This window comes from Bos taurus, chromosome 18 (assembly GCF_002263795.3).
Source record: "Bos taurus isolate L1 Dominette 01449 registration number 42190680 breed Hereford chromosome 18, ARS-UCD2.0, whole genome shotgun sequence".
In the NCBI taxonomy this organism is placed as follows: domain Eukaryota; kingdom Metazoa; phylum Chordata; class Mammalia; order Artiodactyla; family Bovidae; genus Bos; species Bos taurus.
Window position 1 is genome coordinate 49,756,949 of NC_037345.1, and position 238,673 is coordinate 49,995,621.

General features: G+C 51.4%; 8 protein-coding genes and 2 long non-coding RNA genes across 20 annotated transcripts; 5 read left to right on the forward strand and 5 right to left on the reverse strand.

The window, feature by feature from the left end:
- Nucleotides 1-7,778: 7,778 nt before the first annotated feature.
- SERTAD1 (SERTA domain containing 1) lies at nt 7,779-10,670 on the reverse strand. The gene is given in 2 exon segments (NM_001040564.2): nt 7,779-8,827; nt 10,545-10,670. A coding segment is annotated over 1 exon segment (714 nt). The 5' UTR covers nt 8,825-8,827; nt 10,545-10,670; the 3' UTR covers nt 7,779-8,110.
- Nucleotides 10,671-17,704: 7,034 nt separating this feature from the next.
- Nucleotides 17,705-23,541, reverse strand: SERTAD3 (SERTA domain containing 3). 2 transcript variants are annotated; one of them, XM_005219036.5, is made up of 2 exons: nt 21,636-23,541; nt 17,705-18,962 (listed from the first exon to the last, which is right to left on the reverse strand). In XM_005219036.5, the coding sequence occupies exon 2, from the start codon at nt 18,954-18,956 to the stop codon at nt 18,360-18,362; it is 597 nt and encodes a 198-aa protein (XP_005219093.1). In that variant the 5' UTR covers nt 18,957-18,962; nt 21,636-23,541; the 3' UTR covers nt 17,705-18,359. The 2 variants fall into 2 exon arrangements, with proteins under 2 accessions (XP_005219093.1, NP_001070476.1); NM_001077008.1 differs by lacking the exon at nt 21,636-23,541 and adding an exon at nt 21,008-21,068 and having other exon boundaries at nt 17,708-18,962.
- LOC132342850 (uncharacterized) lies at nt 19,595-20,657 on the forward strand. Its single transcript, XR_009491393.1, has 2 exons — nt 19,595-20,160; nt 20,317-20,657. It is a non-coding gene; the product is annotated as an uncharacterized lncRNA (long non-coding RNA).
- Nucleotides 23,542-24,112: 571 nt separating the features above from the next.
- BLVRB (biliverdin reductase B) lies at nt 24,113-41,128 on the reverse strand. Its single transcript, NM_174251.1, is given in 5 exon segments — nt 24,113-24,357; nt 28,558-28,686; nt 29,930-30,019; nt 30,156-30,320; nt 41,001-41,128. Coding segments are annotated over 5 exon segments (621 nt in total). The 5' UTR covers nt 41,080-41,128; the 3' UTR covers nt 24,113-24,199.
- Nucleotides 41,129-41,248: 120 nt separating this feature from the next.
- Nucleotides 41,249-123,080, forward strand: SPTBN4 (spectrin beta, non-erythrocytic 4). 8 transcript variants are annotated; one of them, XM_005218990.5, is made up of 36 exons: nt 41,413-42,698; nt 45,170-45,356; nt 55,953-56,104; nt 57,251-57,424; nt 58,534-58,625; nt 59,682-59,762; nt 61,276-61,391; nt 64,067-64,179; nt 64,279-64,466; nt 64,541-64,658; nt 65,081-65,239; nt 65,975-66,277; nt 67,059-67,209; nt 70,949-71,888; nt 73,410-73,547; nt 77,001-77,751; nt 79,629-79,831; nt 84,091-84,181; nt 87,914-88,060; nt 89,593-89,856; nt 103,461-103,685; nt 104,595-104,684; nt 106,771-107,049; nt 107,153-107,283; nt 108,158-108,362; nt 109,374-109,754; nt 111,029-111,273; nt 114,813-114,951; nt 115,046-115,130; nt 115,484-115,680; nt 116,253-116,878; nt 117,939-118,008; nt 118,625-118,917; nt 120,101-120,274; nt 120,437-120,479; nt 122,060-123,080. In XM_005218990.5, the coding sequence occupies exons 1-36, from the start codon at nt 42,561-42,563 to the stop codon at nt 122,216-122,218; spliced, it is 7,848 nt and encodes a 2,615-aa protein (XP_005219047.1). In that variant the 5' UTR covers nt 41,413-42,560; the 3' UTR covers nt 122,219-123,080. The 8 variants fall into 8 exon arrangements, with proteins under 8 accessions (XP_059732838.1, XP_059732840.1, XP_059732839.1 ...); XM_059876855.1 differs by lacking the exon at nt 120,437-120,479 and having other exon boundaries at nt 41,249-42,698; nt 122,060-122,152; NM_001192910.3 differs by lacking the exon at nt 41,413-42,698 and having other exon boundaries at nt 45,185-45,356; nt 122,060-122,422.
- A 374-nt stretch (nt 123,081-123,454) lies between these two features.
- On the forward strand, nt 123,455-135,774 carry SHKBP1 (SH3KBP1 binding protein 1). Of its 2 annotated transcripts, none has more exons than XM_024978137.2 (18): nt 123,455-123,592; nt 123,825-123,878; nt 123,994-124,039; nt 124,140-124,213; nt 124,687-124,745; nt 124,969-125,049; nt 126,028-126,189; nt 126,269-126,359; nt 126,456-126,646; nt 127,489-127,604; nt 128,609-128,696; nt 128,825-128,941; nt 131,315-131,485; nt 132,620-132,775; nt 133,192-133,288; nt 134,347-134,525; nt 135,133-135,244; nt 135,347-135,774. In XM_024978137.2, exons 1-18 carry the CDS (start codon nt 123,507-123,509, stop codon nt 135,576-135,578), a joined length of 2,112 nt encoding a protein of 703 aa, XP_024833905.1. In that variant the 5' UTR covers nt 123,455-123,506; the 3' UTR covers nt 135,579-135,774.
- Nucleotides 135,775-140,539: 4,765 nt separating this feature from the next.
- On the forward strand, nt 140,540-167,698 carry LTBP4 (latent transforming growth factor beta binding protein 4). 2 transcript variants are annotated; one of them, XM_024979090.1, is made up of 33 exons: nt 140,540-140,703; nt 142,482-142,540; nt 142,697-142,835; nt 143,325-143,434; nt 148,298-148,489; nt 148,632-148,879; nt 148,956-149,058; nt 149,414-149,488; nt 149,584-149,706; nt 150,242-150,406; nt 151,595-151,744; nt 151,870-151,977; nt 152,528-152,659; nt 152,744-152,869; nt 153,559-153,684; nt 154,478-154,720; nt 155,460-155,585; nt 155,674-155,793; nt 156,643-156,771; nt 156,991-157,116; nt 157,409-157,531; nt 157,770-157,901; nt 159,065-159,196; nt 159,275-159,400; nt 160,609-160,754; nt 161,796-162,078; nt 162,392-162,463; nt 162,737-162,865; nt 163,076-163,222; nt 164,193-164,345; nt 165,310-165,690; nt 166,085-166,237; nt 167,287-167,698. In XM_024979090.1, exons 1-33 carry the CDS (start codon nt 140,555-140,557, stop codon nt 167,439-167,441), a joined length of 4,881 nt encoding a protein of 1,626 aa, XP_024834858.1. In that variant the 5' UTR covers nt 140,540-140,554; the 3' UTR covers nt 167,442-167,698. The 2 variants fall into 2 exon arrangements, with proteins under 2 accessions (XP_024834858.1, XP_024834859.1); XM_024979091.2 differs by lacking the exons at nt 140,540-140,703; nt 142,482-142,540; nt 142,697-142,835; nt 143,325-143,434 and adding an exon at nt 144,652-144,923.
- A 24,403-nt stretch (nt 167,699-192,101) lies between these two features.
- NUMBL (NUMB like endocytic adaptor protein) lies at nt 192,102-216,964 on the reverse strand. The gene is given in 11 exon segments (NM_001076834.2): nt 192,102-194,017; nt 195,419-195,541; nt 197,600-197,902; nt 202,809-202,998; nt 207,923-208,063; nt 208,992-209,066; nt 209,153-209,227; nt 210,941-211,080; nt 212,929-212,971; nt 212,974-213,012; nt 216,800-216,964. Coding segments are annotated over 11 exon segments (1,782 nt in total). The 5' UTR covers nt 216,824-216,964; the 3' UTR covers nt 192,102-193,388.
- Nucleotides 216,965-217,909: 945 nt separating this feature from the next.
- On the reverse strand, nt 217,910-235,623 carry COQ8B (coenzyme Q8B). The gene is given in 16 exon segments (XM_002694992.7): nt 217,910-218,698; nt 219,154-219,240; nt 221,343-221,408; nt 223,712-223,819; nt 223,974-224,115; nt 226,713-226,806; nt 227,809-227,890; nt 227,993-228,133; nt 229,365-229,450; nt 229,593-229,715; nt 232,761-232,838; nt 234,587-234,625; nt 234,628-234,652; nt 234,802-234,921; nt 235,058-235,162; nt 235,560-235,623. Coding segments are annotated over 15 exon segments (1,575 nt in total). The 5' UTR covers nt 235,160-235,162; nt 235,560-235,623; the 3' UTR covers nt 217,910-218,416.
- On the forward strand, nt 217,975-225,784 carry LOC112442317 (uncharacterized). The gene is made up of 3 exons (XR_003030395.2): nt 217,975-218,029; nt 220,160-220,241; nt 223,676-225,784. It is a non-coding gene; the product is annotated as an uncharacterized lncRNA (long non-coding RNA).
- Nucleotides 235,624-238,673: the final 3,050 nt, after the last annotated feature.

Here is a 238,673-nt window from a genome sequence, read left to right on the forward strand (position 1 = left end):
TTGTCAGTGGATTTTTGGCTTGAGTGAGACTGGACCCAGGGAGCCCCACTTTTCTGTTTAATGGAGTTGCCACTTGGGGGGACATCTATCATGTACCGGGCTGGGCACCCAAAGCTTGGCCCCTGGAATCAGGGATGCAAGACAGGCAGATGAAGGCCCAGTTTTTAGTTAAAAATCCAGAAAGTGCTGGAGCTGGGATCCAACCACAGTTCTCCAGGACCACCAAGACCCTGCAATATGCTCTGTCCCCTTCATATAACAGCCAAGGAGGCTCAGAGAGGGGAGTGACACCCAAGGTCACCCACTTCAGGTAATAGGTAGCACCAGGATTTGAACCCACATCTGCCCAACTCCCAAACCAAGGCCACCAGGCCTCACCCTGATCCCCCGGCCCCCGGCCCCCAGCCGGCCCTGACTCACCAGACCCCGGGGGGCGGCACAGGGAGCATAGGTATTCCCACATGCCCCTCACACCCACCCGGCTGCTGCCTCGGATGCTCCTGGCTCTCTGAGCCGGAGCCTGGGGCCGGGGCTGGGCTGAGGCTGGGGATTACCCCCAAAATGCACATCAGCAGCTTCTGGCCCATTGTCCACCCGGGCACGGCCTCCAGGCCCTCAGCAGAGGGGGCACCCTCACCTTTCACATCAGCTTAGCTGGTCCCTCAGCAGCCCCCTCCCCACCTTTAGCAGTTGGGGCCCATTCCCGAGGGGCTTGAGGGACCAGAGACTGGCTGGCAGTATCCCAGAATGCCAGGGGCCTCCTCCCTTCTCTCTGAAATGCCCCCTGCCCACTCTCAGCCACCGGGGAAGGCAGGAATGTGCTGAGCTCTGGGAAATGCCTTCCAGGCCTGGCAGCCACCAAAGGCTGGGGTGTGGTGGAACCCAGCTAGAACCCTCCTCCCGGGAAAGTTGGAAGGCATGGTGTGGTCAGGGCTACTGATGGGCTCAAGGAGACCTACCCCCATTTCAGGCGCACGCTCTCTCTCTCTCATTCATTCATGCATTCAGACATGCATGGGTTCATTCATTGATTCATTCAAACATTCATGGGTTCATTCATTCATTCAATAAATCTTCACAAGCCCTTGGTGGCTGGCCCTTTGCTGGGCACTGGAGACACTGTCAGACCTAAATTCACCCCAGAGGGCAGGCTCAGGACACAACTTCTGGGGTCAAACTGGAGGGTTGAGGAGGAAGAAGCCAGGTAAAAGGTTAGGGAAGAAGCTTCCAGGAGGGAGGAGGAACACGGGCAAAGCACCAGCAGGGAGAGAGGGAGCAGTCCTTTATCCAAAGTCAGCAAACAGTCAACGAGCACCTGGTCTTGTGCCCAGCCCGAGGCTGGATGGTGCTGGGGACACAGTGTGACCAAGATAGCCTGGGCCTGCTTTCACAGGGTTCACAGTCCAACCGGAAGACCGACCCAGAGTGGCCAGGGTTGGGATGGGGCAATTGCAGACAGAGAGATCAGAGCCTTGCTGGGGGAGCCCAGGCAGTGTACCTGCTGCAGCCCAGGAAGGGCGGTCAGGGAAGGCTCCCTGGAGGAGGGGACATGTGAGCTGAGACCTGAGTGACCCATAGGATCTAGGCAAGAGAAGAGGCAGTATGAGACTTCCCTGGCTGCCCAGTGGTTAGGACTCCGAGCTTACACTGCAGGGGGCACGGGTTCAATCTCTGGTTCAGGAAACTAGGATCCCTCAAGCTATGCAGTGGGGTCAAAAAAAAAAAAACAAAAAAAACAATAGAAAGAGAGGGAGAGAGAGAGAGAAGAGGGAGTGGAAAAGTTTTATGGGCAGTGGGAATAGCCTGTGTAAAAGATCTGAATCCAGACAGAGGTTCACACATAGGAAATTCTCTGGAGTCAAGAACCATGTCCTTGTTCATGGCTGTGTCTCGATGGTCACATATGCCCTGTCATCTGCATCTCCTTCTCATTTATACATTTATTCACCAGCTATTTGCAGACACTTCTTCTGAATCAATCCATCCCTGGGCTGGGCGATTCTGGGGACACAGCAGTGACTGTGCCCTCACGGGACTCTCAATCCAAGGGTGGCAGACACTAAAGAAGTGAGCAACTAAATCAGTGTATAATTGAAACGAGTGTATAATTACACACTAAGCTAAGTGCTCTGAGAAAAAGATCCAGGTCTGTAAGAGGGATCTGACACTCTGATACTTATCAGAAAGGGCAGGGAGGGCTTCTTGGAGGTGGCAACATTTGAGCTGGCACCTGAAGGATACATAGGAGTTCATGCCAAGCTGCGGGTGGTGGATACATGAAAGTGGGTTTCAGGTAGAGGGAACATCCCATGCAAAGGGCCCCTTTGAGAAACCGGTGAATGTGAGAGCAAAGGGAAGCTGAGGGATGGGCCACAGTCAGCAGGGCCATGAGGAAGGCCTCAGACTTTGTCCCGCCCAGCCTGGGCACCTGCAGGAGGGACAAAGCCAGAGCTGTTTTAATAACTGAGGGTGGAAAGAATCTACCAACAGGCCAGGCTAGAACCAGGAAGAAAACACTGCTTGCTACTCTGGCAGACAGAGAAGCTGGTACTCTACCGACAGACAGAGGCTATCCGGTCCCTCTCCATGTCTCGGAGGGCAGATAACCTTCTTCATCCCCGATTGTGAGATAAGCACAGTCCTCTGTCATGAAATATAACGTTAGCTGTATGGTTTTTGTACTGCCCTTCAGCAGGTAAAGAAAGCTTTCTTTCCTAGTTTGCTGGAGGCTTTTTTTTTCTCTAATATTTCTCTATTTATTAGGCTGCAATTGATCTTAGTTGAGGCATATGAGATCTTTTTTTTACTTTTTATCTTTTTTTTAAATTATGAAAATATGATAATACATTTACAGGAGACAGAAAATACAGAACAAAGTTACATATATTCCACTAAATATTACAGTTGCTTAAGTAAATAAGTTAAGATTCTCAGTTGGAGTTTCAGTATCAAACTCTGAAGCACGTGGGATCTTCATCTCAGTTGTGGCATGTGGGATCTTTTGATGCGGCACATGGGCACCAGAGCGTGTGGGCTCAGCAGTTGGGGCGCATGGGCTTAGTTGCTCTGTGGCATGTTGGATCTTAATTTCCCCAGCAGGGATCGAACCCACGTCCCCTGCACTGCAAAGCAGATGGTTACACTGGCCCACCAGGGAAGTCCCTGCTGTGAGTTTTCTGTGGTGAGTGACAGGTCTCTGTATGTGTCTCTGTCTCTGTCCTCATTCCTTGTCTCTCTCTCTCTGTGTCTCTCTTCTCACTCTCTCTGTGTCTCTCTTTCTCTGTCTCTTGCCTTTCCTTCCCCCTGGGGAGTGGGGTGGGGTGGCCATGGGAAGTTGAGTTCAGGGGCTGGCACCAGTGTCCCAGTTCCGGCCAAGGCCACCTCCGTAAACACAGGACATCCTGCAGGGCTGGGGAAGGACATGGAGGGCGCTGCTCAGGGACCACCCTCTCCCCACCCATCTGAGCCATGCAGGAGTCAGGTCCCACCCAGTGCAGCTCAGGGAAACTACCTCCCTCACCCCCATCCTTTATGCCTGCTCCTGTCCCCTGCCCTCTCTACTGATCTCCAGTCCCCGGGGTTTGAGGGGGGGGGGCAGCTGCCTGGATACCTGCCCCTGAGTGTCCCCCTAGTCCCTTGCACCCACAGGGTGTCCCTCTCTGGCCTCAGTGTCAACCCCAGACCTGGTCACCATCGTAGAGTAGCCCCAGGTTCCCAGGCTAGAGCCCTGGATCTTGTCCTAGGCCCGTCCTCCACTGCAGCTCGTTGCTCCTACAGGCTGTCCTCTCTGGTAGCTCTGCCTTCCCCTCCCCTCCCTTCTCCAAGGCTGATCTGTCCCTCTATGGCCTCCCCTCGGCTCCTGGCCTCCTGTATCACCTCCCACCCCCTGGTACACAAGGCAGCCAGACAGATCCATTTATTCCTAGATTCCTTTACCCTAGCACCTTCAGAGTAAAGTCTCCCAGCCAGGGCCTGTGTGCCCTGGTCCCTACCAACCCCTCCAGCTCCATCACTTACCTTACTGCTTTCCCCTTCTTCCCAATCAAACTCAGAAGCTTACAGATCCCTGAAAAGGTTGTAGGGTCCCTCACTCCCTTACCTTTGCGCATCCTTCTGCCTAGAACACTCTCCCCTCAGAACAATAGCCCTTCGAGGTGGCCACACTTACTGTCCCAGCTTACAGATGAGGACTCTGAGGCCCAGAGAAGTTGAGTACCTTGCCTAGGGTCACACAGCCACAGAATGGCAAAAGATATGTGGCCTGGCTTTTAACACAATCCATTTTTTTTTTTTTTTAATTTTGACTGCATCTCACAGCATGTGTGATCTTAGTTCCCCAACCAGGGCACAAACCTGTGTCCCCTGCATTGGAAGTGTTGCAGTGAAAAGGAAAAAAAGGGGGAATGAGTGCTTCTCTTCTTTCCTTAGAACAAAGATAAAGAGAACAATAAGCAGGCCTGATCACTCCTAGTTTTTACTGTAACTGTTCTAATCTGTATTCTGTAACTAAGTTTGCTTTTCTGCCCCCTAACTTGGCAGGAGTTACATTTTGCAACTATTATCCTTTGACTCTGTGCTAATTATACTCTGTATCTGGTGCTCACCTTTACAGCACTCGCTTCACAGACGACCCCTCATAGTTTTTTCTCTTTTTGCATTATATAGAGAATGCCACACATAAAAGACAGTGGACCTGACCCGCCTGCCAGATCCAATTACTGGGCTACCTGATGCCAGCCTATGACTGTTTCTGAAACAATGCAAGAGCAAGAAGAACACAAGTCCCTTATACCTTTCTCATCACTGACCCCTGACTGTGAGCCCTTGTCTTATAGAACTCCCCAGATTCTTCCTGGAAGGGGAATCTGGACTTCAAGGACACAGTTCTCTGAAGCATGAGCCTACTGAGTTCTCCCCTCTGCCGGCTGAGGATTAAAGATACTTGTCCATTTCCTCTAGACTCTGTCTCTGTATCTTTTATTCAGCTTCAGTGGGCAGAGAAAGCCAAGACTTCGGCAGCAACAGAAGCATGTAGTCTTAACCCCTGGACCACCAGGGAAGACCCCCGGTACAGCTTATTGGGTCAATAATCATTGACTAAGTACCATTAGGGGCTTTCCCAGTGGCTCTGATGGTAAAGAACCTGTCTGCAATGTGGGAGACTTGGGCTCAATCCCTGGGTTGGGAAGATTCCCTGGAGGAGGGCATGGCAACGCATTCCAGGAGTCTTGCCTGGAGAAACCCCATGGACAGAGGAGCCTGGCAGGCTGCAGTCCATGGGGTTGCAAAGAGTTGGACATGACTGAATGACTAAGCACAGCACAGCAGAAGCATCGTTAGACTTCTGCACTGGGACCAGTAAATGTTCATTGGATGAATGAATGGGACCAGGTGGAAGGTGAGCCTTGGAAAGGGCAGGGTTCATATCCCCAAGGAAAGGGATACATTCTGAGGGGCCCAGAGGGTGGGAGAGATGTGGTCAGATTTGCCTTTTACATACAGCCGGGCATCTGGTAGGGTAGGTACCAGTAAATCTTTGCTGAATGAGGGAAGGAGGGGGAGGGGAAAGAAGGAAACCAAGGACAGTTCTCCCAGGTGCTGGAGGAGAGAAGGTTGTGTGTTGTGTGTGTGTGTGATGGGGGTCCCCAGGAACGCCCAAGGAGGGAGCAGGCCTGGGGAGGGTCGTGGTGGGACCACACAGAGGCTCTGTGAAAAGCAGCCACAGCAGCAGGGCTGGCAGCTCCATGCGGAATGGTGTGGGCCCTGGAATCTGCTGGCTGAGGTAGCCTGGCTTCCTGGGGTTGAGTCTGAGGGCGGAGGGGCACACCAGAGCCAGGGAGCTGCACAATCCTTCTCCAGGGGTCAGACACAGGGAGAGTAGCACAGGCCCTCAGCCACGAGCTGTCATAAACCTGAGGGCAGCAGGGGGATAGAACCAGAACCGACCTAGTCCATATGCTGCTTTTGTGCAAAAGGCATGCCCCCTTCTCCATCTACTGAGAAACTGTCCTCGTAAATATGTAAGCACAGGTGCCAGAGACGTTTGTGGCAGCCCCTTCAAAACGGAGCCTGTGTGCAGTGCAGGACCTGGACAACTGTACACGGAGACTGGGGAGAGGGGAGCATCCCTCACCAAACAGGCACAGGGGTAGACGGGGCCATCGTTGACAGACTGCCTGCGTCAGTAGGCATCACAGATTATCCCCCAGTCTGGCACTCAGAGACACCATCAGAAATAGGTCCTCAAGGTGTTGTAAACAGAAGGCATTGCTGACCCCGCACCGGGGACTCCTTGACCGCAGGTCAGGTCACAAGGGAATCTTAAGGTAGTGACAGGACAGACCCCCTCCCCCAGACTGGGCACCAGGGGGCATTGCTGAGCTCAGCCTACCCCCAAGGTCTGGGTCTGGGTCAAAATCGAATCTGAGTCCCACTGCCCAGGGGCTGGAGCCCCCAGGTGTTGGAGTCAGGCACCCGGAAGACCCTGAACTGGGGCACCAGCTCCCTTTGGGGCATTTCCACTCCCCTCCCGGGGCCACCCCATCCACTTCCAGAAATGGGCACGACTTCCTCCGCTCCTCCAGGAAGCTCCCCTGTGCCCGCCCCTTCCAGGCCCGCAGGCCCGGCCGAAGCTGCCCGCCTCTCCCCCTCCCTCTCCCCTCTTCACCCTCCCGCCTTCCTCCGTTTCCACCCCAGCTTCAGCCTCCCCGAAGCTTCCGGCCAGAGTGGAGGCACCCGGGCCCCTCTATTTGAAGTGTCCCTTTGCCGAGGTTTCCCGCATCCGAGGCCCAGCCAGTCCGCTCAGGTCACCCTCCGTGCCTCCGCCCTCCCCCGATGCCGCGTTCCCCGCGCCCCTCCCCCCTCCGGTACCCGGGGCGCGGCCCTGCCCCCACGGCCGCCAGGAAGGACGCCGCCTGGGTCCCGTGCCAGGCCTCTGAGTGTGCGGCCCCTCCCAGCCGGGCCAGGAATGCGGCTGGACGGCGGGGGCGGCGCAGACACCCGGCGCTCAGGCCGGCCCTATCGCACAGGCCTGTCAGGCAGGTGGCCCCAGCCCGCCGGGGCTCAGAGTTTCTTTTAGAAGGAAAGCAGGATCCCTTGCCTTTCTTTCTGTCAAGCCACCGCACTTAGTGGCTTTATTTCGGAATCGGCTTCCCAGCTGCCTTATCCCTAGCCCAAAGAGAGATTTGAGATCCGGAGTGGATTTTATTTAAAACTTGCTGGAGTCTTTCTTTCACCATTTTCTCAGAGGACTGGCTGTCTGCGCTCAGAGGAGAGGCTCCATCCAGCCTTCAGCTGTGTGCTTTTATTTCTGGTTCATTCTGAAAGCTCCTTCTGCACCCCCACTCCAAGACATACAGGTAGACTCCAGGCAAGGTCTAGATTTCATTTTTAAACAGTGGCCCGAGGCTCCTCCTGCACCACCACCCACCACCACCATTAGGTACACACACAGGCACAGGGGGAGACCTGACTGAGTATATTCCAGAGGTTTTCTAGAGAGCCAGTTTCCAGACCTAATTGGTCTGCTTCTCAGACCAAAAAACAGTAAAGTTTGACACTTATCTCCCTAAGAGTTGACTTCTTGGAGCCTCAGTTTTCTCAACTGTAAAATGGGGATAATGACATGCCCATCTTGTTATGAGGATTAAATCAGTTAGCACAGGTCAAGTGCTTAGAACTGTGCTGTGTGCACAGTCCTCGCTTGATAAATGTTAGAGGTTTTCTACCACCCTCACCCTTGCCTTGGCCCAGAAACAAAGCAGTACACACACTTCAGACTTTCCAGGACTGGCTTTAATTTCAAAAAACAGGTTGGGGTCTCGTCCCACATCGACGCAAACGTATACCAGGCTGTGCCTCCGGGGATTCAGCACAGGACCTGGTCCAATCACATTCCAGCCACCAGGCCCTGCCATTTCATCACAAGGGCCAATCCCAGACTCCCCTCCCCATCAGTCAGAGACAAGAGGATGGAGGTGAAGTTGCCCAGGACTGGATTCTTTCTCTCCAAAGCCCCTCTGGAGGGAAGCCAGCTGTGTCTTTCCAAGGAGAGTTGGTCCAGCCAGCAGGCTCAGTTTGGACATCAGATCAACATCCCGGCCCAGAGGGGTCAACGCCCCGGCCCTGGTGGTCGTTCCAGCGCCTGTGTGCCCACCAGCACGTCCATGAGGTAGTCCAGCTCAGCCTCGTCCAGATCTGGACCTACCTCCTTGCCTGGTCCATCTTCAGGGCTGGATTTGTGGCCCTCAGAGACTGGTGCCCAGAGTTCACTGTCATACATGGATGTGTCAATGTCCTCAAACAGGCCCTCGAGCCCATCGTCCAGCAGACAGCCAGTGGCTGGGCCCAGCAGGTCCAAGGCACCCAGGCTGGGTGAGGCTCCCCCGGCAGAGCGGCCTAGTGGCCCCTCATCTACCAGGGGCTGTGGGGCCTGGCTCAGGCCCTCAATATGGCTGAGGTCCTCCAGGAGGCTGGCCATGGAGGCTGAGAGGGCAGCATCAGAGCTGGCCAGCAGGTTGTCAGCCACGCTGGGGGCTGTGGGTGGGGTGGGCACAGGTGGCAGGGCAGCCGTGGGTGCCATGGATGCCTGGATTCGCCGCAGTGTGTTCACTACCAGCACCAGGTGCCGCAGGTCCGGCTCACTCTGCCGCAGGCTATGATGGAGCTTGAGCACCGAAAGGTCAAAGAGAGAACTGGAGGCCACGGCTGGGGGTCCCTGAGCTACTGCTGAGTGGCTGGGATCCAGCCACCAGGCGTCCACTGCCAGGGTTTCCTTCTCCTCCTCCTCCTCCTCCCGCTTTCGCTTCAGGCCCTTGCTCAGCATCATCTGTCAGGAGGGAAGAGTCATTCAGTTATGGAAAGCCATTGTGAAGTTCTGACCATTACTGTGTGATCTTGGGCAAAGCATTTAACCTCTCTGAGCCTACGTTTTCTTGGGGAAGCTTTAAGATATAGATGATAATTGTATCTACTTCCTAGAGTTGTTTTAAGGAATAAATGAGATTAAAAAAAGCACTTTGGGCAGTATCTGGTACATAGCAATTACTCCTGTAAATAAGTACTATTGATAATAATTATTATCTATTTCTTCAATGAACTATGTGAAATGGCTAATGTGAAGTGTCCAATGTGAGAATGTCCAGTATGAAATGTCCAATATTCAACTTTTTTTTTAACCTACAAAAGCAGTTGTTTCACATGGTTTAATCTAATATTTACTGAGTGTCTACTAATAGCATCAGACAATAAACAAACACAAGAAATGTACCGATGGTGCTAGGAAAATGCTAAAAGTTTCTGGAGAGTGGTCAGGGAAGGCTCCCCTGAGGAGGTGACATTTGAAATGAGCCCTCGAGTATGACAAAGAATCAGCCATGGAAGAACCAGGGGGAAGGCATTCTGGGAATAAGAACAGCAAAGGCAAAGAAAAGCCTAGAGACTGGATTCGTTTGAGCTGAAAAAAGGACTCTGTAGTCAGTGCGGGGGGTGGGGAGAGTAGGGGGGTTGAGGGTGGAGTAGGGAGGATGTGGGGGGTTCGAGAGTAGGCAGAGGCAAGGAGCTTGGATTTTATTGGGGGGTGTGGTGGGAAGTCATTGAAGGGGTTTGAGCAGGGAGGACAGTGGTGTTGTGGACTGATTAGGTTTCCAGAAGATCCCCTTAGCTGCTAAGAAGCAGGGGGAGCGAGGAGGGGCGGGGAGAGTGGCCCTGAGATCTTTTCGGAGGCTACTGCAGTCTTTGGGGTGGGCGAAGACGGTGACTTGGGAGTATAAGGTGGCAGTGGACATGGAAGGAAGATGGTCGCTTCAGGATTTATTTGAGAGGCAGCGTGGACAAAGCTTGCCGGAAAATCCTGATGGGCACGGGGGTCACGGAGAGAAGTTTGAAGACCCACACTTTCCCCGGGGTGGGTGCCCCTGACCCAACCTGCTTTTTTAAGCCAGGCAGCCTGAAGGGTACAGTACCCAGATCTTTGCTCAGGAGGACTTCAAGAATGACCCCCTCACACTACTCAAAACTGGGTCCTTGCCTACTTCCCAGCAGATCCGAGAGTCCGGAACCGCAGGAATTCAGCCCCCACCCCCGACTCCGCCCCCCCGGTCCCGGCGCCCCCTGGCGGCACCAGGCCGGCTTTCCCCGGGGATTCCGACTCTCCAGACCCCGGGACTCTTTACAGTGCCCCGCGGGACGCGGTCATTTCTGCTTGCCACCAGGGACCGTGCGGGCCGGGATCCCCGGAGGGCCGTTCTGCCCTCTCGGCCTCCGCTCGCTTCCGGAAGGCAGTGGAGGCTACTCCTCCCGAAGCGGCGGCGGCGGCGGGGGCGGGTGAGTCACGCAGCCGGAGCCAGGGAGCCGGCGCCTCCGCCCCCTTCCCGGGCTGCGGTGTGATTCACCCGCCAGGCCGGGGCGGGCGGCACGGAGAGGCCCGTGCGCCTCGATCCCGGGCAGCCCTGGCGCGCACCTGCCGGACCGGGGGATCGAACCTGCCAAAGGACCCCGCGGCCAGTACCCCTCTTTCCCCAGGCCTCTTCCCTTCATTTACATACCTAGTTCACCAGCTGCCAATCAGAAAGAAGAGGGAGCCACCCGCAGCCAATCAGGAAGCGGTGGCGGCAGCATTGCTCGCCCGCTTTGCTTCAGCAACCGGCGCCTGGGTTGAGAGACGCAGTTCTGACTCCAGCTCACGACTCCCGGCTCCTGACTCCCCTTAGTTACCGCCCACTCCCGTGGCAGCCCCGCCCTTCGCCCAGGGATTGGTCCTAGACGGTGAGGGGCGGAGCCTGTAGAAGGCAGGCTAGAAAGAGGGGAGAGTTGTGTTTAGGGCGCATGTCTGAAGGGAGGGAGGAAGATAGGGTGGCTCTTGGTCCTGTAGGACGGTGGCGCGGTGGGGTTTTTGTCTCTCAAGCTGTGGGCCCCTTCATATCTGCCGACATCTGTATCACATCTGCACTTGTCAAACCCAATAATTGAGCTTACGCAAGCAGCCCCAACAGAGGTCTACACTCCAGGCCAGCTTAGTCCTGGGTTCAAATTCTGGTTTCTGAGCCCCCAAAGTCTGTTAAAGGGGGATCTTTTTGCCTACCTCTTGAGAGTTGGGAAACTTAAAGTAAGGTATTAACTGTAAGAGCACTATATAAGCAAATTCTGGGTAGTTGAACTCAATCGTGGTTACAGACAGGAGTCAGGGGTAGGGAGTGGAATGGCACTGGAATCCCTGCCTGGGCTCCATTCCGTAAGTACAATAGCTGTGTGACCTTGACCAAGTGCTTTAATTCTTTAGGTTTTCTCACTTATTTTTTAAAATGAGAGAAATAGCCTCTGGCTCAGAGGATTGTTTTGAGGATTAAACAATTCCTGCACAATGCTGAGTGGTGTGTTAGGTGTCCTTTTTTCAGTAGTAATCGCTCTTGTAGTAAGACCACAGGTGCTCAGTTCAAGGGGAGACATTCAGGGTGGGGTGCAGGTGGACAGGAGTTTAATACATGTCAGATAACCTGACAATGGGACTTAGCTTCTTCAAATACCTCATTTGCTAATTCCTCATTTGCTAAGGGGAAGAACTGTTTGTGTATAAATCTTCTGACCAAAGTAAGCTATCAAAAACGCTAACTCAACTACTTGATTCAGGCAACCATTTTCAATGGATGCTCACCCTTTGGGGTGAAAAGTTAATGGGGAACAGGATCTTGACAGTTTCCAAAGCATCATCCCACAGATTCCTTGCTAACTGCAAAGGAGGAAATATCCTTTTATGATGGGAAGAGGAGGTGCTCAGCACCTTAACTATATAATGAAACTTTGCATCCACAGCAGTGGGATGCCCGGACACTGGGTGGTACCTGATGTGATACATTAGGCAGTACACAACATTCGTTGTGGAGTTTCCCTGTTACATTTCATAAAGTGAGTCTCAAGCGTCTAGGCCCAAACTTCAGCTTACAGGGAACAGAGAATGACAATATTAAACACAAAAACAATCAGACAAATACACAATGTGGGAAGTCTACGGCAAGACTGGGCTGTTCTTCCAAAAATTCAATTTCAAGAAACCACAGAAAGGGATTAGTGAGATTAGGGGGAGGATGTTTCAGAATAAAAGATACTGTATAATTTCTTTGTTACAACCAAATAGGCATGTGAACCTCCCTTAGACTCTGCTGCTGCTGCTAAGTCACTTCAGTCATGTCTGACTCTGTGTGACCCCATAGACGGCAGCCCACCAGGCTCCCCGGTCCCTGGGATTCTCCAGGCAAGAACACTGGAGTGGGTTGCCATTTCCTTCTCCAATGCATGAAAGTGAAAAGTGAAAGGGAAGTCGCTCAGTCATGTCCAACTCTTCGAGACCCCATGGACTGCAGCCTACCAGGCTTCTCCGTCCATGGGATTTTCCAGGCAGGAGTACTGGAGTGGGGTGCCATCGCCTTCTCCGCCCTTAGACTCTAGTATGCGGTAAATTCTATAAAGGATGTTCTTAAGAAAATTGGGCAGATTTGAATACAGGCTGGATACTAGGTGATATTATGAAATTCTTAATTCTGTCATATGTGAAATAGGACAGTGGTTTGTAGTTGAGTGTCCTTAATCTTAAGAGATGCCTGCTGAGCTATTAGGGGTACAATGTTCAGATGTCTGCAATATACTCTCCAGTGGTTCAGCAAAAGAAAAAAACAGACATATAAACATACACATAAGGAAACAGAATGTTAACAACTAAATCTAGGTGAGAGGGTATTCAAGTGTTCAGAAGACATACTTTTTTTTTTTTCATCTTTTTTCTCTGCTTGAATTTTTCAAAATGAATAAAGGGTAAAATGCTAATTAGAACCAGGCCCCTGTTAGGCAAATTCACATAATTATCTTTTTGGCTTGGAAAAAGGAGACTCAGAGTCTCCAAGTGGCTCTTTCCAGGTCATAAAGAGAAGAGCTCATAGGCATCTGATTATCGTGTGTTTATTGAGCACCTAGTATGTGGTGGGCAGTTGTAGACAATGGGGGCACAGCACTTGATATGCCTCATAGGGTCTCTCTTCTCATGGAACAGAGGACGGATGGAGTGGAAAGAGAAAAGAAATATGAAAACAAATGAATTGAGCACTTTCTGTGTGCCAGGCACTGACGATATGGCCGGAACATTAGAAACAAAAATCCCTGATGTAAGGAGGTGGACAATAAACTGAATAAAGCAATGATTTAGTATCTTAGAGGGTGATAAGTGAAAAGGAAAAGCAGCGCAGGAGAAGAGTAATGAAAGGGGGTGCAGTTTGGACAAAGAGCTGGTGCTGGAGGGTTTCTCTGAAGAGGTGACATCCATTGAGTAGAGACTTGATGAAGTGGGAGAGGTGGTAAAGCGTTCCAATCAGAGTAAAGGGCCAGTGCAAAGGCCCTGAGGTGGGGAAGTAGGGTCGCTGCGGCCAGGGAGGAAGTCAGAGAAGTTTTCAGGCCCTTCAGAGCACTCTATGGACCTTTGTTTTTTATTGAGTGGGATGAGAAGACGCTGGAAAATCATTAAATGAGGAAGATAATTTCTGCTTCTTTCTGTTCTTTCTGCTTCTTTCTGTTCAGTGACTTAAAAACACACACACACACAAATAGGACAGGATAATAGAGATGCTAGGAGAGAGGTACCTGCAGCTGGGGTGGTCCGGGAGAGCCTCCCTGAGGAGGTGACAGAAGAGCTGAAATCGGAAAGTGGAGAAGAAATTCAAAGGGCTAGGGGGAGGGAAACAGAGAGAGGCCGGGCCTCGAGAAATGAAACCAGAAGCGGAGCCAACGTCCCGGCAGGCCTGGGGAGGAGCCTCCGCCAGCAGAGGAGGGAGAGGGGCTGGGGTGTTCGGGGGAACGCCCCGCCCCCAGCCGGCCGCTCCACCCCGCCCCTGGGGAGAGAGGAGGCGCCGGCCAGGCTCCCAGGCAGAGTGGGCAGGTGGGAGGGGCCAAGGTGGCCGAGGCCCATCCCCCAACGCGGGACCGAGGCGGGAGGGCAGGTTGCGGAACGCGGACTCTGCCCTCAGGGACCCGATTCCCTCTGCGGGGCCAGCCCTTCCACTTCTCCCGCCAGTTTTCTGACGGCTGTAGCTGGGCCTCTCTGAGCCTCAGTTTGATCATCTGGAAAGTGGAGGTGCTCCTCATACTGGCCTCACCGTGGTCCTAAAAAACTCCACGATTCCTCATCATTCCTGTATTTTTGGGCTTCCCTGGAGGCTCAGACGATAAAGAATCCGCCTGCAACGCGGGATTTTGGCCTTTCCTGGTGTCTCAGACAATAAAGAATCCGCTCACAATGCGGGAGACCTGGGATTGATCCCAGTTTGGGAAGATCCCCTGGAGGAGGGTATAGCAACCCACTCAAATATTCTTGCCTGGAGAATCCCATGGACAGAGGAGCCTGGTGGGCAACAGTCCATGGGGTCGCAGAGTCAGACACGACTGAGCGACTAAGCATACACCTGTATGTTTAGGGCAAAGAGAGTTCATGTAAAAGTGAGTCCGGGGACTTCCTGGTGATTCCTAGCTAAGACATCCTGCTCACAATTCGTGTGGCCAGGGTTTGATCCCTGGTCAGGGAATTAGATCCAACATGCTGGAATCAAGAATTCCCATGGTGTAGCTAAAAGATCTGGTGTGTCACAACTAAAGACTCTACATGCACAGCCAAATAAATAAATTAAATAAATGAATATGGGGGGGGGGGAGTGAGTCTCCTTCCTGCACAGCCAGCCTTGCCTTCCATCTCACTCGGGGTAAAGCTCTAGCCCTCCCTACGGGACTCTACAACACCCTACAGGACTTGCCCCCTCAAACTCTGTCATCTTGTCTCCTAGTACTTGCCTCCTTGCTCTCTCTACTCCAGCCACATGGATGCTTGCTAAGTTATTCAGTCCTGTCTGACTCTTTGCTACCCCATGCACTGTAGCCCACCAAGCTCCTCTGTCCATGGGATTCTCCAGGCAAGAATACTGGAGTGGGTTGCCAGGCCCTTCTCCAGGGGATCTTCCCAACCCAGGGATTGAATCTGAGTCTCTTACATCTCCTGCATTGGCAGATGGGTTCTTTACCACTAGCTCCACCTGGGAAGCCCCACTGACCTCCAGATGGTCCTTTTAACTCTCAACTAATGCTCTGACCACAGGGCCTTTGCACTGGCTGTTCCTGCTATAGGGATTGTATCCCCACAGATTCACAAAGATCACGTCTCGCCTCTTTCAGGTCCCTCTCAAATTGCATCTTGTCAGTGAGGCCTTCTTTGGCCTCCCATCTAAATAACAACATCCCCATCACTTTCTTGCTTTTTCTTTGTAACATTTGTCACTACTTGACAGACTACATTTTACTGTTTATTTCAGTGTATATTTCAGCCTCTCCCACGATGATGTTTTATGAGAGTGGGAACTCTATTTTGTTCATGTTTTTGGAAGAGTGCCAAGTCCACATAGGCACTCAGTAAATTTGAGCAATTATTGGAATCTTTGGTGTGCAGCAAGCGCCCTCTTACACACTTTGCATGATCACTCAATGAGGCAGATACTACTCCAGGTGTTGAGGGTGGGACATGATGTGTTTGAAGAGCATCAGAAAATGGTGTGGGGGAGGTGAGTCGAGAGAGGTGGCAGGGACGTTTGGCTATCTCAAGATTGGGAGTTCATCTTCTCAACAACAGCAAAAAGAAAAAAGAAAAAATTTGAGTGCCCACCTGTGCCAAGGGTAGTTCTGTGCAGTACCCAACCCCTTCCTCTGAAAGATTTCTCCAACAGACCAGAAGCCTAACCATAAAGAGGTCATAAATAACTTGAGATTGGATAGGTACTACTAGGGCTTCCTCGATGGCTCAGTGGTAAAGAATCTGTCTGCAATGCAGGAGATGCAAAAGGCTCTCGTTCCATCCCTGGGTTGGGAAGATCCCCTCGAGGAGAAAATGGCAACCCGCTCCAGTATTCTTGCCTGGAAAACCCCATGGACAGAGGAGCCTGGCAGGCTACAGTCCAAAGGGTCACAAAAAGTTGGACATGACTGAGTGACTGAGCACAAGGTACTACTAACAAAGTCAAAGAATGTGAAGTGGGGTTGGGGTCGGGGTGCACCTGGACATATTGAGCTAGGAAGGGCGGGGAAGACCTCTCCAAGAAAGAGACATTTATGTGGGTGAACTTATGCAGGAAGTGTCCTCTGGGCAGTTAACAGCAGGTGCAAATGCCCTGGGGTCAACTGGAGTTGTGTGAGGAGTGGAGAAGAATCAGAGCTAAAACTAGGGAAGCTAGGTGCAAGATTGTCAGGCCTTGCATGGATTGGGGTTTTATTCCAAGTGTGGGTTTCCCCGATGGCTCAGTGGTAAAGAACCTGGCTGCCAATGCGGGAGACGCAGATGTGCGTTTGGTCCCTGGGTTGGGAAGATACCCTGGAAGAGGGAATGGCAACCCATTCCAGTATTCTTGCCGGGATAATCCCATGGACAGAGCAGCCTGGAGGACTGTGTCCATGGGGTAGCAGAGTCGGACATGACTGAGTGAGCAAGAAGTCACCTAGAGGTTTAAGTCGGAGTCAGACATGGGCATGTGCCTTCTGATCCCCTTGACCACCTCCTTTCTTTCTCCGGATTGGCACCCACCTGTCAGTTACCCAACTGTTTTCAGAGTAAATGCAATGCCTCTCTCAGGGTGAGAATCTGGCTTTGAGCCAGAAAGCAAAGGCAAAATCCCCTTCCTTTCCCTGCATGTTACACCCACAAGTGGTTCCTCCTTGTATCCTTTCCAGAAAAGTCCCTAAATGCAGCGTAAGCTTACCTGTTGTCATGTTTTCAAAGGTCTCTGTGGAGGCCTAGCCAGTGCAGCAGTATACATCACATCTTCCCTGGCCTCCCTTCTTTTCCCCTACTCTTGCCAGCCTGGGGTTGCACCTCCTAAATAAATCATTGGCACCATTTACTTTAGCCTGGACTGTACTTCCTAGCCAACAGTTTTGTAGCAAGATCTGCTGTTAGTGCTGGGGATCTCTGGGCATTTTCATTCTCCTCTGGGCCTCTGTAGCACATTTCCTACAAAATAAATGGGCTGATTTTTAGTTTTTTCATTTAAAAATATTTATGTTTATCTATCTGGCTGTGCCAAGTCTTAGTTGTAGCATACATGATCTGTAGTTACAGCGCTGAATTCTTAGTTGTATGTGGGATCTAGTTCTCTGACCCGGGCTTGAATCTGAGTCCCCTGCCTTGCAAGCACAGAGTCTTAGCCACTGGACAGGCAGGGAAGTCTCAAAGGGCTGACTTTTAAGTATCCGGGAGCCCTATCCTTTGACATGTTAATTCATGTGACCCAGTTTCTCCTTCCTGTGTCCACCATGTGGCTGGGGAGTCTAAATCTACAAAGCAGCAATGAATATAATAGTTAAGAAGGCTCTGGAGGTAGCCTGAATTTGAGTTCTAGCTCCGTGGTCCTTATTCTTCTGAGCAAATGACTTGACCTCTCTGAACCTTAACCTCCTCTTATGTAAAATGTGGTAACAGTATCTATTTCAGTATAATCATGAGGACAAGATGACTTAATTCAAATAAAGTAGGTAGAACAGTGCTCTTAGCATTCAATAATGTTAGTGGTCTTAACATTCAATAAATACTGTATCTAATAATATACCTGCCCCAACTTTGACTGGGAAGGGGTACATGCCCCTAAGGACACCAGGTCCCTCCCACTGACCTACAAAGAAACTTTAGGCAATATCACCCCTTCCAAAATACTTTTATTAAAAAAAAAATCATTACAAACAATCAAAAAAACAAACAAACAAAAACACCACAAAACCCGCTTTTCTTTTAAATAATGCGGCATGGAGCAGTTTGGTTTCCACCCTATTGCACGTGGTCCGGCCTGGTCATGAATCAGGAGGCTGCTGGGACTGGGGTCCTGCGAAGGAGGTGGGGTTCAGCCTGGGGGAGGAGGCCAGCCTCTCCCACTACCTGGAGGTGCCATGAGGCAGAGGCTGGGTTTCCATAGCAACCAGGTAGCACATCCCTGTCATCCTTTGACAGGCCCAGCTTATCTTCCCTGAGGCCCCAGTGACACAAGGGGAGTCGGAACTGGAGGAAAAGGCAGAAGAAATGTGGAAGTGGGAAATCAGACTCCCGGAAACAGAGTCTCATTAAGGCATTTGGAACAGATAAATTAATTCAGGAAGACCCACCTTCACAGAAGGCTGAGATAACCAGACACACACACACATGCAAGACAATTTGTGGAACCCTGAAGTGGGAGGAGAGGAGGCCACTGCTTAGAGGCCCCATCAAAACACACACACACACACAGAATTGCATCCAGGGAGTCATCCCACCAAGGCTGGGATGAGGAAGGAGCCCTCCCCTGCCCCCCATCAAAGTTTTAGGATCCCAGAATGATTTCCATGATGTGATCTAGTTCATTCCATTCCCAGGACCCTGGGGCACAAAAAAGGTTGTGAGGAGGTTCTGGTGGGGCCACTGCAGGCTCCTTCTCCACTGCGGATGTGTCGATGTCCAGGAAGAAGTCATCCAGGCCTGAGTCCCCCAGGTACCGGGAGCTCAGAGCTTCTAAGAAGACTGGATCGGGCTGGGGAAGCACTTCATTCTGGGGGCTTGGGGGAGCTGCTGGATTCTGAGGTGGCTCGGTCTCATCCATGGAGGTCTCCAGCTCCCGGAGAATAGAGCCAATGGTTGCCGACAGCGAGAAGTCCTCCTCGCCCAGGAAGAGGGGCTCCGGGGGCAGGGCAGGTGCAGGAGTCAGGCAAAGCGCCGCTTGGAGCTGCTGGAGGGTGTTGTGGATGAGGACGTGCCTGCGAAGGCTGGGTGCTCGGGGGCCTAGACTTCGCTGGACTTTGTCTAGGGAGATGCGGAGCAGGGCTTGCTGGTAGCTCCGCAGGCCTGCTGGACTCCAGTCCCACTTCTCATCCTCTTCTTCTTCCTCCAGATCTGAGTGCTTCCTCTTCAAGCCTCCTACCATGATGCCCTAGGGAGAGAGGAGGGGTAAATAAGACACAGCAGGGCTAATTCAAATCCCAAATCTCTAGTATGACTATTGTTGATTTGTAATGATCCAAACTTCAGTTTTTGCATCTATAAATTAAGATAGTATGAGTCCCACAAGGCTGAGAAGAAGAGTCAGTGAATGTGATTAAGAAAATTAGATCTCAGGACTTCCCTGGTGGTCCAGTGGCTAAGACTTCACGTTCCCAGTGTAGGGGGCCCAGGTTTGATCCCTGGTCAGGCAACTAGATCCCAATGCCCCAACTAAAAGTTTGCATGCTGAAAGGAAGACAGAAGATCCACATGCGTCAACCAAGACCCAATGCAGCCAAATAAACAGATAAAAATATAAAAAAAAAAACACACACCAAAATCTGGACTTAAATATAGCTGGGTTTGAATCCCACTTACTTGCCCGTGTTGCCTCAGTGAGTTTAACTCCTTGAGACTCAAATTTCCTCATATGCAAGATGAGGATCCTAACTCAAGTCCCCCTAAATCTTAAAGTTGTTCTTTCGACAATACTCTTTTCTTCAAGTGTGACAGATACAAGACAGGTGTTGAGCACAGAGCTATGGCCTTGAAGCAAAGAATCCTGGGTCTGAATTCTGCTTTTCACACTGCTCAGTTGTGTGATCTTGGGAAGTAATGTGACATCACGCACTTCAATGAACGAGAGTTAACTGCTATTTATTTATGAAATATTTTTGAGTGCCTACTACATTCCAGCCACCTGGAGCCCTGTTAAGGCACCTATCTGTGAAGACGCTTCTTTCCACATGGAAGATATTTCTGTCCATGCCCTCATCCTAACTGACTGGGAACGTGCCCAACGACAAGGTATGGGGCCTCTCTCATTCCCTCCGCGGAGGCCTTCAGGTTCCCCCTGGGCGAGCCCCACAGGAAAACTTGCTAGAACTGACTCACGCCAAGCCCCGCCTCCACCAGTCCATCCAACCAGATCTCGGCCCTCTACAGGCCCCGCCCCCTATACGGTTCCCCTTTCAGCATTCAGACACGCCCCAATTTGGCCCAGGGGCTTCTGGGAAATGTGGGCCAATAGCCACCAGGTACACGAACTGACGTTGAGCAAGCACTACAACCCCCGGAGGGCTCCGCATGCCGCAGGGACTAGCCTTCCCCGCCCAGCCCCCCCCGGGGCATGCGCACAGGGGCCCAAGGTACGTGGGGGAAGGGAACCCGGACGTCCAGCTGCCTGGCGATTGCCAAGCCCCGCCCTCCGCTGCCTCCTGGGCTGCGGGTCTGAGCTCCACGCCCTGAACACCCCTCCCCCACTCCAGACTTTGGCTCTAAAACTGCTTTCTCCCGGCCCTTAGGAATCGCAGAAGGTCCTGGATTCTTCACTCAGGCTGCTCTCGGGCCCAGAGACCCAGGACCCCAGCACAACGCTCAAAGACTTACAAATGCGCTCCGATTCACTCCGTTCGGGACACTAAGTATCTCAGTTACTAGACCGTCTCCCGTCAACGTTCCTCTATTCTCCCGTCTTTGAAACGCTTTTCGACTTCATCTCCAGTCTCCCACTGTGACTTCCAAGACCCGACAGGGAACTCTCCCCAGAACCCGCTCTCCGACACTGCGTCTGGGAGACCCAGAGTCCTTGCCCCTACTTCTCTCGCTTCTCCAAAGGTCCAGGATCCCAGCCCAGCCCCTCACACCTTTCCCTAAACACTAGAGCCCCGAATTCAACCTGTCCCAGAGACCAGAACTGTCCTAATTTTTAGTTTCCTACCCCAAATTTTCCTTCTCTAGTTTTCTCGCTTCTCCAAATACCCTATCTCCCAGCTTCAAACTTCCTCCACTCGAAAATTTTGTCCCCCACCCCCAAAACTGTCTTCCGTGCAAGGATCTCGAAACCCCGGTCCCTAAACCCTCTCTTCAACCCCTATTATCACCCTGAATCTGCGCCCCCTACTCTCGCTCATACCCCGCCTCCACAACTCTCGAGGGAGCGCCTCCACGTCCCTCAACTCAAGGCAGATCCCAAGCCAGGTAGCCACACCTCACCTCAGCTGCCAGGTTCGCAACCACCACCTCCGGGAACGCCCGCGGCTTAGCGACCCTCCAGCGTTGGGTAGGGGCCTCGTTCACCTCCCCCGGGCCTCTCACCCTGGTCTCTGGCCCACCCAGCTCCGCCCGGGAGCCGAGCCGCGAGTCACGATTGGCTGGAGTCCTGCCGGCCGCTGGGCGCGGATTGCTGGGCGGGGCCATCCTCTAGTCGCCAGGAGACGCCCCACCCGCCCTCCCCTCCCTTGCTTCGCGGACCAATTAAAGGATTCCGACTAGCTGGCCGGGGCCACGTCTCTACAGAGTGGAGATGGCACATCAACGCACTTTCCTTTAACTTAGCTACTATCTTCGCTCCAAGATTCTCATCTTTGCTCTCTGCGATCCCTTTATACCAGGCCAGAACCGCGTCGCGAAGCAAGAGGTGGCTGGCATTCCCCACTCCAACCCGCTTTCGGGGCGGGAGGGGCTGAACGTCTCGCTGAGACCGCGCCCATTGGATTCAGAGGGCGGACGCAGCGGGGAGGATGACGCATTGACGATCAGCCAACAGTTTGGCGCGGCCTATGTTGCCTGGGCGATCGTAGCCCCGCCCCTCACCTCCCCTGTCCTGCCCCTCACACTTTACCCGAAGCGTTCTTCTTATAAGGACTTCTCCGGCCTGTCTTCTGGTGGTGCCTCATGAGTCTTCCTAATGCCCCGTCTTTCCGCTCTCAGGGTGGCACGTCTGCTGCTGGAGACTGGTTTATGGCTCCCCACTGTCATGGGGACAAAGTTCAATCTCATTTTTGTCTCAAAGCCCTTCAGGTCTGGCCAGATACAAACTCCTGCTTGCTCGCTAAAATCCTGCCACACTCTGACTTTCTGTATTTCTAAAATGGCTTCAAGTGCACTCCACCACCAAGAACACAGAGATTCTGTTTTCTTCCCTGCTTTATCCACAGTGCCTACAACAATCCCAGAAACATAGCTGCTGCTGCTGCTGCTGCTAAGTCACTTCAGTCGTGTCCGACTCTGTGCGACCCCATAGACGGCAGCCCACCAGGCTCCACCGTCCCTGGGATTCTCCAGGCAAGAACACTGGAGTGGGTTGCCATTTCCTTCTCCAATGCATGAAAGTGAAAAGTGAAAGTGAAGTCGCTCAGTCGTGTCCGACTCGAAGCGACCCCACAGACTGCAGCCTACCAGGCTCCTCTGTCCATGGGATTTTCCAGGCAAGAGTACTGGAGTGGGTTGCCATTGCCTTCTCCGCAGATACATAGCAAGTACTCAGAAATGGAAGGGAAGAAGAGGCCTCTGGATCTTTAAACTTGCGTCCCCATTCTGAAAACACACCCTCATTTCCCAGAACCCAAAATTCTCATCAGAAACTCATTCCAAAGGATTCCTTCTCTCGGAAGCCCCCCATGAAGCTCCAGGATGGGTTGGGGCCTTTTCTGGGCTCCCTTGGTGTCCTTGTGTTGTTTCTCCCATCCGGGCTCTGACTCTTCTGCTCCTGCCACTGCATCTTGGCCCTGGGCTGTCACTATCTAGACTGTGGACCCTCTGATATACCAAGGTTATCTCAGGCTCCCACTGCTTGGGCCACAGCATCACCTCCCACAAGGCTGGACACAAAACAGGTACCCAGTGAAAGTTTGTAAAATGCCTAGACAATGTGATTGAAAGACATAAGAGGGCAGAAATAAAACAGTCCTAGTGCTGTGAAAGCCTGAACCAGCCTTGTCCCATCCCTACGTGTTCTCACCAAGGGAAGGCAGTTTTCTCCAGGGAAGGAAGGTTTAAGTCTCCTCAGGCCAGTTCTCACCGGCTGGAATTTGTTAACCAAGTTGTCCAGCTGTTTGCAGAAGTGCAGGATTGGAATGGATTGGGGGTGGGGTATGGACGGAGAGAGATTTGGGAGTTAGGTGGGAAGAGGCTGAAGGTAGGGAGAGAGGAGTGTCTTGCTCAGGCCTGGGAGAGGTGTCTCTGGGGAACAAAGGTTGGGGAGAGTAGATTCCAAAGAGGGACATGTTTAGGAAGGTGGGGGGGCGGGCAGTTCTTCCCCTTCCTCCTCTCAAACTTGCACCTCCAGGGTTCCCTTCACAGGGTGACACCACTAGAACCCCATCTCCAGGATATAACCCCAGGCTTCTTCCTAGATGTATCCTTCCCCTCGCCAGGGAACTGTCCACTCAAGACTCTCTCCCACCCACTCTCCCTTCTCTACCTCTGGGCACCTAGGTTCCCAGCCTCTGCTCTTTCATCCTCTGATCCATCTTCACACAGTTGCCAAGGAAAGCTTTATAAAATACAAATCTGAATGTGCCCCCACCCTGCGTCTCCCCTGCTCCACTCATTGCACAACACCTTAGACTGAAATTTAGACTTTTTACAAGATTCTGAATAGCTTCGTGTCCTTTGAACAGCCCCTCTTGGGGCTGATTGTGCTTCTCCTCCAAGCTAAAGTGAAAGTGTTTGTCACTTAGTCATGTCCGACTCTTTGCAACCCCATGGACTGTAGCCCACCAGGCTCCTCCATGGGATTCTCCAGGCAATACCGGAGCAGGTTGCCATTCCCTTCTCCAGGGGATCTTCCCAATCCAGGGATGGAACCTGGGTCTCCTGCATTGCAGGTGGATTCTTTATCGTCTGAGCCACCAGGGAAGCCCTCTCCTCCAAGCAAAGTGTTATTAACTGTAGGAGATAGATTTAAGTTCTTCAAAGGTGCCATGTGCTCTTCAGTCACCTGGCTCAAGTGGTATCTTCTACCTAGAATGTCATGTCTTAGAACCTTCTCCCGGCTCATTCTCACTAAATCAGGTTTCAGGTGGGACATCTGCTCTTCCACAGAACCCTGTCTGCTCCTCAAGCTGGGTCCCTCAGCCCTCTGTGCTTCCTCCATCAGAGTTGTGGCCACTCTGTGTTGTCACTGTCAGGGGCAGGACTGTCTTCCCCATTGGACTGTGAGATCTGTGAGGGCAGTGTCACCGCTAGGTCCACACAGTCACCACTGGGTCCCTGGCACAGAATCAAGAGAGGAAATGAATGAATGAATACCCAGAAAATCTCACAGAGGCAGACAGAGACACTGAGACACTCAGATAGCTGTGGATCCTCTAGAGTAATTTGAAGCTCTTGGCTCTAGGTTTATTGCCCCCTTCCTTTGTTCTGTTTCACAGGATGCTGTCTTCCTGGGACAGGGCCAGAGCCCTATTCATACACATGGGAGGGGTAGGTGGTGTGCCCGTCGTACTTATCGGTGGTGAGGCAGTGCAGCATGAAGTGGCCCAGGTCATGTTTGGAGATGACTCTCGAGGGCCCTCGTCCATCCAGGGTCACTGTGTAGGCCCCAGTCAATGGGTGGTCTCCTGTGAGGTAAAGACAAAGGGGCCAGGTAAAGCAGATGACCTTTCCTCTCCCCCAACTTGTGATCACGCCAATGACATCCCAGGGTGTCTACAGAGTGCCTAGACCAGATGGTAGAAGATGGTATAAGCGCTGGGCTTCCCTGGTTGTCCAGTGGTTCAGAATCTGCTTGTCAATGCAGGGAACTCTGGTTCAATCCCTGGTCTGGGAAGATCCCACACGTCTCAGAACAACTAAGCCCATGGGCACAACTACGGAGCCTGAAAGCCTAGAGCCCATGCTCCACAAGAGAAGCCACTGCAAAGAGAAGCGCAAGCATCGAAGAGTACCTCCCCCCTGCTGCAACTAGAGAAAGCCTGGTCACAGAAAGGAAGACCCAGAGCAGCCCAATAAATAAATTGAAGAAAGAAAAAAAAAAAGAGGAAAGAAACATACACTGTCACCCATGTGGCATTCCTGCCAAAATTATTTAATCTGAGCCTGTAAGACAGAAATTTCTGTAATGACAGAAATCTAGAATGTGGAATATTTTAAAAGATATCTGGGACAACAAGATCCTACTATTTAGCACAGGGAACTACATACATATGGGATAAACCATAATAAAAACAATATTAAAAAGAATGGATTCAAGAGGGAGGGGACATATGTACACCTATGGCTAATTCATGTTGATGTATGGCAGAAATCAAACCAATATTGTAAAGCAATTATCTTTCAATTAAAAATAAATTTAAAAATAAAAGAACGGATATATATGTAAAAAGAAAAGACACCTTGCCTGTTATGTTTCATGTTAAAAAATAATTTAAAAAAAATGATATGGAGGATTGTTCCAGACTGAAGGTGACATGGCAACTAGACGAAACACATGATCCTGGATTGGATCCTGAGGGGAGGGGAGGGTTGCAAGATACTTTTTGGCAGTTGGGTATATCTGAGTACAGAGTGGATACTAAATGATGTGATAGAGTGAATGTCAATTCCCTTAGTGCAATAACCGTACTGGGGTTTGTTTCCAAATACTTCTTCTTGGAAGATGCCTACGAAGAGGTTTTAGGAGTAGAGTGTGCCAATGTAGACCCACACATTTAAAAAATATATGTATATACACTACATACATATTCACATGATCACACATGTACATTGTGTGCCAAGTCGTTTAAGTCGTGTCCAATCCTTTGCAGCCCCATGGATTGTAGCCCACCAGACTCCTCTGTCCATGGGATTCTCCAGGCAAGAATGCTGGAGTGGATTGCCATACCCTCTTTCAGGGGAATCTTCCCAACCCAAGGATCAAACTCATGTCTCTTTACATCTGTCTGCATTGGCAGGTGGATTCTTTACAACTGGTACCACCTGGGAAGCCCCTACACATGTATTCACATAAACACACAAACACATTAGCTGCACGCATAAATGATAAACAGATAGATGGGGAAAAGAAACAAGCCAAAATGTTAACAAGTGCACCCAGATGAAGGGTTTATGGGTAATTCTTAAACCTTGAATTTCTTTAACTTTTCTGGAGGTTTCAAAGTTTTCATATTCACACAAAAAAAGAACTAACCACCCACCCCCCCCCCCCCGGCCCCGGGCAACAACTTCGTGTTAAATAATTTTAGGCTTAATCTCTCCGAATATTCACTTTAAACCTGGGAGGTCAAGAAGTAATATGAGCCCTGTTTCGAGATGAAGAAACTGAGGCTCAGAGGTCACAGGCCTGAAGTCCGCACAGCGCTAGGGCTGGAGCTCTCCTTGGCTTCTCCACCATGCAGCCTCACCACTGATTCACACCTCAGGATTCTCATCCAACAGGGTCCCTGAACTGAACCTCAACACCGAAGCTTACCTGAACCTCTGGAGGGTGGTATACAAGCCTCCTCCTCCTCCAGGCAGAAGGCACAGGACACAGAACTGCTCATCCAGCAGGCAGGCAAACAGGAAGAAGATAACAGTTCCCGACTCAGGCCTGGGCACTGCTGTTCCCTTATCCCAGAATGTCCTCCCTTCCCCCAGACACTGATCTGGTTCCCTCCCTCAGGGCATGAAGCCATGTCCTTAGAAAGCCTCTAAGCAGCACCCCATTACTCTATTCACTGCACTATTAATTCAGTGAAGAACTGTATGTTTCTTCATTCAGCATAGCACCACTCAACAGTAATATGGATCATCTATCTTTCGTCTGGGCTTGCCTGGTGGCTCAGATGGTAAAGAATCTGCTAGTGATGCAGGAGACCTGAGTTCAATCCCAGGGTTGAGATCCCCTGGAGAAGGGAGGGGCTATCCACTCCAGTATTCTTGCCTGGAGAATTCCATGGACAGAGGAGCCTGGTGGGCTACAGTGCATAGGGTTCCAAAGAGTTGGACGTGACTGAGTGACTAACACTTGCTCTTTCACATCTTTCTTTTGTCTCCCCCGCTAGAAATGTAAGCCTCATGAGATCTGAGACTATGTCAGTGATACTTGTTTTATTTTTTTGGCCTCATCACGCAGGTTGTGGGATCTTAGTTCCCCAACCAGGGATCAAACTCTGGGCCCTGGATCAAACTCCAGTGAAACCCTGGAGTCCTAACCACTGGACTCCCTGGGAATTCCCATTGGTACTTGTAATGGTGGCCAGGTGCACACCTCCTGTGCAAGAGACATTTGTAAGTGAATGAATCTCTCCCTCTGACTTTGGGTCTCTCAATGTGAATTCCAGACCAGGGAGGGGTAAAGAGGGTGTGGTTCCCCCCACAGCACCACCTGGAAAGCAAGGCATCTCCCCTGGTATTAGTTCATTCGACAAATATTTACTGAGCACTTATTACAAACCAAAGGCTTCTCCAATGGCTCAGCGGAAAACAATCCTCCTGCAATGCCAGAAACACAGGAGATGCGGGTTCGACCTCTGGGTTGGAAAGATCCCCTGGAGGAGAGCATGGCAACCCACTCCAGTATTCTTGACTGGAGAATCTCATGGACAGAGGAGACTGGCGGGCTACAGTCCATGGGGTCGCAAGAGTCAGACAGACTGAGCCAAGAGTAGGACAGGACTGAGCAATTGAGCCAAGCCCTTTCTAGGCACTAGGAACACAGCAGTAATCAAAACAAGACAAAATCCGTGCCTTCAAACAAAGCTTCCTACTTCACAATTCTAGTGAGGGAGACACACACTAAATAAGATTAAAAGACAAGGGAATTCCCTGGTGGTCCAGGGTAACCACTTAGCATTTCCACTGCAGAGGGCAGGGGTTTGATCTCTGGCAGAGGCTCAAACAGTAAAGAATCTGCCTGCAATGCAGGAGACCTGGTTTCGATCCCTGGATTGGGAAGATCCCCCCTGGAGAAGGGAATGGCAACCCACTCCAGCATTCCTGCCTGGAGAATTCTATGGACAGGGGAGCCTGGCAGGCTACAGTCCATGGGGTCACAAAGAGTCAGACATGACTGAGCATTAACACTTTCACTTTCAGAGTAACTAAGATCCCACAAGATGTGCGGCATGGCCAAATAAATACATGGGTTTTAAAAACAAAGAACCAATGTGAAGCATAAGTCCCCATCCCTTGAATGTGGGGCAGCCTCAGTATAACTTCCTTCTAATAAAAAGAGTACAGTGGAAGAAGTCCTGAGAGACTGCAATTTCAACAAACCTAGACAGCATATTAAAAAGCAGAGACATCACTTTGTCAGCAAAGCTGTATAGTCAAAGCTATGGTTTTACCAGTAGTCATGTACAGATGTGAGAGTTGGACCATAAAGAACGCTGAGCACCAAAGAACTGATTGATGCTTTTGAACTCTGGTGTTGGAGAAGACTCTTGAGAGTCTCTTGGACTGCAAGGAGATCAAACCAGTCAATCCTGAAGGAAATCAGCTCTGAATATTCACTGGAAGGACTGATGCTGAAGCTGAAGCATCAATACTTTGGCCACCTGATGTGAAGAGCTGACTCATGGAAAAGACCCTGATGCTGGGAAAGATTGAAGGCAGGAGGAGAAGGGGGCAACAGAGGATGAGATGGTTGGATGACATCACATGAGCTTGAGCAAATGAGTTTGAAGGACAGGGAAGCCTGGTGTGCTGCAGTCTGTGGGGTCACAAAGAGTCAGACACGACTGAGTGACTGAACAACAGGAAAGGCCCAGCGAATGTCCCCAGAGGACTGGAGGGGGCAGGCTGGTGATGACCCTGCAGTTGGCTCTCTGTCCACTCACCTATATGTGGTGGCATCACGGCCACGTACTTCAGGCCCGACTGCTGCAGTACCTTGTGCATCCGGATATGGTCATCAGTCACATCCTGCAGTCTTGGGGGCACCTTGGAAGGGTCCCACAGTAGGAAGGCTGGGGGGACACAGGGCAGGATCAGACAAGACTCGAGGACAGCCTGGCCAGGCCCATAGCCTGCAGGTCTCCTGCCAGAACATCTCCCTGCAGGGACTCATTACTGCCCTTCAGTTGTTCCAGGCTTCTCACCCCACCTGCTCCTGTCTGCTGTTACCTCCTGCCTAGACCATGGCAGAGCCTCCTCCCTGTTCTCCTGACCCTACCTTTGTACATCTGGGACCCTACCCTGACCCCATCTCACTCAGGGGGAGAGCAAAGGCCCCATCAGGGATCCGGGGCCCCACTTGATCTGATAGCATCAGCGCCCTGGCCTCACCGCCCAACACTCTCCCCTTCACTCGCTCTGTTGCAGCCACGCCCCTGTCTCATAGTCCTTTCCTCTACTCACTCCCCCTTCATATCATCTCCCTTCCCTGGGAGACAACAGGTGTGATGGAACAGCGGTGAGGTGTGTGGCTCGTGGAGACAGACAGCCTGGTTCCACACCCCAACTCTGCCAGCTACAGGCTGTGTGATCTCGGGTAAGGCGATGGCCTCTCTGTGCCTCCACTCCCTTAGCTGTAGACGGGAGGCGGTAAGAACAGCTACAATTCACTGGGCACCTACGATGTGCCGCCACGAATGGAAGTACTATCAAAGGAATTTTGAGAGGATTCAGTGGCATTCATCTGTAAGGGGCTCAGATGGTGCCAAGCACACAGTAAGTGCTCAATAAACACTGCTAGCATTAACTGCTCCTGTCACACACCGTGCAGCCTTCTTTTCAGATTATTCAGGAAGGGCATCTCTTTGTAAATCGGGAGCTCTTTGAGAGTAAAGACCTGGCCCATGTACCCAAGGCTCTGTCACTTCCTCTTCCATTCTCTCCCTGACCCTTTCTTAGGCTGGGTCAGACACCTCCTTTGAACCCCCAGAGTCCTCTAGCCTTCCCCCATCCCAGCTCTGATCCCTTTCCCCATGCTCCCCCCAGGTCCTGGCCTTGACCCCTCTGCCTGTGCCCCACCCCCTGGCCCTGAAGACTCCAGCCTGTCACGGTTTGATGATCAAACTGTTAGCACTTCCCTTCTATTCATGAGACCCATGAGTGCAGGGCCCAGCAAGGTTCAGATGCAGAATCGGTGCTCAATAAATGCACAGTAACTTGGAGTAGCTCCAATGCCACCTTGTAGAAACCCCTGGGCTGCCTATCCAGTACCCAGCCCCCATTTTTCAGCCCCAACCCTACGACCCTGCCACCCACCCGAGGTGCAGGCCACGACCTTGTCCACGCCATGGGCCTTCATGGCTGCCACAATGTTCTGGGCACCCTCGGACATCACTGTGGTAGGACCTTAGAGGAGACAGAGAGTGGCTGTCACTGGTGGGCGGCGGCGGTGGCAGGGGTGGCAGGGGAGGGGCTGGGGGCGGGGGCGGTGCTGGGGGCCGAGGTGCAGGGGTGGGCCGCGGGCAGAGGGGGGGCTCTGTACTGAGGTCATTGCGGGTGCCCAGCAGCACGATGACAGCGTCCTGCCCAGCCACGGTCTTGTCCACATCGGCCGGCTGCCGGACGTCACCCACCACCACGTGGGCCGGCTGGGGCCCCTCTGAGGGCAGCCTGGAGGGGTCCCGCACCAGCACCGTCACCTCATAGCCTGCAAAGAAGGGCAGAGAGGCAGGTCAGTCGGCTTGCAGGCTGACACTCCTAGGCTCCAGAGGCTCAGTCCTAGAGGGTGCCATGAACCCCCAAATCCATCCCCCAGATCCCCTGTTCTGAGACCACGGTCTTCAAACGTTTTTGCTGATATACTCACAGTTGATATACATACAGTTGATTGTTAAAGTAGGGTGATACCTCCCTGCCAGTTCATAAATAATCTGCCCCGATGCCTTTCTCTGCCTGTCATCCCCCTGACTTCTCCACTCCCTCCTCCCCCTAACAACTAAAGGGTTAATGCTCATCATCACACGGGTCTATGTCCCCCGTCCATGGTCCTGGAGGAAGTGGAGGTACTGCCAAGTATGTTCATCATTGGGTTTGGTCCCCCAGGCCTTACTTCTGAAGGGCTGGGTCCTGTCTTTTGTGTATGTGGGTGCCAAGTTGTTAAGTCGTGTCCAACTCTTTGTGACCCCATGGACGGTAGCCCACCAGGCTCCTCTGTCCATGGGATTCTCCAGGCAACCCACAGGAGTGGGTTGCCATGCCCTCCTCCAGGGGATCTTCCCGACCTAGGGATCAAACCTGCATCTCTTACATCTCCTGCATTGGCAGGTAAGTTCTTTACAACTAGCGCCACTTGAGAAGCCCTGGGTCCTGTCTTAGCGGTCATTTATTTTTAATATTTCTTTGGCATGTCACCTCCAAAAGAATTGTGGATAACTCTGTGTCCCTTGGCCCCACCATCACACACACAAATACTCCTTTTTAAAGTTTATAACCAACAGGGACTTCCCTAGTGGCCCAGTGGCTAAGTCTGTGCTCCCACTGCAGGCACCTGGGTTCAGTTCCTGGTCGAGGAACTAGATCCCACGTGAGGCAACTAAGAGTTCACATGCCCCAACTAAGACGTGGTACAATCAAATATATATATATATATATTTTTTTTAAATCAAGTTTAGCAGAAACATATTTCTTTCTTTGTTTTAGACAATGGCAAAATATATTAATGTTATGCATATTGCAAAAAAAAAATCCCAGTAGTTGTAGTCTCTGTCATGGACTGAATGCTTTTGTCATGTGCTGAATTCATATATGCTGAAGCCCTAACTCCCAATGGGATGGTATTTGGAGATGCAGCCTCTGGGAGGTTTAAATGAGGTCATGAAGGTAGAGAGTAGGGTCTCCATAATGAGATTGCTGCTAAGTTGCTTCAGTCGTGTCCAACTCTGTGCAACCCCATAGACAGCAGCCCACCAGGCTCCCCCGTCCCTGGGATTCTCCAGGCAAGAACACTGGAGTGAGTTGCCATTTCCTTCTCCAATGCATGAAAGTGAAAAAATAAAGTGAAGTTGCTCAGTTGTGTCTGACTCCTAGTGACCCCATGGACTGCAGCCTACCAGGCCCCTCCGTCCATGGGATTTTCCAGGCAAGAGTACTGGAATGGGTTGCCATTGCCTTCTCCGATAATGAGATTAGTGTCCTTCTAAGAAAAGGAAGGGGCTTCCCTGGCGGCTCAGTGGTAAAGAATCTGCCTGCAATGCAGGAGCCACAGGTTCGATCCCTGGGTCGGGAAGATCCCCTGGAGGAGGGCATGGCAACCGCCTCCAGTATTCTTACCTGGAGAAGCCCATGGACAGAGGAGCCTGGCAAGCTGCAGTCCATGGGGTCGCAAAGAGTCAGAGATGACTGAAGCAACTTAGCATGCTTGCACGCAAGAAGAGGAAGACCAAGGTGCTCTCTCTCTACAGTGTGAGGACACAGCATGAAGGCAGCCCTCTGCAAGCCAGGAAGCAGGCCCTCACTAGAAACCACACCAGTTGATACCTTGATCTTGACCTTCCCAGTCTCTGGAACTGTGAGAAATGAGTGTTGATTAAACCACTTGGTCTGTGGTATTTTTGTTATAGCAGCCTGAGCTGAGTAACACAGCCTCTAAACAGCATTCTTGTGAAAAATGAACCAGAGCTCCTTGAAGGAATGGCTGCTTGCTGGGCCAGGGCAGAGAGGGGACAAGATGAACCTGGAACATCTTGTACCACCAGCTATGTGAAGTTTAAAGAACGATGAAGTGAGGTCAAGAGGACACAGAAACCACTTGAAGGGGTTCTCAGGACAAATCAGGGGCAATCTGATTTGTCCCAAAGAATATGGATGGCAAAGAACGGAAGCACATCAAATATAAAAAAATATGTGAATTCATAATGATAACTAAGAAACGTCATTGGTACCTATCAGAGGATTAATCTATTGTTCTGAAAATGATACAGGAAAAGCAAAACAACAAAATTGTCCCAGTTTCCTTGATACCTGTCATCATATATCTAAAAAACAAATAATTAAAAATCTGTATACTCTGGGGCAACGATGATAATAGTGATACTTGGTGGCTTCCCTGATGGCTCAGTGGTAAAGAGTCCGCCTGCCAATGCAGGAGAAATGGGTTTGATCCTTGATTCGGGAAGATCCCACATGCTCTGAAGCAACCAAGCCCATGTGCCACAACTACTGAACCTGTGCTCTAGAGCCAGGGAGCCACAGCTGCTGAGCCCCCGTGCCACAATGACTGAAGCCTGCGAGCTCTAGAGCCTGTGCTCTGCAACAAGAGAAGCCACCTCAAGGAGAAGCCCACTCACAGCAACTAGAGAGTAACCCCCTCTTGCACAATGAGAGGGGGGAAAAAAAGTCGTTGGAGCAACGAAGATCCAGTGCAGTCAAAAATAAATAAAATTTAAAATAAAGATACATAATATTTATAGAGCAGTCACTAGATGCCAGGTGCTAAGTACTTTACATTTATTAGCTTATCTAATTGTCAAAGCTCAACATTCAGAAAACAAAGATCACGGCATCTGGTCCTATCACTTCATGGGAAATAGATGGGGAAACAGTGGAAACAGTGTCAGACTTTATTTTTTTGGGCTCCAGAATCACTGCAGATGGTGACTGCAGCCATGAAATTAAAAGACGCTTACTCCTTGGAAGAAAAGCTATGACCAAACTAGATAGCATATTCAAAAGCAGAGAAATTACTTTGCCAACAAAGGTCCATCCAGTCAAGGCTATGGTTTTTCCATTGGTCATGTATGGATGTGAGAGTTGGACTGTGAAGAAAGCTGAGCGCCAAAGAATTGATGCTCTTGAACTGTGGTGTTGGAGAAGACTCTTGAGAGTCCCTTGGACTGCAAGGAGATCCAACCAGTCCATTCTGAAGGGGATCAGCCCTGGGATTTCTTTGGAAGGAATGATGCTAAAGCTGAAACTCCAGTACTTTGGCCACCTCATGCGAAGAGTCGACTCATTGGAAAAGACTCTGATGCTGGGGGGGATTGGGGGCAAGAGGAGAAGGGGATGACAAAGGATGAGATGGCTGGATGGCATCACTGACTCTATGGACGTGAGTCTGAGTGAACTCCGGGAGTTGGTGATGGACAGGGAGGCCTGGCGTGCTGCAATTCATGGGGTCACAAAGAGTTGGACATGACTGAGCGACTGAACTGAACTGAATTGTCAAAGCAACTGGGATTTTGAGTTCTATCTGTCCCTACCACTAGCTAGCTGTGTGACACTGGGCAGGTCACTTAACCTGTCTGGCCTTAGAGCCTTCATTTGTAAAATGACACCAATAATAGTCTCTGCCTTACAGGGTTGATGTAGGTTTAAATAGTATTCCTAACAGTTTAAAGTGGTTGGTTGATTTTTGACACAGGTGCCAAGACAATTAATTCAATGGGAAAAGAAGAATCTTTTCAACAAATGGTGTGGGGACAACTGGATACCCATATGTAAAAGAATAAGGTTGGATCCCTACCTCACATCATATATGAAAATTAACTCAAAATTATCAAAGATCTAAATGTAGGAGCTAAAACTGCAGTCCATGGGGTCGCGAAGAGTCGGACACAATTGAGCGACTGGACTGAACTGAACTGAACTGCTGCTGCTGCTGCTGAGTCTCTTCAGTCATGTCCGACTCTGTGCGACCCCATAGACAGCAGCCCACCAGGCTTCCCTGTCCCTGGGATTCTCCAGGCTGAACACTATAAAAATCCTTGAAGGAAAGTGAAGTCGCTCAGTCATGTCGGACTCTTTGCGATCCCATGGACTGTAGCCCACCAGGCTCCTCCATCCATGGAATTTTCTAGGCAAGAGACTGGAGTGGGTTGCCACTTCATTTCCTAGAAGGAAACATAAGCATAAATCTTTTTGCCATTCGATTAGGCAGTGGTTTCCTAGCAGTGACACCAAAAGCACAAGCAACAAAAGGGAAAACAGATTCACTGGACATCATCAAAATGGAAAATAAAAATTGGTGAAAAAAGGAAAAATGAAATGAAAAAAAAAAAGTTCCCAAGGACACTATCAAGAAAGTGAAAAGACAATGCACAGAATGGGAGAAAACTTCTGCAAATCATATATCTGATGAGAGACTTGTATTTAGAATATAAAGAACTCTTACAACTTGATAGTAAAAGATGAATATTAAAAACTGAGCAAAAGATCTGAATAGACATTTCACCAAAGAAGATAGACAAATGGCCAATAAACGTATGAAAAGATACTCAATATCATTAACCATCAGAGAAATACAAATCAAAACCACAGTGAGATACTATTTCATACCCACTAGGAGGATTATAATCAAAAAGACACAATGACTGTTGGCGTGCCTGCAGGGAAATTGGAACCTTCATACACTGCTGATGATGTTGAATGATGCAGCTGCTTTGGAAGACAATCTGGCAGTTCCTCAGGTTAAGCGTATTGTTACCCCTGTGATCAGTTGTGTCCAGCTTTTTGTGACTGTAGCTTGCCAGGCTCCTCTGTCCATGGGATTTTCCAAGTGAGAATACTGAAGTGGGTTGCCATTCCCTTTTCCAGGGGATCTTCCCAACCCAGGGACGGAACCCACATCCCCTGCGTGTCTCATGCACTGGCAGATGGATTCTTTACTACTACACCACCTGGGAAGCCATTGTTACCCCAACAACCCAGCAATTTGACTCCTAGGTACATGCCAAGAGAAATGAAAACATATGTTCACACAAAACCTGTACATGAATGTTTATAGAGGCATAACTCATCATAGCCCCAAAGTGGAAACAACCCAAATTCCCATCAACTGAATGGATAAATAAAAGTGGTATAGAGGGAACTTCTCTAGTGGGCCAGTGGCTAAGACTCTGCGGTCCCAATGCAAGGGGCCTGGGTTTGATTCTGGTCAGGGAATTAGATCCCACATGCCTCAGCTAAGACCCAGCACAGCCAAAAAAAAAAAGTGGTATAGGGAATTCCTTGACAGTCCAGTGGTTAAGACTTCACACTTCCAGCGCAGGGGGTGCAGGTTTGATCCCTGGTCAGGGAACTAGGATCCTATACGCCACACGGCACAGCCAAAAAGTAAGAAAGAAAGAAAGAAAAGTGGTGTAGGTAAATAATGCAATGGTGCTGTGCTGTGCTTAGTCGCTCAGTCGTGTCTGACTCTTTGCAACCCCATGGTCCACCAGGATCTTTTGTCCATGGGGATTCTCCAGGCAAGAAAACTGGAGTGGGTTGCCATGCATGCCCTCCTCCAGAGGATCTTCCCAAGGATCGAACCCAGGTCTCCTGCATTGCAGGCAAATTCTTTACCGTCGAAGCCACCAGCAAAGCCCGTGAATACTGGTGTGGGTGGCCTATCCCTTCTCCAGGAGATCTTCCCAACCCAGGAATCAAACTGGGGTCTCCTGCATTGCAGGCAGATTCTTTACCATCTAAGCTACCAGGGAAGCCCAACGCAATGGTATTCAACAATAAAAAGAAATGACACATATGCTACAATATAGATGAACTTTGAAAAAGTTCTTTTTGCTAAGTGAAAGAAGCCAGTCATAAAGAGTCACATGATGTATGTCTCCATTTATAAGAAAGGTCCGGAACAGGCAAATCCATATGAACAAAAAGTAGATGAATGATTGCCTAGGGCTGGGGACGTGGTTGAGCAGGAAAATGGGGAGTGACTTCTAGGGGTTTCTTTTTGTGGTGATGAAATGTTCTAAATTGATTGTGATGATGTTTGCATGAGTCTGTGAATATGCTAAAACCTATTGAATTATATTCTTTAAATGGGTGAATGGGGTATGGTATGTGAATGAAGTTGCTATTGAAAAGATGCAAAATGAAATGAAAACAAATGAAAAGCTTAGAGGAGTGTCTGGCACAGAAAAGAGGGCTCTATGGGTGTTGGCTGTGACCAGGCCTTTTCATCATCTCACAACTGTATTTCCTGGCCTGGTCTAGTCCTCCCTGGGCTCCTGGCGTGTCTCAACCCCTCCAACCCACACTGCACATGGTAGCCAGATAGAGCTTTCCACAGTTATATCAAAGTGCCCTAGGACTTCCCTGGGAGTCCAGTAGCTAATACTCCATACTCCCAGGGCAAGGGGCCCAGGTTTGATCCCTGTTCAGGGAATTAGATCCCACATGCTGCACGTAAAGATCCTGCCTGTTGCAATTAAGACCCAGTGCAGCCAACATAAATAATTAATTAAAAAAAAAAAAAAAAAACCCCAAAAAACAAAGTGCCCTTGACTCAGATCTCTCCCTATCCACCCTCCACCCCAGTGCCTTAAGATAGTCATGTTCCTTATGATAGCCTTCAAGCCTCCCCTCTACACGCCCCCTCCATGTGGCCTCTCCTCTCCAGACTGTTGGAGCCAAAGCCCTCTTCACTCACTGAGCTTCTTTCATTTCCTCAAACACACCATGCTGTCCCCTGCCTCCTGGCCTTCACACATGCTCCTCTGCCTGGAGCACCCTTACCCTCTTTCTCCAGCCAATTGTGCTTCCTCTGTCATGGCCTTACTTATGCTGACCAACCAACGGCCTTGTGGGTGCAGGGGCTATGACATACTCAACACCATCTCCTGGATTTATTATTATTATATTTTAATGGCCCTGCCAGGTAACATGTGGGATCTTAGTTCCCCGACCAGGAATTGAACTTGGCCCTTGGCAGTGGAAGTGTGGAGTCTTAACCAGTGGCTCATCAGGGAAGTCCCTCCCCTGACTTTTATATCAACACAAAAGCACATGCTATACTGTCCCAGGGACCTGAGTTCGGACTCCAGCTCCACCTCTCCTTTTTTTTTGACTGCACCACATGGCCTATAGGATTTTAGTTCCCTGACCAGGGGGAACCTCAAGCCACTCGCAGTAGAAGCTCATAGTTTTAACCACTGGACTCCCAAGGCATTTCTCAGCTCCCCGTCTTACTGGCAGAGGAACCTCAGAAAACACCTTCCCTGATGGTCCTCGGTCTCTACTCTAAAGCGAAGATCGGGGCTCTCCTTGTGGCTCAGTGGTAAAGAATCCGATTGCTAATGCAGGAGACACAGGTTCGATCCCTGGTCTGGGAAGACCCCCACATGCCTCAGAGCAGCTAAGGCCTCGAGCCACAACTGTTGAGCCTGTGCTCTAGAGCCTGGGAGCCCCAACTACTGAGCCCAAGTGTCACAGCTACTGAAGCCGGAGAGCCCTAGAGCCTGTGCTCCACAACAAAAGAAGCCACCGCAGTAAGAAGCACATGCCCTGAAACTAGAGAGTAGCCCCTGCTGGCCGCAACTAGAGAAAGCAGCGATGAAGACCCTGTGCAGCCAAAAATAAATAAATAATTAAAAAAATAAAAACTAAAATGAAGATGAGTCTCTAGCATGCCTATCCTGTGTGATCACCTTTCACATGGAATGCTGGCCTCAGACACATTGGGGAGCAACAGGGGCTTTCAGGGTGTCAATGTAGTCACTGGTTAACTACCACCGTATTAGTAAAACGGACCCTGGTAAATTGTGGGCATTTTGGAGGAGAAACATTCTCACCAACATGAGAGCTCTGACACAGGCCCAGCACAAGAGTGCCCATCAGCGGGACATGATTGGTAATTGTACTGGTGCCAAGTCGCTTCAGTCGTATCCAACTCTTTGTGACCCTATGGACCGTAGTCTGCCAGACTCCTCTGTCCACGGATTCTCCAGGCAAGAATACTGAAGTGGGTTGCCGTGCCCTCCTGCAGTGGATCTTCCCAACCCAGGGATCGACCTGGTGTCTCTTATGTTTCCTGCATTGGCAAGTGGGTTCTTTATCACTAGAGCCACCTGGGAAGCCTTATTGATGATTAGAGACATTTACTGAGAGCCTCCTAGAGAATTCTCTGGCGGTCCAGTGGTTAGGACTGCATGCTCTCACTGCTGAAGGCACAGGTTCAACCCCTGGTTGGGGAACTAAGATCCCACAAGCTGCAGGGACCAGCCAAAAAAAAAAAAAGCCTCGTATGTGCCAAGTGTTGTGCTAAGCTCTTTCCACTGACGAGTGACTTAAAAACAAATTTTTTTAAACACAACTCACATTTAAATTTAAATAGCCACAAGTGGCTAATGGCTACTATGTCAAACTATAGTTTTAGAATTCACAGATTTTGCCCTTTACAAAGAACACAAGTATTTGTAAGGTTATTTCCAAACTTAAAAAAAATTTTTTTCTTTCTTTCTTCCTTTTTTGTTTAAAACAAATCTCTTACTTTATCTTTTTTCCATTAAATTTTATTTTGAAATAAATTCAGACCTATAGGAAAGTTGCAAGACCTCGATTCTCATTTTGCTTTATCTTTCTCTCTGTGCGTATACACAGCACATACATGTAACATGTATAATTATATGTATATGTATAAAGTTTTTTCCTAACTATGTGAGAGTAAGTTGTAGAAATCATGCCCCTTTTAAGCTTTTTTGATCTCAGCCCTCCATTTGAAGTAGATTTCACTGTCTAACCCCATATACACAAACTTATACATGTATAACTTAGACAATAGTTTCATAAAACCAGTATTTAACAATGATCCATTCCGACACTGATATGACCCATTAAATATATTTCAGAACTCTCTATGACCCGCAGTTTGAAAACGGCCCTCAGATTGCAACAACCTCACAAAGTAGGATGTATTATATGCCCATTTTGAGACTGGGGAAAGTAAGACAAGTTTAGGTAACTGGGCCAGGGTCACACAGCTATAATCTATATTCACTCAGCCAAGGAGTGTCTACTGAGCACCAGCTATATGCTGGACGGGCTGCCCAGGTGGCTCAGGGATAAAGAATCTGCCTGCTAATGCAGGAGATGCGGGTTCAGTCCATGCGTAGGGAAGATCCCCTGGAGAAGGAAATAGCAACCCACTCCAGTATTCTCGTCTGGGAAATCCCATGGACAGAGGAGCCTGGGGGACTACAGTCCACGGGGTTGCAAAGCGTCAGACACGACTGAGCGACTAAGCACAGCACACCACATGGGGACCAGAGTCTGTGCCTTCAGGACTCAGTCCTACAGAACCACTGAGGTCAATAAAAGCCTAGTTCATTCAAGCCCCTCTTTTTCCTGATGGGGACAGGGAGGCTCAGGCTCACTGTGGCTCTGAAGAGACCTGTTAGAGCCACTGTAAGAAGGCAAGGACTCCCCTAGCCCTCAGGTACAGCCCATACTTCCAGGTGCAGTCCCAGCTGTGACCAGCAGAGAGGCTAAGTGAAATTTTATAGAATCCAAGATTAAGAGAAAGGTAGTTATCTGGGAGTGCAAAACTCACAGTGACTCAGCATCTCTCAACTTCTCCCTCTTACTTCCTCCCGAGAAACATTTATCAGCAAATTTGTTTCTCCTGTCCCCTCAAGTCAACATTCTCACTAGGTCTTCCCTGGGGAGGCGGAGAGAAATGGGGCTAAAGGGGAACTTTGAGTCACAATCCTTTTCAGGGAAAGTTGGGCTAGGAGGCAGCTGAGAGTGGGATCCTGGCGGCCTCCACCCTTTGGGGGCACCCAGATAGCCAATATCTTCAGAGTCACTCAGGCCAGCAAGGGTGGGGCCCTATATCTGGACAGGCCAGACTATGCTGGGAGTTGGTGAAGTTGGGATGGTGGGGGCTGGGTCCTGCTGCATGATACTTATCCCCTTTCCTGCCCCATTTCCTGGGGGCAACTCTGAATTTTCAGCCCTCATTGACTTTGCTGAGACCTGTGTCCTCAAGTCTTCACCCTTGTCTCCATGATCTTCTTTCCATTAGGTACTCAGCAGCTTACCCCTCAGTTTTTCCATTTTAAAATCCTTGGTGCTAAAACCAAGTGCTGGCGGGCTCTCAGTGGTTAAGAGCAAGTGCCAGGTAACAAATTTCAGCATTGCCCCTTTCCAGTTATGTGACACTGGGCAAATCACTCAGGGAGACTCGGTTTTCTCTCATTTGTCAGGTAAGGTGATACTAGTTCCCACCTCACGTGAGTGCTATGAGGATTCAACACAAATGGCGAGAGGGCACTGCTGGGAAGATGCCTCAGGCCTGGCAGTGAAGCCCTTGCTGGCTGTGCAACCACCCACCACCATCACTGCCACCACTGCCACCAGCACACCAACTGTCTTTCATAAGAGCATTGGATCGCTACAGTCCCCCAGCCCCCCAGGGCCGTTTCGTTTCCCTTGGGACTCAGATAAAGTTGGACCTCATAGCGTCCCCCATTTCTGCCCCCGTGGCCACCAGCTTTGCTCTCTAGGTCCTCGCACACTAAGGCACGATGGCTCCAACCTCCCTGGGCCCAATCCCACGATGCCTAAAGTTCTAGCTGTGCACCCCGCGACATTCCCTGCCCGTCCCAGCTCATGCCTGCTTGCACCGCCTGCGCCAGCGTGGTGAGCCCGGTGTTGCCGGTGGCGCCGAAAAGGGCAATCTTCTTGACGACCATGCTGCGGGATCGTGGGGGCGCGAGGCCGTGGAGTCGCAGGACACGAGGGAACCGAATGGCTGCTGGTTCCCCCTCGCGTCCTTTCCTAGAGGGAGGGACGGGGCGGGGCCGCCTAGAGGGCCACCCTCAGCCCGCCTCCAGCCCCACAGTTCGGTTGAGGGGAGGGGCCAAAGGCCACGCCTCTAGCTAAGGACAGAGTGGGCGGAGCTGGAGCAGCTCCTGAGGCCCAGCACCGTCCCCTCCGCCCGCCACTTAACCTGGAAGGCGTGTCTGGCGGTGCGCGAAGGTGGACGCAGAGCACCGCCTCCGCACTCTAGCCGCCCGGGGTGGGGCGGGGCGAGCGCGGGCCCCGCCCACAGCTCTCTCCTCGTTCACGCTTCCTTTCGTGTCACGGCCGTGAGTCTGGTCTGGGACTCACATAACGCCCCACGGCCTCCCCAAGGCTACAAGGGAAGAAAGTGAGGCAGGACAGTGTGGATGCGTGAGGGAGACACTGTGTAGCTGCGTGTCTATGTGCCCGTGTTGACCCTGTGTGACTCTGCGAATAACCCCAAGGGAGAGCATGATTGTGGAAGACACTTGTGCCCTCTGTGTAAAACACCGTGTAAAACAGTGTGAGACTGTGTGACACCACGTGTGGAAGGCACTGATGCTCTTCCTCTGTGACCTTGTGGTGACACCGGTGGATAGTGTTACCGTTTGTGGTCCTATATGCATCCATGACGCTGGGGGATATGGTGTGAGTGTGGGACATGTGTGAGTTGTGATACACGGGAGTGTGTGACTCTTCGTGTGTGACTCTGTGACATCATTTGAGTGTGGCTGTGGGTGTTACTGTTGTTGTGATGTTATTTGTGACCTGTGACTGTGTAACGTGTGTGTGACTGTGCAGGATGCATGACTCCCATGTGAGTGTGTAACAAGTTTGAGTGTGTAAAAGTGTGTGACGCTGTGTGACGGTGAAGCCGTGTGTGATATGTGAGTCGATGATAGTCTGTGATCCCATGGAAGTGTGCTACAGTGTGTGGCACAGGTGTGCTCGTATGACTCCACGTGAATGGTGGTGACACAATTTGAGTGTTTTACAGTGTGTGACGCTGTCGGGCACCGTTTCAGCGCGGGACCTCGTGCAAGCTTGTGACTGCGTGACACACTTTGAATATTTGACCCTGCGTGACCCCGTAGAAGGGGGCGAAGTGTGAGCGTGTGGATGTGGATAGTCCTTGTGACGCTGTATGAGACCCGCGTGTGTGTGGCAGTGCGGGAGTGTGTGTCCCCGTGGGAGTGTGCACTGTGTGTGACGCTGCCTCCGGCCCCTGCAGCTGTGTATCGCACGCCGTGGCCGGGTGTGTGGCCGCGCGTGGGCAGGCGCTGCAGGCTGCCGGGGTTGGCGGGGGACCCGCGGGCGGGAGAGGGTCCCGGGGGCGCGCCGAGCGCGGCGGCCGCGCGATCGGGAGGAGGCGCGCCGGCGGTAGCGGCGCATGCGGATCTGGCCGAGCGGCGGAGCCGGTGGGGCCGAGCCGAGCCGGCTGGGCCGGGCCGGGCCGAGGACACCGACAGGGAGGGCGGTCGGCCACGGCGAGCAGCGGGGACAGCGGCACCGGCGGCCGCGGGGCCAGGTGAGCGGCGTGGGGGCCAATAGCCCCTCCCTCCAGCATCTTCCCACCTGCTTGAGCATCCCTCCCCCGCGCCCCGTGGGCATGGCCTGAGCCCCGAGGGTCTCCCCGGCTAGGGGAGGCAGAGGGTCGAGGGCAGAATGACTCCCCAGTCCCTCACCCCAGTCCAACCTCGGCGCCATACGTGGGTCTTCCACCCAAGCCTTGTCCTTCCCAGGCCTCCCTCCTTGAGAACGGTGACTAGACTGTAGGGAGAGAGAGGCGCGGCCTTGGAAGGGTTAAAGCATCGGCTGTCAGCTCCTATCCCCAGCCTCGCCCGACCAACCTTTCCAGGGGCCCTCAGGACACCCCTTTTCACCTCCCCCACCGCCTTCTCCCTTCCTTCCCCGTTGAATCATGTAATAGACAGGGCTGTTCCACCGCCAGCCTGACCGAGAGCTCACCAAGTGCTAAGTGCCTTTCCATCTCCAAGTATCCTCCATTGAGGAAACAGTTGTGTTCACCGTTTAACAGGAAGGGACACTGAGGCACGGAGAAGCCAAGTTAAAGGTAATCGGGTTTAAAGATACAGCAAGAATAAAGCAGGACTTGAACTCATTTTTGTCTGACTTCAGCACAGGCACTTTGATTTGCTAAGATATGTGACTGGAGGATGAATAGTAACAGCAAGGCCCGTGTATTGAGGGCTTTACTGTGTACTAGATACCACGTTCCCCACATCATTAATTCTCTCATCTTCAAACACCCCTAGGAAATGGGTACTATTATTATTGTTACCATTTTACAGATGAACAAACTGAGCCCTAGAAAAGGTGACTTGGCCAAGGTCACACAAATGCCCACTTAAAGCTTTCCGTGGAAGAAGGGAAAGATAATAATGGATTTTTGAGTGTCTATGGAAAGGGACAGTCTCTACTACATTGACCAAGACCAGACCCTGCCTTCCTAAAATCTGTTTTGTTGGCTACTGTCTGAATATTTTGAGAATGGGGACATTGAGCTCCTCCCAGCTCCCTCTTTTCTTAGTCTTAGAATCAGGGCTGGGGTTCTAGAGAATGGAGGAGATGTATCTAATATCTCCCACACCCTTAAATTTCATATTTACAATCTGGCAGTGTTCTAGAACATCACTCTAGAGTCAGACAATATGTCAGTCAGCTAGTGCCACAATAATGCTACATAAGAAAACCACCCCCAGACTCAGTGTCATAAAACACTAGGCATTTATTTAGCCTTGAGTTAATCTGAGGTCAGTGACTTGGGCTCATCTGAACTTATTTACCAGTTAGGATGGGTAGGGGGATGTTGACTGTTGGTTGCTGAGGCTGGCCTTGGCTGTGATGAGGGCCTTGGACTTGGACTAGCCCTACAATATTTTTCTCATGGCCACAGTCAAACACAAGCAAAAACATGCAAGATCTCCTGAGTCCTGGGCTCAGACCTCACTAGCACTTCTACCTTATTCTGTTGGTCAAAGCAAGTCATGTGGCCAAGCCCAGAGTCAGGGGGTAGGGCTTTCCCCCACTCAACCCCACTCTTTTATTCCTCCCATCCCCAGAGTGGGAGAACACTGAGGAGGTTTATGGCAGAGGACGTGGCTATACGGATGAAGAATTGAGACCGTTAATGCAGTTATTCAATCACAGTGACTAAATTTCTATCCTGGTTACTGTGTGACTTTGGGCAAGTGAATTAACCCCTCTGTGCCTCAGCTTCCTCCTCTGTAAAACAGGCCTAGTAATACCTTTCTTTAGATTGTTAAATTTGTGGGAATTAAGTAAGATATAATGCATAAAAAGTACTGAGCACAGTGCAAGTGCTCAATAAATGTTAATTATTATTGGTACTGCTGTATAGAGTTCTATTGATAACAATGCTATAATTCTAACAATAACAGTGACAGGTTTTTAGTGGGAAGGCCACGTGGCATGCAGGATCTTATAGGTTCAATCTCTTGTTCCCCAACTAGAAATTGAACCTATGACCCCTGCAGTGGAAGTGCCAAGTCTTAACCACTGAACCACCATGGAGTCCTAACAGTGACAATTTGCTAAGCCCTTACCCTCTGCTAGGTATTAAGGTGGATGTTTGACCACAGCCCTATGATGTGATTAGGGTGAAAATTATTGTCATTATTAGCATGTCCCTCCCTTCTAAAGACAGAGAAACTGAAGGTGAGAGAGGGGACAGAACTCACAGTCAGTCCCTGTTAGAGGTGGGATCTCTAGACTTTACTGGTGGTCCAGTGGCTGAGACTCCACGCTCCCTATGCAGGGGGCTTGGGTTCAATCCCTGGTCAGGGAAAGAGACAGAGCCCATGTGCCACAAGTAAATATCTTGCTTGCCACAATGAAGATTGAAGATCCTGCATGCTGCAACTAAGACCTGGCTCAGCCAAATAAATAAATTTTTAAAAAAGAAGTGGGACTTCTGAACTCAGCCCCTATCCCTAACCTGCCTCTCCTCATCCCCAGGCCTCATCTCCCCCAATGGCGCAGGTACCAGGGGAAGTGGACAACATGGAGGGGCTACCAGCCCCCAATAATAACAACCTTTCAGCCCGCTGGGACAGTCCTGATCGGGGCTGGGAGCGGGAGCAACCAGCCGCCTCCACTGCAGCAGCCTCACTCTTTGAGTGCTCCCGGATCAAGGCCTTGGCAGGTACCTGGAAGATGGCTGGGGTTGGGGTTGGAAGAGAAGGAAGGGAAGGCACTGCTGGGGTGGTGTCTGTATACCTTGATGACCTGGAGGATGGGAAGAGGGTTACAGACACTTGGAACTTGAGTCTTTAGACCAGCACTCTCTAGTAGAACTTTCCACGATAATGGAAAATTGTTCTCTATCAGTATTGTTGTTTAGTTGCTAAGCATGTCCAACTCCTTTGTGACCCCATGGATTGTTAGCCCACCAGGCTCCTCTGTCCATGGGATTCTTCAGGCAAAAATGCTAGAGTGGGTTGCCATTTCCTTCTCCAGGGGATCTTCCTGACCCAGGGATTGGACCCGGGTCTCCTACATTGGCAGGCAGATTCTTACCACTGAGCCACCTGGGAAATCTCTCATAGAACCTTAGAAATGTACAATCCCAGAAAGGTGGGACTTTCTAAGTGTGCTTCCTTAGAATCCCAAAATGCTGACATCTAGCATCTTAGGACCATGGAATGTCATACTCAGAGATTCTTTGAATCAAAGACCTTTAGAAATGGAGACTCTTGTAAACAGAACTTTGTAATCACCAATCTTAAACATTTTAATTGTTGGGTCTTAGAATCTTAAAGCCTCAGAAATCTAGACTCTAATATACATAGGTCCTTAGGACTTTATAATCCTAAAGCTTTAGGATTTCAGATTAGAAATGTGGATGCTGAGCAGAATGACCACACCTTCATGTTTTTTTGCACTGAAACCCTCAGTCTTGGGACAACTAGAATGGTTGGTCACACTACTTTGATGTTTTAGGACAATATAAGCAAAGACCAGAGAACTGTATAAAATCTTAGGACCTTAGACCTTTGGAACTTTAAGTTCTTGATCCTTTGGACTTTGTATTCATCAAGTTTTAGAATCTCAGAAGTGTTTAATCATCAATACTAAAGTTTTATGAGCAAAGACCCTTCTCAGACACACAATTCCATAATCGTAAGCCTTTAAAACATTAGACCCTTAGCACGTTGACCCTTGGAATGTTAATATCTCAGAAATGTGGCATGTTATACACGTAAAATATATATTGTCAGAGTCGTGAAATCTTAAAATCCCAAAGTCAGTATCAGTTCCCTCAGAATCTCAGAATGTTAGTAACTCAGTATTTGACAATCGTGGGATCTTCAATACTGAGATTCTTGGAACTTTATAAGATGTTGAGCATCTCGTTAAACTCATGGGCCTCTGGGGAAGCAGGTGACATACACAAGTGAGTGGCCTGGGGGCTGTGGTCAACTGGGTGCTCTGGTCAGCTGGTCACCAGCTCTAAACCCAAGGAAATGTGGGCCCAGAGCTGCTAGCTCTGATGTGTATCTGCCGTTTCCCAATTAAAAAAAGAAACTGTAAATAAGTGCACACAGTCTGAACCAGATTCAACCCGTGGATTGCTGGCTTCCTCTGGTTTCGACACCTAGAAGGGTATAAACATATACTCATGAAAACTTAAAACTGTATTTTATTTTTTCATTTTTTTTGGTTGTACCACACAGCATGTGGGATCTTAGGTCTCTGACCAGGGATCGAACCCACACCCCCCATATTGGAAGTGCAGAGTCTTAACCACAGGACTATGAGGGACGTCCCAAAAATGTATTTTTAGACTCTTAGATTTAAAACCTTGGGAATGTATCCACTTAGAATTCTAGAATTTATTATTTCATCCACAAAATATTTAGGCAGTGCCTGCGCTGTGCTCCTGTGCTCTGTGCTTGGACAATAGGAGGGACATAGTGGTGACTGAGGCAGCCCAGGTCCTGCTTCTCCAGGGCTCCCAGTCCAGTGGGAAAGTTAGATCCAGTCCAGTGGGAAAGTTAAATCTAGCCTGGCTGTGATGAACCACAGGGATCAGAGCCGAGATGGGGGAGGCACGGGCAGAGGCCAGATGGGGAAGCTCAGAGCTGTAGGAGCCCAGATGAGGGGCCTGATTCAGGAGAGAGGATCAGAGTGCTTCATGGAGGAGAAGATGGCTAAGCTGAGCTCCAGAGGATGAACAGGAGTGAATGCTGGGGAACAGACTGGAAGAATATTCCAGAGGGAGGGAACAGCATAGGGAAGACCTCCAGAAGTTGAGAGTAGCTGGAGTGAGGTGGTGAGTAAATGATGATGGGAGAGGAGGCAGTGGCAGCCAGATCCTGAGGGGCCTTGTTGGCCATTCTGAAGAGTCTGAGGGCACCTGGGACTATGGGGAGATTTTATGCAGAGGTGGGATGTGGCAATGTGAGGATCAAGGACTCTACAACTTTAAGAACCACTGATTCGAGAACACCAGCCCCAGACACTTCAGATAGCATCTAGTCCAGAGAAATGTAGGGACCCCCTTTAAGGAAAAAAGCTTTCTCATACACTTCCTGTGTCTACTTAAATTATTACCACTGTGGTTTTCTGTTGTCTTTTTTCTTTTCCATTATGGTTTATTACAGGATATTGAATATAGCTCCTTGTGCTATCCAGTAGGGCCTGCTTTTTATCCATTCTATATATTTATAATGGTTTGCATCTGCTAATCCCAACTCCCAATTTCCACCCCCACATTCTCTGTTTCTGTTTCATTTGTGTCATATTTTAGATTCCACATATAACTATTATCATTGAACTATGGTTTTCTTAAATGTACAAAAGCACACAGCTCTGTTTATATCTCTTATGCTTGTTCTGCAACTAAAACACATAAGTTGGATTGAGACTCAAACCACAAAACCAGTAACTTCAGCTTAACAATGACATCAAGATGCTGCTCTCCTACTGTGCAAAATATCATTATGACATAGACAGCTACCGTGCATTTTCTTTTGCATCCCTTTGCCCACTTCTCTCATGGTTTTCTTTATTCAAACTAAAGCTAAATCTTTGAGCAGAGTCCTCTGTAAATGTTTTTGCATGAATTTATTTAAAAAACTGTCTGGATCCTGTGCTTACAGAATTTGTGGTTCGTTGGTCTCATGTGTCTGTATGAGGTCCCATTCTTTCTCTCTCTTAAAAAAAAATTTATGTATTTATTTGTCTGCTTCGGGTCTTAGTTGCAGGATGCAGGGTCTTTTAGTTGTGGCATTTGAACTCCTAGTTGCAACGTGTGGGATCTAGTTCCCTGACCAGGGATCGAACCGGGGTCCCCTGCATTGGGAGCTCAGAGTCTTAGCCACTGGATTGCCAGGGAAGGCCCAGAGGTCCCTATTCTCTTGATCTACTCTTTTATTCTCTTGTATTCCCAAATCTCACATCAATGCCTTCTCTCTTACAGGCTATCATTCTGATTGTTTTAATGCAAATCTTTTTCTCTGCATGTGGATAACTGCAACATGCATTGCTAATTCCTGTGCATGCATCCATATTTTTAAACTCTTTATTAAAATATCACATGCACAGAGAAAGGCAAATATATTGTATGGGCAGCACTTCCACAATGAGTACCCCCTTATAACTAGATTGGGACACAGACTCTGACAGCCCCAGAGAAGCCCCCCTCAGGCTGCCTCTATATCATCCTAGGTGTAAACACTGTCTTAGCTTCTAACAGTGTACATTCAGTTTGCTGGCACTTGAACTGAATACAAATAGGACCATGTAGTGGGTACCCTTCTGTGTTTGGTTTGATTCACTCAGCACTCGGCTCATGAGATTCATCCATGTCTACCTGTACTTGTAGGCTCTTCCTTTTCATTGCTGTATAGTATTCCACAATGTGATTATGGCATAGCTTAGGATCCGTTCATCTGTTGATGAGCATTTGAGTTGCTTCTACTTTGGGACTATCACAAACCAGAAGATTATAAACTAGTAGCTAGTGGTATCACAAGCTATTACAGGTTATTGCTGCTCTAAACTGTGTAGGATACAGGCACCCATTTCTGACAGCTTATACCCACCCAGGAGTGAAATTGTTGTGTCATTTGGTATGTGTATATCTAAACTTTAGAAGAAGCTTCTGGTTTGGATCATTTCACATTCGCACCAGCAGTGTATGAAAGATTCAGTTGCTGTACAGCCAACCCTTGGTGTGCTCAGTCTTTGTAATTTTAACCATTCTGATGGGTGTGCATTCTATTGTGGTTTTAATTTGCATTTCCCTGGTGACTAAAACCAACTAATGAAGTGGAGCGCCTCTTCAAAGATTTTCTCTTTGGATATGCTCCTGTGAAGTGCCCATTCGAGTCTTTTGTCTACTTTCTTATTAATTTTTTTGCTTTTTTTTTTTTTTTGCTGCACTGCAGGCAGTGTATGGAAGCTTAATTCCCCAACCAGGGATCAAACCCTCACACCCTCCATTCAAAGCACAGAGTCCTAACCACTTGACAGCCACAGAAATCCCTTCCTGGTTTTTTCTGTTTTGTGGGTATTCTTATATAGTTTGGGTACAAATCCTTTGTCTGATATATGTGTTCTGAATATTTTCTCCCACTATGTGGCTTGTCTTTTCATTCTCTTAATGTTGCCTTTAAAAAAATAATTGTATTTATTATTTTTGGCTGTGCTGGGTCTTCGTTGCTTCGAGGGCTCTCTAGCTGTGGCAGACAGGGGCTACTCTTCCTTGCGGTGCTCAGGCTTCTCATTGCGATGGCTTCTCTTATTGTGGAGCCTGGACTCTGGCGCGTGTGGGCTCAGTAGTTGTGGCGCTTAGTTGCTCCACAGCACGTGGGATCTCCCCACATCAGGGGTCAAGCCCATGTCTCCTGTATTGGCAGGTGGATTCTGTACCACTGAGCCACCAGGGAAGCCCTTAATGCTGCCTTTTGATGAACAGTGTTTCTTAATTTAAAGGTAGTTTAATTTGATAATTATTTAATCATGATTTCCTATATGGCTCACACTCTGTGTCTTGTGTAAGAAACTTCCTGCACCAAGGTCGTGGAGATATTCTTTGATGTTTTCCTCTGAAAGCATTATTGCATTCATTTCACATTTAGGTTTATAAGCCAAATGGTATTTAGCGTATTTATTATTGTATACAGTGTGGGTCAAAGTTCTTTTCTCCCCCTCCCTGCCCCCCCGCCCCCACCCCATGAATGTCCAGTTGACTCAGCTCCACTTATTGAAGAGACTTTCCTTTCCCTACTGAACTGCCATTTCACTTTGTTGTAAATCTGGGAGTCCTATATGTGTGGGTTTGTACATAAAGGTATGGCTAATCAATGCATGTTTTATCATAGTCTCGATTGCATTTTTGGCATTATGTTCTCATTCAGCGCTGTGGCTTAGAGCCTCAAGACTCATCCATGTGGCTCTGTGTGCCTCTAGTCTAACTGCTGCCTGGAGTTGATGGTGTGTATTCGCCATGCTCCACTTTCCCAGTGATGGACAACCAGGCTCTCTCCAGCCCTCAACCTGTCCCTGCCCCTCCCAGCAAACAGCACTGTGCTGAGGCCTCATCACGTGTGCTCCTTATAAACCAGTGTGGAGGGACTTCCCTGGTGGTCCAGTGGCTGACACCCTGCCCTCCCAATGCAGGGGACCTGGGTTCAGTCCCTGGTCAGGAAACTAGATCCCACATGCTGCAACTAAGACCTGGTGAAGCCAAATAAACAAATAATAAACATTAAAAAAAAAAAAAACAACAACCCACGTGGGAACGTTTATAGGACATATCAGATCAGATCAGATCAGTCGCTCAGTCGTGTCTGACTCTTTGCGACCCCATGAATCGCAGTACACCAGGCCCCCCTGTCCATCACCAACTCCCGGAGTTCACCCAGACTCACATCCATCGAGTCAGTGATGCCATCCAGCCATCTCATCCTCTGTCATCCCCTTCTCCTCCTGCCCCCAATCCCTCCTAGCATCAGAGTCTTTTCCAATGAGTCAACTCTTCGCATGACGTGGCCAAAGTACTGGAGTTTCAGCTTTAGCATCATTCCTTCCAAAGAAATCCCAGGGCTGATCCCCTTCAGAATGGACTGGTTGGATCTCCTTGCAGTCCCTTGCCAGGGACTCTCAAGAGTCTTCTCCAACACCAAAGTTCAAAAGCATCAATTCTTCGGCGCTCAGCCTTTTTCACAGTCCAACTCTCACATCCATACATGACCACAGGAAAAACCATAGCCTTGACATATACGTAGGGAAAGAATTGTTGACTCACAGAGGGAACGCACTAATTTAATTTGACTCAGATTGTCTTCAGAGTGGGCTTCCCTGGTGGCTGAGATGGTAAAGAATCTGCCTGCAATGCAGGAGACCTAGGTTTGATTGCTGGGTCTGGAAAATTCCCCTAGAGAAGAGAATGGCTACCCACTCTAGTATTGTTGCCTGGAGAATTTCATGGACCGAGGAGCCTGATGGGTGACAGCCCATGGGCTCCCAAAGAGTCGGACATGACTGAGTGACTAACACAATGGCTGCCCCACCAGCTGGCATGAAGGTTATGATATTCCCACATTTCCATCAATACCTGGTATCACCAACTTCCTCACTTTCCCCAGACTAATATCCAATGTATCATTTACATATTGTCTCTATCCTTTCTTGGAAACCAGTATAGATTAGTCCCTGCTCTATGAAAATCTTGATGTATTAAATATGTGAAAAAATTAAAATCTTATTCTAAGGAAATGCATGTCACTTAAAAATTTTTTTTTTGGCCACACTGCACAGCATGTGGGACCTAGTTCCCTGACCAGGGATGGAACCCTCGTCTCCTGCATTGGAAGTGCAGAGTCTTAACCACGGGACTGTCAGGGAAGTCCCAGGCTTGTATTTCGCTTGTAATTGGTGACTACCACAGTGGGAAAGAATATATAAATGGCAAAATAGTATGAACACAATGGCAGACGAAGAACAATTGTAATTTGACTTAGAGTCTTGACAACCCAAAGATGTGTGTGGCAGCTAGAGGACCAGGAGGAAGCTGATGGGCTCCTCAAAAAGGAGAATTTAATGAAGGGACTGTTTATAGATGTGTGGAGACCCCAGGGACTGGGACAGGGCAGGGAGCGCTGAGAGGGGAGCGAGGCGTCCCCAGCAGGAGTGGGGGCTGTAGGGAGTGCCAGCAGGCCCTGGGGGAAGCCTGGTCAAGCAGAGAAAGTGAAAGTGTTTGTCATTGCTCAGTCATGTCCAACTCTTTGCAACTCCATGGACTGTAGCCCACCAGGCTCCTCTGTCCATAGGATTTCCCAGGCAAGAATACCAGAGTGGGTTGCCATTTCCTCCTCCAGGGGATCTTCTCAACCTGGGGATCAAACCCATGTCTCCTGCATTGCAGGTAGATGCTTTACCCTCTGAGCTACCGCGGAAGCCATGCCCTTCTCCAGGGGATCTTCCTGATCCAGGGATCGAACCGGTGTCTCTTATGTCTCCTGCACTGGCAGGCGGGTTCTTTACCACTAGGAAACCCTGGGGAGGAAATGAATCCCTCAGCCCTTTCTCTCTCCCCTCATCTCCTGCTAGCCAAACCCAACCTCTAATGGCCCAAGAGCCCATTCCCATGGTCCACCCTGGCCAGCCTCCCTGGGCTCACAGCAGGTGCACCAGCGAGGAGGTGGCACCAGAAGGGCAGATGGAAGGCACCCAGCGAGGTAGCCACACGCACTCAGGCACAGTCAACATTCAATGTCAACTTAGGCCAGAACTGGCACTCTAGGACACATTTGGTTTCAACCCCCTGTGTTTTATAAAAACGTAAATCAGTTGCCAGCATTTAAAAATAGGGAGATTCTTGTCTCCAGATTTTTGGCACCTCATGGGCTATCACGTGGTACGGCAGCACCAGGCCTTCACTCCTGTGAGGCTCCAGTCATGTGGGGCTGTGTGGCTGCTGCTCCCTTTTACCAGGGCCTCATTCTCCCTTGTGCCTGGCCCTGGTGAGCATTTCAGTTCTGGATCCCAGCTCCATGCTAACGAGACTGTAATCACAAACTCCCAAATCTCACTGCATATTTCTCTATAAAGTCACCATCTAGACAGTCCAGGATGTGTTTCTTCATCTTTAAAAGAGTATTATTTATTGGCTGCACTGCTGCGTCTTAGTTGCTGAGCTCAGGCTTTCTCTAGTTGCGGTGAGCAGAGGCTACTTTGGTGCACAGGCTTCTCACTGCAATGGCCTCTCTTATTGAGCAGTACAGGCCCTAGGAGAGGGGGCTTCCCTAGTGGCAGCTCGTGGGCTTAGGTGCCCTGCAGCATGTGGAAACTTCTCAGACCAAGGATCGAACCCGTGTCGCCTCCATTGGACTACCAAGGAAGTCCATCCAGGATGTGTTACTACTAATTTTCTTTGCAGATCACAGAAATGAAGTTACAAAATTAAAAACTATTCTCCCGAGTCCTTGTTTTCCAAGCATGCATTCCCAAACACCCAGGGTCCCCCAGAGCCCACTGAAGTAACCCTGACCTAGTCTAAACCCCTTATTTTGGAAATGGGAAAACAGAGGCCCAAAGAGGAGGGATGGGCTTTGGGCTTTTCCCAACATAGCCTGTCATTAGTAAAGGCAGAGCTGAATCCAGTCGCCCTCATTCTGCCCCTCTCAGGGGATGCACTCAAGTTCCACTCGGGCCTCAGCATGAACTGCAATCTGCTCTGGGTGTTGGCTGTCAGAGGCAGGATAAGCAAACACTCTATTTACATTATTTCCCATTATTACTTCCTTATGTGTGATCATTGATCATGTGTTCACACAGGTCCCCCATCCCATCCAAAAGCACACAACTCACATTTAAGCAAACAAGTTATTCCATTTGGATTCACTGGGTTGTTTCTGTATATTCAAAAAACATTTATTTTTAAATTTTATCTATTATTTATTTGGCTGAGCTTGGTCTTAGTTATGTGGGATCTAGTTCCCTGACCAGGTAGTATATGGTATATCCATACAATGGATCACTGGGGCTTCCTAGGTGGTGCTAGTGGTAAAGAACTCACCTGCCAATGCAGGAGACATAAGAGACGTGGGTTCGATCCCTGGGTCGGGAAGATCAGCTGAAGGAAGGCAAGGCAACCCACTCCAGGATTGTTGCCTGAAGAATCTCCATGGACAGAGGAGCCTGGGGAGCTACAGTCCATAGGGTCACACAGAATGGGACACAACTGAGTGACTTAGCACCCACCTTAGCATGCATGGAATATTACTTAGCTGTAAAAAGGAATAAAAAACTGCTACATACCACAACATGGATGAACCTTGAAAACATTATGCCGAGTGAAAGAAGTCGGACACAAAAGGCCACACGATCCCATTTATGTGAAGTATCCAGAGTAGGAAAATCCTTAGAGTCCGAAAATGGATGAATGGTTGCCTAGGGTTAGGAAAAGGTGGAATGGGAAGTGACTGTTAACAGGTATGGGGTTTCTTTTCTGGGGTGGTAAAAGTGTTCCAATATTAGATAGAGGTGATGGTCGTATAACTCTGCTGCTGCTGCTGCTAAGTCACTTCAGTCGTGTCCGACTCTGTGCAACTTCATAGACAGCAGCCCACGTATAACTCTGTGAATATGCTAAAAACCACTGAATTTACAACTTAGAAGGACAAATTCTATAGTATGGGAATTATAGCTCATACTAAAACTGTTATTTAAAAAAGAAATGACAGGAAGAGAGGTCCCAAACAATTTCTTGGTAAGCAGCGAGGAGAAGTTTCACACCTCCTCCCTACCTTGCACCTCCCCTTTAAGTCATCCCAAGCCCACTCCTTACCCCAGGGATGAGGGAAACCTGGCAATCCAGCTGCTACAGAGGGGAAGATGTGGCTCCTGCCCGCAGGGAACATGCAGTCTAGCATATTCCTTCCTCTTCATTCCGCCACAGCCTGTCAGTGGCTAACCCTTACTTTTTCATCTTTAAATAACTTCAAGATGCCCCCCTCTCCCATCCCCTCAATGTCTGCCTGGTCCAGCCTCTTCCTGTCTCTCCTGAGTCCTTTCCCCAATCTCCTCCCTGGGCTCCAGGCTACCATTCTTGCCCTTTCAGATGTACCCTCCCCACAGCAGCCAGGGATATTCCTGAGACCCAACCCTCATCCTCTCCTCCCTCCTTAACCCTCTATAACTCCCTAGACTATTATCTGTGTGCTTAGTCACTCAGTCATGTCCGACTCTTTGCAACCCCAAGGACTGTAGCCCACCAGGCGCCTTTGTTCATGGGATTTTCCCAGGCAAGTATACTGGAGTGGGTTGCCATTTCCTCCTCCAAGGGATCTTCTCGACCCAGGTATCGAACATGCGTCTCCTGCATTGGCAGGCGGATTCTTTACCGTGGAACCACGGGGAAGCCCCAGCTTATTATCTGTGCCCCCACTAAACTGAACTCTGCCAGGAAAAGGCTCTGACTGAATTCAGAGCCCAGAACAGTGCCAGGCACATAGTGGGCGCTCAAATACTTACTGAACGAATGAACAGAGCTGACTAGGGTAAGATACAAGACAGTTTTCCTGTGGAACTGATATCTCAGGAAGATTTTAAAGGACAGCAGAGGGGGGTGAGGGGAGGGCGTCTCAGATAGGAGGAAGCACTTGCAAAGACCTGATAGTTGCAGAGAGCTGGGCCTGGGCGAGAACTGCCCAGGCCTTGGAGGGCTGGGGTGAAACTGGAAGGCGGAGCTCCTGGAGGAGCTAGGGGCTCATCAGGACCTGTCCTTCAGATGAGCGGGAGGCTGTGCAGAAGAAAACCTTCACCAAGTGGGTGAACTCGCACCTCGCCCGCGTCGGCTGCCACATTGGGGACCTCTACACAGACCTCAGGGACGGCTTCGTGCTCACGCGGCTGCTGGAAGTGCTGTCCGGGGAGCAGCTGGTGAGGGGGCCAGAAGGGCTGGGGACAGGGGGCCACCCTGGGGTCTCGGGCTGGGCTACTGCAGGGCCAGGCTAATGGATGGACAGAGCTTACTAGAAAGACTGAGTGGGTTAAAGGCCCCTCATTCAGGTGGGCAGGGCCATGGCACAGGGTTGAGCTTAGTTGGGAAGAGCCTGGGGTCTGACTTGGAACAGAGGTGGGATTCTGTTTAAGGAGAGGGCTGTCCTTCGGGGAGGAACTCTGGGCTTGGGTGGGGCTCCATTGGAAGTGGTGATGGTGGGGGGCTAATGGAGAAGGATGGAGCTTTATTAGAAGGGCTTGGCTTGGATAAGCGGTAGCAGGAGGCATGGCTATAAAATTGGGGCAGAACTCTGTTGCAGGGGTGTATGGTTGAGGGTGTGGTTGTCATCGGAAAAGTGAGGCCGAGTTCGCTGGAGTCTGGGGATTAAATGGAACTCTTGTATGGATACCACTTATTGTATGGGTTGCAGTTGTATTTCTGGGCTTGGATGGGACTGGGCTTGGATGGGACTTCATTGCAAAGGGTGGGGTTATAATGGAGCTAGAGATTGATGAAAGGACCAGCGCTTAAAGCTCTGGAAGTTATGAGGGGCATAAGGTATAGAACAGGAGCACCCTTGGAAGGAATAGAGCAACTGAACAGCAACATAAACAAGAGAAGACTCCTGGAGTGGGGCGGGGCTTGAAAGGAGTGGGCGTGGCTCTAGGCACAAATCTGAAGAGGAGGAAGTGAGGGGTGTGGTCATGGGACTAGAGGCAAAACAGTGGTGGCCTGGGACAGAGATCCAATGGAAGGGGCGGGAGTAAGACTATGAACAGGGGGCGGGGCTTCATGATGAAAGGTGTGGCTATCAGTTTAGAGGTGGAGCTTAACTTGAAGGGGCGGGACCAGGAACTAGAATAAGCCCTGAAAGGACTTAGACTCTTAGAAGGCGTCTGGCTATGAGTGGCGCAGAGCTTCTTTAGAAGGCCTGGATCCTGGGTCTTTGATAAGGCTGAGGGGGTGTGGCCTGGACCAGGGGTAGAGGGGCCTAGTTATGTAGATGACCTTCTTTGAAAGAGGTGGGACGGAGGGCACGTGCTCTTGGCCAGGCCCTGGCTCTCCTAATGACCCTGCCGCCCTAGCCAAGGCCCACGCGTGGTCGCATGAGGATCCACTCACTGGAAAACGTAGACAAGGCCCTGCAGTTCCTGAAGGAGCAGCGTGTGCACCTGGAGAACGTGGGCTCACATGACATCGTGGACGGGAACCACCGACTGACCTTGGGGCTGGTCTGGACCATCATCCTTCGCTTCCAGGTGATCCCAAGTGACCCCAGCCCAGCCCACCACCCAGAGGGAGGCCTTAAGAGGTTGTCCCTCACCCACTCATCCAGTCATTCCAGAAATATTCCTAATATGCTCCAGGAAATAATATCATCATTATAATCATCATGTATGTAGATTTTACTCTGTTCTAAGCACTTGGCATTTAATATGCACAATAACCCCATAAATTAGATATTATTCGTTATACCATTTTACCAACATGGAAACTAAAGCTCAGAGAGGTGAAGTAATATGCTCAAGGTCACACAGCTGGGTAGTGAAGCTGGAATAGGAATCCAGGCAGTCTTGCTCCAGTTCAGAGACAAAATAGACAAATTTTCTGTCTTTATGGAGCAAGACATGGGGGACCAGCAGTAGACAGATGATAAATAAACCCATCAATATGTAAACAAGACATATGTGGGAAAAGGACCAATTCTAAGCAGAGAAAAAAAGAAATAAAGAGTCACACAGATAAGAATAGATTATGATAAAGCAGTAATAGGGATCATATGGACCAGAGAAGGGCTTGGTGAGAGGCTGGTGGCTGAATGATTATGAAGATGAAAGGGAAAAGCATTCCAGGCAGAGGGCACAGCAGATGCAAAGTCTCTGGGGTGGGAATGAGCTAAGCTTGTTGCAGGAACAGAAAGACCAGTATGACTAGAGACTAGGAGGCAAGGGGGAGACAGGGAGGAGACGAGTCAGAAGTGTCAGCAGGGCCTAGGTGATCTGTGATTAACAATTTGATCTTATTCTGTCTGAGATGGGGAGAAATTAGAGTTTTATCAAGAGAAAAGGCATCATCAGACTTAGAAATATCTCTCTGGATTGGGGGTCATCACCAAGATTGGGAGCTGGAAGCCCAAGGAAGAGGCTGGAGCTGGACTGGGGTGGGGCATAGGCAGGTGAAGAAGGGGCCAGGTAGGGTAGGGGGGAGTGGACATGCCATAGGGGAAGGGGAGGGGGAGAGAGCTGCTGCCCCCACCCTGAGCCTGAAGCTGCCTCTCCCATCTCCTCTGTCCCCCCAGGATGTGGGTGGGGTGTCTCCCAGCCTCAAGCCCTCCAGACCCCAGCAGCCATATTTTGTATCTTCACAGATTCAAGTCATCAAGATTGAGACTGAGGACAACAGAGAGACACGCTCAGCCAAGGACGCGCTGCTCTTGTGGTGTCAGATGAAGACAGCTGGGTAAGTCCCTCATCCTCAGAGGAGCCAGGCCCTCACCTCTGGGCTTCCCTCCGGGACAGGGGTGCAAGGGATGGCTCAAGTCCTCAGCGTCAAAAGTTACGTCTGAAGTTACCAAACTCTTCCAACCTTGATGTATCCCAATCCCGTATCACAGTGTAACCTGTATCACAATCTGGAAGAATTCGGACTCCTCAGGGGAATAATGCCGGGAGGTGGGGAGCTGTCCCTAGCCTGCTCCCTTCTCTCCTCCCACCTGGTCCCGCACCTCTAAAGGCCTCAAGTGCACCTGTGTGGGACCCCTGGGCCCGATTCCTGGGCTGCCCCCCACCCCACACCCTTGAAAGTAGCCCCCTCAGCCTAGGAGGGCACACCCAAGGCTCAGGCTGGGCTGGGAAGTTCAGGGTCCTGGTATCTTCAGTGGGTTTGAGAAGAGGGGCACACGGACACCGCTGGGCATGCCCCTGGTCCCACAACTCTCTGTCCTGCTGGGAAGGGCCTGGCCTGAAGCTCAGGTGCCCTTGAGAGCAGCCTGGGGAGGAAGAAGGTAGGGGCAGGCATGGATGGAGACTGGACGTTCTCTGTCTCTCGTCCTCCTGGGGCTCCCTGCCTGTCTTGCAGCGCTATCTGTTCTTCCGTGTGTCTGTCTTTACCTTTATATCTGCTTTTCCTTGTTCTGATCGCTCCCTCCCCCCCCCCTTCTCTCTCCTCCCTTCTTCCTTTCCCCACCTCTGTCTGTCTCTCTCTCTGTCCCTCCCTTTTCCTTCTTCCCTCTGCTTCTCTCTCTCTCTCGCTCATCTCCTGTCCCTCTCAATCTCTCTCCCCTCCTTCTCCCCATGCTGTCTCCATCTCTGTGCTCCCTCCGTCCTTCCTTTCTTTCCTCATATGCCTGTGTATCACCTGTGTCTCTTTGCCCATCTGTCTACCTACCTACTTTTCTATCATTCATCTTTTATCATCTATCTATCCATCCCTCAATCCATCTCTGTCTCTTCCTCCCTCCCTCTTCCTCTGGACTTTCTCCATCTCTGCCTCTGTCTCTCCTTTCCACGCTGCCAGTTACCCCGAGGTAAACATCCAGAATTTCACCACCAGCTGGCGTGACGGCTTGGCCTTCAATGCCCTCATTCACCGGCACAGGTACCACCTGGCCTGGGGCAGCTCTGCCCTGCACCCTACCCCCACCCTGTCCCTTGGGTGATCCCCCGTACGTGGATGTGTACAGATGCCACTCACAGACACAGGGCCCACTCCCTTCACCTCTCTGCTTCCATACGCATTTCCATTCACACACATGCTCTTACACATTTACACAGAGATGCGCACACACATACACACAGACCCTGTGCACACATGGAGACCTTTATGCCCTCCCATAGATGTGTGCACACCTGCATATACTCATTCACATATACAACTTCTACATGGACCAGCTGCTTGGGTGTTCCCAGGATGGGCAGCTCACTTGCTATGGATGGTCGAATCTGGTGTGTGCACAGCGCCTCCTCCTCTCAGAAAGTTCTTCCTCGCAGTGAGCCCCCAAGTCCCCTTCTGGCTCCCTGCACACCCACCTATTCCTGCTTTAGGGTCTGGTGCCGAGGTGGCTGAGGAAGGGTTCCCAGATAAATTACACCCACATCATGATCCATAACCTGGAGGAGGGCATGGCAACCCACTCCAGTACTCTTGCCTGGAGAATCTCATGGAGAGAAGCCTGGCCAGCTACAGTCCATGGGGTTGCAGAGTCGGACACGACTGAAGCGACTGAGCACACACGCATGTGATCCATAATAACAGGTCTGTTCATATGACAGATAAGGGAAACTGGAGACTGGAAGGGACTCGCTTCCAGTGTGAAGGAAGCCAGAACCCACATGTACACACTCATGTATAGGGGGAGACCCAGCCCACCTACATGCCCATCAACCCACAAGCTCTAACTGGAGTCCTGCTAACAATGGGAACGTCACTGAGTGTACCCGGAATGTTCTAAGTGCTTTCCAATAAGTCGTTCAATATTCAGTGAGCCTATAGGCAGAGCCTATTTTTCTCCCCTTTTTACAAAGGAGGAAATGGAGGCACAGGGCAAGACAATAACTCACTCAGAGTGACAGCCAGGAGAAGGCTGGGTTGGGGTTTGAGTCAAGAGGGTGGGCTCTGGACCTCACACTTCCAAGGCTACACAATGCAATACAGAACCCACCCACATAGACACGTGAGTGTCATTGTCAGATGTACATGTGAGCTTCCCTGGTGGCTCAGATGGGAAAGTGTCTGCCTGCAATGTGGGAGACCTGGGTTCGATCCCTGGGTTGGGAAGAGCCCCTGGAGAAGGAAATGGCAACCTACTCCAGTACTCTTGCCTGGAAAATTCCACGGATGAAGGAACCTGGTAGGCTACAGTCTATGGAATTGCAAAGAGTTGGACACGACTGAACGACTTCACTTTTCTTTACACATGCCCTCACGCAGAGCTCGCCCCACAGCTACATGGTGCGCAGACACACACCAGTACACACGGCTTTCCCCTTGGCCGGGTTGTGCGCCTCCTGCCCTCGCCCTGGGTGGGACTCAGACAAGGATGTCTTTTCACCCGTTTGCCCACCGGCTTTGGAGCCTGCCTGCTGCCTGCCTACTCTGTGCCCCTGCCCAGGCCCGATCTCGTGGACTTCAGCAAGCTCACCAAGTCCAACGCCAACTACAATCTGCAGAGAGCCTTCCGCACGGCTGAGCAGCACTTGGGGCTGGCACGTCTCCTGGACCCTGAGGGTGAGCCCTGCACGGCGCCAGCCCGGGTTTCCTCCTGGGGGACTCCCAAATCCAGTGCTGCCCCCACACTCAACTGCAACATCATCCCAAAGCCCAAGATCATTTCAAATTTAACTCCCTCCCAGTCCCCACCTCTTCCTCATCAAGAATCCTACCCGCTTCCAGGCTCCATATCTGCTACTTTCTCCTTCTCTACCTTTTTTTTTTTTTTGGCCACTCTGTGGGACTCGCTGGATCTTAGTTCCCCAATCAGGGATTGAACCTGTGTCCTTGGCAGTGAAAGCCTGTAGTCCTAACCACTGGACTTCCGGGGAATTCCTGTTCATCTCTGTCTCAAACCCAACCCTATCTCCATTCCTGAGTTCAACTTAACCCTCCTTCCCCAACTCTATCCTTTAAAAAAAAAAAAACTTTTTACTTTTGTATTGGGGTGTAGGCAATTAACAATGCTGTGATAGTAATAGTTTCAGGTGAACAGGGAAGGGACTCAGCCATACAAACACACGTACATATCCATTCTCCCCCAAACTCCGCTCCCATCCTCCGCTCCCATCCAGGCTGCCACAAACATTGAGTGGAGTCCCATGTGTTATACAATAGGTCTTTGTTGGTTATCTATTTTAAATATAGCAGTCCCAACCCCATCCTTGGGCTTCCCTTGTGGCTCAGCTGGTAAAGCATCCACCTGCAATGCGGGAGACCTGGGTTTGGTCCCTGAGCTGGGAAGATCCCCTGGAGAAAGGAAAGGATCTGCACTTCAGTATTCTGGCCTGGAGAATTCCATGGACTGTATAGTCCATGGGATCCCAAAGAGTTGGACATCACTGAGCGACTTTCACTTTCAACCCCATCCTTAATCACCTTCCTGCCAAACCCAACCCCCCCAACCCCAGCCCCATCCCTAAAGCCAACACCACGCCCAACCCAATCTCCAACACTATCTTCATTCCCATCCCCAGCCCATCCCTATTTCTTCCTGGATCCACAGCTCTGCCCTCACCCCCAACCCCTTCCCATTTTCAGTCTGTCTCCAACCCCACCCCTGACTTCAACCTCATTCCAAATTCATGATCACACCCAATACCAGCCCCCCATCTCTAGGGTAATGGCCGTGATCATACCCTACCAATCCCCTGTATCTGGAATAATGGTTGCTTCCTTTTTCTGAGCCCCTACAGTGTGCCAGGCACATGGCTGGAAATTGTATCAACACTGTTCCCTGTCATCCTCACACTGATCCAGTTGGATAGAAGTCATCAATCCTGTCTTAAACTGATGGAAAGGAAGGCTCAGAGATGTGGAGTCACTCCTCAGGCATCACACTGAAAACCCAGTAAACAGTACTTTCTGATTCCAGAATTCGGGGACTTAGTCATTCCTCTGCCCTGCCTCTTACAGTGCCTGGCACATAGTGGGTGTTTATTGGACGTCAGTTTTATGAGGTGAAGAAGAATCAGGGCCAAGTATGATCCTATGCACTCAGTGGGTAAATTGAAATGATAATCAGGATTTATTGAGCTTCTCCTCTATGCCACTATGCGTATTCTCCACTATGAGTATTCTCTCTCATACTCATAGTGTTCTTAGGTGCCAGGCACTGTGACTATCCTTACTGTAACAACGTGGAAACTGAACTCAGAGCAGTTCGATCTATTTTATTAGGATATTGAGTGAGTAAGTGGTCGAGTTGTGATTCAAGCTCAGGCTGCCTTCAAAGCCCATGTCCTTGACCTCAAACTTCATATACCATTCATATACTTAGTTTATGTATTTTTTGAGCTTCTGCTGTGTGCTGGGCATGGCAGGGACAGTGGTAAAAGACAGGCATAGCCCTTGTTCTCATGGAGCTCAAACTCGATAAAGACACAATCACACAAGGCAATATGTAATTAGAAACTGGACTTCCCTCGTGGTTCAGATGGTAAAGAATCTGCCTGCAATGCGGGAGACCTGGGTTCGATCCTCTAAAGAAGGGAACTCTCCCCAGTATTCTTGCCTGGAGAATACCTTGGACAGAGGAGCCTAGTGAGTTGCAAAGAGTCAGACACAACTGAGCTACTAACACACACACACAGTTATAAATTGTGATATATTCTAGAAGGAAATGATAAGAGGCCACGAGGAAGAATAACAGGAAGAGATCATGTCTAGACAGGATGAACAGGAAGGCTTACTTGAGGAAACTTGAGTGGAACCCTGAAGGGTGAGTGGGAGTTTGGCACATGGAAAAGGGAACAGTGTTCCAGACAGTGAGAACAGCAAGTGCAAAGGTCCCGAGGTAGATAGTAGAATGAATGGTGTGTCCAAGAAATCGCTATAGATAATTTCTCCATGGTAGTGTATATGTGTCAGGTACTATTTAATCCATGAAGTAGATCCTCACTGGGCAGATAAAAAAACTGAGGAACAACACGGACTTCCCTGGTGATCCAGTGGTTAGGACTCCACACTTCTGCTGCAGGATTACGAGTTTGACCCCTGGTCAGGGGACTAAGATCCTGCATGCCGCTTGGTGTGGTCCAAAAAAGAGACAAAGTAAGGAACAGAGAGGTTAGTTATCTTGTCCAAGGTTGCACAGCTAGGAAGACTGAGTTCTCCCAACCTCCACTCAGTATGTTTGATCTCTCTGTCAGAGTGCTCGTCGTCATGCTCTCCCACTCTCCTTTACCCCTCAGATGTGAACATGGAGGCTCCCGATGAGAAGTCCATCATCACCTATGTGGTCTCTTTCTACCATTATTTCTCCAAGATGAAGGCTCTGGCTGTGGAGGGGAAACGGATTGGAAAGGTACACGGGGCCCAGGAATGGGGTAGGTGGGAGCCTGGGAACCATACGGGGCTGCGTCTGGGATGAGACTGACCCCCCTCCCTTCCTCTGCCGGGCCAGGTCCTGGACCAGGTGCTGGAGGTGGGGAAGATCATTGAGCGCTACGAGGAGCTGGCAACCGAGCTGCTGGCCTGGATCCACCGCACCGTGGGCCTCATCAGCAACCAGAAGTTTGCCAACTCATTAAGTGGGGTGCAGCAGCAGCTTCAGGCTTTCACGGCCTACTGCACGCTGGAGAAGCCTGTCAAGTGAGGCCTGGCTCAGCAGGGAGGGTGGCAGGTGTGGGTGTGGAGGCAGGGTTCCTGAGCTCAGGCCCCTTCAGGTTTCAGGAGAAGGGAAACCTGGAGGTGCTGCTCTTCAGCATCCAGAGCAAACTGCGGGCCTGCAACCGTCGTCTCTACGTGCCCCGGGAGGGCTGTGGCATCTGGGATATTGACAAGGTGAGTTGCCCTGTGAGGTTGTATAGGTTGTGCACTGCTCAAGGGAGCTCTTCACATTGCAGATGTCATGCATCTGACATCCATTCTGATGGTTTTTCCAGGAGTAAAGGGTCATGAGGAAGCAAGATTTTTTTTCCAGTGTGTGCAAAGGTGCCACAAGTGCTGAGCATGACCTCAGACAGAGAAGCCAAGGCCATTAAACTGTGGGGAATTATTGGAATCTTATTTATTTATTTGGCTGCCCCAGGTCTTCACTGCAGCATGTGGGATCTTAGTTGTGGCATGTGAACTCAGTTTCAGTATGTGGGATCTAGTTCCCTGACCAGGGGTGGAACCCAGGGTCCCTGCATTGGGAGCACAGAGTCTTAGTCACTGGACTACCAGGGAAGTTCTGAGTTGTTGGAATCTGACTGCCTCTCTAGGCATGGGGACAACTGGAGAAGGCAGAACATGAGCGAGAGGCTGCCCTCCGGGCCGAGCTGATCCGGCAGGAGAAGCTGGAACTGCTGGCCCAGAGGTTTGACCACAAGGTGGCCATGCGGGAGAGCTGGCTGAATGAGAACCAGCGCCTGGTCTCCCAGGTACAGGGCGAAGGGCTTGGCTCCGGGGGAAAGGGAGAAAGGGAGAGGCTGATGGCCCTGGGACCAGAAAGGGAGACTTCTTGATTTCCTAAGCAACAGAGAAGTGTTGGATTAGTCTCCTGGGTGACAAATGAAGGTGGGATGGGAGAATTGGTTTCCTAAGTGACTGGTGGGGGAGAGATGTGGGCCTGCTCTCCAGGGTAATAGGAGAGTGAGGCTGGTCTCCAGGGTAACTAGAGAGGACAGAATTAGTCTCTTTAGAAATAAGGAGAGTAGTTAATTATCTCTTAAGTGACAAAGGAGGTTGTTATCAGGTGTCCAGTGTAACTCAGAAGGATAGAATTGGTCTCCTAAGCAACAGGATAGGGTAGGCCTGGTCCTCAGTCTCTAAGGAAATGGAAAGATGGGGCTTGTTTCCTGGGTACCAGATTTAGGGTTAGAGATGTAACCTGGAATGGTGGGGCTGGTCTCCAGGGTAACTGGGGGATGATGAGACTGGTCTCTAGGGTAACTGGGGATAGTGGGGCTGGTCTCCAGGGTGACAGGGAAGGTTGGAGATGGTCTCCAGGGTAACTTGGGGTGATGGGGTTGATCTCCAGGGTAACAGGGAAGGATGAGACTGGTCTCCAGGGTAACAAGAGCAGGTAGGAGAGTTTCCAGGTTCATACAGAGTCAAGGTAACAGGTTAACTGCTGAGTCATTATGGATGGGCATCTGTGGCCTGCCCTGCCCCAGGACAATTTTGGATATGAGCTGCCAGCGGTGGAGGCAGCCATGAAGAAACACGAAGCCATCGAGGCAGACATAGCAGCCTATGAGGAGCGGGTGCAGGGCGTGGCAGAGCTGGCCCAGGCCTTGGCAACTGAAGGTTACTATGATGCCCGCCGGGTGGCAGCCCAGCGTGACAGTGTCCTGCGCCAGTGGGCCCTGCTGACCGGGCTGGTAGGTGCCCGGCGGACACGGCTCGAGCAGAACCTGGCTCTGCAGAAGGTCTTCCAGGAGATGGTGTACATGGTGGACTGGATGGAGGAGATGCAGGTAAGGGCCAGATCGGGGACCAGTGGTGGGGGTGGCATACCTGGAGGGGAGGAGGGGTCCTTACCCCGAAAGAATTGTCAAAGATGGAGAGGGAAGAGGAGAGAGACAGAAAGAGGTAACGAGAAAGGGAGACAAAGAGAGTGAAAGATACAGAGAGAGACACAGAGGCAGAGGAAGAATGTATGAGAGACAGAAAAATACCCAGAGAAGTAGATAAAAAGACACAGTAGTACGGAGACAATCAGGGACAGACAGGGACAGAGATTAAGTCAGAGGACGATTGAGACAGTTTCAGAGAAAGAAATCAGAGAAAAAGAGAGCTGGAGAAGCAGACCCAAAGGTATCACCAGAAATCTATTAAAAAATGGCTACAGAGGACACACAGGAAGATGGAATCCGTTTGAGAAAGAGAGAGAGACCTACGAGAGAGAGAGAGCTGGATACAGAGCGAGATGGAGATAAGATGATGGAAGCAGAGGGAGAGAGAGATACAGACACAAGCCATGGAGAGAAAGAGATAGGAATCGAGATGGAGGCAGAGAAATATAAACAAGAAAGGATGAAGGCAGAGAGAGAGACAGAGGCCAGAACTATGGAGATGATGGAGCATCCAGAGAGACAGAGATGGAGAGAGGTGATGACAGAGACATGGAGTCTGAGACAGAGATCAGAGTTCAGGTGATGGAGTAGAGGAGTGAAGGCTGGTGTGGGCGGTGGGTGGAAGGGGGAGTGGCCTGAGGGCTGATGCCCAAGCTACACTCAGGGCAGCTCTTACTTGTAGGCTCAGCTGCTGTCCCGGGAGTGTGGGCAGCACCTGGTGGAGGCGGAGGACCTGTTGCAGAAGCATGGACTGCTGGAGGGGGACATCGCAGCCCAGAGTGAGCGGGTGGAGGCCCTCAATGCTGCTGCCCTGCGTTTCTCACAGCTGCAGGGTGAGTCTGGGGTTGAGGACTGGGGTGGAGACTTTCAGGGCTTGTGCTAACAGAAGCAGAATGTCAAAAAAAAAAAAAAAGAAGAAGACGCAGAATGTCTCCTGAGATACAGATGAAGAAGTGAGCTCCCCGTCTTTGGAGGCATCCAAACACCAACTAGGATCACACTCCATCAGGGATATCACATGGGAAATTAGTGCCTTGAGTGTGAGGCTGGTCCACATGACTTCTTCCTGCTTTGAGATTCTGCAGTAATAGTTCACAGTTTTTGAGCATTTGTTATGTGCTAAGCCTTTCACAGTGGGGTCTCGGTGAATACCATAAAAAGACTGGGTGGGTAAGGCAGTTATTGTCAAGGCCTGTTCAGAATCAAGTGATAGAAACTCAATTTCAGTTAAGGAGAACAAGGGAAGGTACTGGCTGATGTAACTAAATGTGTAAGAAGGGTTGAGTTTTGCTTCAGGTATGGCTGGATCCAGGGATAGTTCAATGATGCTTTTAAGACTCCACCTGTCTCCAACTCTAGTGTTCATGTCTGTGTCACTATTGGGCAGTCCCTCCCCTTGTGGTGTAAATCTGGGACCATCCAGCCCACATTTACATCCCAGCAGCTTCATAGATCCAGGGAGACAGGCCCCTTTCTCCCAATATTCTGGCAAATGGCCCAAGATGGGTTTCATTAGCCTGTGGTGGGTTCCATTCCTACTCCTCAGCCAAGTATTATGGCCTGGGGCTATATACATGATCTAATTGGCCACATCTATGTGACATGCTCACCCAGGGCCAAGAGTGGGGTCAGCTCTCTCCAAAGACATGAACTGAGAAGGGGGCAGGGATGGGATGCCATTAGCAGAAGCAGAGGCATGGATGCCGATAGGCAAAAACTTAGACTGACTCTAGAAAGAGTCTCATTTTAGTGATGTCAACACCCTCCAGCTAAAGACCACCAGGAGCCCTGCTGTAGTCAAATTAAGCTTGATTTGCATGCATGGGAGTGTGGGGACCATGGGGCATCTTAGTAAGAGGATGTTAAGAGGGGCTTATTGTAGGACCTGGGCTTGTGTTAGGTGATTTGGGATAATTTAATGTAGTGTATTTTGCTGCAGGTTGGATGCTATCAGGAAGTGGGGGTAATTAAATGATTGTGTGTCTTAATCATTTTTAACCAGGTGGTGGGAGGAACATGATTGGCAGGAGTGGTTCACCTTGGCCAGGCGTGGGTAGGCAGGCAGGTGACTGTCTTGTGGTTTGCACAGTGACCTTGTTTTGTGTGCAGTCAGACATGATTGTGGAATGGTCTTGTCTTCATCTCCATCATGATTGCCGAGTGGTCTTTTTTTTTATATAATTTTATCTATTTATTTTTTGGTTGTATTGGGTCTTTGTTGCTGTGCGGGCTTTTCTTTAGTTGTGGCGAGTGGGGGCAAGTCTCTCGTTGTGGTGCACGGGCGTCTCATTGTGATGGCTTCTCTTGTTGCTGAGCATGGGCTCTAGGGCGCGTGGGCTTCTTTAGTTGTAGTTCCCTGGCTCTGGAGCACAGGCTCAATAGTTGTGCCTCATGGGCTTAGCTGTCCTGTGGCATGTGGGATCTTCCCAGAGCAGGGATCAAACCCGTGTCTCCTGGATTGGCAGGTGGATTCTTTACCACTGAGCCACCAGGGAAGCCCTGCTGAGTGGTCTTGTCTGATGTTTTGTCTTGTGCAACTGTGTATGAGTGCTGACAGCATCAAGACTGCTTTTTTCTTTCTCACTGATGAGGAAACTGAGGTGCAGAGGTGCAGAACTGATAAGAGGGTTTGGAGGCTGATCTGTCTCACTTCTTTATCTGGAGCTAAGGCCCTTGGGAATCCTGGTGCATTGTTAGAAAATGAAGAGGCTTTCCAGCTTTCAGGGGCTACCCAGGTGGTGTAGTGGCTAAGAATCCTCCTGCCAGTGCAGGAGATGTGGGTTCGATCCCTGGGTTGGGCAGATCTCCTGGAGGAGGAAATGGCAATTCACTCCAATATTCTTGCTTGGAAATTTCCACAGACAGAGGAGCCCAGCATGCACACACACTCCAGCTAGCAGGATGGTCGGGGGAGTTTCTCACTCTCATGGCCTGGGATATGTCCTAAGAGCAAATGTTGAGGTCTCCTTCCAAGTCCCGGTGCAGGCATCCCCATCCTGGCTCAACCCATCACCAGCCTCACAACCCCAAGAGACATCATTCATTCGTCATCTTTCACCCTTCATTCTCGTGGATGTTTGTCCAGGAGGCTCCCCCTGTCTTTTCCTTGTGAGATCTCAGCGCCCAGTGATGATGCACCAGCAGTGCCGTGGAAACAGCAAAGAGGCTAGTGTAGGGTGTGTGTTGTCATGGTGACGGGAGACAGCAGTGTGTGTGTTGTCATGGTGACGGGAGGCAGATCTGCCTGCGAAATGGTCCAGAGTTGGCCTCCTGATGTACCACTTCTTAGCTGATCCTGAGCAAGCAGCTTCCCTCCCTGAGTGTGAGTTTCTTCATTGGCAAGATAGAGCTAAGGAGGATACTGGCCTCATAGGATGGTTGTAAGAACTCAGTGACATTGGGTCAGAGTAAGGGCTGGATACATGGACGCCACTGATGTTTATTATTCAGTTGGGTGCCTTGGAATTTGGGTCAATTTCAGTGAGTGTCCAGCAATGCATAAACCTCACATGCCATCTAGGGCAGTTTCTCTCCCACTGTTTTGACCCAGTAAGAAATACATTTACCTCATGACCCACAGTTCACAGGCACATGTCCAGACACAGAGACACAAAGCCTTTGGAAAACAACGCTTCCCCCTACTTCTCATATTTTCTATTCATTCTACTCTATTCCATTAAAGAAATGCTGACTGCCACCCATTAAGTTAATCTCACAGTTCTCAAACCAGAGGTCCAGGTGTGTGCATGCGTGCTAAGTCACTTCAGTCGTGTCCGACTCTTTACGACCCCATGGACTGTAGCCTTCCAGGCTCCTCTGTCCATGGGGCTGTCTAGGCAAGAATGCTGGAGTGGGTTGCCATGCCCTCCTCCAGCAGATCTTCCCAACCCAGGGATTGAAACCACGTCTCCTGCCGCTCCTCCATTGCAGGCAGGTTCTTTAAGAGGTCCCAGGAGGAAGGTGAAATATTTGAAGATAAAAAGGAGTTTAGGTCATCACTGGGTTAAGAGATAAGATGACAGAGGATGAGAGAGGAGAGTCAAAACATAGGTTAAGAATAAAGAGGTTTCATTTTGTCAATTGCTGAAGGAAAAACACTGCACTCACACTAACATATAAAGATTCTAGGATTCTCTGAGTCTCCCTTTCCATTCCTCATTCAGTCAGTAAGTCACCGTTTTCACTAAGTGACTGCTCTGGGCTCCACCATGTGCTGAGCAGTGGTGGGAACATGGTCTGATGGAGACAGCCCCAGGTCTTGTCCTTACGGGGCTCCCACCCCAGTGGGAGAGACAGAATGTTTGCAACAGCCCAGAAGGGTCAGAGGTGGGATGAGGGAGTCACAGGCAGAGTGGCCCGCGCTGGGATGGGGGAAACAAAGAAGCCTGGGAGAGCCTGGTAAGGTGCTTGCTCCAGATTTGAGGTGTTGGGGAAGGCTGCCAGGAGGAGGGGACGCATAACCTGACATCTGGTAAAGTCGGGCCAAGGACTCGGCCGATAGCCTGTACCACGCTCTCTTGGGCGGCTCCTGGTCCGTGCCCAACCTGGGATCTCCCCCTTTCCGTGGCCCAGGTTACCAGCCCTGCGATCCGCAGGTCATCTGCAACCGCGTGAACCACGTGCACGGCTGTCTGGCGGAGCTGCAGGAGCAGGCGGCCAGGCGGCGCGCAGAGCTGGAGGCCTCGCGGAGCCTGTGGGCGCTGCTGCAGGAGCTGGAGGAAGCCGAGAGCTGGGCCCGCGACAAGGAGCGCCTCCTGGAGGCGGCGGGCGGCGGCGGCGCGGCGGGCGCAACGGGCGCGGCGGGCGGCGCACACGACCTGTCCAGCACCGCGCGCCTCCTGGCGCAGCACAAGATCCTGCAGGGCGAGCTGGGCGGGCGGCGGGCGCTGCTGCAGCAGGCACTGCGGCGGGGCGAGGAGCTGGCCGCGGCGGGTGGCGCCGTGGGCCCGGGCGCCGAGACGGTGCACCTGGCGGGCTTGGCGGAGCGCGCGGCGAGCGCGCGGCGGCGCTGGCAGCGGCTGGAGGAGGCGGCGGCAAGGCGCGAGCGGCGGCTGCAGGAGGCGCGGGCGCTGCACCAGTTCGGAGCGGACCTCGACGGGCTCCTGGACTGGCTTCGCGACGCCTACCGCCTGGCAGCCGCGGGCGACTTCGGCCACGACGAAGCGTCCAGCCGCCGCCTGGCCCGCCAGCACCGCGCGCTCACAGGGGAGGTGGAGGCGCATCGCGGGCCCGTGGGCGGCCTGCGGCGTCAGCTGGCGACACTGGGGGGAGCCAGCGGAGCCGGGCCCCTGGTGGTGGCACTGCAGGTGCGCGTGGTGGAGGCCGAGCAGCTGTTCGCAGAGGTGACCGAGGTGGCTGCGCTGCGGCGCCAGTGGCTGCGCGATGCCCTCGCTGTCTACCGCATGTTCGGCGAGGTGCACGCGTGCGAGCTGTGGATTGGGGAGAAGGAGCAGTGGCTGCTGGCCATGCGCGTGCCCAATTCATTGGACGACGTCGAGGTGGTGCAGCACCGGTGAGCGCGCACCGGTGGGACTCCTGGTCCCCTTCGTCCCGCACGCAGTCTCGATTTCCTTGATTCAACAATTTTTCCATGTTCACACACTTGGAACCAGTGTGTGTGAGCTTAGTAGCTCAGTCGGTTCCGACTCTTCGCGACCCCATTGGACTGTACAGCCCACCCGGCTCCTCTGTCCATGCGGTTTCCCAGGCAGAAATTCTGGGATGGGGTTGCAATTCCCTTCTCCAGGGGATCTTCCCAGCAAAATGGGAATGATATTTACTGGTCGCAACCTCATGGGCTCCTGGAGAACAGTAAATGTGCAAAATAGTTAGCAAATGCCTGGGTCCAGGGAGCATTCCAGGGGCGTTTGCTGCTATTCCTGTGAGACTTACAGTCACTTGGCTATATTAACCTCCAGAGATGGCCCAGCATGTTCCCTCCCCTGGGACTCCCATCCCTAGATGGGAAGGATGTTACCCCTTGCATAGATGTTACCTCCCTAGCGAATAAAACCACTCTGACCCTTGTCACTTTCTCTTCCCTCACCTCACTTTACATTTCTTCATAGCAGTTACCACCCTGGGACATATTAGATACTGATTTACCTGTTGGCAGACTTAGAGATGGGTCATTAAGTCAGGGGATGGACCTTCTGCACCCCTCTCTCTGAGCATATTCATCCATCCACTCATTCAGTGGATACTTATTGAGCCCCTGCTCTGTTCCAGGCCTTGGGCTGGGCATTGCTGGAAACACAGGCCTGGTCCCCACTGTTACTGTGCCCACAGTTACCCAAGCCACAGCCTTGGACATTGTTTTAAACAAGGGAAGACCATAGCCAGCTTAAAACGGTTCTCCCTGGCTGCCACGTAGAGGGTGGGCTGGAGGGGGTAAGAACGGTGGCTGGGAGCCTAGAGAGGCAGCTAGGGTAGGGGCTCAGGTAGGAGAAGACAGGACTGGACCAGGGCAGGAACCCAAGAGGACAGGCCATGGGGGCAGACAGGCTTTGGGGGAGTATTTGTCCAAAACAGAGCCCAGGGCTCTGGCCTAGGGAATGGCCAGGGTTGCGGCGGGGGTGGGGGTGGGGGGGGCGGTGTGGGAAGGAAGGGAGGGGAGCTGTCCCTGGGATGGAGACCCAGAGGAAGAACAAACTAGGGGAGATGTTGAAGCGAGTGTGAGTCACAGCAAAGAGCCCGGACAAAGAGCACAACAGGCTTTAAGATGGGGGACAGGCTCAAAAGGGATAATGTTGAGGTTGGAGACAGATGTGGGACTGATGGGCTGGGGGCAAGGGCGGGGGGGATGGGTGAGATGGACCAGACAGGATGTGAGCGAAAGCTGAGAGGGCCCAGGGCAGAGCCCTGAGGGACCTAACACTTAAGTGGCAGGTAGAAGAAGAGGAGCCAGCAGAGGAGCCTGAGGAGATGAGGTTGAGAGTTCAGAGGAGAACCAGGAGAAGGCAGTTTCACAGAAGCCAGTGAACAGGTCCCCAGGGTCCAGGCCTCACTGACCGTGTCCATCCTTCTTCCGCAGATTTGAGAGTCTGGACCAGGAGATGAACAGTCTGATGGGCCGTGTCCTGGATGTGAACCACACGGTTCAGGAACTGGTGGAAGGAGGTCACCCCAGCTCAGATGAGGTGCGTTCCTGCCAGGACCACCTCAACAGCAGGTAAGTGGAGCCTGGGGCTGAAAGTCCTTCTGAGTCCCAGGCCAGTTCTTCTTATCATTCTTTTCCCCAGTCACTCAACTATAGAGGTCAAGAATGTGCCCTTTCAAATTCCTGAGATGATAAGGTTGTTGTTGTTGTTCAGTCGACCCCCTGGATCCCAGCACCCTAGGCTTCCCCATCCTTCACTATCTCCCAGAGTTTGCTCAAACTCATGTCCATTGAGTTGGTGATGCTATCCAACCAGCTCATCCTCTGTTGCCCCTTTCCTCTCCTGCCCTCCATCTTTCCCAGTATCAGAGTCTTTTCCAATGAGTCAGCTCTTTGAATCAGGTGGCTAAAGTGTTGGAACTTCGGCTTCAGCATGAGTCCTTCTAGTGAATAAGGGCTGCGGGCCGCCTAGTAAATTAGCAAAATCTTGAAAAAAAAAATGATAATGCCCAGTGTTAGCGATGATGTGGTAAACTGAGGATAGAATACATTTCAATGGGCTCTTATTTACTTGTTCAGAAATGATTTATTGAGAATTCACTAGCTACCAGGAATTTTTCCAAGCACTTTTTTTTTTAATCTCCCAATATCCCAATTGCCATAGTAAAGTTTCCAGCATTCAGAACTCTTTAAGAATAGTAACCAGTTAAATCTTTCCCCCTAGAACACTACAAGTAGCTCTTGCAAGGTAGGATTCATAGATGAACACATAGATCCAGAGAGGTGAATTCCTTATCCAGATTTACTCAACCTAGTAAGCAGGAGTCAAACCCAGTTCTGCCTGAATCCAGAGCTGAGGCCCTTGACCACATATTGCAGTCTTCCCAGCAACTCTGTGGGGGTGTAAATACCCATATAAGAAAGGAGGAAACAGGAGCTCAGAGAGGTAAAGGTGGCCTAAGGTCCCATGGGAAATTAGGTGGGGATCAAGCCTGAATTCGAAGTTGAATTTGTCTGACTGCAGACTGTGCCCTTAATTGCTGTGCTGAGATCCCAATATCCAGTGATTTCCAAGCCTCTGTATCCTCAACAATCCCAGGGCACCAGGGCCTAAAAAGATAATGACAGCTAGTGATTTATGGAGGAGAAGGCAATGGCGCCCCACTCCAGTACTCTTGCCTGGAAAATCCCATGGGTGGAGGAGCCTGGTAGGCTGCAGTCCATGAAGTTGCTAAGAGTCGGACACGACTGAACGACTTCACTTTCACTTTTCACTTTCATGCATTGAAGAAGGAAATGGCAACCCATTCCAGTATTCTTGCCTGGAGAATCCCAGGGACAGGGGAGCCTGGTGGGCTGCCGTCTATGGGGTCGCACAGAGTCAGACACGACTGAAGCGACTTAGCAGCAGCAGTGATTTATGGCATTTAGTGAGATGATGCGCCAGTGCTTTAGCCACAAGAACTCATTAAACACCTAGTGAAGTGGACATAATTATCTGCCTTTTTTCAAATGAGAAAACAGAGACGACAATGATTTGCCCAAGTTCACGTGGTGAATCTGGCCAGAGCAGAATTTGAACTTGAGCCCTTCTGATTTCAGAGTCCTAATCTCTGCCCTTGTGCTGTGTCCATTCAAGAGGGGACAGAGAGAGAGTTAAGAAATAAACAATAAAAGAACAAGATATTTGGAGAATTGTAAAGATTCATGCAAGGAAACCAAACCAGTCAAACCTAAAGGAAGTCAACCCTGAATACTCATTGGAAGGACTGATACTGAAGCTGAAGCTCCAATGCTTTGGCCACCTGATGCAAAGAGCTGACTCACTGGAAAAGACCCTGATGCTGATAAAGATTGAGGGCAGAAGGAGAAGGAGATGACAGAGGATGAGATGGTTGGATGGCATCACCAACTCAATGGACATGAGTTTGAGCAAACTCTAGGAGATAGGGAAGGACAGGGAAGCCTAGCCTGTTGCAGTCCATGGGGTCACAAAGAGTCGGACACAACTTAGTGACTGAACAACAAGACAATGCAGGAAATAGAGTGACCTGGTAGGGCATAACTGGGGCTTGGGGGTGAGTTTAGATCGTGTCATGACATTTTGAACTGGGCCCTCAAAGAGGATGAAAAGGATCTAGCCACAGGAAGAGTATAAATGGGGGAGGGGAGGGAGGGTAAGCATTCCAGGCCAGGAGCACAGCCAAGGCCAAGGCCCTGAGGCATAAAGGGGCTTGATGTGGTCCCGGAGTGTATCCCCACTCCTAGCTAGCAGGTACTGTTTGAAGTGCTTCACGAATCATATCAATAACTCATTTGACTCTCACTGCACCCCTGTGAGGTCAGTACTGTGCTATGATTGTGTGCATTTTACTGGTGGGGAAATGAGGCACAGAGAATGTTGCCAACCAAAGGGTACACAACTCAGACCTGACTCTGAGCTTGACACTGTTTGGCAGTATCATCACTTGCTTGAGGGCACAGAACAAATTAAAAAAAAAAAAAAAAATCTTTTGACGGCACCTACAGGTCTTAGTTCCCTGACCAGGGATCAAACCTGTGCTCACTGCATTGGCAGTGTGGAGTCTTAACTACTGGACCATGAGGGAAGTCCCATAAATTTATTTTAGGATAAAATAGGTTTGACTCAGCACCTGGCTTATAGTACATGCTCAACTACTATTTATTGCATCCAACATATTATCTGACGTCATAAGCCAACAGATTTCACATTCTTTGGTTCCAGAACCCTTTGCATGCTTAAAAGCAATTTAAAGACCCCCAAAGAGCTTGATTAATGGGTTATATCTGTCAGTATTTACTATATTAGAAATTAATACTGAGTAATGTAAAATAGTAAGTCGTTAAAATAACAATAATAAACTTACTATGGTAACATAACTTTAAAGGAAAAAGTGACTATTTTTCAAAACAAAAAAATGTAGCAAGAAGAATGGTGTTGTTTTGCATTTTTAAAAAATTGTTATTTACTTTGGCTGTGCTGAGTCTTTGTTGAGGTGAGAGCTTCTCCAGTTGCCTATGTGGGATCTTAGTTCCCCCACCAGGGAAAGAACCCGGCCCCCTGCATTGGGGGCTGGGCGTTTTATCCATTGGACCAGCAGGAAAGTTCCTGTTTTGCATTTTTGCACATCTTTTTAATGTCTGGTTTAAGAGAAGGCAGCTGAGTACTCAGGTCTGCTTCTGCAATCAGTCTTTTTCCTGTAGCTTTTGGAAATCTCCACAGTACACTCGGCACAGAATGAAAGTGAAAAGGCAAATAGCGTCTTAGCATTTTGATGAAGATAGCTTTGCCCTCGCTCAGGTTACATTTTGAGAACCGCTGTTCTAAGCAAATGTGCCCGGCAGAGTCCATTTTACACAGGCAGGAACTGGGGCCCCGGGAGATAAGGATGACATTCCAAGGTCACACAGTGGCTGGGTTCCACCCAGGGTCATGGGCCCTCCACACCCAAGGGTGGGGGCGGGTCTCCATCTTCCTTACACTGCCCTGCTTCTCCTGGGCAGGTGGAACCGCATCGTGGAGCTGGTGGAACAGCGAAAAGAAGAGGTGAGCGCGGTGCTGCTAGTGGAGAACCACGTGCTGGAGGTGGCGGAGGTGCGCACCCAGGTGCGCGAGAAGCGGAGGGCTGTGGAGAGCGCGCCCCGGGCGGGCGGCGCCCTGCAGTGGCGCCTTAGCGGCCTGGAGGCGGCTCTGCAAGCGCTAGAGCCGCGCCAGGCGGCCCTCCTGGAGGAGGCGGCCCTGCTGGCTGTGCGCTTCCCGGCTCAGGCTGCGCGGCTGCATCAGGGTGCGGAGGAACTGGGCGCCGAGTGGGGCGCTCTGGCCAGCGCGGCTCAGGCCTGTGGCGAGGCGGTGGCGGCCGCCGGACGCCTGCAGCGCTTTCTGCACGACCTAGACGCCTTCCTGGACTGGCTGGTACGCGCCCAAGAGACGGCGGGCGGCGGCGAGGGGCCCCTGCCCCGCAGCCTGGAAGAGGCAGACGCGCTGCTGGCGCGCCACGCGGCGCTCAAGGAGGAAGTGGACCAGCGAGAGGAGGACTACGCGCGCATCGTGGCGGCCAGCGAGGCGCTGCTGGCGGGCGACGGCGCGGAGCTGGGCCCGGGCCTGGCACTCGACGAGTGGCTGCCACACCTCGAACTTGGTTGGCACAAGCTGCTCGGCTTGTGGGAGGCGCGCAGGGAGGCCCTGGTCCAGGCGCACGTCTACCAGCTCTTTCTGCGCGACCTACGCCAGGCGCGAGCGGTGCTACGCAACCAGGTGCCCGCTTCGGGGGTTGGCACATGTGGGTGTCTGAGGCCGCAGGGGATTTCGGGAACAGAAAACTCTATGGAGGAGTGTGTTTGCGGGGACCACTGGGTTCCTGGCGTACCTCATGCTGCGGGGGTGGGGGAGGGGCGCGGGTTTCTGGTATGAATAGCTGGGTTTGTGAATAATCCGGTGTGAACAAGTGTGGGTGTGTGTATAACAGAATTTGAGTATTACGATGGGGAGTAGGGTGTCTTAGTCTGGTAGAAGTGACTAAGAGTTTGTGGACTGTTCTGAGTGAGTAATGCACTTGGACGTTCTTTGGAGTGACTTCCTGGGTTTGTGGGTTATCTGGAAGGAAATAAGAGTATGAGTTTGATTGGTGATGGTTAATGGGGTTTAAAGAAGCTCTTGGGGTGGATAACAGAGGATGAAGGTTATGGCAGGAAGGTTCAGGTTGAGGGATTCTTGTGGTCAGTAAATGATTGTGGATTATGTGGCTGTGGGGGCCTAAATTAGCAGACTATCTTCTTCTTGGGAATGGCAGATTGTCTGCACAGCGTCACTGCGTTTATTATGGCTTGAGGAATCAAGTGCCATGGTTATCTGGGAACAGCTGATCCAATTCAAGGATCTTTCTGCGACGGGAACCAAGTTTGAGGATTTGGACACGATAAAAATACCTAGTTTTCAGATTGTCCAAGAGTAGGTACCAGCTTTTAGGAATCATTTTAGAAAACATGGGCTTCCCAGATGGTGTTACTGGTAAAGAATCTGCCTGCCAATGCAGGAGATGCAAGAGACGAGGGTTCAATCCCTGGGTTGGGAAGATCCCCTGGAGGAGGAAATGGCAACCCACTCCAGTACTCTTGTCTGGGAAATCCCATGGACAGAGGAGCCTGGCGGGCTATAGTCAGTGGGGTCACACAGAGTCAGACAGGACTGAGCAGGAGCACCTGTTGGAAAGCATGACAGCCTGTGCTGGTGTCAAGAGAGAGCTGGCTTAGACGGAGGGTGAGCTGGAGGAGCAGACAGCAGGCCCCTGGAATCATGAGGTTACTAAACACTGCAAGCTGAGGTGGCCTTGAGACACTCATTCTGACCCACCCATGTTACCAGTTAGAAAGCTAACCCCAGAGAGGGAAGGAACTTCCTTGAAGTCACATGGCACCTGGTAAGTCTTCATCAATTAATCAAATACTTACGGAGTGCCTACGCTATATCAGGTGCTTTTCTGGAGCTGAGCACAGAAGAAACAGAACACAAAATCCCATCCTCATGTGGCTGGCATTCATGTGTGTGTGTGTGTGTGTGTGTGTGTGTAGGAGACGGAGGAGATGATAAAAAAGTAACTGTGTATATAATATCATGTCAGATATATGCTATGAAAGGATTTCCTAGGTGGCTCAGTGGGAAAGAATCCACCTTTCAAGCAGGAGACTTGGGTTCACTCCCTGGGTCGGGAAGATCCCCTGGAGAAGGGAATGGCAACCCACTCCAGAATTCTTGCCTGGAAAATCCCATGGACAGAGGAGCCTGGCGGGCTACAGTTCATGGGGTTGCAAAGAGTCGGACACAATTTAGGGATTAAAGAACAACAACAAATACGCTGTGAAAAATAATAAAGCAGAGTAAAGGGATAGCTGCGGGGGCGGGGGGAGTGTGGAGAGGATGATACTTTTGACAGAAGGTCAGAGACCTGAGGAAAGTGAAAGAGCCAGCATGGGGATATCTGGAGGGAACAGCATGGGGCAAGGACCTGACGTGGGGCCACGCCTGGCACGCTCAATGCTAGAACCTAGTGAGCAGGGGAGAGCAAAGTGGAGGCTGGGCAGTCTGGTCCTGAATGGAGCAGGGCCGACCAGAGCCTCCCCGTCCTTCATCCCCAGGAGATGGCACTGTCAGGTCAGGAGCTGCCGGGCACCGTGGAGTCGGTGGAGGAGGCGCTGAAGCGGCACCGCGATTTCCTCACCACGATGGAGCTGAACCAGCAGAAGATGCAGCTGGCCGTGCAGGCTGCCGAGGGCCTGCTGAGACAGGGCAACGCCTACGGGGAGCAGGCCCAGGAGGCTGTGACGCGGCTGCTGGAGAAGTAGGTCCCTCAGACCCCAGGGGCCCAGGGGCTGGGATTCAGCACAGAGGAGGGGTGACGAGGCCAGAGTTCCCTTTCCTTCTATCACACTTCTGCTTCTCTGTCTCTGTTTTTTTGGCCGAGCCATGAGGCTTGTGGGATCTTGGATCCCTGACCAGGGATCGAACCTGTGCTCCCTGCAATGAAAGAGCTGAGTCCTAACCACTGGGCCTCCAGGAAATTCTCTCTCTGTCTCTCTCTGATTTCTACTTAATTCCATATTGCTTTAGATTTGATTTAAGTTGATGTTGGTGAAAAGGTAACTTGTGATTGATAACCCCAAAGCTGCAGAAGTCTGTACTGTGAAAAGTTTCTCTGCCAAGCCTGCCCTCAGCCTGGAATAGCAGGACTGGTTGTTACAATGTTAACATCTACTGTGTGTCAAGCACTATTCTAGTTCAGTTCAGTTCAGTCACTCAGTTCTGTCCCACTCTTTTCGACCCCATGAATCGCAGCACGCCAGGCCTCCCTGTCCATCACCAACTCCCGGAGTTCACTCAGACTCACGTCCATAGAGTCAGTGATGCCATCCAGCCATCTCATCCTCTGTCGTCCCCTTCTCCTCTTGCCCCCAATCCCTCCCAGCATCAGAGTCTTTTCCAATGAGTCAACTCTTCGCATGACGTGGCCAAAGTACTGGAGTTTCAGCTTTAGCATCATTCCTTCCAAAGAAATCCCAGGGCTGATCTCCTTCAGGATGGACTGGTTGGATCTCCTTGCAGTCCAAGGGACTCTCAAGAGTCTTCTCCAACACCACAGTTCAAGAGCATCAATTCTTCGGCGCTCAGCCTTCTTCACAGTCCAACTCTCACATCCATACATGACCAATGGAAAAACCATAGCCTTGACTAGATGGACCTTTGTTGGCAAAGTAATGTCTCTGCTTTTGAATATGCTATCTAGGTTGGTCATAACTTTTCTTCCAAGGAGTAAGCGTCTTTTAATTTCATGGCTGCACTATTCTAGGCCCTGGGCAAAACAGCAACCCTTCCCTTCCCAAGAAATATTCCAGCCCCCAGGCAGTGACAGGGAAGCCTGGTGTGCTGCAGGTTGTGGGGTCGAAAAGAGTCACCATGGGGTCGCAAAGAATCGGACACCACTTAGTGACTGAACAACACGACACCAAGCAGAGTCCTTTACAGGATTTCCTTCAGGCCTGCTTCTTTCTGTCTGTCATTGCTGTTTCTACTCGTCCTCGTGACCCCAGCTTTCTCCTCTCTGGCATGAGTGAGGCCAGAGGAGAGCCTAATACTCCTCTGTCTTTTGTCTCCTGATGGAAATCATACCCCGTCCCTCCACCACTGTGCAGAGTCCTGAGACCCCAGCCCCTCATCTGTCTGGCTCTGGCATCCTTTTTCCCTAAATTTATTTGGGAAATGGATGGTGGAGTTTCCTAAAGGAAACTTGTATGGGGATTCTCATCCTGAGGAAACAAATTCATGGTCTAGTGTCCCCAACTCCAGGCCTGGCACCTTCTTTCTTTCACTCCATGTTTCTTTTTTTTTTTTTTAATTGTATTGGCTTTATTTGTTTATTTGGCTATATCAAGTCTTAGTTGCCACACACAGGATCTTCACTGCATGGCACGGACTCTCTAGTCGTGGCACACAGGCTTAGTTGCTCCAAGGCATGTGGGAATCTTAGTTCCCTAACCACGGATCTAACTCAAATCCCCTGCATTGCAGGGCAGACTCTTTAACTGCTGGACCACCAGGGAAGTCCTTCACATTTCTTGAGTATCTACTCTCCGCCAGGCTCTGCAGAATCAGGAGGAGGAGCCTGGAGGGCTGTTCTTTTGAGTCGCGCCTTTCTTCCTTTGAAGTCATTACTTGTTTCTTTTGTTCTATTGTTTATTCATTTATTCTTCAGCCAATTAAACAGGGACTGAGTCCATGCTGTGTTCCCGGCTCCTTGTGGGGCAGTGCCGGGCATCCCCTGGTAATCGGGTCAGAACACGATTCCATCCTTTACAGAGCTCTCATGCCATCTGGCAAGAATGGCCAAGAATGGTCAGAGCCGGGCTGGGGGAAGCATGGGCAGAATGGGCAGGTCCAGGATGGAAGAGGTGCAGGGGTCTGAGGGAGCCCTGGGGTCAGACAGGGCCAGGTCCCAGTCCCAGCTCTGCCTGTCAACCTGTGAGATTCAGGGCAAGTCACTTCTCTCTCCCCATGGGCCTCACCTCGCCTGGAACCTGGCCCTGCCCTGCGTGAAAAGATGTTCTTGCGTTTTGTCTGCATTTGGCACATGAGGCTCAGAGAGGGGAACAGACTGGCCAGAGGTCACAGCTGTTTTCTCACCCTCCAGGAGACAAAGGGTTTCTCTCATCCCTGGGACAAGTTGGCTGGTGAAGGCCTGGAGGGACTGAGTTCAGTTCCATTTCAGAGGCATTTCCTGTTTCCGGAGCTGAATCTGGGCGGGACGGAGTCCATATTCTGCTTGTCTCTGGCTCTTCATGTTCCTCCATTCAGCTGTGTGCTCGGTTATCTTTGTAACTTCCTCTCACATACTCCATCACTTTGCCTCCATCTCTCTGTAATCTATGTATTTGTCTCCTTCTCTCTCCCTGTTTTTTCTACTTATATCTACATCTGTCTTTTCTGCTGCCTCTCTCTTTTTCTCAGACATTTTACTTCTGTTTCTGCCCTCCCTCTTTCTCTCTGCCTGTCTCTCTTTCTCTGTCTTATAAAATTAATTTTTGGCTGTGCCGGGTCTTCATTGCTGCTCATGGGCTCCTCTTGTTGCAGAGCATGAGCTCTAGAGAGAGGGCTCAGTAGTTTCAGTGCATGGGCTTAGTTGCTCCGTGGTGCATGGAATCTTCCTGGCCCAGGGATCAAAGCTGTGTCCCCTGCATTAGCAGGCAGATTCTTAACCACTGGGCCACAAGAGAAGTCCCCTCTATGTCTCTCTTGCTTTCTTTCACTCATCAAATATGTATTGAGCACCTACTGTGTGCCAGGCCCCTTTTTTAGGTATTGGGGAATACAGGGGTGAGCAAAACAGATAAAAATTCCTGCCCTCGTGGAATGACATCCTACGAGGAAGACAGGATAAATACGGGATATATACAGTGTGTTGGATAGTGTTAAGTGCAAAGGAGAACGTTAAAGAAAAGAAAGCCAGAAAGTGTTGGGCAGCGGTCAGGAGGGGTCTTGCTAAGAAGGTGACATTTAAGCACACTTTGAGGGGAAGAGTGTTCCAGGCAGAGGAAACAGCCAATGCCAGCCAACACTCTGAGCTGGGAGTTGTTTGTTCAAGGCACATCAAAGTGGGACCCTTTCAGCCCTCTCTGCCAGGCCTCTTGGGCGCTTTGCCTGCACTGCAGGCAGGAGGCCAGGCTGCCTGGGGCTGTGATGCCTGCTGGCTCCGGGTTGGCGGGGCCTGGGTGCAGCCTGGCCAGTTCACTTAGACCAAGGGCCTGCCTCTCTTTGCCTCCCTACGGCTCCAGCCCTGCTCTATCCATGCCCTGCTTTCATCCCTCTTTCCAGCTCTGTTGCAGCCGTCTGGCTGGCTGGCTGTGTCTTACTGGTGGCATCTTGCCACTTCTCTACCTGTCCCTTTCTGGGCTCTCCCTCCCAAGACTCCCTCAGCCACTTTCTTTCCCTCTGCTTCCTTGTCTACGGTGGTCTCTTGCTCTCTGTCTCTCTGGCACTACCCCTGCTTCATTTCTTTTTCTCTGTCTTTTCCTATTTTCTCTATCTCTGGGCCTCTTTCTTCGTCTCTCCTGAGTCTCTGTCAATCACTCTTTCTCGAGGTCTCTGTTTCTGTCTGTCTCTGGTCTTGTGTGTGTTTCTGTTTGTCTCTCTAGGTCCTTGCATCCTTCTCTGTCTCTCTGAGTCAGTCTGCCTCTCCCTCCTGATCTTTCTCTCTAGGTGTCTCTTGTTCTCTAAGTTTTTGTCTCCCTTGGTATCTCTTACTCTGTCTGTAGATCTCTGTTATCTCTCTCTATGGGGTTGTGCCTCTCTAAGTGTCTGTATTTCTTTCTTTCCAGATGTCTACCTGTCTCTGTCCCTCTCTTCCCTCCCCTCTGTCCTCTCCAGCTCTGTCTCTGGCTTTGCCCCCACTGATGTTTCTTTGCCTTTCCTCACATCCCCACGTTGCTCTCTCGCTCGATCGTACATATGCCCCAGGTTCTTAGCCCTGCCAAGTTCGATGCCCTCACAGCCCTGCTGCTAGCGCCCCCAAACTCAGGCTTCCCCCAACTCCTATCTCCTCATCCCCAGGAGCCAAGAAAATCAACTACGGGCCCATCAATGGATGCAGAAGCTACACGACCAGCTTGGGCTGCAGCACTTCCTCCGAGACTGCCACGAGGTAGGAACTCTAGCCGAATTCCAGCTGTGCTGGGCACTGGGACTTCTTCGCTAGGGAGGAAAGTGCTCCAGAGCAGAGGCGTGGTGGGGGCAGGGACGCCCCGTCTAAGTGGGTCGCGGAGCGATGTTCACCTGGCACCGCCAGGAGGCGTGCGCATCCTGGCCTCAGTGCGCATGCTCCTCAAGTCCCTCCGCCCACGCGGGCGCGGGGAGGGGCCTTGGGCGCCCCTGGCAACGGCGCGCGTCCGCGCCCGAGGGTCCCGCGGGGACGCGCGCTGATCTCACCTTACCCGCAGGAGATTCGTGAGAAGTGCTTTGCCGGGGAGAGGGACCAGAGACAAGGAGAGGAGTATGCGGGGAGGCGCGGGTGGACCAGAAATCCAGAGCGCAGTTTCGATCAAAGGTGGTCCAGGACCAAGGCTTCACCCCTTTAAAAGCGTCCAGGAATCAAGCTCTGCCCCTTTGGAGATGATCTGCACACCCATTAGGATCTCCCCAAAACAGAGGTGGTCTAGATCCCTTTCTTCATTAGAGACGACTCAGGAGATAATGTTGCCTTGCATTCTATAGAAACTACGCTGGATCCTGACCCCATAAGAGATGGACCCATGAGAGATGGCCCAGTAAACATTTTCCTAATCCCAAACAGAGATGATCCTGGTCTCACCTATCTACCTGACCCGGGATAATTAGCAACCCCTCCACGAAGACACAGTACAAGTTTTCTGCAACCAAAGATGGTTCAGGAACCAGGTCCCAGTCCCCCCAGTCAAAGATGATTTGATTCCCGCCATGGTGAACCCCCGTGTTCCACTCCCCCCGCCGCCCCCCACCCCACCCATGAAATGGTTAAGGGCTTCCATCCTCTCCTCCCAACTCAAGTTCGTTAGAGATGGGTCTGGGACTCGAACCCACTAGAGATAGGTTCGGGTACTCCCTGTCCCCTGCCTTTTTCCCACTGGGAGAGTATTCTGGACTGAAGTCTTAAATAAGAGTCCAGGCCCCCTCCCACATTTTCCACTCCTGTATATCTGAGATAGCCAGGAATCTGAGCCCCTTCCCATCAGAGATGATTCAGAAGCTCACCCCCCATCACATCGCTGGGGTAAGCCAGGCTCCAGCCTACCCCCCAGCCAATCTCCGCCGCTGTTTGGCCCTGGAGCCCCTTCCCCCTCTCGTTAGATTGTTCTGGACCAAGCCCAATCATCTGAGATGGCGCAGAACCCCCGCCCCCCACCCCACGCTTTAGGGAGGGTGATGATTTCTCCACCCGCATCTGGGGCCCGGTAGGGAGGCGGGCACCGAGGCAGGCAGGGGGCGCGCGCGGGCGGGCGCGTTGCCGCGGCGCGGGGGCGGGGGAGGGGGCGCGCGTCCGCCGGAGACTCAGCCGTCACCACCGCTGCCGCCGCCGTCGCAGTGGAGGGGCGAGAACCCGCCCGCCCGCCGCAGGGACGCCCCATCAACGCCTCCGCCACTTCAGGTCTCGGGGGCGCCCAGGGGAGGGGGCTGATGCGCGCCCCCGCTGAGGCGGGCGGGGTGGGGGGCGGGTAGGGGGCTTGGGCGCGTGCTCGCCCGCCCGCCGCGGGAGGGAGGGAGGGGCGTAGGCGGCGCGGGGGTGGGTCAGCTGGGCGCTGGGACCCCAGCCCCGGGGAGGGGCCCAGATGCCGGGAGCTGTCCGCGGTGCTGCTGCGGGTGGGACTGAGGGGCCGGGTCCCACGGGATAGTATCGGAGATACGGGACTTCTAAGGCTACTCCTGGGGTAGTGTGGGTTTGCCCTGGGGATTAAAGGGATCCCAACCTCTCTAGGGGCCTCTTCTCTGGGTAGTGGGGCATCTGAGATTTGCGCTGAGGTGGGGGAACTCTCAACCTTTGAAGGGATTCTTCCCTGGTTCTTTCGGAATCTGAATTAGCCTTAGATGATGGGGGCGAGTCACTTTTGCCGGGATCTGCCTTGGGCGATGAGGGTCTTGGACTTGTTCTGGGTTTGGAGTGCTCCGACTTTGGGGGCTTTTCCCCCAGTTATTTGGGACTCTGGCTTTGCCTTCAGTGATGGGGGGTCAGTCACTTTGGGGGGGGGCTTTACTTTGATGACGGAGTACCTCTCCTTCAGGGTCTTTGCTTTCCCTGTGAGCTGTGACTGCCATTGGCAAACTCTTCCCTGTTATGTGGGGAATCTGTGAATAGCGTTGGAGGATTCAGCATTTGACTTGGCTTGTGTGTGTGTGTGTGTGTGTGTGTGTGTGTCTATGTATGTATGAAGGAGTCTGAAACTGTCCTGGACCCCTGGGGAGCACATGCCCAGGGGACAGAGTGATGTTTGGCCGACTGGGAATTTGTCCTTGGCTATGACTGCAAGCTAGAGTCCATGGCTTGTTTTTTTTTTCCAAGAGGGAGGAGGAGAATCTTGTGACTGAGGGGGGAGGAGAAAGAGGAGGAGCAAACTGTCCAGGTGCCAGGTTTGGTCATGAGTGGGGAGGTTCCTGCTTGAGGGACAAGTCTTATTGGAAGGGAAGGGTGGCTCAGAAAGCAGCCTTGTGATTGGTCCTGCTGAGAGTAGAGAGAAGGGCTCACTCCTGTTGCTTGTGTTTGGATGACTGATTTTGTTGGGAAGTGGGGGCACTAGAACTGGCTTTGGTTTGGGAGGGGGGTTGGCTACAGAAGTTCTCTCTGGTCCATGTTGGAGAGTCTGATCCTAGATTTGGAGTGTCTCCTTTGGGGCAGACTCATTTGGGGAGCCAGAAGGTAGCCCTGATGCTTGCATTTGGGGGGTTGGCTTTGCTTGGGAGTTAGAACTCATCATGATCTTGGGAAACTGTAGTCTTGGCCTGAATCCTCAAGGCTGGATCTGGGGAATCCTGTGGGCTCATTAGCTAGGCTGGACCTGGGTTGCAGGGCACAGGTCTACCCCAGATGGGAGGGATGGTTTGGAGGGAACTAGACTTGGTACTAGGGCTTCCCAGGTGGTGCTACTGGTAAAGAATCCGCCTGCCAATGCAGGAGATGCAAGAGACACAGGTTCCATCTCTGGGTTGGGAAGATCCCCTGGAGCAGGAAGTGGCAACTCCAGTATTCTTGCCTGGGAAATCCCATGGGCAGAGGAGCCTGGCAGGCCGCAGTCTATGGGGGCCATAAAGAGTCAGACACGACTGAGCATGCACACAGACTTGGCACTAGTTGGGAGATTTTTAGGGGTTCATCTAGCCATATCGGGGGTTTAGGTTTAGATATGGGGCCTTCACTTGATACCTTTGGGAATGATTTGGATACCTTGAATTGGTCCTTATTAGAGGTGGTGAGAGGAATCAAAGAATCTAAGTATTTCTGGGGGTGGGGTGCAAGGCTGAATGAACTAAATTAGATTGGAGGGCTTGTTTTGGAGGTTTGATTTGGCTAGGGGTAGGAAGACTGGTCCAGGAACCCTGCCTGGGAGCTTAGGTCTTATGGGAAGTTGAGAAGGGCTGTCCTGAAGACAGGGGCTAAGGGATGAGGCATTCTGGAGAGCCTTTCATCCATTCCTCTACTCCCTAGAAGAGGGCTTAAGCTGCCCTCACTACCGCCCCCCAACCCCCGCCATGAAGGCCTTACTTGCAGAGGTTCTTCCATCCCACCTTTTTCTTCCTCCCCAGTCCTAGAAGCCTAGCCCCCCCTCCAAACTGGGGACATCGTGGTGGGAATGGGGGGCTATACTAGGTTGTGGAGAATTGGCTGAGCCCCTCCCCCTGTCCTGCACAGCTGGATGGCTGGATCCATGAGAAGATGCTGATGGCGCGGGACGGCACACGGGAAGACGGCCACAAGCTGCATAAGAGATGGCTCCGGCACCAGGCATTCATGGCCGAGCTGGCTCAGAATAAGGAGTGGCTGGAGAAGATTGAGAGGGTGAGGATTCAGAAAGCCCCTCTGCCTCTGCCCAGGGTCAGGGGCCTCCAGGGAACTCACGTCTCACCTCCTTCACACTCCACTGCCAGCCTGCATTTCTCATACCTTTGAACTGCTTCAGGTCATTTCCATGCCTATTCCTAGCTCTGTGGCCTTGAGTAATTCATGTAACCTCTCTGAGCCTCAGTTTACCCGTCTGTAAAATGGCCAGCATCTCTTCTGAATGGCTGTTAAATATTTCACCCCTTCCTAGAATCGCTTCGCCAGGCTTCCTTCCACACCATTTGGAGCATTTGCAGTAGGAAGTTAGGCAGTCAAGGTGAGGCAGCCCCCGGAAGCTAGGGTTAAAGTGAGCACTGGACTTCCAGGGACATCCCAGGGCTCTCATTCTGTCTATGCCTGTTACTAGTTCTGGGGCCTCAAGGGAATTGCGTTAACTTCTTTGAGCCTCAGTTTGCTCTGCTGTATTTTCATTTTTTATTATTTTTTACTTTTAATTTTTTACTGAAGTATAGTTGATTTACAATATTGTGTTAGTTTTTGGTGTACAGCAAGGTGATTCAGTTATGTATATGTATAGATAGATAGATAGATGTATATATATTTTTTCTTATGGTTTATTATGGGATATTGAATATAGTACCCTGTTCTATCCAATAGACCTTGCTCTACTTTATTTTTTTAATTTTATTTTTTAACACCAAAAGCATTTTGTATTGGGGTTTAGCCAATTAACAATATTGTGATTGTTTCAGGTGAACAGTGAAGGGGCTCAGCCATATATATTATGCTCTACCTTAAAATTAAGGAAATAAATAATAACTTCCCTGGGCTCTTGTGTATTTAAAGTACTTAACACAAGGCCAGGCACCTAGGAGCTGTCATTGCTATGGTGTTGTTATTTTTAATATGTAATATGATATATGTGGCTCTAGGCCAACATATGTGGGAGCTGGACTTCAGTCTTGGGGGGACCCAGGTAGATTTATGCTGTAAACATCAACCCCCAAAATTGCCCCTAGACCTGCAGCCCTGTATCCCCCCACCATTCTAACTCAAATGGAGACACCAAGGTGGGTCTTAAACCCTTAAATGGTCACTGGTGCCCCATAAATGGTGGCAGGAGGCAAAGCCATGCTCCTTGACTTTGAATGTAACAGAGGTTTGTTCTCTCTGCCTCTCTCCCCCTCTGTCTCTTTCTTCCTTCTGCCTCTCTCTGTCTTATGGTCCTCTTGCCATGTTTGTAACTTGCTACATATCTGTGTCCATCACTGTTTTCTCCCTGTCTCCTTCCCATGCCTCTGTGTGTCTCTCTGCCTCTCTCCCCCCACCACTGTCTGTCCGTTTCTCCTCGTCTCTCCTCCCATGCTTGGTGCTTTCTCTGCATCGACCCCCCCATGTCTTTATCTCTCTGTGTGCTCTCAACTCCTTGCTTCCGTCTCTCTCTCCATATCTCTCCCTATGATCTGCTGCCCTCGTATTTCTCTGTCCCTCCCTCACTCTGATTTCCTACCCCCCATCGTCTGGGGCAGGAGGGCCAGCAACTGATGCAGGAGAAACCAGAGCTGGCGGCCTCAGTGCGGAAGAAGCTGGGCGAGATCCGGCAGTGCTGGGCGGAGCTGGAAAGCACCACTCAGGCCAAGGCGAGGCAGCTCTTTGAGGCCAGTAAGGCTGACCAACTGGTGCAGAGCTTCGCGGAGCTGGACAAGAAACTCCTTCACATGGAAAGCCAGCTGCAAGACGTGGATCCTGGTGGGGACCTGGCCACTGTCAACAGCCAGCTGAAGAAGCTGCAGGTATGGCCTGGCTGATGTAGATGGGGGCTTTCTAAACACAGTAGGGCCCCAGCCAGAGTCAGACCCCACTGGAGGTATTTCAGAGGATATTTAAGATAGGGGTTTAGTTCAAATGTGTTAGAAGGGCTGGAAGCGGAAAGGGAATATGAGGCAGTCCAGCTAGTTAGTTACTGGAAGCAGCTGCCGCCCCTAGGGCAGGAGAGGAAAGGGAGAAGAAAGATTCAGAGCCAAGAAGGTAGATAACAAGCACACTGAGGGTTTCTCAGAACCCTGACATCTGTTTCCCTGGATAGAGAAACCAAGGCCCAGGGCCAGAGGGATGGCTTTACACAGAACAATAACAGTATTCATGGGACTTGCCTGGCGGTCCAGTGGTTACAGCTACGTGCTCCCAATGCAGAGGGCATGGGTTTGATCCCTGGTCATGAAACTAAGATCATTCATGCTGTGCCACGTGGCAAACAAATAACAAGAAGAAGAAACGGCGTTCATGGAGTGTCCTCTTACTGAGGAAGCCTCCTTGCTCAGCTCTTACTGACTCCCGCCAGCAATCCTGAAAGAGCAGTACTATTATTATCTGCCATTTGACCAACAAGGAAACTGAGACACAGAAGGTAGCATGCCTGGCCCAGGGACACACAGCCAGACAGCGTCTCCGTCACAAAGCAGGGGCTCTTAGAAGACAGACCACGTCTGCTTTATCTCTGCTTCTGGCCCGGCAGCCAGTGGATGCTCAGTATCTGACTGGTGCGCTGACTGAAGGTTTGAATGTGGGTGCTGAGTCCGTCTCACCTCCCAAGGTGTGACAACTCCTGCCCATACATCTTAGGAACTATGCCTGAGGCTCTGGGGGGTGAACGTATGGCCCAGGGTAGCAAGTGGCCGAGCCTGGATTCAAATCCAGGTCCCTCATCTCTTCACTGCTCCTGCATAATTATGCATCTAGAGTGCTTGACACGGTGTCTGGCAAAAAAAAAAAAAAAGTCGACTGATAATAAAAACCCATGTCACCGGTGAGTATTTATTCAGTTATCTATGCAGCAAATCTGTATTGAGCACTTATGTCAGCACGCCAGGCACTTTTCTAGAATATAGCAGTAAGCAAAACAGACGGAAAATCGCAGCCCCCGTGAGGCTCCCATTCTGGAGAAATGGGCAAAGGAGCAAAGAGAAACACACACCTGCATGAGATACCAGGGTCGTTACCGCTTTCTCTACCCCAGTGGTTCTCAACTGCCTCATCTCCAGGATCCCTTACAAATCTCCAGGATCTCTTACAAATCCCTGAGAATCCCAAAGAACTGGTTTGTGTGGATTATATCTCCTGATGTTTACTATATTAAAAATTAAAACTGAGACATTTTAAAAATATATTTTTATTTATTTGGCTGTACAGGTGTTAGTTGCAGCAGGCAGCATCTTTAGTTGTGGCATGCAGGCTCTTAGTTGTAACATATGGGATCTAGTTCCCCAAACAGGGATCGAACCTGGGCCCCCTGCATTGGGAGCACAGAATCTTAGTTACTGGACCACCAGTGACAGTGAAAGTCGCTCAGTCATGTCCAGCTCTTTGCGACCCCATGGACTGTAGCCCGCCAGGCTCCTCTGTCCATGGAACTCTTCAGGCCAGAATACTGGAGTGGGTAACTGTTCCCTTCTCCAGGAGATCTTCCTGACCCAGGAATCAAATCAGGGTGTCCTGCATTGCAGGCAGGTTCTTTACCAGCTGAGCTAAGTCCCTAAAACTGAGACATATTTAAATGATCGGTTTGTTTTAAAACAACAGTAAGGAATCAGTCAATCACATATTATCCCCAAAGCATTCTTTTTCGAAGAATAGCTATAATTTCCAAAACAATGGAGGCAGAAGGGTGGCTTCATTCTCAGTGTTACAGCCTCCTTTCATGCCTGGCTTAAAAGAGCACTGGAGGGACTTCTCTGGCAGTCCAGTGGCTCTGTGCTTCCACTTCAGGGGGCATGGGTTTGATCCCTGCGTGGAGAACTAAGATCTTGCATGCCATGAAAAAGGCACTGGATTCTCACTGCTTCTGCATTCCATCTCTTCCAATAGCACAGGCCTGACAGTTCCTGCAGAACCCTGCTGTGCACCTGGGAGAGAATGAGAGAGGCAAATAACACCTTAGTATTTTTAAAAAAATAATAGTTGTAACCTAGGGACTTCCCTGGTGGTCCAGTGGCTAAGACTTCATGCTCCCAATGTAGGGGGCATGGGTTCCATCCCCGGTCAGGGAACTAGATCCCACATGCTGTAACTAAGAGTTTGCATGCCACAATTAGAGATTCTGCGTGCCGTAATGAAGCCTGAAGATCCCACGTGTCGCAACTAAGACCTGGCACAGCCAAATATTTTTAAAAAATAGTTGAAACCTTGCAGACGCCTTGAAAAGTTCTTGGGAATCCCCAAGAGTCCCCAGACCACACTTTGAGAACCACTGATCTGCGCTCTGTGCCCGCCACAGATAACCCATCCCTCCTCTCCAGCAGCCCTACAAGGAGGGGCTGTGGCCATCCTCACTGGACATGTGAGGAGACCACAGCACAGGAAGGGTCTGTGGCTCTCCCAAAGTCACACAGCCACAAAGTGGCCATTCAGGGCCACATTTAGTTCCCAGGCGCCTTCCTCCCTTGATACTCCCAGACCACAGTGGGGGAAGGTGACCCCCTCACTGGTCTCTGAAAAATCCATCACTATCTGAGGTCCACACAGTGTTGGCTGGGTAGACAGTGGGCAGGCGGCGATGGCCTGGCCCCAGGTCTGCTCTGAGATCGCCCAGAGTACTAGCAGAGACAAGTGGTGGCCTGGATGGTCAGACAGAAGAGAGAGCAAGAAGCACAAGCAGCCAGGGGCCAAGTGATGAAAGCTTGGGCAGGGGAGGCAGATAGGCCTGGGTTCAAATCCCAGCCTAAGTGTAGTCCTGCTCTGAGCCTGTCATCCCTTCTCTGCCTTAACACAGGCGTCCCAGGGCCCCAAGTGAAAGTTGTGCACCAGGGTGTGGTGAGTTCCCAACAGATGGGGATCTGTGACTGTCGGGGTCCCAACCGGAAACAGAAGGCACCCTCCACTGGGGCCAGCAGCAGGGAGCCTTCACTTCTAGGGGGGAGGGAGAGGGGCATGGAGTCTCCAGACAAGAGCAGGGGCCCTTAGTCAAGAATGGCTACAGGGGCTTCCCAGGTGGCATAGGTTTGATCCCTGATCCGGGAAGATTCCACGTGCCGAGGAGCAGCTCAGCCTGTGTGCCACAGTTGAGCCTGTGCTCTGGAGCCCAGGAGCTGCAACTACTGAAGCCCATGCACCCACCTAGAGAATAGCCCCTGCTCACCACAACTATAGAAAAGCCCATATAGCAGCGAAAACCTGGCACAGCCAAAAATAAAGATCAATCATAAAATTTTATATATATAATATATATATATGAATGACTACAAAAAAAAATAAAAAACACACACAAAATGGCTGCTGCTGCAGGGAGGAGCTGGAAAATAATACATCTACCCCCCACCCCTTAGTTTTGAAATTCATTTTTTTTTTTTTTGGCCATGCTGCAGGGCATGTCAGATCTTAGTTCCCCGACCAGGGATCGAAGCCTCGCCCCTTGCAGTGGAAGCACAGAATCTTAACCTCTACTGATTTTGAAATTCTTAACATGTGAATCAAAGGACCTGCATTTTAATTTTGCACTGGGCCCTGCAAATTACGTATCTGGTCCTAAGCCCAGCCCAGCTGGAAGCCAGAAGGCAGGGGAGCCAATTGCTGTGATCCTTACAGGGCACCACCCACCCAGGGCACAGAGCAGGATGGAGAAGCTTAGACTGTGGTCAGGAGGGGCAAACCAAGACCTCTAGCACAGTAACAACTACAGCTAGGATTATTCATTGTCTTGCAATGTTGGCTAACTCTTTCCAGCAGCTTCTTGCAGTGGATAAAAGCACAGACTCGGCACTCGGCGGTATGGGTTTGAGTCAGAGCTCTGCCACTCACTAGGTGTGTGATGTTAGGTGCGTGGCTTGACCTCTGGTCTGAGCCTCTGATGCCTCTTCTGTCCAACGGAGAGGACCCTAATACTAAGCCACTCGGTGACAACAGGGCTATGAGAGGCAGTACATGCCAAGGTCAAGGTCGTGTATACTGGAACCTGGCTGCCTGGGGTCAAGCCCAGCTCTGTGATTTATTAAGTGCGTGATCTGGCGTTATTTCTCTGTGCATCAGTTTCTTCTTCAGTAAAATGGACATAATAATATTAGCAACTTCATGTGAACAATGTACAGATTAAAAAATGATGTAGTTTCAGAATTGCTGACCCAGCAAATATAAGAGACAATACTTGTTTACAGGTTTAAAATTTTTAATTGTCTCCAACCAAAGGGTTCATCATTACTGTACTATATTAGAAAGTTGGGTTATTTCTCTGTCTTCCATAGATGATGTTGACTGTATGAAATACTGGTTTCATTTGTTTCTGATTATAGTCCATTTTGGCATTTACCCCCTCCCCCATCCATGTAGCTTTTTAAAAATGTATTTGGCAGGGGTCGAGTGGGGGTTACTTCCTGGTAGTCCAGGAGCTAGGATTCCAGGCTCTTATTGCCGAGGGCCTGGGTTCAATCCCTGGTTGGTGAACTAAGACCTCACAAGCCCGGCAGTGCATCCAAAAAAGAAAATTCAGTTTGAAAAATAATGTCTTTGGATGGGGACGTACTATATGAAACATTGATACAGTGTGAGAAGTTAGAGGCATTTGCAGTTCACCCGGTTGTGACAGATAGCTTGCCTAAGTCCTGATGCCGTTTGATGCATTAAATGAAAGCTCCTTTTCCCAACCATACTTGCCAGTACTTGGTGTTGTCAGATTTTCTAGATTTTTCCCCAGTCTGGGGGATGGGAAGCATTTCTCACTGTGGGATTTGCATTTGCATTAGAAGGGGCAACTAACGCCCTTGAGAGCACACCCGTCTCCCTTTCTGGCCATTTAGGTTTCAGAGGGAGGGTTTGGGGCCCCCTGCCCTGGACAAGTGAGGACTTGGCTTGACCCTCCACAGGGCGGTGGGTTCACAGGGCGGCAGGTTCAGCCCCACACACCCTAGAGAGCGTGATGTGGGGTCCCCATCGTTTAAGGGAGAGACTGAGACCTGGCGGGGATGAGGGCCTGGCTGGGAGGGTCACCCGGCGATGAGCAGGCTCCAGCGCGGGACTCCTGGGCCTTTTCTCCAGCAGAGGGCGCCCGAGGCGGGGAGTGACTCAGTGGGCCGAGGCCCCCAGACGGAGTCCAGCTGGGCCTCAGGAGCTGCCCCTGGGGGAGGGAACTCCCGTGGCCCCTGCTGACCGCTGGGGCCCGCCTGAGATCCCAGACACTGGGCTTGTGCAGGAGGGAGGGGAGCGATCCAATGGGGCACATTTCCCGGCTGCCCCACCCCTCAGGGCACCCGATCCCGGCTGGGCTGGGGGAGGTGGGGCCCCGGGTCCGAGGGGCGTGGATACGTGAGTTCTGTCTCCCCTTTCTGCCTCGCTCTGGGCCTGTCTCCCAGCCCTGCTCCCCCAGTTCCTCCGTGTCTCCGTTTCTCTTAGTTTTTTCCCCTCTCCTCTGTCTCTTTCTCACCTGTCTTTCTCTGCATCTCCATCTTGCTCTCTCTTCACTTCCGTTCCCCTTCTCTGCCCCTCTCCCTTGACCTCTCCTCCTCCCTGCGTCCTCCTCGCGTCCTTCCGTGTCCCTCCATCCCAGCCTCTGCAGCAGCCTTTCTGGAACCCTGGTTCCCAGGTCAAGGCCACACGACACCCTCCGCCCAGTCCTCCTTTGGGGCCTCCTCCAACTGTCCTTCCCAACTGAGGGGCCATATGGTGGAGTCCCAAGCCCCTGCTTTCCCAGTCCCCAGGGGCCAGGCCAGCTGGTCTGGCTCAGCCTCGGGCTCTCGCTCCAGGAGGGAAGGGGGAGCTGGTCTCCTGCCATCTGAGGGGGACCAGCAAGGGGAAAAGGCACTGGAAGCTTTGCAGCTGCTGGGCTGAGTCCCCAGAGACTCCTTACCCACCCAACCCTGAGCCAGAAAACACTCTGGCCAAGGAAACACCCTCTTTAACCAAGAGGGATAGGGTGGGGAGGGAGGTGGGAGGGGGGTTTAGGATGGGGGGGGCGGACAGACATATGTATACCTGTGGCTAATTCATGTTGATGTCTGGCAAAAAACATCACAATATTGTAAAGTAATTATCTTCCAATTAAAATAAATTAATTGAAAAAAGAAAGAAAACACCCTCTTTGCCCCTTTTCAGTCTTTGTCCCACATTTCTTCATCTAGCTCAGCATGGCCCAGAGTCAGGAGCCACACCTGCGGGTTCAAACCGTCCAGGGTTTGAACCCACATTCTAATACTGTGTGACTGCAGGTGACTAACCCCACCTTTCTGGACCTACCTCATCATCCCGGATTGCAGAGAAGGAGAGTAACCGAGAGCCATGAGGGTTTTGTGGTCACCTTGTCCTGGCTTCAAATTCTGGTCCTGGAAGTTTTCACTCTAGACCAGGCACTGATCTTCTCTGAGTCTTAGTTTCCCCATTTGGAGTATGGGAAGGCGGCATGTAGGGCTTCCCTGATAGCTCTGTTGGTAAAGAATCTGCCTGTAATGCAGGAGATTCGGGTTTGATTCCTGAGTCGGAAAGATCCATTGGAGAAGGGATAGGCTACCCACTCCAGCATTCTTGGGCTTCCCTTTTGGCTCAGCTGGTGAAGAATCCGCCTGCAATCCGGGAGACCTGGGTTTGATCCCTGGGTTGGGAAGACCCCCTGGAGAAGGGAAAGACTACCCACTCCAGTATTCTGGCCTGGAGAATTCCATGGACCGTATAGTCCATGTGGTCGCCAAGAGTCAGACACGACTGAGCGGCTGTCACTTTCACTTTCAAGGCAGCAGGTGGGTCTGAGCAGCAATCAGGTTGTTATGGGGGATCTGGGTTTGCGTCACCAGGTGGCAAAGCACCTGAGGTTCTTTTGGAAATAGGTGCCTCTGTGTTTTGTTGATTTGGTTTGGTTTTTACCTTGAATTTGAATGTCTTTTTAAAAAGGAGATGTTCCATACCACAAAATGCACTTTTTAAAAGTGAATAGTTCAGTGGTTTTTAGTGTATTTGCAAAGTCGAGCAACTCTCACTATTAATTCCAACACAGTTTCATCACCTTGAGGAGAAACCCTGCGGGGCTTCCCAGGTGGCTCAGTGGTATAAATCTGCCTGCCAATGCAGGAGACTCAAGAGATGGATCCTTGGGTCGGGAAGGTCCCCTGGAGGAGGAAATGGCAACCCACTCCAGTATTCTTGCTTGGGAAATCCCAGGGACAGAGGAGCCTGGTGGGCTACAGTCCATAGCGTCACAAAAGAGTTGGACATGACCAAGCGATTGAGCACGCAACGAGAAACCCCATCCTTACTCACTCTCTCTACTAGTCTGCTTTCTCTCTCTACACATTTGCCCATTTTAGACAGTTCGTATAAATGGAATCATGCAATATATGGCTCTCTTTGTTTTCTGGCTTCCTTCACTTAAAGTTTTCAAGAGTCATCCATGTCGTTCCTTTGGTTGTAACATTTCAAGCTGGTTTAATTTTTTTTTTTAATGTTAACCTTTAATACCAAGAGAAGGAGAAGAACATGGTGACCAATCCAACAAACAAAAGCAACACACATTTATGGAGACTTACTTTGTGCCCGGCATGGAGCCAGGAGCTGGGCTCCAGCTGTGAGCAATATGAACATCCTCATCTTCCCTGACCTCATGGGCTGTTGTGAGGATTAACTTAATTCATTCTTGTCAAGTGCTGAGAGCAAACACGGTGTGTTACCCATTATTGCTGTTATGGTAAGAAGTTCAAACGGAAGGGTATGATGTGAAAAGTAAAAAACCTTTCTCCTCCACATGCAAGTCCCCCTCCCCAGGGGTGTAAGTGCTCTCAACTGTTTCTTCTCTATCCTTCTAGAAATATTCCATGCATACCTCCACACGTACACATGATATGTGTACCACAGTGAAGCTTGCCTTTTCCCTTGGCCGAACACCCTAGGCATCCCTCCTTGTAGGACATACCCAGTCCTTTTAAACTGTTGCATGATATACCAGGGGATACTTTGACAATGTCATTGACCAGCCTTCTGTTGAGAAACCTTTAAGGCCATTTCTGAACTTATGCTAGTATAAATAATGTCACAACAGACATCCCTGTCTGTGTGTATTTAAGCCTGTGTACAAATATTTTAGAATTAATCCTCAGGACTTCCCTGGTGGTCCAGTGGCTAAGACTCCATGCTCCCAATGCAGGGCGCCTGGGTTCAGTCCCTGCTCAGGGAGCTAGATCTTGCATGCCACAACTAGAGATCCTAATGCCGAAAAGTAAAGATCTTGCATGCTGCAAGTAAGACACAGCACAGCCAGATAAAGATGTATATATTTACCACTGAACCACCTGGGCAGCCCCCCTTCAGTGTTTAGGAAAATGCAAATTAAAAGTACTACAATACAGTATCTCTCACTTCTCAGATTAGCAGAGATAAAAAGCTTGCAAATACCTAATGATGGTGGCCATGTGGGGAGATGGATGGTTTTAAATATACACGTTTATATTATATATGTATATAAATATATATTCTTTTCTTATATATGTATATTTATATGTGTATTATAAGAAATATATATTAGAAAATAATTCTCAAAGTAAAATTATGGTACCAGAAGACTTATGCATTAAACTTTTCCCCTTATTTCTTTGCTTCTTTCCCTTTTTTTTTGGCCACGCAGCTTACGAAATCTTAGTTCCCCAACCTATGCCCTCTACAGTGAAAACAAAGAGTCCTAACTATTGGACCTCCAGGGAATTCTCTAAACTTTTTGATAAATATTACCAAATATCCTCCTGAAAAGGCAGTGGACACACTTGCAGAGTGACAGCCATCCATCTCCCCACATGGCCACCTTCAACAGCTGTTAGCAAGCCTTTTATCTCTGCTAACCTGAGAATCGAAAGATAATTGGTTTGTGTTATGTTAATTTGCATTTTCCTAAACATTGAAGGGGGGACTTCCTATGTGGCTCAGTGGTAAAGAATCCTCCTGCCAATGCAGGAGACACAGGTTCAATCCCTGGGTCGGGAAGATCCCCTGGTGAAGGAAATGGCAACCCACTCCGCTATTCTGGCCTGCAAAATTCCATGGACAGAGGAGCCTGGTGGGCTATAGTCCTTGGGGTGGCAAAGAGTCAGACATGATTGAGTGACTAAACAACAAGACACTGAAGGAGCCTGAACATCTTTTCACATGTTTAATGACCAGGTACTTCTGTATCCTTTGCCATGTTTGTAAGAAAGGTTACATATTAAATAGGTGTTTGAAATACTTGGCATTTTTCTAGAAGTAGAAACATAGCAGTCCCTGGAATAATTCCATCTCAGGCCACATGGCCACTTGCTCCAGAGGGATGAAGGGGTTTTCATTTCATGGGGAACTGGAACTTACAGCCTTAATATTTCAGACTATATTCGCAAGTGTCCTCAATTCTAATGTGTTTTTATTTTCTACATATCACTACAATGATTTTCTTAATAAAAAAGTTTTGGGGAATGACTATTTCATTTTTCTTTGATTTCTACCACTCGTGTGTCTAAAAAATTTCCATTGGACATGACTTTGATTTGTCACTTAACCATTTTTCTGACTCCTACAGATTGTGAACTGTATCAACTGAGACTCTTTGAGATGCAGTTCCTAGGACTTAGGCTAAAAGGAGCTGGAAGTTGTTGGCTCATATAGCTGGAAGAACCAGGGGTAGGAGCTTGTGGTAGGAACTTGGGGCATGGCTGGATGGGCCCCACAAATTCTGTCCTTTGGAGTTTCTCTTTGTTTCTGCACCCTGCTTTCCTCTGTGTTGGCCTTATCATTGGGGAACCTGTTCTCTCTTGGTGGCAAAATTGTCTCTATTATCCCAGGCCTGTGTTCTTCCAGCTTTAGAAACAGGTTGAGAAGGAGACCACCCCTTTTCAGCTCACATGCTTTTCCAGAAAAAGTGTGAAGAGTTTTCATTAGCTGATCTTAGGTCACATGCCATCTCTTACCCAATCCTTGTGGCCAGGGTGATTCAGTGTTCTTCTTGGCCAGGCCTTAGTCACATGGCCATTCTTGGACTGATGGGTTTCATCAGCCCCTCCGGAAGCTGAAAGAGTTTTCATTGGCCCAGCTTAGGTAATAAGACCATCCTTGATCAATCCTAGTGGCCACAGTGGTTTCTGTGTTTTGATTGGCCAGGTTTGGATCACGTGGCCCCCTTTGGCCCTCTAGGTTTTAGTAGAAGACCGATTAAGAAGCTCAGTTTCTCTGGTGGCTCAGCAGTAAAGAATCTGCCTGCCAGTGCCAGAGACATAAGAGATGCAGGTTTGATCCCTGGGTAGGGAAGATCCCCTGGAGAAGGAAATGGCAAACCACTCCAGTATTCTTGCCTGGGAAATTCCATGGGACAGAGGAGCCTGGAGGGCTACAGTCCTTGGGGTCACAAAGAGTTGGGCTGGAGTTAGCTACTACACAACAAGAAGTTCAGGATCTGAGAGTGGGATTTGAGGTGCTAGGAAAGAAAGGACCAATTTTGGGCAGGCAAAAGCAATGGGCTCTGCAATTCAGAACCTTGCAACAAAAGTCTTGACTTTGTTCTTAATATTCCAGCTTTGGGTTGCAGTCTTTTGCTTTAATCTGTTACCACTTAATTTCATTCCTGTTATTTTGTTTTCTATATTTCCCCCATCTGTTTAGAATCACACAAGTAATACATAAATATATTCTTTTGTTAAAAGCTACTGTTATCTTACAGATCTTTAGTAAAACATAAAGTCTCCCTTCAACATGCCTCCGGATCCCACACTCCAAAGAGAACTTCAATTATTATTTGGTATGCATCCTTCTAGACCTCTCTTTGTCTGTTAATAGAGGTACCTATATGGATTATTAATGGTTTTATTTTCTTCATGCTTCAATTCTTTCTTAATTAATTTATTTATTGGCTGCACTGGATTTTCATTACTGTGAGCGGGGCAGGGGGCGGGGTGCTATTCCTGTTGCAGAGCATGGGTTCTAAGGGGCTCCGGCTTCAGCAGTTGCAGCACATGGCTCAGTAGTTGTGATGCATGGGCTTCATTGACCCGCGGCATGTGGAGTCAAACCCATGTCCCCTACATTGGCAGGCAGATTCTTAACCACTGGACCACCAGGGAAGTCCTAATTGAAATTCTTGAATAAATAAATATAATGATTCAGACATCAAAAACTGTATAAAAAAATCCTATGTGAAAAATCTCACTTCATCCCTGTCCCCATTCACTAAATTCTCATGCCCCCAGTAGGTACCATCTGTGATTAATTTCTTCTTTATTCCAGGGAAGTTTTATGCATGTGCAACTTACTGCAAGTATCTATTCATAAGTACAAATATCTATTCATAAGTATGTTCTAATTTTTTTCCCTCTTAACAGTAAGTCTTGGGTATTATTCCATATTGATGTGGATTTATTTAATCATTTCACTCTTGATGGACATGGAGGTTAGTTTTTCCATTTTTTTTCCATTATAAACTCTGCTCTGATGAGATCTTTATTTATTTATTTGGCTGTGTTGGGTCTTAATTGTGTCACGTGGGATCTTTGTTACACCATGTGGGATCTCTTCTTTCGGCTCAAAGGCTGTCTAGTAGTGGCATGAGGACTTAGTTGCATTTGGGATCTTAGTTCCCCAATCAGGGACGGAACCATTCTGCTGCCTTGCAAGGTAGATTCTTAACCACTGGACCACCAGGGAAGTCCCATGATGAGATCTCTGGACAAACATCTCTGCTATGATGAAAATCCTTGGACGAACATCTTTGTGCATACATGCCACTGTTTCTTTAAATACATTCCTGGAAGTGCAAGTGCTGGTCAAAGCATTTTGACACATACTGCATTTTGATAATACCTGCCAAACTGCCTTCCAAAAGGCTCTCACTAATTTACACCACCACTGACAGAGGCTGAGTGTGCCCATCTCCCTATATTTTTGCCAACACTAGATATTATCCATCTTTCCCAATTTTGCCAATCTGATAAATAGAAAAGAATACCTTGTTTTCATATGTATTATCCCAATGATTAGTTAGATTGGGCATCATTTCCTGTGCTCATTTTTTCTTCTTTGTGTTGCCTGTTCACATCTGTTGCCCATTCCTCTTTCGGGCAATCTCTCTTTGCTGATGTCATTCATTTGTGCATTGGACAAACCACAGCAGAAGGTCTATTACATGCCAGACATGGTTCTAGACACAGGGAAATACATAGGTGAAGAGAGACACAGCCTCTGCCCTCATGAAGCTTATAGTCTAGAAGCAGACCAATAAAACAAAAGCCTCATGAGTAAAGACGGTTATCCGATGGTGTTTAAGTGCCGAGGAGACAAAGGGAGCAGGATAAAAGGGAATTCTTTTACTGTTAAAGAAACTAGTTCCTTGCTCTAACACATATTAAATGTTTTTCCAGTTTGTCATTTGCCTTCAAATCTAGAAACTTTGGTTGACACAAAACTATTCTTTGTGGCCAAGTTTATAAATCTTTCCCTTTACGGTTTATATGCTTGGAAATATTTTCTCCATCCCAAGATTGTAAAAACTTTTGCCCAGATTTTCTTGGTATGCCTTATGGATTTACTTATTCCACTTAAGTTTTTAATCCATCTGGAATTGTTTTCAGCATAAACAGTGAGGAAGGAATCCAGTGAAATTGGTCAGCAACTTGGCCCATGACCATTCATTGAATAATCCATCTCCTTGGAGACTGGAAATGGCATCTATAAACTATATGAATTCTCCTGTGTATTTGGGTCTGCTTTTGTACTTTCTGTCTCTCCCTGTGGGCCATCAACCATTTAAATCACTATAGCTTGTATTTATTTTTATTTATAATTATTTATATTTATTTATAATTATTATTTATTTATTTGTTTGTTTCTCCAGGTGTTAGTTGTACATGTGGGATCTTTATTTGTGGCATGTCAACTCTTGAGTTGCGGCATGTGGGATCTAGTTCCCTGACCTGGGATTGAACCCCGGCCCCCCGCATTGGGAGATTGGAGGCTTAGCCACTGGACCACCAGGAAAGTCCCTGTATTTATTTTTGATATTTGAAAAGATTGACTCTTTGGACAAATTACCTAACTTCTCTGGGCCTCAGTTTGCTCCTCTGTAAAACAGGGATACCACCAACTTTGAAGGGTTTTTGTGAGAACTGATGGGCTGCTTTAGTCCAGGGACTCAGGCAAGCCTCATTGAAAAGGGAATAAGTAGTTGAACTGAAATCTGATTGACAGGGAAGAGCATGTCTGGCAGAGAAAATAGGAATAGAAGAGGCCTTGAGTCGGGAACTAGCTTAGTGGGTTGCAGGGATCAGAGAGGAGGACAGCGCTTCTGGAAGGAACTGAGCAAGGGGAGAGTGGAATAGTAAGCCTCGACCAGGAGGTTGGCTGTCATCATAAAGGAACTTGGGAGACACAGCGGGATCGGGAGGGAGGCCGGGGCCTGCTGACCCTGCCCTTCTCCCTTCAGTCGATGGAGTCGCAGGTGGAGGAGTGGTACCGCGAGGTGGGGGAGTTGCAGGCGCAGACGGCAGCGCTGCCCCTGGAGCCAGCGAGCAAGGAGCTGGTGGGCGAGCGGCAGAACGCGGTGGGCGAGCGCCTGGTGCGCCTGCTCGAGCCGCTGCAGGAGCGCCGCCGCCTGCTGCTCGCCTCCAAGGAGCTGCACCAGGTGGCGCACGACCTCGAGGACGAGCTGGTGAGGATCTGCGCGGGGATCTGGGGCGGGGCCCGGATGAGAGGAGGAGCATGCGAAGATGGGGCGGGGTCAGCGGGCAAAGGGGGTGGAGACTGGGGTGGGGGCGGGGACATGGCTCTTAGGAGGGTTCAAAGGTGGAGATGGCGGAGGGACCTATCCACTAATACGCCGATAGACTCCGTCATTCGATCCTTAAGTTTTTCATTTACTCGCGCTTATTCATTTATTCATTCATTCATTCACTCTCACATTTCATTAACACTTTGACTCGTTGATTTATTCATGAAGTCATTGATTTATTCATCCCCTCATCCTTTATTCCTTCCTTCACGCATTTATTTTTCATGTATCACTCATCCATTCAGTTCCTCATTCAGTCATTCACTAATTTGTTCATTCACTTGATCGTTCTGGGCCCTTTCTTACATGACGCTAGGGTCACAGGAGTGACCACAGCAAATCCCGTTCCTCCAAAGGGGAAAACAGACTTATCCTAAGTCAGGGACAGCTCAAGATGGTTAGGAATGTGATGGGGGAAGCTAGGGGACTGTGGGAGCCCAGAGGAGGCAATTGGCCAAGTTTCGAAGTCAAGAGAGACTTCCCTGGAGGAGGGAATGTCTAAGCTGAGACATCAAACAAGAGCTGAGCCTGCTGACGGGTTGGGAAGGAATTTTCCAGGAAGCACGACCTGCCTATGCAAAGGCCAAAGGTAAGCAGGAACCTGACTCAAATGCAGAGAGCCAGTTAGAGCATGTCCAGAGAGCAAGTGGAAGACGTGAGCAGGCGTTTAGTTGAGGGAGGCCCTTGGTTGCTATGGAGGCTTAGATGCTTTCAGTTTAGTTGAGATGGAGGGGTCCTTGCCCTGCTCCCTGTGTCCTTCCCTTGACCTGTTCCCTGATTCCTTTCCAGGCATGGGTCCAGGAGCGACTGCCACTGGCCATGCAGACAGAGCGAGGCAGTGGTTTGCAGGCCGTCCAGCAGTACATCAAAAAGAACCAGGTGAGCAGAGCCAGGACAAGGGAGTGGGTTTGGACACAAATGACAGAAAACGCTCAAGGTGGTTAAAGCTGAAGAGGAGAATTTATAGGCTCTTATAATTGAGATCTGTGAACAGCAGATACAGATGTGTCCAGGTGCTTCCAAGAGGCCATGAATCTCTCATTTCCATTTTTTTTCTTCCTATTAGCTTTTTTCTAGACCAGCTCGCCTCTCCTGCTGGTAAAAGAACTCTCAACAGATTCAAGTTTACATCCTACAAGGAAAACTAAAGAGACTCTCTCTCAGTAATTTCAGTAGTAGTCCCAGGCATAACTCTTTTTAGCTCAACTTGAGTCACATGTCCACTCTGAACTAACTGTGATGGCCAGGGATTTAGACTGCTCTGAATGGCCTGGTCTGGGCTGAGGGGTCAGCCTTGGAACCTGCATGTGAGATCAGCCTTAATTATCTGGGCTGAGATGGAGGCAAGGCGGTTCCCCAAAAGAAAATCAGGGTCCTGTGACTGGAAGTAAGGAAAATGGCTATCGGGCCATGAAAAAAGAAAACAACAGACAAATAAGAACTCCAGGGACTTTTCTGGTGGTCTGATGGTTAAGACTCCATGCTTCCACTGCAGGGGTCATGGGTTTGATCCCTGGCCAGGGAACTAAGATACTGCATGCAGTGCAGCTGGAAAATAATAATATAATAGTAATAATAATAATAATAATACATTGATTAAAGACTTACTATGTACCAAATACTGTCCTAGGGGGTTATGTCAGATATTTAATCTCTGCAATAACCCTATGATGTAGGTATTGTCATCACCTCCTTTTATAAATATATATATATATATATAGTTAGGGAGAACAGGGCACTGAAGAATGGCGGGGAGGTGGGCACACAAATTATTTTGGAAAGATTCGTGATCGTGCTCTACTAGGTGAAGTTCTTTAAGAGGCTGGGGGTTTTCTACGATTTTGTTTTTCTATCTTGATGAAAATCCTGCTGGTGGTAGACCACGCTAGGAACAAACAAAACTGGCCCATCGTTTTCACAGTTGAGGAAATCAGTCAAGCGCCTTTAATATTTAAAATTGGAGATGCTCGAGCTGCGTGTGTGAGAGATTGCGAGATACCCAGGGGCTGTGAAACAAATAATAGCAGCTAATGTTGATTGAGCACCTGCTGCAGGCCAGGCACAGCTGTCAGCAGGCCATGGCACCGCAGCCCTACAAGGTAAACATTAGGGGGTGACCACTATCCATGTGCCTTTGGCAAGTTCTTCAACCTCCCTGTGCCTCAGTTTCCCCATCTGTAAAATGAGAATGATGCTTGGCTCCTGGAGTTGGAGTGAGGACTAAATGAGCGGCTACAGGGACTTCCCTGGCGGTCCAGTGGTCAGGACACTGCCCTTCCACTGCAGGGGGCACAGGTTCCATCCCTGGTTGGGGAACTAAGGTCCCACATGCCACACAGTGTGGCAAAAAGAAAAAGTGACTACATTATGCAAAGCCCTTACTTAGCAAAGTGCCTGGCAGGACTGGGTGTTGACTGTTGTTATCATGTTATTATTTAATATCTCCATTTACCAGTTGAGGAAACAGAGGCAAAGGAGAGGTTAGCTAAAGAACTCAGCAAGTACGGAGCTGGTTGAGAGAACCTTCTGGGGGTGATGGAAGTATTCTGTATCCCTATCTGAGTACACAGGTGTAACAATGTGTAAAATGTGTCCAGCTGTATTCCTAAGATGTGTGCGCTGCACTGTAGGTAAATTCTACCCCAACCTGTGTTGAGGCCTGTGTCGGGATCATTAGGCGGGCATCATGGATCACCAGGGATCTTGTTTGAAAGCAGAGTCTCTGGATCCAGCTTCTTGTGTTCAGATCCTGTCAGCCCTTACTGGCTGCTTGTTCTCCTAACGCACTTCACCTCTGCGGCCTATTTTCCCACCTGCAACAATGGGAGGATGAGTGAGGAGGAATCGCGACATGTAGTATCCCGCTCGTCGCCAGCGATCTGCGGCTGTGTGTCTCTCTCTGCTGGGCGGTGCCAGTCGTGCAGGCGCCGAGCCTCTGAACGCCCCTCTCCTCTCCCACCCGCAGGGCCTGCGGCGGGAGATCCAGGCGCACGGGCCGCGCCTGGAGGAGGTGCTGGAGCGCGCGGGTGCCCTGGCGTCGCTGCGCAGCCCCGAGGCTGAGGCCGTGCGCCGCGGCCAGGAGCAGCTGCAGGGCGCCTGGGCCGGGCTGCGGGAGGCGGCCGAGCGGCGGCAGCAGGTGCTCGACGCCGCCTTCCAGGTGGAACAGTACTACTTCGACGTGGCCGAGGTGGAGGCGTGGCTGGGCGAGCAGGAGCTGCTCATGATGAGTGAGGACAAGGGCAAGGTGCGCCCGAGCTGGCGGTGCGGGGGGGCCGGGGCGCGGGGGCGGTGCGCTGGAGCCCGGGGTCGGCCGCTGCCGCCTCATCGCGGGCGCCGTGTGTCCCCAGGACGAACAGAGCACCCTGCAGCTGCTCAAGAAGCACCTGCAGCTGGAGCAGGGCGTCGAGAACTACGAGGAAAGCATCGCGCAGCTGTCGCGCCAGTGCCGGGCGCTGCTGGAGATGGGGCACCCGGACAGGTGGGCGGGGCCAGTAGGGAATGGTCCGGCAGGATCTGGAGCTTTGCGGTTGGAAATTGGGGCAGGGCCAGGACTGGACGTTGGGGTGGGAGGGGTGGGTCCCTCTTGGCCCCGTGCTGGTGCTTTAGGATTTTGGCAAGTGGTTGGGGTCCCCGCATGGAGGAGCGCTGTGCAAGGATGTTTGAACAGGTCGGGCCAGGAGCACTAGGATTTGAGTGTGTGGGAGGAGTTGTCTAGGACTGAGGGGAGAAGAGCGAGCTCAGGGCAGGAAGGGTTCTCTTCCTACCCAGTGTCTGGGCCCCTCTGGGAGTTCAGAAAAGCCTGGAGCACAGTGAATGGGTGTGGCCTGAGACCTCCTGGACTGCTAGTCATGTGGCCTCTCTGAGGTTAAGTGTAGGGGCCGCATCTAGGAGGCTTGGCCCAGGGGTGAGATCCGGGACAGAGGCACAAGGCTCGACCTCTGTCCTTCTGAGCCTGGAGATCCTGACTGGAGGTCAGGTGGGTTGGCTGGGGAACCAAGTAAGGGGTCTGGAGTCCCACCGAAGTTGCTAGAAGGGCCAGGTGTGGGACCGCAGCCTGGAAGGCTGGGCGCACGCAAGGGGGTAAGAGGGAATGATGAGCTTATTAAGCTTAGGGAAGCAGAATTTTCCTTGAGCCCTGAGATGCAAGTGCTGAGTTGGCTGCATTCAAGACTTGTAGAAAACAGAGTCCTGCATGAAGGAGTCTCGGGCTGGGGACTCAGTTCTGCCTGAAGGTTCAGAGGAAACACAGCCCTGCTCTGAGGGGGGTGGCAGGGGCTCAGAGCTCTGTCCTGGAAGTCTTTGGGGGGGGTGCCATCCCTGCCCTTACCTGTCCCCTCCCTGTCCCCCTTCAGCGAGCAGATCAGCCGGCGGCAGTCTCAGGTGGACCGCCTATATGTGGCGCTCAAGGAGCTGGGCGAGGAACGCCGGGTGGGCCTGGAGCAGCAGTACTGGCTGTACCAGCTCAGTCGCCAGGTGGACGAGCTCGAGCACTGGATCGCAGAGAAGGAGGTGGTGGCCGGCTCTCCTGAGCTCGGCCAGGACTTTGAGCATGTCACGGTGAGCAGCGTTAGGAATAAACATGATCCAGGGGCCACTGTGTCTGCTACTAAGGTTCTCCGGCCCCCAGTTTCCCCACCCATAACAGGGCGATTATAATAGCACCACCTCATGGCTCTGTTGAGTCACTGATGGAGTAATATAATGTAAAGCCGCGGCTCCACCCTTTTTGACACCAGGGTTCAATTTCATGAGAGACAACTTTTGCATGGACGAGGGCATGTTTTCACGATGTTTCAAAGTGAAGTCGCTCAGTCGTGTCCGACTCTTTGCGACCCCATGGACTGTAGCCTATCAGGCTCCTCCGTCCATGGGATTTTCCAGGCAAGAGTGCTAGAGTGGATTGCCATTGCCTTCTCCAGGGGATCTTCCCGACCCAGGGATCGAACCCGGGTCTCCCGCATTGCAGGTAGACGCTTTACCGTCTGAGCCACCAGGGAAGCCCCAGGATGTTTCAAGTGCATTACATTTATCGTGTACTTTATTTTTATTGCATCAGATCCACCTCAGATCATTAGGCGTTAGATTCCAGAGGTTGGGGACCCCAAAAAAGCACTTAGGGCAGTACTGAACACCCACAGAGCCTAACACAGTGTTAGTTACTATTCTTGGGGTCTTGTTACTTGCTCAGTCAGGTCTGACTTTTTACGACCCCATAGACTGTAGCCTGCCAGGCTCCTCCGTCCATGGGATTTCCCAGGCAAGAATACTGGAGTGGATTGCCATCTCCTTCTCTAAGGAGTCTCTGACCCAGGGATTGAACCTGGATCTCCTGCATTGTAGGCAGATTCTTTACCATCTGAGCTACCTTATTTTATTATTATTGTTATTATTACTGTTACTATTATTGCTATAGAGTGAGTTCTCAGTAAGTGTGGGATGTTATATTTTGTTCTGATGGTCACCATTAGTGTTGTTATTCTGCCACAAGATGGTGGGTTGGAGGGGGCTCGTGTCTACGGCACTTTGCCCATGATGGCACACCACCACCCCCCCACTCCCTGGTGGCAGGTGCTACAGGAGAAATTCTCAGAATTCGCCAGCGAGACTGGCACGGCAGGGCGGGAGCGGCTGGCGGCCGTGAACCAGATGGTGGATGAGCTGATCGAGTGTGGCCACACGGCGGCGGCCACCATGGCCGAGTGGAAGGACGGGCTGAATGAGGCCTGGGCTGAGCTGCTGGAGCTTATGGGCACGCGGGCCCAACTGCTGGCTGCCTCTCGGGAGCTGCATAAGTTCTTCAGTGATGCCCGAGAACTCCAAGGACAGATTGAGGAGAAGCGGAGGCGACTGCCTCGCCTGACCACCCCGCCAGAGCCGAGACCCAGTGCCAGCTCCATGCAGCGGACCCTGCGCGCCTTTGAACATGACCTGCAGCTCCTTGTGTCCCAGGTTGGGGGCTGGTGGCCAGGAGGGGCTGGTGGGAGGGCCTGGCAGCATGGCCAAAGGACAGGGGCAGCAGTGCTGGCAAAAATCAGGCCGCAGACCACATTGAAATTAGACAGTGGAATAGACAGAAAACGGACCACAGAACAGGGAGAAGTTATATGATGGGGCAGGTAGAAAATGGACTGATTGCATGGTGTGCAGAATCAAACAATGACAGGGGAAAAAGGGAGTATAGAATGCCTGATAGAAATCAGTGTTTCCAGTGGAGGTTGGGCAGGGGTTCCCTTGAAAACTGCCAAGTGAATCTTACCCAAAGCCCTATGGAGAGTCTAAAAAGAATTGCAAGGAAGTTGAGAGAAATTTGGCTGCAAAGCAAATAGAGATTAGACCGCAGGTCTCTGATAGAAATCACATGATTTTCCCTGGAGAAATTTGATGGGGTTGGATCTCATGAATGGAAGTCAGGGCTAAAAGGAATCAGGGGGTGGGTTTAATAGGAATTAAGAGGTAGATCTGAGAAACCAGATGAAAATGAAGCTGTGTGCCTCACAGGAAGCAAGCCACAGGACTGAAGGAAATAGGGTTGTAGGTCTAGTGGAAGGTAGAAATTGGACAATTATTTTATATATATGATGTGAAAGACCATGAGAAGTCAAGCAGAGAGATTGAATCTGACACAAATATGGTGGTCCTCTGAAAGAAGACAAGTGGCTGAAACCATGGAGAGTGAGCAGTGACTCTAACTCACACAGCAGAGCCAGTGGGACTTGGATGGGAGACCTGCTAGTAACTGAATAGCGATTCTGAAGGAAATTGGGTGATAGGGAGCGGCTTGAAACAACTGGACAGCACGTCTAACAGATGTCAGGGTGAGGAAGGGTTTCCTGAAAGAAATCGCATGGGTCTGAAACAAGACAGAGGTGGGCCTGAAAAAGCGAGGTGGCAGCCCCAGTAGAAATAGAGCTCTCAGACTAGAAATCAGACAGTGGGCTGAAAGAAACCTGACGGTAGGTGCAAAAGAAGTCAGAATGCAGGTCAGTCACAGAAACATTAGGCAGCAGACATGAGAGAAATACGGTAGTGGGTCGAAAAGAAGTCAGAGTGCGAAGGTCAAAAAGAAAGCAGGCAGTGGCTAGGAATGGATCCCACTGGAATCTCAAGGGTGTAGGCTCCTTACTTCTTCAGGCTCTGCACCCAGTCCACAGATGGGGGGTGGGGGAGACGGTGGAGCCTGGATCCCCATGGAGGGCTGGTGCTCAACCCCATGTTGCCCTCAGGTACGGCAGCTGCAGGAGGGGGCAGCCCAGCTGCGGACGGTGTACGCGGGCGAGCACGCGGAGGCCATCGCCAGCCGGGAGCAGGAGGTGCTGCAAGGCTGGAAGGAGCTGCTGGCAGCCTGCGAGGACGCCCGCCTGCACGTGAGCTCCACGGCCGACGCCCTGCGATTCCACAACCAGGCCCGAGACCTGCTCTCCTGGATGGATGGCATCGCTGGCCAGATTGGGGCAGCTGACAAGCCCAGGTGCCCCTCTTCCCACCTCGGGTTTCCTCCCTGCCTCCGGGCAGCCACTCTCAGCCCCTCCACAGTCCCCTTCCCATAAAAAAAAAAATCACCATAGCCAATACCTGCGTGGCTCCACTGCCTGCCATGCATTGTTCTACAGGCTCCTCATGTGTGCAGACCCCTTGTCACACCTGGCATCGAGCTCAGAGCACAGGGCATCCTTTGCCTCTGTAGGGGTGTCACAGCATGGGATGGATTAAAGCCAGGATAGGGATGGGGAGGTGTATATGGGGCTTGACCTAGTAGGCACTGACTGCTCACATCATGGCTTGATGTGAGTGTGCAGCAGAAGCCTCTCCCTCAGTGGTTGGGAACCAGTGTTCTTCTGTCATTAACCCTGACATGAGTTGCTGGGCCTTCTACATCCAGCTACAGATGAGGAAAAGAGAGCTGAGGATACAACCGGAGGTTTTAGAGACTAAACCTGCACTCGCATCCCTTTGGCTCAGTGGTCCAAACCTGTCTGCTAGGGACTCTGGGAAATGTAGTCCAGCAGTGTGTCCAGGAAAACAAGGACGTGGAGAGTAGTGGATACATAGCATTGTCTCTGTGACTGTGAGCACTTGAGTCTGCATTCATTTACTCAGAAAATATTTATTGATGCCTACCGTATGCCAGAGGGCTTCCGAGGTGGTGCTAGTGGTAAAAGAACCCGCCTGCCAACTCTGGAGACGTAAGAGATGTAGGTTTGATCCCTGGGCTAGGAAGATCCCCTGGAGGAGGGCATGGCAACCCACTCCAGTATTCTTGCCTGGAGAATCCCATGGACAGAGGAGCCAGGTGGGCTACAGTCCATAGGGTTGCAGAGTCAGACACGAGAGAAGCAACTTAGCACACACGCACGCATGCACTGTATGCGTGTAAGGTCAAGCCCCTGACTGGTGCAGCTGACATTCTGAGGGAGGAATCAGGCAACAGATAAGTCAATAAACAAACACTTAATATTATTCCAGATAGTAATAAAAGAAACATAAAGCAAAGTAAGGGGACCTGAGTGCAGTGATGGTGAGTTGGGTAAAGTTTTGGGGGAAGGGTCTTCCAGGTGAAAGGATCAGCAAGTGCAAAGGCCCTGAGGTAAGTTGTGGTTAGATATGTTTGCAGAAAAGCTAGATGATCATTGTGGCTGGACAGAGTGAGTGAGTGGGAGAGTGGAAAGTGGTAGGAAATGAGGTTAGAGGGACAATAGCATGGTGAGGGCTTCCCATATGGCGGTAGTGTTAAAGAATCCACTTGCCAATGCAAGAGATGCAGGAGACATGGGCTGGATCCCTGAGTCAGGCAGATCCCTGCAGTAGGAGATGGCACCCCATTCCAGTATTCTGGCCTGGAAAATTCCATGGGCAGAGGAGCCTGGAAGGCTGCAGTCCATGGGGCCTAAAGAGTCCAACATGACTGAGTGCTGGGCGTGGTGAGGAGTTTCCCTTTTTTGGAGTGAAATGGGGGCCACCGGAGAGTTTGGAGCAGGAGGAGGGGGTGATGTGATATGATGTATATTTGAGAAAGATAAATCCAGGTGCTTGTGGAAAATGAGAGAGTGTGGAGAGCCAGGGTAGAAGCAGGCAGGCTGCTCAGGAGGCTCCTGCCATCATCCAGGGCACAAGGCGACGTTGGCTTGACCCAGGGTGGCGGCTGAAGAAATGGGAAGAAGTGATTAATTTTAAGAAAAAATGATTTAAAAAATCTTTTTATTATGAGAAATTTCAACTCTCCACTGAAGTAGCAGTGACAGAGAGAACCCACGCGTGCACAGTGAATACCCGGCCAGTCTTCATCTATGTACTCCCCTCCGCCCCCTCCACCCTAAGCTGAGTTATTTTAAAACAGATACCAGATTTCCTATCATTTCACAGAGTACATTTTTAAACATTTGTTAAAGATTTTTTTAAATTTATTTATGGCTGCACTGGGCCTTCGTTCCTGCAGGTTTTCTCTAGTTGTGGCGAGCGGGGGCTACCTTCTAGCTGCGGTGTGCAGGCTTCTCACTGCAGTGGCTTCTCTCGTTGCAGAGCACGGGCTCTAGGCCCATGGTTTAGTAGCTGCAGCTCGTGAGCTCTGGAACTCTGGCTCAGTAGTTGTGGCACACAGGCTTATTTGCCCCAAGGCATGTGAGATCTTCCTGGACTGAGGATCGAACCTGTGTCCCCTGCATTGGCAGGCGGATTCTTCACCACTGGACCATCAGGGAAGCGGATTTCACAGAGTATGTTTTAAAGTTATAAATGTCCAGTCTTGACTGATGGATTAGGTTCCAGAGCTGAGGGAAAAAAGAGGAGTTACAGATGAACGATGGGTGAATTTATTGAGGTGGAGAATTTCGGGGAGGGTACGTTCGGGAGACAGGGGAGAATCAGGGAGACTGTTCTAGGCATACTAAGTCTTAGGTAGGAATTGTTACAATGTGGATGATCAGAAATAAATTTGAACATATTCAACATTAAATCTTTTTTTTTTTTTTTGGTCACACTGCTTGGCTTCTAGGATCCTAGTTCCCTGACCAGGGATTGAACACAGTTCCTCAGCAGTGAGAGTGTGGAATCTTAACCACTGGGCTGCCAGGAAAGTCCCTGGACATATTAAGTCTTATTGGGCTATACTTGTTGACTGATGGAACCTTCAGAAATTTGGAATTTGTTTTGGCCATATAATAGTTTAGAATGGCGCTGTCCAATAATTATACAACACAGGCCACAAATGTGAGCCACATATATAATTTAAGACTTTCTTGTAACCACATTAGAAAAAGTAAAAAGAAGCAAGTGAAAATTCATTTTAGTAATTCATTTTATTTAACCCATTTGTGTGTGCGTGTGTGCTAAGTTGCTTCAGTCATGTCCGACTCCTTGCGATCCTATGCCAGCCTCCTCTGTCTGTGGGATTCTCCAGGCAAGAATACTGGAGTGGGTTGCCATGCCCTCCTCCAGGGGATCTTCCCAACCCAGGGATCGCCCGTGTTTCTTAAGTTTCCTGCATCAACAGGCAGATTCTTTACCACTAGCGCCACCTGGGAAGCCCTTTACCTAACCAAGGGTACTCCAAAAATGATTACTTCAGCATGAAGTGAATATTAAAATTGAGATATTTTTCCTTCTTTTTTTATACTAAATCTTCAAAGTATGGTGTCTGCTTGACCCTTGAACACATCTCAAATCAGAGTAGCCACATTTCAAGTGCTTGACTGCCACATGTCTAGTGGTTACCCTCTGGGACAGCACAGACTTAGAATCACAGGTTAGTGGAAGCTTCAGAAGTGTAGCTTTAGAGGATTAGAAGAATTGGATCTTGAAATTCTCAGAATCACCAAAGTGGGACATTTTAGCACTCTGGGAGAAGTCGGAATCATTTAATCAGTGAAGAAGGTTGGCCCCTCAAAACTTGGTTGTGGGAGGTGGATGGGGGAGCACCAGCCTGAGGGATCTGGGCTCATCACAAGAAGTGTATGTGGGGTGGGTTGAGGGAGGTGGCCCGTGGCTCAGATCCCTACCTGCCACCCACTGTAGGGACGTGTCATCGGTGGAGGTGCTCATGAACTACCACCAGGGCCTGAAGACTGAACTGGAGGCACGGATGCCAGAGCTGACAGCCTGCCAGGAGCTGGGGCGCTCTCTGCTGCTCAACAAGAGTGCCATGGCTGACGAGGTGGGAGGGGGGCCGGGGGTTCCCCTTTGTCCTCTGTGCCTATTGGGGTGGGGGGCCAGCCCTGATGCCTCTCCCAACCACCTGCCACTCCCAGATCCAGGCACAGCTGGACAAGCTGGGGACCAGGAAGGAGGAAGTGTCGGATAAGTGGGACCGCCACTGGGAGTGGCTGCAGCAGAGTGAGTGTGGGCCCAGACACACGGGGCTCAAGGGCACAGGACATCACGCCCCAGCATGTCAAGAAATGCCCAGAGGGTGACAGGGTCATGCTTGCATATCCCACGGATCCCCAGCAGCAAACACGAAAGCCTGGGCAAGCGGACAAGGGGGCTGCCCTGGCACTGACTCCCAACACCTAGGGGAGAAGCTGGTGTCCTCAGAAATAGCCCAGCCCTTCACCTTCCTGCAAAGCCCAAAGTGGCCAGGGCTGGGATGGAGGAAGCCAGAGGGGGCGTGGAAGGCCAGAGAAAACAGCCCCCAGGTAGGGCCCCCGGGTGCCCCCAGCACCCTTCCCCTGAATGTCTCTCCTCAGTGCTGGAAGTGCACCAGTTTGCCCAAGAGGCAGTGGTGGCCGATGCCTGGCTGACAGCCCAGGAGCCGCTTTTGCAGAGCCGGGAGCTGGGCAGCAGTGTGGATGAAGTGGAACAGCTTATCCGGCGGCACGAGGCCTTCCGCAAAGCGGCCGCAGCCTGGGAAGAAAGGTTCAGCTCTCTGCGGCGCCTGACCACGGTCAGCACCCCATTTCCTGCCCCAGGACCCACCCCCCACAGCCCCACATCCATCTCTCTATATGAGACAAACACACGGGCCAATACACAGCCTCCACGCTGTGTTGAATGAGGCCCGAGACAGACCATCACTGTGTTTCCAGTCCTGGGGGCGAAGCGAGCTTTGAAGGGAGAGGGGACAGACTGTCACCTGTCATCAGTGACAGTCCAGGGCTAGGATGGGGGAAGCACAGGGGAACATGAGAGCCCAGAAGCACTTGTCCTGGCCTGGGAGGAGTCTGACCTGATACTTGAAGAATGACGAGATCATTGTAATAAAAAGTCTCAAGATCCTGAAGGAAGGAGGCAATGGGTGGGAGCAGAAAGGCACCTACAGAAAGTGATGATTTAACCGGTTATTAAATGAGCGCTAGGTGTTTGCTGGAGAAAATAGGAATTAAGCTTCTGGCCAACCCTGCTTTTTCACTGATAAGAACCAATAAACTGGGCAGTGAGGCAGACGACCCAGAGCCACCTTCCCAGCCCCCACCTCCACCCTGCCCCTCCACTGGAGCCTGGCCCCTCTGTCCCCAGATTGAGAAACTCAAGGCAGAACAGAGCAAGCAGCCGCCCACCCCCCTCCTGGGGCGCAAGTTCTTTGGAGACCCTACGGAACTGGCGGCCAAGGCCGCGCCCCTGCTGCGGCCAGGGGGCTCTGAGAGGGGCTTGGAGCCGCTGGCCCGCCGGGCCTCAGACACGCTCTCGGCTGAGGTGCGGACCCGGGTGGGGTACGTGCGGCAGGAGCTCAAGCCGGAGCGCCTCCAGCCGCGCATCGACCGGCTGCCCGAGGTCCCGGGGAGGGTGGAGCCTACGGCCCAGCCGGCGGCACCAGAGGACGCCGCTGAGACCCCCGGGGCCCCTGCGGTAGTCGCAGCGGAGCAGGTCCGGCCGCGGCCCGAGCGGCAGGAGTCAGCTGATCGCGCGGAGGAGCTGCCCAGGAGGAGGCGGCCCGAGCGGCAGGAATCAGCCGATCAATCCGAGGAGGCTGCGCGGAGGCGGCGGCCAGAGCGGCAGGAGTCAACGGAGCACGAGGTGGCACACAGCCTTACCCTGGGCCGCTACGAGCAGATGGAGAGGCGGCGGGAGCGGCGGGAGCGGCGGTTGGAGCGGCAGGAGTCCAGCGAACAGGAGATGCCCATCAGAGGAGACCTGGCCAAGGGGTGAGCCCTAGGGAGTGAAGGAAGGGGGACAGGGAGAGCTCCTGGAGTCACGCAGGCCCAGAGGCGAGGGTTTCCAGGCTCAGAATGGCATAGCTCCCTAGATACATTCGTGGTACCCATTGTACAGGATGTAAACTGAAAGAAGCTGAAAGAGGGTAGGAGTCGCGCTCAATAACCCACAGTGGCAGTGGCTCCCTTCAGGTCAGGTTGTTCCTGACCCCTGCATCAAATCCCCTGGGTGACCCTGAGCAAGGATTTCATCCTCTCTGCATCTCAGTTTCTCCACTGGGCTAACAGTGGAACCATCACCTCTCTGATTGAAGGTAAGATCCTTCATCACCATCTCCACCTTATAAACTGGGGGCTGTAATCACACATTTTATGGATGGAGCAACTGAGGCTCAGAGAGGGCAAGTCACTCAGTTTGGGTGAAACAGGACTGGAACCCAGACCTTTCAGAATCCAGAATTAATGAGAATGTGTCATGTGGATCACTTCAATCAGCCGTGTCCCCAGAAAGAGGCCTTTGGTCAAAGACGTTTCAGTGACAGTGATTTCCAGACCCCTTTTAAATTTTGTATTTCACGAACACTGGCCGAGCGCCCACTCTGCGTGGTATGTGCCAGGGAGAGCAATGACCCAGTCAGCTTCAGCCCTGCTCTCACGTGGCTCACAGTCCAGGGGAAGAAACAGCCTTGTCACTGGAGAGTATGATGCAGGGTGATCAGGGGCTGGGAGGGGGCAAATCCAGGGAGCCTGAAAGCTTAGGGGATGGGTGGAAAAGGCAACGGTGTGTTCAAAGCCTTGAAGGCACCGATTTGCATTTTGGTCTTTGTGTTGCTTAAAACTCAAGAGGGCAGAGAGGTTCCATCGTCCACTTCACAGACACAGTGCTGAGCACCTGTGGTGTGTAAGGCAGACAGCCGAGACAGGCAGCTGCGGAAGTAGACGGGGACCTGGTCTCTCAGGCTAAGATGTGGAGGCTCCTCCGGCCACCCAGGCTGGTCTCTGGGAGAAGGCATCCTAGTCCCAGTGAATCTTTCTGCACCCCTGCCCCTAGGAAGGCCACCCTGGCTGACATTGTGGAGCAACTGCAGGAGAAAGAGGCAGGCCCAGGGCTCCCTGTTGGGGTAAGTTGAGCCTCGGCATGGGTAGGGGTATGGGGGCCCCTCTCAGAGCAGGAATTAGGATTCCAGAAATACAGGAGCCTAGCCCTGCCCCCTATCTGAACTGTGCAGACTCTTGGGATGGACAGCGGCCCTGAGACACCTACTACAATCTGAAATTTTCTCCCTTAGAAAGATGAGGCCACCGACCTAAGAGATTCCTACCACCCTACACACACACACACACACACACACACACACACTCCGGACTTCCCACATTTGTCCTAGACCCTTTCCTCTAAGCACAGCAGGGGTCTCAATAGTCCTTACTGACAACTATACACAAACAGAAAGCCCCAGATTCCTCCTCCTACAGATAGATGGGACACCCACCTGCCCGTATCCCCACCTCCATAGGACCAGACCCCTTACCCCCAAGATCTAGAGGGATTCCAAACGTAAGATCTGGGGAGCCCTTAAGCACTGGGACTCCAACCCTGAGATCCCCCCAGACTCGCCTCCAAGACAGATAGCTCTGCAGACAGATGGGACCCCCCCCCAGGCCCGTGAGTTCCCCCAGACAGATGGCCCCCCACGCCCCACTATGGACAGCACCCCTCTTCCCCCTCCCTTCACACAGCCTTCGCTGCCTCAGCCTCGCGAACTTCCCCCCGGCCGCCTGCCCAACGGGCTTGAGCCGCCCGAGCGGACACCTCGGCCGGACCGGCCGCGGGCTCGGGACCGGCCCAAGCCGAGACGGCGGCCGCGGCCCCGAGAGGGTGGTGAGGGCGGGGGAAGCCGGCGCTCGCGCTCCGCCCCGGCCCAGGGCGGCTCCGCCCCCGCGCCTCCACCACCGCCCACTCATACAGTGCAGCACGAGGGCTTCCTGCTGCGCAAGCGCGAGCTCGACGCTAACCGCAAGTCGTCCAACCGGTGAGCGTGTGGGCGGGGTTTTGGAAGGCGGGTTCCAAGCTCAGTATCCAATGAATGAATAGGTGGACCTGGAGAGGGGGTGGGGCCAAACTCTGGGCGCCCAACCCGTGGTGGGGTAGGCGGGGCCTGAGAAGGGGGGGCCTTAACTTCAAACAGTCAAGCAATGAACCGGAGAAGCGGGGCTTAAGGTTAGCGTGTCCAAAGGGTGAGCCGGCGGAGGGTAAGCCGGCGGAGCTTAGATGGACGAGACCTGAAAAAAGCGTTATTGCTACTCAAGTCTCAGATCAACCAACCCAGGAGTAAACTAGAGCTAACAGCAAATTATATGTGGGGTCTAGTCTAGAGGGTTCTCAAGATCTGTGAGGTGGAGCCTGGAGAGGTCCTTCAGCCAATGATTAGGGTGGGTGCATTTATTTCAGATTCAGATTGCGAAAGGGTCTGATAAAAGACTGATCCGAAACTGAGGAGTGGGGGGCACCTCATATAGGTTTCCTTCCGGATGGGGGGCCTGACAGTGATGTGTCTACTCTTGGGAGTCCAGCTCGGGATTGTCCAACCCATTTTTGTCCAACTGGGAGTCAGAATCTAGGGAGAGGTGGAGCCCAAAAGGGAAGAGTTGAACAAGCAGAATGAGTTGGGCGGGACAGATTGAGGTTTTGTCTGTGGGGTTTGGAGTTAGCCTTTCCTCCTTGTACTGAGACCAAGGGGCCCCTTGGGAGTATTTTGCTTGTGGGAGACTTCCTCTTCGGTTGAGGCTTTGGTTGAATGGAGAGAGAAGAATTCCTCTTTTCAGACCTATGCCAGTAGATCAGCCCTTCTGGGGATGAGGGTGAGCAGGGGTGGAGGAGTAACAAGGAACATGCCCAAGCAAAGGCTTGTGGAGGAGACAGCTTAAGTGTTGCCTTCAGGAATTTCAGTGTGGGAGGGGATAAGGAAGAGCAGTTCCAGCAGGGGCCAGTCTGGGCAAAGGCTTGGTTCCCAGAGACTGAGACACTCCTCTCAGCTCCACAACTGCAGTAAGGAAGAGTACTCCTAAGGAAGAGTACTCCCGGCGTGTGGCCCAACTAGGGCAAAGGCCCAGAGGGAGGAAGGCTCAGGCATATTCGATCCCCGGAGGGTATCAATGAAGAATACCCAAGCAGAGTGCTTCGACTCTGCCTTGAGCCCCATCTCATCGCCCCAGGTCATGGGTGAGCCTGTACTGCGTGCTCAGCAAGGGGGAGCTGGGTTTCTACAAGGACGCCAAGGGTCCGGCATCCGGGGGCACACACGGCGGGGAGCCGCTGCTCAGCCTGCACAAGGCCACCAGCGAGGTGGCTAGTGACTACAAGAAAAAGAAGCATGTCTTCAAGCTCCAGTGAGCCCCCTCAATGGGCGGGTGGGAGGTTCCCAGACCCAGCTTCCCCCTCCCAACAATACCGTGCTCCCCTGGAGGACAGTCGGTAGATGGGTAGATGGGTGGATGGGTGGGCTGGGCCCCTGGTCCTGGAGCCCCCAAGTCTTGTGTCCTCTCCCACAGGACCCAGGACGGCAGTGAGTTTTTGCTCCAGGCTAAAGATGAGGTGAGATCCGTTCCTTTCTCTCCCTATTCCGACCTCAGGAACCACCTGGCTGGCTGGCTGGCTGGCTCCTGGCCCTGAGTGATGGGGCTGTGAAAAGGGAAAGTGCAAGGCAGAGTTACCTGGGCTGAATGGGCAAGCCCATGGCAACGAGAGTTGAGAAGTTCCTAGCCAAACTGTGGGAGATAGAGGATCAGAAGGGCTGCCTGGAGGCCCCAGGATAAAGTCCAACTTCCTTGTCTTGGCTTCTGAGATGAGACTGAAAAGTTAGGAGGGCATTAGCTTTAAAAGATTAAAAAAAAAAAACAAAAAACTGCAAGTGCAAGGAAACAGAGGTACAGAATTGCAAAGGGTTAACTGTGCTAAAGGACAGTTCAAGGAAGAAATTTCTTAGAAAGGTTCCCTGAGGCTGGATCTCTAAGGACACTGTGGGTCATTCAGAGGAGGCTGGCATTTATTCTAAATACACTAGGGAGGGACTTCCCTGGCAGTCAAGTGGTTAGAACTCTGCTTTCACTGCTGAGGGCTGGGGTTCAATCCCTGGTCGGGGAGCTAAGATCCCACAAGCTGCAAAAACAGAACAACAAACAAAAAAACAATTCTAAGGGCATGAGGAAGCCGTGGCAGAGTTTTGAGCAAGGGAAGGTTACAGTGATGCATAAGAAAGATCCTTTGGCTACCAGTCTGCAGGGTAGATTGGAGAGGGCAAGAATGGAGGAGTGAAGCACAGGAAGTGGCCAAGGCAGGGACCTAGGTGGGAGAGCACAAGGCCGGACCAGGACAGGCCTGTGGGGAGGGGTCGAGGAGGTAGGTGAGAGAAAGGAATGTGAGTGGATCTTGGGACTGGGGCTAAGGGGAAAGGTAAAGGGAGGAGGAGCAGGCACAGAGGTGGTTTGAAGAGATGTTGAAAATAGTAACACTTGCTACCCATTCATCTTCCCAAGAGGCTATGAAGTAGGCCTTTATTCTCTTTTACTTATCTTTAAAATGGAAGTAAAAATAGTTTTCCATCATAGGGTTATTATGAGAATTAAATAAGTTGATACAAGTAGAATACTTACTGAGCTGGGAAAATACAGTGTCTGCTGATATTATTGTTTCTTGTTTATAGTGGGAGTTAGATATAATCCAGTTGCATTGGATTAAGTGAGTTGATCCACAGACATGCTTAGAACACTGTGTGTGTGTTAGTCACTCAGTCGTATCCGACTCTTTTGTGACCCCATGGACTGACTGTCCCCTGCCAGGCTGTTCTGTCCATGAAATTCTCCAGGCAAGAATATTGGAGTGGGTTGCCATTCCCTTCTCCAGGGGATCTTCCCAACCCAAGGGATCGAACCCAGGTCTCCTGCATTGCAGAGGGATTCTTTGCAGAGTGTCTGAGCCACTAAGGAAGAGCTAGGCACAAAATAAGTACTAAGTAACTGTTTACATCATCATCATCCTTGTTGTCATTTTTATTATTACCCCGTTTAATAGATGAGGAAGCTGAGGTTCAGAGTGGGCAGTCAGATTCCAGACTCATCTATTACTCAGTCTCCTCTCTTCCAAATATAGACTACGTGCCCTATTTCTCCCTCCAGGAGGAGATGAACGGCTGGCTGGAGGCTGTGGCCGCCTCGGTTGGGGAACACGCCGAGATCGCCCGCTGGGGCCAGACACAACCCACCACATCGTCCACAGACGAGGGCAACCCCAAGCGGGAGGCAGGGGAGCGCAGGGCCAGCGGGCGCCGGAAGTGACTTCCCACCTTCTCGACCCTCCTCCCTGCACCGTGGGCACAAAGACACTTTCTCTTCCGCAGGGGCGGAAGGGAGCCCCTAGTCCCACCAACACCGAGGATGCGCCATGACTGGCACTGGAAAGGAGGGGACTTCTCCTGCACCCCAAGAAGTGGTGGGGGGATTGCTGCCCCTGTAGCCATATCTCGGCCCCTTCCCGCTCGCCACCCCCACCCCAGGTGCTGGGGCTCTATTATTTTTATGCAATAACTGAGCTTGGGGGCGCCGGGGGCGGGTAAGGGCCCAGCTGAGCCAAGCCCCCTGCCCCACGAAGCTGGGATGGTAGGGGCGATAATTCCCGTCCCCCCCTCCGCCCTAGGGACGGGCATGGGGGCGCTGGTGAGGTCCCCTGGACCATCCAGGGTGCTAGGGGGTGGGGAGGGGACGCCCCCTCCCCGCCTTTACCTCACTTCCAATGCTGCCTTGATCTCTGTCTGGGAAGGAGGCGTGAAACGGGCCCCTAGCCTCCGCACTCCGCTGTCTCAGAGCCATGAGGTAATTCCTTAGTTTATTTTTGCAAAACGTCGACCTCCTCCTCCCCCGCCCCGCATCCGCGAAGGCTTTTAATGGGAGGGGCGTCAAAGCTCAAAACTGTCTTCCTCTCTCCTCCCCCCTCCAGTTGTAAATACGACATCGTGAGGGGAGGGGCGAGGGGAAGCCCTCCCCCCTGCATGCTTCTGGCTGGAGCACCTTCCTGGGGAGCGGGGGAACTGGGTTGTGGGCAGCCCCCATGGCCACCTGGAGAAGCCGCCGGGGTCCAGGGGTGAGGAGAGGTGTGGCAGGCGCACACTCTATGTACCTATAATAAATCTTTTGGCTTTGACGGTCTATGCTGGTTTCTTCGCGTTTCATGGGCTGCGCCCAGGAGGATTAGGTGGAGCGACAGGGAGAAACTGTCTTACGGAGGACATTTAGATGTCCCTCTTGGTGTGGACTAGTTTCGAGGTCTAAACTCGTGTTCCCGATTAAGCACCTAGATGCCACTCCTAAACTGGGAATCCCAGAGGGATGAGGAACGGTCTGCTACCCGTGGTAACTAAACTTCCCCAAAGGAGCCGCTCGGTCCGCCCCGTCCAGGACAGGAAAGGCGGGACCCTTTAAGGAGGCGGAGAAGTGAACCGCGATGGGCGAGCGTTTTGCCCAATCGCCAGCTGCTCTGGGAGTCTGAAGCCCAATGAGCACGCGGTGGGGGCGGGGGCGGGATACACACCCGGAAGCGGGTGCAGGCCGGCCGGCTAGCCCGGGGGCCATGGCGGCCGCGGCCCCTGCAGTCGACGGGGTCCCAGGTCGGGGGCCTCCCGGAGAGGTGATTCATCTGAATGTGGGAGGCAAGAGGTGAGTGTAAGAGTTTCTTGAGTCATTACTCTCGGGGCCGGGGACCCGGCTGGGAGTACCCGCCTCTCCCGCGGGGGGGAATTCTGTCCATCAAGGATTGCTCCGCCCCCTGCTGGAGGCGCGGGAGCCTGGATGGATGCTGGGGGAGGGAGAGAAACTCACCCGGTGCTGAGACTGGGGGCCGCGTTCTTCATCCTCCGTCATCTCGCGTCCGCTCCCCGTCCCCGCACAGATTCAGTACCTCTCGCCAGACTCTCACCTGGATCCCAGACTCCTTCTTCTCCAGGTGATTGGGGAAGCGAGTTTAGCGTGGGGGACGGGAGGGTTGGGTATGGGGAGATCTCATCTCCCCTCACACACACTCCGGCCCGTGACACCTGCTCTGCGTCCCCTCCCTGCAGTCTTCTAAGCGGACGCATCTCGACACTGAAAGATGAGACCGGAGCCGTGAGTAGAGCTGAAACGGGGCGGCTGGTAGGAGGAGGGACAGGAGCCCCACTCAGCCCCGCTCTTTGCCCCATCTATTCTCTGTCTCCCTTCCCCGCAGATCTTCATCGACAGGGACCCCACCGTCTTCGCTCCCATCCTCAACTTCCTGCGCACCAAAGAGTTGGACCCTAGGTGGGCATGGAAGATAATGGGGAGTCCCCCACGTCTTTACCCCTTGAGAAGTCTCTTCTTCCCTCAGAATGTTCACTTAAGTTCTTTAGAATATCCCTCCCCAACACACACACACACACACACACACACACACACACACACTTTCACCACCCAGATAATTTCTTCTTTAGAATCTTGATACCATCCACATTTGCTATCTCTTGAGATTCTCTGTGCAGTTTAGAAGTCTCTTCTTCCCCTCAGAATGTTCACTTAAGTTCTTTAGAATATCCCTCCCCAACACACACACACACACACACACACACACACACACACACTTTCACCACCCAGATAATTTCTTCTTTAGAATCTTGATACCATCCACATTTGCTATCTCTTGAGATTCTCTGTGCAGTTTCAAAAACTTGGTCCTCAGAATTCTCTGCCCACTCCCACTCCCCAGACCCTGACACCTAGTCAATTCTACTACCCAGGGGTGTCCACGGTTCCAGTCTCCTCCATGAAGCCCAGTTCTATGGGCTGACTCCTCTGGGTAAGTGGGCCCACCCCCTTAGCATCCTCATAGAAAACCAGCCCTCTAATGATACTCCCTCTTTCTCCTCACTTCTGAAAGAAGGTGGGGTTAGAGCTGAGAACACTGGATTCGGTGGTCCTGAGTCTCAGGGGAGTGGTGGTATTCTGTGGAGGAGATGGGGGAGGGGGAAAGGTTACCTCAGCCTTCTCCAAGTCCCAGCCTGTGAGTCCTTCTGCCTCAGTTCGTCGTCTACAGCTTCTTGAAGAGTTGGATCGATCTTCTTGTGGAAACGTCCTCTTTACTGGTTACCTGCCTCCACCAGGTGGGAACTATTAAGGAATACAGGGTGGGAATGGAGGGTGGGGGATTAAAGACTACATTTCCCATAAGGCTGCAGCCCTTGCTTGCCTCAGCCGTGATCCCTGAGACACTATGGGAGTTGTAGTTCTACATCAGATGCTTTGACTAATGCTTGGGAAGGAAGTAGGAAACTGCATTTCCAATGAGGCAATGGGCCAATCTAGTCCCCTTGAGGCTCCAGCTTGCCTTGGAGCCTGATGGAAGTTGTAGTCCAGTTTTGATTTCCTTGTAGAGAGTCTTAGGGAGAACTGTTGTCCTTTGCATGGAGGGGAGAAATATTAAAGGAGAGTTATTGACTGTAATCCCCAGGGAGCAGCCAGCCCACTGGTCATGGAAAATATGCCCCAGTGGTTATTGGAAACTGTAGTCTACTATGCTTTGCTGATTGGTAGAAGGAACAGCGTTGGGGAGTTCAATTTATGAGTTTATTTCCCTAACTTCAGTCAGTACCTGTCACCTTCATGAAGTTTGCCAAATATGAAGACCTACTGTTCTCTTAGCTTAGTTTGATTCTGTATTTTTTTATTATCATTATAAATAGAAGCTTTATATCACTGCCATTTATGCCATAAATAAGTGGACATGAAATAACCCTTAAACATAACAGTGTAATTAAACTCTGGGTAGATGCTGTTGCCTGCCAAGGGAACAGGCTTCCATTTCTTAAAAAGAAAGATTAACATATATTGAAGGGGTTTCATTATCATCGCAGCCCCAAACTGATTCTTTGTGATGGGCTCAAAGGAACTGATAAGGGAGCAGCTCAATGTGATTCAGTGTCACTTAATGCCATGTCCCTGCACCACCAAAAATCTTTTCTCTAGGAGACGATGCTACCTGTGTGGGAAAATCAGTATCTGGCACATTTCAAGTGTTTGCTCTGTGACAGTTTTTACAGTTATTACAACTATTGTTGCTCTGCCCCTTCTTTCTGCCATAGTGTTCCCGGTGAAGCGGCGGAACCGGCACAGCCTGGTGGGGCCCCAGCAAGCAGGGGGTCGCCCAGCCCCTGTCCGACGGAGCAACACGATGCCCCCCAACCTGGGCAATGCAGGGCTGCTGGGCCGAATGCTGGATGAGAAATCCCCTCCCTCCCCATCAGGTACATTTCTGTCTCATGGGAGATCGGGGTAGCCAATGGGCCCTGTGACCCTGCCCTGATCCCTGCCTTTCCCCCTAAGGGCTACCCGAGGAGCCGGGGATGGTGCGCCTGGTGTGCGGACACCACAACTGGATCGCCGTGGCCTATACCCAGTTTCTTGTCTGCTATAGGTGCTCAGAGAGGGTAGTGGGAGGTGGCCTTGAGCCCCGTTGATGCGGGTAGGGGATGCTTAGGGTGAAGGTTGATGATGTCCCCCAATCCTCCAGGCTGAAGGAAGCCTCCGGCTGGCAGCTGGTATTCTCCAGTCCCCGCCTGGACTGGCCCATTGAGCGCCTGGCACTCACAGCCCGGGTGCTTGGTGGGGCCTTGGGAGAGCATGACAAGATGGTGGCAGTAGCCACAGGCAGCGAGATCCTGCTGTGGGCTCTGCAGCCAGAAGGCGGTGGCTCTGAGATAGGTAAGAGAGGGAGCTTGGGCTTCCCTGGTGGCTCAGCGGTAAAGAATCTGCCTGCAATGCAGGAGACCCAGATTCGATCCTTGGGTCAGGAAGATCCCCCAGAGAAGGGAAGGGCAACCCATTCCAGTATTCTTGCCTGGAGAATTTCATGAACAGAGGAGCCTGGTGGGCTGCAATCCATGGGGTCCCAAAGAGTTGGGCACAACTGAACGACCAACACTTTCACTTTCTTTCTGAGATAGTTATGGCCCCAGGCTTTTTCTAGAACCCTTTCACCCTTTATAATTCTGCTCCAACCTGTGGCTTGTTAAAACAGCCACCCTACACAATTCTCATACCTATAAGACTTCGTGTTGTTACAATGTGCCAACCCTTTGAAATTCTGTATCCCATTAGCATTCTTTGGTCTGGTGGAAAAATCCACCCACATACAGTTCTCTCCTATGTCAAAATTCACGGCCCTGTTAGATCTCTTTGCTTTGGTCGAATTCTCCATGCCAGTAGAATCCCCAAACCTGTTAGAATCTGTTCCCATTAGAAGAAATCTGACTCCTTAGACTAATCTGTTCCCTGACCAATCTTAATCCTCGTGAGAATACCCTGCCACCCATAGGGTTTTTTGCCTTTGTTAAAAATCTCAGCTGAATTCCACACCCCGTTAGAGTCCCACACCCCAGCAAGAATCCAGCCCATCATAATCCTCTGTAATTCCTGCTGGAATCCTCTAGTCTGTAAAGACTCTATGACTGAATTGAATCCTCTGGCCCTCGGAGTTCTCCCTGCCACCCCACTTATCCCGCTGTGAGAGGGGGTCCTGGCCAAGCCCTTCTCACCCTCTGCAGGAGTCTTCCACCTGGGGGTGCCTGTGGAAGCCTTGTTCTTCGTTGGGAACCAGCTCATCGCCACAAGCCACACAGGGCGTATCGGCGTGTGGAACGCTGTCACCAAGCACTGGCAGGTCAGGGAGCTGGCCAGCCTGGCTGCCTCCTTCCCAGGTGTCCAGACCAGCCAGACCCAAGGAGGCGTTGCTTTCTGGCCCACCTGACCGGGAAAGAACCAAAGAATCTGGTAGTGGGCCAGATGCAGTGTCAGGGTGAGGTGGGGTATGATAAAGGCCTAATGAGGATCTGGGGCTGCTGAGCTGACATGAAGGATGGGTGGCTTTGGAAAGGAAGAGAGGGATCTCCAGGCACTGGGGCGGCCAAGCAGGTAAGGGGAGATGGTGTAGGAGGCTGAAACCAAGACATATGTGCAAACGTCTGTCATTCTCTTTGCACTCACCCCAGGCTCTGTCCATCATGTAAAATATGTGTGTGTGTGTGTGTGTGTACAACATATATATACACCTACAGCGTTGTTTTCTAAAGTGTAAGTTTGGGTGAGAGAGATGGACAAGCAAAGAAAGGAGAGAGAAAGAAACAGAAATGGAGAGAAATAAATAGAAACAGGAAGTCAGAGGCAAGAGAGAGAGCGAGAAAGAGGGTGGATGGAGAGAGACCTAGACTAAATGATTGTGGTAGATGAAGGCACCACAGGGAGGTAGATGGAGATGAATAAAGAAATCTCAGGGATAATAAATAAAAGAAAACAACCAAACAAAAAAAGAAATGTCGGGGAATTCCCTGGCGGTCCAGAGGTTAGGACTGTGCTTTCAGTGCTGTGGTCCAAGTTCAATCCCTGGTTGGGGAACTACGATCCTGCAAGCTGCACAGCCTGACCAAAAAAAAAAAAAAAGAAAGTTGGGATGTCAGAAGTACAAAGTCAAGGAGAGACTAAGAAATAGCGCCAGCAAGAGTCGTTCAGAGACAGACGTCAAGGGTGCAGACCCGGACCAGGCAAGGCTGGGGAGGAGGGAGCCTAGAAGCCCTGCCTGGTGGGTGGTGCTGGAGCGGAGAGGCGAAGGCCTGCCGGGAGGGGCGCCGCAGGGAGGGTCACCCTGGCCACAGCCTTCCCTGCCCCCAGGTCCAGGAGGTGCAACCCATCACCAGTTACGACGCTGCAGGCTCCTTCCTGCTCCTGGGCTGCAACAACGGCTCCATCTACTATGTGGGTGAGCAGTGGCCAGCACCCCAGCTATCCAAGAGCCTCCCCTCGGAGGTGGGAGAGGAGGGGAAAGGCTGGGCTACCTTGAGCCGACCCACTTATCCTCCGTGTCCCCCCCACCCCCGCCGCCGCCAGATGTGCAGAAATTCCCCCTACGCATGAAGGACAACGACCTTCTGGTCAGCGAGCTCTACCGGGACCCGGCAGAGGACGGGGTCACAGCCCTGAGCGTCTACCTCACCCCCAAGACCAGTAAGCTATGGCTCAGCCTTGCCCCTCTGCCACGAGCAGCCAGCCCCAGCCCCAGCCCCAGCCCACAGCAGTCTCCCTACCACTTGACACTTGCGTAGCATGGGCCAGTGAGATATATTGAGAAGGAGATAGATTCAACCCATTCAGTCATTCCACAGTTACTGAGCACCACTTACATGTAAGCACTGTGCTAGGTGCTAGCCATGGCAGGCTTCTCCGCCAACGGCAAAGCTGGCCTCTTGTAGTTCTTCTTGGTGTTTCTTTCCCATCTCTGTGATCGGGGCGTGATGCTTGCGCGCTACTAAAACAAAGAGGATGTGTGACTCGAGAACTCCCTAGCCGTCCAGCCGTTAGGACTCCATGCCCTCACTGCGGAGGGTCTGGGTTCAAGTCCTGGTCAGGGAACTAAAATTCCATTAGCCTCAGGTTGTGGCCAAACTGTACTCCCCCCCTCAAAAAAAAAATATCCTAAATAAACAAACAAAAAGAGGATGTGTGTCTTACACGGGGTGAAGCTGAGTTCTCTCACTTGGAGCAGTCTTTGTGTTTTGTTTTCTTGATCGCAAATGCAGAGAAATAGATTGATTTTTTATTTCTTTTTATTGAGATACAATCTCTACCCCATAAAGTCCACAATTCAGTGATTTTTTTAGCAGATTCACAAAGCTGTGCCACCATCACCACTATCTAACTCCAGCACGTTCTCAGCACCGAAAGAGAAACCCCACGCTCGTCGGCAGTCACACCTGTCCTCCCTGCTGACTGCCCCTGGGCACCTCTAACCCGCTTTCTGTCTCTGTGGATCTGCCTGTTCTAGATGTTTCGTGTAAAGGAAATCATACAGCATGTGGCTTTTTGTGTCTGGCTTTTTTCACTTTGCATAATGATTAATTTTATTTTATGGTTAGTGCTTTCTGGAGCTTAAGATGTCTTTGCCTACCTGCAGATTGCAAAGACTTATTTCCTATATTTTCTTCTAGAAGCTTTGCATATTTCGCTTTTACGCATAGGTCCCTGTTCCATTTCAGATTAACTTTGGTGTGTGGTGTGAGGTAGAGGTCACAGTAGTACATTTTTTCTAGCAGTAGTAAACTAATAATACATTTAACTTCACAGCCATCACATAAATCCCCTTTCTTTCTTTCTTTTTAAACTTTATTTACTTATTTTTGGCCATGCCTCACAATTTGTGGGATCTTAATTCCCTGCCAGGGATCAAACCCAGGTCCTTGGCAGTGAGCATGCGGAGCCCCAACCACTGGACTGCCAGGGAGTTCCCAAGGGCCCTTTTCTTATTTCATTGACTTACTCCTTTTCTCCTCACCACATGCCACTGTTCTGTCATGCGTGTTTAACATTTAGCTTTTCATTTGTATGTGCCCTTAAAAAGCACGTATTATGGACATGTTTTTGAATTTGCATAAACAGTATTGAGTATATATCTCAGTTTATATATTTTACTTTGATCCATCCTGCCTAAGCTTCCCTTGTGGCTCAGCTGGTAAAGAATCTGCCTGCAATGTGGGAGACCTGGGTTCAATCCCTGGATTGGGAAGATCCCCTAGAGAAGGGAAAGGCTACCCACTCCAGTATTCTGGCCTGGAGATTTCCATGGACTGTATAGTCCATGGGGTCGCAAAGAGTCGGACACGACTGAGCGATTTTCACTTCAATTATCCTGCCTTAAATTAAATGTCCGTCCATGTTGCTACGCATCACCTGAATTCATTGCTTTTAACTCTTGCACAAAATATTAAAACCACCTTTTACCCACATTCTTTAAGATGGCCCATTAAGTCTGTAACATTACAACATATCTTTTCCCCTGTGGAAAGTTGGCAATGGGGGAGGAGTCCCTCAGGCACACAGGGTTGCATTTTCTTGTCTTGCTGTCGTTTTTTTCTTTTTCCGTTTTTCCCCACTGTGCAGCTTGTAGGATCTTAGTTCCCTGACCAGGGATGGAACCCTGGCCACGGTAGTGAAAGTGCTGAGTCCTAACCACTGAATATGCCAGGGGATTCTCACTGCTATCTGTCTGTATGTCCCTTTCCATGTTTCTCTGTTTTCCTCAAATTCCGTCTTTCTCTCTGTCAGCCTCTGTCTCTATAACCCTCCCTGTTTCTACGTCTTTCTCTGTTTCTCTCTCTCTCCCCCCACTCCTCTTAGCTCTGTCTCTGTGTCTTCATTTCTGTCTCTGGTTCTCTTTGTCTGCTCCGTCCCTCTCTCTTCCGTTTCCCATGTCTTGCCTCCTTGTTCTCTCCCCTCCTCTTTACTTTCTGACTCCGTGTCTGTTCCTTGCTGACTCTTTCTCTCTGCCCCAGTTTCTGTCTGTCTGTGACCCCGTCCCTTTCTTCCTCCCTGGCTCCTCACCAGGCGACAGTGGAAACTGGATTGAGATCGCCTACGGGACCAGCTCAGGGGGTGTGCGGGTCATCGTGCAGCACCCCGAGACAGTGGGCTCGGGGCCTCAGCTCTTCCAGACCTTCACCGTGCACCGCAGCCCTGTCACCAAGATCATGCTCTCGGAGAAGCACCTCATCTCGGGTGAGTCTCATCCAGCTGCCCCGGGCATCTTTCTCCCTGCAAGAGGGATGGCTCCGCTGGGACCGTAAGGCCAGGCGGATGAGGGTCTCCACTGGGGAGGGGCATGGTGTGGGGAGTGGCCTCCAGAGAATTCCGTGAAGGGGAGCAGTCTGGGGCAGAGTGAATTGCCAGGAGAGGGGAGAATTCATCAATTTCACCATTTTCCCGCACGGGATACTGTGATAAGCAAGACAGGCCAAGTCCCTACCCTTGGAGCTGACAGGCAAGAGTACTGGAGTGGGTTGCCATTTCCTTCTCCAGGGGATCTTCCTGACCCAGGGATTGAACCCAGGTCTCCCGCGTTGCAGGCAGATGCTTTACCCTCTAAGCCACCAGGGAAGCCCCCTAGTTGGGGCAGCAGATGATAAATCAATACAAATCTAAATCACTATCTGACAATGATGGGGGCCGTGAATAAAAACAAGGCTGTGTGAGAGACTAGAGAGCACCAGGGTCATGAGAGTACGTGGTTCCTGATGAAGGCACTTTGAACAGCAATGAGCAGCGCAGATCAATGGGGACAAGCATTCCCGGCAAAGGGAACAGGCACTGCGAAGGCTGTCAAACGGGAGGACAACTGACATACCGAAGGAAGCCCAGAGTAGAGTGGGGGAGGAAGAGGGTGGGGGCTGATGGGGTAGGTCGGGGGACCTTGTAACCCCGGAGAAGACTTGGTCCTTAAGCCTGAGTGAGATGGCACCGCAGGAGGGCTCCCAGCAGAGGAGGGCTGTGGCCTGATGCAAGTGCTCACAGGGTCCCTCTGACTGAACATGGGGACAGACTAGGGGGCAGGAAGGCCAGGGTGGAGGCTGTTGTGATGGTCCAGGCAGAAGATGAGGCAGACAGGACCGTGGTGGGGGGGTTGGGGTCAGTGGGCAGGGAAAGGCAAGATCAGCCTCTGGAATGACTTGGAGGCAGAGCCAACAGGGTTGGTAACTTTAGAATTCTGGGGAAGAGAGGATGAAGAAAGGGAAGAATTCAGAGGGGGCCGGGATCCTGACACCTTGGAAAGGAGGTCATCTCGGGGCTCAGGAAGCTCAGGCAGTGGCCATTCCCCCGCCAGGCCTGACCTGCTGCTGCCTTCTGGCTCCCCAGTTTGTGCCGACAGCAACCACGTGCGGACATGGTCCGTGACTCGCTTCCGCGGCATGATTTCCACCCAGCCTGGCTCCACTCCTCTGGCTTCGTTCAAGATCCTGGCATTGGAGTCGGCCGACGGGCATGGTGGCTGCAGTGCTGGCAATGACATTGGTGCCTCCTAGCCCCTGGGCCCCCACCCCCACAGACCCTGCATGACCTCCACCCGCCTCCACTGATCCCTTTCCTCACCCCTGAAGGCCCCTCTTGACCCACCCAAATGATGGAGTTGACCTCCACTGACCACCACCTGACCCCTCCTGACCGCCAATTACTCCCAGCTGCCCCGCTTGGATTCTGTTACCCCCACCGATCCCTGCCGATCCAGGATACTCCCCTGGATGTGCCTGAATTCCACTGACTATTGCTGACCCTCGACCCTCTCTGACCTTGCCCAGCTCCAGCATCCTGGGGATGGAGACCTAGTCCTGGGTTGGGAGATTCAACTGTGGGGAAAGGGGCAGAGTCTTAGGGTCTGGAGGTCCCAGAGACCCCAGCTGGCCCTGACAGCCCCCCTCTACCTGGCCCAGGCCCCTACGGTGAGCGAGATGACCAGCAAGTGTTCATTCAGAAGGTGGTACCAAGTGCCAGCCAGCTGTTCGTGCGTCTTTCCTCCACTGGCCAGCGGTGAGGACCATCCCATCAAACAGGGAGGGTGGTCAGAGCAGAAGGCAGGATGTCAGCTGGGTCACAGAGGTCAGAAGGGCATCTCAGCCAACGGGGCACAGCAGGAGCTGAGGCTGGGAAGGAGCGCAAGCCTGGCCCTAGGTGTAGGGCCTGAGGGTATCAAAGGTGTGACAGGTGTGAATGAGAGTGAAGCTGGAACAACCCCAGGTACCTGTGTAGTTGTGGCCTGGATGGGGGCTGGGGGCAGTGAGGGCTGGGATGGGGGAAGGATGGGAAACCATGAGAACCCAGAGGCAGTGCTTGCGTCAGCCTGAGAACAGGGGTCTCTTGAAGAGGAGCCTCTGAACAAAGACCTTGAGGATAAATAGGAGCAAAGAGAAGAAAGGAGGGAGGGGATAGCTGTGCCTGGCTGAATGGGCAGCATGTGCCAAGGCTGGAATGGCCAAAGAGGGTAACCAGAGACGTGCTTGCAGTCTCTGGGGGCTGGAGCACAGAACTGGAGGTAAGCGTTGAGGCTGTAGCGGGGCGGAGCCTTGCCAGTAGTATGGAAGAAACAAGACTGTCCTGCGTGTTCTGGGAGCCAAGGCTGTGCTCAGGGGGATGGATTGGAGGTTGGAAGAGAGGAGGCCAAGAGCCCAGGGAGGAGGCTGGGACAGATGGCTGGCCGGAGAGGGCAGGGCTTGACCAGGGCCAGATGGGGATGGGGGAAGGGGTCCAGGGAGAGAGGCAGAAGGCTGAGTGGACCCACCGTGGGTAATGCTGGCAAGTGAGGGAGCACCGTTCTCCTGGATCAGGAGCAGGGAGGGCAACAGGTCTGGGGAGAGTCCCATTTAAGTACCATGATGGGTGTGTGGGGCTGGGGACATCCATGAGGGCACTGGACCCACAGGGCTGGAACCCAAGATCTGGGAGTGATGGAGAAGCTTGGGTGGTCATTGGAGAGGCAGGAAGGGAAGTCATAATGGTGGGGACTGAGGCCCGGGAAGGGTAAAGGACAAGAAGAGGGAGGAGGCCAGGCTCTGGCGTGACCAAGGTACCCCTGCGCCCTCCCCTCTCAGGGTGTGCTCCGTGCGCTCCGTGGACGGCTCACCCACCACCGCCTTCACGGTGCTGGAGTGTGAGGGCTCCCGGAGGCTTGGCTCCCGGCCCCGGCGCTACCTGCTCACCGGCCAGGCCAACGGCAGCCTGGCCATGTGGGACCTGACCACCGCCATGGATGGCCTCGGCCAGGCCCCTGGTACTCCCACCACACAGACTCACCCTGAACCCCTCTCCACAACCTTCTTCGCCATGACTGCCCTCCCCAAGCCCTGACCTTCTGACCCCTTACCCTCAACCCCTCCTTACCCTTGCTTTTTAAATATAATTTTATTTAGTTAGTTAGTTTCGGCTGTGCTTGGTCTTCGTTGCTTCGAGCAGGCTTTCTCTAGTTTCGATGAGCAGGGCCTGCTCTCCAGCTGCGGTGCTCGGGCTTCTCATTGCAGTGACTTCTCTTGTTGGAGAGCACAGGGTTTACTGGTTTCAGCTGTTGAGCCTCTTGGGCTCTAGAGCACAGGCTAAATAGTTGTGGTGCAGGGGCTTAGTTGCTCCGTGGCATGTGGGATCTTCCCAGAACACGGTTCGAACCTGTGTCTCCTGCGTTGGCAGGTGGATTTTTTATTACCGAGCCACCAGGGAAGCCCCCCTGCCCTTGCTTTCTAACCTGTCTCTCTTAGCTTCTGACCCTTGTTCCTTGACCTCTGCACCTTTTTTCCTATCCCGACCTCAGTCTTTGCACATGACCTCTGTCCCTTGGCCTATGACCCCTGTCTTGCTCCTGACCCTGCTTCCTTGCCCCCCAGCAGGGGGCCTGACAGAGGAAGAGCTGATGGAACAGCTGGAGCAGTGTGACCTAGCCCCGCTGGCTTCCTCCAGGGGCTCTCTCCCCAGCCCTTCACCTCGGACCTCTCTCACCAGGTAGGCATGACCAATGGGGGAGAGGGCAGAACATGGTGGCCTTATGGGAGGGGGACCCAGCTCCATCCTGACGCCCTTCATTGACCCTCATCACCTCCTCAGTCTCCACTCAGCCTTCAGCAACACCTCCCTGTCCAGCCGTCGGGGGAGCCCAAGCCCCCCACAGGCCGAGGCCCGGCGCCGCGGGGGAGGCAGCTTTGTGGAGCGCTGCCAGGAACTGGTGCGGAGCGGACCGGAGCCCCGGCGGCCACCAACACCAGCCCCCCGGCCCTCCTCGGGTCTCGGAGCACCCCTCGTACCCCCCAAGACGAAGCTCAATGAAACTTCCTTCTGAACACAGCTGCCATGGTGCCTTGGGATATCCAGGTCCTGGGGAACTCAGGTGCCTCCCTCGCTTTCTGTCAGAGCCCTGGGTTGAGGGCCAGGGCCTCCTACTGTTACGAGACACCCCCCCCCCACCCCGCCCCCCGCCACCATCTCCCTTGTCTGGAGCCAAAGTCACCCTTCCTTAATAAAGTTCTCACTGCCAATGCTTTGGGTACATTCTTAGAGGGTTTGGGGACCCCTAGGGAAAGGGTGCAGAGAGGGCAATGGCAGCCCACTCCAGTACTCTTGCCTGGAGAATCCCATGGACAGAGGAGCCTGGTGGGCTGCAGTCCATGGGGTCGCTAAGAGTTGGACATGACTGAGCGACTTCACTTTCACTTTTCACTTTGATGTATTGGAGAAAGAAATGGCAACCCACTCCAGTGTTCTTGCCTGGAGAATCCCAAGGACGGGGGAGCCTGGTGGGCTGCCATCTTTGGGGTTGCACAGAGTCGGACACGACTGAAGCGACTTAGCAGCAGCAACAGCAGCAGCAGGGAAAGGGTGAGAGAGATGCAGTACCCCATCAGGTCCCTGGCTGTAGATTCAGGGACATCTGTCTCTCTCAGTTTAAGTGAAGAAGGGGAATTCGTTTACACTCTGGCTTCAGGCATGGCTGGATCCAGGGCTCAAATACTCATCCGGAATGTCTCTCCATCCTTTGGCTTTCTTCTCCTCTGAGATCATTCTCAGTCAGGTTTTCCGCGCTCTGTGCCAAGATGACTCCACATAGCTCCTTAGCAACTTTTTGTCTCTGTTGTTGTTCAGTCTCCAAGCCATGTCCAGCTCTTCATGATCCCATGGACTGTAGCACACCAGGCTTCCCTGTCCCTCACCATCTCCCAGAGTTTGCCCAAGCTCATGTCGATTGAATCCGTGATGCTATCCAACCATCTCATCCTCTGTCACCCTCTTCTCCTTCTGTCTTCAATCTTTGCCAGCATCCAGGTCTTTTCCAATGAGTCAGCTGTTCACATCAAGTGGCCAAAGTATTGGAGTTTCAGCTTCAGCATCAGTCCTTCCAATGAGTATTCAGGGTTGATTTCCTTTAAGATTGACTGGTTTGATCTCCTTGCTGTCCAAGGGACTCTCAAGAGTCTTCTCCAGCACCACAGTTCAAAAGCATCAATTCTGCAGCACTCAACCTTCGTTATGATCCAGCTCTCATATCCATACATGACAAGAGTCATGTCTCTTTGTAGCAGCAGAATCACAGTATTGATCCTCACTGGCTTAAACTGAATGGGCTGGCCATTCCTGAAGCAATCATTGTGTCTTTCCAGGGATCATGTACCCTCACAAGCCAGGCAGTGAGGTCAGCCCCATGCTGACAGAGTGAAGGAAGAGCTCCTTAAAGGTGAATCAGGATACTATTACCACAAACAGGGATGAATAGGTACAGGCTGGCAGAAACACAGCTGTCGGCTAGGTGACATTTGTGCCCCAAACCTCACTACTGCAAACACCTTGCCCCTCCACATCTCCGGCTGCCCAGTCTTTACCCCTCTCTTGCTCACAACAGAGAAGGTGTATAGGATGGCATCAGCTTGCCCCAGCCTGACATCCTTGAGGTTTTCCTCCAGATAATACCTATTCCTCTGGCAGCTCCTCAGGAAAGTTTTCTGCATCTTTTCCTTGGGTCAATGAAAAAAAGAGAAAGTAGGTCAACTAAGAACAAGGGATTTTAGAGTGTGCTAGTTCTAGAAGTCCAGGGTTTCTGGGATGCCAGAACTTCTGTAACTTGGCAGAATGTTAGGCGATCTAGAACACAGGAATATTCTATAGTGTTAGTGCATGAACAATATTAGGCTTCTCCCCTGCCTATCAAAGAATCCACACTGCAGAAGTTTCTGAAAAACAACCTGGAAATTTGATGATTCTAGAACTGAAGAGTGTTCTAGAATGCCTATCCCAGTAGGAATGTTTTACAAGCCAGAGATTCTAGAATGCTGAGAATTGTAGGACATAGAAAAGAATCTGGATTACTAGGAAATCTAGAGCATAGCAGTGTTCTGGAATGTCAACCCTTCTAGATCACTAGAGGATTGCTTTGCATTCTAAGAAATCCATAATATCAATGGGCTCTGGATTGCCAGAGAATCTAGAAGATGAGCCCTAAAAGATGAGTGAGTCTAAAACATGAGTGTTCTGAAATGTCTGTGCTCTAGAATATGCGGGTATTTTGTGATGCTCATAGAGCTGGAATATTGAGAGAGTTTTTTCCATGCCAGGGAATCCAGAATACTGTTTTGGGATACTAGTGATCCTAGAACTGAGGGTGAGAATGTCAGAAAATCTAGAATACTAAAGAGATTTGTTTGTTTTTGTTTTTCATACCAAGGTAAAACCCTATGTGTGAGCACATACAATGGAGGAAGCTTCTGGAATGCCAGGACTCTAGAACTCTGAGAGATTCTGAAGGATTGAGATCAGATCAGGATCTGGGAGTGACATAGAAACAACCCTGGGGGGGGTAGTAGCACTGATAGGGAGGGACTGGGAGCTGGGAACTCCAAATTCTGGGGGGAGGGGAAGCCAAAGCCATCCCCGGAAGTTGCAGTGGTGAGCCAGAGGCTGTTGCCTAGCAACGAGCATTGAAGATGCCCTGAATCCCAAGCAGAAGGGAGAAATTTCGGCAGCGCCCCCAGCAAATGCTCCAGCTACAGGGTAGGAGATGGGGAGGGGGGCAATGGGAGCAGGGCCACATCGTCCTGCAGGGCCATGTCAGCAGGGATCATGGGAGCCACACGAAGACAGGGACACAGCCCACAGCACATTCAGTGGGCAGAGCCGGGCACTCCATCATTGAGCAGGGACAGCCCACGGACGTCCCTGAATGGGGCCTGAGTGCCATCATTCCTGCTCCAAGAGGCTGTGTGTCCTGGACAGTGTGTGAGCCCAGACTTATGGGTGGCAGTGTTGGGTGGAGACTGTGGGTGGTGGTGACGGGTGCATGTGTCTGTGTGAGTCAGCCCGTATGCCTCAAGGTAAGGAGGGAGGGTGAAGAGACCCCCTGTCCCCCTTGCACACCCCCTGGAAGAAGGAGCAGGAGTCGGGGATGAGGTCGAAGCTGAATTGATTGCTGTTCTTAGCCTGGGGTCAGCCCTTTGGTCAGGCCTGGTACCCTGTGTGGGTGGAGCCTGGGATCTACTCAGGGTGGGGCTAAGGCTACAGACCTGGAAACCTTAGGGTTTGGAACCCCTGGAGGGGCAACAAGAAGTGGGTAGGGTTTGGCACCCTAAGTGTGGGGCCTCAGCCTAATTCTTGTGGGAAAGGATTTGGTCTGAAACTCAGAGGAGAAGGGATGGGGAACTGGGGTTCAGGCTCTAAAGCGCTGATGCCTTTGGGAGAAGAGAGGGTTTTTAATTCCAAGAAAAGTGGAGCCTTGAATTTATAATGAAAGGACTGGGCTGGGCTTGAGACCCTCTGAGTTGGACGGTTGTGAGCAGGGCTTGGAGCCCTAAACCCACTAAAGTGGGAGCAGGTGGGGACTAAGGCCCCTTGTGGCTTGGTGCTCCCAGTGGTAGATGTCCCTAGGAAGGGAGGGGACTGGAATTCTTTTTTTTTTTTTTTCTTCTTTTAATTTTATTTAGTTTTGACTGTGCTGGGTCTTCATTGCTGCATGGGCTTTTCTCTAGTGAGGCAGGGGTCTATAGCATGCAACCTTCAGTAGTTGCTGCATATGGACTCAGTAGCTGCAGTTCCCGAACTCTAGAGCACAGGCTTAATAGTTGTGGTGCACAGGCTTCGCTGCTCCGAGGCATGTAGGATTTTCCTGGATCAGGGATCAAATCCGTGTCTCCTGCTTTGGCAGGCAAATTCTTTACCACTGAGCCACCAGGGAAGTCCCAGGACTAGAATTCTTTAAGGAGAAAAAGTCTGCAATTCTGGGAATGGGCTCTCAGCTTTTAAAAATTCAGTCAGGGAAGTGGGTGTGGTACCCTCTGGAGGTGGGGGGGTGGAGTGAAGAGGGGTGCAAGTAGGGGAGCAGAGCCGGGGGAGCCCTCTGGAAGGGAAGCAGAGTCTGTGAATTAGGGGCCCAGCCATGGTCCTGTGAGAGGCAGAGGCTACAACTTTCCTAGGAACAAGCTATTGTTTGTCAAGCCTGGAACCCCTGAAACACAGGGCCTTGAGAAGGGGCCAATCCTGTGGGAGGGTGTAGAGTCCGGGTACCGTCCGGGGGTCGGGACCTGGAGCTTGGTGCAGCATTAGAATTAGCCCCCGGAATCCTGAGTCTCTCGCGTAAGAACTGGGCACCCGTGGGTTCTTCCGGAATCTACCCCCGTCGGGGAGCAAATTCTGATGGATTTCTCCCAGGACTGTGAGCCGAGAGATGAGGTCTTCCAGAGGGAGTCTAATTTAGGGGAACCGGGCTTCCTAGGTGGCTCAGCGGTAAAGAATCTGCCTGCAAACCAGGAGATGCAGGAGACGCAGGTTCTATCCCTGGGTAGGGAAGATCCCCTGGAGGAGGGCATGGCAACCCACTCCAGCATTGTTGCCTGGAGAATCTCATGGACAGAGGAGCCGGGCGGGCTACAGTCCATAGAGTCTCACAGAGTCGGACACGACTCAAGCGACTCAGCAAGCTTTCACGCCTACCACCTACGCATCGACTAAGAGGAGCCCCAGCAGCTCCACACTTGGGGCCTCTCCTTTAAGACAGGATTCACTGAGCCAGTACCCTTCTAGGCACTGAAAATTCCGGGCCCCAGCGCCCCCCGCCCGGCACCTGTCCACGTAGCCCCTCCCCTGTCGTCTCCTGATTGGCCGTGTAGGCAGCGCCCCCTGGTGGCACCGGGCTCTGATTGGCGGGAAGTTCGCAGCCCGCGACTGGGATTGTGGAGAAAATGAGTAGGCCTCCGGCGGGGGCGGGAGGCGGGGTAGCGCCGAGCCGGACCCGCTGGACAGACGGGCCGCCTGGAGCGCGACTCCACGCCGGACACGATGCGGCTGCCTGGCCCCAGCGGCCGCCGCCCCCTCCTGCTGGTGCTGCTGCTGCCGCTCCTTGCAGCCGCCGCCACTGCCGCCTCCGCCGCCGGCCCCAGCACCAGCCAGGCCGTCGAGGTCGCGGCGATCCCGGGCCGTCCGGCCGGGTAAGCCCCGCTGCGGCCCCTTCGTCCTTGTGCCTCCTCTACCCAATAAGTCTGGCGGTCCAGGAATTTCGGATTTAGGGGAACATGAACCCACTGCTTCGTGATAGGGATAAAGAACCAGAGCTCTTGGATTTATTAGGGCCCTCTGTTTTGTAGGGGTTAGAATCCGAGGTGTATTGAGGTTCTGGGCGGAGGGACTCCCCGCCGGTGCGGTAGAGACAGATGTGGCTCCAGAGAATTCTAGAGTCTATTTGGAGCAGGGTCCCAGTTTATATAGGGATGGGGCTTTGGGTTCTCCTAGGATGATAGATGGGTGGGGCCGAGCTGAGACGGGGTCCCCCAGGTTTCTGGGATGCTTAAGGAGGAAGAGTATGGGAGGTTATCAAGGCGCTTTAAGGAGGAGTTGAGACGTCCTGGTTTTCTGGGGTTTGGGAATGCTTGAATTAATTAATAGAGACCTTTCCCTATAAGACTTGGAGTTTGGTGTTGATGGCGGAGGGGCTTGTGGGAAATTGTGCGGAGGTGGGGTGGGGGCTGCTCAGATTTCACGAGGGTTAAGGATGCTTTAGTTTTCTAGAATTAGAGGATTCTGGGGTTGAATGAGGTACCAGTGATTTCGCGGCAAGAAATCCAGAATTTCGTATAGATTTGGGAGTTATAGCCACTCTTCCTGTCTACGGGTGACGAGATCGGAGGAAACAGTCTGCCCAGTATCCCCACCCCCCGCCCTGCGGCCCAGCGCTCCGTTACAAAGGCCCCGGGCTCCGCTCCCGCCTCGGTCTCTGCGAATACGTTTAGTAACCCGAGCCGCTCCGGGGGCGGGGCTGGGAAGGGGTTAACCCGGAGAAAAGGCGGGAGGGAATGACGGCAGGATCGGGGGTCAGGGAGGCTCCCACCCGGGCCGCCCCCTTCTCTACCGGGCCCCACCCGTCTAAAAAGAGTCCATACGGCCGACATCCCCTTCGCAGCATCCCGCGCTGCTCCTCTCTCCTGACCTGCGCGCGCGCCCACGGTCCTCGTCCCCCTTAGCCTGGGGATAATGGATTTGTCTGGGGGGCCCCTGGGTTGCGACGCACTTGCGCCCAAGCTGAGGGCTCCGCCAGCCTGAATCGGAGACCCTCCCGGCGCGGAGATTCCTCCGAAGAACGACTCCTTCCTCGTGGTCAGGCGGGAAACTGAGGCCCAAAGACCAGGAGACTCTGGCTCCAGGACACACAGCGTGGAAGGGCAGGAACGGGCTAGAACTCAGACTTCGGGATTCTCAGTGCTGAGCTGTGGCTCCTGTATCCCTGTCCACCTCTGCACCCCGCTGGACCCACAGTCAAAAGAGGACTTCCCTCCCCAGCGGTTGAGGCCTGTGGACGTGGTGCCATCTGCCGGCAAACTGCGGGATGACGGCTGAGTCCAGGACAGGGACGTGCGGGGAGGGCGGGGTTCTAGATTCCCAGAGCCGGGTTGGAAGTGCCCTTAGAAATCCTCTGAGTCTCTCTCTTTTTCAAAAAAGACTTTAAAATGTCTTTTCCAATAATGCCTTATCCACAAACATTTCAGAAGGAAAATAAACGTGAAGTTGCTGTGACCTTTACCTAAACAAATTTGCCTCCCATTGTACAGATGGGGAAACTGAGGCATCGAGCGAAGTGCCTCAGATTGGTCACATATCAACCCCAAGCACCCTCCAGCTTTATCTTGGCTTCCCCTTCCCTATCCCTCATCACTGTCCTTTGGGGAGTTCTATAGTGCTAGAGGCTGAGTGACTTCCATCCCTCTATTTATAGTGCTCCTGCTTGTCGCTGCTGTCCAAGCCGATCGCCCAGGAGAAGCCGCTGCTTTAGAGGTGGGTTCTTGTAGGCGGGGTATAGGTTGGAGGGGAAAGATGGTAGAAGCAGAGGAGCTGGGGGTCCCTTCCTCATCCCTCACTCCATCTGGAGAGCTGGATGAAAGAAGAACTCGGTTGCCTCCTTTTCCACTTAGTCCCTGGCTGTCTCTGAAGCCTCCTGCAGGGTCCGGAGCTGCCGGCCCGAAAAGTGTGCAGGCCTTCAGCGTTGCCTGGCTCCAGGGCCCCCAGAGCTGCAGAGCGCCAGCCCCAGCGTGAGGAAGAGACAGGTGTCCCTTAACTGGCAGCCACTGACGTGAGTGTGTGACCCTCTCCTGCTAGATGCTCCCAACCCCGCCATTTCCAGCACATATCTCCCTGCTCCCTGGGTCTCCTTTTCCTTGCTCTCTCTACTAACTTGTGTCTCTGTTTCTATTTCTCCTTTTCTTGCCTATGGCTGTCTCTAGGTCTTTCAGTTTCTATCTCTCTGTCTCTGTCTCCGTGTCTCTCTCTCTCTCTCTATTGGTTCTTTGCCTCTGTCTCTTTCTCTCATAGTTAGTTACCTGTCTCTTTCCTCTGTCTTCTCTCTCTCTCCCTCCCTCATCCTGGTTTCTCCCACTGACTTTGTCCTTCCTAGACTCTAAAGAATGTTCCAGGCCTGATCCCCAGAAAGAGATGGAAGGGGGATGCAGAGCCTCCACTGGAAGACCTCCTGATGTAGGAGGTCCCTTCCAGCCGCGGGAGTTGGGGGGAGGGGGTCAGCCTAACCCCGGTGACAACTTCTTCTCTGCCCCCTCCCACCCAGGCTGCAGGAAGCCCGAGCCCTGCTGAGGCGACGGCGGCCCCGCGGGCCGGGGGCCCGGGCATTGCTGAGAAGGAGGCCCCCACAGCGCGCCCCTGCCGGCCAGTCCCGGGGTAAGAACATCCGCCCTTCCTCCGCCGGGTTGGGGGGCGGGGAGGCGGTGAAGGGGGATGGGGGGGTTCCGGGCCAGATAAAGCCGTCTGGTTCCCACGGTGCAGCCGCCGCCTAGCCGTCCCCCACTGTAGCTCAGCACCCCTCCCCAGGACTCAGCCCCCTCTAGGGACCCCGGCGTCCGGCTGCGAGAGGTGAGTCCGGGACAGGACTAGACGCGGGCCAGAGGCGGTGACCCGCGGGGGTGGGGCCAGGAAGCCAAGCGTCCGGGCTCCCCGCGGCCGAAGAAGGGGGCGCTGTCCCGGCAGAGAGCGCCCGAACTAGCCCAGACAACAAAAGCGATTGTGCGGGTTGGCGCCTGCCGGGCCACCTAATGCCCCAAATTGCGGGGCGGCTAGGGGCCAAAGGCCTCCCACTGCTCTCCCAACCCTCCTCCCCATCTCCTCTTGCTCCAGCTCTCAGCCCCTGGGCTAGCACACCCCCTAGTCTCCGCTACCCTCAAAAGTCTCCCTCCTGCTGTGGCCTTCAGCCCAGATGTGTCCCCTCCTCCCTAAAGTCTTCCAGATGTGGGCCTTCCGCCAGATGTGAGGACCCCCGCCCACCATCTTCCTCCACCGTTTCCCCTAATCCATTCTGACTCCTCCTCCCAGGTGTGAGGATCCCGGTCAGATGTGACTGCGTCCTCAAGTGGGCCCCTCCAGCGTCCTGCCCACCAGGCAGACCCCCAGTCACTTCGTGTGCCCAGGTGCACCGACCCTTCTCCTCCCACCCCCCAGATGTGCCACCTGGCTGCCCAGATGTGCCATGACAATCGCCTACTCAGATGAAGCCCTTGTCTCTGTGACTGAGGCGGGGACAGCCTTTAGCCTTCTCCCCAAATGCGGCCCCCACTACTCTTTCCTCTTTAAACACTCAGCTTGGTCTGGGGTGGGGTGTGGGGGGGACCGGCCCGCCCCCACCTGTTCCCTTCCCCGCCGCTCCCCTGCGGGCCCCATTCACTTGTTGATGCGGGGCGGGAGCAGAGGGGGCGCCCCCCTCCCCGCTCCGAGTCTAGCGCCCAGCCTGCGCGTCTCTGGCTGCGCGCCCAGCCCCACGCGCCCCCGCGCGGCCGCCGGGGAGGGAGTGGTGGGGAGGGGGGGCCTGAGCGGGGGCGCGGCCGCCCTCCCCCGCGGGCGGGCGGGCGCGGCCGGGCCCCTCGGGCGGGCTGGGGCGGCGGCGCGGCGGAGCGCGGCGCTGCAGCCATGGCGGGCGGCGCGCGGCTGCTCTGGGTGTCGCTATTGGTGCTGCTGGCGCTGCTCCGGCCGCAGCCCGGGCTAGGTCGACCCCGAGAGCGCCTCCGCGTGCGCTTCACCCCGGCCGTGTGCGGCCTGAGCTGCGTCCATGGGCCCACCGGCCCCCGCTGCACCCCGACCTGCGCGCCCCGCAACACCACCAGCGTGGACAGCGGCGCGCCCGGCGGGGCGGCCCCGGGGGGACCCGGCTTCCGCGCCTGTGAGTGCGGGGTGGTGGTCCAGAGGGAGGGGTTCCCGGGGGGGAGGTGGAGGATCCCTGGGGATGAGGGAGACAGTCCCCAGGAAGAGGGATCCCAGATTCCTTGTGCCAGAGTGCTGGGGGATCCCCAGCTTATTTGAGGAAGAGAGCCTCAAATTCCTGGCTTTTGGGGTTGGATCCTGAGAGTCCTGATTCTGCAAGTAGTGAGGGTTCTCAGGGACCTGTCGTGTCCCATGTGAGGCGACGGGGGCTGACTTTCTTTCCTTTGAGTAAAAGTGGGGAATCTCAGAATTGAGGGGCTCTGGAACTTGGGGGAAAGGGTCCTGAATCCTGCGACTGTGAGCAGGGGTCCCCAGAGTCCAAGGGAAAGTTCCAGGGCCTTGAGAAGCGGTTTTCCGTTTCTGCTTCTTTGGGTGGGAGGCATTAGGAAAGTCTAGGATGGAAGTGCCTGTGAGGAGGGGGATTGGGGTGTGGAAAGTCGATCCTGAGAGCTGAGAGGAAAGGTGTTCATAGGAGGGTCTCTGCAAGACCCTGAGTTGCAAGGGTCGCACGTGGAAGAGCAATCCAACAGGCGGTCTGGGGGGAAAGGCGCCCCCTGGGGGTCAGAGGGGACAGGAGGGTCTGCGCACCAGGCTCCTCTAGAGATGGAGAGCCCTGGTGGGGGCGGGGGGAGTCAGGTGAGGTAGGGGTAGTGGGCCACCTGTTGGCTCCAGGGCGTGATGGTGGGTGGGCTCTCAGAGTCTGGGCCTACCTGCCCCCAGTCCCGGAGGCCCTCTGGAGTGGGGAGTGGGGGCCCCTGGCGCCGAGAACTCGCCCAGCCTGGCCCCCGGCCAACGCAGCCCTGGCCGGCGTGAGCTCATCTCTCGCCGGAGCCCCCGCCCGCTGCCACTCCCTCTCTCCACCCCTTCCTCCCTCTTTCCCTCACTCCCTCCCGGCCCAGCCTCAACGGGCCTCTGCCAGGCGCCGTGCCCAGGCGGGTGCCAAGCCCCTGGAGGCGCAAGGAGGGGACTGCGAGGGGCGGGGCGGGGGGCTGACCTCGGGAGGACCTCGATGTCCTCAGCTCCTCAACCCTCCAGGGGTGTGGGACATGGAGTTGCCTGTGCCCATCTAGCGGCCCGCCCTGGGTGTGGGAGCCCTCAGGGAGCTGGATGGGGGTGGGGGGGCTACATTCAGGACAAGAGAAGACAAAGCAGTGTCTTTGATGGCTCGGAAATGCCCCCTCCCCCGACCGCTGCCCCCAACAGAGACTCTTCTTATTTTGGAAACTTCATTCCTAGTTAAGCCTTTCCTAAGCCTGCCACTTAATTAAGGACCCCTCTTAGAGCACCCTGTAGTCCTGGCCTGAGCCCCCTAACTAGGGGAGCCAAGAATCTCTGCCCTCAGTCCCCATGCCCCTCCGCACCGCTATCAACAGACTCCAGAGACCAGCCCCTTCAGTGAAGTTCCCGCCCATTCTTCTGATGTAATCGCCCCAAACTGCACCCCTCACCAGAGAACTCTAGTTTTGTCCCCCTGCTACTCCTCCCCACTTCCAGGGGAAACCCCAGATTACAAAGGCTGTACAGTGATAACTACTCTAGCTGAATTCCCTTCCTAAAAAAGTTTCCCGTTTTCTTCTATTTCCAACTGAATCCCGTCAGAGATCCCTGATTGCTGGGTATCCAAGTCCTTCCCTCCCAGCTGACACCCTCCCCCAGAAACTTCTGATTCCTCTATTTTCAGAAAAACCCAAAGTTGGTCTTGATCAGCTGATTCTCCCAAGAGGACTCCAGATACTGTGCTCCCCTCAAGCAGCCATTAATCTAAAGACTGGGGCACCTTATCCCTTAGCTGAGAGGGAAGCGGGTATTCCACAATATCTTAGAATCTTCTCAAACAGCGGAGGCTCTCATGTGCTGGAAAGAATTCCACTACTCCATCTCCACCTTGCTCTCAGCACCCTCAAATTGGCCGTTCCTTCTAAGTCACTAGAGTCCTGTTAGTAGGTAACTCTCCCCAAAAGGACTAAAGAGGTTCCTTCTGCCTCCTTTTCCTTTGGGATCGGCTCCCTTTCTGTTCCAGAAACCTCCTGAGGTCTTCGAACGGCGGAGTGCTGCCTTCTAACTGATCTCTTCTCAGGAGTCCAGTCTCCGTACCCTTATAAGTTGAGGGGGCTCCCTCTATGTTTTCCTGTCTCCAGTGTGTGGCTCAGAATCCCACACACGCCTTTCTGGACGGTCCCGGCCGCCTGCCCCCTTCCTCCCCTCCGCACAGCTGTCTCCAGCTGTTCTCGGCAGCCCCAGGGGAGAAAGGGAGGGGGGTGCCCTCGCAGGATGTGTCCGGCCTTCTTTGGCTCAGCGGGCTCGGGGCTCCCCCAAGGGTCCAGAACGAGGAGCCGCCGCCCTGCCCCCGCCGCACCCCTCTCTTTGTTTACCCCGCCGCACAGCTGGCAGTGCCCCGCCCCAAGGTGGCCCAAGGCCCAACGAGGACGCGCACAGGGGAGAGCAGGCGCGTTCCCGCTGGCCCCGCCCCGGGGCTACCGGAGGCGGGAAGTCAGAGCTGGAACCGGGGAGCCGGAGCCAGAGGGGAGGTGGGCGGAGACAGAGCGCGGGGATGTGGGGCTAGAACGCGCAGATAGCGGGTAGTGGGATGAGAGGAGCGCGGGCGAGCGAGCCAGGGCAAACTAACGTGAGGAGGGGAAGGTGGGTGGAGCTAAACGCAGCAGGTTAGACGCCTCGATGGGCGGGGTTTGCAATCCTTAGGGTAGAAGAACGCGATGTGGGCGGGGCGCATAGACGCGAGAGGCGGGGACGGGGCGGGGAGAAACGGACAGCCTGTGGGCGGAGCTTGAACCTGCCGCCCGGGTGCAAACGTGCCTAGAATGGTAAGGAGACAGAGTTGCGAGCACGGGATGGTGCCAAGGAGTGACTGAAGTGTAGTTTTAGTCAATGGAAGTGACAAGCGCTGGGTCTGACGGGGCTGGAACAGCAAAAAATGGGCAGGACTAAATGCGAAGGCGCGAGTTAGAGTGGACGTGACTGAGCCTATAGGCGGGGCCAACACTATCTGGGCGGGGCTAGTAAGCCTCGGACTCTGCGGGAAAGTGGGACTTGAGAGGGAGGGCGGGGCGATATGAAAGTGAAGGAGGAGCTTGGGGGCGTGGCGAGTGGACTCAGAGGGCGGGGCTACACCTCCGGGGCCTGGACCCAGCCTATGCCAGTGGTCAGGGTTAGTGAGATGACGCAAGACGACTCAAGGGTGAACGACTTAGAACTGAGTGATACCTTTGACGGTGTAGTTATAACGTTAGGGGCTGAACTAAGTGAGGGTGCTCTCGTCCCAAGAGAGGCTGCAAGGAGGGTTGCCGACCCTGAGTGTCCTCGCTCTCTCCCCAGTCCTGTGTCCCTTGATCTGTCACAATGGAGGAGTGTGCGTGAAGCCTGATCGCTGCCTCTGTCCCCCGGACTTCGCTGGCAAGTTCTGCCAGTTGCATTCATCGGGCGCCCGGCCCCCGGCCCCGGCCATGCCAGGCTTCACCCGCTCTGTGTACACCATGCCGCTGGCCAACCACCGCGATGATGAACATGGTGAGGAGAGTGCGGCCAGAGTTCCCTCCGTACCCTCCACCACCTCGTCGTTCCTCTGACTCCCATGTTTCCTTCTTTCTCCTGAGTACCCTTCTCCATCGCGCCCTTTTCCTGCATTCCTACCCGCGGTGCCTCTCTCCAGGTGTGGCGTCTATGGTGAGCGTCCACGTGGAGCACCCGCAGGAGGCGTCGGTAGTGGTGCACCAGGTGGAGCGTGTGTCCGGCCCTTGGGAGGAGGCGGATGCCGAGGCAGTGGCGCGGGCAGAGGCGGCGGCACGGTCGGAGGCGGCAGCGCCCTACACAGTGCTGGCACAGAGCGCGCCGCGCGAGGACGGCTACTCGGACGCCTCGGGCTTCGGTTACTGCTTTCGGGAGCTGCGCGGAGGCGAAGTGAGAGGAGGCCGGTGGGGAGGGGCCCGGAGCGTGCCACCGCGCGGGGGCGCGCTCACCCTACACTTCCCCACAGTGTGCGTCCCCGCTGCCCGGGCTCCGGACGCAGGAGGTGTGCTGCCGAGGGGCTGGCTTGGCCTGGGGCGTTCACGACTGTCAGTCGTGCTCGGAGCTCCTGGGTAAGCCCCAGGATGTCCCCAAGGTGCTCGGAGCTGGGGAGGACTGAGAACCCTGCCGCTCCCTGTACTCTGCCCTTAGGATGTAGCCTTATACGAATTCTAGTCATGCCTATCCCGTTGTGGGGATCCTTTCCAGTCTAGACCCACCCATATCTGCTGGGACCATCCATCCCACTTTCTGACTTTGGCTAGCTACCCTATTCTTACCCGACCTTCACGCCATTCGCCAACCTAAGGCTGACCTTGCGCTCAAACCACACTCAACATCTTTTAGTTCCTACCACCCCATTTTTGCCCCCGCCCGCTCCATTCTCGCTCCTCCCGCCACTGGCCCACCCCTCTCCTTTCTCCACAGGTAACACCCACCAGGGGGGCGCCCCAGATGGGCCGTGTCCAACTGGCTTTGAAAGGGTTAATGGGTCCTGCGAAGGTGAGCTGGAGTCAGGGTGGGAAGAGCTCGGGTCTAGGGAAGGCGCTGTCGGAGAGCTTGCCCTGATGCCTCTGGGATCACCCCATTCCTCGTAGATGTGGATGAGTGCGCGACTCGAGGGCGCTGCCAGCACGGAGAGTGTGCAAACACGCATGGCGGGTACACTTGCGTTTGCCCCGACGGCTTTCTGCTCGACTCGTCCCGCAGCAGCTGCATCTGTGAGCCGCCGGGGTCTGAGGCTGGTCCCGTGTCCACCCTATCCTCATGGCCGAGCATCCCTGGGTCTACTTACTTAGGGAATTACTTAGACCACACCCTCCCAGATCCTCCCAGATTCCCTGGTCCGTCCCCCGCCTCCCAGTCACTCGTACCTCCCCTTCCGCGCATCTTAGACTCTCAGACTCTCTGGAGCCTCTTTGGCTCTTCTAAGAACCCCTTAAACCTTTTGAACTCAGATCTCCAGACTTTGATCAGCTCCTCTCAAGCCCCAACATTTCCTCATCTCTCGCGATACTTCTTCAGATCCTGAGATCCTTCCCAGACCCCCTTTCACCCCCTCAGATTTTCCCCAAGCCCAGAACCCTTCTCAGACCTCTAGGCCCCCCGCCCCAGCTCTTCTTCAGACTCTGAGATTTCCCAGATGCCCTTCGCACCCACCGAGCTCTCCTTGGGACCATTCCCCTACCTTCCAGATCCCCTAGACCACTACACTGCCAACCCTTCCCTGAAGAATTTCCTCCCCGTCCTCCCCAGCCCAACACGTGATCTCAGAGGCCAAGGGGCCGTGCTTCCGCGTGCTTCGAGATGGCGGCTGCTCACTGCCCATTCTACGCAACATCACCAAACAGATCTGCTGCTGCAGCCGTGTGGGCAAAGCCTGGGGCCGGGGTTGCCAGCTTTGCCCACCCTTCGGTTCAGGTGAGTGCCTCCTGCCTGTCTTTCTCGAGCATTTTTTTTTTTTTTTTTTGCTTTCGTTTTCTCTGTTCGACTCTTTGCAACCCCTTGGATTGTAGCCCGCCAGGCTTCTCTTTTCGTGGAATTTCCCAGGCAAGAATACTGGAGTGGATTGCCATTTCCTACTCCAGGGGCTTTTCCCGACCCAGGGATCGAACTCGGGTCTCTTGTATCTCCTTCATTGGTAAAGTGGATTCTTTACCACTTTGGCCACCTTGGAAGCCTGCCTTTCTTTCAATTCAGTTCAGTTCATTTCAGTTCAGTCGATCAGTCGTGTCCGACTCTTTGCGACCCCATGGACTGCAGCACACCAGGCCTCCCTGTCCATCACCAACTCCCGAAGTTTACTCAAACTCATGTTCATTGAGTCGGTGATGCCATCCAACCATCTCGTCCTCTGTCTTCCCCTTCTCCTCCCGCCTTCAATCTTTCCTGCCTTTCTTCAGAGTTGACGCAAATAGGCCTTCTAGGCTCCGCCCCCAGACTCTCCAATCAAGTTAGACCCTAGTCTTGGCCACACCCCCGGCCTTTGAGACAACCTATCATCAGACTGGACTCCGCCTGGGCCCCCACCCCACCTTGGGCCACAACGACACCTGAGGCCCGCGACCTTGAAGTTAGGCTGTGTCCCACGAGCGTCACCCCCAGCCTCAACCTCTCATAGCCCTTGAGATAGACTGCTTGCCCAACTTTGTCTCGAGGCTTGGCCAAGTACCCAGCTTCTGAGACACTGCCTCCTATCTAACTTCAGCTTTGGGCCCTGCCCAAGACACACTCCTCTCCGAGACACCTCCCTGGCAATCTTTTTCTGCATAAAACCAGATCCCACAATGGACCTGATTGGTTCCTGGCCTGTCCCTGTAGACACCAAACCAGACCCTGCCTTCAACTCCTGTCCCTGCCATCATCCCAAAGAGGGAAAAACATCCTTGGTCCCACCCTTAGCCTCTGAGATATCCCATTCTTTGCCAGGGTACCACCCCATCTCAGCATCCAAACCAAACCCCTAACACACCCCCAGGCCAAGCCTTCCCCACGATCAAGTCCAGACCCTCAACTCCCTCTTCTCTTTCTCTTTCACCACCCTTCCCTCTCATTCCCCCTACTCTCTTGCCCTTTCTCTGCCCATCTTTCTCCCTTTCCTGTTACCAGAGGGTTTTCGGGAGATCTGCCCAGCCGGCCCTGGCTACCATTACTCGGCCTCCGACCTCCGCTACAACACCAGACCCCTAGGCCAGGAACCACCCCGAGTGTCCCTCAGCCAGCCCCGTGCCCCACCTTCCACCTCTCGACCACCCTCAGGTGAGCTGGTTTCTGGAGGAGGGGGTGTTGTCTCCAAGGGGCTGCCCCAGGCTCACCAAAAAAAGGGGAGATGATCAGGGACACCCAAATCAAGGTCTCCAATGCTGACACCCCTTCTTTACCAGGCTTTCTGCCCACTCATCGCCCAGAACCTCGGCCTGAGCCCCGGCCAGGCCCTGAGCTTCCCCTGCCTAGCATCCCTGCCTGGACTGGTCCTGGGATCCCTGAATCAGGTGTGGTAGAGGGAAATGAGGGCACAGGCAAGAGTTCCAGGGAGGGAGGCTCCACCGTGAAGATTCTAGAATAGAATAGGGATGTGACAGCCAGAGGAGTTAAGAAATTGGTGGGAAAAGATCAAGGTTTGCTGGATGAGGTGGTGTTTACACCAGGGACTGGAGTCAGACAGGCCTGGGTGCAAATTCTCTGTCATTACTGTGAGGATTAAACAACCTGTCTGTGAAGTATCTAGGAGATAGTAAGTGCTCAGTTAATGTGAGACAAGTGATTTTCGTGGAGGACACTAAGAACATATTTCAGGCAGAGGACGGGATTCTAAAGTAAAATATTAAAAAATGGAGACTTTGGGGTGGCAGTACGGGAGGATTCAGGCAGAAGATCTGATGAGAACATCGCATGATAGAGAAGGGCATCAGAGGGAGAAGACTTGGTTTGAGGAGGGACACCCAGGATGGTGTTTTAGGTAGAGGATCTGAGGGAATTGTACTGGGGTGAAAAGGACGGGATTCATACATGGGGGAACCCTGTCTCACTGGACCCCCGCAGGTCCCTCTGCAGGCGAGTGTCAACGCAATCCCCAGGTCTGCGGCCGTGGACGGTGCATCCCTCGGCCCAGTGGCTACACCTGCGCTTGCGACTCCGGTTTCCGGCTCAGTCCGCAGGGCACACACTGCATCGGTGAGCCAGGCTGGGTGGGGAGGATGGAGGCGGGGCGGGAGGCTGTACGGTGTCACCTCCTGACCAGCCCTTCTGTACCCTCAGACGTGGACGAATGTCGCCGCGTTCCCACTCCTTGTGCTCCCGGACGCTGCGAAAACACGCCAGGCAGCTTCCGTTGCGTGTGCGGGCCGGGCTTCCGAGCCGGCCCGCGGGGTACGGAGTGTCTGGGTGAGAAATCCAGGCCCCACCCCAGCCAGGGTCTCGCTCCAGCTCTCCCTCGAGAGCAGTCCCCGCCCTCGCACGCTTTCCCACGTCCCTTCAGCCCAACTACTGCCTTGGCCTGGCCCCCAGCCCCGTCTCCAGTCTCCAGACCGATTCCGGCCCCACCACTCCCTCTTTCGCAACCTGCCCGCCCTTCCGTTGGCCCCGCCCCTTTTATGTTCCAGACTAGTGCCTGCCCTCTCCAAGGCCCGTCCCCTGACCCGCAACTGCTGTAACCCACCTCCTCACCGTGACTCGTGATTTCCGCCCTGTCACACCATTGCCCCATCCCCAATCCACCCCTTGCCCCCTCCTGCCTTCCCTTTTCTGAGTCTGCAAAGCTGCCCTTCCCGCCCTTGCCTTACCCAGTCCCTACCCTCCCTCAAATTGTCCCCCTCACGATTCTCCTCTCTGCCTCTGCCCAAGCTGGTTCCCCAACTCAGGTCCTGTCCTTACCGCTGAAGCTCCGCCGCAGCCTTAAACCGACCCACTCCGAGCCCCTCTACCGCCCCTGGCTCCCGCTTCAGCCTGGCCCCTGCCCCAGCTTGACTCCGCCCCTGCTGTCCCTGGCCCCCCCGCCCCCTGCCAAGCCGTCTGGGGGAGGGGAGGAGGCGGAGTGTCTGCCCCTGCCCCAGCCACCCTGTTTGTGCCCGCAGACGTGGACGAGTGCCACCGCGTGCCGCCACCTTGTGACCGTGGGCGCTGCGAGAACACGCCAGGCAGCTTCCTGTGCGTGTGCCCCGCGGGGTACCAGGCTGCACCCCACGGAGCCAGCTGCCAGGGTGAGGGACTGGGCATGTAGGGGGGAAGGGAAGAGCAGCAGCGGTGCGGGATACTGAGCCGGAGCCAGGAGGCAGAGGGAAGCTGATTGATTCGAGACAGAGGCCAGGCTCTGAGAACCAGACGGGCAGCCTGGTTGGGGACGGAGAGGCCAAGTGATGGAAAACAGAAAGGCTGAGTCATGGAGGTTGGAGAAACAGAGGGAGGGGGTGGAGATGGAAGGGTAGAGTTATGAAGGACAGAGTTTAAGGAGGCCCGCTGATATGGACTAGAAAGAGTTCTAGGAAGCAGACAAGCAGCTTCATAGGGATTGAAAAAATAGAGGGCTAGAGGATGCAATGGCACCGCACTCCAGTACTCTTCCTGGAAAGTCCCATGGACAGAGGAGCCTGGTAGGCTGCAGTCCATGGGGTCGCTAGGAGTCGGACTCGACTGAGCTACTTCACTTTCACTTTTCACTTTCATGCATTGGAGAAGGAAATGGCAACCCACTCCAGTGTTCTTCTTGCCTGGAGAATCCCAGGGACGGCGGAGCCTGGTGGGCTGCAATCTATGGGGTCGCACAGAGTCAGACATGACTGAAGCAACTTAGCAGCAGCAGCAGCAGCAGAGGATGGAGGTAGGATGATGAGGGATAGGCTGGCAGAGTGATGAAGATGGAGAGACCAGGGATTAGGACAGGGTGGCAGGATGGTGCAGGGTGAAAGGTCAGAGCGATGGAGGTCAGGGAGGCAGAATAGAGTATGGGGGGAGGGGCATAAAGGAGGTATGACCTGAGTCCCTTGTTCTGAGCAGATGTAGATGAATGTATCCAGAGCCCAGGCCTGTGTGGCCGAGGGGTCTGTGAGAACCTGCCTGGCTCTTTCCGCTGTGTGTGCCCGGCTGGCTTCCGGGGCTCTGCGTGTGAAGAAGACGTGGATGAATGCGCCCAGGAGCCACCACCCTGTGGGCCTGGCCGCTGTGACAACACAGTGGGCTCCTTTCACTGTGCCTGCCCTGCTGGCTTCCGCTCCCGAGGGCCTGGGGCGCCCTGCCAAGGTGAGGGGACCAGGTCTAAAATCACTCCACCCCCGCTCTTTGCTGTGGGGACCGGAGAGAGACAGGTTTGGGGTGGGAGGTGGGGGCAGCAGAGAGGCAGAGGGATGAGATTCAGTGGAGGAAGACAGGGACAGAGGCCTGGGGAAAACGACGGGGTGGGAAGGGTCTGGCTCCAGAGTCTTTCCCCCTTTCTCCAAATATGAGGGTGTTCTCCAGTCCTCCCCCCTTTCTTGGATGATGCTCTTGTGCTTGTGGGCTTCTCCACTGGCTCAGCAGTAAAGCATCCACCTGCAATGCAGGAGATCATGTACAATGCAGAAGACACAGGTTCGACCCCTAGGTTGGGAAGATCCCTTGGAGAAGGAAATGGCAATCCACTCCAGAGTATTCTTGCCCAAGCTATCCTATGAACAGAGGAGTCTGGTGGGTTACAGTCTATGGGGTCGCAAGAGTCAGGCACAACTTAGCGACTAAACCACCACCTTGTGCTCGTGGGAACTCTCAGGAAGGGACAGGGCTGAGGCACAGAAGGCATCATGCAGGAGGTGGTGTCCTGGCCACTTCATGGCAGTTGGAGAGACCATTAATGGGGAAGCAGTGAAACGATCCGTCCTTCTGGCAGGAGGGGGCAGCCTGAGCAAGGTCCAGGGCACTGCCTCCAGAATGGAATGTTGGGGTGGGTGGTGATGGTAGGGGGTCCAGGTCCCTTTTTCAGCCCCACTGGCCTCCTCTGCCCCAGATGTGGATGAGTGTGCCCGTAGCCCCCCGCCCTGCGCCTATGGCCGGTGTGAGAACACGGAAGGTGGCTTCCAGTGCGTCTGCCCCACAGGCTTCCAGCCCAATGCTGCCGGCTCCGAGTGCGAGGGTGAGGCCGGGGAGGGAGGGAGGAGTGTGGATGGATGAGGGGGGCATTGGGCCACTACTTCAAAGCCGCACTCTTGTCTGCTCCCCAGATGTAGACGAGTGTGAGAACCACCTGGCATGTCCTGGGCAGGAGTGTGTGAACTCACCTGGATCCTTCCAGTGCAGGGCCTGTCCTGCTGGTCACCACCTGCACCATGGCCGATGTACTGGTAAGATCAGGCCCTGGGTGTGACCTTGGACCTGCGTCATGACTCCTGACCGAGATTGTGACCCTTGACCTGACCTGCAGCCTTCTAACCTGGATCTCAGTCCTCTTACCTGGATCACAACCCCCAGAGCATGACTGTGATTCTTGAACTAGACTTGATCTCCGATCAGAGTGCAGTTTCTGATATGGACCATGACCCTTGGCCCTGAATGTGACTTCTGCCTCTGTGATCAATGACCTTCAACTTGACTGTGACATTTGACCTTAGCTGTGTACACTGCTGATAACCCTGGGACCCCAACCCTGATAGCAGTTGTGCCCCTCCTGTCCTCTGGCCCTGTATTCGACCTGTGACCCCTAAACTTGACTGTGACATCTGGTCTAACCATAACTACCAACCATAACCCTGACCATAACCCCTGACTCTGTGTGATGCTTGACCCTGTCTTTTTCACTTCCCCTGCCCTTTCTCAGGGTCCCTTCTCTGGGACCTGATTGGGTTCATGATCTGGATCCCAAACCCTGACCAGAGACTCGGACCCCTGACTCATCAGAATGGCATCCAATTATCCTGCTTTATAATACCTGACCCCTTACCCTAACTAATGTCTGAACCCTGTCCCAGTCCCTTCACCTGCCCCTAGAATCCTGGCACAGGGAGTTCCCAGAAACCCAGACACAGGATCCCCCGAAGATGGTCCCCAGGATTAGAGAGCCCTGGTCTCCCTTACCCAGTTCTGCTGCTGACTCTTTACCTCACGTCCAACCCAAGACACTTCCCATCATTTCTTTCTGACCCTCATCCATGTGTCCTTAAGCAGAACCTCCTCTGAAATCCCCGTTCCCGCAGATGTGGACGAATGCAGTTCGGGCGCCTCCTGCGGCCCCCATGGCCATTGCACTAACACCGAAGGCTCCTTCCACTGCAGCTGCGAGCCAGGCTACCGGGCGCCAGTTGGTCGGCCCGGGCCCTGCGCAGGTGGGCTGGGTGGGGAAAGGGCTGGACAGCCTGGGAGTGGGCCCTGGCTTCCTGGGCAAAGCCTGGTGGGGAGGTGGGAGCTGGACTAAGGGACTGTATAGGTGGAATTAAGAAACTGGCCGTCTGGGGCGTGGCTTGCGAGCAGGGTTGCTGCTTTGTAGGCGGGGCTTGGGTCCTGGGGCGGGTCTGGTGACCCAGTCTGAACTCTGGGTACCCTAGACGTGAACGAGTGCCTGGAGGGCGACTTTTGCTTCCCCCACGGCGAATGCCTCAACACCGACGGCTCCTTCGCCTGTACTTGTGCCCCCGGCTACCGGCCCGGACCCCGCGGAGCCTCTTGCCTCGGTCGGTACCCACGCTGGGCCTGAACCGGGAAAGGGTGGGGAAAGGGAGGGGCGGAGTTGGAGAGGAAAGGGGGAAAGGGCGGAGTCTGGATAAAATGGGCAGTGAATGGACAGGCTCGAGCCAAGCTCGTCGGAGAGGTGGGGCTTGCAGGAAAGGGAGGAGCCTAAGGCAGGTGGGGGAAGGCGTTAGAGTCTCGGAGCCGTAGAGGCCGGGAAAAGGCGGTGGAGGGGCGTGGTCTGGAATGTCAGGCAGAGAAGGAGACTGGCTTGCGGTTGCTGACACTGTCCCGCAGACGTGGACGAATGCAGCGAGGAGGACCTCTGCCAGAGCGGCATCTGTACCAACACCGACGGCTCTTTCGAGTGCATCTGTCCTCCGGGACACCGCGCCGGCCCAGACCTCGCCTCCTGTCTCGGTGCGAGGCCCCGCCCTGGCCAGATCCCTCTCTCCTCTGCCTCCTGGTCTCCCCTATTTGTCTCCCTCTCTGCCTCCCCTCTGCTTCTTCCTCCTTCCCCCTTTCCTGCGTCTCCCGCCTCCAGCTTCTAACTGTGCTCTCCCCTCCCTGACTCCCCAACCTGTTCTTCTTTCCCTCCTTGCCACCCTTCTTCCCGCGCGCCGCTTCCCCCATCTGACTGCCCCGCCTCCTCCCTCAGACATTGACGAATGTCGGGAGCGGGGCCCTGCCTTGTGCGGGTCCCAGCGTTGTGAAAATTCCCCGGGCTCCTACCGCTGTGTCCGAGACTGCGACCCCGGCTACCACGCAGGCCCCGAGGGCACCTGTGACGGTGAGACCACTGCCCCCGCCCCCACGAAGAGCTTTCTCGATGACCAAGGAGGGGCTCCAGGCTTCACTTAACTCTCTCCCCATCGGTGGTGCAAACAAGCTACTAGTGTGTCTTTACATTGTCTGTAGTGGGGAAACAGGAAGCTGAGGGAAGACTCTTCTATCAGGAAACAGACCAAACCTCGCTTCCAGAAGCAGCACAGATTTGGGGTTAGGGGGGATGGTATGCAGGTCAACATTTTGTGGAACAGATGAAATGACTGTGAACTGCTTTGCGTTCTTGGGTTGCCAGACCCCTGATTCATGGAAACCTAGTTTCATGGACCTCATTCACTAAATTCACAAGAATTCATTAAGCCCTACCGTGTGGGATACTGGGAGCAGAACAGGCAATAAGTCCAACAAAATCCCTGCCCATGGGACTTCCCTGGTGGTCCAGTGGGTTAGATTCTGCAGTCCCAATGCAGGAGGCCCGGGTTCAATCCGTGGTCAGGGAACTAGATCCCACATGCTGCAACTAAAGATCCCACATGCCACAATGAAGACCCAGCACAGCCAAAAGTAAACAAACAAAAAAATCTCTGTCCTCATGGAGCTGATGTTTTATCGGGGAGAGACAGACAATAAATATGTAAATAACTCTGATTCATCCAGCAAATGATTTAGGGGCAGCTACACCTGGGGATACAGCAAGGAACAGGACAGACACAAACCCCTGCCAACGTGGAGCTTGGATTCTAGGGAGGTGACAATCAGCATGCTAATAAATACATGGATATAAGAAGTTTAAGAAGGAAAGTAAAGCAGGATAAATGGACACAGAGGACAGGTTAGATAAGGGTGGGGGCGCTGGTTAAGGGGGCTTGACCTAGACTCTGGAGTGAAGCAAGAGAGGGAGCCATGCAGATAGCTGAGGGAAGAGTGTTCCTGACAAAGGGAACACCAAGTGCAAAGATCCTGAGGTGGGGTCACATTTAGGCTATTTGAGAAATGGTAATGAGGCCTTGCCTGCCTTAAGAGGTGTCAATGCTTGTTGGTCGGACTCGTAGAATACCAGATTCAGACACCTCTCAGGCATAGGAACTGGAAGCAGCACCAAGAACCTGTGAAATCAGGCCTGTGACTCTCCTTTCTTTCCCCTACGCCCTCCCCATGCTTTTGCAGACATAGATGAGTGCCAGGAATACGGCCCAGCGATTTGTGGAGCCCAGCGCTGTGAGAATACCCCTGGCTCCTACCGCTGCACGCCAGCCTGTGACCCTGGCTACCAGCCCACGCCAGGGGGCGGATGCCAGGGTGCGTGTCCCTGGGGCCTGGGTGAGATGCGGAGGGGATAGAAGTTCCAGCCTTGGCTTGACTGTCTGGTGGTTGCAGATGTGGACGAATGCCGGAACCGGTCCTTCTGTGGGGCCCACGCCGTGTGCCAGAACCTGCCTGGCTCCTTCCAGTGCCTCTGTGACCAGGGCTACGAGGGGGCGCGGGACGGGCGTCACTGCGTGGGTACGGGGCTCCTGGGGGAGGGTGGGGCCAAAGGGTGGGGAAGAGGCTGGTCAAACCCTGATCCTCTCCATAGATCTGAGTGCATGTAACCTTTAGAGGTATGGAATTTAGACCTTGGAATAGAAGATCATCTTCATGTCAGTCAGGAGTCCCTATTAACTCAGATTTTATTTGGGGTATGCTTTAAAAATTCATGCATAGGGAGTAGAAGTACCATAACCTTAAGTGTATGTAAACATTTTTTCCCCAAACATTTACAAAAAAATATTTGGCAGCACATGGGACCTTAGTTTCCCAACCAGGGACTGAAACCCTGTCCCCCACATTGGAATGCAGAGTCTTAACCACTGGGCCGCCAGGGAAGTCTGCCAACATTTTATGAGAAAATTTTCTAAACATATGGCAAGTTAAAAGGCCTGTAGAGTGAATCTCTGCACACCCATGACCTGCATTCTATTATCATTATACTTGTTTCCTCACATGTCTCTCCATTAATCCACCTAATTTTTTGGAGAGATTTAAAATTAAATTGCAGGCATCACTATATCACTCCCCAAAATTTTTCATGCATAATAATGCATATTATTAACCAGAGATCAATATGTGTTCACAGATATTTTTGAGGTTCATCTTACATACAGTGCAATGCATGATTCTTAATTATACATTCTCTTAGTTTTGACAAATATGAACACATCAGGCTTCATTTCTTTAAAGGGAATCAAAACTGTGAAGTTCAGGGAAATACTTGAACTTTGGGGATACGTGAATATAGGAATTGTAACGAGGCTAGCTGTCTCCCAGCTCTGCTATCCTCTATTGCATTTATTTTCAGGCAGATTCTCTTTTCACAACGACAAAAGGGGCCGTCGCACCTCTGGCTAACATCCTCAGCTTGCCATCCCTAGCTACAGAGGGAGGCTCTGAGTATTTCTAGAACAAGTCCCAGCACTGGCTTTGATTGGCCCAGCTGGGTCACTGCCTGTCTTTGACCCAGAGAAATGCATCAATCTGCTTGACCTACTCAAAACACATGGGTTGAAAAATGGAGAAGCAGAGGGCTCCCGTGGGGAAATCAGGGTTTGTCATTGGAACATAAGCAGAGGATGGGATCTGAGCCGTTAAAATGCTTGAAAGCTCAGACTTTGATGGAATTCCAGAAGTTTACCACCGTTGACTCCCTCTTCCGTCTTGTCTCCTGCTGACAGATGTGAATGAATGTGAGACACTACAGGGCGTGTGTGGAGCTGCCCTGTGTGAGAATGTGGAAGGCTCCTTCCTCTGTGTCTGCCCCAACAGCCCTGAGGAGTTTGACCCTATGACCGGGCGCTGTGTTCCCCTCGGACCTCTGCTGGTGAGACTGAGATCAAAGTCTACTTAACTGATGGCTGCTGGCCCCACAGGAAAGTAATGGGATCTAACCATTCCTAATGTGGACAGCTGCCATCAGTTAGATGCTGTTGTTTTAAACAACAAAAAACTGCAAAACACAGAAGTTAACCTAGGTGTGGGACTCAGTGTCAGAAGTAGATCCTGGTTCTGACTTGACCAGATTCCTCCATTCAACAAATGTTCACGGTGTTTAGGCCCTTTTCTGGGCACTGGGAACACAGTGCTGCTGCTGCTGCTAAGTTGTTTCAGTCGTGTCCGACTCTGTGCGACCCCATAGATGGCAGCCCACCAGACTTCCCTGTCCCTGGGATTCTCCAGGCAAGAACACTGGAGTGGGTTGCCATTTCCTTCTCCAATGCATGAAAGTGAAAAGTGAAAGTGAAGTCGCTCAGTCGTGTCCAACTCTATCGACCCCATGGACTGCAGCCTATCAGGCTCCTCCGTCCATGCGATTTTCCAGGCAAAAGTACTGGAGTGGGGTGCCATCGCCTTCTCCGGGGAACAGAGTAGTGACCAAAAAAGACCACCCTGTCTTCAAGGGGGACAGATAGCAATATAGCCTGACAGTAATAATATAGAGAAATCAGGACTGTGATGGAGGCAAGGGCCACGGGGTAGGTAGGGAGGAGAAGGCAGGTGAGAGAGGGACTTGAGCGGTTCCACGTGGACAGGTTGTGGGGCTGCCTAAGTCAGGAAACAGTGTCTAGGCCTAGGTCTGAGTATGAAGGTTCCCAGGCCATTTTGGGATGTGTTGATTAGGAGGCCTCCAGGAGGCCAGGGAAATGCCCTCTTCTCTGACCTGAACTGCAGGTGGGATGAGGGGCCAGATGCTTGGGAGAGGGAGATAGGGAGGCAAGAGGTGCAGAAACCAGAAGAGGCAAGAATGGAAGAGACCATGGCGGATCGATGGTGAGGGATGTGGAGCCTGGTTCTGCCACACCGGGGCCTCAGTTTCCCCATCCGTAACGGAGAGGCTGGAGGCTCAGCCCGCACTGGGCTAAAGCCCCTTGTCTCCCCAGGTACATTCCCAGGCGCACAGCCCCACGCACCTGCCAGCCCCAGTCTGCCAGCCAGACCCCCGCCCCCACCCCCGCCCCGCCGGCCCAGCCCACCCAGGCAGGGCCCTGTGAGCAGCGGGCGCCGAGAGTGCTACTTTGACACCGCGGCTCCGGATGCCTGTGACAACATCCTGGCCCGGAACGTGACGTGGCAGGAGTGCTGCTGCACTGTGGGTGAGGGCTGGGGCAGCGGCTGCCGCATCCAGCAGTGCCCGAGCACCGAGACAGGTGGGCATGGGCCTCGGGGTGCACGCAGGGCTGAGGGTTTGGGTAGAAATAGGTGGACATGGGACTGGGCTGGGACAAGGGGACACACTTGGACAAGGGGCAGAGGTGCTGGTATTGCATTGGGCAAGGGTGACTTGCCAGCCAGGTGGGCATCAGGCTGAGAGGTGGATACAAATAGGCACAGGGGCTGAAGTCTTGGGCAGTGAAGGGCAGGCATGGGGCAAGAGTAAGCACTGAGGCAAGTGGGCACAAGCAGGCCCAAGGCAGGGGCTAGGGCCAGGGTGTGGGGGCTCAGCCTTGTCTCTGTGTGCAGCTGAGTACCAGTCATTGTGCCCCCATGGCCGGGGCTACCTGGCGCCCAGCGGAGATCTGAGTCTCAGGAGAGGTAAGGCCCACCCACCCTCAGCCTCCAGCCCAGCTCTGTCTCACCCTGTCTCTGTTTTCTTCATCTCTATCTCTCATCCTGTTTCTCTGTCTTTCCCCTTCCCACCCCTACCTTCTGACTCTGTCTCTGGGTCTTTGTCACCATCTCTTCCTCCTTCTCTTTCCTGATCCTGCCCTGCAGCCACACACTCCCCTCCCCCGATCCAGCCCATCCCACAACCTGGCCCTCCCCCATCTCTGGTGAGGCGCGTGCCTCTGATCATCTTTCCCGCAGACGTGGACGAGTGCCAGCTCTTCCGAGATCAGGTGTGCAAGAGCGGCGTGTGCGTGAACACAGCCCCAGGCTACTCGTGTTACTGCAGCAACGGCTACTACTATCACGCCCAGCGACTGGAGTGCATTGGTAAGAGTCCCCCACCTCCACCATCACCCCCACCCTCGCCTGGGACTCTTTCCAACCCTTGGTCACGCCAGCGCCTCTCTGGAATGTGACCACCACCAGCAGGAAGTCGTTCCTGAAGTCTAGACTCCATTTATCAGATTGTCAATGCACTGGGGAAAGGGCAAAAGGGGAGGAGGCTACTTCTTAATCACTCCCTCCATGCCTCCCTAGATAATGACGAGTGCGCGGACGAGGAGCCAGCTTGTGAGGGAGGCCGCTGCGTCAACACTATCGGCTCTTATCACTGCACGTGCGAGCCCCCACTTGTGCTGGACGGCTCGCGGCGCCGCTGCGTCTCTAACGAGAGCCAGAGCCTTGGTGAAGTCTTCCCGCGCCCCGCCCCGTCGATTATCAGTCCCGCCCACGCCGTCCAGCCCCTTTTAACCTCAGCTCAGCCTCCTGCCTACACCCAGGCCACGCCCCTCGCGCGTGGCTCGGTCACGCCCCTTAACGCTCCATTTAGCCTCTGGTCTTGGCTTTTGGCTCTCAGAACTGGAGGCCAGCTGGCGTGGTTAAAGACTAAGGTTTCAGAGGAACCTCCCTGCCACTTGCTGGTCCGGTGTACACAAGCACGTTTGCTTATTCCCTCTTGGACCCCCACAGCTTGTTTTCAGCATATTGGGTAGATTGGCAGTAGCCCCTCTCTTAGAGGGTGGTTCTAAAGAATTCTGTTTTCAAGAACAGAAGGAGGACCTGGTTTCACTAAGTGCTAAAAGCATGCTTTCTGTTATTTCCCTGTGTGTCTCTCTTTGCACCTCTCTCTGAGTTTCTGTCTTTAGGCTTTTCTCTGAATTTCTGACCCTCTCTGCATCTGTCTTCGCTTTTAAGTCTTTCTCTCTGCACCTTTGCTTTCCTGTGTTTCACTGAATCTCTGACTCTTTTGATATGTTTGTCTTTATTTCTTTGGGTCCTTTCTTTTTGCCCATTGACACAAACTCTCTTGCTTACTGTTCCTACAACATCCTTCCACACTCTATCTAAGACGTCATTCAAACAACAATGCTCAGGAAGGAAAAGCAACTGCCCTGGGGTCACAGAGCCTTCCAGAGGCCAGGCTTGGATAGATCCCTCCTCTCCAGACCCTAGCTCCCTCCTATTTGATAATTTCGTGCCAGGCCAAGCCCTGTACTCACCTGGAGCTACTTCAGAGGACTTCCCGAAGCTACATCACAGCTGATGTGAAGGGCTGAATGATAGGGAGGGGCTGGCTGGGCTGAAGGAGATTGAGCAATTTGGGAGGACTTGAGTGTCTTCTTCCTGCCTTGATGCATGCTGTCTCTGCCCTCAGATGACAATCTGGGAGTGTGCTGGCAGGAAGTGGGGGCTGACCTCGTGTGCAGTCGCCCTCGGCTGGATCGCCAGGCCACCTACACAGAATGCTGCTGCCTCTATGGCGAGGCCTGGGGCATGGACTGTGCCCTCTGCCCCGCACAGGACTCAGGTACCGCCACCTGCCTGGGCCACACTCAGAGACTCTGCCCCTCAGGCGCCAAATCCAGTCCTCAAACTCCCAGTCTTAGACCCCAAGATCCCCCCAAACTCAGCCCCTCAGACCCCTATGTCCCAGCCCATTCCTAAATCTTGGTTTCTTAGGCCCCAAGTCACAACCCAAAGACCTCCAAGCCTCAACCACAGAAAACCCAAGGCCTGACTTAGCAGGTGTCATAGTTCCAGTCCCATAGGGCCCTGAGGTCTGGGCTCTTAGACTCTCAACCCCTGGTCTCTGGTACCCCAAACAAAACAGCCCATGAGACCCCTCCCCCAAAGCCTGGACCTTTAGAAGTCAAATGCCAGTTGCTCAGATCCTGCCATCCTGGCCCCCAGACTCTGGTCATAGCTCACAAACCTCCAAGTTCCACTGGCTTGGATATTCACATCCAAGTGCCTAAAAGGCCAGCCCACAGCAACAGAGATCCCCCTTGCCTTGTCTCTTAAAAGCCCAGAGTCCCCTATTTCTCAGCCCTTGGGAAACCAGTGCCAGCCCCAGGTCCTTGGTCCTCTGACTTCCAGGTCCCATGGCTCAGATCCACTCCCATGCATCCTGATCCCTCAGGTCCCTGATACTTCCCAGTCCTAAAACACCTCCATCCCACCTTCATAGGCCCGTAGCGCCAGATCTCATGGGTCCACAAATTCCATCACTTGAATCCTGACTTCTAGCTGTAGTCCTCAGTACTCCTGCCTCAGTGCCTTGGAATCCCGGTCTCAGTCCTCAGACCTCAGTCCTGGCTCCAGAACCCCTGATCCCAACCCTGAAACCCCAACCCGCTCCTTTGACACCCCTCTAATGCCTCAGCCCAAGCCCCTCCCACCCTCTCCTCCAGGCTCCTCTTCCCTCAGGGGGGATATAAATAGCAGATGTCGGGGAAGCCGAGCTGATTGTTAGGCTTGGCTCCTATTTGCAGATGACTTTGAAGCCCTGTGCAACGTGCTGCGCCCCCCTGCATATGGACCCCCACGGCCAGGTGGCTTTGGACTCCCCTACGAGTATGGCCCAGACCTAGGTCCACCTTACCAGGGCCTTCCCTATGGGCCTGAGTTGTACCCACCACCCGTCCTACCGTATGACCCCTACCCACCGCCACCTGGGCCCTTCGCCCGACGGGAGGCCCCCTACGGGACGCCACCCTTCGACATGCCGGACTTTGAGGACGATGGTGGCCCCTACGGTGAATCTGAGGCTCCTGCTCCATCCGGCCCGGGCACCCGCTGGCGCTACCGGTCCCGTGACACCCGTGGCTCCTTCCCAGAGCCTGAGGAGTCACCTGAAGGTGGAAGCTATGCTGGTGAGTACTGAGGCCTGAGTGATGAGCGCTAAGATGAGGACCAAGTTGTACAGAGATGGCACTAGGAGAAGGGAAGGCGGGAGGGATGGGGAGAGACAGAGATAGAAACAAAGAGAAGTCGGGGGGAGACAGACTCAGAGAGACAGGAAAACAGAGATATTGTTGGAGAGAGCGACGGAGAGCAGAGATGAAGAGCAACAGAGCCATCTCGGTAGATGAACCGAGAAAACGATGAGGACAGAGGGAAAAGCTAGAGAGAACAGAGCAACGCAGTAAACATCCTGGCCCCACAGCACCGCCCACAGCCCTGGAGCGGGATGGACAGTTTAGAAGGGGACCCAGGGAATCAGGACAGGGCCCCACTCGAACCCCGGAATCCCCACACTCTCCGCAGGCGCCCAGGCTGGGCGCTACGAGGGACTGGAGGCGGAGGAGTGTGGGATCCTGGATGGCTGCGCCCACGGCCGCTGCGTGCGCGTCCCCGAGGGCTTCACCTGCGACTGCTTCGACGGCTACCGCCTGGACATGACTCGCATGTCCTGCGTTGGTGAGGCGGTGGGCCAGGGCCAGCATCGAGGGGTTGGAGATAGGGTGGAAAACCTTTACTAGCGGTGGGTAATCAGGGTCATCAGGGAGACCGGCCAAACGGCTAGGCAGGGGAACAGAAAAAAATTCTTGCTCAGGGATGGGGCATGCCTGCAGCAGAGGTCAGGTTGTGAGGAAAGCCAGGTTGTGACCACAACACCAGGGCTGGGCTTGAAGCTGGATGGAGAGAATAGAATCCTGCAGACGTGATTGTTAAGGACTCCCAGAGCTATTTTGAGCGATTTGCTTGACTTCTTTGAAGAACCTTCAGTCTTCCCATCTGTAAAATGGGAATATGCATCATGTCTGCCTGGTTTAGACAGCAGGAAGGCGGAGTGGTTACAAGCCAGGACTCTGGGGCAGTTGGATAGACCTCAGGCTCTGTCCACCAGCGTGATATGTGATCTTGGACAGGTCACTGTCCCTTGCTCAGTTTTTCTCATCTGAAAAATGAGCATATCTTACAGAACCCATTTCACAGAGCCGAGAACATCGATTTGCAATGACAGTGAGGCCTTTGTGTAAACCAAAGCTCAGCGAAGAGAACTGACTTCCCGAACGACTCAGAACTAAGAAACAGCAGGGGGCTGGGCACTCAGAGTCTTTGCCAGCTAGTCTGAGAACTTCCTGGGCTTTTTGTGTGACACTGGGCAAGGGGCTTCCCCATGCTGAGGCTCAGTTTGCCCAGTACCTACCTCATTGGGTTATTAGGAGGATAGTTAATACAGGTAATATGCTCAAAACAATGTCTGGCACAACAAGCATTTGTGGGTGTTGATACCATCATCAGTATTGTTTTCCTAGCAAAACCCTAGTGTCCTAGGGGGCTACCATATCCATCTCACAGAATACAAAGCTGAAGCGCAGAGAGGTTAAGTCACCTGTCCAGCTCACACAGCCAACAGTCTCCACTCCGACAGGAGACTCAGCATCCACAATCCTCAGGGGCCAGGGAGGCGGGCACCTGAGTCCCCAGCCCTGAATAGCACTCCTGGTATCTCCTCTCCCCAGACATCAACGAGTGTGACGAGGCCGAGGCGGCCGCCCCGCTCTGTGTCAACGCGCGCTGCGTCAACACTGATGGCTCGTTCCGCTGTATCTGCCGCCCAGGATTCGCACCCTCACACGAGCCGCATCACTGCACGCCCGCCAGACCCCGGGCCTGAGTCCCCAGCAGCCCTGGGCCGCCCACTCCGCGCCTGCGCACGCGGGGTCCCTGCTGCGCAACCCTGCCACCCACCCGCTTGCGCGCATGCGCACAGCGATGCCGCACCCGGCGGAAAGGAGGGTCAGTGGGACAGATGGACAGAAGGAGCAGCCTTCTTACCGACGTCGCGGGCCCAGGCTTAGCCCACGGTCCCCTTCACATTCCTGCTCCTTTTTATAAAAATGTTCAATTAAAAAACACCTATTTTGTACCTTCCGCCTCTGTCTGCCTGATATTTCTCAACATCTGGCTCCAGAATTTGTTTTTTGAGCCACTAAGTTACATCCTCTCCCCATTCTTGCTTCTTCATTCCTGCGCCTCTGTCGCTTGCTCTCTCTCTGCCTCCTTTGGTCCCTGCTTTTCTCCTGTGTCTGTTTCTTTGTCTCTGTCTTCTGGCTCTTGTCTTTCTGCTTCTTTTCTCTGCCTAATTCTCCTTGTTTCTGTGACTTTCTCTTTCCCTCTTTCATTCTGTCTCTAATCTCGAGGTCATACCTCTGGATTTTTAATACTCCTGCCCTTCCCGATAAATCCTGTCCATAGCTTTAACTTCCCCCTGCCGTAGGCCTCAAGAAGGGGTAGGATAGGGTAGCCTAACCCCTGATCAGAGTGCTCCCTCCTTACTCAGCTAGAGGGAACCCCAGATTTCCTTTACTTCCCAAAGGAGTTTCAAGCTTCTCTGGTGCAAGTGGGCCATGGGGAGGAGGTGGGAGCAGGAGTCTCTGGAGGGGGACGTCCAGACCGGGCCTCCAGCTGGAATTTGGCTGTGGTAGGCAGGGAGTGGCACTCTTGGTGGGTGGCCTGTGCAAGGACATGTGGAAGCCGGGATGAACTCTGTGTGTGGTGGTAAAGAGTCTAGCTTGTACCCCCCCTCCCCGTTGGTCCCTGCCTGCTTCCTGGCCATGTAAGGAATCCACTGTTCTTCTCTCTGAAAGAACAAAAAATGGTCTGAATGGGAGTAAGCTTAGCGGACTGGGGACAGTTGGGAGTGGGGGAGCTCTTTAACACTGAAAAAAAAAATACGAAAGATTGTATCTGGACTTCCCTGGTGGTCCAGTGAATAAGAATTCCCCTGCCAGTGCAGGAGACACAGGTTCAGTCCCTGGTCCAGGAAGATCCTACATGCCACAGAGCAACAGAAGCCCTGTGCCACAACTACTGAGCCCGTGCTCTAGAGCCTGGGAGCTGCAACTACTGAGCCTCCGCACATCCTAGAGTCCACGCTTTGCACCGAGAAGCACCCCAGTGAGAACCCCATACACAAATGCACCACAGCTCGAGAAAGCCCATGAAGCTATGGAGGCCCAGCACAATCAAAATAAATACACAGATTCAAACCTGAGTCATTCTTCACCCCCCTGTTAGTGTGAGGGTCTTGAACACAAATGCTTCAGGGACCAGGTGACATGGAAGCTGGTGCAGGATAATAAAGTCAAAGTACAAGGGAAAGGACACACAACCAGGGACACTCTGCTTAAGGGTTGGATGGAACAGAGAGGGAAATCTCCCCATTAAAAAATTTTTTTTTTGGCCACGCTCTGCAGCTTGCCAGAGCTTAGTTTCCTGACCAAGGATTGAATTTGGGCCCTCAGTAGTGAAAGCACAGAGTTCTGACCACTGGACCATCAAGGAATTCCCTCCTTATTTTAGACAAAAATATCGGTTATAACCACTCTGTGGATCTGCTCCGCGAGAGACCGATTTCAATCTTTCAGGTTCAGCTCAAGTTGTGTAAATGGGGAACAGGGGCCCTTTCTTGACCTGACCCCTCATGAGCTTCAGGAAGGGTCGCTTTCTCCCTGGTGCCACGTAGAGGGTCACACAGATAGCGCCTGATCTGCAGGAGTGCTGGTGGCAGTTGCGTGAGCCATCTGTCGAGTGCTTACAACTGCACCCTGCACCTGGCAAGTGCTCAGTGACTGTTACCATAACCCTGATCAGATGGCGAGGGCAGGTGGCCAGAGCTCGTTCTTCACTCAGTCTCCCTCCCTGAGGCCAGACTCTCTCCCCCTCCCGTGGGGCAGTGAGAAAGCTAGCACAGGGACCTTAGCTGGGAGGGGTGTCAGACTGTGAGGGGCTCAAAGCTCCAACAAAGCCAATGATGGTTGCACGATTTTGCACTGAAACCCACTGAACTGTACACTTTATTTCTTTTATAATTTTATTTATTTTTGGCTGTGCTGAGTCTTCACTACTGTGAGGGCTTTTCTCTAGTGGCCGCGAGTGGAGGCTACTCTTCCTTGCAGTGTGTGGGCTTCTCACTGCAGCAGCTTTTCTTGTTGCCAAGCACAGGCTCTAGGCAAGAGGGCTTCAGGGCCTCAGTAGTGGTGGCGCGTGGGCTTAGTTGCTCTGAGGCATGTGGGATCTTCCCAGACCAGGGATTGAACCTGTGTCTCCTGCATTGGCGCACAGATTCTTTACCACTGAGCCCCCAGGGAAGCCTGAATTGTATCCTTTAAATGGGTGAGTTGCATGGTATGCAGTTCAATAAAGCAGTTAAAAAGAAAACTCCACAGAGGGAGTCAAGAAGTGACCTGTCAGTTGACACAGGGAACCTAGCCCAGACATTGACCTGTCATTCATTCATTCAACAAATATGTTCTATATAATACCTACTTTGTAAAAATGAGTGTTGAGAACACGAACTTTAGCCCAGCCCTAGGAGGTATGAGCTGGAGAAGGCAATGGCACCCCACTCCAGTACTCTTGCCTGGAAAATCCCATGGACGGAGGAGCCTGGAGGGCTGCAGTCCATGGGGTCACTGAGGGTCAGACAGGACTGAGCGACTTCACTTTCACTTTTCCCTTTCATGCATTGGAGAAGGAAATGGCAACCCACTCCAGTGTTCTTGCCTGGAGAATCCCAGGGACAGAGGAGCCTGGTGGGCTGCTGTCTATGGGGTCGCACAGAGTCGGACACGACTGAAGCGACTTAGCAGCAGCAGCAGCAGCAGGAGGTAGGAGCTAGGGAGGTTCCTTGGAGAAGACGTCTGAGCTAAGACCTGAACAATACGGGGAAATGAGCCAGACCAAGCAGTGCAGGAGGGTGTTCCAGATGGAGCGAACAGCTTCTGCAAAGGCTACAGGTCAGGAAGGCAATATCTTTTAAATGTCCTCTCCTTTCTTTTAAAAAAATTTATTTAAAATATTTATTTATTTATTGGCTGTGTTGGGTCTTCATTGCTGCTCAGAGGCCTTCTTTAGTTGCAGCGACAGTGGGCTTCTCACTGTGGTGGCTTCTCTTGTTTCGGAGCACAGGCTCTAGGCACGTGGGCTTCAGTAGCTGTGGCCCATGGGCTTAGTTGCCCTGAGGCCTGTGGGATCTTCCTGGACCAGAGATCAAACCAATGTCCCCTGCATTGCAAAGCAGATTCTTAACCACTGGATCACCAGAGAAGTCCCTCCCCTTTCTTTTGTACGTTACTCCTTGTGTTGGACAGTGCTGGTTTGAACAATGCTGGTGACACTTCCAGTACCCAAGCAATCCCTGGTCTCTGCCTTCACTGAGCTCCTGTCAGAGACAAAGACAATGCATCATCAGACATGATCATTTGTACTGAGATGGGAGAGTCACAGGAGAGGGGTCAGGGCTGGGATAAGGAAGATTAGAGGCTGTAGGTTCCCAGGGTAGGAGGCACCTGACCTAGTCTGAGAGGACATCAGGGAAGGCTTCCTGGAGGAAGAGATAGAGTTCTGAACAGTCTCTGTTCAAAGATCCCTTTGAGAATCTGTTGAACGCTCTGGACATTTACAGAAGAAAAAACACACAAATGCTGTGGGCAATTCCCAAATACTATCATTCCTTCAAGCGCCTGTGCCTAGGCAGCCCATAATTATCCGATGACCCCCCACCCCTGCCACGACCGCCTTGCTATCTAAATGTCCCAAGAACAGGGCCGGGGGTGGCCAACAGTGCTGGAAAACTTTGGGATGAAATTTCAGCATCCTGGGTGTGGGGTGGGGTTTTGAGAGACCCAAATATCCCTCTCATCCACCGCCGAGACGAGAGGGTGTGCCGAACATCTATTTCTTTTCCCGCCTACATCCTTCACACTAACCTTTAGTTCTGGCGCTGGGGGGCCCTTGGCACGTGCAGAGACCAGCGCGTTCTCCTCCGGAATGTCCAGAGGGATATAACCTAGGATGTCCCCTCTCGCCAGACAAGCGCCGCAGCGCCCCCTGACGGTCACCGAGCAAGCGCGTCCCAAACTACCCTCGCCCCCTAGTGGCCAATGCTTATTCAGAATTTACACAGTCATCAGCTAGCATCTTCAATTTCAGTCTGAATTTGGCAATAAGGAGTTCATGATCTGAGCCACAGTCAGCTCCTGGTCTTGTTTTTGTTGACTGTATAGAGCTTCTCCATCTTTCGCTGCAAAGAATATAATCAATCTGATTTCGGTGTTGATCATCTGGTGATGTCCATGTATAGAGTCTTCTCTTGTATTGTTGGAAGAGGGTGTTTGCTATGACCAGTGCATTTTCGTGGCAAAACTCTATTAGTCTTTGCCCTGCTTCATTCCGTATTCCAAGGCCAAATTTGCCTGTTACTCCAGGTGTTTCTTGACTTCCCACTTTTGCATTCCAGTCCCCTATAATGAAAAGGACATCTTTTTTGGGTGTTAGTTCTAAAAGGTCTTGTAGGTCTTCATAGAACTGTTCAACTTCAGCTTCTTCAGCGTTACTGGTTGGGCATAGACTTGGATTACTGTAATATTGAATGGTTTGCCTTGGAAATGAACAGAGATCATTCTGTCATTTTTCAGATTGCATCCAAGTACTGCATTTCAGACTCTTTTGTTGACCATGATGGCCACTCCATTTCTTCTGAGGGATTCCTGCCCACAGTAGTAGATATAATGGTCATCCGAGTTAAATTCACCCATTCCAGTCCATTTCAGTTCGCTGATTCCTAGAATGTCGACATTCACTCTTGCCATCTCTTGTTTGACCACTTCCAATTTGCCTTGATTCATGGACCTGACATTCCAGGCTCCTATGCAATATTGCTCTTTACAGCATCAGACCTTGCTTCTATCACCAGTCACATCCACAGCTGGGTATTGTTTTTGCTTTGGCTCCATCTCTTCATTCTTTCTGGAGTTATTTCTCCACTGATCTCCAGTAGCATATTGGGCACCTACTGACCTGGGGAGTTCCTCTTTCAGTATCCTATCGTTTTGCCTTTTCATACTGTTCATGGGGTTCTCAAGGCAAGAATACTGAGGTGGTTTGCCATTCCCTTCTCCAGTGGACCACATTCTGTCAGACCTCTCCATCATGACCCGTCCATCTTAGGTGGCCCCACGGGCATGGCTTAGTTTCATTGAGTTAGACAAGGCTGTGAGGAGAAGGGGACGACAGAGGATGAGACGGCTGGATGGAATCATTGACTCGATGGACGTGAGTCTGAGTGAACTCCGGGAGTTGGTGATGGACAGGGAGGCCTGGTGTGCTGCAATTCATGGGGTCGCAGAAAGTTGGACACGACTGAGCGACTGAACTGAACTGAACTGAATAGCTAGCATCGACTGCTCCTTTTCAACCTTTGGTCTGCTGGCTAGAGTCATCCTCGTCGCCGTCGTCAATGTCATTTCCTTCTTCATCACCACTATCACCATCATCATCATAGCTAATACATAGATAGTGCATCCTACGTACCTGGCACTATGCTGCTTTATACATATCATCTCATTTAATCCTCACATCAGCCCTGTGAAATGGGTTCTGTTACCATCTCCATTTCCCTCATTTGAAGCACAGAGAGGTAAGGAAACTACTTCTCCAAGATCACACAGCTACTAAGTGGCAGAGTCTGGGTTGAACCTAGGCAGCTTGTCTCCAGAGGCCATTTTTCTGAACTGTTCAAAAATAATCCTGAAGTAATAGGATGGTTGGGGATTGCTTCCAATTAATTCCACAGAACAGCTGTGTGTCAGAGTGGAAAGAACCTGGGTCCCGGAATCACCATGTTGCTAACTTGGATTATTTAATCTGTGGGTATTCAATGAGAATAAACTTCTTAGCTACGGTTTTTCCAGTAGTCATTTCGAATGTGAGAGTTGGACCGTAAAGAAGGCTGAGTGCCAAAGAATTGATGCTTTCGAACTGTGGTGCTGAAGAAGACTCTTGGACTGCAAGAAGATGAAACCAATCAACCCTGAATATTCATTGGAAGGACTGATGGTGAAGCTGAAACTCCAATACTTTGGCCACCTGAAGCAAAGAGCTGACTTATTGGAAAAGACCCTGATGCTGGGAAGATTGAGGGAAGGTGGAGAAGGGGACGACAGAGGATGAGATGGTTGGATGGCATAACCGACTCAATGGACATGAGTTTGAGCAAACTCAGGGAGATAGTGAAGGACAGGGAAGCTTGGCATGCTGCAGTTCATGTGGTCACAAAGAGTCGGATACAACTTAGCAACTGAACAACAACAAATTTTGAAGTCTCTTTGTTGTAGCGACTTAGCTTCGATCTTAAAACTAGGGCACCAGAATCACCTAAAGGGCTTGTTAAAAGGCAGAATCCTGGGTTCCACTCCCAGTAAGTCTGGAAAAGGGACCTAGAATTTGGATTTCAAATAAGTTCCCAGGGGCTGCTGCTGATCTGGGGACCAGACTCTGAGAACCACTGGAATGCAGGTCCTTACCGGGTGTTGTTTTGTATGCCTATTGCTCATTCTCTCTCTTTGGGAGAATTACCTTTTTCACTTTGAGTCCATAAGGCTGACCCCACTGGAAGACTCCAGGCCAGGCCAATGAGTGAATCCCTCCCCTTAGCCTTTGCAATTGGTTCAGGAATGGGGGTGGCCCTGAAGTCGGACCAATGAGAGTCAGTCCTCGGAGTATTGCGGGATTGTCGGGGAGGGGCCTCCTACACTTGCTGTGCGGGAAGGGCACGAGCGTGGAGCGTTGGGGACTTCCTGAGGGAAAACCTAGTCTCAAAGTGAAGCCAACACAGGCAAAAGCAAGGCTGGGAGATGAATAGAGACACTGTTCCTGACATATGTGCCTCTGGGTCCAGTGAATCCCCAGAATATTTCAGGAATTGGACATTTTCCTTCATATCCTACATCAAATCTGTAAGCAAATTCTGTCAGGTCTACCCCTAAAAGATCTTCCGTCCTGTATTTTTTAACTGAAGTATGTGCATGCTTGCTAAGTCGCGTCAGTCGTGTCTGACTCTTTGCGACCCTATAGACTAGCCCTCCAGGTTCCTCTGTCACTGGGATTTCCCAGGCAAGAACACTGAGTGGGTTTCCAAGTCCTTCTGCAGGGAATCTTCCCGACCCAGGGATTGAACCGCTTTCTCCTGCGTTTCCTGCGTTCCAGGCAGATTCTTTACTGCTGAGCCACTGGGGAAGCTCCTAATTGAAGTGTAGTTATGTACAATATTATATGTTACAGGTGTACAATAGTGATTCACAATTCACTTATCGTTATTATAAAATATTGACTGTATTCCCTGTGTCGTACAATATATCTTCCTGTCCTGTACTGGAAGAAAAGTTAGGTTCTTGATATAAATTAGAACATTATTGGGTCAATGACAAAATTGGAATACAAATAGTAGAGCAGGAAACTTTTGCATATTAATGTTAAATTTATGAAAGTTAGTCATTGTACTGTGGTTATGTAAGAGAATATTGATATTCTTAGGAAATGCACACTGAATTATTTAGGAGTGAAAGGCTATGGTGTATCTTAACTTCAAATTATACAACTCCCCCCCACCCACCTAACAGAGCAAATGTTAAAGAGGGTAAAAATGGGGTTTCCCTGGTGGTTTAGTGGTAAAGAATCTGCCTGCCAACGATCCCTGGTTGGAGAAGATTGCATATTCCCTGGAGCAGCTAAGCCCAAGCACCACAGCTACTGATCCTGTGCTCTAGAGCAAGGGGACTGAAACTCCTGAGCCCTTGTGCCGCAAGTACGCAGCCTGCTGCCCTAGACCCAGCGCTCTGCATCGAGAGAAGCCACACAATGCAACAGAGTAACCTCTGCTCACTACAGCTAGAGGAAAGCCCATGCAGCAAGAAGATCCCAGTGCAGCTGGAAAATAAATAAATACAAGTATTTTTAAAAGAGAGTAAAAATATTATCAAGAGGTGAACCTGAGTAAAAAGTATATGAGTGTTCTTTATACTGTTCTTAGTCTGGCAACTTTTTTTGGTAAATGTGAATTTATCTAAAAAAAAAATTAAAAACATGTTTTGAGAAGTGAGAGATCTAAAATTCTGGACAACAATATCAGTATAAGTGGGGAGATAAAGATAAAATGCTCTACATTCCAGGTAGTATTTGGTCTGAAGATTAAACTTTTAATTAAACTTCAGATCTGATTTTCTTTACAGTGTGTATAGTAAAGTTTCAAGGATTACTGCTAAAAGAATAGAAGTGGTACCTAGATTCCAAATTAGTACAGGGAAAAGGAAGAGTAAGAAAATATGACATAGTAAACAAAAACCACAATCACTTCAAAGAAGTCTTAATAAGAGCAAGGGTGGCAGGAAGCATAGAAAAAAAAAAAAATGAGGACAGTAAAACCACAAAGTAATGGGACTTCCCTGGTGATCTGGTGGTTAAGACTCTGAGCTCCCAATGCAAGGGGCTCCAGTTTAATCCCTGTTTAGGGGACTAGATCCCACTAAGACCTGACTCGGGCTTTCCAGGTGGTGCTAGCGGTAATGAATCTGCCTGCCATTGCAGGAGATTCAGAAGATGCTGTTTCAGTCCCTAGGTCTGGAAGATCCCCTGGAGTAGGAAATAGCAACCCACTCCAGTATTCTTGCCTGGAAAATTCCACGGACAGAGGAGTGTGGTGGGCTACAGCCCAAAGGGTTGTGAAGAGGTTGGACACAACTGAGCGACTGAGCACACACACGCACACACACACATGACCTGGCTGCTAAGTCACTTCAGTCATGTCCGACTCTGTGCGACCCCATAGACAGCAGCCCACCAGGCTCCCCCATCCCTGGGATTCTCCAGGCAAGAACACTGGAGTGGGTTGCCATTTCCTTCTCCAATGCATGAAAGTGAAAAGTGAAAGAGAAGTCGCTCAGTCGTGTCCGACCCTCAGTGACCCCATGGACTGCAGCCTTCCAGGCTCCTCCGTCCATGAGATTTTCCAGGCAAGAGTACTGGAGTGGGGTGCCATTGCCTTCTCCACGTGACCTGGCACAGCTAAATAAATAAATATTGTTTAAAAACCACAAAGTAAGATGGTAGGAGTGAATGAAATACAACACTAATAACAGAGGAAAAGTGTATTCTGGGTCTAAATGCTTCTGGATAACTTCCCTGCTTCCACCTGTGTACCGCCCTCCTACCCAGACTTCCTGCTCCCACCCCTGTCCCTGAGTCCCTTTCTCAAGCAGATAGAGCAGGGGTCCCCAACCTCTAGGATCTAATGCCTGATGATCTGAGATGGAGCTGATGTAATAATAATAGAAATAAAGTACACAATAAATGTAATGTACTTGAATCATCCCGAAACCATCCCCACCCCATCCGTGGAAAAAATCGTCTTGCATGAAACCGGTCCCTGGTGCCAGAAAGATTGGGAACCGCTGAGCTAGAAGGACTCTAAACACCCAAGTCAGATCCAGTCCCTCCCCTGCTCCATCTCACTCGTAAAAGCTGGGGCCCCCACTGCAGCCCATGGGACACTGCACCATCTGCTTCTGGTTTCATTCCACACCTCCTTCCCCTCCCTGCTTATTCTTCTCCAGGCACATGGATCTCCTTGTTTCTGTCTCTAAGAAACCAGATGTGTTCTCGCCTCAGGACCTTTGCACTGGCTGTTCCTTCTGCCCCGAGGACTCTTTCCACTTGGCTCACTCCCTCACCAACAGAGACCAGATAAATAAACTGCGTACAGCCACACAGCAGGATCTACCAGAATAACCTATAACTACACATGATTACAAGAATGAGTCCCACATTGTGTTGAGTGGAAAAAGGCAGACATTTGAGATAATGCATTTTCTGATTCCATTTACATCAACTTCAACACAGGAAAAACCAGTCCATGTCACGAAGTCAGAATGAGGGCAACTCTGATGGGACGGCAGATGGGCTGAAAGGAGCCCACCTTGGTTGGAGAGCTGGTGACAGAGGTGTGTTCAGTTGGTGAAAATTCACTCCACTGAACACTGATGGTCTGTCCTGCTTTGCAAGTGCGACTTCAATAAACAACTTCAAGAAACAAAACAAAAGAATGCAAAATGCAATGAACCCTCCATATTCCCACCACTCAGCTTAAGAAACAAGACATTTCCAGCCCTCAGGGCCCTGCTCTCCCTACACAATTTGCTTTTATAGCCACACACCCAGCCCCTCCGCCCCAGTTACTTTCCCCAGTTTACTAAGCACATCTTCCCACTCTGGCAGCTAGCGGGGAGGCAGTGTATCAGGGAGGTCTTGGGGGTGGGGGAAGGGAAGAGGGATGGGTTTTCTGGGTTCCCACCCAGGCAGCGGGAAGTTAATGCTCCTGAGATGCCCTTTCCCTGAGTACTGATGGGGGGACACTTTGCAGGGAGCCCCCCAAGTGCTCAGGGCCAGTGTCTGGGAGGTGAGACTCAGCACTGACCCTTCCTGCTAAGTAGTCACTGGAAATACAACCTTCTTGCTTGCACTCTCTCTCTATCTCTTTCCGTGTCTCTTTTTCTCTGTCTCCCTCCCTGTCTCCCTTCCTCCTTCACAATCTCTCTCTCCTCAAGAAGAAAAAAACTCACAACTATTTACATAAACTTTTATTACATTAGACTGTAACCAAAGGAACCACGTTCCAACTCTAAATCTTTCAATAAACTTTGAATAAATAGCAGGGCTTTTTATTTTCTTTTTTGTACTGTAAAATTTATTTTTAAATTCTTTTTTACTGGCAGGATTTTATATAGATGAGGTTCAAGAATAGTTCAGCCTTCATATTTCTTTTCTGGCCATTAATATTATTCATTTCATTTCCCGATTATTATGGGAAATTATCTTGTATAGCGAATGGAAGTGCTTGGCCGGTCTCTGTGATAGCCAAGCGGCATGCCAGAGGGTGTGGTGACATTTAGGAAGCTGGGGGCTGGGGGTGGGGTGCTGAGGGGGCCCAGATGACTTAAGGGAAGACAGGAGGTCAGGCAGGGACCCCAGATGTGACAGGCCTTGGGGACTCTGGGCTGGAAGAGGTGGTGAATTCCAGTGCCATTGAAAGTAAAAACCACAGAACACAATGTCATGTTGGTTGCAAGGGAGGAGAGGGTAAAAGGAGGGCGTGGCCACTCTGGGCAGACCTGGTCCCCACATTAGGAGATGGCTCAACCTGTGGGGCTGTGAATAAAGAAGGAAGGGCAAGTCAGGCTAACCGCTGCCATCATTGAGCGCTTCCTTATAATTGTAAGGAAGGGAGCCCTTCCTTACAACCTGGGTCCTCACTGCACCCATCTTACAGATGGGAAAACTGAGGCTCCAAAAGAGGAAGACCCCAAGCCTTAGAGCAGGACTGGCGCTCTGGTCTCCTACTTAACCTTGTGCTTTGAAATCATAACTTCAGGGCTTCGACCACCACCGATTGCTGCTTTTTCTCCATTAGAAAAAAAAATACAGAAAGATAAAAAGCAAACATGTTTGATTACAAAGCCTGAGGGAATTTTTGGAGTGACAGAACTGCCATGAATCCTGCTTGCGGTGGTGGTTATACAATTCTATGCATTTGTCAAAACGGAATACACACAGATATCCAGCCATTGATGACTTGTATTGTTTGTAAGCTAGAATATTTAAAAAAAGTAAATGTACCTTGTCTAGATCCCAATTCAAACAGAACAACTGTAAAACGATGTTTTGGGAACAATGGGGGGAAAACTTGAATAAGAAATAATTGGGAGATGACAGGCCCTTTTCCGTTGTCTCCGTGGTAAAGAATTCACCTGTGATGCAGAAGCCACAGGAGAAGCAGGTTTGATCCCTGGGTCAGGAAGATCCCCTAGAGGAGGGCATGACAACTTATTCCAGTATTCTTGACTGGAGAATCCTATAGACAGAGAAACCTGGAGGGCTATGGTCCATAGGGTCACAAAGAGTCAGACACTGCTGAAGTGACTTAGCACGCACAAGAGGTGATATTTTAAATTTTGTTAGCTCTGATAAGGCATTGTAGTTATATAAAAATATGCACCCCTTCTTTATTTTGAGGTTCATTGTGGTATTTAAGAATAAGCATGTCCATCACTTGTATTTTTTTAATAGTCCCAAACAGAGGGGAAAGAAGATGAAATGGCAAAATGTTGATATTTCTTGAAGTTGGTTGATGGGCCTATGTGGCTTTATTGTCTCTCTGCTTTTGGTATCGGTTTGGAAATGTTCACGACCTAAGTTAAAATTTTTGAAAATAAAATTAAAAAGAAGAGTTCATTGTTGGTTAAGCACAATTTGGAAAATAGAGAAAATTAGAAAAAGACAGTACTTTCCCAATCCCACATCACTATTGTAATTAAGATTTTGATGTATTTCCTTTCAGCGTTTTCTATTTTACTCAGGCTTTAAAAGTGGTGTGTGTGTGTGTTTTACATAACTATGTGAGCAAATTGTTTATACAGTCCTGCTTTTTCCCTTCTTAAAACGTAAGCTGTTCCCTTGTTAAAACATCTTTGTGTAAACACAATCTCTAATGTTTGTATGGTGTTTACTCAACGGGGCAGTGTTGCCAGACATTGAAGCTGTTTCCAATTTCCTCCCATTATAAATAATGCCTCGATGCACAGCCTTGTGCGTCCCAGAGGTGGAATTGCTGGGCCAAAGGGTGCGGATCCCTTGGCAAAATCTCCATAGTGTTTCTGCCTGACCCGAAGCTGAAATGACCTCATACGGTTAAAGTGAGATTTCACTGCTATTTGTTATTTCCTAAAGGTTTGATTCATGACTCGAGTTCATAAGAGGATGTATTTTTCCCCCCAGTTGCAGGAAACAGAAATTCATTCACACCAGCTCATGTCAGAAGAGGGTTGTGTCAGCCAGCAAGTAAAGCCAATATTGTTTTGTTGGCCTGAAACAATAAGCCAGGTATTTTACCAGCAAAACTGGGTTTACTTGGGAACAACAGGAAATTATAATTCGGGATACGCACTCTACAGAGAAGCACAAGCAACTGGCGAGAACAAAGCAGAAGAACATTCTTTTATAGAGGGGAGGGTTGGGCGGAGCTCTTGGAGGAAGTCCATTGGAGGAAACTTGGGAGCTTGAAGTTTAGTGGCTTTTCATTGGCTGAGCTGTAACTTTCTCTCATTGGCCATGGAGTTGCCAGGCAAGAAGAAACTCTTCCTCCTGCTGCTGCTAAGTCACTTCAGTCGTCTCCGACTCTGTGCGACCCCATAGACGGCAGCCCACTAGGCTCCCCCGTCCCTGGGATTCTCCAGGCAAGAACGCTGGAGTGGGTTGCCATTTCCTTCTCCAATGCATGAAAGTGAAAAGTGAAAGTGAAGTCGCTCAGTCCTGTCCGACCCTCAGCGACCCCATGGACTGCAGCCCTCCAGGCTCCTCCGTCCATGGGATTTTCCAGGCAAGAGTACTGGAGTGGGGTGCCATTGCTTTTTCCGTTCCTTCCTCCTACTGGGTAGTAAAGCAGTAACCTTCTTCCGGTTGGAAATACAAAGTTACATCTCTTCCTGTTCAGTCTATAATTGCCCCAGAGAGGCAGAGCATAACAGCTCCCCCTTACGGCCTCTCCACTTCATATTTTTAATTAATAAATAAATTTTATTTTTGGCAGCACGGGATCTTTGTTGCTTTTCCCAGGCTTTCTGCAGTTGCGGCAAGTGGAGGGCTACTCTTCCTTACCAAATATAGTCTCTCAGGCTTCAGTAGTTGTGGCTCACAGGGCTTAGCTGCTCTGCAGCATGTGGAGGCTTCTCAGACCAGGGATGGAACCCTGTCTCCTGCATTGGCAGGTGGATCTCATCCATTTCACCACCAGGGAAGCCCTTCAACTTCATTTTAAGTGAGACTCCTGTTTATTAATTTTCACAGTTTGGACGAGCTATCCTGCTATGTTGACTGTTGAGATACTAGATTATTTCTGTATTGGTTGGTAAATCGTGCTGCCCCAAGACCTGCATGTTTCCCTTACTATGACCTCTCCAACTTCCCCCACTTCCCAGACCTCCCACAATGCAGGGGGGGAAAAAAAGCCTTACTATGAGGCACAACATTGAAGCATCCTGATCGCTCAGTGCCCAAATTACTGGTTGTTAAATGTTTTTATTAATCTTGGATACTAGAACAGAAAAGCTGACTCAGATGGCTTAAAGGGTACAGGAAATTTGTAACTGGAAATTCCACACTTGCCTGACTTGAGCTAAAATTGACACATCTGTTCAGCAATGTCACCAAGGACCCTATGTCTTTTCACCTCTCTACCCGACCTTTTCCAGGGGCATCTCCCAAGAGAGCCATGAGCAGGCTTTGGGCCACAGGAACCCTCATTCATATCCCCCAGCTAAAGGGAAGCACCTTTATCTCAGGTTCCCTCCCCCAAAGTAATAAGGCTGACTGTGATTGGCCAGCTGAGGTCACATGCTGTGCAAGAGCCAATCACTGTGGCCTGGGGTGGACCCAAATGCCCAGATTGGCAGAGCCAAGTCACCTGTTCCTCAATGGTAACACCTTTTATTTGAAGCCACAACCGAGGTTCAAATTCCATTTTTATCCGATTCCCCACTGTCCTCTCTACCCAGTTTCTGGTAAAACAGAGATAATAATGACACTCATCTAGGATTGCTGTGAGGATTAAATGAGTTCATTAAGCTGAACACTTAGAACGGTGCTCATAGACAGAAAGCGCTTACATGCTAGCTGCTGTTACTGTCATTAGGTGATTATTTTCAGCGCGCCAGGCTGCCATTCTCTGCAACTTTATTTTTGTACTCCACCCTCTTTCTTGTTACTATTGCTGGGTAACAAGTCCCTCCAAAACATGGTTGGCTTAAAGCAACAATCAGCCTTTTATCTCTCACCATGTCTGTGATCAGATTTTTGGGAAGGGTCCAGCTGGGCAGTTCTGCCTTGGGATCCCATATGGATGTAATTAGTTGGTGGCTGAAGCTGGGACAGTGACAAAGCTGGAGGTGGGTGGGCAGCTCTCTCTTTCATTGTAGTCTCAGGGCTTCTCCAAGTGGTCTCTCCCCGTGGGCCGGTTTGGGCTTTCTCAAATCATGCATGGCCTCCAGCAGTCAGACTTCCTGAATGGCAGCTCTGGTCTTCAACGTCAGTGTCTCCCCCAGCAGGCCGAAACAGCTTCACCTCTTCTGATCTAGCCTTGGGGATCAAGCGGCATCACTTCCAGCACGTGCTACTGGTTACAAGCAACTCACAAGCCTGCTCAGGTTCAGAGGGCAGGCAAACCCCACTTCTCAATGGGAGGAGTGTCAAGGTTCTAGAAAAATCTGTGGGGTGGGAAACGTCATTGCAGCCCTCTTCGGAAATTACAGTCTGGCTTCTTTTCGTACTAACTTAAGTCCCACCTTGGTACAATCAGTGCCCAAGGTGGGTCACATTCTCCCAATCCCAATTCTAGATGGAAATAGTTTATTGAGAAATCTCAATTCCTCGGCATCAAAAACACTAGCATTTCCTTTTGTTTTTTAGTGACTGCCTCCACCTTTGCTATGTTAGTTTACTTTTTCCTGCCAGATAAAGGCTATAGGTGGCTCAGATGGTAAATGATTTGCCTGTAATACAGGAGACCTGGGTCAGCCCTTGGATTGGGAAGATCTCCTGGAGAAGAAAAATAGCAAGCCACTCCAGTATTCTTGCCTGGGAGAATTCCATGGACAGAGGGGCCTGGTGGGCTACAGAATATGGGGTCACAAAGAGTCGGACATGACTTAGTGACTAACACAAAGGCTATAGGGAACCGTAGTGACAGTGTTACCAGATTCTCTAATGTTTCCCATATTTTCTGTTTGTGGCTGGGCTGGGTCCTTGCTGTGGCGTGTGGCTTCTTCATTGCAGCGTGCAGGGTTTCTCTAGTTCGGTGTGTGGGCTTCCCTTGATGTTAGAGTGTGGGCTTCAGGAGTTTCAGGGCTCAGACTCTCTAATTGTGGCCCCTGGGTTAAGTTACCCTGGGTCATGTGGGATCTTAGTTCACCGACCAGGGATCAAACCTATGTCCATGTCATCTCCATTGGAAGGCAGACTCTTAACCACTGGACCACCAGGGAAGTCCCTGTTTCTCTCATTTTCATTCATTTTAAAACACAGTCTTGAACACTAGATTATTTTATGAAATGATTGCTTCCATTTTTTAGGTGTGATAATAGTATCATGGTTCTATCAGCTTTTACTTTCTCTCTGTAAGAGAATGGCCTCATTCTTAAGAGGATACATGCTGAAGTATTTAGCAGCCAAGCCTCGGTATGGTTCAGCAAATGTTCATATATGTGTGAGTATGTGTGGCTATACAGAGTAAGAAGAGAAACAGCATGAAATGTTAACAACTGCTTATTCTTGGGCTTCCCAGGTGGCGCTAGTGGTAAAGAACCTGCCTGCTGATGCAGGACACGGAAGTTCCATCCCTGGGTTGGGAAGATCCCCTGGAGAAGGAAATGGCAACCCACTCCAGTACTCTTGCCTAGAGAATCCTATGGACACAGGAGCCTGGCGGGCCACAGTCCATCAGGTCACCAAGTGTCAGACTAACTGAATCAACTTAGGATGCATGCCTGCTAAGGTAGAGGGTATGCTGGAGTTCCTTGTACTGTTCTCTCAACTCTTCCATAGACTTTGTTCTTCCTAACAAGTATTTGAGGGGAGAAAACTTCAGCTGAAACCAGATTCAAAATTTCATCGGTGAGGGAAGTTCCAGCTTCTCCCGAGGACTCTACTCTTTCATTTCCCTCCAAAGAGGATGACACTTCTTTTCCTTTTTCCATCATTTTCTGGGGGAGATGACAGAGGTTAGGCTAGCCCTGTGTCGAGTTTTCAGGGTAGGTGGCTGGTTCCTATTGTGGTGATCTTGAACTGAGGCGGTGGGGTAGTTGGCTGCTTTTCTTCCCATCTTTGGACCTAGTACCAATTCTGGAGGTCCTGGGAAAAGTTCAATTTAGCATCCTCCGACAGAAGCCTAAAGACAGAGACTCGAGGTAGCTTTCAACAACTGATGGCTGAGTGAGTGTAAAAAGTGATCTTAACTGGAGGAAACTGAGAGCAGAGAGGCTTTAGCAGTTTCCCTAAGATTGCTCATCTGTCCAGGATTTGAACCTGGGCAGCCTGGGCAGCTTCAGAGCCGACTCAAGAAGAGATATATCCTCTTTGGTATGTTTTATTTCCTTTAGAAAGAGAAACAAGTAGAAAGTAATACCAGAAGCAAAACCTAGCTCTTGTCAGCATTAGGGAACAGTTTTGCATTGTCTCTGAGTGGTTGAAATTAATTTGGGATAGAGATAGAGGATTTTAGGTGGGGAATAACATGACATAAAAAGATTACTTTCACTTCATTGTATTAGTAGAATATATTGTAGTGAGCCAAGGATCAGTTCAGTTCAGTCACTCAGTTGTGTCCGACTCTTAATGATCTCGTGGACTGCAGCACACCAGGCTTCCCTGTCTGTCACCAACTCCTGGAGCTTGCTCAAACTCTTTTTCTTGTCCATCGAGTCAGTGATGCCATCCAACCATCTCATCCTCTGTTGTCCCCTTCTCCTGCCTTCAGTCTTTCCCAGCATCAGGCTCTTTTCCAGTGAGTCAGTTTTTCACATCAGGTGGCCAAAGTTTTGGAGTTTCAGCTTCAGCATCAGTCCTGCCAATGAATATTCAGGACTGATTTCCTTTAGGATCTCCTTGCAGTCCAAGGGACTCTCAAGAGTCTCCTCCAACACCACAGTTCAAAAGCATCAATTCTTTGGCGCTCAGCTTTCTTCACAGTCCAACTTTCGTATCCATACATGACCACTGGAAAAACCATAGCCTTGACTAGATGGACGCAAAGTAATGTCTCTGCTTTGGAATATGCTATCTAGATTGGTCATAACTTTCCTTCCAAGGAGTAAGTGTCTTTTAATTTCATGGCTGAAGTCACCATCTGCAGTGATTTTGGAGCCCCCCAAAATAAGTCTGACACTGTTTCCACTGTTTCCCCATCTATTTGCCATGAAGTGATGGGGCCAGATGCCATGATCTTAGTTTTCTGAATGTTGAGCTTTAAGCCAACTTTTTCACTCTCCTCTTTCACTTTCATCAAGAGCCTTTTTAGTTCTTCACTTTCTGCCATAAGCGTGGTGTCATCTGCATATCTGAGGTGATTGATATTTCTCCCAGAAATCGTGATTTCAGCTTGTGCATCATCCAGCCCAGCGTTTCTCATGATGTACTCTGCATATAAGTTAAATAAGCAGGGTGACAGTATACAGCTTTGACGTACTCCTTTCCCTATTTGGAACCAGCCTGTTGTTCCATGTCCAGTTCTAACTTGCTTCTTGACCTGCATAGAGACTTCTTAGGAGGCAGGTAAGGTGGTCTGGTATTCCTGTCTCTTTCAGAATCTTCCACAGTTTGTTATGATCCACATAGTCAAAGGCTTTGGTGTAGTCAATAAAGCAGATGTAGATTTTTTCTGGAACTCTCTTGCTTTTTCTATGATCCAGTGGATGTTGGCAATTTGATCTCTAGTTCCTCTGTCTCTTCTAAATCCAGCTTGAACATCTGGAAATTCATGGTTCACATAGTGTTGAAGCCTGGCTTGGAGAATTTTGAGCATTACTTTGCTAGTAAAAAAAAAAAAAAAAAAACAACTGATGGCTGTATTCTAACCTAGGACCAGTGCCTGGGGGCCTTTTCAAAATGTGTGCGATATTTGATGATTGCCACAATGACTTGGGAAAGGGTTGCTAAGGGCAGCTGTTCTGGATTTTGTAAAAAACTTTTTATTTTGTATTGGGTCAATTAGGGGCTTCCCTGGTGGCTCAGTAGTAAAGAATCTGCCTCCATTGCAGGGGCCACTGGAGACATGGGCTTGATCCCTGGGTAGGGAAGATCCCCTGGAGGAGGGCATGGCAATCCACTCCAGTATTCTTGCCTGGAGAATCCTGTGGGCAGAGGAGCCTGGCAGGCTACAGTCCATAGGCTTGCAAAGAGTTGGACATGACTGAAGTAACTTATTCCAAAGGACTGGTTCCAAATAGGAAAAGGAGTACATCAAGGCTGTATATTGTCACCCTGCTTATTTAACTTATATGCAGAGTGCATCATGAGAAATGCTGGGCTGGAAGAAGCACAAGCTGGAATCAAGATTGCTGGGAGAAATATCAATAACCTCAGATATGCAGATGACACCACGCTTATGGATGAAAGTGAAGAAAAACTAAAGAGCCTCTTGATGAAAGTGAAAGAGGAGAGTGAAAAAGTTGGCTTAAAGCTCAACATACAGAAAACTAAGATCATGGCATCGGGCCCCATCACTTCATGGCAAATAGATGGGGAAACAGTGGAAACAGTGACTGACTTTATTTTGGGGGGTTCCAAAATCACTGCAGATGGTGACTACAGCCATGACATTAAAGGACGCTTACTCCCTGGAAGGAAAGTTATGACAAACCTAGACAGCATATTAAAAAGCAGAGACGTTACTTTGCCAACAAAGGTCCGTCTAGTCAAGGCTATGGTTTTTCCAGTAGTCATATATGGATGTGAGAGTTAGACTATAAAGAAAGCTGAGTGTCAAAGAATTGATGCTTTTGAACTGTGGTGTTGGAGAAGACTCTTGAGAGTCCCTTAGACTGCAAGGAGATCCAGCCAGTCCATCCTAAAGGAGATCAGTCCTGGGTGTTCATTGAAAAGACTGATGTTGAAGCTGAAACTCCAATACTTTGGCTACCTGATGTGAAGAGCTGACTCATTTGAAAAGACCCTGATGCTGAGAGGGATTGGGGGCAGGAGGAGAAGGGGACAACAGAGGATGAGATGGTTGGATGGCATCACTGATTCAATGGACATGAGTTTGGGTAAACTCCAGGAGTTGGAGATGGACAGGGAAGCCTGGCGTGCTGCAGTTCATGGGGTCGCAAAGAGTCGGACACGACTGAGCGACTGAACTGAACTGAAGCGACTTAGTATGCATGCATGCATAGCCAATTAACAATGTTGTGAGTTTCAGGTGAACAGAGAAGGGACTCAGCCATACATATACATGTATCTGTTCTCCCCCCAATCCCCTCCCATCCAGGCTGTCATGTAACATTGAGAAGAATTCCATGTGCTTTCCAGTAGGTCCTTATTGGTTATCCATTTTAGTTTTTTCACTTTCTATCTTTTAACTTTTTTCAAACTTTAAACTTTTATTTTTTATTGGGCTATAGCCGATTAATAATGTTGTGATAGTTTCAGGTGAACAGAGAAGAGACACAGCCATACTTTTACATGTATCCATTCTCCCCCGAACTCCCCTCCCATCCAGGCAGCCATGTAACATTGAGCAGAGTTCCATGTGCTATACAATAGATCTTTATTGGTTATCCATCTTAAATAAAGCAGAGTATACATGTCCATCCCAAACTCCCTAACTATTCCTTCCCCCCATCCTTCCCTGTTCTGGAATTTTTATGTCAAAGCCCCTTTTACACTCTTAAAAGTGATGAGGACCCCTAAGAGCTTTTATTTATATGGGCTAGGATGTCCAGTGGTTAACATTCTGTGCTTCCAATGCAGGGGGCGAGAGTTTGATCCCTGGTCAGTGAACCAAGATCCCACATGCCACACGGCTCTGCCAAAAAAGTTATAACTATTGGTATTTACTGTTGTGAATGTCAAGTCACTGTATTAGAACTTAGAACTGATACTTTGAGTATACAGGAATCCACAAGCACATATCCCATTCGCTGGCAGAGCAATGACATCATCACATGTCTCGAAGCTTCTGAAAAACTCCACTGTACACTCCAGAGAAAACGAGAGTGGCCTGGCCAAAAAGCATCCTGGTATTATTACGAAAATAATGTGAACTTTGTGGACAAAAGGTCTGAGGGATTCCCAGGGTACCCTGGACCAAACTTTGAGACCTGTTCTAAAGGCATTTATAAACCTGGGATGGTTAGGAATGCCAAATGGACGGCAGTGTACAGGACAATTCAGCCCCAAATGTCCAAAGCGCCCCTTTGGATGGATTGCTATCCCTTTCATCCAGTTACCTGTGACTTGGAGGGGGTCTCTTGCATATAAACAGAGTTGCTGGAGTGTTTATACATTGTTCCCTCAGATACAGGCTTGACTCCTTCATTTCAGTCAGGTCCCTGATCAAATGTTCTTCTTAGAGAGGTGCTCCCTGACCACTCTAAAACTAAATGCATGGGGAGACTTTCCTGGTGCTCCAGCGGTGAAGACTCCATGCTTCCAATGCAGGGGGTTCCGGTTCAATCCCTGGTGGGGGAGCTAGATCCCATGTGTCATGCAGAGGGGCCAATAAATAAGTAAAACTGAATCACTGGAAATTCCCTGGCAATCAGTCCAGTGTTTAGGACTCTGCACTTCCACTAAATGGGACCCAGGTTCCATCCCACAAGCTTTGTGATGGATCAAAAATAAATAAATAAATCGCTACCTCCTCCCCTGGTTTATTGTCTTCACAATACTTTTCATCACCAGCCATTATATCACATATATACTAATTTTTTAAATCCTCTCATTAGAATATCAGCTCCAGCAAAACAAGGTTTTTATCCTCTCCCCACCCCTAGTGCTATATCCCCAGGGTCTAGAACAGTAGCTGGCACAGGTGTTCAATACATATTTTTGAAGGAAGGAATGAGGGACCAGACCTATTTTCCCATTAGCCATGGGACCCAACCGGACTCTGAGGTCCCTGAGGGCAGGGCCTGTGTGTGTCATTAAGTATTCTCAACACTCAATACCTAATAGAAGCAAGCATTCCGAAAATGCTTGTAAAATAAAGAGAAGAATACATAATGGTGGGAAGTAATCAGTGGTTGCCTGGGGCTGAGGCTGGGAACCGGAATGGGAATGGACTGAAAGAGGGCGCGAGAGGAGAGATCTTTGGCTGATAGAAATGTTCTAAAATTGGATTGTGGGGATGGCTGTGTAACTCTGTAGAAATAATCATCACGCAGTAACATCACATCACTTAAAACAGGTGGATTTTATGATCTGTAGATTACATGTCACCAAAACTAAGCACCGTCTGAGTGAGGGAGCAAATGAATGCTCCCTAGGAGGTGCCCCGCAGGTCGTCTGAGCCTTTCACTGTACTACCCTGGACGATGCTGGGGACACCGTGGTGACTAAGACTACCCAGAGCTCAGGGCCGGGAGCGGGGAGACACAGGCACAGGGGTCAGGGCAGGGATGGGGGAAGCCTAAGTGGCTGCAGGAGGTTCAGATGAGAAGTCAGAAAGGACTTCCTGGCGGAGTGAACGACTGAGCCAGACCCTAAAGGATCATGTTGTCCGTGACCGTGACACTAGTTTTTTTTTTTTTTTTTTTTGCTGTTTTCCTTAAACACTTTTCCTATTAAAACCTTAGCACGGGTCGGGCGGGTCTCTCCACTAATCCGGCCCTTCCGCGAGTTCCGCAGGACAAGGCCACACGGGGGCGCTGTTCTGCTGCGCTCTGGGATCGCCTTGGCCTTGCAGGAGCCGGAGATAGGAGCGGCGCATTCAGGGCGGAGCGGGGAGATGAGGGTTGTTCGTCCGGGTACAGGTTTCCGAAGGGCGGCGCATCCCCTTCGTAGGGTGGCGGAAGCAGCCCCGGGGAGCCGCCGATCGTCAGCGGAGCGGGGGGCCGCTCTCGGTCCTGCGCGGGAGCCCGCGGCTAAGCGAGCGGCTTTCCGAGGCGCTCCGGGAAGGGGGCGGAGCGCTAAGCGCATTCTGGTGTGGAATTTCCCAAAATAGCCCTGGCCGCAGCCGACTGTTCCTGGAGAGGAGGCGCCCGGGGGGCGGGGGTTTGGGTTTGGGGGGCGGACCTTTCCAAAGAGTAGCGGGAAGGGGGCGCTCAAGCAGCCTGAGCTGAACGTCTCCCCAAAGATGACCTCGATGCGGGCGTAGGGTGGGGGGGAATGCATCACGTGGTGTTAGGTGGGACGAGGTCACTGGGGAGGGCGGTGGCGCTAACTCCGCGTCCCTGGGTCTATTCTGAGAGTCTTCTTTGGGCGTGGGAGGGAAGATGGGGAAACTGGCAAAGAGGAGGAGGCCGTGGGAGGTCTTTGGGAGATAACGGGTCCGCGGAACTCCACATCTGCTTCAACGGGGATTGGGGGGAGGGGGGCTTCGTGTGTGTGTGTGTGTGTGTGTGTGTGTGTGTGTGTACGCGCACGCGCGTGCAGGCGGAGGGCGTCTGAGAAAGACTGCTTTGGGCACAGCGAAGAAGGTTTTCTGTAAAGATCAGCCTCTGGCATGGGAGACGACGGTCTTGACTCTCCTTGATTTCCTGTGTGCTGCGTGGCCTGTTTCCCCATCATACCAGTAATTCGAATCACCTCCGAGTCCTAGGCTCTTTCTGCCCCTCTCACTCGCCCATGGTTTGTAGAGGTGAATTGCTGAAATGGCCTCTTCTGGGCCTGGCCTTGTGCCCGGACATCAAAATGACCAAGACAGCCCCAGACCCATCCTTCACCCATAGTCCACTGGGAGATCAGATAGTGACAGCGCAGAGTGGGTCGGGCCTGGTCTGGGAGAAACAGGAGTTAGGGCTAGGATGGGGGACGCTCAGGGCCCTGGAGGACCCAACTGGAGACTGAGCGCTCCAGACTTAGCCTGAAGGGTGACAGAATTTTGAAAGGATTGGATGGGGGCGGGGCCTTGAAGAGGCTCCACCTCTACAAAGAGGAGATCTTTGAACTGAGGCCTGAAGAACCAGAAGCGTGCTGTGAACTGTTAACGGAGAGCTGACACGGATCTCTATCTGACTCACCTATATGAAATGGCATATCCAGGACATTGTATTACTAGGAGAAAATAAAGCAAGTGTTAGTCACTCAGTCGCGTCCGACTCTCTGTGACCTCATGGACTGTAGCCCTCCAGGCTCCTCTGTCCGTGGGATTTCCCAGACAAGGATACTGGAGTGGGTGGCCATTCCCTTCTCCAGGAAGTCTTCCAGACCCAAGGATTGAACCCAGGTTTCCTGTATTACAGGCAGATTCTTTACTGTCTGAACCACAAGGGGAGCCCCCAAATAAAGCAAACTGCAACACAAAAAAGTTTTTTAAAGTAATGAGTAGCATTCTTCCTGTAGAAGGTGCAGGTCCGGAAAGGGTATTGTAGGCAGAAGAAACGGCATCTGCAGAGGCTTGGATTGAAGCACAGCTCCTTCCAAGCAGAGTCCTTTGCTTGCTCCCTAGGAGCCCTCTTTGGTGCCCAGGCAGACCATCTGTCACAGGTCCCCTAGTCCAGGATCCAGCTGGTTGATGGGCTGTAATATAAACCCTTGAAGGCAGATCCTAGGCTTCTCCCCTCACAGCTGGTGGTTCAATGACTGGCCTTGAGGTCAACCAGAAGCTGGACTTGAATCCCAGCTCCCTGACTAGTCAGATGTGTGACTTTGGGTAAGTGACTCAATTTCCTGATTTATCAAATATGGGGTTGGGTTTCTTGAGACCAGCCTCCTTATTTTAAAGAAGTATAAAGGATTAAACGTGTCATCTATATAGTATATATTTTTAAATATATGACTTTGTAGATTGTTATCAAGGAACCCAGGAAACAATAGAGAAACTTAAAAATGTGCTGCCATGTCAAATGACACTTTGACCTACGTTACGGAAAATGCAATTGGTGGAACATGAAGCCAGCTCAGAGCCGCGCTATTCCAAACCTATTTAAAATATTAATACTAAACTTATTAGCAGTAGATTATACATACACACACACACACACACACACACACACATATATTTACATAATTCCTTGGTTCAAAATCTGTAAGAATCAGAAATGGGGTGATTAATTTGGGGTGCCCACTAATATCCACTTCTTGAGTCCTAAGTCAGCGTTACCTGCTACCATGCTATGACTCAGAGGTTAATACGCAGGGAGACCCTTTTTACTCCCTTTGGTTTTAGATGACTGGGAGGAAAGGCTTGGTCTCCACACCGTCTCCCCTGGACACACACCCTGCTTTCTCGAGGGGCACCATTATATTCTTCCTTTATTGGTTGTCCTTGTATAATACAAATCTGCAAGTTTAGATACAAAAAAATCTGGAAATAAAAGATAGAAAAGTACCCGCCAGGCACCCCTTCCTTCTTCCTGGAACCCCTCCCCAGCGGGCACCAACGTGAGGTAACTGAGCTTCTTCTTCTTCCCTTTCCCCTTCCCCCTACCCCACCTCCTGGCCTCCCAACTTGGCCCCCTACCCTCTTGAGACCTTGGTCCAAAGAAGAGGTAGGCCCCCGAGGGGAGGGGAGGGGTGGGAGGGGTGAGCACAGCATTGGCAGTGAACGCAGCAGGTGGGCAGAAGGAAGCCCTTTGCTTGTGCTGTGTATGGGGGTGGGATGATCAGACTTGGGGGTGGGCACTCAGGTGGGGCCCAGGAGGGTCCCTAGGTGGGTATCCCACCTCCATCCCACCCAACACTGGAAGGTAAAGAAGGTCAACAACAGAAACTGGGAAATGTAGCTCGAACCAAGGCGCTCAGTGGGACTGTGGCCATCCCCGTGTCTGGAGTGAGGGGAGAGGAGGTTGTGCCACCCTATGTCTGGCAGAGAAATGGGTCCATTAGCCAGGCTGGGTCCGTCCCTGAATTCCATCCCGCTGCAACCTGGGCGTCACAATGTCAGTTCCGTAGTGGTTGTGGGAGGTGATCGAGAGAAGGGGTTAGAGGGGCCATGGGAGGGTGCAGGACTAGGGGAGAGGTTGGGCCTCCACTCCCAGGTGTGGGGCACCCGGAGATGATGAGGTGGGCGGGGCGGCTCGGGCTACAGTTCAATCTCGAAGGTCTTCTGCAGGTCGCCCGAGAAGGGGTTGGAAGGCTTCTCCACAGCAGGTTTGCCTTCTAATGCTGCCCACTGGGCCTCGAAGGGGTCCAACTCAGGGGCCGGGGCTGGTGCTGGCTCTGGGGGCCAGGGCGCCCCATTGGGGCGTGGACGGGCCTGGCCCCCAGGGGCGCTGGGGGCAGCAGGCGGTGGGAAGGCCCCAGCTTTCCCGAGCAGGGTGGCGGGTTGGGGCTGGAGCTGTGCGGCTGAGCAGAAGGCGTTGGCCACCATCTGTGAGGGGGTGATGCCCACCACGGGCACACGGGGCATGGGTGGGTAGCCCAAGCCCGGGTAGGCGGGCACAAAAGGGGGCTGCATGTGCGGGGCCGGCAGGAACACAGCCACCTGGGCCGGTGTGGCGTCAAAGGGCCCCACGGGGGCAGGGAAGGGCTGCAGGCCGGGGGGCACAGTGGGCACAGGGGCTGCCTGCTGCTGCTGCTGCTGCTGCTGCTGTGCCTTTGCCACCTGGGACACTTCCTCCAGCCACCTCTCGGCCTCCGAAGGAGTCCGCTTGTGCCCAGGCTGGAAGGCAGCTGCGGGGGTCACGGAGGGCTCACCCCAGGCAGAAGTCCCTGGAGAGAGAAGAGGGGCAGTTAGGGGTGTGGGCTGCAGCAGAGAGAACCCCAGGCTGGGGACCAGACTCTGCACCAGGCTGCTCGCCTTGCTTCTAGCCTGGCTCCTCATTAACTGCACGGACTTTGGACAAATGACTTGACCCCTCCTGAACCACATAAGGTCATACAGCTCTCAGAAAATTCAGTTCTGAAATTCTAAGGTCCTGAGATGGAAAATACAGGCAAGGGTGACAATCACACAGGCTGGCTTCCCTTCTGTTGGTCAGTAACAACCTGTTATTAAATACTTTTCAATATTACCCTTGGCTCTAATATTTTGACAGTATTGTTTTAGAAGGCTAAGATTCTAAGATTGCATGGCTCTTTCTCAGAATGTACTATTCTAACATGGTGGGTAAGTTTCAGTAGTTTTAAATTTGCATTTTCGAAGATTCTAGAGTTCTAAATTTACATTGTTTGGAATTCCAAGGTGCTTCACCAGTTCTGGGATAAGCATGTGGCTTGAGGGGAATTGCCTGGCATTATTTTCTCAGAGAGCCTGCTTTCGAGGCTGTGAGATTCCAAGGTTTTGTGGCTCCAAATCTATTAGGCTCTGATATCTTGTGATTCAAAGACTGTAGGTGTCTAGATTTTACAGTTCTAAGACAGGAAGGTTTAAACATTGATCCCATGGTTCTAAAGTTCTAATCCCATAATTCTTAAGTTATTTCATGGTTCTAGGATGAATCCTGGAGAAGGCAATGGCAACCCATTCCAGTACTCTTGCCTGGAAAATCCCATGGATGGAGGAGCCTGGTAGGCTGAAGTCCATGGGGTCACTAAGAGTCGGACACGACTGAGCAACTTCACTTTCACTTTCGTGCATTGGAGGAGGAAATGGCAACCCACTCCAGTGTTCTTGCCTGGAGAATCTCAGGGACGAAGGGAGCCTGGTGGGCTGCCGTCTATGAGGTCGCACAGAGTCGGATACGACTGAAGCGACTTAGCAGCAGCAGGATGAATCCATGTCCCTGAGATGACCTTGTGGTTCTAAGATGGTGCATGGTTCTCAAGTGGTAGATTCCACGATTCTACGATGATTCATAGCTCTTAAATGATCCATGGCCCTAAGATGATTCCATGGCTCTAAGATGATTCCATGGTTCTACAGTGATTGATTCCATGATTTTAGGATGATCTTGAATGATCCATGGTAATCTATGGATTCTATGGTAATATAATCTATGGTAATCTATGGTTTCTATGGTAATCTCATAGCTCTTAGATGACCCAGGGTTCCAAGCTTGTGGGATTCCAAGATTCCCAGAGTCTCTGCAGTGGTCCTGAAAGGAGCAGGGGTGGGGGGGCAGCAGGAGCATCACTGCAGGGAATCTGCATCAGGAGAAGGGCAGAGTCTACCTGTTGAGGCCGGCGGGGGCCCTGATGCTGGGGCTCCAGCACTGGCAAACGACGAGCTGATCTGCGTGCAGAGGGCACTGATGCTGTCGCTGTCACTGGCACCAGGAGGCTCCATCTCAGGCACTGGGAAGTCAGGAAAGGGTGGAGGTCAGCAAACAGGCTCTGCTCTTGACCTCAGCCCTGTGGCTGGCCCTCACAAGGTGTGTGTGTCAGCGGATTCACTCTGCAGTAACGAAGTGGCCATGGCCACAAAAATAAGTGTGTGTGTGTGTGTGTGTGTGTGTGTGTGTGTGTGATACCTGAGTGGTACAAGAGCCAAGCAGTATGTGACAGCAGAGTGATTCAGTTATACATACCTCCGTGTATATATGTGTGTGTGTATTCTTTTTCATATTCTTTTCCATTATTGTGTATTACTGGATATTGAATATATTAATAGTTCCCTGTGCTATACAGCAGGGCCTTGGTTATCTATTTTATATACAATAGTTTGTATTGATTATGTGTTTTCTAAGTGTGTGTAATGGTCACACCTGGTTCTGCAACTTCTGTGTGTGTATGTGACTTTCAGTTGCTCCTCTCTCTAAGTATGTGACTTCCGAGCATGATACCCACAGCAGAGTGGGCCATCTGTGTGAGTCTATGAAATTTCTGGGTAGCAAGTCACATCTAAGCAAGTGTGCAATTGGCTACAGGCACTCGAGGCTTCCACATAAAGTCTGGGGTGTCTGCCCCTCAAAGAGCAGATGTGAGAGCCCTGGGGGTGTGCTTATTGGCAGGCTGCTTAATGAGGACAGCAAATGCCAGGGTGTGTGCAGGACACGGGAGTGAGCTGCAGGATATGGAGTGAGCGTGCGTCATTCCCAACAAGCGTTGGCACCTGCTCTGCAGTCACCTTTTGGACTAGCCCAGCCTCCTGGATCCAGATCAACACCTCCCACACCAATCCCCGGGGCCGTAAGGGGGAGGTGTCACAGATCTGGCATATGGAAACAGGAGAGCAAGCCAGACCGCATGACTTCACTGACAGCTGGGAGGAAAGGCAGCCCTCCAGCCTGTCTCCCTCGGGCAAAACATAGTTCCATGCCACCTCTCCTCTCTTCCTCACGGCAGACGTTGTTTTTAAATCATGACATATGCCGTGTCTCTCCTTTTCCTGGTCCATGGCAGACATTAGTAGTCAAACACGATGCTTTTCTCCCGTCTTTGCTCACTTTACCCCTCACCTGGCAAGACCTTGTGGCTCTACTGGCCAAATGCTGGAAGAAAGGACTCGAAATTCCATCTTTCCTCCAACATAAAAGGACATTTGTACCGCCTCTCTCCTATCACCAGCATGGCAGACATTGCTAATCAATGATGACATACTACCTTTGGCCTTGTCACTCTCCCAGGAAGGCATGTCTAATCAATAACAATGGGTCCTGCCTCCCACAGTCCTTTATTCACAAGCAACATGACGAATCTGTCACTGTGCTCCCTGATTCCATGATCCCCAGGCTACTCGTGCCCTTCATCTCCTGCTTCCATAAGCCAAATTCTGGGATTCATTTCTTGAGCAAAATGTAATAATCCTGCTCTCTCTTCTTGCTTGCCCAAAACAAATTTTGGTAATTAATCATGTGGTGTGCCACCTTACTCTCTTTTCTTGTTCATGCCAGACACTGTAAGGAGACCGTAATGTCTGCCATCACTCAGCTCTCCCTGCCCTAAACAGACATTCCTCTGAACCTGTATCCTTCACCTGTATCTCATGGCTCTACTGGTCAAAAGCTGGGAAGGGAGCATTAGCCTATGATGCTTCAGTTTCCTCCTGAGCAACAGCATGGCATCCAGGCTCAGCTGCTCTCCTCTCCCCTGCCCACGAACTTTTGCTCGTCAATCATTATGTATGCCACCTCTCTCCTGTCCCTAACTACAGCAGACAGTACTAACTGATCATGACTTGAGCCACCTTTGTGCTATCCCTTACCTGGAGCAGACATTGCTAATGGATCACAGCTTACACCCGCCCAGACTGATGGCACACATTGCTAATTGATCATGATGCGTTCCACCTTTCCTTTGCTGTGGCAGACTGTGCTAATCAATCGTGATGTGTACCACCTCTTCCCTATCTCTTGCTCAGAACAGTCAGGGGCATTGATCCCAATGTTCCTTCTTGCTGAGTCCTGGGCTCACCTGTGCCCTTCACCTGGAAGTCAGTGCGGCGCTGCAGTGTGGATGGCAGCTCATTCAGCCGTAGGCTCAGCTGCCGTTTGAAAGGTGAGTTCTTCTGGCTGAGTGCTGGGAACCCACGGAAGGAACCCTGACGAACCAGCTGCTCCAGGGGGGCATGGCGCCGGGGGATGGCAGCCGCAGTGGTGCCTGCAGGCACTGGGGTGCCTGCCTCACCCTTCTCACCAGGGGATGTGGTGGCCGGTGTTGGGGACACGTGCCCAGGCTGGGCAGGGCCAGGAGCCGCAGTTGGGGCAGCTGCTGCTTCTGCTAGAGACATGGGGGAGAGAGAGATGATTAGATACCCCACCTTGGCATGGGGGCCTCTCCTCAGTCCCCTTGATTGTTTTCCAATGCTGCCTTCCTTACCCCATGTGCCCTGGCCTTAAGACAAGCTGGTCAGAGCCCTGAAATGTCCCTCATCCCCTCTCAAGCCAAGACCACTTTCCCCAGGAGGCCCATGGGGAGTCATCACCCAACCTGACCCTCTGGGTGTCTCAAGCTTTCTGTCCTCCATCCATCTTCCTCTGCTGCTTCTGCTATTTCTCCCTCTGAGATCTCCTGTCTCCCTTTCTAATCAATTTAACAAACACTTCTTTGGTGCATGACCAATGTATCAGGCATTGTTCCAAGTGCCTTGAAAGGATGAACTCATTCAATCCTCACCACCACCCAATGAAGTTGAAACTATCTTTATCCCCATTTTACAGATGTGGTAACTGAGGCCCAGCACTGGCAAGTGACTTGCCTAAGCCACACTGTGAAGGAAGGGGCAGGCTTATTCCACAATCTGAGCTCCAAAGGACTGTGCTAACCTGCCTCTTCCTCTGGCCTGCTCTCTCCACGTCATGCTGTCACCCTCTGTCATTCCATCTGCTCTGTTCCTTGTCTGCCTCCCACCACTCTTCCCGCCTCAAGTGCCTCCTCCATTCCTTCAGGTGCTACCCATTGTGCTAGACCCAGCTTGGCACACTTGCTCTGAGGAGTTTTCCAGATTGTTTCAACCCCTCAGCTTGGGATCGCTCCCCTCTGGGGCTGCTCTTTGTCCTCTGTGGGTACCTGGTCTCCCCACTCAGCACCAAATGGCAGGGTTCTCCTCACTCCTGCCTACACACAAACACACAGCCATCCTCCATGTGACCTCACCTGAGCCACAGCCTGAGCGTTGTGTGTGTGTGCTTAGTCACTCAATTATGTCCGACTCTTCATGACCCCACAGACTGTAGCCCACCAGGCTCCTCTGTCCATGGAGATTCTCCAGGTAAGAACACTGGAGTGGGTTGCCATGCCCTCCTCCAGGGGATCTTCCCAACCCAGGGATTGAACCCAGGTCTCCCGCATTGTAGGCGGATTCTTTACTGTCTTGAGCCACCAGGGAAGATGAGTGTTAGTGAGGTTAAACTCAGGGGCTTCCCAGGCTGCACTAGTGGTAAAAAACCTGCCGGACAATGCAGGAGATATGAGTCATGGGTTTGATCCCTGGGTTGGAAGATCCCCTGGAAGAGGGCATGACAACCCACTCCAGTGTTCTTGCCTGGAGAATCCCACAGATAGAGGAGCCCCATGCTGGCTACAAACCTTAAGTTTACATTTGTGAGTTTTGACAACTGTATACACTGTGTAGCGAAACTGTGTAACATCAAGATCTAGAACATTGACACCAACCCAGACCATCCCCTCATGCTCAGTCAGTCCCTACTCCCTAAGAAACCACCACTGTCCTGGTATTTTTTCATCACAGATTACTGTTGCCCAATCTGTAAGTTCACATAGAGTATACAGTTCAAAAGAGCCATACGGTATTATGCCCTTGTCTGTGGGTTTTATCCCTCATCGTGCAGTTGTGCATAGAGGCCCAAGTCACATACTGCTTGGCTCTTGTACCACTCAGGTGTGACACACACACACATACACAGTTATTTCTGTGGCCATGGCCATTTAGTTACCGCAGAATGAATCCGCTGACCCACACACCTTGTGAGGGCCACAGAACTGGGGTCAAGGGCAGAGCCTGGGCCTGTTCTCTGACTTCCCAGTGCCTGAGATGGAGCCGCCTGGTGCCAGTGACAGCGACAGCCTATGCATGTCTGCCCTGACATCAGTGCCCTCTGCATGCAGATCAGCTTGTCGTTTTCCAGTGCTGGAGCCCCAGCATCAGGGCCACAGTCCATGGGGTCGCAAAGAGTAGAACACAGCTGAAGTGATTTAGCACAAGGAAGACAAGGAGGCTGTCCAGCGCTTCTCCCATTGTCCACGAGGGGGCGATGAGGCTCTCCCCCAGGTCAGTCGTGTCCGACTCTGTGCAACCCCATAGACGGCAGCCTACCAGTCTTCTCTGTCCCTGGGATTCTCCAGGCAAGAATACTGGAGTAGGTTGCCATTTCCTTCTCCAATGCATGCATGCCTGCTAAGTCGCTTCAGTCGTGTCCAACTCTGTGTGATCCCATAGACGGCAGCCCACCAGGCTCCTCTGTCCACGGGATTCTCTAGGCAAGAATACTGGAGTGGGTTGCCATTTCCTTCTCCAGGTCAAGCTGGGGGCAGTGGAACCAGGCTGGGATGGTTAGAACCACTAAACCACTTCTGTCCCACCACCTGGGGCCTCAGAAAGTCTCCTCCTATCTCTGGGCTGCAGGTTCCCCAACTGAACCTGGAATAAACACCTCCCTGCTGCCTCCCAGGCCTCCTGAGAACCTCAGTTGAGACACTGAATGTTCAACTGCTCTGGAATCCCACAAAAGCTTGGTAAACAACTTTGTGGAAAGGGCACTGTTCCCTATCTCCTAAACTGAAGAGAGCTCTTTTGTACACGTTCGGTGCCTCCAGACTGTGAATCAGTGCATCATCGGGCAAAACACCATGATGTGTTCAGCAAATCATATACCACACTTTGTAAACTCTCATTTTTGCGGTGCAAACTCTAAAATGCTTTCTACCTGGAAGTTATAATATCCTTTGGATGGAAACAGCAAAATCCATTGCAAACTCTAAAGCATTCTTGGTAAATTCTAATATCCTATATAAGTAGTAAACTTACCCACTCAGTGTGTTCTTTTGCAAACAATAAAATATCATATATTCAGGCCCTCTGTTAACCATACTTTGTAATCTGTTTTGCCACTGATAAAGTTCTTTACAAATTCTGATAGATGATGTAAACATAAAATATTTTGTAAGCTGTGCAGAAATCTTTAAATTTGTCAAGAGGTTTGTAAGTGGTCCCATAATTTACCAAGAAAAATAGACATTGTAAACCTGAACATTATAGCAAGTGATAAAAACTTGTTTTCTTAACCTTTTAGCTAGAAATGTTTTAAGCTCACAGAAAAGATGTAAAAATGGAACACAGAGCACACAGGTTCTCTAAACTAATGTTCCCCAGTGTTAACTCGTTACATATTCCAGCTGTCTCTGCTTCCATAATTGTCTTTCTGTAACATTTAAGTTGCAACAGCCAAGACATGGAAACAATGTAAATGTCCGTTGACAGATGAATGGATAAAGACTATATGGTGTGTGTATATATATACACAATGGAATATTACTCAGCCATAAAAAGGAATGAAATAATGCCATTTACAGCAATATGAATGGCCTTAGAGATGATCATATTAAGTGAGGCAAGTCAGACAGAGAAAGACAAATATCAAAGATGTCACTTACATGGGGGATCTAAAAAAAATGATACAAATGAACTTATTCACAGAACAGAAACAGGACTTCCTCTGTGGCTCAGTGAATCTGCCTGCCAATGCAGGAGACACAGTTTGCATCCCTGACGGAAGATCCCACATGCCACAGAGCAGCTAAGTCCACGTGCCACAACTATTGAGCCTGTGCTCTAGAGTCCAGGAGCGGAAACTCCTGAGCCCACTTGCCGCAGCCTCGGAAGCCCTCAAGCTCTCCAGCCTGGACTCTGCCTCAAGAGAAGCCCCCGCTTGCTGCAACTAGAGAAAAGCCCACGCAACAAAGAAGACAGCATGGCCAAAAATAAATAAATAAATAAAATTAGGAAAAAACCAAACAAGCAGACATTGAAATAGACTCACAGACATAGAAAACAAGCCTACGGTTACCAAAGGGGAGGTGGGGGGGGATAAATTAGGAGTTTGAGACTAACAGATACACATTACTATATGTAAAACAGATAATTTGTAAAGAATTTTATCACAGTATAATTTCTCACTTGGGGAATTAAACATGGATATGATACATTAGGTAATCTACAGTCCATATTCCAATTTCTACTCATATTCTTTATGGATATTAATTCATATTTCAACATATATATTCAAAATATATATATTGAATTGAACATTGAATACATATATTTATATAATACCCAGGATCTAATACATGATCGAACATTGCATTTTTTATTAATAATATCTGTCAAATCTCTTCAGTCTTCTTTATCCTGAATCCCAATGGTAAATACTTTGTAAATTCTAAGCAGTTTTCCAAAAATTTAAAAACTAAAAGCCGCAGTAAAAAATAAATAGAAAAATTATGTTTTGATCCAACACATAATACACTCAAATATTTAAAAAACACAGTTTGAGAACTTACAAACTGTTTGCCTTGACCTAGAATGTTAGAGCTTGCCAGGTATTTTTCCAACTTTCATGACAGCAATCCACAGTAAGAAATATGTTACCTGGTAACCCGTGCCCCTCCCCCACCACTCACATAGACCCACTGACATAAAAGTACATAACTACATTTACCCTTACTACATTCCCTTATGCTGATATTTTCCTGTCGTTTTCTATTTTATTTCTTAAAATGCCAACCACAACCCAGCAATTTGACTTCGACAACCCATTAACAGGGTGGATACACAGTTTGAAAAGTCTGGGAACCTCCTTGGGTTAGCAGATAATAAAGCGCTCGGTGAGCTTTGCCAGGGTTTGTGGCCGGTAGAATATTGCCCAAAGGACTCCTTAAACCCAAGTACGCTGTAGAAACTGCAACCAGACTTCGTGGTCGGTGCCTTGCTTTTTTTTTTTTCTTTTTGGGGTGGCTTGTTTTGGGTTTTGTTTTGTGTGTGTTTTCTTTTCTGCTTTGTAAACTGTAGAGCCCCGGTACCTCTGCTCTCCTCACTCAAACCGGATCCCTTAGCCACACCCCCGGCCCATCCGATGCCCCGCCCCGCCCGCCGGGCAGCACCCACCTTTCTTTTTGTCCTGGGCCTCTCGCTCCGCCGGCCGCCCGCCCCCAGACAGGCGGAAGGAGCCCTCGCGGGCGAAGCTGGTGCGGCTGGCGTCGAAGGCAGCTGTGACCCCGCATTCCTTCTCCCGCCGCTGTTTCCGCTCCAGGCAGGCCGCAAAAGCACAGCCCACCGCGTGGCTCAGCCTCTCGCCCTGTGGGAAGAGGTGGAGTTGGCCTTAGCGACTCTGTGCTGCAGACCGGACGCCGGCAGCCCCGGGTTCCAGCAGCTGGGTGACCCCGAGTCCCTTCACCTCTCTTGGGCCTCCGTGCACAACTGCACGACGAGGGACAAAAGCCGCAGACAAGAGCGTAATAACTGTAGGGCTCTGTTGAATTGTATTACTCTATGTGAACTTACAGAATGGGCAAAACTAGTCTTTGATGGAAAAACATCAGAACAGTGGTTGTTTCTTACAGAGTGGGGATGGGGACTGACTGAGCACGAGGGGACCAGTCTGGGTTGGTGGCAATGCTCTAGACCTTGATGTCACACAGTTTCGTTACACAGTGTACACAGTTGTCAAAACTCGACAAATGTATACTTAAGGTTTGTTGGCAGCATGAATTTCACTTCAAAAGAAGAAGAGCTGGAGGGTCCAGTGGTTAGGACTCCATGCTTTCACTGCAGCGGGCATAGGTTCAAACCCTGGCTGGGGAACTAAGATCCCATGGGCTGCAACTTGAGGCCAAAAGAGAAAGCTGGAAACAAATATGAATTCTGCTTACTGGTATGCAAGCTGAAGTGTTTGGGGGAAGTATTCTGATGTCTGCAACTTTGAAATGCATCAAAAAATAAGATGTGTAGGTAAGTGATATAAGTCCAGGCAAATGTTAATCGCCGGATCTGGGTAGAAGGGTGTACAAGTGACTGCTGACTTTACAAATCTTTCAAGTTTGCCTACTTGAGAGGCTCCAAAGCCAGAGACAGCATCACTGACTCAAATGGACATGAGTTTGAGCAAACTCCAGGAGACAGTGAAGGACAGGGAAGCCTGGTGTGCTGCAGTTCATGGGGTCACAAAGAATTGGACATGACTGAGCAACTGAACAACAACAAAGGCCATAGAGCCTGAGATTGATCCTGGCTTCCCATTTCTCAGCTGTGTGACCTCAAGAAAATCCCTTCCAGTATTCGAGGCTCCGCATCTGTAAAATGAGGGCTGTAATAGCACCCACTTCATCGGGTCGTTGCAAGAAAGGTGAATGAATCTATGCAGGGCATGTGGCACAAAGCCAGGCACAGGGAAACCCACATATGTGTCAGCAAAAATTTTGTGTAGCCCTGGGTTGAGCCCTGGTTTGCACCCTTTTACAGAATCCTCACAAGAGTGCCAGGAGGTGGACAACCTTGTGAACCTATTGTACAGATGAAGAAACTAAGGTTCGGTCAACCTGCCCATTATAACAAGTGAATGGCCGAGTTGGGATTCTCATGAGGTATGTCTGACTTCTGTTCCCTAAATAAGATGCTCTGCTGCTGCTGCTGCTGCTAAGTCACTTCAGTCGTGTCCGACTCTGCGCGACCCCATAGATGGCAGCCCACCAGGCTCCTCTGTCCCTCGGATTCTCCAGGCAAGAACACTGGAGTGGGTTGCCATTTCCTTCTCCAGTGCATGCATGCATGCTAAGTCGCTTCAGTCATGTCCGACTCTGCACGACCCCATAGATGGCAGCCCACCAGGCTCCTCTGTCCCTGGGATTCTCCAGGCAAGAATACTGGTGTGGGTTGCCACTTCCTTCTCCCAGAAACAAAGATGCTCAGTCACCTCTTAAAGTTAAATTTGAGGACAAACATCCTCAACCCAGTGCCAGCAATCTGAATCCAACAGCATATTAAAAAGGTTATGCACCATGATCAAGTGAGATTTATTCCAGGAATGCAAGGTTGGTTTAACGTATGAAAATCAATCAACCACATTAATAGAATGAAAGAAAAAAAAAACCCCACATGACTCTCTTGATTCTCACAGGAAAAGCATATGACAAAATCCAGCACCCTTTCATGATAAAAACTTTCAACAAAGTTGGAATAGAAGGGAATTTCCTCAACCTTATATACGACATTTATGAAAAACTCACACTTAACATTATCCTCAGTGGTAAAAGACAAAGCTTTCCCCTAGATCAGGAACAAGATGAGGATGCCATTTTCATCATTTCTATTCAACACTGTATTGGAAGTTCTATCTAGAGTAACTAGACAAGAAAAAGAAATAAAAGGCATCCCAAGTTGGAAAGAGAGAAGTAAAATTACTTCTGGCTGCAGAAAGCATGATCATATACTTAGAATATCATAAAGGAGCCACAATTAGTGCAAATAAATAAATTCAGCACAGTTGTAGGATACAAAATCAACACATGAAAAAATCAGTGATATATACACAGGCAGTAAACAATTCAAAAATGAAATTAAGACAATTCCATTTACAGTACCATTAGAATAATAAAATGGGTAAGAATAAATTTAACCAAGGAAATAAAAGATGTAAACATTGAAAACTACACAACATTGTTGAAAGAAATTTAAGAGGACTTAAATAAATGGAAATACATCCTGTGTTTGTGGATTGGAAGACTAATATTGTTAAAAGGGCAATATTTTCCAAAGCATTCTGCAGATTGAATGCAATCCCTTTTAAAATCTCAATGGGCTCTTCCACAGATGGAAAAGCTGATCCTGAAATTCTTATGGAATTGCAAGGGACTCAGGAGAGCCAAAACAATTTGGAAAAAGAATAGAATAGAATAACTCACACTTTCCAGTTTAAAAACTTACCCAAAGCTAAAGCAGTCAATGCAAAATAATGGGATGCTAGCATAAGGACAGACATACAGACCAACAAAACTGAGAGCTCAGATACTGGAACAACTGGAGATTCACATGAAAAATAAATGAAGGTTGACTCCTACCTCACATCATGTATAAAAACGAACTCAAAATGGATCAAAGACCTAAATATAAGAGCTAAGGCTATACATGGCTGGATGGCTGGATGGCATCACGGACTTAATGGACATGAGTTTGAGCCAGCTCCAGGAGATGGTGAAGGACAGGGAAGTCTGGCGTGCTGCAGTCCGTGGGTTGCAGAGTTGAACATGACCGAGTGACTGAACAAGACTATAAAACTCTTAGAATAAGACATTTGGTAAATCTCTGTGACCTTGGATTTGTCAGTGAATTCTTAGATATGATATATGACACCCAAAACAGAAATAACAAAAGAAAAAAATTGAGAGATTGAACTTTATCAAAATGTGTACAGTTTTACATCAAAAGACACTACCAAGAAAGGGAAAAGGCACCCCAGAGAATGAGAGGAAAGCTCTGCAAATCACACAACTGATAAGTATCTAGTATCCAGAATATAGAAAGAGCTCTCACAACAGTAAAAAGTCAAACAACCCAATTAAAAATGGGTAAAGGATTTGAATAGGTATTTCTCTGAAAAAGATGTACAGTTGGCCAATAAGCACATGAAATGATGCCCAACATCATTAGTCATCAGGGAAATACAACAGTGAGATACCACTCACATCTATAGGATGGCTATAATACAAAAAGTGTTGACAAGGATATGGAGAAATCAGAACCCTCGTACAGCGTGAGTGGGAATGAAAATGGTGCTGCCACCAAGGAAAACAATTTGGCAATTACTCAAAAAATGTGGACTGCTATGTGTAAAATAGATAGCTAGTGGGAACCCGCTGTATAGCATAGGGAGCCCAGCTCAGTGCTTGGTGATGACCTAGACGGGATGAGAGGTTGAAAGGCAGGTCCAAGAGGGAGGGGATATAATACAACATTGTAAAGCAACTATACCCCAATTAAAAAAAAAAATTAAATTTACTATATGCCCCAGCAATTCCACTCCTAAGTACAAACCCAGAAGAATTAAAAACAGGCATTCAAACAAATACTTGCATACCAACGTCCATAGAAGTGCTAGTCCTAATAGCCAAAAGGTAGAAACAAACCAAATGTTCATCAATGGATAAATAAAGTAAAATGTGGTATGTCCATACAATGGAATATTATTGGTTCATTAAAAGGAATGAAATACTGAGTCATGTTACAACAAGCATGAATCTTAAAAACATTGTGCTAAGTGAAAGAGCCAGTCATAAAATATCATATACTGTATGACCCTGTTTGTACACATTGTCTACAACAGACAACTCCATAGAGACAGTAAGCAGGCAGTGACTTCTTAATGGGTATGAGGTGTCTTCGAGGAGTGATAAAATGTCTGGAACCAGATAGAGGTGATGGAATTGTGTAACAGCATTGTGAGTATATATATATGTCACTGAATCATACACCTTAATTACTTTGGGACTTCCCTGGTGGTCCAGTGGTTAAGACTCCAAGCTCCCATTGCAGTGGGCACGGGTTCCGTCCCTGGCTGGGAATCTAGGATCCCGTATGCCCCATGATGCAGACAAAAATACATAAATAAGTAAAATTTCAAAATAAGGAAAAATTCATGGAGCTGTGCCTGGGTCATCTGTACATGTTACTGTATGTATATATTCCTCAAATGAGAAAAGCTAGAGAAACATGAAGAATTATTGACAAAGAGGAGGAGGATGATAAATAATGTTTTTCTGAGTGCTTCCTATACGCCAGGCATCGTTCCAAATACTCTGTATCAAACTCGTCAAGTCTCACAATAATCCTCTGTTAGGGGCTATGAATGGATTTCCCAGGTGGTGCTATTGGTAAAGAACCTGCCTGCCAATGCAGGAGACACAAGAGCTGCGGGTTTGATCCCTGAGTCGGGAAGATCCTTTGGAGGAGGGCACAGCAACCCACTCCAGTATTTTGCCTGGAGAATCCCATGGACAGAGGAGCCTGGCAGGCTTACAGTCCATAGGGTTGCACAGAATCAGACACGACTGGAGTGACATAGCACGCACGCACTCAGGGACTCTGAACACACCCCCCTTTTCCAGATGAGGACAGAGAGGAGAGGTAAGCTGAGTGACTTGCCCAATACCGCCCAGCGGGCTGAGGTTCAGAATACCAGGGCATGGGAGACACAGAGTCAGGTGGCTTTGGGCTTCAGTGGTACTCACCGAATCCTTGAGTGCCAGGAAACAGTGGCAGATCCAGCGACGGGTGGTCCCATCACGGCAGATGTAGGAGAAAGCCTTGTCCAGGTTGCGGTCAGGAGCACAGAAGGAGACCTTTTCGATGGTCTGGTCCACCAGCAGATCCTGGGAGGGAGGCCAGGAAAGGAATGTGAACTGTCTCTCATGTATTCATTCAGTATTCCCTTCGTGTCTGGACTGTGTCCTGTCCCAAATGGCTTGGGAGCCTGCATTTGTTGAAACAGCTGTGGGCCCTGCTCACATGGGGCTCCCGAGTTTAGGGCGGGAGTCAGACTCATCACCCAATGGAGACAGGCCAGAGTCCCAGCCACGCTGTTCTTGATGGGCGGAGGGCTCAGGGCTGGATCTGGGAGGTGCAGGGGCTTTTGGGAGCAAGATGAGGTGCCTGACCCAAGCTGGATGGGAGTCCGGCAAAGCTTCCTGGAGGGGGTGAATCCTTTTCAGTCATTAACCTAATTGTCAACACGTGCTGGCTGGCTTCCCGGGCAGTCTCTGGGCTAGGGGGAGGGAATTCAATGGTGAGCAGACAGAGACCCAGGTCCTGGACCACGGTGCTTCCATCTGGCTGGGTAGATGGACAATAAGCGCATAACAGCTAACATTTATTGATCAGAACACTTCTGCTATACCGGGCATGGTTTTAAACTATTTGCACATACATTCTCATTGAATGGTAGGCTCCACTTTTATCCTCATTTTTGCAGATGAGGCAAGTGAAGTATGACAGGGGTTAAATCTCACCCTGCCCCCTTCATGCCTGGGGTCACCCAGCTGGAAAGTGGGTGGGCTGGAAGACCAGCTGAGGCAACTGCTCTAGTCTGTGCTCTCACCCACACGCCATGCCGGTTCACAAATAGCCACAGGACTCATCCTGAATTATGACTGTGAGATGTGCCAATATATTATAGGAGCACAGAGCTGAATCTCGAAGGTCCCTGAGGGAGGGAGATCCCAGAGGTGGGTGAGAAGGCCCCATTCAAGCAGGCTGAGGAGAGGGGGGCCCAGCCCACTCCCAGGCCCACAGGTCTCCTACCTTGGTCTTGTCATCCACAACCCGGAGCCCATCGGCTGACACCCACAGGACAGACTTCACGGACTTCCGACCCATCTGAAATGGAGGCAGACAGAGGGTGCGGTCAGGGCTGCCTCTTCTGCTCTGACCTTGCTCCGTCCCTGCTCCAGCCCTTCACTCACCGCCTTCAACTTCTTCACAGCATCTTCACACACGTGCATCCCCCGGGACTCCTCCACCTCCACGTGGCCCAAGTACTTGGTGGGGAAGGGAAGGAGGACATGAAACAAGCACAGTCATCAGTGATTCCTGGTGTTCACCGGGCTGCTGTATCAGGCAGTGTCCTAAGCACATCGTGTGTATTAACTCGTTACTCTGCATCTCAGACCTGCAAGGTGGGGGACTCCATTCTCCTCCCAGATATACAAGTGAGAAAACTGAAGCACAGTTCGGACTAGTGATTCTCACCCTGCCTCTGTCCCTGGGTTTTTTTTGTGTATGTGGAATATAATTGCTTTACAGTGTTGTGTTAGTTTCTGCTGTACAACAACATAAATCAGGTGTACATATATCCCCTCCCTCTTGAGTCTCCCACCCATCCCCTACCCCCGATTCCGCCCCTCTAGGTCATCACAGAGCACCAAGCTGGTCTCCCTGGGTTATACAGTAGATTCCCAATAGCTATCTATTTTGTTCATGGTAGTATACATACGTCAATATGACTCTCCCAAATTCAGCCCTCCTTCTCCTTCCCCTGCTATGTCCGCAAGTCCTATGTCTGCAGCTCTCTTCTTGTATCCCTGGGATTTCTTAACACATCTCGGTGTCCATCTGAGTGACACTGTCTGCGCCTGAGGACTGGCCTCATGCAATGACTGATGGGAGCTGGGGTACACATGCTCCAGCTCCCTCACCCCGCAGGTGGGGTGGTCCGATTTCCCAGAGTTCCCCAGTGGCATCAAGTTCAGTTGCTCACAGCTGTAGTTTAGTAAAACACCCTTTATTGGCCATCTTCCAGTCCTCATTCTCTCTAGCATTTCCTGCACCTCTCAACAGCCCCTCACACAAGATCCACTTCTAGGGGAAGGGAAAATAAGGCAGGGTAGGGAGGAGAGGAGAGTGTGTGTGTGTGTGTGGGGGGGAACCCCCCCTTCTGTGACCATCATCTGTTGTCTCCTAGCCAGGAAGAGACTGAGTGGAGATTTGAACCTGAATCTTGCCATCTCCCTTATAAATTTTAGTGTGTGCTGTAAAGAGTCGTGGTGGTCTAAACCAGAAAGCACTTAACAGTAGTGAAAGTGAAAGTCGCTCAGTAGTATAGGACTCTTTGCTACCCCCATAGACTATACCGTCCATTTAATTCTCCAAGCCACAATACTGGAGTGGGTAGCCTTTCCCTTCTCCAGGGGATCTTCCCAACCCAGGGGTAGCACCCAGGTCTCCCGCATTGCAGGCGGATTCTTTACCAGCTGAGCCACAAGGGAAGCCCAGGAATACTGGAGTGGGTAGCCTATCCCTTCTCCAGTGGATCTTCCCAACTCAGGAATCGAACCGGGGGCTCCTGCATTGAAGGCGGATTCTTTACCAACTGAGCTATCAGGGAAGCCCACTTAACAGTAGAGGGCTTTGCAAATGCTACAGAATCTTTGCGACCTTCTAGTGCCCCCCTGGAGACTGTGAGCTCCCACAGAACAGCGTGACTCCAGGCGGGACGAGTCCCCCAACACACACTCCAGGTAATATTTTCCTGGCACGAGAGAATGTGTCTTGGGTTTTAATCCCAACTGTGAGGGACCCAGGCTGGGGGAGGGGGGGCGCTAATGTTGTAGGATCCACAGTTCTTTGCGTTTATCAAGTCTCTCCCACACAGGCCAAGGTCTCCTTTACCTCACGGGGCACTGGAACGCATGAGCACATCAAACCGCAGGACTACAGCTGCAGCCACGCCCGGCCGAGCCCCGCCCACTCACCCTGACCGGGAAGCTGCACGTGCCCTTGCGCACCGCGTCCTCATCCGCTTGCCACTGGTGTGGGCGCGATGCTTCAGGCACATAGGCTGGCTTCCTCCGCCGCAGGCTCTGCCTTAGCTTGTTCATGGTGCCCGCCCCGTCTGCTGACACAAAACAGGGGTGCAGGTCAAGGGCGAGGGTCAGAGGCATGGGGCTCAAGGTGGGGGAAAACAATGCCCACGGAGCACAGGGTCAGATAACACGGCAGTGGGGTTACAGGGTTAGGGGTCACTGGGTCAGAGGATCTGATATTCGGGGAACATGGACCAGCAGCAGCTAGGGGACACTGACAAGGGGGCACCTGGAAGGCAGGGGAGTGAGAGAATTGGCAGCGTGCATTCAAAAGACATGGGGCTAGGGACTTTCCTGGCTGTCCAGTGGTGAGTGGTTAAGACTGGGTGCTTCCAACATAGAGGGTACAGGAGGCACTGGTTCCACCTGGTCGGGGAACTAAGATCCCAGATGCCCTGTGGTGAGGCCAAAAAAGGCATAGGGCTAAGGGGCGTGGAGTTCTGGGATGGGGTGTCCTGAGTTACAGCTTTTAGGGGTCTGGAGTTTGGAGACGTGACGGTCAAGAGGCATGATGATCCAAAGTCATGGGAAGTTAAGGCAGTGGGGACCTGGGAGGTAGAGGGCATAGCAGTCAGGGGCCATGAGGTCAGGGGGTTTAGGGGTAAAGGTCAGAGGTGGTCAGCGGGCCCAGGAGTTGAGAGTTGCATGGGTCCAAATGGGGGGGTGGGGGACACAGAAGGTCCAGGGATTGAGATTCAGAGCCCATGCCAGAGAGTGTTGGGGACGGGCTGGTCTCTGATGCAGATACAACCGCTGGGACAACTACTGTCTGTGAGTGTGTGTACAGGTGAAGGTTGTGTGGAAGGATGAAGGTCTGACAATGGTTGTGTCTGTGAGTCTGAGAGTGTGTGTGTGAATGCTGTCTGTGAGGGGATGTCTGTGGCCAAGACTGTGGTTGTTGTCTGAGTGTAGGTCCCTGAAGCTCATGGCTAAAGAGAGTGGCGGTGAGTGTGTGTCAGGGAATGCTGCCTGTGAGGATGGGTCTGTGTTTGAGCATGAAACTGTTTTCTTTGAAAGGCCATGTCTATGACTGTTGTCTTTGATGCTGTATGTCTGTGTGAGGATGTGGCTGTTGCCTTTGATGGCTGTTGCCCATGACAGTGTCTGTGAGAGATACTCAAAACACCATGTCTGTCTAGGAGTGAAGCTGTTGGTGGTGAGGCTGTGTTTCCATGGCTGTTGTTTGTGACAGTGTATCTGGGTCAGATCATGTGTTGTTGTTGCAGAGAGTGTGGGTCTGTGAGTGTTGTTCTGGGAGTGTGTCTGTATGCAGCCATGGGTCTGTGAGGGTATGTGAGGACATGAGGCTGTTGTCTTTGACGTTGTGTTTGTGTTATTTATGAAGGTGTGATTGTGTGAGAATGTGGCTACTGTCTATGACAGTGCTGACTTATTTGTGAGACTGTGTGTATCAATGTGTAGCTCTTATATAGGCACGAACACATGGGTGCTGTCTGTGAGGCTGGATCTGCTTGTGAAAGTGTGGCTGTGGTCTGTAAAGTGTGGGTCTGTATGTGTTGTTGGAGAGATTGTACAAGAGGACATTTCTTGAGAGTCCCCAAGTCGGTAGCACTCGCCTGGGAGGGAGTCTGGATGTTGTTGAGGATTGTGTCTGCATGTTTGTGTGACCCTGTACCTGTGCGTGCACAGATGCTGGTGTGTGTCTGAATGTGTGTGTGTGTGTGTGTGTGTGTGTGTGACACAGTCTAGGTAGGTGAGTCTGTGAAAGAGGTCACTTGAGTGCGATGGAAGTCATTTGATGATGTCCACTCATAAGTGTGATTAAGCCCGTGTGACTGCAGGGACATTTCCTCTGGCTGTGCTAGGTAGACCCACCCCCTCAGTCAGCCTTCACCAGTCCCCAGCTGGCCACTCACCTGGCTCCGTCCTGGAGATTTCAGGGGGCCCCAGGGCCCCACAGGGGCAGGGGGCAGATGCTGCTCAGGCCTCCTCAGTCCGCCCTGCCCGAGGGAGGGAGGGAAAGTTGAGAAGCTGGCTTGGGATGGGGCTCAGTCCCCTACCTCACCCCTTCTTTGGATATCAGCCAACCCCCCTTCATCTCAGGATCCCTGATGAGAGTCCTGGTTACTATAGCAACTGTTACTAAGGCGATCAGCCACCTGGTTGCAAGGACCTAGGAATGAGTAGGTGTGTTTTGGGAGCATCTGTTGGGGATGTCCTGGCCTCAGAAGGCCATCAGTACCCAAGGGGCTGGTGCGGAGAGGGAGTGGCCTTGCCCTCTAGACACATGTCCAGGGCTGCACACACACATACAGTCACAGGTATACATGCAACTCTGGTCTCCAGTTGTCCCCAGCACCTGGTTATAGCTCTGCACAATTAGTTACATACAGACACAACCACAGCTACACACACGGGATCACACAGATACACATCAACAGTCACAGCCACTGTAAATATCTGGCCACATATCCATGTTCACAGACACACAGTCTCTGCTACAGACCATTTGTCCGCAGGTAAAGAATCCGCCTGCAATGCAGGAGACGCGGGTTCAATCCCTGGGTCAGGAAGATCCCCTGGAAAAGGAAATGGCAACCCACTCCAGTATTCTTGGAGAAGGAAACGGCAACCCACTCCAGTATTCTTGCCAGGAAAATCCCATGGACAGAGGAGACTGGGAGAGGGGCTACAGTCCATGGGGCCGCAAAGAGTAAGACATGACTGAGCAACAAAGCACACACACACATAGAGTGGCAGGCTGCCTAGGCAGCGCCACAAATGTTTTGTCATATCAGCAACTGATATTCGGTCACTTCTCTTTTCTCCGCCACATACAATGAGCCGGGTCCAGGCACACCCACCAGGGCAGCCTGTGAACAACCACACCCAACGAGAGTTGTTTCCTCAGGCACCCATCCAAGATACTCATGTCACAGACCCACCCATGAAGAATCACACCCTGCTGGAGGTCACCTATTAGCACTGAGGCACACTCAGTGTTCACACACAGCTCCCCTGCTGCCTGTCGACATCCGGTCAGGGACGCATGTAGCCATACTAACACACATGTGGTCACACCCAGCCGCAGACACATGTGTCTAGTCATTGACCAGCACACGGCTGTACAAGGCCACCTAACCCCAACTGTATCAGTCACACCAACACACCTTTTTGGTCACACACTGTTACACAGTCATACATCCCAGTCAGAGACATACCTTTGGTCACAGTATCAGCCATACTTCTATGGATAGTCCTCCATATGCAACCACACACAGGGACCCTGATGGCCATGGCCCATGCGTTAGAGAGAAACAGGCACACAAACTCAAGACATGCATACAGCCATCCAGAGAAAGATCTCCCTGAGCCCCACTCAGACACAGCCAGACAATTGGTGGCTCAGAGTCACAGTCATATACATTTCAGAAATGGTCATGTATCCAAAGTCCCGCCCCAGGAGTGTCCACATTACCCAGCCATGTATCACAGTCATGGTACATCTATTGCAGTTATCCACCATCCAACTCCCAGCTGTACTATGTCACATCATCCCAGAAAAACACACAGTCTCTTTTCCTGCAAACACATAAGTCACACAGGCAAGTATAGGACCATGTATAATCACAGCCCCATGTGGACAGACACACCATATCTCACACACAGAAACATCAGCACACAATTTCCATTTCACACACCTAGATGGAATACTTACAGCTACATTTACACAGAAGACATGGTTACAGATTGAGACACGTATGCTGTCAGGAGACATTCACTCTGTCACCAAATCATGCAACTTCAACAAAGCAGCCTAGCATGCCTGCAGGGACACACACGCACCCACCCCAAACAGCCACATTGCTACACAATGTGTAGCAGACCACAATCTTACGGATCGTGACACAGACACAGGTATGCAGAGTCACCCAGGGTCACAGACATGCAGGTCACACACGAACATAGAAGTCACAGTCTCATACACACACCCCCACAAACACACGCAATCACCTGGGGCCAGCACATATAGACACACCTATAGGTTGAGTCACATGCAATTAAGTAACTCACTATTAATAGTTTCAGCCTCTTAAGTCAAATACATAACCCAAATCAACTACAAATGCACAGAATCAGTCAGTATCAACACACAGACCTAAATGTAGTCATTTATACAACCCTGATCACATGCATAGATGTGGTTATGAACAGAAACATACAAGTCAAAGTGCCAGCACACAACCTGTCACATAAGCACAATGTGACTTCATATACAAAGGCAGTCATACACCCAAAATTGCAGGCAGAGTTGTGTGTCACACATGTGTTTGTCACAAACACATGTGTGACACACATATAAAATCAGCTAGAGACACAACCACAAAGACTAGAAGTCATTAGAACAGTCGCACATGGACAGAGTCATAGACACAACTCCACTTACAGTCACAACTCCACCCACATCTTCAGTCAGCCATACACATGCCCAACCCCAGACTCAAGGGATACACTGTCACATACCCAGTTAGAGTTACCAAGGTACATACGTGAGGGTCACAAAAGATGTAATCAAAGATACGACCAGAGTCACAACTACGCACACAAACAGAGACGGAATGACAAGTACAGGGTTCTGCACATGGAGCAAGCAGCTGTCATACATACATACATGCACAGTCACACAAATGCTGGGGTCACACACAAATACAATCACAGGCACTATCAGACACAACCACAAGCATGAAACACACACACGCACGATTCCTCACAGTCCCCAGCAGCAGCTCACACACAGACACACACAGGCAGCCACAGTCACAGAAACACAGGGTCACACTCTTAGCCACCTCCCCATCACTGGCTTCCCCCCCTTCCCCCCAGGTACCACACACAAAGCCGCCGTCACCAGCACGGCAGTCACTGCAGACAGACAGGGCTGTACCAGGTCCCTGGGGAGCCGCCCCCTGGCCCAGCCTGAATCCTGGAGCCTGGGGGGCCAGAACTGAAGAGGGAAGCGGTGGATTGTCTGCGGGTCGAGCCCCTCCCAGACAGCTGGGCAGCCCCCGGGACAAAGAGGGTGGCCCAACAGACCTGTGCCCTGGGACCCTTGACCAAGCCTGTTTTTTTTTTGTGGGGTTTGCCTGAAATTCCCATTATTTTATTCAGACTTGAGGGGGATGGGGTCCCAGGCACAGAGACCTTGTTTTGAGAAAGGGATGTTCCTGGGACAGCGCCCAAGTGTGGGGGCGATGCTCTGCCTGGGATGCCTCTGAGGCCCGGGGACAGACTGTGCTTGGAATCCCCCCAGGCCTTGCCTTGGTGGGGAAGCTGTGCTCAGGGACCCCATTCTCAAGACCTTGCCTAGAGGGGTGTTGTGTTCAGAGACCCCCTCAGGCAGGGAGGGGTAAGGATTGTCTCTGGTGTGGAATCCCCTCCTAGAGGCTTTGGCTTCCTAAGGAGGTTGTGTCTTAGACCCCATCCCCAAAATCTTGCCTAGGAAGTTGTACCTAGAAGCTGTCCCCCTGTCCTTGATTTTTTGGAGGGGGAGATCTCTTTCTGGGATCCCTATCTTCAGAACCTGGGCAAGAGAGGGCCTGTGCCCCAGACCTCTGTCTCCCAAGATTCGGCTTGGAGCGGAGCGTATTCCTGGACACCCCCCACCCAGGACCACCCTCTCCAGCCTTGGCACCCTCTCCATCCGGGTGCCGCGGCCGCCTCCCACCCTCCGCCACATCAGCAGCGGCGCCGCCCCCCACCCGAGCCCCCCTCTCCCGCCCTTCTCACTCTGGCCGCCGCGCTGCGGGACATCCAGGGCTCGGGCGCCCCCGCCTCCCGCGGCCCCGGCTGGGCCCGGATCCCCGAGTGCTGCTGCTGCTCTAGCGGCGGCGGCGGCAGCTCCGTCTGACGCGGGCCGGGGATGGGGGCCGGGGGTTGGTGCGGGATGCACGCTCGCTAGCCTGCTCCGCTCCCTGGAGGATTCCGTTCCAGGGGCGGAGGAGCGCCCCTCCCGCTTCGGCTCCCCGCCCCAGCCCCGCCCATTGGCCCGCCGCCTGCTGGATATGCAGAGAGGCCCCGCCCCCTAAGCAGCAGGCCCCGCCTATACGCAAATATGACCCCGCCCTCTTCGGGGTGGCCACCGCCCCGCCACGCCCATTGGCCCGTCCTGGGCAGAGCACGCACGTGAATCTCGCGGACACTGGTTCTTCTCGGTCCATCCAGGCGTGGGCTCCCTTCCCCTCCGTGACCCCTGACCTCAGATCCCCTTAAGTTCTGCGTCCGAAAAATTTGCCTCGGGAGGCGCCTCGCTGCCCCACATCCCCAAATCTTTCAGCTAACCCCACAGATCTCCCGGCCCAGCGGGGGCGGGCAGAAGCGGTGACGAGGCACTTTTTGCTGGGAAGGGGAGGGGGAGTGAACAGACCCCGACGTCCTGGTGCGCGGTCGGTTCAGCTTTGGGGGCGGGGGCACCAGGCTGGGACGGGGGAGCGGCTTCTGGCTGCCCAAGCGCCCCTGCTCCCGCCCAGTCCTGTGGGTTTGGCAAAGCAGCTGGCAGGGGCATTAAGGCCCATTAGCAAAAAAGCGAGGTTGCTGGGAGCCGAGCGGAGGGAGCCAGGAGGCTGGGAGGTGGTGTGTGAGTGTGTGTGTGTATAAAGTGTTCTGGGGGGTGGGGAGGAAGGCCTTCTCAGCTGCTGCAGCCTTCAGAGCAGGTGGTCAGCACGTGCGGGGGGGCGGGGTGGGGGGGCGGTAGGGAAAGGAGAGAAGGAGGTTCCTGGCAACAGATGGCCCAGGCAGGACTGGGCCTTTCAGACAAGAGGGTGGGAGGGGGCTGGCCATCTGCACCTGGAGGCAGCCTGCGACCTCCTCCCACCCCTGGAGCAGAGAAAAGAACTGGGGGAATGGGAGGGTCACTTTTATTAGGTCTGAAGTTTCACCCCCCCCCCATGCCCTCCCCAAACACACAGAGAGGATGCCACCAGGGAGAAGGCAGCTGGTGCAGGGGTGAGCAAGGCAAAGGTAAGAGCTCCCTCCACCAACCACCACCCCCTCCTCTTTCACGGACCACATCTATGGGGAACCTGAGGCAGAGGTGAGGGGCTCCCCCTCTAGCTGCTTCTGCATCTCCGTGATGGCAGTGCAGAGGGGCCTAAGACTCTCTCAAATGTTTCCAGAAATAAATTAATACCAGGGTAGAATTCCTGGATGCTCCCTTTGGAGTGGGGAGGGCAGGACATGGGGGTATGAAGCTGGGAGTATCCTAGTCCCAAGCCCACGGGGGGTCCCCAGGCCTAGAGCAGGGGGGGGAAAAGAAGCCTCATAGCAGGGGATGGCCTGCTATGGGGCTGGAGTCCTGAGATGGAGTCTCTCTGATGGGTCCTCTGGTTAGGAGGCTATGGGCCGTGGCTATGCCTGGCGACTAGCCCAGTAGCGGTGGTAGGTGTCCTGGAAGAGGTCCCGGCAGGCGATCTGGGCACGGAGGCGGGCGCAGGCCAGGAAGGCCCCAGCCAGCTTTCGGTGCAGGGCGTAGGTCTCCTCGGGTGGTGGGCGAAGCCGGTGCCGCAGCAGCACAGGGATGAGGCCCTGCACGCGGCGGGCAGTGTCACCCGCCCCAAAGTCGTAGGGGCCCTGAGTGGCAAAGGGCTCCCCCAGGATCATCACAGCCTCCACGTGGGCATCTGAGAATGCCTAGGGATTGGGGAGACCAGAGGCACCCAGTGTGGACATATAGCCCTCTGCTCCCCCAGAGTCTCAAGTATAAACACAAGCCCTCAATTTCCCAGAGAATAACAGGCAGCCTCCGCTCCTTCCGGGACCCCTAAGAGACAAGAAGCCCCCCTCTACTCCCCAAAGAAAGCACCCTTCCTGTCCTCTCAGGGCCTCCAGTTGACACATAGCCTTCACTCTCTAGGACAGAGATGCAGCTTCTGTTCCTCAACCCCCTGCCCCACCAAATCCACAAGCAGCCAGCCCCCCACTCCCTCTCTAGAATAGATGAGTGGTACCCCCATTTACTCCTCCTCCCCAGAGCCCCAGTACAGAGAAGCGGTCCCCCTAGAGTCCCCCACTCATCCACAGTTCCCCCCAGTAGAGAGAAGCGCTTTTACTCTCCGCAAGGAGACACCAGCTCCAACTCTCCCCACCTTGGTCTCAAAGCCTGTGAGAAACTTGAGGTCTCTCGATTTCTGCAGGACCCGGTCTTTATCTCCATTGGCTGCAGCCATCACCACCTGGAAAGGCGGATATGGGCACAGAGTCAGAGGGGTTCAAGGGTGGGTTTGGAGACGGTAGCTGGAAGCCTGGCCCTGCCCAGATCCACTTCTGTTCTCCTCTGTCTAAGCCCTCTCACCTGGAAGCCTCTCCCTCTCCACCTTACCCCTGTCTGTGCCTCTCTCAAGACTGTTTCTGAGCCTGGGGGTTGGGGTGGTCAGGCGTTCCGCCCACTTGGCTGGGAAGGCAGAGGCTGCCTGGAAGCAGGACAGAGCAAAGCAGATGCCAAGTGATGCCCACGGGTCCAAACACTCAGTTGCTAAAGGGTGTGACCATGACCCAGAACTGCCTCTGAGGTTGCCATCTCTGGGATCACTTGGTTGATGTCTGGCTTCCATACTGGACTTGGAGCCCCAAGAGGGCAGGCATCCCAGTTGGGTATAGTCCCAAGTGGCACAGGGTCTGGCACTCATTCAGGAGGCCCTTGGTGAAAACCCTTGTTTAGTAAATCAGTGTTTGGAGCTAAGCAGCTCTCCAGCCATGTAGTGGGCAGGAGTTGAGGGCGTAGGGACAGACAGACAGAATCGGGAGCCAGCCTGCTTGGTCTCCATCCCAGCTCTGCCACTCACTGGCTGACTCTGGGAAAGTTGCTTTGCTTTGGGGGCCTCTGCTTTCTCATCTGTGAAGTGGGGATGCTGAAATTGTCTTCCTCATGGGGCTCTGGGAGGATGAAGGTGTATCTGTGGCATGCTTCACACGGTGTGTGTGTGCTCGGTTGTGTCCGACTGTTGGTGGCTCTATGGACTGTAGCCCTCCAGGGTCCAATGGCCATGGGATTTTCCTGGCAAGAATACTGGAGTGGGTTGCCATTTCCTCCTTCAAGGGATCTTCCTGACCCAGGGATTGAACCCACATCTACCCGTGTCTCCTGCATTGCAGGTGGATTCTTTACCACTGAGCCACCGGGGAAGTTGCCCACACGAAGGAAACACCATAAATATCATGAATTCCTATTACTACAGTAAGTGCCCTACATATGAATGAGTTCCTTTCTGAGAGCCCATTCCTAAGTTCAGTTTTGCTCCTAAGTCCAACAAAGTTAGCCTGGGTACCCCGTTAACACGATCAGTTATATACTGCTGCTTTTACGCTGGCTTCCGGACATTTTGGGCTTGAGAGAAAGATGGTGTACTACTGTACTCCGTACCGTACAGTATACAAAAGCATAGGCCCCTGTAGAGGATGCACAAGGTGACAACAGAGGTGACGGTTACGCCAGACACGTGAACTAACTTACGTGACCGGACATGTGAACACAGGTTCGCATCTTTGAAAGTTTGCAACTAGAGGTTTGTGTGTCGGGGACTTACTGTATTAAAAGGTGCATAGGAGGGTCCCTGTTTCCCAGAAGAGGAACCAGGCTCAGAGTGGGGAATGGCCCGGCGAGGAGGGGAAGGGGGATGAACCCTTCACCACCGGGTTGCCCCTTCTTGGGAGGAAGGGGGATACAAGATTAACTCTGGCAGTTCTGGTCTGTCCTGGCTCCCCCTGCCCCAGCCTGTCTGGCCATCTGTCACGCCTGCGGTCCTCGGGGGACCCGTGTGACAGGGCTTTTTTAAACTGGAAAAGGCTGGGGAGGAGGCAGGAGGGCCATGCTAAACAGGACTGTGGGGGTGGGGAGGGGATGTCCCAACTACCCAGAGAAGCCTCAGCTTTGCACCTCCAGAGTGGCCTGCAGAGAGAACCCCAGGGAGCCTGTGTGTCTGTGTTGCGGGGTGGGGTAACCAACTCTTTCCTGTCCCCATGCAAAGGTGACCCCCCCCACCCAACAAGGCCCAGCTCCTCAAGCCAGAGCCCTAGGCCTGTCTCTGACACCTCTCTTCTGCCAGCTCCCCCACCCCACCCCAGCCTCCTAGGGTTTAAGAAACCACTTGTTATTCAGGAGTTTCCTAATTCTGTGTCCCTCCCCTGCTCTGAACAAGCTGCAAAGCATGGCTTCAGAGATCCAGGGCCTTATTATTTATTTCTTAATGCCAGATATTGTATTTCTCCTTCTCTGCAAGCCTTAGTATCTGGCTTGAGGCTTGGCCCTTCAGAGACCCCAGGGCTGGGGAACACTCACCTCAATGTAATGGTCTGTGAATTCGGTCCCAAATTCCCGGCTTGCCCCGAAGTCCAGCAAGGTCACCTGGAATTGAGGGATGGTGAAAGTGACGCTGGGGGTCCACCAATGCTCCCCATTGTCTGTGGGAGTGCCAGGGCCCATCCCTCTGTCCCCCCCAACACACCCCCTCCTGCCCGAGTCCCTGACCAGCTGCCTCCCGGGACTCCTGGCTTCTGGTCTCCACACTTCAATCCATCCCACCATGAAGCTGAAGGGACCTGGCTTTTATTTTGGGGGTTCTAGTTGTTTTTATAATAACATGTTTTAGGCACAGAAGAAAAAGAAACATCCAGAGAATAAGAAAATACATGGAAAAGTGAAATCAACACTCACAAATCCTACTACCAATACACTCACAAATATACTGCCAATCAAAGTGGGTCCTGATTCTACCTCCCCCAGTCCCTACCCTCTCTTTCAGGGTCACTACTTTCCTGAAATATTATTGTTTCCTGAAATTCCCATGCGTGCACTGCTACATGTTCTACATATATGTGGACCCATGAACAATACATAGTCATGTTTTGCGTATTTTAAAACTTCACATACATGGCATTTAGGATAGTTATTCTGCAAATTCTTTGTGTTCAATGTGGTTTTGCAATTCATCCCCACTGCTCTAGCTCTTTCATTCATTTTTTCTCTGCCCAGTTAAGATCCTGTTGGGTGAATATATCACATTTATCTGCTTGATGGGCACTGTGGTTATTTTGGGGTTTTGCTAGGGAATGAACACATGTGTAAGTTTCTCTGTAACAGTGGAGTTCAAACTATTGATCACAACCCACAGTAAGAAAATGCAGATTCAAAAACGAGGGGACATAAGGATATGCATGGCTGATCCATTGTGCTCCACAGCAAAACGGACACATCAGCGTAAAGCAACTATTGTTGTTTAGTCGCTAAGTTGTGTCCGACTCTTGCGACCCCATGGACTGGAGCCTGCCAGGCTCTTCTGTCCATAGGATTTTTCCAGGCAAGAATACTACAGTGGGTTGCCAATTCCTCCTCCAGGGGATCTTCTGAAACCCAGGGATGGAACCCACGTCTCCTGCATTGGCAGGCGGACTCTTTACTATTGACCCACCAGGGAAGCTCTATACTCCAAAAAAAAAAAAAAAAAAAGTAGATTATTCTGGGCTCCAGTGCGAATGCACACATAAATATAAACATCAAACACAAGTGTCCCGAAACAATATGATCCCTCCCACTGGCAACATAGTCTATGCCTTTAAAATAAAACAGCTTCTGAGACCCAGCGAATTGATGTCAGGACTCAGATCACCGCCCTCCACCCCCACCCTGGCCCCCAAGTTGGGAAAACTGCCCTCCCTGCCGTGGGAGCCTTGGAGGGATGCAGGCGTCTGTGCCCTTGGGGAAGAAGGTGGCAAGGGACAGAGGCTGGATGCAGTGGGGCCCTGTTGCCCTCAGCACATGGCTCACTTGACCCTGAGGCTGCTGGAAGCTGTGGAAGGGACTTGGGCTTTAGAAGGACTCCTCCGGGGACGGAATGGCACAGACCACGGTGGAAAGCTACTGAGCAACCATGCATGCCGAGAGCCTTTCAGTGCAAACTGTCACTCCCAGGCCTTTGGATTACCTGTGTCTTTTACCAGGAAAGCTCTTTATTCCCTGCTCCTTAAATGGCTGTGCCTCTCCTGTCTTTCTGGTTTCAGCTTCCTTGGCCCCACTCACCCCAGGCAGGGTTAGCCACTTTCCCTGGCTTCCCACCAACCCCTGAGCTTCCCCCATCACTTGACCCCTCTGTGGCCTGTGCTTCCCTACCAAGGTGCTAACTGCAGGTCACATTGTCTGGTGATGGGGCCTGTGTTGGGTGAGGAACTCTGGGAAGGCAAGGGTCGGAGTTATCTTGGCATCACTGTCAAGAGGCAGTAGTTGTTAATACTTGGGATGTTCTAAGTGAATGACAGGTGAGGTAATGACTCTTCTCCATTGCCACTGCCTAGCCAGAGATTTCCCAGCATCCCTTGCACCTAGATGAGTCATGTGTCCAGTTCCTATCAATGGAATGGTGAAGAGAATGATGGGTCATTTCTGGCCAAAGCAGTTAGGCAGGAGGTTACCTTTTCAACCTCTCTTTCCCCTTGCACTGGAAGGAGAGCCTTTCAAGGCCTGGGGTGTGTGTGGGGAGGGGGGAGGTGGCACACTCACAAAAGGGAAGGAGCCTGGGTCCCTGAATCACTGCATGGAGGAGGCCGCTCCAGCCTGCTACAACAGCTATTGGAGCTATTGTGCTGAGCTACTGACATAGTGGGAAATATCTGTTACAGCACCTGACGCACCCTGACACGTCACAAGGAACCCACCTGGTGGCTGGAAGCATCATACAGGAAGTTGGCCCAGTTGGGATCTGTCTGCATGAATCGGAACTCAAACAGCTCCCGAAGACAAAGCCTCAGGAGCTGGAAGCAGATCTGGGGTGGGGAGAAGGAGTAACAGAAATCTCAGAGTCATGTGCCCCCTGTAAAGCCCTCTGAAGCCTGGAGGGGGACCATGGGTCTGACCTGCCCCGCCCAGCCAGCCCTGCCCCAGGGCAGCACCCTTCTGACTGTCCATGAGTCCATGTACCTGGTTCCGGATGTCCTGGCTCAAGCCCTGGCATTGGTCCAGGGGGACCCCTCCAGCCAGCTCCATGCCCAGCACCCGCGTCGTGCACAGCTCCTGAATCACCGCCGGCACCCGAAAGAAGGGGTCATCTGCCAACAGCTGCCTGGGGCAGATGGGAGGGTAGGGGTGGGGACCTCACTCTTCAGGCCCCTGTGGCCCTGGCTTGAGCCCTCCCCCTCCTCTGAGAAGTCTTCCATGGGAAAGTCTGTGTCTCATCTTCTCTCCTGCCCTCTTCTTTCCTCTCTGCCCTGAGTGATGGCCAATACCTGGCTGGACTGACACCCATTCAGACACTTCCTTCATTGACTCATGCATTCATTCAACAAATATCTCTGTGCCTGCTCCTAAGTGCAGCTGGAGACCCAGGGACCACTTCCCTACTGGAAACACTTCTCTGACTTCTGGTCACCCCAGGATGAGCTCAGTGTGTTAAACTCAATGAGCATTACTTTCTCATCAACTTATTAATTCATCTATCTGAAAAATAGTCACTGATATACAAATCTCTGAGTCCACAGTGATACTCGTTGGCCACTCCTTGGAGTCATTATGCTGAACACTGACTAATAAAGGGCGCTCTTGGCGTCCATCCCTGTGTTGGATGATGCTGGGTGACAGAGCAGTAACAGGAGCCCCAGGCATGCCCCGCTGCCCCGCCATCAGTCACAGAAGACCACATTCTAACAAACAGACCAACAGTAGATTGAGATAAGCATGTTACTGTGAGATATGGGAGGCAAAGAATATGAGAAAGGCCTCTGGTTGGGGACCTGTAGGAAGGCATTGGGGATGGGGGTGGGGGGACAGGGAGCTGGGGAAATGACGTGGGTTTTATCCTAAGAGCACTGGGAAATTCTGGGAGGGGGTGGTCTCCCCAGACCCCACACAGGAGTGCTCTGGCCCAGCCCACTTGACACTCTCTATCTCCAGGTCCTACTTTGCTATGCTGTGCTTAGTCACTCAGTTATGTCTGACTCTTTGTGACCCCATGGACTGTAACCCTCTAGGCTCCTCTGTCCATGGGGATTCTCCAGGCAAGTATACTGGAGTGGGTTGCCAGGCCCTCCTCCAGAGGATCTTCCCAACCCAGGAATCTAACCAGGTCTCCCGCATTGACATTCTGCTTTGGGGGATGGTATTTTTGTGCTTGTTGATTAAATCTCTGATGTTTGAACTGCTCCTCATGGGCCAGGCTTCTGCTGAGCATTTAGTCAGCACAATAACTCCCTCTTTTAAAAAAATACTTATTTGGTTGTGCTGGGTCTTAGTTCCAGCACATAGAACCTTTTAGCTGTGGCCTGTGAACTCTTAGATGTGGTCTGTGGGATCTAGTTTCCTGACCAGGGATCGAACCCTAGGTCCCCTACATTGGAAGCAGGGAGTCTTGGCCACTGGACCACCAGGGAAGTCCCAGCACAATTCCCCTTTATCCTCACTTTCTCTGAGGATGCTCTCTTGAGGTCACCATGCAGATTAAAGCTACCCAGTCCATTAAGGGCTGACCCAGGACTGAATCCTGACTGGATCCCACATCTGAGCCCAGGCCCCTAACCACTGCCTTCTATTGCCTTCATATCTACAGAGCTGGGCTCAGTAAACATGTGGGCCATGCTTCGCACTGTGGAGGGTCTCACTGAGATGTAATTAATTGCAGTTTATCACGATGCTCTAAGATACAACCACTGTTCCACGGAGCTGAAGTTCACTCCTTTTCAATGCTACGTGATACTGTGTTGATGAATATACCATAATTTATTCACCCTGCTGGATAAGTCTGATAGATTTGGGTTGTTTCCAATTTGGGGCTATGAGTGTTCGGAGTATTCTGGAAAAGTCTGATGGTGCGTACTGGCATACGTGTCCCTAGAGTATTTAGCCAGGAGGGCAACTCTTGGGTTAGATATGGATCCTAAGCCTTGATGATGCCAAACCATTCTCCAAAACGCTTCTATCCATTGTTCCTCCTGCCCACAGAGTATAAGGGATGACCTGGAGCCCCCAGCTCTTTTGTTTTTAAGTTTATTTTTTGGCCACGATGTGAGGCACATGGGATCTTAGTTCCCTGACCGGGAATTGAACCTGTGCCCCTGCATTGTAAGGGCAGAATCTTAGGGACTGGATCACCAGGGAAGTCCCTGGAGCCCCCAACTCTTGATAGCTTCATCTCTGTTAGTCCAGTGGGTGTGACTGAGTGCCTGCTGACAAGTCTGTCTCCTGCATCGGACTACAGGGGTTCAGGGTCCCATTTGACCGATGAGAAAGTAGAGACATTTAGAGAGAGGAATTTAGAATGCTCACAGAGGACACAGGGTGTGAATGAAGTAATGAGTGAAGGGCTGGATGGATGATCAAATGAATGAACAGAGAAGCAGTCTGCCAGCCCCACCGCAGGGCTCCAGCTGCCCTCTCGGCCCGTGAAGGAATCTGGAGGGTAGAAGGGGGCCTCTAGGAGCCTGCGTGTATGTGTTAGTCACTCAGTCGTGTCCAACCCTTCCCGACCCCATGGACTGTGGCCCGCCAGGCTCTTCTGTCCTTGGGATTTCCCAGGCAAGAATACTGGAGTGGGTAGCTATTCCCTTTTCCAGGGGATCTTCCCCACACCAAGGGATTGAACCCGGGTCTCCTGCATTGCAGGCAGATTCTTTACTGCCTGAACTACCAGGAAAGCCTGCCCAGGGGCCTATAGGGGCGTCAGCTCACCTGAAGTTCTGGGCACAGGCCGCCTCACGACGATAGTCACACTCCCATGCCAGCTCCCGCTGCAAGGCCTGCAGGCTCTGCTCAGCAAACAGGCCTGGGGGTGGGAAGTAGGGGCGGGGGGCGGGGAGGGTGCAGCCATGTCAGGCAGGGAAGGCCACAGACTGCCTCCTGCCCCCTGCCTGACCCCTCAGGCTCCCACTCAGGGACATCTTCTGCTGCCAGTCGTGTCTGTCACTCTGTCTCCCCAGCCCTCATCCCTTCTGCTCCATGTCTTTCACCCACACGCTCTGGGCACACACTCCCCTCAGCCCTTCACACAGCTGCAGGCTCTGTGGAAGCCTCTTGGCTGGGGTCTCTTTCTTGGGCACGCACACTGGTCCTTAGGCCCTTTTCACAGTCACATCTGCCACCTATTCTCTGTCCCTTTTTTGGCCACACTGCACACACCATGGCATGTGGGATCTTAGTTCCCTGACCAGGGATTGAACCTGTGCCCCCTGCAGTGGAAGCGCACAGTCTTAACCACTGGACGGCCAGGGAAGTCCCCCTCTGTCCCTATTTCTTGCTCCCTTATGCTGCTTCCAGTGTCTCTGAAGCTTCCTTCTGGGCCTGACTCTCATTCTCACTCTCCCCCCACCCTCTCTCTCTCTCTCTCTCTCTCACAAACACACACACAGACACACACACTCTGCTCCATCTCCCTCAGGCGCTCTCTCACATACTGTAACACACTCGTGAGGTCCCACTGACACCCCCTCCTGTTTCTGTGGCTCGTTCTCAGGCCTCCTGTCCCGCTCTGCACATCCCGTGTGTCTGTTTCTGGATTTCTGTCTGGGCTTCTGTCTCTCAGGATCTCTGTCAGCACGTCTAAGCCTGACTTTGTCACATGCCTATACCCTGGGTTCTCCCCACCTTGGTGTCCCTTCTGTTTCAAACACCCAGACTTGGGTGCTCACTCGGGCTCACACACGTGAAACACCCTGCCATGAGCTGCTGGCCAGCCCCTGCTGCGTCCAGCCCCCCCCTCCACTTTATCTCTTCAGGGTGCCACCCACCACAGTTGGGGTTGGGGTGAGGGGGGTACTGCGTGCCTCACCCTCCGGCAGGGCCACGCTCATCTTGAGCACCGCCAGCAGGTTCTGGACATCACTCTGGATGCTCTGGGCAACGCCTGGGTACTGGGAGGGGAGGAGGGAGGGGGGATTGCAGTCCCCCTGGGGTGGCCACCCCTGGGGTGGCCAGGTGCCCCCCCTCAACTCCCACCCTGCTTCCCCTCTCACCTGGATCTTCACGGCCACCTCTGTGCCGTCCCTCAGCACGCCCTGGTGCACCTGCCCAATGGAGGCAGCTGCAAAGGGCACCTCCTCCAGAGAGGCCACCTTGGCCTGCCAGTCCCCGCCGAGCTCCTCTTCGAGAACTCTCTGGAGAGAGTGGTCATGACACTTGTCATCATCGTTTCAGGCAGCTGGGTCCACGCCCTGTGCTGAGCGCTTCACAGGTCAATAACCCCACTCGCCACATGCAAGGCCTTGGGCCAAGCTCTTGGCTGCTACCCCACTTTACAGATGGGGAAACTGAGGCTCAGAGAGAGACCTCCTGGCCCAAGGTGATGAGCCAGGCGCTGACAGACTGGAAGGCCCATACTCCTGAGGCTGTGCAGGCTGCTGTGGGGAATGCTATTAGGTATAGTTAATCTGCCTACAACGTGGGAGACCCAGGTTTGATCAGTGGGTCAGGAAGATCCCCTGGAGAAGGGAATGGCAACCCACTCCAGTATTCTTGCCTGGAGAATTCCATGGACAGAGGAACCTGGCCAGCTACAATCTATGGGGTCACACAAGTCGGATACAACTGAGCAACTAACACTTCTTCATTTCAAGATTGATAATTGTCCTCCATTATACCCATATATCCATATATTGTATTATTAACTCTACAGTTAACATGATAAAAAAGAGCTAAAATTACAGAGCTCTTCCTGTGGGCTGGGCCCTGCGCAGAGTGGCTCAGAGGCGGGCAGGGTCATATGGAGAGAGAGAGAACAACACTCAGAAGGCAGGTGGCTGGATCCTGGGCTCCACACCCTTGCCCCAGTGATTAGAACAGCTCATGTCCTGGGCAGTTACTCAGTGTCAGGCACCGTGCCAACCTATTTACAGACACGCTCTCCTTTAATTAAAAAGCGGTAATAAGAACGGCTAACATTTGCATGTCACTCGTGGTGTGTCAGGCGCCCTTTCAGGTGCTCTGCACACACTGGTTTCTGTAACCCCAAGATGTGGGTGTTGTTAGAACTACCACCAATCATAGATGAGGTCACTGAAGCAGAAAGGGCAGGCCATGTGTCTAACCGCACAGGTAGCAAGTGGCAGAGCTGGGGTTTGAACTCCCAAAGTCTGGCCTCTGACCACAGTGCTTCACAGCCTCTTTCACAGCCCAGACAGAGCCCTGAGCCTGCCAGGAACTGGACGAAGAGCCCTGTGCTTTTTTCTCACTGACTCATCACCACCATTCTCCGAGATGTGGGCTTTAGTGATTCCTGTTTAACGAATGGGAACACTGAGTCAGACAGGGAGCCGAGCCATGAAGCCAGGAGGGCCAGGCAGGTGGGGCAGGCCTCCTTCACCAGCCTTTCCCGCTCGGAGCACTCACCAGCATCTGCCAGCGTGGCATGAAGTCGGCGCTCTGGCGGACCCGCTCGAAGATGCGCTGCAGCTGGGGGCTGATGAAGCTGTTGTCTTGGGAGATAGCGAGAAGCCAGTGAGAGGGGAGGCTACGAGGGGCCCTGTGGGAGTATCTGAAGCCGGGGCTTGGTGGTAGGTGGGGTGGGGTGAGGCTGAGGTCAGGGGTCAGGAGTCAAGAGTCATCATGCTGCTGTACCCTGGATGCTGAGCATTTGGCCAACCTTGAGGGCAGCCCCCCGAACTGTACACAAGGTCTGCACGATCCTCTCAGCGTTGGCCTCCGACAGGAAAAGGCTGGAGCCTGGCTGGGAGCCTCCCTCTGGGGTGGAGAGAATCATCGTTAGTACGGCAACCACAAAAAAGATCATTATGACACCACCGCACAGACACCAGAATGGCTAAAACAAAGACGACAATACCAAGTGTTGGCAAAGATGTGGAACGCTGGAACGCCAGCGCTGCTGCTGACCGTGCCACGGCCCAGGCCCTTTGGGAAACAGCTGGGAAGTTTCCACTGAAGCATACAACTGTACCCGATTTCTCTCTGAGGTATATCCCCAAGGGAAATGCATAAATGTGTCCACCAACAGATGCCCAAGAAGGTTCACGGCAACACTGTTACAACAGTCTCAAAATGGAAACAACCCAAAGGACCATCAATAGAACCAACAAAGGGTGATGAGAACAGCGTTGAACAACCTATGACAGCTTACAGTAACACAGACACACCTCTTAAACAGAATGCTGAGCGGAACAAGCCAGACACATGCCATGAAACACTGTCTGATGATACGGGTATAAGGAGCAAAAACAGACACAACTAATCTCGAGGGTCAGAAGCCAAGACAGTGGGGACCCCTGATGTGGGGAGGACATGCCAGAATGGGTACAGAAGAGCTTCTGGAGAACCAGGGCAGCAATTCTCCAACTGTGGTCTGGGGGCCCTGAGACCCTCTAGGAGAGTCTGTGAGAACAGAACTTTCATAATTATATCAATACATTATTTTCCCTTTTTTACCCTTATTAGCCTATAAATGTTCAGTGGCGTTTTCCGGAAGTTCTGTGACTTGTGATGCTGTAATTGCTCTGATGACAGATGGAGTGAGTGTGTATATTCTTGTTTACAACATTTTTCAGTTTTTAAATTTCAATTTTTTTTTTTTGGCAAAACTGCGCCAAAAAAAAAATGGGATCTTAGTTCACCAACCAGGAATTGAACCCAGGCCATCGGTGGTGAAAGCACAGAGTCTCAACCACTGGACTACCAGGGAATCGTCCCAAATTTTTCAGTTTTAATCTCCAATACAGCACATATAGTAAATATAAACAAGTTCTTGGGGTTCTCATTCTGTTTTTTAATGGTTTTATTGAGATGTAATTCACACATGATATAATATACCCATTTAAAGCACACAGTTCAGGGACTTCTAGCATTTTCAGTTGTGCAACTATCGCCACGATCAATTACAGAACATTTTCCTCACCCCCAAAAGGGCACCCATACCTATTAGCAGTTGTTTAGCCACTAAGTTGTGTCTGACTCTTTTATGATCCCATGGACTGTAGCCTGCCAGGCTCCTCTGTCCATGGGATTTTCCAGGCAAGAATACTGGAGTGGGGTGCCATTTCCTTCTCCAGGGTGTCTTCCCAGGGATCGAACCCGTGGCTCTTGCATTGGCAGGTGGATTCTTTACCACTGGGCCACCAGGGAAGCCTGTGAGCAGTTACCCCCTCCCATTTCCCTCACCCACCTGCCCTTGAGCCCCTGGAAACCACTAATCTACTTTCTATCTCTGTAGATTTCCCTCCTCTGGACATTTTAGATAAATGGAATCATAAAATATATGGCCTTTTGTGTCTGGCTTCTTTCACTCAGGATAGTATTTCAAGATTCAACCACACAATAGCATGGATCAGTCCTTCATTCCTTTTCATGGCTGAATAAAATCCCATTGTATAGATATAACACATTTGGTCTATCCATTCCTCAGTTTTAAAGATATAAATGGATCTTAAGATTAAAAAGTTTGAGAACTGCTTGTTTTAGGGTTTTTTGATATGGGTGCACAGATGCGTCCACTTTGTGAAAACGACCCATGCTGTACAATTAGATGTGTGTGGTTCTATATGCAAATTCTATATTCAATAAAGTGTTTATTAAGCTTTTATTTATTTTCATAACAGTTATTGAGCTATTTATTGAGGGCTCACCTTGTGCTAGGCAGAATTTTAAGTGTTTCTATGGATTCTTTGGCTGAATCTCTACCATCACCCCAGGAAGTAAGAAAAACCAATGCCTTAAATTTCAAGGTGAGGAAGCCAGAGATTCAGAAAGGTGCCTTGCCTGGCTCTAGGTCACACAGCACAGAAGTGGCAAAAAAGGGTGTAAATTCAGTCTGGCCTTACCTTAAAGCCAGACCGTTCCTCCACCTACTGCCAACTTTTTGCTTTGAAAAAGATCCAAACAGACAGAAAGGATGCATTCATCCTGTGAATACCTACACACCTGATTCAAAGTTTTGACATGCTCCTTCACCCACTTTAACTGTACCCAGACACTGACCATTATTTTTGCTGACTGATCTGCAGCACTCAACCTGTGCTAAGAAGAAGAATGATCCCCTACACAATCACAATGCCAAAATCACATCCAAGAAAATTAACACTGGGACTGCCCTGATGGTCCAGTGGCTAAGACTCCATGCTTCCAATGCAGGGGACGTGGGTTCGATCCCTGGTCAGGGAAGTTCCACATGCCACGTGGCCAAAAAATACAAAATTAAAATAATAGCAGAGTTAATAAATTTGACATTAAAAAAAAAGAAAATTAACACTAATTCTCAACTATCTACCATCCAGTCATATTCTGACTTTCCCGTTTGTCCCCCAAAGTCTTTTATAGTCTTTTTTTTTCAAACATTCAATCATGGCTCACACATTCCCTTTGTCGATTATTATCTCTCTAGTCTCTTTTTCATTTAGAATATCCACCCCTGTTTTTGTTTCAAGACACTGACATGCTGGGGAATCGTACCCACAAATGCTGATCTCTACACTGCCCATCCATCTCGATTGGCCACAGACCCTCAGCAGCTCTCCTATTTTTGTACTTCCTCTGCTGCTTACAGTTAGGAACTGCACTGTGGAGGGCTTACATTTTTTCCCCCATGACCTGCTTCTACCCATCACCACCCTGACAGCAGCTTCACCTGCTCTGAGCACTCCACCATGACCCAAAGAGGTGGATATGTCATTGTTGGCTCCATTCTCTGTATGAGGAAACTGGGGCTCAGAGAGGTGAAACCACTTGTCCCAGGACACACAGCAAGGCCAGGGTGTGGACCCAGGCACGTGGCTCACTTACCTGACTGTACACCTCCTCCGAGCAGGGACTTCTTGGCCACCTCAGCCAGTGCTCCCAGCCCCAAGCTCACAGCCAGTCCTGGGGAAGGGAGAGGGGGACCTGAGTGCTCACTTGCCCTGGGGTGATCTCCTTCCCCACCCCCTCATCACCTCCCTGACCCTCTTTCCTGTCTCCCTCTATGTACCCCTGTCTCCCATCTCTTTGTAGTCAACTCTCTGCATCCCTCTGTCTCTACATCAGTCTCTTACTCACTGTCTCCCTGCTTGAGGTTCCCATGGAGGTGAAGCTACCTCTGTTTCCAACCCTCTCTCCTTGTCTCTGTCTCCCAGGTCAGTGTTTTTCACCCCTGGCTGCACCCAGAATCACGTGAGGAGCTTTTGTAAATACGATGCCCAGGCCCCACCACTGAGGTTCTGGTTATACTGGCCTGAGACGAGCCCTCGGCATGTGGAATCTTAGTTTCCCGACCAGGGGTCGAACGCAAGTCCCCTGCGTTGGATTCTTAACCACTGGACCACCAGGGAAGTCACTAGCCCTATTTTTTTTTTAGATTTTTTGATGTGGACCAGTTTTAAAGTCTTGAATTTGTTACAATATTGCTCCTGTTTTATGTTTCAGGATTTTTTGCCACAAGGCATGTGCGATCTTAGCTCACCGACCAGGGACTGAACCCAAACTTTCTGCATTGGAAGGCAAGGTGCTAACCACTGGATCGCTAGGGAAGTCCCTCAGAATTCTTTTTCTTTTAGGCATCCATCCCAGATGACTCCAGTGTACAGCCAAGAGTAAGAAGGCCTGGAAACGATCCCCTTCTCCCCGCAGGTCGCTCTGTCTTCCTATGACTCCTGTTTCTCTTCTTCATGCGCACCTGTCCTTTTCTAAGTCAGCTTTTTCTCCATCTTTGCCCTTCCCTCCACCCAGTATGTCTGTCTAGGCCTCCTCTCAGTTCCTCCTTTTGATGTTATCTCTCCAGCTCTGATTTCCTCTGCCTTCTCTGTCTCCTTGTCCTTAAAGACATCTTAAGTCACTCTGCCTCTTGTATTCTCATCATTTCCATAAATAATCATAGTTTGAATTTTCTGAGCACTTTCCCATTGCCAAAAACCATTCCCAGTGCCTTTTATGTACTGACTCATTTGGTCCTCACACCCTCATGAGAGAAATTTTATAGAAACACTTCCATTCTACAGAAAAGGAAATCGAGGCTCAGAGAAGTAACTTATCCAGACTCACAAAGTGAGGATGCATAAGAATCACCCCCTTGAACCCCGGGCAGCCTGGTGCCAAAGCTCTAAGCAGTGCATTTGACTCCTTTACACTGTGAATCAGTATCTTTAAAACTTGAACCATGATTCACAGTCAAGAAGACATTTGCATTATAACCGATAGAGACCAGTGATACATAATGTTTCATGAAACGAGACTTCTCCCTGACTCTACATCTGCACTCATATTTTCCATTCTTCTTTTAAATGCTGGTTGCAACCTACTAAATTATTTCATGCAGGTTGTGACCTGAAGTCTGAATAATCCTGGTGCAGGACCCAGGGTTTAGTCCTGTTTACCTCCCTTAGCCTCCACTTCCTCTATAGAATGGAAACAAACACTCACTGATTCACTGCAGAGATCACGTGTAAGGGGCCCTGCACATTCCAGGTTCTCAATAAACATAACATTCTTCTCTATTTCTCTTGGTTTTACAGACCTTTGCCTTCATTCTCTTTCCATCTCTCCCTCCTCTCTCTCTGATTCACTCTCTCCCTTGCTTCATTCTGTAAATGTCACCTCTTCTGATCTAGGTCACAGTCTCCCATAGTCACACCTACCCCCAAAGTTGGCCAAGCGGCTGATGCGGGAGGCGGGTACTTGCGTTCTCGAGAACGGTCACTCAGCTGGGAAGTGGGAAGTGGGGAGAAGGTCTGAGCGGGAAAAGATGGACAGAGCACCCAGGCAGTCCGACCAACCTGCCACCACACCCTTCCCCAAGCTCCGGAGGGCAGCTGCCTTCATGGGGGTGTTGCTGAGTGGTATGCAATGATACCTGAGGCCGGGGCGTCTTCCTGATCCGGGCCTCCCGGGCCTTGCGAATGTCCTCCTCACCCAGGCCTCTGCCAGGCCCATCGTGATGAAGTTTTTGGGCCCCAAAATCCCCACATGGCCCCTGCAAGAGATGTGAACACTGGTAAGGAGTGGAGGATATGGTATCTGCCCGGCTCTTTTAGACCCCTCCCTGTTCTTTGGCCCTCTGAAGTCTCCTTCAGCCTCTTCCCCTTGGAAACCCCTCCCCAGCCTCTTACCCAGCAGCGGGGCCCCGGCCCCAGGGCCCCACAAGGCCGACCAATAGTCCGGCCCAGCTGTCCACAGGTCGCACGCAGTAGGCCCCCCACCTCCTGCCACATTGTCTGGGGGAGAAGAGGAGGGTATGGGTAGGAGTTGTGGGACTGATCTCTTCTTTGCCTCACGTTCCTCCCTGTCTACCCTAAGGCTCCCACCCGCCAAAGACTTCCTTCCCTGTTAATAGGCCCCCCAGTTTCTCCTGGTTCCCTCTCTCATTGCTAAGAACCCATGGCTCTTCCCGCGCACCTTTCCAAACCACTTTCCCCAGTCCCATCTCCGCCGTTGCTAGGGTCCTCCCCGTTGCTAGACACCCACAGATCCTCCAGGGCTACCTCTCCACTGCTCTGAGTACCCCCCTCGTAGCTAGGCACCGCCTTCCTCTCTGTTGCTAGGCACCCACAATTCCTTCAGTCTTCCCCCCATCCCGTTACTGGGCACCTCCCCTGGTTGCTAAGCACCCACTCCCTGGCTCGGGGTCAGCTACGCGCCGGGGGCCTCTTGCGCTTCCGGGAGTCTCCTCACGCCCGCCCCGTCCGGTCAGCTAGCCAATGACAGAGGAGCAGGTCACTGACTGGCACAAAATACGCCCCGCTGTGCGTGACGGGGCGGGGCCTAAGGGTGGTTAGGGGCACTACCGGAGCGCACACGTGCCATTTTATGCCCTTCCACTCACCTCGGAGAAACTTGTACGCAGCAGACCTTTCAGTTTCCTATACGTCTTTTTTTGCAAACTTTCCTCTCCTGTAGAAACTCACTGCTCCGTTGCGTGAACATTTTGTCAACCTCTTATTTGTACTCCTAGTAGGTTCATCGCATCTCTCCTTTGAACACATACGTCCCCAGCAAACATCTCCCTTGCACATGGAGCCCCTCCACTTTGCAAGTTCACCCTCTGTTTCAAATAGCCATATCCTGCTACCCGCTCCCCCCGCCCCATGTGAAAACTCCCTCACAACCAGCCCTTTGCACACTGGGCCCCCGTTGCCCATACACCCTGCTCTCTCGGCTCCCCACCCACCTGCAGGATGGTGTGAGTGGGAGTCCTTTGTTTCCTGTAGGCCTGACATTTCCCAGAACACACTCAGCCAAGATTCCCTGTGCTGACTCAGGAGCCCTGGCATCCCAGAAAACCAGCTCCCAGCCCATCTGGGTGTGTGTGTTGTTGATGGGGGAAGGAGGACAGGCTTAAAGCATGCTCCCCCAACAACAGGCTGACTCACCCCTCTTCTCACAGTCTGGAATAGAAGCAGCTGGCTGGGGCATCTCTCCTACCACTTGAAGAAGGGATATGACACTGCACAGAACAGCCTCCCCCTCAACCCTGTCTATCCCACTTGGTCAGGAATCAGACCTCCCTATCTCTGTCCCTGTACTATTCAACCTCAGAAGAGCCTTACACTTTTCTGAATTTCAGCTTCCCAGCCTGTATGATGCACTAGGGGGACCCTACTATGACTTCTCATTGGTCTGTAAAAAGATGACTCATTTTAGAGCCCTGGGTCTGTGCCTAACACCCCTTTCCAGGTGACTCAGTTTCAAGACAGAAACTACCCCCTGTACTGTACCAGACACAAGGGTCTGACTCAGGAGCTAGGTGGCAGCTCACTCCAAGGGGCAAAATACATAAAAAGAACCTGTGACAATAACTCATCCTACAAAGCTGTGACTGATGGTACCAAGCTGGGTACTACATACCTCACGTACATGAGATCATATCAGCTAGCCTGGTGACTACAAGCAAAGGCTACAGTCTGGCAGAGCTCTGAACCTCTGTGTCTCCATTTGTAAAGTGGGCTCATGGCATTCCCTCTTACTCAGGGTTAGTGAGAGAGAAATGCAGTGAAATCGTGTCTGTAAAGAGCTTGGCACAGAGCCAGTACAGAACAAGAGCTCTATACATGAGAGAAATTTCTTATAGAAAAACCATTCTTTTCAAAATTTCTGTGAAGTGCTTACCATATGCTTTTCTAGGCTCTGGGGACATAGCAAGAAACAATACAGACAAAAATCTTTGCCTTCTTGGTACTGGCTTCTGGTGAGGGGGGCACAATAAATAAGTATATGTAATAAATAAATAAATGAGTATATGTGATTAGGTGACACTTGTTAAAGAGAAAAATAAACCTGGGAAGGGCAGGGAGAGGAGGGAAGACTGTGCGTTTAAATAGGGTGGTTCAGGGAACTTCTCTGATGGTCCAATGGTTAAGACTCCTCACTTCCACTGCAGGGGGCGCTCGTTTTTTGATCCCTGGTTTCGATCTAAGATCCCACATGCCACTTTGTGTGGACCAAAAATAAATAGGACAGTCAGGAAAGGCCTCATTGAGCAGACTTCGTTTGAGTAAAGATCTGAAGGAGGTGAGAGAAGGAACTATTGAAATAGCTGAGGGAAGAATGTTTCAGGCAGAGGGAACAACCAGTTCAAAGTCCCTGCCATGGAAGGAAAATAGGAAAGAGGTTAATGGCAGAGTGAATGAGGCAAAAAGGATAAGATGAGGTCTGGAGGTAAACAGAGCCAGCTCAGGTGTGCTACAAGGAATCACTCATGAGTCACTCAAGAGTTGGACACGACTGAGTGACTGAACTGAAGGTTCAAATCTATACAATTTATATGTATGATCCTTTTGAAATTTATTTTACCTCTTTGGCTGCACAGGATCTTAGCTGCAGCACACAGGATCTTCCAGCTTCTTTGCATCACGTGAACTCATTAGTTGTGGCATGTGGGATCTAGTTCCCTAACCAGGGATCAAGCCTGAGTCCCCTAAATTGGGAAGGCAGAGTCTTGGCCACTGGACCACCAGCGAATTCTCAGATGTATGAGAATTCCCTGGTGGTCCAGTGCTTTGCCTTTCTGTGCCTCTGTTTCCTTGATGGTGCAACGGGGATGACGATGATCCCACCTTTTAAGATTTTGGGGATATATATATATCATTATATATAATGATAAGTGCAGCTCCTGGGACAAAACAAGTACACAAATGTGTTATTTTAAGTAAATAAAAAAATCCCCATAACAACCCTTTTTACAGATGGGGAAACTGAGGCTCAGAAGAGACAAGTCTGTTGGGAGAGGTCATCCTGGAAGTTAGTGTTGGAACCAGAATTTGGCCTTCAATTTCTTTCACTGCTCTGGGCCACAATTTCCCAGTTGGTAAAAGTAATTGGCTCCTGTGACACCGAACACACCTTTTTCCAAACAATAAAGTAACGTATCCTCATTTTACAGATGAGAAAACTGAGTCTGGGGCTCAGACAAGGGGTTGGGAGTGGAAGTCACTCCCTCATGGGGATGCGGCTAGGAACTAGCAGAGGCGGGTCTCAACTGACGCAAATAGAATTCCCAAGTCTCTGAAAGTCCTTCCCGGCGCTGCGTGAAGAATGAGGGGGCTGCTGGACTCGTCGCAGGGGGTTATAGGAGACTAAACTAGCCAGTCGAGGGTGTGGCGAGTTTGGACTAGTTGCGAGGGTGTATAGAGGGGTCTACTCGTCCGCGATCAGGACACCAGCCCCACAAACACGACCTGTCAGGGATTCACAGTCCACCCAGTCAAAGAAGGTGGGAGGAGCCAGATA

What these genes read in the sequence shown, in the direction of transcription:
- SHKBP1 (XM_024978137.2), top strand. Translation starts at nt 123,507, where the DNA reads ATGGCGGCCGCGGCCCCTGCAGTCGACGGGGTCCCAGGTCGGGGGCCT. An exon ending in CTATGGGCTGACTCCTCTGG is followed by an intron (nt 124,746 to 124,968) that starts GTAAGTGGGCCC and finishes CTTCTGCCTCAG; the next exon opens with TTCGTCGTCTACAGCTTCTT. An exon ending in CTTTCCTCCACTGGCCAGCG is followed by an intron (nt 133,289 to 134,346) that starts GTGAGGACCATC and finishes CTCCCCTCTCAG; the next exon opens with GGTGTGCTCCGTGCGCTCCG.
- SPTBN4 (XM_005218990.5), top strand. Translation starts at nt 42,561, where the DNA reads ATGCGGATCTGGCCGAGCGGCGGAGCCGGTGGGGCCGAGCCGAGCCGG. An exon ending in GCCCTCATTCACCGGCACAG is followed by an intron (nt 59,763 to 61,275) that starts GTACCACCTGGC and finishes GCCCCTGCCCAG; the next exon opens with GCCCGATCTCGTGGACTTCA. An exon ending in GCGTTTCTCACAGCTGCAGG is followed by an intron (nt 67,210 to 70,948) that starts GTGAGTCTGGGG and finishes TCCGTGGCCCAG; the next exon opens with GTTACCAGCCCTGCGATCCG.
- SERTAD3 (XM_005219036.5), bottom strand. Translation starts at nt 18,956, where the DNA reads ATGGTAGGAGGCTTGAAGAGGAAGCACTCAGATCTGGAGGAAGAAGAA.
- LTBP4 (XM_024979090.1), top strand. Translation starts at nt 140,555, where the DNA reads ATGCGGCTGCCTGGCCCCAGCGGCCGCCGCCCCCTCCTGCTGGTGCTG. An exon ending in GCGGGGTACGGAGTGTCTGG is followed by an intron (nt 152,870 to 153,558) that starts GTGAGAAATCCA and finishes TTGTGCCCGCAG; the next exon opens with ACGTGGACGAGTGCCACCGC. An exon ending in TCGGCCCGGGCCCTGCGCAG is followed by an intron (nt 156,772 to 156,990) that starts GTGGGCTGGGTG and finishes TGGGTACCCTAG; the next exon opens with ACGTGAACGAGTGCCTGGAG.